The sequence below is a fragment of the Podarcis raffonei genome, chromosome 12 (genome assembly GCF_027172205.1).
Source record: "Podarcis raffonei isolate rPodRaf1 chromosome 12, rPodRaf1.pri, whole genome shotgun sequence".
NCBI classification, from domain to species: Eukaryota; Metazoa; Chordata; class Lepidosauria; order Squamata; family Lacertidae; genus Podarcis; species Podarcis raffonei.
In genome coordinates this window covers 7315216-7603573 of record NC_070613.1, presented here as the reverse complement: position 1 = coordinate 7603573, position 288358 = coordinate 7315216, and the positions used below count along the sequence as shown (strand labels likewise).

The following is a 288358-nucleotide window of genomic DNA, read 5'->3' as shown; positions in this document are numbered from 1 at the left end:
GGGCAGAGACATCTTCCCCATCACCTAGATCCAGGAGGCACCAAAGGAGGAGGAAACAGATGAATGCCTACTAGGCATAGTGAGAGATTTCAGAAATGCTTCCTGCACAAAGATACATAGGATAGCAAGGGGTATGTGATGCCTAAAGCCTCTAGGATGAATTATGTGTGTTGCTCGCAGTGCCTTAAACCAGGGTTTTGCGTATGCATCACAGCAACCTAAACAATCAAAGCCTTTGGAAGGAATCGTCGTCCAAGTCCTTGTTCTTCAGCAACTGGGAGCCAGGACATATACCTGCCCTGGACCCCATGGCCAAAATGGCTCTGGGGGACAAATGGGGTGACCTGGTGGGCCAGAGTTTCCTCAAAGGTGATAAGTAGTAAATAAGCACGCCAGAGACATTATTATGTGTACCCTTTCAATTGAAGGAGATGCATTTCAAATCAGGACATATCCATCACCACCACCACCTAAAATGGTGCACCTAACACACAGTCACCTCATTTTCCAAGGTGTGCTGATTAGCTCTGAGTGAATGGCCATCGACCAGAGCATCTTACCGTGTTGACTTCAAATGCTGGGTAAAGCGTGACTTTTTCAGACTGATGAAAGGGAGTTTTGTCTCGAAGGCACTTGGACATCAAAATTGCAGGGGGTGACCAAATTGCAGTTAAGAGCCACCTTGATGGCTCCATGGCCTATTTTAATAAAATGGGGCTCTCCAAATGGCCGAACACAGCCGAGAGCGTGTTGTCAGGTCCCCATTTGCTTAAATGTCTCCCCATTTTCTTTTGGCTTCTCCGGGGCTAATGGAGGAATGGAAAATGTGAAGAGGAGACATTACAACTTCAATAAAGACGGGATGTAATGGCTTTGAGGGAATTTACTATTTGTTCCCAAACTTAAAAGGATGAATGCTGAAGCACTGGAAGATGATTGGTCTGCATGATGTTCTTTTGCTTAAAGAGCAGATTAAAGAACACCTCGTAAGAGCTGGAATCAGATTGTTATCCTCCTTCAACATCCTCTCTCAGCATCCTGGGAATGTTATGTTTGGTCCTACAATTCCCATCAAACTGATGGGAGTTGCATAGCCCCACTGGACAATACCACGTTGAGAAAGTCTGGGTACTCCCACACTAAATCTCCCCCCTTACGATGTGATATGATATGATACAATACAATACAGTACAATAATATTAATTGTCATTGTCCCATAAAGGTAAAGGTAAAGGTACCCCTGCCCGTACGGGCCAGTCTTGACAGACTCTGGGGTTGTGCGCCCATCTCACTCAAGAGGCCGGGGGCCAGCGCTGTCCGCAGACACTTCCGGGTCACGTGGCCAGCGTGACATCGCTGCTCTGGCGAGCCAGAGCCGCACACGGTAACGCCGTTTACCTTCCCGCTGGTAAGCGGTCCCTATTTATCTACTTGCACCTGGGGGTGCTTTTGAACTGCTAAGTTGGCAGGTGCTGGGACCGAGCAGCGGGAGTGCACCCCGCCGCAGGGATTCGAACCGCCGACCTTTCGATCGGCAAGCCCTAGGCGCTGAGGCTTTTACCCACAGCGCCACCCGCGTCCCTTCATTGTCCCATACAGAACAACAAAATTGAAAAAAATCTACATAAGACATTCAAAACCAACAAACCTGCCATCCCAGCTATCCCAACCTGGTTAGCCCACTAAAAACTCTGATACCCCATTTTTAAAATACAATATACTCCCATAGAGACTCCTTACACTGCATTTTAAACCAAAATCGCATTTGGATAGAAACTGTTTCTCAGGCAGCTAGTCCTAGTCTTTATAACCCTGTACCTTCTTCCAGAAGGCAGAAGCTGAAAGAGATCATTTCTGGGGTGCGCACTATCCTGCACTATCTCTGCAGCTTTCTTATGGCACCTGGAAGCGTAGATTTGATCTAAGGTGGGAAGAGTGCACCCAATTATTCTCTCTGCAGTCTTTACAACCCTGGACAGCATTATTTTTTCCCTGACCGTGCAGCTCCCAAACCACACACACAGACCATAAGTTAATACACTCTCAACAGTACAATGGTGAAATGCCATCAGCAGGTCCTTTGAGAGATTGTTTTTCTGGAGGATTCTCAGAAAATATAACCTTAATATAACAAGTGTTGAATGTGTATTATGTGGGACCTGTCACAATGCCAGTTAGGTAGGTTCACAGAATCAGAGAAACGTAGAATTGATAGAGTAGGAAGGGAACCCAGGGGTCATCTAGTCCAAGCCCCTGCAATGCAGGAATCACAGCAAAATAATCCCTGACAGATGGCCATCCAACCCTAGTTTTAAAAACTCAAATGAAAGAAAGTCCACCACCTTCTGAGGGAGTTTATTCCACTGCCAAACAGCTCTTACTGCCAGAAAGCTTTTCCTGATGTTTAGTCGGAATCTCCTTCCTTGTAACTTGAGACCATTGATTCAGGTCCTACCCTCCAGAGCAGGAGAAACCAAGTTTGCTCCCTCTTCCATATGGCAGCCCTTCAGATATCTGAAGATGGCTATCATATCTCCTCTCAAGTCTCCTTTTATCCAGGCTAAACATACCCAACTCCCTCAATTTTTCTTCATAAGGCTTGGTTTAAAGACCTTTCATCATCTTGGTTGCCTTCATTTGCACGTGTTCCAGTTTGTCAATATCCCCCTTAAATTGTGGTGCCCAGAACTGGACATATTCCATGTGTGGTCTGACCAAGGTGCTGTTACTTTTCCCAGATCTGGACACTATACAGTGGTACCTCGGGTTACAGATGCTTCAGGTTACAGACGCTTCAGGTTACAGACTCCGCTAACCCGGAAGTAGCACCTCGGGTTAAGAAATTTGCTTCAGGGTGAGAACAGAAATTGCGTGGCAGCAGCACGGTTGCAGAAGGAGACCCCATTAGCTAATGTGGTACCTCAGGTTAAGAACAATTTCAGGTTAAGAACGGAGCTACAGAACGAATTAATTTCTTAACCTGAGGTACCACTGTACTTCTGTTAATGCAGCCTAGAATAAGAGTAGTGATTTTTTGCTGCTGCATCACACTGTTAAGGTGTGTTAAGCTTGCGGTCTGGCGGTGGAGGCACCAGAGCGGCATTCCCAGGGGCGGGGCGAGCCACCCATAGGAGTGGAGTGAGGGTGGGGCCAGCTGCCCATGGGGTAGCGTGAACCGTAGAGCCTCTGGAGTCTGCCTGCCTCCTCCCACTTAGCAGCCCTACAACCAGGTGGGAGGCAGCTGGTGGACCGTTTGAGCAGTGCAGAGCTTGCATGCACCCAAGCCATCACGTCTCTCACAGGAGAGATGCATGGCTCAGGTGCGCTGCAGGCCCCTCAGTGAGTGCCGTCCAGCATTTTGTCACCCCCCTCGGTGGTGACACCCGGGGCGGACCGCACCCACCGCACCCTTCTTCCTCTGCCCCTGAATCCTTTCCCCATGTACTGCTGACAAGTCAGGTGTTTCTGATCCTATATTTGTGCATCTGGCTCTCAGAACTTCGCCAAATTTCTCCTCCATCCATGAGCACAAATTTTGTCTCTTGGGTGCAATGTTGTGCCACTGAGACCTGGCCCCTCTGAGCAGTTTTATATTCTCCTCTCCCGCTGTGCTTTAACATGCAGATGGATTCTTTGAAGCACATATTGATGTCTCCTAGGCGACCCTTTGCAAAGATTGCCACAGCTAATTGGCTTTGCTGCAAATATTTACAATTGCAGAAAGATATCTGGGGGCTGAAGAAAGGTAGGCCTGGTTGCCCAGCCTTCTGCCTGCTATGCTTTGGCTTCTGAGACGTGTTAAGGGGTTGCTGACAACTCAAGCATTTGCCGAAGAAGGTTTTCCAGTCAAAGAGTTGAGGCCAATTAAAAACCTGCAGAGCTTGGCCTTCGTTTTCGTGTCACATTTGTAATCCGTGCCCTCCTCTCTCTCATCTCCTTTGTGTCCGTTATTCCAGAAGCACATCTGATGTGAGAGGGGCCGAGGGTCTTGCACATAACGTCTGAGAGGGATATGGCACGTGTAGGACCTTAAGGCTTTGAGCTGACACGCAGGGAGCATTTAATCCTGTGCTGTAGCGGAGCAGAGAGGGACTGGAACAAAGCACTGTCAATGGTATCGCAGCAAGGGAGAACAACAGCCTCTCCTTGGGTGCTGCCTGTTAACATCCTGCCTGCCTTTTCTCAGAGGAATATCTCAGGGTACGCTCTGAAGGCAAATGAGGGCACCAGGTTCCTATAGCTGAGCATGTCTGCTTCTTGCAGTGATGCTCATCAACCTGTTGTTGTTTAGTCGTTTAGTCATATCCGACTCTTCGTGACCCCATGGACCAGAGCACGCCAGGCACTCCTGTCTTCCACTGCCTCCCGCGGTTTGGTCAAACTCATGCTGGTAGCTTCCAGAACACTGTCCCACCATCTTGTCCTCTGTCGTCCCCTTCTCCTTGTGCCCTCCATCTTTCCCAACATCAGGGTCTTTTCCAGGGAGTCTTCTCTTCTCGTGAGGTGGCCAAAGTATTGGAGCCTCAGCTTCAGGATCTGTCCTTCCAGTGAACACTCAGGGCTGATTTCCTTAAGAATGGAGAGGTTTGATCTTCTTGCAGTCCTTGGAACTCTCAAGAGTCTCCTCCAGCACCATAATTCAAAAGCATCAATTATTCGGCGATCAGCCTTCTTTATGGTCCAGCTCTCACTTCCATACATCACTACTGGGAAAACCATAGCTTTAACTATACAGACCTTGCTCATCAACCTAGATCGCTTTAAAAGAGGATTAGGCAACTCCATGGAGGAGATGGCTACTGATGGTGCCTAGCCATGATGACTATGCTTTGCCTCTACAGTTGCGTGTCTAGACCCTGCAACCACCCCCTCATAAAGAAGACACCATGACACAGATATTATGTTAATGTTATTGGGCAAATTTTGGCCACAACTTTATTGGTTACAGACTGTGAGCGGTATTGGCTTAGGCATTGAATGGACCCGACTATATCTGACTCCTGCTCAATGTGCAGGAAGTCTGGTAAGGGTAAACCACCAGAAAGGGGAGCCCAGTAGATGCAGACCAACTCAAGCTCCCCCAGATGTTCCCATTGGGGTCGTGGTATGGCCCTAGCCCCACCCCAGGCTTCGGACTAGGTCCACACCCCCGGATTCCTTTTAACGGAATACCCTTAAGCTTGGAGGGGTAGGTGATGGCCACACCTCCCCTCCCCCACCAAAAGGTCAAACAATGCCTAACTGCAAAACCTTGCAAAGTTGTGATGATTGCTATGAGGTAGGCGAAAACCAAATGGCTCCATGCCAGTTTTGCCAAGTGGAAAAATTCCTACCAGGCCCCTCAATGGCGACCAACCGAGGTCCATAGCAAGGCCGAAGAAACAGCAACCTGTAAAATAGCGTGGGAGAAGAAGAAGAAGAGTTTGGATTTGATATCCCGCTTTATCACTACCCGAAGGAGTCTCAAAGCGGCTAACATTCTCCTTTCCCTTCCTCCCCCACAACAAACACTCTGTGAGGTGAGTGGGGCTGAGAGACTTCAGAGAAGTGTGGCCGGCCCAAGGTCACCCAGCAGCTGCATGTGGAAGAGCGGGGAATCAAACCTGGTTCACCAGATTACAAGTCCACTGCTCTTAACCACTACACCACACTGGCTTTCTGGGAGGACAGGAGTTTGAAGAAGCGAGCCAAAGAGGGGTCCCTCCGGATCGCGCCAAAGCTTAAATTGCCCCAGCCATGCCCCCCCAGCCACCGGATTGGTCAGCTGGGCGATGACGTGGCCGGGGTCCTAGAGGAGAGTGGGTGGCCACGTGGTCCACCCATGGTGAAGTGGAGCGGACTTGGAGGCAGCAATGCTCTTGAATACCAGTTGCTGGAAACTATAAGAGGGGAGAGGACTCTTGTGTTCAGATCCTGCTTGTGAGTTTCCCGTGGTGAGAACAGGATGCTGGGCTAGAGGGGCTATCAGTATTGGATGGAGGCACTCATTTTCTGCCAGAGAGTCACATACATGCACATCTTTTGGGGTTCTGTGATGGAAGAAAGCTTCAGAAAGGCTTTTGGAACATTATTTTTTTTTTAAAAAGAACTGTTTTTATCAATATGTTATTGAAGAATTACTGTTATTTCCATAGTATCGTGTTGTTATGTCGTACTCAAATAAATAAATAAAAACCTCCACCCCCTCTTCACCATTTTTCAGCTGTTCCAAGGTGTCTAGCATCCGCTATCAAAATCCAATTTGACATTTACCAAGGCACAAAAAGCAACGGGTCTGTTGTTCCGTTCGCTTGCGGTACGAAAGATTTAATGAGCCCCAATTATAGGTCACATGAAATGAGGCATCTCCGGCAGAAAGAGGGTCATCACTCTCTGGCTGTTTTTCCCCCAGAAGCATTTACAAATGTCCTTTTACAAAAGGAGATGACCTTTTGTTGAAACACCTTCTTCATGACAGCCTTCCTTAAAATCCTGAACTAAAGTTTCAAATGTTTGATGTCGTACTGTGTTTCAGTTTGTTGTAAGTCGCCCGGAGTGGCTATGGGCAGCATATAAATTTGTTGTTGTTGTTGTTGTTGTTGTTGTTGTTGTTGTTGTTGTTGTTGTTGTCGTCATGGGCATAGTACCATTTGCCAGTGTGTGCGGGGCAGGTGCGCACACCTGTACCCCTGGCGAAGATGGAGTACCTTTGCCCCCACTGCTGCCAGACAGGTGCTTTTCAAGCTCTGCTCCCCAGCAGGGGGCACCTGTTTCATCCCCCCGATTAGGCACCTGGGGCAACGGCCCCCCAGCCCCCCTCCATGCTACCCCACTGAGTACAGCATCCTGTTCTCACAATGGCCAACCAGATCCCTCTGGAAAGCCCACAAGGAGGAACTGAGCACAGGAGCTCTATTCTCCCCTGTGGCTTCCAGCAACTGGTATTTAGAAGCATTCTTGCCTTCAACTGTAGAGGCAAAGCATAAACATCATGGCTAGTAGCTATTCATAGACTTCATAAATTGGTCCTCTTTTAAAGCCACCCGAGTTGCTAGTTGCCACTGCCTTCTGTCGCAGTGAGTTCTATAGTTCAACTCTAGATGTCCTGAACCTTTCAACATTCAGCTTCATTTGGCAAAGAAATGGAAACAAGAAGAACTACCGATGAAAGAAGAATGGCAGATGAAATTAATGAACTATGCAGAATTAGATAAAATGACAGGAAGGATTCGAAACCTGCGGGATCAAAGATTCTCAGAGGACTGGAGTAAATATGTGAATTATTTGAAAAGCAATTGTAATCAACAGATTACGCTAGTAGGACTGCAAGAAGTTTTGTAAGGAGGATTATGTGAAATATTGCAGAGAAAAGCTTGACGAGAATTATTAGTGAAGGGCTATTAAAAGTAATAGTGAAACTAATGAAATGCAAATTAAGTGATAAAGACTGAAAAATCTTCAGATGTGGTTGATGGAAGTCCAAAACATTGTATAAGATAAGAAAATATGTTGTATGTTTTTTGGAAACTTTATGTAAAAAATAATAAAAAAACATATATTTTAAAAAAACACACATTCAGCTTCATTGGCTTGGCCTATCGCTCAACATCCAAAAAACCAAACTGCTGCACCAGCAAGTACAAAATAACCCCTCTGCAGCACCACAAATCCAACTCAGTGGTGTAACGTCGGAAAATGTCGATCACTTCTCCTACCTGGGCAGTTATCTTTCCACAAGGGCCAACATTGATGCCAAATTCCAGCATTGCCTGAGCTCTGCGAGTGCAGCTTTCTCCCAATTGAAGTGCAGAGTGTTTGAGGACTGGGACATTCGCAGGGAAACCCAAATGCTTGTTTACAAAGCTATTGTACTACCAACCTTACTGTATGCTTGTGAAACATGGACCACTTATAAACACCATCTCCAGCTCCTCGAAAGATTCCATCAAAGGTGTCTCTGAAAAATTTTACACATCACTTAGGAAGACAGGCGAATTAATACCAGTGTACTGGAAGAAGCAAAGATCACTAGTGTTGAAGCAATGATTCTTCAACATCAACTTTGTTGGACTGGTCATGTTGTGCGGATGCCTGATGATCATCTTCCAAACAACTACTCTATTCCGGACTTAAAAATGGAAAGCGTAATGCTGGTGGTCAACAAAAGAGGTTGAAAGACTGTCTCAAGGCAAATCTTTAAAAATGTAGTATAAACACCAACAATTGGGAAACACTGGCCTGCAAGTGCTCCAATTGGAGAACAGCCTTTACCAAAGGGGTCATGGGCTTTGAAGACACTCGAACTCAGGACGCAAGGGAGAAACGTGCTAAGAGGAAGGCACACTTGGCAAACTCTCACCGTGATCAACTTCCGCCTGGAAACCAATGTCCCCACTGTGGAAGGACATGTGGATCCAGAATTGACCTCCACAGTCACGGACTCATTGTTAAAACCGTGTTTATGAAAGACAATCTTACTCGGCTATGAGTGATCACCAAAGAGCAAGAAGAGGGGCTGGACTGAGCAGGAATCGTGGAGTCTGCCTCCCCATCCTCCTGAACCTTCCAGAGAAGAGGAAGATAGCATAGATTTACAGCAGCGGTTTGCAGAAGGTCACGGCTCAGAGGTAGATGAGGGGCAAAGCTGGGAAATAATGGGAGAAGAAGAGGTGGGGGAAGCAGAGCCTGAGCAGCTGGCTGACACGTTATGACTAGAAAGCATTCCAGATCCTCCATCTCCCAGAACCCGGTGAGCATTGAAAGCAGGAGAGCAAAGAGCTCAGAGACAAATGGCCCTAAGCAGCCACCATCAGCAGGGTGTGCTGTTGACGATTGAGGAGAGAGGGGGGGGTGGAGATTACACAGAACAATGCCATTACTCCAAGTGCCTACATTTCCAAGCCTCTCTCTGTGAATATTGAATAAAAGACTTTGGTAAGAGCTTTCCTTGTGTATCTATTCCTGGCAGCCTGCCATGGGGGGATCGGATTCCCATGCCCATGACTTCCCGTGGTGTTGTTGTTGTTGTTTAGTCATTTAGTCATGTCCGACTCTTCGTGACCCCCTGGACCAGAGCATTCCAGGCACTCCTGTCTTCCACTGCCTCCCGCAATTTGGTCAAACTCATGCTGGTAGCTTCAAGAACACTGTCCAACCATCTCGTCCTCTGTCATCCCCTTCTCCTTGTGCCCTCCATCTTTCCCAACATCAGGGTCTTTTCCAGGGAGTCTTCTCTTCTCATGAGGTGGCCAAAGTATTGGAGCCTCAGCTTCAGGATCCGTCCTTCCAGTGAGCAGTCAGGGCTGATTTCCTTCAAAATGGATAGGTTTGATCTTCTTGCAGTCCATGGGACCCTCAAGAGTCTCCTCCAGCACCATAATTCAAAAGCATCAATTCATTGGCGATCAGCCTTCTTTATGGTCCAGCTCTCACTTCCATACATCACTACTGGGAAAACCATAGCTTTAACTATACGGACCTTTGTTGGCAAGGTGATGTCTCTGCTTCACCTTGTTGTATTACAAAAGGAGAAAAACCTTCCTCTAGCGATGCTATGTATAATTTTATGAACTTCTATCATGTTGCCTTTTGACTTTTTTCTAAACTAAAAATGCTGCACAACCCTACCAAACCCAGGCAAGAATGTATTTCCTGGGAGTAGGGGAAGGAGAGAGAGGGAGACCACGCCTTTCTAAGCCTCTAATAATTTTCCTTAGCTTTACCAATATTTTTCCTGAAATTTTTCTTGACATTCTCTGGCTCTTTCCCTTTAGTAACCGCTGAATTCATCTCAGTTCTTAGTTTTCAGCAAAATTCAGTGGCAATGCTAATCTAAGCCTAATCACTCCAATGACACATGATTAATCCTTGGTGTGTATTGCCCGCTTTCCCTCCTGCTGCTATGATATCTATGGGCAAAACTGCTCTCATTTTCCCACGTAAAGAAGTAGTTTATCTCCTTCTCCCTGAAAGCGCTTTTCCTGATGCAACCCTCTGACCAGATGCAGAAGAGATCGCTGCTGTCACCCAGATACCATTAATGGGAAAATTAGTGCCACTGTTCTGTAGGGATTCGCCATCCTAGCGTCCTTTGATGCATGACAACCATCTTACCAAGATTCATTAACAGGCCAACCTCGGAGGCAGAAACCAATAAACAAACACTTGTGCCATCTGCCAACCATTCCCCAATGTGCAAATCATGCGGCCAACATGAAAAATGCTCACAGTCATCTTCTGCCGATGCTGTGGCAGATGCTTGAGGATGCTTTGAAGTTGGCCAGGATTGTCATCGATGCAAAAGGACCAGGAGATTAGCATGATTAGATGTCCGTCCGCTATTTTTTTTTTTTTACAAACTGATCATATTGTAAGAGCTTGGCTTAGAGATGCTCTGAAATGCTCTTCCCTTTCCAATTTCTCACTGGAATAGGATGTTCCAACATGCCTTGCTGCGCATGTGGAAAGGAACCAAATTGTGACAGCTGGGCACTCTTTTTCCTGGTGATATTTTCTAGTCCCCTTAAGCAAGGACCGTCATTTTGATTGCTTTCTGCCACTCGGTTCCCCCACCTGACTCCAGTGTGTATTGTTATGCTGCTAGCTGACTGCCCACTATTCCTTTGTTAGGCAAATTGCTGGTTGAAAGCCCAAAAGGCTTTGCTAATGGAAGCTAATGGCCAGGGGCTGTCTGCTATGTTAAGCACCTGCCACCAGGACCTGCGAGAAAATACTGTTGTGTGGAGTGCACCTGCTCAGCGTTCCAGCATGCCAGCCATGTCTACTTAAAGGCTATACCATTCTATCCTCATTCCACCTACCACTTTCTCCTGCTCCAATCATCAATAAAAATAAGCAGTAATGATTTTATTATTTATACCCCATCCATCTGGGTTTCCCCAGCCACTCTGGGCAGCTTACAGCATATATAAAAACAAAAAAAAAATTTCCTTCCAGTAGCACCTTAAAGACCAACTAAGTTAGTTCTTGGTATGAGCTTTCGTGTGCATGCACACTTCTTCAGATACACTTGAAACAGAAGTTGCCAGATCCCTCTATATAGTGAGAAGGTGGGGAGGGGTATTACTCAGAAGGGTGGTGGGAATGGGTGATTGGCAGATAGCTGTGATGAGCCTGTTGACGACTCTTAACGACTGCAATAGGTCTTACAGGAAAAAGCAAGGGGTGAGAAGGTGAAAAATGGCTTTGTCATGTATAATGAGATAAGAATCCAATGTCTTTGTTCAGACCAGGTCTCTCCATGGTTTTAAGTTTGGTAATGAGTTGCAATTCAGCAGCTTCTCTTTCCAGTCTATTTCTGAAATTCCTTTGTAGTAAAACAGCTACTTTGAGATCTTGTATAGAATGTCCTGGGAGATTGAAGTGTTCTCCTACTGGTTTCTCTGTCTTGTGATTCTTGATGTCCGATTTATGTCCGTTTATTCTTTGGCGTAAGGTTTGGCCTGTTTGTCCAATATAGAGAGCTGAAGGACACAGCTCTCACACGAAAGCTCATACCAAGAACTAACTTAGTTGGTCTTTAAGGTGCTACTGGAAGGAAAAAAATTTTTTGTTTTGACTATGGCAGACCAACACGGCTACCTATCTGTAGCATATATAAAAACATAGTCAAACATCAAGCATTAAAAACCTCCTGATACAGGACTGCCTACAGATGTCTTTTAAAAGTTGTGTAGTTCTTCATCTCCTTGACATCTGAAGGGAGGGCGTTCCACAGGGAGGGCACCACTACCAAGGAGGCCCTCTGCCTGGTTCCCTGTAACTTCACTTCTCAAAGTGAGGGAACCAGCAGAAGACCCTCAGAGGGGTTGTGTTGTATGGCCACTGATGGGGGTTGTGTTGTATGGCCACTGACCATCTTCAGTATTCACTGGGCTATTTTTGGGACCTTCCTTTAACGTTCCTTCCCCCATATTTTGGGGAGGAGGTACTTCTGCAGAACTTTGGGTTCTCACAAATCTGCTGGTACCTCCCTTATGTATGTGATTGATACATTTTTTGATTATATAACAACTGGACTCGAAGAATGGAGTTACTATGTGTTCTGGCTCCCACTCGGCTGCAACAACAGAGGTTCATGCTTAAGGGTAAGGGAGAGATAGAATCGTAGAGTTGTAAGGGATCCTGGTGGATCATCTAATCCAACCTCCTGCAATACAGGAATATTCCACTGCCCCATATGGGGATCGAACCTGTGACCTTGGTATTATCAGCACCACACTCTAACCAACGGAGCTATCCAGATCTTTATTGAGGCAGAGTAAAGGTGGTTTACCAACAGGCAATGAATCACAGTGGCCTCAAAGCTCGGACTAGAGGATGGAAATGGCAGGACTCACTGGGTAGATTCTATGGTCTAAATCTAAGTGGTTGGAGATTGAAGAAAGGAGTTCAGAACCACATGGAAGCAATGAAGTTGGCCCAATGGGTTGGCATACCCACCCACCAACTTTTTTATATTTTAAAAAATGGTTTTTATTGAGTTTTGCAGATCATAGAGGAAGGTAAGAGAATTCAGGAACACCGGACAGGGCATACATCTGACCTTATAGCACATCAAGGTGGACAGATCAGGTAAGTCATATTTCACAATCCATTAAAATATAAAGAAAATGGATCTTAAATTATGACTTATACAATGGAAAATATTTATAATTTATTGGACTCCACTTTGTTTGAATAGCAAAGGTCTGTCTAAGACAGCATATTGTTGGAGATGTAGTAAAGATAATGCTTCTTTAAAACACATGTTTTCAAATTGCTGTACACTTACTATGTTTTGGGAGAAAGCAATTGCCCTAGACCAGCCTTCACTGAGCTGGTGCCCTCTGGATATTCCTGGATGACAACTTTCATCAGCCCCAACCAGCATGGTCAAAGGCCAGAGATGATGTGGGCAGGAGTCCTGCAACATCTGGACTACATGGAGCTTTGGCCCAATCCAAATAGGTTTACATCCATCTAATATGCAGAACCAGCCTAGGCAGGTTTATTGAGAAGGAGAACCATACCCAGCTGTATAAGTTTGGCTACCAGTCACGTTGGCTATGCTCTGCCTCTGCAGAGTTAAACTGTAGGAGTTTAACAAGCCATCAGGCAAGGCCTCTTTCCACCTGCCTTGCCCCACCCTCTAGTCTCTGCTTTTCAATTTGTATTGTATTATTTTATGTACTGTGGCTTGCCATTGTTTTATTGACTATAGAAATTATTTATTGTAACTGTTGAGTGGATTTCTGTTGAACTTTTATATGTTATTATTATTTAATACTATTCTAATGATTGTTGAGTAGGGACGCGGGTGGCGCTGTGTGTTAAACCACAGAGCCTAGGACTTGCCGATCAGAAGGTCAGCGGTTCAAATCCCCGCGACGGGGTGAGCTCCAGTTCCTCGGTCCCAGCTCCTGCCAACCTAGCAGTTCGAAAGCACATCAAAGTGCAAGTAGATAAATCGGTACCGCTCTGGCAGGAAGATAAACGGTGTTTCCGTGCGCTGCTCTGGTTCACCAGAAGCGGCTTAGTGATGCTGGCCACATGACCCGGAAGCTGTACGCCGGCTCCCTCAGCCAATAAAGCAAGATGAGCGCCACAACCCCAGAGTTGGTCACGACTGGACCTAATGGTCAGGGCTCCCTTTACCTTTACCTTTAAGTCATCCTTGGAACAGACCCACTGAAGTTGCTCAAGATCATTGATTTGACTAACCCTGGACGCCTACCTATATCTTGAGCGTTGCACTTTTAAACCTGCCTGAGAATGTTCCTCCCGCTTCCCTGCCAAACTTTGAAAAAGCAACCTTGAAAACTGTAGGAGTTTAACAAGCCAACTGAGCAAAATTCCGAAGCCCTATTAGTTGTGCAGTTACATTTAAAGTGGTGGACTTTGGGGAGCCAGTAGAGGAGGAGAAGCAATGGCCAGCATGGCTAATTTGATTAGGGACCATTCCACAATGGTCTTTCAGCATTCCATGGACACGTTGACTGATCAGTGGGCCCCTTGAGCAGAGGGAGATGGAAAATTTGCCCACCCATCTTCTGTGGCTTTTTCCAGTGGCCTTGGGGAATCTTGCATAATTAGACAAGATGCTTCCTGCAGACCAGCACATCCATTTAAACGGAGAGACTGAGATTGCACATTTCACAAGCCACAGGAGGGAGATCAGCACAAGCCAAGATGCTGCACAGAACCAGCAGGGATCTCTTGTCTCTGCTAACTAGGCAACCCCGGTGATAGAATTACAAACCAGCGTTTCTCAAAGAACCCTGGGATGCCTTGGAACCCTGTCGAGGGTCTTACAACAAAACACAGCTTGCGCACCACGACTGATGTTCCCCTGAGGGGTGCAGACACTCATTGCGGGAATGTAGGCAGCCTATAAATGTAGGTCTGTCTAGCTCAATACTGTCCGCACTGACTGGCAGCCTCTCACCAGAGTTTCAGGCAATGGACATTCCCAGGATTGAACCAAATCCCTTCTGCGTTCAAAGCAGATACTCCAGAACTGTCCCTTCTCCATGCTGCCTGTGTTTGGGGCGGCATTCACAGGAATGTGTGGGTCTGTCATCCACACAGTTCAAAGTCGGAGTTACCATATTTTTTGCTCTATAAGATGCACCAGACCACAAGACGCACCTAGTTTTTTGGAGGAGGAAAACAAGGAAAAAAATATTCTGAATCTCAGAAGCCAGAACAACAAGAGGGATCACTGCGCAGCGAAAGCAGCGATCCCTCTTGCTGTTCTGGCTTCTGGGATAGCTGCGCAGCCTGCATTCGCTCCATAAGACGCACACACATTCCCCCTTACTTTTTAGGAAGGAAAAAGTGAGTCTTATAGAGCAAAAAACACGGTAGCTCTTTGTTAGCAAAAACACAATCTCCACAGACTTAGTTGAGTGTCAGGACTAACAGGCAGAACAGTTTATTCCCATTGGTCTTACTCCATGAAAATCAGTGTATGAGACTAAAAATTCTCACCTCCCCACAGCCATCTAAGTCCCCTCCTCTCCAGAGTTTTTCCCCAAGCAACCAGATACTGCACCAAGGTGCAGCGAACCTTTTCTCTGCCCTTTTTATGCCTCTTCTGGTTCTGGGAGACCAGGGGGGAGGGGAGTTTGCTGCAGAAGGAGGGGGAGACATCAGTGACTCTTCACCAGCCTGACTCATCTCTGCCTCTTGGCCTCCTCTCATACTTCAGTTTCTGCCTCTTGCTCTAGACTTCTCTCTGACACAGACTCTCCCTGCTCACTAAACCCTGTTACCCTGTTAAAAAAAAAAAGTTTAGGGGTACTCTCATTTTCCTACTCATATTGAAATACTGCCCCTCAATGGGGCCAAACTTAGATTCACAAAATGTTTAGGGGTATGCGTACCCCTAAATGATGGAGACCGCCTCTCCAGCCTGACCCTTCCAGGGAAGAAGGAGACAGTTCAGAATTACAGCAGGGGTTTGAGGGAAGTCACAGCTCAGAGGCAGATGAAGGGGAAAGTTGGGAAATAATGGGAGAGGAGGAGGAGGAGGAGGAGGAGGAGGAGGAGGAGGAGGAAGAAGAAGAAGAAGAAGAAGAAGAAGAAGAAGAAGAAGAAGAAGAAGAAGAAGAAGGGGAGAGACAGCTGACAGGCTCAGTGTCTTTAGAAAGCAATCCAGACACACACACATCTCCCAGAACCTGGGGGGCATTGAAAATAGGAGAGCAGTGAGCTCAAAGGCAGAAGGCACAGCTCAGCACCTATAGTGATGATGCATAATGGGAGAGATGGAAGGGGTGGGGTTTCAAGAAGCGGCATTTCTAAGCCTCTTAGAAAGTAAGAACATTCCTTCTCTTATCCATTCCTGGCAACCTACCGTGGCGGGTAGCCACCATGGAGAGACCTGGTCTAAATAGAGACATTGGATTCTTATCGCATTATACATGATTAAGCTATTTTTGGCCATCTCATCCCTTGCTGTTTCCTGTAAGACCAACTGCAGCTGTTAACAGTCGGCCACAGGTTTACCACACCTATCAGCCAATCACCCATTCCCACCACCCTTCTGAGTAATACCCCTCCCCACCCTCTCACTATATATAAAGGTCTGGTGACTTCTGTTTCAGTGTATCTGAAGAAGTGTGCATGTACACGAAAGCTCATACCAAGAACAAACTTAATTGGTCTCTAAGGTGTTACTGGACAATTTTTTTTATCTCCCTTAGCTGTCATCCAGACTGTTGGGATGTGCAGGGAGCTTCCCCTCCTTCCCTGGGAATGTCACAGGGACTAGTAACTTGGGGTGCCAAATCATCAGAGAGGAGATCTCAGAGTACTTAACAACAACAACCACCACAACAACAGACTTAAAATATTCAACTTTAATTCCTTTTGCCTTCCCTTTACATATAAAAAAGGTCAGAGCAGACCCCTTACTCCTGTCTTCAGTTCAGGATTAGACCTTGTGCGGTGTGAACCAAGAGGAGTTTACACAGAAGTATGTCCCACTGAAGTCAGTGAGGTTTGCCCCAATTAAAGATCACAGCCTGAGTTTATTTCCTCCTCTAGCCAGATCTGATTGGCTATGGAGCATAATGACATCATCCCATTCATTGCATGATCCCTGATTGGCTTGGCTTACTGATGTGGATATCCTAGAAAGGAGGAAGAAAGCACACTAGTGCAAGTAGATAAATAGGTACCACTGCAGCAGGAAGGTAAACAGCGTTTCTGTGTGCTCTGGCACTCATCGCGGTCCTCCATGCGCCAGTAGAAGTTTAGTCCTGCTGGCCACATGACCTAGAAAGCTGTCTGTGGACAAACGCCGGATCCCTCGGCCTGAAAGTGAGATGAATGCCGCAACCCCAGAGTAGCCTGTGACTGGACTCAACTGTCCAGAGGTCCTTTACCTTTACCTTTTTACTGATGTGGATATGCCAGAAAGGAGGAAGAAAGTAAAGTAAAGTAAAGTAAAGTAAAGTAAAGTAAGGTAAAGTAAAGTAATAAAATAAAGAAACCTTGCTTCTGAATGATCAGCAACATGTTCAGGAAAAGCTGAGTATTGTTGACACAATCTATATATTGTGGAGGGGGACATTTCTCCCCACTGAAATTGTTCTTTTCTACCATAGTATTGACACTGAGAAATATCTGGTATTTTATTCCTTTGGTGGTGGTTGGGTTTAAAACATAAACACACACACACACATACACACACACAACGAACTGGCAGCAAATTTATATTACCACAGCCTCCTTTTTGTGATCCCCTTAGGATCATGCAGTAAAGGCCTGATGGATAGAGATTAATTGCCTTTTAGCTATAATGGCCATTTGCTTCCCTCTGAGGTGAACTTCCAGACTTTTTCTGCTTTGATGTGGGATCTTCGGTGGTTGCAAGCCACTTACATCTAACTCAGGGATGTCAAACTCCAAATGACTTGGAGGACCAGGATTCTGCACCTAGCAATCGCCATCAAGGCAATAATTTCCCACAATCCTTCACTGAAAAAGAGAGAAAAATCAATGGCTTTGTTGAGGGATGAGCCGGTAGAAGAAAAAACAGTGACAACAGTTATTTATGGCTATTTATTTGCTTATATCATTTCACCCCTTCTTCCCTGATATAAATGCAAGAATATAAATGACTAACATATTTTGGGGGGTGGGGCTTTGCCTGATTCCCACATCCTCCCCTAAGGGCAAATTATCATCAGTGCAAGTCACTTTAGTCACAAAGAGTGATGGGTCAAGCAAATGTCATTATTATCAGTCCACCTCTTGCATGGAGGCATTGTCCCAGAAAGGGCAATTCGGAATACAGTAGTACCTTGGTTCTCAAACGCCTTGGTACTCAAATGCCTTGGTTCCCAAACACCGAAAACTCAGAATCAAGTGTTTCAGTTTTCAAATGTTTTTCGGAAGCCAAACGTGCGATGCGGCTGTCGGCTATTGTTTCCGGAGCACCTGCACCAATCAGAAGCTGCACCTTGGTTTTCGAACATTTCGGAAGTCAAACGGACTTCTGGAACACATTAAGTTGGGCACTTTTGTTTTTGCTATTTATTTTGCATTTTTGTTTTTTGAGGCTTTTTCGGTTAATTTGTTTTTGTGACTGCGTGGAACCCATTTCAGCTACTGATTGATTGTGTGACTGCAGAAATGGGTAAAAAAAACCCATCCAAACACAGTGCAGGTAAGAAACAAAATGTAATTTAGATTTTAATCATCTAAAATACTGTCTTATTTATTTTATAGTACAGTACATTGATTATTGCTTTCATTTTATGGATCAATGGTCTCGTTAGACAGTAAGATTTTCCTTCTCTTCCTGGCTATATCTGGTCCTCTGAATTTCATCAGGACTGATTCCTGAAGTCCTAACCCTCTGCCCTTTCCCCCACTTCCCCAACTCATGTCAATCCAAGCAGGATTATGCAAATGCCTCATATTATGCAAATATCTTAATTTCCATAATTATTCTAAGCACAATGTTTGCCCGTTCAGGTCTTGGTGTTTCGATTTGGAGGAGGATGCAGAGAACAGCTTGCTATTTTTTTTAAAAAATTAACCGCGTTCCAAAATAGGAGCCATATTATTTTTACAGACCTTGGCAGTGTTTTGAGAGCTCAAATTGATTCCCATTTGGAGTGCTGGCTGGGTCTCATGAAAAATGCTTGCCAACGCATTTTGTTATGCAATTCCTTGTTCTCTCTCTCTTCTGCCTGGCTTTTGCCTTTGAACTTGATTCCAGGTGAGAGTTTGCCATTAACATCCTGACGCTCCTTCTCAGGTGGAGATGGAAATTAGTCGGCAGTATTTTGTTTCGTAAGGCCAGAAAGCCACCCAGGGGGCTTAGAGGAGAAAATTAAACATCACCTGGCTATTGTTGTTGTTTTAATGTATACACAAAAGGAAGCATGGCTAAGAATGCAATGAGCATCTCTGTAAAATGAGAGATTTTGCGGCCACCTGATCCAGCAAATTTTGAATTATGGCGCTGGAGGAGACTCTTGAGAGTCCCATGGACCGCAAGAAGATCAAACCTCTCCGTTCTGAAGGAAATCAGCCCTGAGTGCTCACTGGAAGGACAGATCCTGAAACTGAGGCTCCTGTACTTTGGCCACCTCATGAGAAGAGAAGACTCCCTGGAAAAGACCCTGATGTTGGGAAAGATGGAGGGCACAAGGAGAAGGGGACGACAGAAGACAAGATGGTTGGACAGTGTTTTTGAAGCTACCGGGATGAGTTTGACCAAACTGCGGGAGGCAGTGGAAGACAGGAGTGCCTGGCGTGCTCTGGTCCATGGGGTCATGAAGAGTCGGACACGACTAAACGACTAAACAACAACGATCCAGCAAAATGCTCCTGCAAAATCTGGAGTGAATTTGGAAATCTGGTGGTGAAATATCTATTGCTTAAATCCTTGCTTTGCACTGCATAACCAGAGGGCAAAACTGGAGTGTCTATTTCATTGTTGTTGTTGTTGTTGTTGTTGTTGTTGTTGTTTTAGTAGAAAGGTGGTCGTACTTACAGGGGTGCAGGGCAGGGGAAACTATTATGGCGTAAGAGCCGCATTCCCATCTAAGCAAACTTCTGGAGTCCACATTCTAGCAGTGGGCAGAGGTCCGTGGGAAAAACTGGTGGTGTGGACCACCCCCACTGCACCCCCCTTCGTACACCCCTGAGTAAGTGGTGTGTCAGGAGTAAGGGATGGACATCCCTGTGAGCCTGGTAGAGGTCTACAGTTCTCTACCTCTGACTTGCTGAATACTGTTAGAGCTCATGACCTTCTGAGATATACTCAGCAAAGCATATCCCTGGAAAAGTTCTGCCAACCCATGGAAACATCTAAGTTTGCATGTGGAGGGAGGGGTAAACGAGACGATCTCAGGTCTTACTAAGGCACTTCCAGTTTCTAAGCAACCTTCTCGGTGTGATTTGCTCCTTCAAAACAGCTTGATGCAGCAACAAATTCTAGCTGGAAGCAACTCACTTTAAATATTCAAATCCTATTCAGACATACATGAAAGGGAAAATGAGTTGTTTAGGTGTTTGTCTGATAAAAGCACAAAGCTATAAAGAATTATGGTATGAATATATGGCATGAGAGAAAGCCCTTTTCAAACTATCACAGACTTTGCAGATTAAACCCAGCCGCCTGCATTGCTGTGCGATCAGCACAATTGTTTATTTGTAAGAGGTTCCCTTTGAACTGGGGATGGCTAAATCTGTCAATTTCAAGTTCTCCCATGTGCACATTTTCCCCCATCTGAAATTTGTTAGCTACATTTCTACATCGTTTTGCAAATCCTCATAAACATTCAACACCGTTTTAGCACATTGACCTTTTTTTTAATACACTCTTGCCTGATGCACAGATTTTTGCAAGCAATTTGCCCTAACAGAATGCATCCTTGATTTCCATTCCCCTGCTAAACAGATTTTTGTGCACATTATTTGATTGGTGAACTGCGTAGCAAAATCCGGAGAAGTTTGGATTTCAAATGACAGCTATGTTTTGCTTTGGTGCTGCTTCGGGAAGTTTGAATGAGGCTGCTTTGCATTCAAATGAAAACTCAGCTGAATTTCTCCCCCAGCTCTGCTTTGGAATACAGTGGTACCTCAGGTTAAGTACTTAATTCGTTCCGGAGGTCCGTACTTAACCTGAAACTGTTCTTAACCTGAAGCACCAGTTTAGCTAATGGGGCCTCCTGCTGCCGCCGCGCCGCCGGAGCACGATTTCTGTTCTCATTCTGAAGCAAAGTTCTTAACCTGAAGCACTATTTCTGGGTTAGTGGAGTCTGTAACCTGAAGCATATGTAACCTGAAGCGTATGTAACCTGAGGTACCACTGCAAGTTCCTCTAGGATCGGTGTAGGCAAGCTTAGAACTATTCTAAGGATTCAGGATAGTGTGAGAAAAGTATTTGTTCACCTAGTGCAGAGCTAAACTCTGGGATTTGCTTCTGTAACATGTTGTGGTGGCTACCAACATTAGGGTCAGTTTGCATTTCTTGGTACAGAAAGTATTGATCAGATGTGTAGAGATCTTTCCTGTTCTACTTAATTCAAGAGGGTTCTGGAAGCTTCTCTGCATGAAAGAAACAAGCAGAAGGTTCATGATGTTTGGGTTATTCCTTCAGAGAAGCTGAGTACAGCTGGCGTAAACTGGTTCTCTTATCTCTTTCTCTCAAGGTCATGCTGTCTATAAAAGTAAGGCCAGAAGGAGCCTGGGTTTCACATTCTCTTTCTATCTCTCTTCCTTCTGGTGTGGTGTTCTGTATACAATGTTAAGTTATAGACTTATTATAAGTTATTGTAAGTTTAAGTTAAGTCTGCTGCAACTGGATTTCTTATGGACAGGGTCAATCCTGAATGTATTGGATTTGTGACCATTACTCTCATTTGCCTTCAGTAGCAGTAAAGCTCTGCTGGATGAAATATAATTTCCTCTGTGCTATTTTGGAGGAATCCTGCTACGTGTTTAAGTTTTTACTCTGCTAACTATGCGTTAAGGGACGCGGGTGGCACTGTGGTCTAAACCACAGAGCCTAGGGCTTGCTGATCAGAAGGTCAGCGGTTCAAATCCCCGTGACGGGGTGAGCTCCCATTGCTCTGTCCCTGCTCCTGCCAACCTAGCAGTTCGAAAGCACATCAAAGTGCAAGTAGATAAATAGGTACCACTCCAGCGGGAAGGTAAACGGCATTTCCATGCGCTGCTTTGGTTCGCCAGAAGCCGCTTGGTCATGCTGGCCACATGACCTGGAAGCTGTACGCTGGCTCCCTCGGCCAATAAAGCGAGATGAGCGCGCAACCCCAGAGTCATCCACGATTGGACCTAACGGTCAGGGGTACCTTTACCTTTAACTATACATTGGAATCTGCTCTGGATCAATACTGTGTAGAATTTCATGACCAGGGGCAACAGAGGCCTTGTGATTAGTAGCCATTGAAAGCCTTATCTTCCATGAACTGACTATAAGAAATCACTCTGATGGGACTTCTGAAGCAGGTGTTGGTGCCCCTGGACTCAGGACAATTTCATGATCTCATCAATGGGCAGGATACTTGCATTGCAGAGGGTGACTCTTGGGGTTCCATCAACTCCACAGTTCTATGATTCTATATGGCATTGCTTGGGGGGACTTTGAGATGGAAAAGAAATCGCAGCCAATGGGATGAGGTCCACCAAGCTTGTTAAATCCCTTCATTTTCACTCTCAAAGTCCCACAGGGCTTTGTTATTCATTTTGCCACTCCAGCTCAGAAACATAGGAACATAAGAGCTAACTGGACCCCACCAGTGGCCCATCTAACCTAACTTCCTATTCTCACAGTGGGCAAGCAGATGTCTGTGGGGGACCTTTGAGTAGGACTTGAGGACTTTCCCCCTCCTGTGGTTTCCAGCAACTGATTACTCAGAGGCATTACTGTTGCTGACCATGGATGCAGAGCTCAGCCATCATAATGACTAGTAGCCATCAATAGCCCTCTCCTCCATGAATTTGTCTAATCCTCTTTTGAAGCCACCTAAATTGGTGACCACCTGTGCTTCCTGCAGAAGAGAGTTCCATCGTTTAACTATGTGGTGAATGAAGGAGGTCCGTCTTTGCATCTGTCCTGAATCTTCTAACATTCTGCTCTGCTGGAAAACCAAAGCTAGATTTCTCAAGAGAGAGAGAGAGAGCTTCCTCTCATGCTTAGCCAGGACCGCATGAAAGGTTTTGTTGCTCCTTCATGTCAATCAAAGGACCCTTCATCTCCATGGCAGATTGACAAGAGGACACGGTGAGCCTGATCACTGTTTTTTTGATGCTGGAGATGACGAAATAAATAAATAAGAATTCTGCATGCCAACCGGCATCACAGCTCCAGATTGTGCAAATGTTTGTTCCCTGCATGTAAATAATGGTAAGGATCTGAAGGTTTGATGGCCTGCTCTTTGGGGAATTTATTCAGGTGAAAGGAAAATGTCAGCCTCCAGCAGTAATTGCATACGCGTGCTTCAGCTGTGAAGTTACTAGAAACTCTAATGAGCAAAAATGCTTAGGGGAGATGCCTCGGGTATAAGCAAGAAGCGATCAAGCTATTTACTGGCTTTCTTCCCACCCAGATATGAGACTTGAGCTGAGAGAAGACAGCTTAGTAGTCCTATGTGCCTGCAGCATATTGATTTGCCCTGGCCCCTAGGGGGAGCCCATCGTGGAATGGCCAGATACCTGAGAGTAGTGACCAGCTGTATTTCCAGGACCTTGGATAGCTGCTACCTGACAACTGCCTCCCATATGTGGGATGTGAAACACAAGAGCAGTCAAGTACAACATTCCTAGAGTGAACATGTTTACACATGGGGGGGAATGTTTGTCCAGCCAGCAGGTAAACTTCCTGTTTCCTTCTGGGCTGGGACAGACTTCCTCTGCAAGTGACTAGAGGTGGGCGTGGCCTCTCCTGTGCAGGTAATGACAAAAGCACAGGGCAGTCATCTCTCTCTGACTACATACATCAAAGAAGCAACATCTGCTTAGCCAAAGATGCTCTCTTGGCCTCTAGCCAAGAGAGGACAGAGGGACTGTCTCCTTATAGGATAGTTTCCAGGTGTATGTTACTTTTCTAAGCTAAGTGTGCCTTCTGGGATCCAATTGTGAACAGAATGTGAGTAAACTCTTTTTATACTTTTATAGAAGACTGTGTCGTGTCTTATCTTTTATGAGGGAATAAGGGGAAAATACCAGAACAGTTATTATAGAGGCTTTAGCGAGCCTGAGCAAACTCATCTGAGTTTAAAAAATACTTTCCATTTAGCCATCGGTCGGTCCTGTGGCATGTGATACCTAAGTAGCAGTCAGGTACAGGGGACGCCCGGGTTGCAAACGTGATCCGTGTGGGAGGCATGTTCGCAACCCACAGTGTTTGCAACCCGCAGCGCACGCGCGGGTCGCAATTCAGCACTTCTGTGCATGCACAAGGCGTGATTTAGTGATTCTGCGCAAGCACCCAAACTTGGAAATAACCCTTTGCCATCACCACACCTTGTGGTAGGGAATTCCATATATGATGTGTTTGATGAAGAAGAAGAAGAAGAAGAAGAAGAAGAAGAAGAAGAAGAAGAAGAAGATATACCAGCAGCAGAAAAGAAAGTTGGCCTCCTGGCAGATCTATTGGAAAAGCCAGAACTTTGATCCATCTGTCTACACTGGCTTCAAAATAATAAAACATATTTTGTAAAACCTTGCCAAAGGCCAGTGTGGCAAACTCCCTACCTCCCAAATGTCAGTAGAAGGTAGGCACTGCTGTCAGGAGTGCGTGCAGGAGCTAGGCCCTGTGAGCACTAGGGCTTTGCAGGACTGGGGCTTTCCGAAGTTTGTTGTGGAGAGGCAAGGTGCGGCTGCACAGGTGAGGCCGATTGGTAACTCACAGCAAGAGCCGGTGGCAAGAGCTGGGAAGGGATATAAGGTCAGCATTTCCCTTTGGCTCTTGGGCACAGCAATATGCTTCCTGCCTTGCTGCATTTGGCTTCTTGACTCCTTGCTTCCTGATCCTCGGACCCTTGGCTCCTGGTTTCCTGACCCTCAGACTCATGGCTTCTGGACTCCTGGTTTCCGGACTCTCGCTCCTGCTCCCACCCTGCCATCTTGCCCCCAGTCCTGCCGTCCTCAGCCAGGACTTCGACCACCCGTAAACCAGACCGTGACAACTGCCTTCAACCATTCCACCAACATGAGGACTAGAAACTTGTTTTCTTAAATGGTTCTGAGCGCTATGGGGATTCTTTTCCAATGACAAAGCAGGAGAGCTTGGCTTCTCAGAAAACTGATACACACACAAGAATGGCAAATCCTGAAATTTATGGTCTTATGAAGCCATGTTTTGCCCCTGAAAGGACAGAACATTTTGGCCTGATGTTGTTTTTTTCTTTTCAACGCCCCCCCCCCCAATAATCTCACAAATAAATGAGCCATAATGTGCCTTGATGGATTTTTCCACTTTTGCTCACTCCTCACCTGTAAACACAGTTTGCTATTTGTTCCAGCCTCATAATTATCACCCCAGCAACTAACAGAGACTCACAAAATAGAGACAATGATTGTTTTGGATGGGGACTAACCAGCGGGAGAGGATTGTTTGCTGGAAGCAACAAGAAGATCGGTTAGCTTGGCTTTCCGAGGAGCTGAGACCCTCCAGTGCCCATTGATTGAAAAAAGGAGGGGCAGCTCTTACTGATTTAAAGCTGGCTGTGGATCAAAAGTCCAACTGAGCTGCCAGATTACACAGATTTCAGTTGCTCAGAAGCAGAACTGCCATATGGAAACTTCAATGGGAAGGACCTGTGGCGTGGATGAAGAATCACAGCAGGGGAGAGCAAAGGTCTCTGGGAGATCTCCTAGTCCATCTCCCCTGCCCAGTGGAGGAGTCTGCAAACACTCCATCCCTGAGACATGGACATCCCTGTCTCTGCTCTAAAGCATGCAGTAAGAAAAGCCCATTGCCTCTGGACGGAGTCTTTGCCACTGTCATTTTTACAGTGGTACCTCAGGTTAAGTACTTACTTCGTTCCGGAGGTCCGTTCTTAACCTGAAACTGTTCTTAACCCGAAGCACCACTTTAGCTAATGGGGTGTCCTGCTGCTGCCGCGCCGCCAGAGCACCATTTCTGTTCTCATCCTGAAGCAAAGTTCTTAACCCGAGGTAATATTTCTGGGTTAGCGGAGTCTGTAACCTGAAGTGTATGTAACCCGAGGTACCACTGTACTTTATTTTTTGCTTTCTGTAATGTAGTTTTTATTCATCTTCATCTTTAAATTGTTTAGCATGGTTTCACGGAGAGAGATCTTTGTTCACATTAGAGCCTATGGCATGCAGCAGTTACATAAAATCGAAAAGCAACAATAAACACTCAGTGAATGTTTTTGAATAGTTGGTGAGAACATAGTGCCGATAACACCAAGCTCGCAGGTTCTATCCCTGTATTGCTGGGGGGGTTGTACTAGGTGAACCTAAGGATGCATTCCAATTCTACAATTCTATGATTCTATGAGACTCTTGAGAGTCCCATGGACTGCAAGAAGATCAAACGCATCCATTCTTAAGGAAATCAGCCCTGAGTGCTCACTGGAAGGACAGATCGTGAAGCTGAGGCTCCAGTACTTTGGCCACCTCATGAGAAGAGAAGACTCCCTGGAGAAGACACTGATGCTGGGAAAGATGGAGGGCACAAGGAGAAGGGGGCGACAGAGGACGAGATGGTTGGATAGTGTTTTCGAGGTTACCAGCATGAGTTTGACCAAACTGCGGGAGGTAGTGGAAGACAGAGGTGCCTGGCGTGCTCTGGTCCATGGGGTCACGAAGAGTCGGACACGACTAAACGACTAAACAACAACAACAACAACATGATTCTATGATCTCCAGCTCTGAGGGCCTTCTGGCAGTTCCCTCCCTGCGAGAAGCTAAGCTACAGGGAACCAGGAAGAGGGCCTTCGCGGTAGTGGCACCCACCCTGGGAAACGCCCTCCCATCAGATGTCAAGGAGATAAGTAACTATACAACTTTTAGAAGACATCTGAAGGCAGCCCTGTTTAGGGAAGTTTTTGATGTTTTATTATGCTTTTAGATTTGTTGGAAGCTGCCCAGAGTGACTGGGGCAACCCAGTCAGATGGGTAGGGTACAATTATTATTAGTAGCAATGTTATTAGTATTTTATTAAAGTTGTGTCAACATGTATATAGCAAATTATTATTATTTCCGTGCCGCCCATTATGATGGGATTTTTACTTATGTACAACAAATACAGACACACTGGACTCCCAATCTGCCGTAAAACATGGAATTGTCCTAATTCTCTTAAGTTCTCTACCAACCTAATATTAAGTCACTTTTGAATGTATTGCACTGCCTTTCTTGTACTTCCACTGCTTTTTATTGTATCGGTTGATTTGACTTACTTCAATAAAATCTTTAAAATATGTGTGTATTTCTCCCAAGAAGGAGAAATCCACTTGACTTAGGATTTCAAGAGCGCCCATCAATATCAGTCCAGCGGAGGCCTAAATCTCCACTGCTCAGCTCCCTCGATGCATTCCTGCACTGGGAAAAGTCACGCTTCGTGGTGACAATATTTAGCCTGGCATATTTGCGGTAGGTTTAATATGTAACAGATGTCAGCATTCACGCATCGAGGCACGAGCACCCGAGGGACTCACAGACGATTCCAGACACATCTCAATAAGCAATTGCACCTGTTCCCCTGGGCTTGTATCAGCTTGTCAAAGGATCTGAGCGGCTTCCGGCCCATTAATCCTCCTCAACTAGATGAGAGAAAGTCGCATTCTTCAAAGCAGAGGTGCTTTTGCTAACTCAGCAATCTCACTCCGTCAGCGCTAAGCACTTTGCAGTCCATTGTGGTGAATGGGGTGCTGCCTGACCAATCTCAACCTGTTCCCATCTGTCAAGAACTGGGCACATGGGGAGGAATGGTGAAGACCTCAAGATGCATCTGAGCAGGAGGAAGATCACAATAGTATGGACCCAGATTTGTGGTGGTGGCGAACAGGACATGCTTCTCTCAAAGCAGCTGGCTATTGGCCTTGGGGAAGGTGTGGAGAAGAGGCGGCTCAGCCAGATCGCTCATGGGCAGAGGACAGCGGTGTCTCCTCCGCTGATGCTACTGGCCACCTTTGCTCACTCACCCTCCGCTAGAGCAAATGGAGAAAGAGATGGGGGAGGGACGGTGCCAAAAGAAACAACCCTGGACATTTTATCAAATTCTAAAAAATTCCCCGGATATAAATTTTAACACTGGGAAAGAGGACATGTTTGAGAAAAACCAAATGTATGGCAACCCTAACACAGGAGAAAAAATGGGACAAACCTCAATAAACATCTAGGGCATGGGTAGGCAAACTAAGGTCCGGGGGCTGGATCTGGCCCAATCGCCTTCTAAACATAGCTGTCAACTTTCAGATTTGAAAATAAGGGATCAGCAGCCTCACCTGTCCCGGGGACAATCTATGGGATATCTAACAATCTGGGATAGCAGCGGGAAGCAACAGGAAATGGCTCTGGAATAAGGGAATTTCCCATAAAAAAAGGGAAGGTTGACAGCTATGCTTCTAAATTTGGCCTGTGGATGGTCCAGTAATCAGCATGTTTTTACATGAGTAGAATGTGTCCTTTTATTTAAAATGCATCTCTGGGTTATTTGTGGGGCCTGCCTGGTGTTTTTACACGAGTAGAATCTGTCCTTTTATTTAAAATGCATCTCTGGGTTATTTGTGGGGCATAGGAATTTGTTCATTATTATTTTTTCAAAATATAGCCCAGCCCCCCACAAGGTCTGAGCTGGCACCTGCTGAAAAAGTTTGAAGGTCTGAGTTGACCGGCCCTGCTGAAAAAGTTTGCTGACCCCTGATCTAGGGTAAGAAGGGCTTTCGGCTGCAAGGGTATGGAAGGGAGGGAGGGAAGATGTGAAACCAGGTAAAGCATAATCGAGGGGTGGGGGCAAAGAGTGAGTGAGTAAGAGATAAATTTCTTACCTGCCTGTGGTAAGTTTAATATGCATAAAATGTAATGTCTGTATGCGCTGTGTTTGAAAACATTTTGCAAAGAGAAGTTCGCATTAGGCAAGAGGTTTCACTACAGCAAATATGACAAGGAGACTGTTCGAGACTAATGGATGACTCATTCCGGAAACCCAAGCAGAGATCTCTCACAGCAGGAGATGAAACTTGAGAACTCTGAATTAGCTGCTGGAATCAGCAACAGTAGAAGCTCAGCTCAGCGATCCTGTACAAGCAAGATGCTTGCATAGGATCTCTCTCTGGGAGCAGCGAGAGGAAAGTTGCTGAACTGTATTAAGGACTTGAAGAAGATGGGGCCGCACTGCTTGCTTGCTTGCTTGCTTGCTTAAGAGCAATGTGTCCTTTTGTATTTTGCAACATTTCATTATAACTGTTTTAAGACTGTTTCCGGCAAAGTTTTGAAGCTCTTTCTTCCGGTGGACAGCATTCATCATTCCTACTCTGCACAAGGTGCAAATCAGGGATTCTGCTTGCGGCACCTCTAACACCTATGACTGGAATGACAGCATGGATTGCTGAAATGAGCAGATGTTTCATGTATCGCTTCTGATATTTAGCATGCTGATAATAGGTGTGTGAACCATGCATCTCATTGATCAATGCTGCAGCACCCCTGTCAAGTTAGAAGACCACCCCTGCCTGTGGAGAGCTGTGATCCTTGCACTGGCCACAGAATTTAGGCTGATGCAACAAAGCTGAGCAAGCAGCAAGGAGCTTGCTCTGATTCCCTTGGAGATGCTGAAGAAATGAGAGCAGAGGGCAAAGAAGAAAGAGGGAAGGGGAGGGGGGTGACGGTGAAAGAGATATGGATCGCCTCAATTTGCCAGGAACAGCTATTCCTGGATGCAGGCTGTCTGGTACATCCCTAGCTTGGCAGCGAGATCCAGTAATTAAATAAAATCTTGTGGAGAGGTGGCTGGCTTCCCTTGGAGAACTGCCCTCTCCAGGAGTGCAGGATGCAGTGACCTTGTGTCATTGGCTCAGCTGTGTATCTAGAGTTGCCAGGTCAGGAGCATCCCGAACCCTGAGAATTTCAGGGCCCAAACCCGAGTCCTAGGAGCAGCTCCTGGAGACGGAGGTTAATTGGGAGAACAGAGGGGAGAAGGGCAGATGGCCCCAGAGTGTCAGAGCTATCTTTGGAAGCCAGCTTCTGCCACACTGCAGCTTGCAAGCTGCATGCACGGTCTTCGTAACAATTCTTTTTTTTTTCTTTCCTTTTTCTTATTTATTACAGATTTTCTTGATTTACAAAAGTGTATGCAATGTGGCGCTGTGGGATAAACTACAGAGCCTAGGATTTGCAGATCAGAAGGTTGGCGGTTCGAATCCCCGTGACGGGGTGAGCTCCTGTTGCTCAGGTCCCTGCTCCTGCCCACCTAACAGTTCAAAAGCATGTCAAAGTGCAAGTAGATAAATAGGAACCGCTCCGGCGGGAAGGTAAACAGTGTTTCCATGCGCTGCTCTGGTTCGCCAGAAGTGGCTTAGTCATGCTGGCCACATGATCCGGAAGCTGTACGACGGCTCCCTCAGCCAATAAAGCAAGTTGAGTGCCGCAACCCAAGAGTCGGTCACAACTGGACCGAATGGTCAGTGGTCCCTTTACCTTTACCTTTTTATGCAATGTCTCTCTCTCGTATTTCCCCCCCCCATGTAGCATTTTTACAAATCAGTTTCATTTGTTGAGACATTAGGAAGAAAAGGGGGAAAGAGATGGGTGGGGGTGGGGTCGGGCGGCGATGTTTCTATTTTACTTAATATATGTGGGGTTTTGTGTCAGCGTTGCTTGTGCAGGTTCTCTGCTGTTCACTTGTGTTCCTTTGGTGGTGAGAGAGGTTGGGGTTGGCCTAGGGTGTGGTTGTTCATTTGAGGTTGGCTGTGGTGGTCTTTGTTTTCATGTGTGAGTGGGGTGGGTGGGTTTTTTGGATCAGGTTAGCCCTATTGATTTGTATGCTGTTGGTGGATTTTGCTCATTGTCCTGTTGGGCTGTGTGTGTGATAAAGGGGAGCCATACTGGGTTGAAGGCGTCTTCTTCTATTTGTCCTTTTTATTTGTTAAAGACACTGGAGATTCAAGCCCTCCACCTGCCACCTGGAGAGGGCCAGGAGAAGCTGGAGACTTCCGATCAGGCCTGAGGGTCTGACAACCCTGTTGTACAGCAGGAGCATGTTTTTATGGACCAGCCCTAAAGGCAACTGTCACAGCAGCTTATCATGAGAAGATACGGGTCTTCTGAGACTCTCATGCTGGAGAGCAATCGGCAGGCGTGATCTGCTGACTTGGTAAGATTATATCCCATCAAATGAAAACACATATGCGTATGCCTCTGAGAAGCCTATAAGCAGGTCCTCAGCTCAACAACGCTCTCCGTACTTGCAATTCCCTGTGACTGGCACTCAGTATACAAGCCTTCTCTCCAAACCCAATTTGCCCACCACATGCTAACAATAATGAAAAGAGGCAGAAGCAGAACATACAGGATGCGTGTTACAATGCTTGTAACCTGCATCCTGTATGTTCCCTCTCCCCACTCGCCTCCCCACCACCTAAGAGGACTTTACTCAGCTTTGGTTTTCTCAGTAGTGATGTATGGAAGTGAGAGCTGGACCATAAAGAAGGCTGATCGCCGAAGAATGGATGCTTTTGAATTATGGTGCTGGAGGAGACTCTTGAGAGTCCCATGGACTGCAAGAAGATCAAACCTCTCCATTCTGAAGGAAACCAGCCCTGAGTGCTCACTGGAAGGACAGATCCTGAAGCTGAGGCTCCAAGACTTTGGCCACCTCATGAGAAGAGAAGACTCCCTGGAAAAGAAGACTCCCTGGAAAAGACCCTGATGTTGGGAAAGATGGAGGGCACAAGGAGAAGGGGGCGACAGAGGACAAGATGGTTGGACAGTGTTCTCAAAGCTACCAGCATGAGTTTGACCAAACGGCGGGAGGCAGTGGAAGACAGGAGCGCCGGGTGTGCTCTGGTCCATGGGGTCACGAAGAGTCAGATACGACTAAATGACTAAACAACAACAACAACAACAACAACTTTGCAGGCTTATTATCTTTTACAGTGTTAATCCCCACGTTACACCCCCCCAAACTACATCACTAATACATCATGGTTACATCATGAAAGGGGAGGTCTGGTGGCAGTAATCTGAGCATCCTGGACCCTGCCCTATGGTTCTCCTTGCTCTCCACCAAACACCCATCAAGTGTAACAAACGAGATCTTTACATTTCCCTGTTTCCCAGCCAAGTCAATCACACCCTTTTGTCTTCATCTGGGTTTGTTATTTCTGGAATGGCTACCTGTCTGGCACTCAGGTATCAGGATGCCAGGAATTATCACTCAGGCAGAGGGGCTGCTGAGCAGCTGAGCTCACATGTCTATATGAATTTCTGAAGTTTTCCCAGTGAGCCAGTACATAGATACATTTATCAGTGAATTCTTACATTTGGTATCGTGCAGCAAAGGCCCTTTGAATAAATAGGAAGAAGCTGTGATGAAGTGTTTTGTGGGGGCTGCATGTGCATGATATCTGCTGGAGGGGCAACCCACCCCACAACCTATACATAAATTCTTGCAACAACAGGAAAAGTCTGTGCCAGCTTTCAATGCAATAAACCTAAAGTACGGATTAGTGGTCCTCATATGCATGGGGAGGAGCAAAATGGGTTTAAATCTCAACACTCCACATGCGATCGCAATTCAGTACAGCCACACTTGGCAGAGAAATGCACAAAACAAAAAGGAAGGCAAGAAGTTCACAGCCTTTACTGATTTAAAATCGTCCTTTGATCTTACTTCTCGTGAGAGCAGGCTGACTCAGACTGCTATGGGCAAGAGCCTGCTACTTCTGAACCAATGTTTTATATCAAAGCTCATCACTAGTTAGGGAGAGATGAATCTGTCAGTTTTGGTTACTCTGTTTTTCTAATCTTAAATTCAGTTCTCGACATTTGCACATCAATCTGCATTTTTTAAAAAGCTCGTGGCGAAAATTTACCAGTCTTTTCAAGTGAATTTCTCTTAATAGACACATTTCTGAATGCAATTTTGCCCTTTTCTATATCATCTATCTATCTATCTATCTATCTATCTATCATCTATCTATCTATCTATCTATCTATCTATCTATCTATCTATCATCTATCTATCTATCATCTATCTATCTATCTATCTATCTATCTATCTATCTATCTATCTATCATCTATCTAATCTATCTATCTAATCTATCTATCTATCTATCTATCTATCTATCTATCTATCATCTATCTATCTATCTATCATCTATCGATCTATATCTATCATCTATCATCTATCATCTATCATCTATCATCTATCATCTATCTATCTAATCTATCATCTATCTATCATCTATCTATCTATCATCTATCTATCTATCTATCTATCATCTATCTAATCTATCTAATCTATCTATCTATCTATCTATCTATCATCTATCTATCTATCTATCTATCTATCTATCTATCATCTATCTATCTATATCTATCATCTATCATCTATCATCTATCATCTATCATCTATCATCTATCTATCTATCTATCTATCTATCTATCTATCTATCTATCTATCTATCTATCATCTATCTATCTATATCTATCTATCTATCTATCTATCTATCTATCTATCTATCTATCTATCTATCATCTATCTATCTATCTATCTATCTATATCTATCATCTATCTATCTATCTATCTATCTATCTATCTATCTATCTAATCTATCTATCTATCTATCTATCATCTATCTATCTAAACTATCTATATCATGGGTAGGCAAACTAAGACCTAGGGGCCGGATCCAGCCCAATCACCTTCCAAATCTGGCCCTCAGACAGTCCAGGAATCAGCGTGTTTTTACATGAGTAGAATACGTGCTTTTATTTAAAAGGCATCTCTGGGTTATTTGTGGGGCATAGGAATTCGTTCATCCCCCCCAAAAAAAATATAGTCTGGCCCTCCACAAGGTCTGAGGGATAATGGACCGGCCCCCTGCTGAAAAAGTTTGCTGACCCCTGATCTATAGCTATCATTTGTCAGACAGCTTCCCCTAATATTTGTATTTTCCCTTATTCATTGCATTTTTGTATATTATGTTTACTAATATATGCATTTTTACACACACTTTACTTGAGTATATACATCTTTGCACATATTAGCTGCCTAGAGAACTGCATTGCAAAATTCAGAAAAAGTGCAAATTTCAGAAGATGGCTGTGTATCTATTCACACATATTGTTTTGGAAAGTGTGAATTAGATTCAGCTTTAAATCTGTCTTATGTAGTTTTCCCCACCTATGGAATAAGGCAAGGATATGTCCTTTCTCCCACCTTATTTAATTTATACTTTGGTGATCTTCCCACAAATTTGGGGTATCCTCCTCATTATATCACCACCCCAATGAAACACCACTATAATTTAAATTTAATTATATGCAGATGGTGCTGTTTCAATTTCAAAAATGCCTTTGGACTGAGTGCAAGTCAAATCAATTGTTGAACAGTAAAAGATACAGATGTCTAAGAACTACATATGGCAGCTAATGGACCATGTAAACCATAATCTCCAGGCCTGACTTGGTCTGCTTCTAGCAAATGAATGCCATAGCTCAGTTTTCTGTGATACCTAAGAGCAGAAGATACATTTTTAAACAGTCACAATAATAATAATAATAATAATAATAATAATAATAATAATAATTTTTATTTATTTATTTATTTATTTTATATATTTATTAAAAACTGGGCTCTGGGCGGCTAACAGCAAATATAAAACATTGATTAAAATGCAACTTAAAAACGGCATAAAACAGCAAAGAATACAACATAAAACACAGCATCAATATCAATAAAATTCAAAATTTCAAAAATTCAGGGGTCATTTTTTTGGGGGGGGGAAACCAACCCCAGTCAGTAGCCATTGAATGAACACCAGGGCTAACTGGCCAAGTTGGTCCTACTAGGGCCAGCAAGGAGATGTGTGAATAAGAATTTAAATGTGGGGTCCCAGAAAGGGTTTCTTCATAAAAGAGGAAAGGGAAAAGGAAATAGAGGATCAGGCTAATTTAAATTGAAGGTCAGGCAGAATAGCTCTGTCTTACAGGCCCTGCAGAAGGAGATCAAGTCCTGCAGGGCCCTAGTCTTGTGGGACAGAGCATTCCACCAGGTCGGAACTGTCACTGAAGGTTTCGAACCCCAACAAAAGTCCATCAGTCCATCTGCAGTCAGCCTGGCGACCTCACGTCTGAGGCTCTCGATTCTCTCTCAATTCCTCTCTGCCGGTTTTTTTGATAGTCCTTTATATTAAACTCCGAATCTCGAAGGAGCTCTGTCCCAATAAGGTCCATGTTTCTTCCAGCCAGGCCTCCATATTTAAAAATGGAGCCAAAATCTTGTTTCTTACTTCTCTTAAGTCCAAATGTCCCAAAAGCTCCAGTTTCCACTTTAGCCAGGTTTGTGTTCCATAGGTCTTCAGATCTCCACATAGGGAGATCTCTCCATTCTCCATTCTTCAATTCAAACCAAATTTTCATCATCCTGATCTTATTTTCCTTTATATCCATCTTAACCCGGAAACCGGGAAAGGGGGTGGTGGGGCTTTGGGAATCCAAAGGGTGTATAACTATATTCTGTTTCATTTAATTTGGTTTTGCCACTAACATAAAAATGGGGATTTCGGGGAAGGGAATTGGGGCCAACCTTAGAAAAAGACCTTTAAGAATAAGTATTGACGTATAAAGATTGAGGTTTATAAGTTAAAATTGGTTAACTAAAATGATGGGGCCGACCTTAGAAAAAGATTTCTAAGAATAAGTATTGATGTATAAAGACTGAGATTTATAAGTTAAAATTGGTTAACTAAAATGAATTAGAGAAAATAGGGTAAAGTTTGGGGACAAGAACTTGCTGAGCTAAAAATTGGAGCTGGAATACAAGAAGGGGAGGTGTGGGGAAGTCAAGGAAATTGGTCATTGACAGTAAGAAATGTAAATTGTATGTGTTTTTAATTGTTTTTTTATGTTTTTTCTTTATTTTTTGAAAATTCCAATAAATATATATATATTTTTTAAAAAAGGAACTGTCACTGAAGAAGCCCTGGTCCTGGTGGAGGATAGTCTGGCTTCCTTAGGGCCTGGGACTTTTAAGCTATTATTGTTCATGGAACTTAGGGTCCTCTGCGAGACATACCAGGAGAGGTGGTCTCCCGAACCTTCCCGGGAACAGGAGGACAGTATAGATCAGCGGTTCTCAACCTGTGGGTCCCCAGATGTTGTTGGACTACAACTCCCATCATCCCTGAGCTCTGGCCTTGCTAGCTACCGTTAATGGGAGTTGCAGTTCAACAACATCTGGGAACCCACAGGTTGAGAAAAGCTGGTATAGATTTAGAGCAGTGGTTTGCAGAAGGGCATAGTTCAGAGGCTGCAGAGGACAAAAGCTGGGAAATATTGGAAGAAGAAGAAGCACCAGGGGGGAGACAGCTGGCAGACTCTGTCTTTGGAGAGCATTCCTAAGCCCCCCTCTGACCAGGACTAGGTGGGCATTGAGGGTAGCAGAACAAAAAGTTCAGAAGCAGAAAGTTCAGATCAGCCAGCGTAGGGATGACACAGGATAAGGGAGACAGAAGGGGTTGGGCTTTACTCGGAGCAACCGCCATTATCTAGAGAGAGGTCACATTTCTTTGTCTCTCACTCTGATTATTGAATAAAATAATTGGTGAGAACTCTTTTTTAAAAAATCTGCTTCTTTGCTGCTACTGTGGGAGGAGGAGGATTCCCTGTGTGGGAATGTTCAGGGATGCAGGAGAGGATATATTGTCTGATTATAGCCTTTCCAACTTGTGTCAACAAGTTCACAATTTTAGCAGAGGAACATCCCCCTTTTAAAACTCAGCGGGTTCGTTTGCTCAGGCTTGCTAAAGCCTCTATAATAACTGTTCTGGTATTTTCCCCTTATTCCCTCATAAAAGATAAGACACGACACAGTCTTCTATAAAAGTATAAAAAGAGTTTACTCACATTCTGTTCACAATTGGATCCCAGAAGGCAGACTTAGCTTAGAAAAGTTACATACACCTGGAAACTATCCCATAAGGAGACAGTCCCTTTGTCCTCTCTTGGCTGGAGGCCAAGAGAGCATCTTTGGCTAAGCATATGTTGCTTCTTCGATGCATGTAGTCAAAGAGAGAGAGATGGCTGCCCTGCCCTGTGTTTTTGTCGTTACCTGCACAGGTGAGGCCACGCCCACCTCTAGTCACATGCAGAGGAAGTCTGTCCCAGCCCAGAAGCAAACAGGAAGTTTACCTGCTGGCTGGACAAACATTCCTCCCCATGTGTAAACATGTTCACTCTAGGAATGTTGTACTTGACTGCTCTTGTGCTTCACATCCCACACCCTGAAGCCTGACAGCTGGTAGAGTAAGAGGTTCTTAATCTCAGGGTCCCACGTTGCACAAAAGATTCCTGCATTGCAAGGAGTTGATCCACAGGATCCCTTACAACTCAACCATTCTGTGAAATGCGAAACAAGACTACTAACAACAGAAGCAATAATAATTCCACATTTTTAAGCCACAATAATTCCACAGCAGTAAATATATCCAAACAACATGCTTCGGTAGATGCACAGAAATAAAAAGGAAATAAATATGGGTGTGGAGGGAAGAACCACGAAAGCAAATCACATTTCCTTTCAGGGGAGTTTCTTTCCTTGCAGCGACTCAGCACTTGAAACAATCTCTCATGTGTTCGTCTCCTATAGATTCAATCAAGATGGTAAGAATGCATCACTCATCTCCCTCTTGAGCCAGTTTCCTGGTTGATCCTTGGAGACCCTTCTGAGTATCTTCCTCGAGGGGAAGCTAATAAATCCATTACTGAACATGTGGCAATATATTCAAATGCGATAATACCTCTTAGACCTGCTATGATGGTTCCTAATGTGTCACCCTTAGCCATTAATAGCTGGTTCCACACAAGGCACAATTACTTTGTACAGTGGTACCTCGGGTTAAGAACTTAATTTGTTCTGAAGGTCCATTCTTAACCTGAAACTGTTCATAACCTGAGGTACCACTTTAGCTAATGGGTCCTCCTGCTGCTGCCGTGTTGCCACCACGCGATTTCTGTTCTCATCCCAAAGCAAAGTTCTTAACCTGAAGCACTATTTCTGGGTTAGCGGAGTCTGTAACCTGAAGCGTCTGTAACCTGAAGCGTCTGTAAACCGAGGTACCACTGTACAGTGGAACCTCTACTTACAACCATAATCCGTTCCGAAGGTCCGGTCATAACTAGACATGTGCATATGTAGATGCACACTTTTCCATAGAAAGTAATTGAAAAGTGAATTGATCCGTTCTAGACGATGAAAAACACCCCCTAAAACAGCAATTTAACACAGATTTTACTGTCTAACGAGACCATAGATCCATAAAATGAAGGCAATAGTCAAAGGTAAAGGTAAAGGGACACCTGACCATTAGGTCCAGTCGTGACCGACTCTGGGGTTGCAGCGCTCATCTCGCTTTATTGGCTGAGGGAGTACAGCTTCCAGGTCATGTGGCTTCCAGGTCATGTGGCTGAGTACAGCTTCCAGGTCATGTGGCCAGGATGACTAAGCCGCTTCTGGAGAACCAGAGCAGCGCACGGAAACGCCATTTACCTTCCTGCCGGAGCGGTACCTATTTATCTACTTGAACTTTGGCGTGCTTTCGAACTGCTAGGTTGGCAGGAGCAGGGACCGAGCAACGGGAGCTCACCCCGTCACGGGGATTCGAACTGCCAACCTTTTGATTGGCAAGCCCTAGGCTCTGTGGTTTAACCCACAGTGCCACCCGCGTCCCTTAATAATCAATGTACTGTACTATAAAATAAATAAGACAGTATTGTAGATGAAAAAAATAACATTTTTTTTCCTTACGTGCACTGAGGGTTGGTGGCCTTACCTGGCTACAAGCTGGGCATGGGGCAAGGGTCAGTAAAGAGCTGATTCACTTTGGCCAGGGTCACTTTTTTTCCTGCCAGGCCAGGTTCTTCTCTGGACTTCCTCACGTTAGTTCCTCATCGGGGTTTGGGGCTGCAGTGTGCCCTGCTATACCTCTTGCAGGTGGCACCTCTTCCACAGCTTCACAGGTGGGATGGGGGCCCTCTCCCTAGCAGCAGAGGCCTCAGTGCTGCTCTGCAGCTGGTGGGGTGAGCTCTGGCAAAGTGGAGGCCTCTTCCGGCTGGTGGAGGCCCCAGCAATGCCCTACAGCCAGCCAGGCAAGCGCCGAGCTGCTGGCAAGGCCTCTGTTCATACCTAGAGGAAAGTTCATAAGCTGAAGCACCTACTGAAGGTCGTTACTGGAATCGTACATAAGCAGAGCCCTACGTAAGTCGAGGTTCCACTGTATTTTGCACTTGGTTCAATGGTCGCTGATCACTGATGGGTTGAGACTGCCAATTCCGGTTCAACGCCGCTGACACTTGGAAGTCTGCCTTGAACCTCCCATTTCCTTCTATTCTGCTATCCTCCCTTTGATCAGAAACGTGCGTCCCTCCCTCGCCTTCTGCGGCAAGTGCCCTAGCAAAGCGCTTTCTCACGGTCGCGAGATAAAAACAACAAACCAACCAGAAAAGAAAAGGAAAAAAGGGATCTTCATCCATCCTGGAACATAATGCTCCTTTCCCCCAATTCTGCACATCTGACCCGTTGCCAACAAGGGGATTAAAAAGGATGACTTGGCGTGCATTTTAATTCGCTCCATTTGTATGCAATTTGCAGGACCACCCTGCTCCAAAAATCAGGCAAGTTTTGCAAACAGCAACAAAGGACATGACTGGGGAATACGCCCACTCCTTGGGGGAGGGAGAAAAGCAGCGCTCCATGTCCTTGGACACAAATGTCGTCCCTTAGGAGGCGAGCATCATTTGTACCGTTTTTGGATGAAAGGCTCGCAGGCTATTCAAATAGTTTCACACCCACCAGTTGTCATTTAAAGGACAGTGGTGGCACTGTGGTCTAAACCACTGAGCCTCTTGGGCTTGCCGATCAGAAGGTTGGCGGTTCAAATCCCCGCAATGGGGGTGAGCTCCCGTTGCTCTGTCCCAGCTCCTGCCAACCTAGCAGTTCCAAAGCACGCCAGTGCAAGTAGATAAATAGGTACCACTGCAGTGGGAAGGTAAACAGAGTTTCTGACCTTCTGATCAGCAAGCCCTAGGCTCTGTGGTTTAACCCACAGTGCCACCCACATCCCTACCTGGGAGTAAGCTGCAGCAAAACTCAGTATTATTGACCGCTGATTGCAAGGGTCCAACTTGGAAAACACACAGCACTTTCCCCCTTTCCTCTGTGAATGGGGGAAATGGAGATTCTCCTTGGCTCACACCGGAGTCTGTGGGCAGAGCTCCCTTCCAAATGCACCCCTGTTCGAAACCTGACTCTGATCCCCAGCCTGACCACTGTTGCTCTTTATTCTGCACAGAACAAAGTGAGTCTTGGCAGCCGGAGAGGGCTTTGTGCAATCAAAGCTGGGGCCATGTTGTGTTTTCGGGGGAGAAATCTTGCAGGGAGGCATCCGAGCCTTCAAAACATATGTTGAAACAAATGGCCAGCACATGGGTTAGTGGGAGGTTGACTGGGGGGCAGGCGGCGGGTTGTTGTACGATTCATCGTCTGTTTTCAAAGTTTCCTTTCGGCTTCTGTAATGGAGCTTTTTAATGATGTTGTGACTGCTTTGTGTTTTCGTTCCTGCCGGACGATGCGTTCTGGGAAAGGCTGGCAAACAGCTGATGCTGTAAAATGATTATATGCTCATATACTTCTAATTGGTTGAATCTTGTGTGATTTAATAAGTGGCGCAGCATTCTGCCTGCAAGCAAGCGGCCTCGCCTCGACCCTCCCCGCCTCCATTAAAATCTCAGGGCCATTTTATGCTGCTTGCTTGAGCTCCTTCCACTTCGTCTAAACTGGGGGTGGCGGGTCCTTTCCCTACCCAAGGACGTCCTTCTGGGGGCTGCATGCTACCAGGGGGTGGGGCCAGTAGCAAAAGGGGGCAGGGCAATGGATATGATCACAGAATCATAGAGTTGAAGGGGACCATGGGGATCATCTAGTCCAGTTAGACTGAGAGTCAGTGACTAGCCCAAGGTCACCCAGTGAGATTCATGGCCAAGTGGGGATTAGAACCCTGGTCTCCTAGATCCTAGTCTGACACTAACCCAGGCATAGGCAAACTTGGCCATCCAGATGTTTAGGACTACAATTCCCATCATCCCTGACCACTGGTCCTGTTAGCTAGGGATCATGGGAGTTGTAGTCCCAAAACATCTGGAGGGCCGAGTTTGCCCATGCCTGCATTAATCCATGGGTAGGCAAACTAAGGACCGGGGGCCGGATGCAGCCCAATAGCCTTCTCAATCCGGCCTGCGGACGGTCCGGGAATCAGTGTGTTTTAACATGAGTAGAATGTGTGCTTTTATTTAAAATGCATCTCTGGGTTATTTGTGAGGCCTGCCTGGTGTTTTTACATGAGTAGAATGTGTGCTTTTATTTAAAATGCATCTCTGGGTTATTTGTGGGGCATAGGAATTCGTTCATTCCCCCCCCCCAAAAAAAAAATGGAGTCTAGCCCCCGACAAGGGCTGAGGGACAGTGGACCGCCCCCCTACTGAAGAAGTTTACTGACCCCTTATCTAGTCCAACCCCCTGCAATGCAGGAATCTTTTGCCCAGCTGTGAGCCTTGAATCCGTGACCCTGGGATTAAGAGCCTCATGTTCTATCAGCTGAGACAATAATAATAAAAATAACAATAATAAATTTTATTTATACCCCGCCCTCCCCAGCCAAGGCTGGGCTCAGGGCGGCTAACAAGCAATAATAAAAACAAGTTGAATGAATACAGCTTAAAAACAAGATTAAAATACAACATTAAAACATTAAAACATTAATATGACAAGAAGTGGATGTTCCAGCTACGCAAAAGTCTTAGGTTTCTACACATGCATCTCTCTATCCAAGGAAACAAGAGGCATTGTCACAGTTCAAGGAAACATTCCAGCAAGGCAAAAACACTTACATCAGTTGTGGAGCAGGGCTGGGGTGGTTTGCGGCCTGGGGAGGGGACATATCCTGATCTGAGGCCCAAGGGCAAGGCAAGCATGAAGGGCCACATTCAGCCACCAGGGCTGAGGTCTCCCACCACTGCTAGAACCTAAAACCTGGTTCCAAGCAGAATTCTCAGGCAGGGCCAGAAGAGTTCAGCAGGTACTAAGCAAAGATCAGGACCATGGAGAGCTCAAAGGGAGCCAATCTGTTCTGCTTGTTCAAAGCAATATCATGCCATTCTAAACAGTCATGGCTTCCCCACCAATAAAAAATAAAAAATCATGGAATGTGTAGTTTGTGAAGGGTGCTGGGAGTTGTGGTGAGACCCCAGTTCTACTCACAGAGCTACAATATGCAGAATGGTTGGAATAGCAATATCTTTTCTCGGGAGTGACATCGGATGTTGTGAGGGCGTGGTTCAACTGGACAAAAAGCATCCAAATCACCTCAATTCATCTTGCTATTAGATGCCCAAACAGAGCCAAAGCCCACTCCTAGTATATGGCTATCGTTACTATCATACTCTGAGTTCTGATTCTAAATGTGTGCTCAGAGAGAGGGCCTTTTCAGCAGTGGCTCCCTATCCATGGAAGGCTCTCCCCAGTGAGGTCCTCCTGGTGCCTTCACTGATATCATTTTAGTTGCAAACGAAAGCCTACCTTTCCCCACAGGCCTTCGATGAACTGAGCTGATTCTCTTTTATACTTTGAGTGCTGCCCAAGCTTCCTTTAGCTGTAGTTGGGGCACAGGGGCTGTTTTTTGTAAGTTGTAGGAAAATTATATATCTCTATATCTATATCTATATCTATATCTATATCTATATCTATATCTATATCTATATCTATCTATATCATCTATCATCTATCATCTATCATCTATCATCTATCATCTATCATCTATCTATCTATCTATCTACCATCTATCCTATATAACCTGGGTTACATACGCTTCAGGTTACAGACTCCGCTAACCCAGAAATAGTACCTCGGGTTAAGAACTTTGCTTCAGGATGAGAACAGAAATCGTGCTCCGGTGGCGCAGCAGCAGCAGGAGGCCCCATTAGCTAAAGTGATACCTCAGGTTAAGAACAGTTTCAGGTTAAGAACGGACCCCCGGAACGAATTAAGTTCTTAACCCGAGGTACCACTGTAATGTATTTATGCTTATCTTTTTAAATGAACAACAACAACAATTTATTATTTATCCTCCGCCCACCTGGCTGGGGTTCCCCAGCCACTTTGGGTGGCTCCCAATCCAATATTAAAAACATGATATAGCATTAAGCATTGAATGTCGCTTACCTAAATATGTCATGTCACATGTCGCTTGCAAACCTGTAAGGCAGCAAGCAACTAATAACTTTAAATAATAATAACCATCAATTTGACTGTAGCAGTTTACTCCTCCAGTATATTTAATATAATCTCACACTGAATTTCTGGTTCAGAAAAACAAGTCTATATTCATGGGGGGAAGATGCAGATAATATTGTTGCAGAAGCAAGGTTGTCATCCTTGAAACTGCAGCTGGGAACTCTGCCGCACTTGTACGGTATGTAGTATTTCTTGGCAAGCTCCTTCAAGTGATTTAATTCTGTTCCAGTACATCAAGAAGGGTCTTCAACTATCCACGAGTGTTTATTGTGCATCTTCCCAGGGTCTTTTGTAATAGCTAATTTTTATAGCCACCAAGATCTGCCAAGTACCACGAGGCCAATCATTCGCAGCGAGGCAAATATGTTTCATTCCAATATTTTGCAGCAAGAACAGAGACTGTAATTCACAGATTGTTTACAAGACACTGATGTTCAATGTTTCTGGCACAGAGATTGTTCAAAGATCCCTAATAAAACTTCGGGTTATCTTTGTCTGATTTCACGGTTCTTTCGGCTGGCCATTGTTTTAGAAAACAACAGCAATTCAGACATGGAATCATGGAGTTGCAAGAGGACACAAGGGTCATTTAATCGACGCCACCCCCCCCCCCATTCAGACTCCACAGCTCCTGACAAAACCCAGTGATTGAGAGTTCACAACCTTCTGAGGGAGCCCATTACATTGCCAAACAGCTCTTAGTGTCAGAAGGTTCTTCCTACTGCTTTGTAGGAATCTCATTCCTTATTATTTGAATGCCTTGGTTTGAGTCCTCCTCTCTGGAGCAGCAGAAAACAAGCTTGCTCCATCTTTCATGTGACTGCCCTTCAGATATCTGAAGGTTGCTATCCTAGCATCTCTCAATCTTCTCTTCTCCAGGCTAAACATACACAGCTCCTTCAACCATTCCTCATCAGGCTTGGTTTCCAGACCCTTGGTCATCTTGGTCCCCCTCTTCTGCACATATTCCAACTTGTCAATATCCTTCTTAAACTTGGGTAGATAGCCCTCTGAGGTGGTTTTGGAATAAGCTGCACCACTCTCTGTCCTGGAAGCCTTCCTACCAATCCTCCCTTCCAAATTGTTACACTGTAGTGACCCCTCAACTAATAATAATAATAAGTTTTTTAATAATAATTTTTTATTTATACCCTGCTCTCCCTGGCCAAGGCCAGTCTCAGGGTGGCTAACACCGAATATAAATTACAATAAAACGTAATAGGAAACAAAACAGTTAATTAAAATACGGCTTAAAATACAGCTTAAAATGCAGCCTCATTTTAGTTGTAGCCCATAAATCAAGACCATAAAGGGAGGAAACATCAGATATTCACCCAAGCCAGGTATCCATGCTGGCCAGCAAAAAAGAAAAACAAGGGAAAATTTATATACCAAATCCCATATAAGGGATCAGAGTGAGTCCAAGCCAAAGGCCAGGTGGAACCGCTCCATCTTGCAGGCCCTGCGGAAAGATGTCAAGTCCCGCAGGGCCCTGGTCTCTTGTGACAGAGCGTTCCACCAGATCCGGGCCAGTGCTGAAAAGGCCCTGGCCCTAGTCGAGACCAATCTAACCTCCTGGAGGCTGGGGACCTCCAAACTGTTCCACATAAGGCTTGGTTTCCTTCCAAGGATCCTGTTGCCCTGAGTCATTAGGGTGATAGGCTTCCTCACACAGCCACACGTTCACATGTTCAGCAGCATTATCAGGGCAAATCTCTGCTGTGATCAGGGAGCAGTGGGAACAAACCAACGCTCCAGGCAGTAAGGTCAATGTCCCCCAATGTCAAAATAAAGGTAAAGGGACCCCTGACCATTAGGTCCAGTCGTGACCGACTCTCGGGTTGCGGTGCTCATCTCACTTTACTGGCCGAGGGAGCCGGCGTACAGCTTCCGGGTCACGTGGCCAGCATGACTAAGCTGCTTCTGGCGAACCAGAGCAGCGCACAGAAACACCGTTTACCTTCCCGCCGGAGCGGTACCTATTTATCTACTTGCACTTTGACGTGCTTTCAAACTGCTAGGTTGGCAGGAGCAGGGACTGAGCAACGGGAGCTCACCCCATCGCGGGGATTCGAACCACCGACCTTCTGATCGGCAAGTCCTAGGCTCTGTGGTTTAACCCACAGCACCACCTGCATCCCAGTGTCAAAATGGGGACAGTCTATTACCATAAACACAGATAAAAAAAGTGAGTCTCCTCTCTGGGAGAACAGGAGGGAGTAAGATAGCATGTTGGATCTCTCTATGAGCCTCATTGACCTCTAAGAGTTGTCATGAGAATAAAATGACAACACTCCGAGAAAGTCAGCCTGAGTTCATTAGAGGAAGGATGAGAAATGAAGGAAATTGCCTTATGCAGACTTCTCACCCTGGACCAAATTTTTGGGGATGCGGCCTCTTCTCCCTGGGGGAGAGAGACACCTCCGTTGACTTGCATGGAGGGAGGAGCAACAGAAAAACAGCAACAATCCCATGGAAAGTCAGAGGTGAAGATAGTGTCATCCCCCCGCGAATGCCGACCTATTAAACAATCTTGGAATGAAATATATGAAGAAATCAAAAAGATGTTTAAAATATCTTTTAGTAAAAAAACCGGAGGCATTCCTTGAAGGTATAATCACAAATGATATTCCTGACAATGAAAGGAAAGTATTCCTCTATATGACAACAGCTGCCAGGATGCTCATAGCAAAAAATTGGAAAGGGAGAAAAATTTTGCGAATATATACATCTGACAAGACACACAGCATTCGTAAGGGGGCAATCGGACCAAAAATTATTAAAAGAATGGGGATGTGCTAAAGAGTATATGAAAAAATATTGCTCTGGAGTAAGTATATCGGTATGTAACAAATGAAGCTTCGCAGGGTTAAAGAAAGAGAAAAATGGTGCAAAAAGTATAAAGATAGAAGTAATCTACATTAGACACAGTAATTTATAAAGAGTAAAAATTTCAAGGTCTTAGAACAAAGGAAGGAAGTCAATTATGTGTATACGTACGTAACGATTAGAATGATGATATGGTTTCATTTGTAGATGTGTGTTTTTGTTTGCTTTTTCTTGTGTTTTTTTTTCTTTTTGCTTGTTTGTACTGCTTTATTTTGGATTCAGTGTTTGTAATTTTTGTTGTAATTTTGCATGGAAAATAAAAAAATAAAGAAGAAAAAGAAGTGTCATCCCCCCAGCAAGGACTCTGTTTCCCCAAGAGTTTTTGAGGTGGTGGGTTTCACCTTCCCCATCACACAGACACACACTGATCTTTCTGCAACCCACTTGAGACCTCACCAAGGCATAAATCCACATGAAAAAGAATCGCTTTTTCATCCCTCCCCCCAATCAATGTGATTGGAGCCTCCTGAGAAAACTCACTGGGGTGAAAAGCTAAACTCTATCAAACTAAAATATTCCCTTTTGATGCTTGTTGGGCTCCTTGTGTTTCTCCAGGCAACCTGGATTTGCTGAGGGGAAATATCGACAGTGATATGTTTGTTAGGTTCTAAAAATAAAAGTGGTTGGCACATGAGAGTTTGAGAAGCTTGGAAGCTGGAGCTGCCAGGATTTGTTCAGTCCTACCACCCGTTCTGTCTCATTCAGACATCACTAGCATTACTTAAAGGGGGTGGGAACACACTGGAGTCTGACTGGTAAAACAAAAGAGCTCTTTATTTACAGTTGCTTCATGGTCTTCAGGATGCCTTCGGATTTTTACTGCACAACTGGAGCCACCTTTGTGGCATTCTCATGGAAGAAAGAGGGAGAAGGAAGAAAGAGAGAGAGAGAGCAGAAGAAAAGGGCAGAGCTCTGTGGAAAACCACAAAGCGTATTTTCCCTGACTATCCAATAGCCTCAAACCTGCCCTCTGGTGACCAGAGGCATTCAAGGTTGCTGATCCCCAACAGTTTTTGGACAACTAGTAATAATAATAATAAATCTTATTTATACCCCGTCTTCCCCAGCCAATATCAGGCTCAGGACGGCTACCACCAAATATAAGAACAATTGATTGAAATACAGCTTAAAAAACAAGATTAAAATACAACATTGAAACATTAAAATGCAGCCTCATTTCAGTGGAAACTCAATCAAAAACTTTTTGGGGGATAAAAACGTCAAGTCTTCACCAAGGCCAACTATCCAGACTGGTCCTACATGGGCCAGAAAAAAGCCAGGGAAGTCCCCAAATAAAAGTTCCATCACAGGAGGAGAAAGGAAAAAAGAAAGAGGGGGAGGGGATCAAGTTGATTCCAAGCCAAAGGCCAGGCGGAACAGCTCTGTCTTACAGGCCCTGCTGAAAGAAATCAGATCCTGCAGGGCCCTGGTCTCATGAGACAGAGCGTTCCACCAGGCTGGAGCCAGTGTTGAAAAGGCCCTGGCTCTGGTTGAGGCTAATCTGACTTCCTTAGGGCCCGGGTGTTGAAATTATGGACCTTAAGGTCCTCCATGGGGCATATTGGAAGAGGCGGTCTGACTTGGAAATGACTCGAGACACTTGCTAATGCTGTATCCACCTTGGAAATATGAGAACCTTTCACCTGTCTCCTCAATTTGTCCCATAATTCAAGGTATATGTGGAGCTGAGCCTTTTTGGCTTTGGCCCCAGCCTGGTGGGACGCTCTATCACAGGAGACCAGGGCCCTGCAGGACTTGACATCCTTCCGCAGGGCCTGTGAGATGGAGCTGTTCTGCCTGGCCTTCGGTCTGGGCCCAGTTTTGACACCCCTCTACGCAGGGGTGAAGGAAGGCATTGTGACACCCGGGGCTGGTGTCACGATGTAGGGCACATGTGCGGCATCGCTACATACGGCGCATGCACTATATGTAGCAATGCCGCACATGCGCTGTATAGCGGTTTGCCGCCAGTGACGGGATCCCTCTGTTGCCGCTACAGGTGACATAACACCGGTCTTGAAAGACCTACACTGGTTCCCAGTACATTTCCGAGCACAATTCAAAGTGTTGGTGCTGACATTTAAAGCCCTAAATGGCCTCGGCCCAGTATACCTGAAGGAACATCTCCACCCCCATCATTCTGCCCGGACACCGAGGTCCAGCTCTGAGGCCCTTCTGGCAGTTCCCTTATTGCGAGAAGCAAAGCTACAGGGAACCAGGCAGAGGGCCTTCTCGGTAGCGGCACCCGCCCTCCCATCAGATGTCAAAGAAATAAACAACTACCTGACATTTAGAAGACATCTGAAGGCCAGGGAAGGTTCAGGGAAGTTTTTAATGTGTGATATTTTAATGTATTTTTAATCTTTGTTGGAAGCCGCCCAGAGTGGCTGGGGAAACCCAGCCAGATGGGTGGGGTACAAATAAATTATTATTTTATCATTATCATTATCATTATCATTATTATTATCATCATTATTATCATTATCATCATCAAAGGATACCACAGGTATCAAATTCTTTGTGGGGTCACTGTTGGCTGGTTGCTTTGTAATAATAATAATAATAATAATAATAATAATAGAAGAAGAAAATGCAATGTAACTGTGAGCTGGATCAGCATTGACAAGCCGATCCCTCCATGGGTGGGGGCAGATCTCTCTGCCAACTTAAGTTAAGCATTGCACAGAGCTCTGCAAACTTCACCCCCCTCCCCGCTTCATCCCCCTTGTGAAAAATTCATGCCATAATTAAAAACCTGCGTTTGGACGGCAGCAGAGCTCCAGTGGCTATCAATAAATGATGAGGCAGCAATTCATAGTCAAAAGGAATAAACTTCTGGAGTATATCTGAAGAATAGGCTGTCACTGTATGAAACTTCCTCTTTCAGATTACCTGGCGGAGAACAGCCTATGCTAGAGGGGGAAAGTCAAGAGAGGATGCCTTTCCAAAATACCTTGTAGATCAGGAGCAAGAACAGGTTTGATGAGGCCCTCAGCTACTGAAGGTAATGGGGCCCTTTATATGTCCAGCTGTCCTTTGTCAACAACAATTTGTCACTGTTTTCTGTGTTGAATATATGCTATATGTTGATTTATGGACCTAATAGGTATCTAAAGCCATTTGCACATAAGAAGATATGTATTTTATCAAAGTAATTGTTGAACTGAAATACAATGAGGAAGAAGTATATTAATATTGAAATACAATTAAGAAGGAGTATATTAATAGTGAAATAATAATTAAGCTCTAACTTAAAATGATTTTTTATTCATAACAAACTTAATAATGCAAACACATTGGCATTTGGCAATAATAAAAGTTCCTTTAGAAACACAGTTTACAAAGACTCATAATCTAGTCTCTAGAAACTTGCTATAGCATAAAACAACAATAGGTGTAAATATATAATGCAAACTACTAATAATTATAATTAGCAGAACGTAGGCACCCTATATATAGAAATGAACAAACCAGTGATATTTTAGGGAGCAGGCTAGCAGGTGGGCCCATTACTTGCATCATAGAAGCCTACACAACAACTGATGCTGTATGTCGGTTTTATTTTATTTGTTTTTTAACTTATATTTTGGAAATGTACATCCAGATTTTTTTCCCTCTAAATTTTTTGGGGGCCCCCAATAGAGTAGGGCCCTAAGCTATAGCTTGTTTAGCTTATACGTAAATCCGGCACTGAGCAAGAACATCTGAAGAGGCGGCTCTAACACAGCCTCCGCCATCATCAATCATGGTGACCCTTCTGAAGACTGCTTCCAGCATGACCAGAAGCAACTGAACTTTAGCTTTGTATGTCTTTTGTATTGCTTCCTATCTTGCAGCCCTCCCATTCGTTGAGACTTCGGACTGGGGGGCTCAGCTCCCTCTTCTTCCCCATTCTCTGAGAGCTTGTCTCTTAACTCTTTCCTGCCTATTTGTGCTTCCAGCGAGCTTTGACTGTGTTCCAGCTCACTCTCCTCTCCTACGTTCCCTTATCAGCTGGAATTCCCTGGGGTGGGGGAGTTGGCACTAGTAGGTGCTCATCCTGCCTGGCAGTTAACCCTCTCTGTTCCTGACTGCTTCCTTCAATTGGCAGCAACCCTTCCCTGGGAGCTGGCTGCAAACCGTCTCTGGGGGCTGGCTCATTCATGACACGCCCTATGCTGCAGGTCTCAAATGTGAAATCAAGATGGCGGTCTCTTTCAGATCCTGCTGCCTGGAATTGGGGGAAGGGGGCAGAGCAGGTGTCTGAAGCTGGCTTTTTCCAGGGCAGTTGTTGGTGCACTGACAACTTCCTGAGGTAGCCTGATATTGATCCCATCAGAACACTCTTTTATTGGTAAAGCAGAGCAGGTCTCAGTCTGGTTGACGCTTGGAGAGAAACATGCCTGGGAGCAACACAAATGTTGTTCTCAAGCTTTTTGATAAGCAAATTGAATTTAGCTATGAAGGCTAATAGCAACTGGAGAGGGTGAGCAGCCCTGAGGTCCCATCCAGTTCTGTGAATCTAACCAGGGGTTTGTGCAAATTCACACAGACACACACAAACTGGGAATATCTTTGACAATCAGTGACATCCTATTGCACCAGCTCATTTCTGAATCTCTCTTTTGGGATTTCCAGACCATTATGCCCATTTAGACACACAACTGCACACACGCACACATATAGCTCTTAATGGCAGAGCTATTAATGGAACGGCTTGTTTTACAGGGCAAAATAAAATAAAACACAGACATAGCCATAGGAGCCTGCTGGCTCGGAAAACAGATTGTTGATCACAGAAACCCGCTGTTAACGCCACAGCGACTGTTGACGGTTTGAGCTCCTTGCTGGAAAATTCAGCAACAAGATTGTCTTTCGTGACAGAGTTAAAGGCTAGAAGAAACCTTCTGCCCCATTTTCTGTCAGAGAGGGAAATAACGGTTACCACAGACAAAATGAGGTTGAAATGTAGCTCTTTGGCAGGCTATTTTCCACCATCCCTCTTTAAAGCTGGGCTGAGTGAAATTATGTTGTGATGCTGTTTCCCCTTGTAGCAAAATTACCTGTATTTTCAGTCGTTCTTTGGGGCACCTGTAACTCCTGATATTTCCTGTGCGGCCATCTCCATTCAGTTCATTGTCACATCAGGTATCGCTCCACAGCAGTATCTCATCCATGGGGAGGGGGGGTTAATCAACCTGTTGAGATGAGGGGTGAATGGAGGCATTAGGTTAAGGTCCCCGGATTTACAAATCCCCACACAAAATCCTATCATTCCTACTGAAGTTGAAAAGTGTCCCCAGATTCATTGAAAAAACATCTGGTAACCTTACATTAGGTCCAATCTGAATCTCAATCCGATGGCCTCAAACTCACTTGTGGGTCAGAATACAACCGCTGAATGGATTATACTCATCGGCAGATTTAGCAACGCAGTTTCCCCAGAACAAAAAAGGCGCATTCGGGTTTGTGCTTTACAATTAAGATGCATGTAAGGTGCATATTTTCAACAGGAAAAAAATGCAATGAAAAAATATGCATTGGAGGGAAGTATACAGAAACAAACAAACATGCAAATGGAGTGCTTAGAGGAGTTTTTGTGGAGGTTAAGATTTTGTGGGAATGTTCAGGGATGCAGCAGAGGATATATTGTTTGATTACAGCCTTTCCAACTTGTGTTAACAAGTCCACAATTTAGCAGAGTAACATTCCCCTTTTTTAAAACTTGCAGCAGATGCGTTTGCTCAGGCTCACTAAAGCCTCTATAATAACTGTTCTGGTATTTTCCCCTTATTCCCTCATAAAAGATAAGACACAACGCTGTCTTCTATAAAAGTAAAAAAAGAGTTTACTCACTCACATTCTGTTCACAGTCAGATCCCAGAGGCAGACTTAGCTTAGAAAAGTAACATACACCTGGAAACTATCCCATAAGGAGACAGTCCCTTTGTCCTCTCTTGGCTGGAGGCCAAGAGCGCATCTTTGGCTAAGCAGATGTTGCTTCTTTGATGCATGTAGTCAAAGAGAGAGAGATGGCTGTCCTGCCCTGTGCTTTTGTCGTTACCTGCACAGGTGAGGCCACGCCCACCTCTAGTCACATGCAGAGGAAGTCTGTCCCAGCCCAGAAGGAAACAGGAAGTTTACCTGCTGGCTGGACAAACATTCCTCCCCATGTGTAAACATGTTCACTCTAGGAATGTTGTACTTGACTGCTCTTGTGTATCACATCCCACAGATTTAACTTTAGAGCTGTTTGAAAGTGGAACAGGCCACCTTAGAAAGTGGTTGTCTCTCTTTCATTGGACGTTTTCCAAAACAGGTTGAATGGCCAACCGTCAAGGATTCTTCAGCTGTTGATACCTGCATTGCAGGAGGTTGGTCTGGATGACTCTTGGAGTCCCTCACAACTCTGCAACTCTATTATTCTAATGATAAATGTAGCATGACTGAAGTGCTGGAATGAATGAAGGGTCTGAGTACTAATAATAAATCTTAAAGTAACACCAAGGCTTGGTGTGACAGCGAAAGGTCTTTATTAGATGCTGAAAAGCCATTTGAAAATGGCTTGCCTTCCTGAGGCAGAGAGGTCATCACACAAAGAGGTCAAGAGATTAAGAGCAATTTTGACCTGGCGCCGTTGACAGATGTGTCGGAGAAAAGGGATGGACATTGTTGGGTGGAAAGACTAATCAGAAAGACATCTGTCACCGTCAAAACGATGAGGAAAGGTGAGCGGTCCGTGGTAGAAAATGCCTGCTGATGCATGAAGCCAGGATCAGAGAGGAAGAGAGACCTCTGCTTTTAGCCACAAGCCAGTCATTAATAAATCTGGAAAGGTCTGTCTGGGCAGAGCGTAATGCAGGAAGCAGATTAAACAACACGCTGCCAAAGATGTGATGAAGAAACCTCGGTGTCAGAGATGGCTGGAAGCAAAGGATGAATTGATCAATGGTGGGGTTTTTTTTGGGTTCTAAAAGGGCCAATTCTGCTTCAAACAGTATTGGGGGGCACGATCTGACGTCCGGCTATTGTGGAATGACATTCTGGCATTTTGAAGAGCCTGTCTTGCTTTCATAGAATCAATTACGTGCGGAGCCAAAAAGTTCTCTGTATGCTTATGCATCATCGCAGATGCAGCCTCAAGATCACAGAACCCATGTTTCAGCGGCAGCAGCCATTTATGCAGCCCTAAGACCATGGGTTGGCAAACTAAGGCCCGCGGGCCGGATCAGGCCCAATTGCCTTCTAGATCCAGCCTGCAGACCGTCTGGGAATTGCTGCATGGATTGCCAGCGCACGTTCGTTCTTTCCCTCTCCCTTCCTCTCCCTTCCTCAACCTTCCTCTCCCTTCCTCTCCCTCACACGGTGGCACTTTTCTCCTCAGGGATGGAGCAATCTTGTCCCATGCCGGGCCCTGTCGATGGCAGGAGTCAGCTTGCCCACTTGCCCACCTCAGCAGGGTGGCACTGTGAAGGGGGCATGTGACATCGGCTGCTAGCTGCTGCTGAGTTTTCCTCCTGGTCCTCCTCCCTCTCCCTCAGTCTGCCCTTCCTTCCTTCCTTCCTTCTCTGCACCCCTTTTACACGCCGCTTCCTCACACGCTTTCTTCATCACCGCCTGCCTGCCTCTCTCTCTCTTCTTCATTCCTCCCATGGCGTTCAGGTGGGTTGTTGCGCTGGCCGCAGCCGCCGCTTGTGCATTGGCGGGCGGCTCTGTCTTCTTCTCCGCGTTGCCTCTCAGGAAGCAGCAGGCAGAGTAAAAGCTCTGACAACACCCTGGTTCCCCTGCCTCTGTCCGCTTCTCCTCCGCCGGGGCTGCTGCTTCTGTTTTCACCAGCCAATGGAACCTCCTACCCCAGATGGTGCCTGGCTGGCTGGAGAAGCCCAACTGCAGCTATTGGGACGACAACTGAGACAGCTCAAGCGAAGCATCTTCAGGCCTCTTTGTGGGCGGGCAAAAATAATTCATTCCCCCCCAAAAAAAATATAGCCTGCCCCCTCCCCACAAGGTCTGAGGGACAGTGGACCGGCCCCCTACTGAAAACTTTTGCTGAGCCCTGCCTAAGACTATAAAGCCCATAGTGCAGTCTATCTGCGAATGAAATCTACATGCATGAAAAGATCAGGTGGGCCAGTAAAAAAATCGCATAATTGTCAGACAAATGTCTACATAAGAAGACCATCTCAAATCATAAGAGGTTGTGTAATGGGAAATGGTGTTGCTCATGCGTAAAACTCCAAACTGCTCCAAGCAGGTTATATAGCTCAAACTTTCTCTGGTTTGACAGCGCCTTGCAAACGCGACTGTCTTAATCACTGCCAGAATCCGTCAGTGGGCGTTTCCTGAACTTCTTCCAACATAAAAATTCCTTGACCCCCAATCTCCGCCTAGCTTCTCTGCGCGGAAGCCTTCTGCGCAGAGTAGGCGTGCCAAGCGGAGGTCCTGCGCTCTCCCCACTGATCTCACTGGAAGAGTCTCGGAGCCTTCCCTCCGAAGTACTCTCAGCCTCCCCTTTCTTCCTGGTGTCATCTTGGTTTCCTTCCCCAGCAGAAGCTCTCCCTCTCTCCTTGCTGGTTCCCTCCCCTGCATCCTCGGAGCGACTTCCCTCTCCGTTGATCTTTGATGTCAGTTCCCTGACAGGTTGGTAGATATTGGGATGGGCAAAATCGATTTAAAGATAATTAAATGGGGGGTACTTTCTAGAGACCATTGAGCCCCCCTGTTATGCATGGACATGTGAAATCCCAGAAGGCTCTTCTATAATTTCCTCCAGTGAGCACTCAGGGCTGATTTCCTTAAGAATGGAGAGGTTTGATCTTCTTGCAGTCCATGGGACTCTCAAGAGTCTCCTGGACTCTTCATGGATCACTGCCTTGCTGTGGCGAAGGGGCTTGTATAACTCAGAGAAGCTGTGAACTATGCCGTGCAGGGCACCCAAGATGGACAGGTCATAGTGGAGAGTTTTGACCAAACGTGATCCACCTGGAGCAGGAACCGGCAAGCCACTCCAGTATCCCTGCCAAGAAAACTCCATGGGCAAAGACAAGATTTAAGATCGCTACCCAGTAATTACAGTACTGGTCCAGATAGTGCCTTTGGATATCATTGTTCCTTGAAAATATAGGAAAGAATCATCGGTTGCCCATTGCAATGAATGGGGTGGGAGACAGGGAACCCAAAGGCAGATTGACCCAGTCAATGGCAAGCAGAGCCAGATAGTTTTAGTTTCTTTTTTTTAATATATATTTTATTTTAACAGAACAAATTATCAATCCATATATCCAATTACATCCCCCCTTTTTATTTCCCCCCATCCCTCCCTCTCCCACACACTAAGGACTTCCCTCTGCTTCCCTCTCTGATTTATTTGCACATCTTATTCTCTGCATTTTATAAAATTGTACAAATCATTGCCTTATCTTTCATATATTCTACTAATAAATTTGTTGATGTTTATTCAAAATCTGCCGAGGAGTCCAAATCATTTTGTTGTCTTTTTTAAGTTGCTATGTACTGAAGTTCTCACCCTGGGCCAGCAGGGGGATACTGTAGATAGTTTTCACTCAGGTCCGCATATGCAAATAAGGAATTGAAAGTGATGTTCAGTGATTGGGTAGTTACAGAAAGTTGTTGCTGTTGCTTTGTAGTTGAGCTCTATATAAGCAGATTGGCTGAACCCTTCAGTTCTGTTCTGTTCTGGCCTGTGAATAAACAAGAGCTGTCTGAAGAATCGCTGTGCCGCCTGATATGTTCACCCACAACTTAACACAATTTAACCTCTGAAGCAGGTTAAGAACGTAAAGATAGGAAAGGGAGACACCACCACCACTGCCAACGCTCTTGGAGAAAAGAACATGAGGAGAGCCCCACAGGATCCAAACAATGGCCCATCTAAGTCCAGCATCCTTTTTTCAAAGTGGCTGCTCTGATGGGCCGTTGGCCTGATCCTGCAGGCTCCTTTTATGTTCTTACGCCCTAAGCTACAACCTTCCTTCTCCCATACAAATCACCTCCCTGCTTCTTTGCAGATGATAAGTCTTGCCTGAGATCCCCACACAAACGATGGTGCTCACATATAATGTTTCCCGCTTTCTGTGCTGCTTATCAAGTCTGTGGCGGTCGTAACTACTGCCATTCAAAAGTAAAACAATTATAAGTCAAATATTTACTCATATATATCCTCCAAGGATCTCAAAGTGGCATACAGTACAGTGGTACCTCAGGTTAAGAACTTAATTCGTTCTGGAGGTCCGTTCTTAACCTGAAACTGTTCTTAACCTGAAGCACCACTTTAGCTAATGGGGCCTCCTGCTGCAGCCACATGATTTCTGTTCGTATCCTCAAGCAAAGTTCTTAACCTGAGGTACTATTTCTGGGTTAGCGGAGTCTGTAACCTGAAGCGTCTGTAACCCGAGGTACCACTGTACATGGACGGTTCTCTCCCTGCCCCTTAATTTATCCTCACAACAGCCCTGTAAAAAGGTAAAGGTAAAGGGATCCCTGACTTTTAGGTCCAGTCATGGCCGACTCTGGGGTTGCGGCGCTCATCTCGCTTTATTGGCCAAGGGAGCCGGCATACAGCTTCCGGATCATGTGGCCAGCATGACTAAGCCGCTTCTGGCGAACCAGAGCAGCACACAGAAACGCCACTTACCTTCCCACTGGAGCAGTACCTATTTATCTACTTGCACTTTGACGAGCTTTCAAACTGCTAGGTTGGCAGGAGCAGGGACCGAGCAACGGGAGCTCACCCCGTCGCGGGGATTCAAACTGCCAACCTTCTGATCGGCAAGTCTTAGGCTCTGTCATTTAACCCACAGCACCACCTGCGTCCCTGGGGAAGGTTAAACAGAGGAAGAGTAGCTATCTTATGATTTCCCAGTGAGATTCAGGGCCTAGTGGAGATTTGAACCTGGGTCTTATAATCGCTGCACCACACTAGCTCTCCGGGGTTCTTCTGATCTTAATTATCATTTGGAAAACACAGCAAACCTCTAGAATGCTATAAATTTCAAGTATAGTCCTATAAAAGGATGATTGGGTTGGAGTCATACTCTCGGGGCACAGAAAAGGAACTATAGAGATGAGGAATCACTTGAATGCTCAAGAGTAGTACTTGAATTTCATAGACTGAATGGAAATCTGAAGTCAAAACTTCATGACCCGTCAGAGTAAAGGGCACTGACGATTTTCACTGGGAATAAACCACACTGGGTGACTCCTCCTCTTGCCATTGTATCTATATATAGTTATATACAATCTCTTTTTCAGCCTCAGGTGGAAGATATTCCTCATTATATGTCCACTTGTCCTTTACACAATGATCCAAAGAGGCATTTTCTAAAATCCCTGTTGGTACAAGAAAACAGGCTCTCCCTGATAGAAAGGGTTCAGGGGTTGCTGTGTGACAACAATGTCTTAGTGACACCTAAAGTAGCTTTTTTTCTCCAGTGGCAAAATAATAATAATAATAATAATAATAATAATAATAATAATAATAATAATAATAATAAATTAGGAACCGAATAAAATTGCTGTGAATTGTAAGGGGTTTTCCAAGGTCTAAACTGAAATTTGATTAGTTTAACTGTGTTAGTATTGCTGTTATCAGTTGTCTTGGCTGCCGTTTTTATTTGCAGCTGTTTGAGTTAAATTTTAAACTGATGGCATGGTATTGATTTGTCATGGCCTTTGGCTAGTACATGGAACGCGGGTGGTGCTGTGGGTTAAACCACAGAGCCTAGGGCTTGCTGATCGGAAGGTCAGCGGTTCGAATCCCCGCGACGGGGTGAGCTCCCGTTGCTCGGTCCCTGCTCCTGCCAACCTAGCAGTTCGAAAGCACTTCAAAGTGCAAGTAGATAAATAGGTACCACTCCGGCGGGAAGGTAAACGGCGTTTCCGTGCGCTCCTCTGGTTCGCCAGAAGCGGCTTAGTCATGCTGGCCACATGACCCGGAAGCTGTATACCGGCTCCCTTGGCCAATAAAGCGAGATGAGCGCCGCAACCCCAGAGTTGGTCATGACTGGACCTTATGGTTAGGGGTCCCTTTACCTTGGCTAGTACAGTAAACTGATGGATTGATATTCTCTCTCTCTTTCTCAAAGTCAAAGAAGACTTTCATGCCGGCAGTCCTCATGAAGCTATCATCCACTTTCCAGCTCCGCGCAACCTTTAACTCAGAGAGAAAGAATCTGAACGCAGTTTTGGATACCAAGAGTTTGACTTAAACAGCTGGTTTGAATAGGCCACGCCTCTCCCTCCAGCCCATTGGCTCTCCTCTCTCTACCCCTCTCAAGCCATTGGCTCAGGCCTCTTCCCATCGCATACCCCCCTTCTCTCCCCCTCCCCTCTCTTTGCAGGGCGAGGAAAAGCTTGGCAATTTTTCTGCAGGACGCGCGAGAGCCGGGCAGTCCTGCCTGGGCAGGTTTGCGCACAGAGACCTTCTTCTTAGATCCGGATTCGGCTTCGCATCTTCCTTGATCGGGATCAAACTCTCTTAAAAAAAAAAAGCGCGAAGCAAGCAAATGATATAATTAAAAACCACCCCATTTCAAAGGAAATAAGTTTTAAAAACCCACAAAGCGCTCCACCCTCAGTATAAATATTTTTTTTCGAGGCAAATGCCTTCGCGGGCACGTCCCAACGGCGTGGCAACTCCTGGTCCCTCGTTTCAAGGCGCTAGGCAGCGCTGAGGACTGGGAGTGCATGTTAATTCCTTCGCAGCCGAGTTGATTTCTGATTTATTTATTTAAAAAATAATAATAGCGAGCACGCACACACACATATCTTTCTCTGCTTGTCTGGACAGTTTTTTGGGTTTTTTTGCACTGCAATGCACTGATGCCATTGCAGCAGCTGTTCGCCAAACCGTGGGGAGGAAAGACCCTTTTGAAATCTCTCTCGTTTCGCTAAAGGAGCCCCAGCCGCCGAGGACTGCTCCAGACAAGACTGCAGTTCGCCTTCCTCGGCTGGAGATCCAAGGGCGTCCAGCTGCCGATCGTGGGATCTCCACCTTGGGACTGCAATGGTAAGGCAACCCTACGCCCTCGAAGCTACGGGTCACCCCATCCATAGATAATTCACCCCGTTCCTGTTGGGCTACAGGAGATTGGAGCGTGTGTATGTGTGTGTGTGTGTTTTGGAGGCTAAGGAATCAGGGAAATGAGAGAGACTCGCTTGCACGAATCGCTTTTCTTGCAAAGTCGATGCTTTGAAGGGGGAAAAAATCTGGAAAGGTTTGCGGGAATTAAAACGGGGGAGGGAGACGAGCGAGCGACGAGCCGGCGCGGGCGGCGATACTGCAGGACGGCGGCGTGCTCGGGCTTCCACTTCTGCCTGGGAATTAAATTCTTGCATAGGGATCACACACAACGAGACACAAACACACAGCTGGAGGACGAATGCAACGGGCAGGCGGAGATGCGCAAATGCGCGGGCGCGCTCTTTGGCGACCTCCGCAAGAACCATGCCGGGATGGAGAGGTGATATGGGCTCGGCTTTTTTAAAAAAAATAATAACTGGGGTGATGAAAGTGGAGTGTGTCTAAATATATGGATTTTAGGTGGGGGGGGAGGGGAGGAGATAAAGCCGAGCCAGGCTCCCAGGACAGCGTGTTGGTATGTAGCTCACGTCTCCTTTCGATGCAACATGGCTGGTAATTTGCAAATAAAACAAACCAAACAGCCCAGACTGATAGGTAACAAATAACCCGATTCACAAACCGGTTGAGCCGTTGGTTTCCAGGGATTTTAGACCGCCACAGGGTTGGGTGTTTAGAAGGGGCTGCGTGGAAGGCACAGCCAGTCAAAGGAAATGGGAGTTTTGACATTGACTTCGGCGTGAGATGAAGATTGCATTCAAACCTCTTCCGATTAAGTAATTCCATTGCTTTTGAAAACAAATGGACGTTGCTGAAAGGGCTTGTTGTGGATCCAGCGAGATTTACTGGAGGCTGGGAATTAAACGCTGCAATTCTCCTTGAGGCGAGTAGGTTTATTTTCTAAAAATAATTTGGAGGAGGAGGAGAAGGAATCCCTCGGAGGATGAAAGGGTTAAAACTTTCCTCCGAATGGATCCGTGTGTGTTTTCGTGTGCGTCTTTTATGCGCTTCCCCACATCGCCGTTCGGGCAGCTGGTTCCGATGTTTCCAGCGCTTTTGGTTTGAAAATGATGGTCAAGGCTGGTTTGGCCTTTTGTGGATTTGTAAGGTGCTTCCAGGCATTTTTCCTTGGGAGAAAAGCATGAATAAATGCAACTAACCATACTGTGCAGCTGCAGTTTAAATACGTAAGGGATTAAGGAAACCCTTTTGCAAAGTTGTCCTAGTTTTTTGCTTAAGAAGGTGGATGTGTGATGCTTAGGTCTGAAACTCCACTTGCGACTGATGCTCTCCTTAGTAGAACGATTCTAATATTTATCTCTTTCTGTGTCATCTTGAACTGAAAGTCTGTGTGCAGGACCACAGCATGCATGGTAAGGAACACAGAATAACATTATGATCCCCTGGAAAATGCTCAGGCGATGGCTTTGGGAAGCCTCTCTCTATATAATTATGTGTGGGAGCTCACAAAAACTCTCACCTGAGCCCCAACAGTAGGAAACACAAGTTTTGCTTTATTTTTAAGCTGGGATTTAATGTGGGCTTGTTGAAAAGTGTGGTTATTTCTTTATTGTGTTTCGATTCCTCCTTTCCTTTAAGGAGCTCAAGGTGGTGCATGCAGGTCTCTTCCCATTTTTCCCCAGTCACACCAACCCTGTGAGGTAGGTTAGGCCAAAAGACTGTGACTGGCCCAAGGTCACCCAGTGCATTACATGGCTGAGCCAGGATTTGAACCCTGGATTCCCCAGGTACAGCGTATAAGGAGTGGCTTGCTGGTTCAGGCCCAGCTAGTTTACAATCCCATTTCTCACGCTGGCCAGACAGACTTCTCTGGAAAACAAGCCAGGTCTGAAGAACTGTGAGTGTTTCTAGGACTAAGGTGAAACTATGAAGCTCCCTTGTTAATTTTGCTATTAGATACTGCTTGTTGCTATATTTATAGCATTGGAATGTGGTGGGTTTTTTGCCGGGGGGTAGGTATGCCATTCTATTTGCTATTGTTTCCCTATGTTATAATGAAATGGTTATTGTAGTGCTCGTTTGAAGTGCATCTCTGTTTCTTTTCTGTAAGCCACTTGGAGTGTGATTTGTTTGCTTGTGTGTGTGTGTGTGTGTGTGTGCAAAAGCGGCATACAAATAAAATTAATGGTTTTTTTAACGAATAAGTGCAAGAAGCCCTCTTTTTTGCTTTTCCTCCAAATCAAAGTGCGTTCACCATGTCACGCTGCCTCTGATACTGAATGGAATATTTAGCCCTTCAGATCAGTAGTCATTGTTTGTGTAATAATATTGTGAGCACCTTTGCATCTCCCAAGAGGGGACATAGTCAAATATACATACCTTGTTTGTGTGTGGGTGTGTATTTATATTCATATTCACACACACACATATATGGGTGCTGGAGCTACTGAGTCAGACTAATGGTCCATGTGGTTCAGTATCACCTACACTGACTTGGCAGCTGCTCTCCAGGGTTTTGGGGATGTCAAGGCAATGGAAACCCTGATCCACATAATCTGTGCAACCCCAGTCTAAAATGCAGCACAGGTTAGCAACTGCTGAGCTCAAAAACAGCTTGCTTCCATGTTCAGGTTGGGCATTTGAATCCTGATGGGCTCAATGAACATTCTTAACGTGAGATGGCTGCAAGTGCGTTAGAACCTCTCTCCAGTGCTGAGATTGTCGGGCAATCGGTGTTTTGCACTTACCTTCAAGCTCACTGAAGCACCAGCTGATTTGAGACTGCTGTTTTATGCACACTTACTTAGAGTAAGCCCTACTCGTTGACCTCAGTGGGGCTGCTCTCATCGCGTATGATAAAATGCCCAGTGGGTCCAGATTCTCCTTATAAGCCATCTCAACTGGCTTGACATTCTTGGATGTGCCAGTCGTATATTACTCTTTGGGGAGAATCTCCATGTGCTTCTAAGATTACCATTTGGTCCCCGACGTTACACAAATATTGCTGCTCATTTAAACAATACTTGCTGAATATTTGTGATGAGAAACAGTGGGAGAGAAGAATATTAGGTGTGCTTTGAAACATGAACATAATGGAAAGGATGTTCCCATTTCTGGGAGCAATCTGGAGTCACTCCATTAAAGTTGTTCCTCGGTTCTGATATCAGTATATGAGCTCAGTAGGTCCCAGGTTAAATTTCTGGCATCTCCAGGAAGGGCAAGAAATGTTTCCCTGCTTTCAATACAAGGCAGATTTCAATGTTCTGGTCCTTTGATTGATCTGACGGTGGCTATGAAAATGGGCACAAGCCTGTTAAACTGAAGCGAAGCATATTTGTGTCATCCTTTTTGGCCTCAAGGCTAAGCATCCATGCTTGGATGCCTTACATCTGTCCTGTTGGGACCGATGGGACTTAGTCCTGAGGAACCATTGCTACAACTGGAATTTCTCATTGGCTTGTGTATTGTAGAAGTAAGCACAATTTGCGGTTTTTAAGTTTTACATGCATTTGTCAAGGCGAATGCCGGAAGTTTGATCGGTGTCCATTTTCATGTCCAAACATCTGAATGAGACTGAAAAGCAAACAGGTCAGTGGTGGCCAATGTGGCTGTGGACTAGAGTCTACGATCAGGTATATATATGTCCATTGTGTGCACATGTATGGATAGGATATGCAAGAAAAAGGACCCAAAACTTACGGAATACAAATGGCGTCGCTGGGGCAGTGTGTACAGCATACATTTAAAGTACATTTGCTCTCTCCCTCCCAAGAATCTTGGGATATGTGATTTTTAAGGGTGCTGAACTGTGCGTAGGGTGGGTAGTAAACAATAGCCCAACAATTCTTTGCAGGGGAATTGTTCTTTAAATGTAGCTCTGTGATACCTCTATCTGGAATCCATATGTATACAATATACGACCCACTTGCAGTATCTAGTGGATAATCAACACCCTCCTAGCATTTATATGCTAGCCTGTCACTCATAGTGGGAATTGCATTTCTTCTGGTTATTTGCAGTCACATATTAACTGAGCAAGATTCAGATGCATATTTATGAGTTTTAGACATTCCCAGAATTTACCTATATCCCCACTCGGATATAGATATCCCCCAATTGCTTTAGGTATTTGTGGAATGCGTTAGCTAAGCAGTTTGTGAGGTGTGTTGTGTCTTAGGTTGTAATTTTTTTTGAGGAAAAAACAGGGCAGCTTTAGAGCACTGACTTTCAATTAGCCAGCTGCACCCAGTAACTGGATCACGCCCCAGTCTACTGAGGACCACTCATGGGTTGTGATGGCTGTTTCCCTCTGTTTATGTTTATTAGGATAAAAAGAATTTATGGAAGGTGAAGAAGGGGGTAGACACTGTCAGACAGAGGAACTCGAACATAACACTTTTGTGGTTGTGCTTTATTCTTCCTTCGTAAGACATCCCAGGAATATTTGTATGGAAATATGGCATGTGCATACTTCAAATTAAATAAACGAAATATTAAAAGTGCTCCTGCCCGTTTTGTAGTTTGGGGGCCATAGGTGGGTCTCGGGTATGAAAAGCAACAACATTAGAAGCTTAGAGCAGTAGTATATGTTCAGAATAAATATCTGAAATAAGTGTTCCCTGTAACTGTCTTATACTAGTAAAGGGGATATTCTGTGGAATATGTGACTTGTTTTCCTCCACCAGATTTCTCAGGTTTTGATTCTCTGCATCATTCTACTTTCCACTTTCTAAATATGTAGCGGTAAATCCAGGATTCAGTCCCAACTATGACTGTTCTTCTGAAGCTGTCTCCCCCTCCCATGGTCATTGTTAAACCCTGCAACATGTGGAATAGCTTCTGAGCATGCTAAGAGTGCATTTCCCTCCTCATCAATTAACCGCAGCAAGGATTAGGGGAGAAATGGGATTCTGGGTCAGAAGGTGAGACCCACGGATGGAATGTTAGAATTTGTATCGCCAGTTCGTCCTTTCGTAGAACAAGCATCGCATGTGAGTTGCTTGCATTTGCTAATTTCATTTGGGCTTATCGGCAAAATCAGGGTACCTTTTGCCATGTAAACATCCCTGCTCACTTTGGCCGTCAGGTAAAAACAGAGCAAAGGGTTAAAGGATGGAGAGGAGATAGGCTCCGGCAGAGGTTGCTGGGCATGTAGTTCATGCAAACAATTCTGAAATACCCAAGTGTTTATTCTCTTTGTGATATCTGCTAAAAGTAGCTTTTTCCAAATGCTGCAAAAATAGATAAGTCTCCTGATCGCTAAGTGATGTGCTTTCGTTCCTTCCAGAGTAGCAACAACAGCCTTTTGGCTACCATGCAGACATTGCCCCTGTGCCAGGGCCCATGGCGTGGGAATATAACCAAACATCCAATAATTTAAGGGCTATTTCCAGGACTAAGTTAACACGGGCAATGGCTTCTGTCCACAACGCGACCGCTATAGGGCATGACTGGATCATAGGTTTCAGTGATTCCCCTGGAGGGCAGGCTCCCTTGTGGTGTGTTTGATTGGAGCTGTTTTGTCTGTGTGTCTGGAACACAACACACGGTTTTCATCCATCGTTCTGGCACCGTTCCCCACAGACACAAACGCACATGCCAAGCCTATGGACATTTGCAAAAGGGGCTTTTAGAAGCCAAGGTGACCAATTGGGGAACAGGACGCCCTGTTCCAGGGCGCTTTTGTGTTCAAACACAGATATCTGGTTTTCACACAGCAAGGTTGTGCAACCATTCACAACCCTCACACGCCACCAAAGGATAAAATGGGGAAAGCCACAAGGCACAGGGTTGCTATTTTAATGAAATAAAGCATAAAACATATCAGAGAGGCAAAACCAAGAAATGAATTGTGATGTTCCCATTCCATTCCTTATCAGATCAGATATTTTGTATTATTAAGTACAAAACTTCCACCCATCCTGAATGGTGTGTGTGTGTGTGTCACAGTTTCTCCCAGTTTTCAGCAAACCCAAGTCATCCTATTACCTGAAAATGCCTTCATTTGCCAAGTGCAGACATCGCTCCTTTAGCCGTAACACATTTTGCCAATATAAGAGCTATTACTATAACTTTCAAGATTGGTGCTGGGTTTTGCTTTCCACAACCTCTTCCCTCCCTGAATCTTTTTTCCTTTTGTGCCATGACTTTTCGATTGAGTGACTGTCTTGTTTTAGTTGCTGGGATGCAAAACTGCTTTTTTTGACTGAAGAGCAAGCACTCTAAAAAACCAAATACCAATTGTGGGGTTTTTTTTTTTTTTTTGCAGAACAGATTTGCATTTGTCTTAACCACACACTGGTTTAATTGGGCAACATCCAGCCAGAACATTTCTTTTTAATGGATCCAACAATAATATATTTAAATCTGCTGCTTGTTTGGAATGCTTACCTGCAAAGCAAATGGGAAGTCTATGCACCAGACTCAGATAACCGTTGTAAACATTTATGTTGTTGTTGTTGTTTAGTCGTTTAGTCGTGTCCAACTCTTCGTGACCCCATGGACCAGAGCACGCCAGGCACCTCTGTCCTCCACTACCTCCCGCAGTTTGGTCAAACTCATGCTGGTAACCTCGAAAACACTATCCAACCATCTCGTCCTCTGTCGCCCCCTTCTCCTTGTGCCCTCCATCTTTCCCAGCATCAGTGTCTTCTCCAGGGAGTCTTCTCTTCTCATGAGGTGGCCAAAGTACTGGAGCCTCAGCTTCACGATCTGTCCTTCCAGTGAGCACTCAGGGCTGATTTCCTTAAGAATGGATGCGTTTGATCTTCTTGCAGTCCATGGGACTCTCAAGAGTCTCCTCCAGCACCATAATTCAAAAGAATCAATTCTTCGGCGATCAGCCTTCTTTATGGTCCAGCTCTCACTTCCATACATCACTACTGAGAAAACCATGGCTTTAACTATACGGACCTTTGTTGGCAAGGTGACGTCTCTACTTCTCAAGATGCTGTCTAGGCCTGTCATTGCCCTTCTCCCAAGAAGCAGGCGTCTTTTAATTTCGTGGCTGCTGTCACCATCTGCAGTGATCATGGAGCCCAAGAAAGTAAAATCTCTCACTGCCTCCATTTCTTCCCCTTCTATTTGCCAGGAGGTGATGGGACCAGTGGCCATGATCTTCGTTTTTTTGATGTTGAGCTTCAGACCATTTATGCTGTTCTGTAAATTCAAGTTACAGATAGGTAGCTGTGTTGGTCTGCCATAGTCAAAACAAAAAATTTTTTTTCCTTCCAGTAGCACCTTAAAGACCAACTAAGTTAGTTCTTGGTATGAGCTTTCGTGTGCATGCACACTGGTATCTGAAGAAGTGTGCATGCACACGAAAGCTCATACCAAGAACTAACTTAGTTGGTCTTTAAGGTGCTACTGGAAGGAGAAAAAAATTTTGTTTTGTAAATTCAAGGTTGGCAAAAACATATTGTGCAAAATAGCAAATTGAAATGCAATAAATTTATTTGTTTATAATATAAAAAGGGGGTTTATCGAGGATAAGCAAGTACCAATTAAATTGTACACAGAGTAGACCTATTGAAATGAATGAACCTAAGTCGGCCATGCCCTTTAATTTCAATACTCCTCAAGACAAGAAGCATCATCACTGATCAAGGTCACGTTCCAGTAGGGTGAGGCATGTGAACTGGGCAGTCTCAGGGACCACATAGAGAGACCTAGCCCTCATAGAGAGACAGCCAGCCCTCAGTCTGAGGTTCCCCAGCCTGATTTAAATTATCTGGGTATTATATACTAAACATTATGGACCCCAACGTGGCTTAACTCAAGTAAGGGCAGATCCATACCAAAATATCACATTTGTTCCCCCAAAGAATTCTGGGGACTGTAGTTTCACCCTCACAGAGCTACAACTCCCAGCAACCGTATCGAACTACAGTTCCCAGGACTTTTCACAGTTTACATGTGTGCTGCTGAATGAGCTTCAGTTGTGTGGTGTGGATCTGCCCAAAGTTCACAGAAGGAAAGTTCCCCATTCCATCCTCTCTGCTGCAGCCTTGAAAAGCCTCGTGAGAAGGTTGGGGGGGGCGCACCGAGAGTGTTCAGAATCCATCTGGGTTGGGGTCGCAGGGAATCATCCCAAATCAGACTTGGGTGGAAGTTAACCCTGATGTTCAGGGAAGAAAACATTCCTGTCTTTCTCCATTCCTCTCCACAACCCACCCCATTGAATTTAGGAAGATTTGGGACAGAGAAAAGAAAAGCCTTCTACCCCCCCCCCTTATAATGCCAGTTCCCTTTGCCTGAAAGTGAGATGAGCGCCGCAACCCCATAGTCACCTTTGACTGGACTTAACCATCCAGGGCTCCTTTACCTTTTTTTACAGTCATACCTCGGGTTGAATGTGCTTCAGGTTGAGCGCTTTCGGGTTACCCTCCGTGGCAACCTGGAAGTAACAGAGCACGTTACTTCCGGGTTTTGCCACTCACGCATGCGCAGACACTAAAAATGATGTTACGCGCATGCGCAGAAGTGGCAAAACGTGACCCGTGCATGCGTAGATGCACCCTCGTGTCTTACGTTCCATTCAGAATGTGAACAGGGCTCCAGAACGGATCCTGTTCACATCCTGAGGTACCACCGTATATAGAGATAATAAGCAACAGTTCACTCCTGCCACAAAACCAACTTGACTGCCTTTGCGGGTCAGCTGAAGACCTCATCCTGCCTTATTTTGGTTGTTCCATCCACGGGGATTATATCATAAGTCTTTCATGCGACTCAAACCCCATCGTTACTAGAGAGCAGGTTGTTAGCGTGACTGACGGCCCCTTCCTAAAGGATCTCTCACTTAGAATATTCAGCGCTGAATTGAGTGGTGCCCATTGGGACCGGTAGGGCAGAAGGCGGGGAGACCAGCAGTAGGTGGCGCTAGAGCCAAATGCCTGGGTAGACAGGGATGCTTTTACCTTCCTCCTGAACAAAGGGGACAAATCACCTTTCTAGGGAGGGCATTCCACAAAGGGGGAAACACCACCAAGAAGACCCTGTCATGGATCTTTGTGCTGGGCCCGGGGGTTAACCCGAGCAACGCGGTCCAGGTCCGGTCCTAAATCCAAGGATTCCACAAGGAGTCAGTTCAACAGGGCCAAGGCAAGAAACCAGGCAAGGCCAGGCACAGGGTAACAGGCAGGTGGCAGGAAGTAGCAATGTTGCTCCCGCAACCTGAGGCGGGTCCCGCAGCCTTTTATCTCTGACAGGGTAACGGCCGGTCCTGATCCCCCGGCGACTCACCTCCCTGTCTCGCCCAAAGGCCAGCACTCCTCCTGCGAGTACTCAGGTCTCTCCTTCTCTCAGACCTGAGTCTCTGCAGCTCGGGAGACATTGGTGGGTTACTAGACCCAGAGGCCGCCTCAGCCTCCCCTGAGCAAACCGGTAGTGGAGCAGCTGTAAGTGATGGCCCAGCTGAAGGCTTCAAGGTCATCCTCACATCTGGAGCCAGGGCAGGCTCAGGCCCCTGACTCGGCTCAGCTGGCGTTTGTTGCAGGAGAACCTGTGCAGACTGGGACTCTTTAGGATCAAGCCCAGACTTGGTTCAGATGCCGGCTGAGGCAGAGGATCTGGTGTGGACCGAGACTCCTCCGGTTCCGAGTCTGAGCCCCAGTCGCAGGCCATCACAATATGAATTTGCCTGGGATCTGAGATCTTCAGTGAGGGGGGCCTTCTCTCAGTTCCGCCACCTTCGCAGACATGCTTAGAGGGGACCAGAGAAAGGGCCCTGATTTGTGGCTGCTTCCACACTGTGGAACTCTCTCCCCAGAGAAGCAAGACTGGCTTCCTTCTTGTGTTCTTCCAGTGGCAGGTGAAGACTGTTTTATTCTGACAGGCCTTTGGCGACTGATTTTGTTTGTTTGTTTTAAGGCTTTTAATAGTGCCGTGCTATTTTATTGTTTTTATTATCTGTATTTTAAAATTTTGCTTAACTCTATTACACTTTAATTATTACAGTGGTACCTCTGGTTACAAACTTAATTCGTTCTGGAGGTCCGTTCTTAATCTGAAACCGTTCTTAACCTGAGGTACCAATTTAGCTAATGGGGCCTCCCTCTGCCACCAGTGCGCGATTTCTGTTCTCATGCTGAGGTAAAGTTCTTAACCCGAGGTACTACTTCCAGGTTAGCAGAGTCTGTAACCTGAAGTGTTTGTAACTCAAGGTACCACTGTAATTTTTTTTTAATCTTCTGTTTGCTTTAGGTTTTTTGCATTTTTTTGGTCTTGTCTTAATTTGTGTAAGCCACCTTCAGTCCCAGTCCAGGGAAAAGGCAATCAATCAATCAATCAATCAATCAAGTCAGCCCCTAGTAATGGCACCATCAGGAAGCCTGACATGCTAATCGTAAAGTCTCAGATAGTTGATATTGATGAAGGTGTCCTTTTAAGGACTGGAAACCTCCACCAATTTTAGGCATTTTATGCTAATAGTAAGATTCTGAATAGGACTAGATAGCTCACTGCCACCCGGTGAAGTGTTTTCAAGACGGATGACAGAGTCCAATCAGGCAGCCTTTGATGACCCTCAGAGTAACTGCTTAATGTCTATCTCTGTCTGTTTCTCAGCTAGTTATCCTTGGATTAAAAAACCCCCGAGCCCTTCCAAAATTCTTTCAATTTATTGGAGGCCTCTTTTGAATTTCAATACACCCTTTGCAACTCGCCTGCCTGACTCCTCTGTCACCGTTCATAGAGCATCTGCCAGACATCTCTGAGTCCGTGAACCCTTTCCGTGAGGGTTTAAGTGGGGTTGCTTCAGAGTAAAGGGGAATCACAGAGCCTGATTTGTTTGCTGTGTGTCTTGGAGAGCTCCTCTCGATCTTGATGAGACAGTTTCCAGTGGAGAGGGTCTGAGAACAGGAGCCATGGGATGCAAAGATCTCGTTTCTAACACAAAGGCAAGGGAAATGAAAGATACTGCGACTCTCCAAAGCTTTTAGCAGAATAAGCTTATTTCTTCTCTGAGAGTCGGTGGGGGTTAGTGTTGTGGTTCCCAAACATTGGGGGCTGCTACCCAGTGCCCCCTACCCTATTAAAAGCATTATTCAGAACAGTTTCTATGACCCACTGAGGAAGATAATAATAATACCAAAAACCTCAGCAGCAATTCATGGCACATTGGTTTGAAATCCAAGGTCATTGGGTGACCTTGAGCCAGTCACTGCCTCACAGCCTAACCTACCTCACAGGGTTGCTGTGGGAATTAGCTAAGGAGGGGAGGAAACCATGAGCCCCTTGGAGAAAAATGTGGGATGCAATTGCAATAAATAATAGTGAATGATATGTATGGAGTGAGAATAACGGAGTCAAATACAGTGGTACCTTGGTTCTCAAACGCCTTGGTTCTCAAACGCCGAAAACTCAGAATCAGGTGTTTCAGTTTTCGAATGTTTTTCGGAAGCTGAACGTCCGATGCGGCTGTCAGCTATTGTTTCCGGGGCACCTGCACCAATCAGAAGCCGTGCTTTGGTTTTCGAACATTTTGGAAGTCAAACAGACTTCTGGAACGGATTAAGTTTGGCACTTTTGTTTTTGCTATTTATTTTGCGTTTTTGTTTTTGAGGCTTTTTCAGTTAATTTGGTTTCGTGACTGTGTGGAACCCAGTTCAGCTACTGATTGATTGATTGTGTGACTGCGGAAATGAATAAAAGCCCCTCATCCAAACAATGACTATCATCAGTGCAGGTAGGATTTAAAAAAAAATAATAATAATCACCTACAACACTGTCTTATTTATTTTATTTTACAGTACATTGATTATTGCTTTCATTTTATGGATCAATGGTCTCGTTAGATAGTAAAATTCATTTTAAATTGCTGTTTTAGCGGTTGTTTTTAAAAGTCTGGAATGGGTTAATCCATTTTGCATTACTATCTATGGGAAAGCGCGCCTTGGTTTTGGAACGCTTTGGTTTTGGAACAGATTCCGGAACGGATTAAGTTTGAGAACCAAGGTACCACTGTAGAGGAAGCTGCCTACTACTAGGTCAGCTCATTGGTCCATCCGGCTCAATGATGACTACACTGACTAGCAGAACTTTTCTGGAGTTTCAGACATGGAAATGCCAGGGATTGAATCTTCCACTGGTTTGGTGGGTTCTCTTTCACGGGGCTATGGCTCTTCCACTGTAAAATGAAATGACTGATTTTCAGATCTCCTCTCCAATATTATAGCAGACCCTCCAAGTATCTCTATGTTCCAGGGACAGTCCTGGATTAACAGAAGACTTCCTGCTTTCTGATTTGATTCCCTAATGTCCAGCTTTTCCTTAGGACGTCTGTTATGTACTGAGCTGAATCCTAGAACAATAGGATCCAGAATGCAGCAGTCTGATTGGTCCGCAGGAGCCACCCAATCCAGCTCCAGGTAGAAGTGAATCAGCGACCTGATTGGTCTGCAGGAGCAGCCAATCAGGCTCCTGGAGGAGGTGAATCCGCAGCCTGATTGGCCTACAGGAGCAGCCCAGAATTAGTCAACCACAAGGGGCCCATTGTGTAAATAATGTATATATAGCTAGATGTTTTGGGGAAAGTTTCACTCATTGCTACTATGAGCTGAATAAAAAGCATGAAATTCACACTTGACTCCTATTATTTTTCAACATCCCTATTTCCATTGGATAAATGTTGGAGGGGAAGGAGTTTTGCGACCTCTAAGTCAAGAAGATAAGTAACTATACAACCTTCAGAAGACATCTGAAGGCAGGTCTGATTAGGGAAGTTTTTTTTTAAATGTTTAATGTTATAATATGTTTTTATATACGTTGGAAGCTGCCCAGAGTGGCTGGGGCAACCTAGTCAGATGGGTGGGATATTATTGTTGTTATAATATAATAATAATTTATTATTTGTACCCCGCACATCTGACTGGGTTTTCCCAGCCACTCTGGGTGGCTCCCAAGAGAATATTAAAAACACGATAAAACATCAAACATTAAAAACTTCCCTATACAGACCTGCCTTCAGATGTCTTCTATGTTGTCTTCAAATGTCTTCTATGCTTTTGGATTGTTGTTGTTGAATAGGACGTCCCTGTTTTCACTGGAGAAATGTTGGAGAGTATGTTTCCCTTCTCCAAATCCCTATCAAGGTGGACAAGTTAGAATTCGCTTGCAGCGGACGTTGGCTATTAGAACAAAAAGATATGGGAGGGAAACCGGGTTCCAGTTCCCTCCTTTAGAGCAAATCTTCCATCTCTTTTTAGCTCACAGGACTGTAAGAAACGGCCTTATACCGAGCCCAACCTTTGATCCATCTAGCCCAGAACTGCCAACACAGTTTGGCAGCGGCTCTCCGGGGTTTCAGACAGGAATCTCTCCCAGCCCTGCCTTGAAATGGTGGGATTTGAACCCGAGACCCACATTCCAAGCAGATGCTCTCAGGCTTTGCACACCAACTTAGCAGTCCTAGTCATTTCCTCAAAGCTCCCTACAGTAGATGGCAGAAGTTGCTTCCCCGCCACCCGCTGTTGTCCTGCAATTTTCTCTTTTTCAGGGTGCACCTTGTGAATCCAAAATGAGATAAGACAAGTGTGCTGATAAGTGGGTGTGCGTCCTCTTCAACCCTGTGTTTCTACAGAAGCCAAGAACATCTGTTTGCAGCAGCTGACATGATCAGCGTATTTAAAAATAGAGCACCCCGAATCGGGCTTGAATGGTGGAGCTTGGAGTGTGTACAACTCCCAATTGCTCCTTTTTCATTAAAGTGGAAAAAAGGAAGTTGCTCAGAGTTAGGGATGGGCTGATCTGTCAAGGCTGCTCTCTCTCAGTTCCTGTTTTCCCATTCTTCCTCTTTCCACATCAATTGTGGGGTTTTTGTGGGGGGGGGGAGGGGAAAATCTAATGAAAATTCATCAGCATTTTTGCGCAAATTTCTCCCGAGACACACATGGTTTATGTCATTTTGCCTAACATACACATCCTTGCAAAGAATGTGTGTCATTTGTAGTAAGAAATGTATTTTTGTGCACACTTTACCTCAGTATAATGCAGAGAGCCTTCTCTGTAGTGGCACCTGCCCTGTGGAACGCCCCCCCCCCATCAGATGTCAAGGAAATAAACAACTATATCTGACTTTTAGAAGACATCTGAAGGCAGCCCTGTTCAGGGAAGTTTGTTAATGTTTGATGTTTTATTGTGTTTTTAATATTCTGTTGGCAGCTGCCCAGAGTGGCTGGGGAAACCCAGCCAGATAAGCGGGGTATAAATAATCTATATATCTATAGATATATTTGTGCCCATTAATTGGCTGGAGAATTGCACTGCAAAACCAGTCTCCCCAGGGAATCATGTGGAGTGCATCACAGCTGCTCTCAGCACCCTTAACAAACGATGCTTCCCAGAATCCTCTGGGGAAAATATTGCCTGTTCTCAAATAGTATAATACAGCTTTGAAGAGTCCAAGAGAGTCAGTTCCATTTCATAAGGAAGACCAGGAGTGCTGACACCTGGGGAGAAAGTTGGAAGAGACCCCCTCTATCAGAAGCCAGAGTCGTGCGTCGTTCGGGAATAAATAGCCTAATGTCAGTGAAGTTAGCTTCTTATTCAAAGAAACCAAACAGAGCAGGCCTTGTGATCACAGCAACTCTTCCCAGTTGGTCTTGCCCCAAGGATGCAGTTGAAAGGACTGAAGGTCCTCACCTTCCCACTTCTAAGGCTCTGCCCCCAGTTCCTTCCCCAGCAGCCTAATACTCCTTCATCTAGCCTCTCTTTGCTCCACCCTCTTCATTCCTCTGTATGCTCTGTGAGACCAAGGAGGAGGGGAGCTGGTCACAGCAGGAAGGAAAGACCCCCCTAGCTTCTTCAGCAGCCTGCCTTCACTCTGTCACTTGGCCCTCTTCCTCACCAGTGTGGTGTAGTGGTTAAGAGCGGTGGACTCGTAATCTGGTGAACCGGGTTCGATTCCCCGCTCCTCCGCATGCAGCTGCTGGGTGACCTTGGACTAGTCACACGTCTCTGAAGTCTCTCAGCCTCACTCACCTCACAGAGTGTTTGTTGTGGGGGAGGAAGGGAAAGGAGAATGTTAGCCGCTTTGAGACTCGTTAGGGTAGTGATAAAGCGGGGTATCAAATCTAAACTCTTCTTCTTCTTCTTCTTCACCAGCCTCCGCTTCTTCCTATGATTAATAATAATAATAATAATAATAATAATAATAATAATAATAATATATTATTTATACCCCACCCATCTGGCTGGGCTTCCCCAGCCACTCTGGGCGGCTTCCAAAAGAATATTAAAATACTATAATACATCAAACATTAAAAGCTTCCCGAAACAGGGCTGCCTTCAGATGTCTTCTGAAAGCCTGGTAGTTGCTGTTCTCTTTGACATCTGGTGGGAGGGTGTTCCACAGGGAAGGTGCCACTACCGAGAAGGCCCTCTGCCTGGTTCCCTGTAACTTGGCTTCTTGCAGTGAGGGAACCTCCAGAAAGCCCTCGGTGCTGGACCTCAGTGTCCGGGTAGAACGATGGGGGTGGAGACGCTCCTTCAGATATACTGGACCGAGGCCGTTTAGGGCTTTAAAGGTCAGCACCAACACTTTGAATTGTGCTCGGAAACGTACTGGGAGCCAATGTAGGTCTTTCTGTAGGTCAATGTAGGTGATTCTGTAGGTCTTTCAAGACCGGTGATTCTGGACTGCTCTCTGCTACAGCCTCTTCCTGCACTCTAAACCCTGTTATCTCTTAAACTTCCGACACCTCCTCCTCCCAGTCTTCTCCCTCTAACCACTTGTCATCGTCCCACCATCAGTTCCCTGGCCCTGGGCCTTCTTCTCCTGGTGGTTCCCTTGGGGGTCCACCAGCTCGTGCCTCCCACCATTCCTCTGTATCCAGCCAGCCCATGACACTCTCTTTTGAGAGTTCCCTCCTTTGTTGTATGATATCTGAGAAGACTGGTTTCTCTCTACCCCACTGGGGTGGAGGGTGGCAGCAGCTGAGATCCACACAGATGTGAGCAAATACCCAAATGCACCTTGAAGTATGGTAAGCCCACAGCTTACACACATTTAACTTGTGCGCATTCAGCTTTACATGCTTGGCTAAATAAATTAATAGGGTGCAGACATCTGGGGGGAAAGACTTTGGCAATCCCCTCATCTGCCATTGCACCCAATGTATTTTGTCTATATGCAGTACTTTTTTTTCCTTAAAAAAATGTTTGGGGATACTCGTATTTTGACTCAAGAAAATCACCATTTTATAGTTCAAATCGGGGGAAATAAATACAGTAAATCGACAAGAGTACAAAGAACATGCATTGCCTCATATCACACAGCACATTGGCATGAGGTGTGCACCTAACATCTTACCGATTCATATGATGGAAAATAGTAATTTTCCTACTCATATTGAAACATTGCCCCTCAATGAGGCCAAACTTTCATCAGTAAAACACCGCACATCCACATTCCACACTGCTTCACACATTAAACGCCCGCTTCCATCTGATACTCAGGAAACACCAGGAAAGGAAAGGAAGTTGCCATCGGGGGTAGCAACGGAACTGACGATTCACCGTGCTAGAGAAGAAACTAAAAAATTTACTTATTTTTCAGTTTCTTCTTCTGTTAGATTCACGAAATGTTTAGGTGTATGTGTCCCCCTGCGCTCCCCCAGAAGAAAAGCACTGTCTATACACAATTCTGGCGTTAGACGCAGTCCTGGGGAACGGAAGCTGCGGGTTTACTGTACTCTCTGCAAAGCTTAATTTCCCCAGCATTGGATTTGAGTAGCTCGCATTCAAATCAGTGGAAGTTACTCATTTCCTCTTGCAGTGAGAGGAGGGGAGGGAGGCTGCAGGTGGGAGGAGAACCCAGCTTTTTAAAAACCCTCTCATTTCCCCCCAAACTAGCAATCGGCAGAAAGAGACAGAGCAAGAGAGAGAGAAAGTACAAAAATAATTTAGATGCCTAAACTGCAGAGAGCTGGGGAGACAGGCTGGTAATGACTAAGGCCTTGAGCTCCATCACAGCTGTCAGAAGTGCTCCGGTCCTCTGTAAATTTGTATTCATTCTCCCGAGTTGCTCTAAAGCTCAACGGTGGGTGAAGAGTGGCTGAAACCAGGCCAGTTTGGCCACAAGTAAATCAGAGGAATGCCAGCTCCTCCACTGAGTCTTAGCACAGGTGAAATCGGGAGCTTTCTCCTGCAGGTGATCATTAGGGTGGCACCTTACCTGTTGAAAAAGAAAGAAAGAGGCTGAAACGTATCATAAAATCTGCTCCTTCGAATGTGTCTTTGTAGATGCAGATTAAGCTGTTGGAATGAATGGTTGGTGGGGAACTGGATCATAGGATTGTAGAGTTGGATAAGTCATCTAGTCAGACTAGGGTTGCCACCTTTGGTCGGGCAAAATGTGCGACACGTCAGGCAACATAAAGGACAGGTCGGGGTAAGGATTGGGGGACAGAAGACACACAGTTTCATGACACTAAATCCTCAAGGAGTAAGGGGACTCGGTTACTTTCCCCCCACCCACCCACAAATGAATGAATTTTATTTTTTCGGTCACAGACCAGTTCCAGCCCACATACAATATCAAGGAAGTCATAAAACACAATAGGGATACATTTGAATTTGCAATTAGGTATAACAGGGACAATACAGATATAGCAACAGTTAAAAAATATATAAATTAAAACTTAGTCATTAATATATAACCTTAAGGGTGCCATGTTGAGCTACCCTTGATCTATTGCTGCCCTGGCCTGCTGGAAGCCTGCTATTATCCTTGCACCAGCCTTCACAAACCTTCATGCCACCTCAAAGGAGCTAGGCCATTTTTAGCCCATAAATCACAGCATTTTATTTTTAAAAATCTCTTCAGTGAGATAATTTATTAGTTCCACATTCTGCGACGTCGAGGAACCGCCTAAGTATTAAGTGTTTTAAAAGTTTATCCTCTGACGACTTGTCGGTTTCCGTTCTGTAATGAGTTGGGTAATTATCTATGCCTCTTCTCTGGTGACTCTTTCATTATATAATTATCATATAATGGCTTAAAATTCGACGGCGCCTGGTACTCTGAGCCATCTTTTCTCTATTTTGTTCCTCCTCAGGATTGGACTTTTTCCTGCTTAAATGCACTTTAGAGTAGCCCACAGAGAAGGAGAATTAAGATGACATTTGATGCACAAATATGAATGAAAATGGAATTTACTTTTTTTTAGTATCTCTTTTGTGAAAAATTGATCTAGCTTCTAGTTTTTCATATTGACTGAATATGTTTCAGTTTTGCATTTGATTTTCTTCCATGAAAATGTATCCCACTGCAATGAGGCCATATCTGAAGAGCTGAAGAAAGCCTATTTCATACCCTCTAAACATTTCCCCGATGAAAACAGGGACGTCATATTTAATAATAATAATAATAATAATAATAATAATAATAATAATAATAATAATAATAATAATATTTGTACCCACCCACCTGACTGTGTTGCCCCAGCCAATCTGGACAGCTTCCGACATATATAAAAAATAATAATTAACCATTTAAAAACTTCCCTATATGTCTAAAGGTTGTATAGGTACTTTTCCTTGCCTTGTGGGTCACATAACTCCATATCCTCCAATGTTTTGCCAATGAAAATAGGGACATCCTAAGGAAAAGCGGGACATTCTGGGATCAAATCAGGAACCAGGATGGCTTCTGTAAATCTAGGACTGTCTCTGAAAAATAGGGACATGTGAAGGGTCTGCTGTTTTTTAAGGCACCCTTCCCCAGCATGGTGCCCTCCAGATGTTTGGATTACGAGTCCCATCGGCCACATTCCACACTGGAGTGATGGGAACGTACAGTCATATGTGGTGGGATTGTCCGTTAGTTAATGAATTTTGGAAACAGATTGGTATAGAAATATTGGGAATTGTAGGAAGGACTGTGGAAATAACTAAATTAATGGTTCTTATTACCCTGAGTAGTACTGAGTTAAAAACAAAAGAGGAATGCAAATGGGTAAAATTGAATGTAACTGCAGCCAGACAGGTTATAGTGAGAAATTGGAAAAATGCAGAAGAACTAGGGGTGAACCAATGGAGGAAAAAACTGAATAACGTTATAATTTTAGAATACCTAACTGTGAAGATACATAGAATGAAAGGGCTTAAGGTTAGTGAGAAAGAGGAGGATTTGTTTGAGAAGATATTGAATTATTTGGGTAGGTTTGAACAATTTGGGGTAATTAAAATGTTAAAAGTTAAATAAACCTTGTGGAGGGAGGAGTGTTAAGGTATATAGAAGTGTACATATGGTTGATTTGAATATGTTATTATTGAATATTATTGAATATGTATACCTAATGTATCAGCCAACTGGGGAGTTTCACTGTTTGTGTTTTGGTGGTTGGTAAAAAATAAAATCTATGAAAAACCCCCCCAAAACCAAGTCCCATCGGCCTTAGTCAGCACAGGATGGCACAATGATTCATTTTTGTAAAATCTCATTTATATCCCACTTTTTTTCCTTTATGGATCTCGAGTTGGCATATATAGTTGCCGCCTCCCCACCACATTTAATCCCCCAACAGCCCTGTGAGGTTGGTTAGCCTGAGAGGCAGACTAGCCCAAGGTCACCCGGTGAGCTCTGTGGACAAGTGGAGACTTGAACCTTGGTCTCCCATGTCCTCGTCTGGCACTCTAAGCACCACACTGGATGCGTGCATGCACAGACTCCAGGGAAGAACACCTAAGAGAAACACCTAAAGATGGAGCCGTAATCTTCATAAAAAGCAAGAAGGCAACATAATTTCTCCACTGATGAGCCAACTGAAATTCAGCATTACAAGAATTTTAATTGCAGGAATATATCAAAAGATTTCAAAAGCAGAGGGGAATGTAAAAGCTGCCCAAAAGTGGAACAGACTACCTTCTTCTTTGGTGATCCCTCATAGCCGAGTAAGATTGTCTTCCATAAACACGGTTTTAACAATGAGTCCGTAAGTGACTATGGAGGCCAATTCTGGATCCACGTGCCCTTCCATGGTGGGGACATTGGTTTCCGGGTAGGAGTTGATGACGGTGTGGATTTGCCAAGTGTGCCTTCCTCTTAGCATGTTTCTCCCTTGCGTCCTGAGTTTGAGCGTCTTCAAAGCCCATGACACCTTTGGGAAAGGCTGTTTTCCAACTGGAGCACTCGCAGTCCAGTGTTTCCCAGTTGTCAGTGTTTATACTACATTTTTTAAGATTTGCCTTGAGAGAGTCTTTAAACCTCTTTTGTTGACCACCAGCATTACGCTTTCCATTTTTGAGTTCGGAATAGAGTAGTTGCCTTGGAAGACGATCATCAGGCATCCGCACAACATGACCAGTCCAACAAAGTTGATGTTGAAGAATCATTGCTTCAACACTGGTGATCTTTGCTTCTTCCAGTACAAGGTGGTGGACTCTCCTTCATTGGAAGTTTTTAAGCAGAGGTTGGATGGCCATTGCCAGGGATTTTTTTGCTGTTATTCCCATATGGCTGGAAATGAATGACCCTTTAGGTCCCATCCTGCTCTACAGTTCTATGACTTCTCTCTCTCTCTCTCTCCCTTTCATTCTCTTTGGATTTTCCATTGGCAGTTTCAGAGTTAATTTGGAGACATTGTAAATAAGCTAAAATCTTGTTGACAAACTTACATTCAAGGATGCTACCCGGCCCAAATCCTGTACAGTGATACCTCGGCTTACAAACACCTCGAGTTACAAACACTTCGGGTTACAGACTCCGCTAACCTGGAAGTAGTACCTTGGGTTAAGAACTTTGCTTCAGGATGAGAACAGAAATTGCACGGTGGCGGCACAGTGACCGCAGGAGGCCCCATTAGCTAAAGTGGTGCCTCAGGTTAGGAACAATTTCAGGTTAAGAACGGACCTCCAGAACGAATTAAGTTCATAACCAGAGGTACCACTGTGGCTCCATTAGCTAAAGTGGTACCTCAGGTTAAGAACGGTTTCAGGTTAAGAACAGGCCTCTGGAACAAATTAAGTTCATAACCAGAGGTACCACTGTAGTCATATACAAAAAAACCCCACAACAACAGCCGAACCCTGATCAACAGTATTGATAACTGAGAATGCAGAAGAAAGTTTGAACCGAGACAATGCGCCACTGCCTCTTTGCAATGCAAATTTTAATTAAGACAGTTTGTTTGACGTTTCCCCACCTCCTCTGAATTTACTCACCTCTGGAACCAGCTCGCAGGTTCTCGGCAGCCAACATTTCCATGTGAAGCCACTTGTCAGTGTCAGGGAGAAAATGAAAGTCATTTTTCTCTCTCCACAAACATGCCAGGGTTGAATAACGAATTGGGAATTAAAAGCTTAGTGGTGCTAAATCAGAGTCATGGAATGCTGAACGTTTGAGCCTGAATGGCTGGGGCTCATCTTCCAGGGCACCCTTTGCCAACCTGTTCCTCTCCGGATATCTGGGGCTGACAGGAGTTGTCGCCCAAAGCAGCTGAATGGCACCAGCTTGGCAAAAAAAAAAAACATCTCAGAGAGTTCAACAGAGGAACTAGAGTACAGCCAGGGACGTAAGACGACATCATTTTCAGTTCCACCCTGGGTTTGTTGCATGCAGCGCTGCTTCCATTCTGATGCACTTTGTGTTCCACCCAAAACTAAGTTATTTGTCCAACGTGGTGTGTCAGAGAAAATTCCCTTTAGGGCAGCAGTTCTCAACCTGTGGGTCCCCAGATGTTGTTGGACTACAACTCCCATCATCCCTGAGCTCTGACCTCGCTAGCTAGGGATGATGGGAGTTGTAGTCCAACAACATCTGGGGACCCACAGGTTGAGAACCGCTGCTTTAGGGGTTTCAATACAGAGGGTCACAACAACTCTGTATCTGCCCAATTGGGCAGATCTTTTCTTCAGCACATGCATTACAGGACAGAGTCCAGAGAGTTTTCCATTAAGATACAGTAGTGCCCCGCAAGACGAATGCCTCGCAAGACGAAAAACTCGCTAGACGAAAGGGTTTTCCGTTTTTTTGAGTCGTTCCGCAAGACGAATTTCCCTATGGGCTTGCTTCGCAAGATGAAACGTCTTGCGAGTTCTTGCGAGTTTGTTTCCTTTTTCTTAAAGCCGCTAAGCCGTTAAGCCGTTAATAGCCGCTAAGCCGCTAATAGCCGCTAAGCCACTAAGCCGCTAATAGCCGTGCTTCACAAGACGAAAAAACCGCAAGACGAAGAGACTCGCGGAACGGATTAATTTCGTCTTGCGAGGCACCACTGTACATGCTATATAGCAGGGGTGTCCAACTGGTCGACCACGATCAACAGGTCAATCCCTAGCTGCCAGCGATAGATCATGGGCTCTTTTTCCTCTGTGGGGGGAAAACAGCATCAGGCCCTGCCCCCTCGCTCTTCCTTTCATTCGTGCACAATTGGAACCACGGGAGACGGAGAAATCACTGACGGGCTCACTACCTTGTTAGTGGTTTACTGTGCCCCTCCCCCAAATCAACAAAACTATGGTGCCCCCCCAAAGCATTTTGCCCCCCCTTAAACAAGCTCAAAAACTTTGGGTTCATCCCTCCTCCCCAAATGGGTAGATCACTGAATCCCCCCCCACCCGGGAGTAGATCTCAGTCTCTTGGGAGTTGGACGTCCCTGCTATATAGGGTAGAGAATATGCATCACCTACTGCCCCCTGGGGGCTGCTGGAATGATCCAGGGGGGGCAGTAGTAGTCTTGGGTGCAATTAGGGGGCATTGAATTTAAAAGGGGGGGCAATGGAAGCATAAAGAAAGAAGAGAATAAAAATTTTGAAAAACCTTTCATGCACATTCGATAATGCTATTCGATAATGCTGTATTTTTCAGAGTTTTGTAAAACCTTTTTTTGAAAATTAATGAGGGCTGCCATACGTGCTTCCTGAAATATGGCAACCCTAAATGAATAAGGAAGTATGTTATATGTTTGTTATTTGCTTTATCTAGCTCAAAGCAAACAAAAGCATTTTCAGCCAGCCAACCAAGCAAAAACCCGCACGGATACATTAAAACTAAGAGGAAAAAGAAAAAGGAAATTCAAAAATACCTTGCCTACTTCTCAAAGGTCACAGATAAGACAAAAGGCCATATTTTGAAGAGCAACAAAGAGGACACATTTGCCAACTTCTGCTTTTAACTATGGGTTGCTATGATGACGCTCATTTTACAGTACGTACCCATGAAAAAGAGGACGCGTCTTGGAAAAAGAAGACATATGGCAACCCTTACTTTTTGGTGGCATTAAAGATACGTAGAGACGCGGGTGGCGCTGTGGGTTAAACCACAGAGCCTAGGGCTTGCCGATCAGAAGGTCGGTGGTTCGAATCCCCGTGACGGGGTGAGCTCCCGTTGCTCGGTCCCTGCTCCCGCCAACCTAGCATTTTGAAAGCACGTCAAAGTGCAAGTAGATAAACAGGTACCCCTCTGGAGGGAAGGTAAACGGTGTTTCTGTGCGATGCTCTGGTTTGCCAGAAGCAGCTTAGTCATGCTACTTGCACTTTGATGTGCTTTCGAACTGCTAGGTTGGCAGGAGCTGGGACTGAGCAACGGGAGCTCACCCCGTCGCGGGGATTCAAACCGCCGACCTTCTGATCAGCAAGTCCTAGGCTCTGTGGTTTAACCCACAGTGCCACCCGCATCCCATGCGTATAATACATTGCAGGAAAAAAAAATGAATAATAATATTGAAGTTCGGGAGCCCCTACCCTAGAACATATTTAAGGAGGACAGAGGAGAGGGAAGTCCTGATGGACAAGTTTAATTGCTTGCACTGACAGGATGCCATGTCGAATACAACCCATCCTCTTCACTATCTTCCTCGCGAAGAGCCTTGCCTTAACGGTTCCTTCGGAGCGGGCCAGGAACCTCGGAAAAGCCTTTCCTCCCTTGAGTGACATTTTGTAAAAACAAACCTTACGCCTCATTTGTTCCATCTGGCCACTCCAGACGGAGCCAGACCCCTGGGCTGTGTGAAAAGGCTTCCTGCGGAGACGAAGGCGTTGGGGGGGAGCTGTCACTGTCATCTCAGTGGGCTTGACCTGCCGCAATGGATACGGCCAAGTGCGCCACTTGTGCGAGCCGCCCATCGGTTCACCTGCTGAGTCAGAGAGCCGAGTGCGAGGAAGCGGCGTCGCTATACATGCTGTTGAGCATCGTAATGATGGCGCTCAGGGGTTTTTTTTGAGGGGGGGATCGGCTGCGTAAGCAGATTCTCTGTCAGTCTTCGGGATGCGTTTTGTCAGCTTAAAGACCCGAATGCAAATCTTCTGCCTTTCCTAAATGAACGAGTAAGTGTGCTGCGAATTCAAGTGTGGTTTGTGAGCAGCGGTTGTGGGCAGGCTGGCAAAGGACACTTCATTCTCCTACTTTTTCACCTCTTATAGAGCTGCTGCCAGTCAGTGTGGGCACTGTTGATCTAGATGGACCAATTTCTGCTGGCATAGGGCTCACCCCCCCTCCAATCTTGAGGGGGCAGAGGAGGCCTAGTGGGATGTGGCCCCAAGCTCTACGGTGTTGGGAGATGCTGTGCAGAGCAGCAGGGCCTGGTGTGCAAATGTCACATTGGGATGGGGGCCTGTTCAGCGCTTCCTGATGTGACAATCATCACACAAGCAACATGATGTGCATGACATTAGCCCCCTTCCCCCTTGTGGCACACAACTCAATGCTTGTGACCACTTGTCATTTGACCAGATAAAGAAGGGGCCGTAGCTCAGTGACAGATTGTCTGTTTCATAGGCAGAAGTTCCCTGGCTTCTTCAGGTAGGTGGTGCTGTGATCTAAACAGCTGAGCCTCTTTGGCTTGCCGATCAGAAGGTCGGCAGTTCGAATCCCAGCGACGCGGTGAGCTCCCGTTGCTCTGTCCCAGCTCCTGCCAACCTAGCAGTTCAAAAGCACACCAGTGCAAGTAGATAAATAGGTACCACTGCGGCGGAAAGGTAAACGGCGTTTCCGTGCGCTCTGGTTTCCGTCACGGTGTTTCGTTGTGCCAGAAGACGTTTAGTCCCACTGGCCACATCACCCAGAAAGCCGTCTGTGGACAAATGCCGACTCCCTCAGCCTGAAAACGAGATGAGTGCCACAACTCCATAGTTGCCTTTGACTGGACTTAAGCACCCAGGGGTCCTTTACCTTTTACCGTCTCCAGGTAGGACTGGGAAAGGCTTCTGGCCCAAATGTTTGAGAGCCACTATGTCTTTGGTGGAGATGATACTGAGCCCAATGGACCAATGATTTGACTTGGTAGAGGGTAGCTTTGCCACTCCCCCTGGTAGATCTCCCTCCCTGCGTGTCTTCGGCTCATGAGGAGGAGCATAGGAGCCAACTCCTAGGGGCCAACGGGTCTTTACCCCCCCTAAAATATTTGAGGGGGCCGGAACCCCACCAAAGTTGATGGACATTGCCATTCAAATGGTATGCGTACGCCATGTCATGTGATCGATTATGCAGGGTGTGGCTTACTTTCCCCCCAATATTTTATTCAAGATGGCACCCCTGGCGAAGAGGGAGGACCATGAGGAGGGTGGACCAAGGCTAAGACTTTGTCTTGTCGTATGCTGTGGTGCAATCCTCCATCTTACAACTGGGGCCCTTTTCGGACGTTAGTGGACTCCGGTCACCCAGCAATTTCTGGGAACATCTAGGAGACTAGCCTAGTCCCCATAGTCCAGGGGTTGGCAACCTAAGGCCCATGGGCCGGATGCGGCCCAATTGCCTTCTCAATCCGGCCCATGGATGGTCCAGGAATCAGCGTGTTTTTACATGAGTAGAATGTGTGCGTTTATTTAAAATGCATCTCTGAGGCATAGGAATTCATTCATTTATTTTTTTTCAAAATATAGTCCAGCCCACCACATGGTCTGAGGGACTGTAGACTGGCCCATGGCTGAAAAAGGTTGCTGACCCCTGCCATAGTCCACTGACCACATGCCACCACAGAGCGTGGCCATGATGGCTGGTAACCAAAGAGAGTCCCCTCCTCCATAAATTTGTATTTTAAAGCCATCTAGGTTGGCCATATGCTTTCTGGCTAACGTACCTTCACATGAAATTTAGTGGGACCTTCTTAACACATCTCTGTAAAGGTAAAGGTAAAGGGACCTCTGATCATTAGGTCCAGTCGTGGCCGACTCTGGGGTTGCGGCGCTCATCTCGCTTTATTGGCCGAGGGAGCCGGTGTACAGCTTCCGGGTCATGTGGCCAGCATGACTAAGCCGCTTCTGGCGAACCAGAGCAGCACACAGAAATGCTGTTTACCTTCCTCCCGGAGTGGTACCTATTTATCTACTTGCACTTGACGTGCTTTCGAACTGCTAGGTTGGCAGGAGCAAGGACCGAGCAATGGGAGCTCACCCCGTTGCAGGGATTCGAACCGCCGACCTTATGATAGGCAAGTCCTAGACTCTGTGGTTTAACCCACAGCGCCACACATCTCTGTACTCTCATGTATATTTTTAGGACCTGATTTCTGTGTTTGTAAGTTGTTTTAACCTGCTTCCCTTAGTTTGAAGGGTAGATAAAACATCACCATTGAATAAAATATATTAAAGGATTCCTCACCATTATTTCAAGGCTAACACCATTGTTTCACAAGAGCGACCCAATTTTTTATTTTTTATTTTGCAAGTAGCATAAATGTTGTGCTGATTATTATCATCTACGGTGCTCTCATTAGGCTAATGCTTTTAAAATGACTTGATCATTAATTGACCGACATTTGAGCTGCGTATGGACGGAATGTAGTTTGTTTTGTTTTGTTTTACTGGGCAGAGGCCTTTAACCCCTGCGCCACTTTGAGACGTGCCCCATGTTTCGGAACGGGGAGCGGCGTGCGCCATTCAGCTCGCGGTGGGATGAGGAATTTTGAGGAAACGGAACGAGGCTGTGGATGGGAGTCGTGGAATTTTGTACGGGGGTGTCTTGCACGTCTGTTGAGGCGAAGCGATGGAGTGTGTGCATCTGCCTCACGCATTATGAGCTTGGATGGTGCTCTGGAGAGAGAGAAAGGGAGAGAAAGAGTGAGATAATAATTGGTAACGATTTTGGACGGCTGGTGCTGAGCTGATAGAGCAACACACTTGCATGCCGCAGTGTCCTTGGGGTGTAATTAAAGAACCTTTTCTATTTTTTAGCATTCCAGTCGAGAGCGAGGGCATTATGGGGCGGGAAGCGTTGTCGGTGCTTGTCTTTCCCTGAGGAGGGGGTGGCTCGCTAGATTCTCGTTGTTATGTCAACCACAGCACCCTCGTGGAGAGAGGGAGAGAAGAGAGAGGGGCCCCCTTTTTTTCATTTATCCCCATTTCGAAATGCTCCCACATTCTGACTCCGTCTCTCAGCTCCTTGTTCATTTTTGCTGTGTTAAGTGGATGCGCCCCCAATTGTCTCGCAGAACACCAGGCTTTCCAGAGGAGAAGCACCCGAGCGGGGCTTTTTCAGGCTTCCGGAGAAGCGGAACGTCTGCGGGAATTTGAAAGAAATCCCGAAGAGAGAGCTATTTATTTATTTATTATTAGTTTACTATGCTTACTTGTTGCTTTTTACGCAGAAGGGCCTCAAAGCGACTTGCAAAGTGAGTGCAGAAAGAGCAAGAAGCATTGATACCAAATACAGCCGTACCTCGGAAGTCGAAAGGAATCCGTTCCGGAGGTCCGTTCGACTTCCAAAACTTTCGGTAACCAAAGCGTGGCTTCCGACTGGCTGCAGGAAGCTCCTGCAGCCAATTGGAAGCCACGGAGGTGACGTCAGATTTTCGGGTTCCAAAGAACGTTCGGAAACCGGAACGCCTCCCTTCCGGATTTCCAATTGTTTGGGAGCCAAAATGTTCAAGTTTAAAGGCATTCGGCTTCCGAGGTTCCAATTCTTGGGTTAAGAACTTAATTCGTTCTGGAGGTCCGTTCTTAACCTGAAACTGTTCTTAACCTGAAGCACCACTTTAGCTAATGGGGCCGTGCCGCCGGAGCACGATTTCTGTTCTCATCCTGAAGCAAAGTTCTTAACCTGAAGCGCTATTTCTGGGTTAGCGGAGTCTGTAATCAGAAGCATATGTAACCCAAGTTACCATTGTATTAAGATAAAGATACAATAAAACCAGATACAATAAAACCAGAACCTGAAATGCTCATTTGATAATTACAGGTAATCATTATGGACAAATCCACATCATCCCACCCAAAGCGGAAGCAGTAAATGGTCACAGACACAACAAATTATGTATCTATGTAGGTCTTGCATTTATATTCCACAGAACTCAATGTGGCATACGTGGTTCTCCTATTTATCCCCTACAACAACCCTGTGAGGTAGGTTAGACTGAGAGTCAGGAACTGACTCCAAGCTTCATGACAGAGTAGGGATTTGAACGCTGGTTTCCCAAGTCCTAGTCCAACACACTACACCGCACAGGCTTTCTGGCATTTATTTATTTAGTTATTTACTTCTTTATTACCTGCAAATCACCCTCAGGTCTGGTTACCCCAATGCCTGTGGGAAAATGGAAAGCACAACCTGAACACAAGAGCCCTTTTGCCGCCCGTGGCTTCCAGCAAATGGCATTCAGTAGCATTGCTGCCTCCAGATAGTGGAGGCTAGAGCATAGCCGTCATGGTTAGTGGCAATTGATAGCCTTCTCCACCATGAATTTGCCTGATCTTCTTTGGAAGCCACCTGAGTTGGCCATCAATATCTCCAGTGGCAGTGAGTTCCATACTATGGGAAGAAGTGCTCCCTTTGATCTGTGATGAATCTTCCAGCATTCTGCTTCTGGCCAGAGCAGGACACTGAACACACAGAGGAATATTCCTTCTTGAGTTTGACCCTACACATTTCCGTTTCCCTTCTTGTCCTGAGCCCTTGGCTTCATCAGCCGTCTTCTGGTCCCTGCCAATTAGTTCTCTATGGCTAGATTTGATTTTTTTGATTTTTTTTACTGTGTGGTTCTTCCCATCTTTGTTGTTGTTGTTTTGTCGTTTAGTCGTCAAGATGTCAAGTCCCGCAGGGCCCTGGTCTCTTGTGACAGAGCGCTTCACCAAGTCGGAGCCAGTGCTGAAAAGGCCCTGACCCTGTTGTTGTTGTTTAGTCATTTAGTCTTGTCTGACTCTTTGTGACACCATGGACCAGAGCATGCCAGGCACTCCTGTCTTCCACTGCCTCCCACAGTTTGGTCAAACTCATGCTGGTAGCTTCGAGAACACTGTCCAACCATCTTGTCCTCTGTCATCCCCTTCTCCTTGTGCCCTCCATCTTTCCCAACATCAGGGTCTTTTCCAGGGAGTCTTCTCTTCTCATGAGGTGGCCAAAGTCTTGGAGTCTCAGGTTCAGGATCTGTCCTTCCAGTGAGCACTCAGGGCTGATTTCCTTCAGAATGGAGAGGTTTGATCTTCTTTCAGTCCATGGGACTCTCAAGAGTCTCCTCCAGCACCATAATTCAAAAGCATCAATTCTTCGGCGATCAGCCTTCTTTATAGTCCAGCTTTCACTTCCATACATCACTACTGGGAAAACCATAGCTTTTACTATACGGACCTTTGTCTGCAAGGTGAAGTCTCTGCTTTTTAAGATGCTGTCTAGGTTTGTCATTGCTTTTCTCCCAAGAAGCAGGCGTCTTTTAATTTTGTGACTGCTGTCACCATCTGCAGTGATCATGGAGCCCAAGAAAGTAAAATCTCTCACTGCCTCCATTTCTTCCCCTTCTGTTTGCCAGGAGGTGATGGGACCAGTGGCCATGATCTTCGTTTTTTTGATGTTGAGCTTCAGACCATATTTTGCGCTCACCCTCATTAAAAGGTTCTTTAATTCCTCCTCACTTTCTGCCATGAAGGTTGTGTCATCTGCATCCCATCTTTAGGAGTCATCAACTGCTTAATCTGATTCCAGGGCTGGCTTGCTTCCCCAGAATTCGAAGCATCCGGTGTTGAAAGAAACTGGAAAAAAGCACACATCTCATGACCTTTGGCTCGATGGAACTGGCGTGTTTTGCCGTGTGCTTTTGCAGGAAAGATTGACAGGCATCCTCTGGAGACGCCGATCATGTCGGCTCGCTCTGTCAGAGAGCCCACTGAAGTACAGGCAATTAGTGTCCAAAAGACTGAGCAGTTTGTCTGGAAAATTGTACAAGAAAGCGGGTCAGGTTTGCTGCTCCTCGTTATGCAGCTGGGATGGGAATTTGTAGACTTGCGTTCTGGCAATCGGTCAACTGGTTGTTTGCTTAAAGCTGCCCTGTTTAAGGGCTTTTAAGAAAATCCCTTTTTGCTTAGTGTTTATGATTTCCAGATGTAATCTTGAGTGCCTCCTTTTAAGAACATAAGAAGAACTTTCTGGATCAGGCCAATGAATTACAGACCAGCATCTGTTCTCAGAGTGGTTAACCAGATCTCCTTGGGGAACCCACAAGGAGGATTCGATCACAGAATGACAACAACAACAACAACAACAACAACAACAACAACAACAACAACAACAACAACAACTTTATTATTTATACCCCACGCATCAGGCTGGGTTTCCTCAGCCACTCGGGGCGGCTTCCAGCGCATATAAAAATATGATAAAACATCAAACATTAAAAGCTTCCCTAAACAAGGCTGACTTCAGATGTTTCCTAAAAGTCAGAGAGTTGTTTATTTCCTTGACATCTGATGGGAGGGCGTTCCACAGGGCTGGCGCCGCTACCGAGAAGGCCCTTTGCCTGGTTCTCTGTAACCTCGCTTCTCGCAGTGAGGAAACCGCCAGAAGGCCCTCGGCGCTGGACCTCAGTGTCTAGGCACTGGGGTGGAGATGCTCCTTCAGGTCTACTGGACCGAAGCCGTTTAGGGCTTTAAAGGTCAGCACCAACACTTTGAATTGTGCTCGGAAACGTACTGGGAACCAATGTAGTTCTTTCAGAACTGGTGTTATATGGTCTCAGTGGCTGCTCCCAGTCACCAGTCTAGCTGCTGCATTCTGGATTAGTTGTAGTTTTCAGGTCACCTTCAAAGGTAGCCCCACATAGTGCACATATCTCAATTAATCACAATCCTAATATTTATTCATTGCTATGGTTTAGGGGGATTCCCGCCCCCCATTTATAACAATAGTTTATGTGTTGTTTTATCTGACTTCCTCCTTCAGGGACACTGGGCCAATAGTTTCAACCGACCATGCAACAGGAACTTCCCATCAAACATGTTTCACAATTCAGCAACTTGAATAGGATATTGCGTAAATACAAATATTTCGCAAGAAATTTGGTGCGGCTTAGAACCGAAGCCAGCTGTAAATTAATCTTTGTGCGGGATGGATGATGCCAATCCTTAAGCATGCAGAAATCTGGTTTCTATCAGGATGGTCAGAGGGAGGGTGTTTTATGTTTGTGCTGTCTAGAAATTGGAAGCGCCGGAATATATGCATCCTGTCTCGGACTGACTGTTCAAATCTAAGAAGAAACCACTAGCTGACACTGAATTTTAACTTAAGAACTGTCTGTGATGGAGATCATTGGTTTCAGGTTGGCAGGGCTCGTAAATATATAAAATGAAAACTTTGCAGGCATTTTCAGGTGTGACGCATCCAGGTTTTTTAAATCAAAACCTCTCATTAAAAACTAAACACCCCCTGTGCCAAATAAGCAAAGGCACCACCCACATACAAATTTGCTTTTGCTTTCTTCTAAAGCATCTCTGACAGTTTATCTTTACGTCAGAATAGATCAGACATGCCAGGAATGAAAAAATGCTTTTCTTCTATGCCTGCTAGTTAAGGGTAACAAGTATTGCAAAAATTAATTAAAACAGTTTTAGGTATAAGCTTTCGTGTGCATGCACACTTCTTCAGATACACTTGTATAAGCACACGAAAGCTTATACCTAAAACTACTCAGTTGGTCTCTAAGGTGCTACATTATAATTTTTTAATTCTTTTGGAAGGTTTCTTTCAAAGACTTTCTTAGATCATATAACTTTTTTGAGGACTTGACTCTTTTTTTTAGGTTTTTAAGAAGAGTCTTTTTAACTGTATTTTTAAAGAATTGTTATAATTTCTTTTGACTATGGCAAACCAACAGGGCTACCTACTTGAATCTTGCAGAAATTAAACTTGGGGGAGAATTGAACTTGCAGTAGGGCTGGAATTCACGGCCCCCTTGTGTAAAATTGGGGGCATCTCAACAGCATCCCTTTAAAACAGGCATCATCCCTAGCTAACAGGACCAGTGGTCAGGGATGATGGGAATTGTAGTCCCAAACATCTGGCGGGCCGGAGTTTGCCTATGCCTGCTTTAAAACAATTATATTAATCCCAAAGATGGCTCTCTTCATATGACTGAGTTGTGCCTGCATGCATTCCATAAAAGTGCAAAGGTCAAAGGGGCATTGCATTAACACCCTCTGTTGTTGGCCAGGGGTTACCGTATTTTTTGCTCTATAAGACGCACCAGACCACAAGACGCACCTAGTTTTTGGAGGAGGAAAACAAGAAAAAAAATATTCTGAATCTCAGAAGCCAGAACAGCAAGAGGGATCGCTGCACAGTGAAAGCAGCAATCCCTCTTGCTGTTCTGGCTTCTAGGATAGCTGCGCAACCTGCATTCACTCCATAAGATGCACACAGATTTCCCCTTACTTTTTAGGAGGGAAAAAGTGAGTCTTATAGAGCAAAAAATACGGTAATTTGAGCTTGAGCTGCTACGTACTATTTGGGTCCTTTCCTGCAGTCAACCAGGCTTAGAGAAATAGTGGGGCCAAGAGATGAGTCTCCAGTGTCGTAGAAGGCAGAGGTGGAAGGGACACGGAAAAGTGTAGGATATTGGCTACATTTGGATATCACAATACACTGTGGCTTATTGTGATAGAAATGTGCTGTCAGGGGCTTTGAGCTGTCATGCCCCTTTTCCTCTGGCATGGCTGTGAGGAGGTGATTTCAAACCACTTCCTTTGTTTTTTAAAACCACAGTTTACTGTGCCCTTCAAGCCCTAAACTGTGGTTGATCTTAGCTACAGTTTGTGGAGAGTAGCCAGCTTGCGTAACCCGCAGTTTGGGTTGTTAAGATTAAGCATGGCTTGTTGGATTTGGACAAACAGACCAGCAGTGGTTAATCGGAAGCAGAGAGTTTCCAAATGCTTCCTCGAACCTTCCGATGTCTCATTCAGGTCACGATAAACTGTGGCTTGTTGTGATGCCTAATTGCAGCCTCTCCAAGAGAAGACTGGAGAAGAGAGTGCACTCAGAGGTTTTCTGAATCACTTCCCTTCCTCCATTCATTGAGGAGATGAGTAATGCGGTGATTTTATTTTTCATTAATACAAATCATTCTGGTTCCCAAGCATTGCTGTTTTGCCAGAAAGCTGCAGCCAAGGTTGAAGTAGGAGGGAATACCGAACAACACTTGAATAGAGAGCAGCTTCCACTATTATTTCCATTTATTTATTTATTTTCTCTCTCATTTCTTTACTTCAACATTCTCTTTTAGTCGTGCATTTCTTTATCTCTCTCGGCTCCTGTTCCTGCTTCGTCTCCAGAGACGGAGGCACGCTGTAATGTCAAATGCGCTCACACTTAGCCAGTGAAAACCAGTCTGCTTTGAACTTAACCTTGGCCAAATCCATAAAACAGGACAGAGGTGGGGAAACCAAGGGCCACATGCCCTTCTAGAGGGCCACACACCAGTGGAGGGCAGGACCAGAGGTAAATTGGCAGGAGCATTGGATGTGAGTTTTTCCACTGAAAAGTAGGCCGCAGCCCAGCCACACAAAGGTTTCTACATAAACCGCTGTCAGTTGTAAGGGCAGGTGGGTGTAGCTTGAGCAAAATGGCGTCACAGGTGAAATGAGGAGGCCTCTTGTGCCTTATTATGCCCACGGACTTGAGCTTCTTCATTGTTTCCTTCGATCAATAAAACAGGAGTTGAGAAAGATTGTGTGCCCCTTCTCCTCTAACTCAAGCTCAGAGCCAGCAGATGGCTTCTCCCATGGCTTCATTGCCCCAGCAAGACCCACCTTCTAACCCCTCCTCAAGCTGGTCTTCCAAGAAATGTGATTGGAGGTCATTGAATGATCTTGGACCATTAATGGCCTTTCTGCTTTGCTGCTGTCTTTCTGCTTACCAGTCTCTTGTGGCGGTGGGGGGAGGAAATCATGTATGACAGGCATGCCCATCTTCAAGTGGGCTGTGATCTACTATCCAGTATAAAAAAAAACCTGGCAGTGATCTACCACCCTCCGAAGTAATTGAAGTTCAATCAATCAATCTTTATTTCACAGACACAGTATAGTGGTACCTCAGGTTAAGTACTTAATTCGTTCCGGAGGTCTGTACTTAACCTGAAACTGTTCTTAACCTGAAGCACCACTTTAGCTAATGGGGCCTCCTGCTGCTGCCGCGTCGCCAGAGCCCGATTTCTGTTCTCATCCTGAAGCAAAGTTCTTAACCTGAAGCACTATTTCTGGGTTAGCGGAGTCTGTAACCTGAAGCGTATGTAACCTGAGGTACCACTGTAGTTATGTTTGGATATCTTCATGACAGATCCAAATAGTTATTAGATGGAGAAGTAACTAAACAAGTGAGAAAAATCAAACTATATATATTTATATTAGTTTACACAGATCTGAGGAGCCAGTCAGAGCGCACCAGGCTCTCTCTCTCTCTCTTCTCTCTCTCTCTCTCTCTCTCTCTCTCTCTCTCTCTCTCTCTCTCTCTCGGCATCCCCATTCCCTCTCTCCACCTCAGTCTTTCCCCTAAAAAGGTAAAGGGACCCCTGACCATTAGGTCCAGTTGCGGACGACTCTGGGGTTGCAGCGCTCATCTCGCTTTATTGGCCGAGGGAGCCGGCGTACAGCTTCCGGGTCATGTGGCCAGTATGACTAAGCTGCTTCTGGCGAACCAGAGCAGCGCACGGAAACACCATTTACCTTCCCGTCGGAGTGGTACCTATTTATCTACTTGCACTTTGACGTGCTTTTGAACTGCTAGGTGGACTGGAGCAGGGACCAAGCAACGGGAGCTCACCCCGTCGCGGGGATTCGAACCGCCAACCTTCTGATCGGCAAGTCCTAGGCTCTGTGGTTTAACCCATAGCACCACCCACGTCCCAGTCTTTCCCCTACTGTTACTTTAAATCACAGTTGACTTTGTGCAGCCTGCGACCGACAAAAATCAGTCCATGATCTATGAGTTGATTGTGATTGACGTGTTGGACACGCCAGATGTATGACATCTTGAGCTTCTTGAAGGAAGAGTGGGTGCAATTATGGCTGATAAAAAACTCCTTGCCAGATAAAGACATTGCTAGGCAAGATCTGGAAGAAGCCATGAGCCCCACATCTCCTCTTCCTTGTTTGATCACTGCACTTATAAGACAAAATCTTGACACCGGCATCCTTGCTTCCACACCTCTGCCCTTCCAACAGCAAGTTCCTAGACCCTGAATGCAATTTGTTCATATTGCCAAAATGACCTTTCGTTTCTCTCATGGAAACTCCGCAGTTTATCAACGTTCCGTCGCTCGCATCTTTGATTCCATTGTACCAGAACCTTTCCACTCTCTTGCCTCCTTTATACAACGTTTTCTCTTTCTTTTCTTTTGCAGAGATTTGAAGAGCTTGTGGCAAAATCTTCTGGGCTACTCACACTCCAGTCACAGGAAAAGATCTAAATCTGTTGCATGAAGACTGCGGTTTGGTTGCTTGTCAAGATGATCGCCTGCTGGAAAACCTGTGTCTTGGCAGCCATCTTTCTTCCTTTGGTAAGTAACCCTAGGAGTGTTGCCATCACATCAAGCTACCCTCCTACAACCTGCATTCTTTTAGGGTAGATACCCTGGTTGCCTATGCAACTCTCCATTCCCACAACCCAGAGGTTGTTCAAGTGTGGGAAGGGGAAAAGAAAAGGCCAGTTCCTGAATGCACATTCGTGGTATTTTCAGCTGTGAGGGAGACATTTAACCTTTCAGTTTCTGGGAGTGAGGAAGCTGTGCTTAGGTGAAGGGAGCCTCATATGAATCTAACCAGGCTCATGGGTGTCCACATGAATTTTTCCAGGGTGGGGGGGCAACTTTAAACACTGAAAGGCAGGGGTGCAGACCAGTATGTCACCAAAAAATGGAATAATGCCTGCACATTTTCTTTCATATATCAGGTTTTACAAATTCTAAAAGCCTTTTTGTAAAAGGAATCTGGGGATTATGTTTCATGGAGGGCCTGAGGAGGGCAACTGTAAAAAAAAGGTAAAGGACCTCTGGATGGTCAAGTCCAGTCAAAGGCGACTCTGGGGTTGCGGCGCTCATCTCGCTTTCAGGCCGAGGGAGCTGGTGTTTGTCCACAGACAGCTTTCTGGGTCATGTGACCAGCAGGACTAAACAGCTTCTGGTGCAACGGGACACCGTGACAGAAACCAGAGCGCATGGAAACACTGTTTACCTTCTCGCTGCAGTGGTACCTATTTATCTACTTGCACTGGCGTGTTTTCGAACTGCTAAGTTGGCAGGAGCTGGGACCGAGCAACGGGAGCTCACCCCGTCACAGGGATTTGAACCGCCGACCTTCTGATAAGCAAGCCCAAGAGGCTCAGTGGTTTAGACCACAGCGCCACTTGTGTCCCTACTGTATCTCTTCCTCGCTGAAGATGTTTATGCCCAGATCCCTCCATTGTTTGACCCCATGGTGAAGAGATTTGAGTGGAGAGTCTCTTGACATGTAGAATTGTGTCCTGAACTTGTTGACCAAATTGTCTTCCGGTATAAAGATATTCAAGTGAGCTATTGTCCGTGGGGGCGGGGGGCAGGGCGGGGACCAGGGGACTCCCTTGGCTTGGCCAATAAACAAATAAATAAAAATCAGATAAACAGTGAGTTAAATCTTTGATTCTTAGGGCTCTGTTGCTGCAAAGTCTTAGTGGTAGTAGGTTATCTTCATTTCTTTGAGGGGCTGCTGACACCAGGTCCTTCAAGCGGATTATATGGACTGCAAACCTATCTCTTGAAGGAGGCAATAATTGTAACTTCACATTGTAAAGAGTGTCCGAGTCGGTGAGAAATGATATGTATCTTTGGAAAGAGAGAGAGAGACAGAGATAATGTTTTTCCATTAACACTACTTTGCCTTTGTTCTTCCGGAGCCAATATGTTCATTGCAAGAGCGATGCTGGGTCATTAATTTTCTCTAATGTTGTTCATGGCGGCCTACAATGGTGGCATTTGCAAAGCAGTTGCTTCTGGATTTCTCTGCCTGCCAAGACAGTTACTTGCTCGCGATTCCAAGAGACCTATTGGGCTTCCACAGTTTTGGAAGCCCTGTGACACCTTCTGTGTTGTCATAAGACTCATATTAATTCTTATCCATCCATAAATGAGAGCTGCAACCAAGGCCCCAAATGCGCTATTCATTTAAAGCAGTAGCATACTAGTACTTTAAATACTTGTGGCTCCTCCCCACCCCCCAATTATCCTGGGAACTGAAGAATAAGGGACATTCTATAGCTTGCTGTGCATCGCCTCATCCCCTTCTCACACGACTTGTTCAGTCTTCTGTTTAACATAAAAAGGTAATGGTCCCACGACAGTTAAGTCCAGTCACGAACGACTCTGGGCTTGCGGCGCTCATCTAGCTTTACTGGCCGAGTGAGCCGACATTTGTCCGCAGACACTTTTTCCGGCTCACGTGGCCAGCATGACTAAGCCGCTTCTGGCGAAACCAGAGCAGAGCACAGAAATGCCATTTACCTTCCCGCCGAAGCGGTACCTATTTATCTACTTGCACTTTGATGTGCTTTCGAACTGCTAGGTTGGCAGGAGCAGGGACCGAGCAACAGGAGCTCACCCCGTCGCGGGGATTTGAACCACCGACCTTCTGATCGGCAAGCCCTAGGCTCTGTGGTTTAATCCACAGCGCCACCCGCATCCCTCTGTTTAACATACCTTTCTTTAAAAGATGATTGGATGGATTCAAGGAGGATAGGTCCACCTGCAGGTTCTTGTTATGATGACTACATTCTCCCTGCACTGTCAGAGTCAGTTTGCCCCTGATTATCATTTGCTGGGGATCTCATGGAATCTCAGTGGCTTCTCATGGAAGCTTCATCTAATGGAATCATAGATTTGGAAGGGACCTTGGGGATCATCTAGCACAACCCCTTGCAATGCAGGAATATGCAGCTGTTCCATATGAAAATCGAACCTGCAACTTTGGTATTTTCAGCACCACGCTCTAACCAACCACCATACGTAGGACCCACGTACCTATGGGACTGCCTCTCCTGGTATGCCCCACAGAGGACCTTAAGGTCCACAAATAACAACACTTTGGAGGTGCCAGGTCTCAAGGTGGTTAGATTGGTCTCAACTAGGGCCAGGGCAAACCTAGACAGCATTTTAAAAAGCAGAGACATTGCCTTGCCAGCAAAGGTCTGTATAGTTAAAGGGTTTTCCCAGTGGTGATGTATGGAAGTGAGAGCTGGACCATAAAGAAGGCTGATCGCCAAAGAATTGATGCTTTTGAATTGTGGTGCTGGAGGAGACTCTTGAGAGTCCCATGGACTGCAAGAAGATCAAACCCCTCCATTCTGAAGGAAATCAGCCCTGAGTGCTCACTGGAAGGACAGATCGTGAAGCTGAGGCTCCAAGACTTTGGCCACCTCATGAGAAGAGAAGACTCCCTGGAAAGACCCTGATGTTGGGAAAGATGGAGGGCACAAGGAGAAGGGGACGACAGAGGACGAGATGGTTGCATAGTGTTCTCGTAGCTACCAGCATGAGTTTGACCAAATTGCGGGAGGCAGTGGAAGACAGGAGTGCCTGGCGTGCTCTGGTCCATGGTGTCACAAAGAGTTGGACAAGACTAAACGACTAAACAACAACAACAGGGTCAGGGCCTTTTCAGCAATGGCTCCGACTTGGTGAAGCGCTCTGTCACAAGAGACCAGGGCCCTGCGGGACTTGACATCTTTCCGCAGGGCCTGCAAGACAGAGCTGTTCCGCCTGGCCTTTGGTTTGGACTCGATCTGACCCTTATGTTTCCCTCCCCTTATGGTATTGATTTATCAGCAACTTTAAAATGAGGCTGCATTTTTAATTGAATTTTAACCTGTATTTTAAATTGGTTTCCCCCCCTCTTTTTCACCTATTATGTTTTTACTGTGATTTTATTGGTGTTAGCCACCCTGAGCCCGGCTGTGGCCGGGGAGGACGGGTATAAATAAAATGTATTATTATTATTATTATTATTATTATTATTATTGTGTTGCACTCGGTCCTGGTTTGTGGGCTTCCCATGGAAATCTAGCTGGCCACCGTGAGAACAGGATACTGGACTGTGAGGGCCTTTGGTCTGATCCAGCAGCCCGGCACTTATATTATGGCTGCTGTCAAAGTGTTTTTGACAGGGAGACCAAGCAAAGCCGCCACTGAGGAGACGCAGGGGTGAAACCTACAGCGCACATGTCCCCTTTAAGCTGGCTACAAAAGATGCGCGGGAAACAATTTGATTTGTGAGTCACAACGTTGCCTTGAGGGCTTTGAGCTGAATTCTAAAGCCAACTGCAATGCAGGTGTTTGAATTGCCAGTAATGATTCAATCAGGTGGATTTTTGGCGCTAAGGACTGGCACTTCCTCCAGATGCCTTTGTAGCGCTTCAAGGTTGGAGTGCGCAGATAATAAATGGTTCCTGCCTTAGGCTGCGATTAGTATGATAAGGCTGGTTTTTAAGGGAAGGCGCGAGCGGCACTCTGCTGTGCTAATGACAGGGTGTGAAGGAACACTGTGAATGGCAGAGAGGTAAATACAAGCCCGGGAGAATATTGGGAAGAAGAGGGAGGATTGCTCAGTGGTGGAGCTCAGTCGTTGCATCTGCAAGGTCCTCGGTTCAATCCCAGACATCTCCAGTTACGAAGGATCTCAAGAATAGCAGGGCTGTCCATTGGAGACCTTGGAGATTTAGGCAGCACTGCATTCCATCTTCCTGACATTTCCTTCTCTGATAACTTTCACGTTTTATGTGACCTTTCACACAATATAAAAGACACTTCTGAAAATCTAGCGGAATCTAGCAGGCGTTTGGTGCTCATTTCCATGTCAATTGCTTCCCAGTTGACCCAGAAATTGAGGGCGTTTTGTGCTGTATTTCCACCTGCCCAAGTTTTCATAGACCGTACCATCGCCCCTCCCCAAATGCAAAGGAGGTAAAGGGACCCCTGACCATTAGGTCCAGTCGTGGCCGACTCTGGGGCTGCGGCGCTCATCTCGCTTTATTGGCTGAGGGAGCCGGCATACAGCTTCCGGGTCATGTGGCCAGCATGACCAAGCTGCTTCTGGCGAACTAGAGCAGCGCATGGAAATGCCATTTACCTTCCCACTGGAGTGGTACCTATTTATCTTCTTGCAATTTGATGTGCTTTCAAACTGCTAGGTTGGCAGGAGCAGGGACTGAACAACGGGAGCTCACCCCATTGTGGGAATTCGAACAGCTGGCCTTCTGATTGGCAAGCCCTAGGCTCTGTGGTTTAACCCACAGCGCCACCTGTGTCCCCAAATCACACATGCACACACCAGACAAAATCAACAGACCCTGCAAACAGGAGGGAGAGGCAGGTAATAGCAATAGTTTCTGCATCCCATTGACTTGGTCAGTGTTTTTCGCACAAGAAGCAAATAGCATTTGGGGAGAGTTGTTTATATCGGATTCCCCATCTTCATCAGGTTTTTGAAAAAGCTCAGCTCAGTGAGGGGCGGGGGCTGCGGGGAAGTAGAAAAAGGAAATGCTGGAAAGAAATTGCAAGGAAATAGACTTGCCTCCAGCCACTTCAGATTCGGCTATTAATAACCAGGACGAGGAAGGAGACTATTCAAGGCTTTAATAAGCATGTTGCTGAATTTCTGCTGCTGAATCAGCAGCTTGCTTAACTGTGTTGTCAGCTTACTTAGGCCCTGGCAGGGAAGTCTACAGGGTGCATTAAAAGCTGGAGGGGAGCTGATGATATACAAATAGGAATATTGATAAAAATTGGACAGGCATCCCTTTTCTGCTGCACTCCTTGAACATGCCTTCTCTCATGGACAGATCACACTGCTCTGCCATTTCTCTGCCAGCTGTTTTGGACAGTCTCGTGAGTCTACGACAGGGGTCAGCAAACTTTTTCAGCAGGGGGGCTGGTCCACTGTCCCTCAGACCTTGTGGGGGGCCTGACTATATTTCGGGGGGGAAAATACAAATGAACGAATTCCTGTTGTTGTTGTTTAGTCATGTCCGACTCTTCATGACCCCCTGGACCAGAGCACGCCAGGCCCTCCTGTCTTCCACTGCTTCCCACAGTTTGGTCAAACTCATGCTTATAGCTTCGAGAACACTGTCCAACCATCTCGTCCTCTGTCGTCCCCTTCTCCTTGTGCCCTCCATCTTTTCCATCACCAGGGTCTTTTCCAGGGAGTCTTCTCGTCTCATGAGGTGGCCAGAGTACATGCCAACGAGCGCTGACCTCCGGGGATGCGTGCATTTATCAGACCAAAACCAACCCGGGCTCGCCCGGCCGCTTTGGTGACTCTAGATAAACTTGGGACGATCGCACGCCCCCGTGGTGGCGACGACGCATTCGAACGAATTCCTATGCCCCACAAATAACCCAGAGATGCATTTTAAATAAAAGCACACATTCTACTCATGTAAAAATTCCCCCACCGTCTGCAGGCCAGATTTAGAAGGCGATTGGGCCGGATCTGGCCCCTGGGCCTTAGTTTGCCTACCCATGCTCTACAAGATTTTGGAGAGGGCACTCCATGTATTCCTGTGTCTGTGTCACTGTCTGAGCTGACAAGCTTCATTCTTTCGCTCTGGCTTTCTCTTTAGTTTCCCCTGCGTCCAGAGATCAGGTTATGGCTGCTCCCTGCTGTTTCTCCCTCCTCTCTGCATTCCCCTCTTATCTGCTCTCTCTCTCTGTGCCTGTGTTCTTATTCCCTGTCAGTGAAGGAACAGAGCTGACAACATGTAAGCTTTTGCAGATACCAATACATACAAATCATCTCCGTTGCTCCAAATAAACTCCAGCAATTCAAGACGTAACACTGGACAAGTAACACTGACTAACAGACAGGCTGACTTCAGACTCACAGAATGATACTACCGAGTTGACTGCATTAACCACAGATATAGTTGGGGCACTGGGCCCTTACCATAGCAACTTAACTGGCTGAACAGTAAGAAAATAAGGAGAGCCTCATGGATCAGGACAAAGGGGGTCCAGTATCCTGTTCCCACAGTAGCCAACCAGATACCGATGGGAAACCAGCAAGAAGCATTTGAGCACAGGAACAACTTTCCTCTCTTGTGGTTTCCAGACACTGATATTCAGAAGCAGCTGCTTCCAGCTGGGGAGGCAGACCATAGCCATCCTGGCTAGTAGCCATTGATAGCCTCATCCTACAGTGATTGTTAGAATTCCTGCTCCATGATTGCAGTCATGGGATTGTTGTCTATCACATAACGGTGTGTGTTTTGACTCCACACAGTGGGAAGTGACGGAGACAGGATATTTGTGTTACTGTGTTCTGTGAAGTGGGACTATTGTCCTTTGTTCTTTTTCTCTTTGCTGTCTGATGCTAGAGAGAGAGGGAGCCATGTTGCAGTGCTCCATGTGTGTTTATATGTAAATAAAGTAAATTAGCCAAAATGCTGAGTTGCTGAGGTCTGTTACGCAAGCTGCGAAGACGCTGCGGATACCTAAGTGTGCCGGTGTCTGTTGGCATTGGTCTCTGTGATGTTCGGGCTGAAGAAAGCTTTTGAAGCTCCCGAACGAATGACCAGGAGGGAGAGAACCTGCCAGTCGGGCATGTGTCTCTGCCAGGGTCTTACTCAAGTGTAGGACGAGCTCCTGACAATGACTGGTATAGGTGCCATTTTTCCAGTTTGTTGTCCTATCCCTTCCACTTCCGCTTCCTCTTCCTTTTCTCCTTTATCTCTCTTATTTTTCTCTGTTAGATATGGCAGACATTTTGTGCTATTCCATGCCCAATGCAGCCACAGCCAGCCACCCTGGCAGACATTTTGCGACCGGTGCCCACAGCACTTTTCTTAAAACTCAAAACTCTGGCCCCCAAAAATTGGTGCTCCCATTACCTATCAAGTGTTGTGCCGGGGCTGAGCTCCTGACATCTTAGTGTACATTCACGAGATATGCACTTGATTTAAAGGCCATTGGTTTAAACTCAAGAAAATTAAACCACTGGCAACTATCCCAAATGTCTGGCTTTTGCGTGCAGAAATTGGCTTGGAGCCTTTTAAAAATGGACATTTCCCCCCCCCTATTATTCTTTGCCATTCAACTGGCAAATTTACTCGAGTCTGAGGGACAATGTTTAGCCAAGGTCACCCTTGTCTCAGTGGTAAATTTAAACCTCTCCAGCCTTCTATCAGTGATGGCTCTCTGTCCCCTTTCCCCTTTTTAATCAACTCACCTGACTCCTTATTTGGAAGAGCAGATGTCTCTTAGTCCTTCGGGCATCTCAGTGCCTGGGCTTTTTTGCCATCTGTTGAAAACTATAACCAACTCTTTTGCTTGCAGGGCATAACTTTCTCCTGCCCTTGGAAAGGCACGGAACGTAGGCAGTTGCCGTATGCCAACTCCGTAGAGGCACAAGCTGGTGTAGCTATAACTTAATAGCGTCTATGGGACACGGGTGGCACTGTGGGTTAAACCACAGAGCCTAGGACTGTTGTGGTCTAAACTACTGAGCCTCTTGGGCTTGACGATCAGAAAATTGGTGTCTCGAATCCCCGTGACAGGGTGTGCTCCCGTTGCTCAGTCTCTGCTCCTGCCAACCTAGCATTTCGAAAGCACATGAAAGTGCAAGTAGATAAATAGGTACTGCTCCGGTGGGAAGGTAAACAGCGTTTCTGTGCACTGCTCTGGTTCACAAGAAGCAGCTTAGTCATGCTGGCCACATGACCTGGAATCTGTACGCCAGCTCCCTCTGCCAATAAAGCGAGATGAGCGCCGCAACCCCAGAGTCGGCCACGACTGGACCTAATGGTCAGGGGTCCCTTTACCTTTACTAATATCGTCTACACTAACTGGCAGTGGTTTCAGTCAGAGGGCACCCTGGAGATTCTGAGACTTGAACCCGGGACCTTTGCATGCAACAGAAGTCGTCAATGTGTAAGCCTGGGGGTCACCAACTGCTTTGGGACAGTGGGCACTTTGGGACGTCCAGAAACCATTGTGGGTACTAGTCAGAAAATGGCTGCCTTGGGAGATGGCATTACACAAAGAGCTGCTTTGAGATGTGGCATAACACAGAAGAGCTGTAGGGAAAAGAGTAGAAGAGTAGAAAAAGAGTCTTCTCTGTTTAAAATGGATGGGCGAGTAGGTTTCTGATCCTGGCATCCATTGAAACTGAGGTCTGTCTAAGGGGTTTGTTCAATGTAGTAGTAGTAGTAGTAATACAGTGGTACCTCGGGTTACCAACACTTCAGGTTACAGACGCTTCACGTTACAGACTCTGCTAGCCCAGAAATAGTACCTTGGGTTAAGAACTTTGCTTCAGGATGAGAACAGAAATCGCTCAGCAGTGGCATAGCGGCAGTGGGAGGCCCCATTAGCTAAAGTGGTACCTCATGTTAAGACCAGTTTCACGTTAAGAACGGACTTCCAGAACGAATTAAGTTCTTAACCCGAGGTACCACTGTAATAATATTTATATCCTGCCCATCTGGCTGGGTTTCCCTAGCCACTCTGGGCGGCTTCCAGCAGAATATTAAAATACAATGATTAATCAAATATTAAAGAAGAAGAAGAGCTTGGATTTGATATCCCGCTTTATCACTACCCGAAGGAGTCTCAAAGTGGCTAACATTCTCCTTTCCCTTCCTCCCCCACAACAAACACTCTGTGAGGTGAGTGGGGCTGAGAGACTTCAAAGAAGTGTGACTAGCCCAAGGTCACCCAGCAGCTGCATGTGGAGGAGCAGGGATGCAAACCCGGTTCACCAGATTACAAGTCCACCACTCTTAACCACTACACCACACTGGCTTCCCTAAACAGGGCTGCCTTCAGAGGTCTTCTAAAAGTCTGATAGTTGTTTATTTCTTTGACATCTGATGGGAGGACGTTCCACAGGTCGGACGCCACTACCGAGAAGGCCCTCTGCCTGGTTCCCTGAAACCTCACTTCTCGCAATGAGGGAACCGCCAGAAGGCCCTGAGAGCTGGACCTCAGTGTCTGGGCTGAACAATGGAGATGCAGATGCTCCTTCAATGTAGGTGATGCTGAATTATTGTAGACAGAAACTGAGCAGGAAATAGATACATTCTCTCGTGGATGTTTACTGAGTACTGAGATCCTCTTCAGGTGCCATAGGAATTGGGAACCTTAGTACCTGTGGGTGCCCTGTCAGAGATCCCGGGGGGGGGGAGCAGACAGAGACATAGATTAAGAATCCATCAGGAATGGAACTCTCATTCCCATGCTTCTGCCCCCCCCCCAAAGTGGCAATTTGGTCCAAAATTGTAACCACTTAGCATGACTGTACAGTGGTACCTCAGGTTACAGATGCTTCAGGTTACAGACTCCACTAACCCAGAAGTAGTACCTCGGGTTAAGAACTTTGCTTCAGGATGAGAACAGAAATCGTGCTCTAGCGGCATTGCAGCAGTGGGAGGCCTCATTAGCTAGTGTGGTGCTTCAGGTTAAGAACAGTTTCAGGTTAAGAACGGACCTCCAGAACGAATTAAGTTCATAACCTGAGGTACCACTGTACCTGTCTGACTGAGAGCATCTTGATGAGAGAGAGAGCATTTCCTGGATTCGATTGTCCACCTGCAACCAAAGTTGCACACTTCAGCAAGAGACATGCCACTGAAGACATAGGATTATTTTTCACACAACAGAATCTGAGGAAAGGCTCTTTGGACAGCTTTGGGCAGTGATGTCATATCCCCACGGGGCACACTGCCTAGCAGGGCACAGATTCCATAGCAATATGGATGTGACAGGCAAGAGGGCATCTCGCTTGGGCTGGTGATGTCACCTGCTGACGTCATGATGCCAGCATTCACAGATGTGTGATTCACAAGTGTGGGAGGATTTGCTGCGAGTCGTGATTCCCCTTCTCTGAAATAACTGCATTTGGCCCCAGATTGCTTGCCTTCTATGAGTGCATAATGCCTTTAAACACGTTAGTCTTGACGTGGCCATAAAGTGATTGTTTAGGATAAATAAGTGCCTTCGGTTGCTCTGGGGAGGGGAATGTGGTGAATAGACCACATTTATTGCCTGCGCTTCTCCTTCAGTTCTTCGCATTCCCATCTAAAGGCTTCGCAGAGACCCTGGAGATCAATTAGCAATAACAAGCTAGATGGATCAGCTTTGATCAGGCCTCTCCATACATCTAACATTCCTTTAAGGCACAAGAGTGAAATGTTGGTATGCATTGTATGGAGACTGGCAGCAGATCAGAGTGACTGGGGGAACATAGACAGATGAGTAGGGTACAAATAAGGTAAAAAGTTAAATGACTCCTGGACGGTTAAGTCCAGTCAAAGGCGACTATGGGGTTGCGGAGTTCATCTCGCTTTCAGGCTGAGGGAGCCAGTGTTTGTCCGCAGACAGCTTTCCGGGTCATGTAGCCAGCATGACTTAACCGCTTCTGGCACAACAGGACACCGTGATGAGTGCCAGAGTGCACGGAAATGCTGCTTACCTTCCTGCCGCAGTGGTACCTAATAATAATAATAATAATAATAATAATAATAATAATAATAATAATAATAATTTATTATTTATACCCCGCCCATCTGGCTGGGCTAACCCAGCCACTCTGGGCAGCTTCCAAAAAAATATTAAAATACTGTAATACATCAAACATCAAAAGCTTCCCTAAACAGGGCTGCCTTCTTGCACTTTATTTACTTGCACTGGTGTGGTGTGCTTTCGAACTGCTAGGTTGGCAGGAGCTGGGACAGAGCAACGGGAGCTCACTCCATTGCGGGGATTTGAACTGTCAACCTTCCAATCGGCAAGCTCAAGAGGCTTGGTGGTTTAGACCACAGCGCCACCTGCATCCCTTTTATACAGGTTCCGTCCCTGGCATCTTCAGGTAAAAAAGGTAAAGGGACCTCTGACCATTAGGTCCTGTCATGGCCGACTCTGGGGTTGTGGCGCTCATCTCGCTTTATTGGCTGAGGGAGCCGGCGTACAGCTTCTGGGCCATGTGGCCAGCATGACTAAGCCGCTTCTGGCAAACCAGAGCAGCGCACAGAAACGCCATTTACCTTCCCGCTGGAGCGGTACCTATTTATCTACTTGCACTTTGACATGCTTTTGAACTGCTAGGTTGGCAGGAGCAGGGACCGAGCAACGGGAGCTCACCCCGTCGCAGGGATTTGAACCGCCGACCTTGTGATCGGCAAGTCCTAGGTTCTGTGGTTTAATCCACAGCGCCACCTGCATCCCTTGGCATCTTCAGGTAGAGTTAGACATATCCAAAACACTAGAGAGGCGCTGTCAACCAGGGCAGACAACACTGATCTGCTCTGTCTCAGCATAACGCATCTTCCTGTGTTCCATTTCTCTTACAAAACCAGAGCAGCGGAATCAGAAACTGAGCTGGAAAACGCCCGGCTGCCCAAAAAAAGTCTGGACCCCTGCTAAAGCATAAAATCAAAATTTAAGTGCGGAGCTTGTTCTGCTGTAAATGGCAGCTTTTATAGAGGCTGCCTCTCTCTCCCATTTAAGAATCAACTTCAATTTTTGCATCCAGCCTCCGCTACGCGATGAGCTGATTTTGTTGAAACGGCTTTGTGAGATCGCATTTATCATGTGTGTGTGTGTGGCTCCGAGCTTTCAAAGCCCATTCATCTCTTGGGCTCCCATGTTCACTTGCATCAGTGTATGCAATGTCTCTTATGTCACAGAGACGTGTGAGATCCTAAGAGATTTCACTGGTATTGTTGACCCACGCTTGGCTCCTCTTCTCTTGAATTCCCAGATTCTGTCTTAATTTCACTTTATTTGGCAAGTTTTCTTCCTTGGCTGGGGCAACCCAGTCAGATGGGCTGGGTATAATTATTTATTATTATTATTAGGAATAGGACATCCCTGTTTTCATCAGAGAAATGTTGAAGAGGATGTGTGTGTGCACTTTTTCTCTTCCCAGCTCTCTGTGAATAGGACGGGCTTATTCTGGGGAAGAAAATTGCCCTGATGAGATAACAGAAGTATAGATGTGCCCACAGGCCTTAAAAATACAGTGGTACCTCTGGTTGCGAACAGGATCTGTTCCGGAGGCCTGTTCGCAACATGAAAAGAACGCAACCCGCAGCAGCACGTCTGTGCACGTGCGGGTTGCAATTTGCTGCTTCTGCGCATGCGTGTGACGTCATTTTGCGCTTCTGCGCATGCGCGAGCGGTGAAACCTGGAAGTAACCCTTTCTGGTACTTCCGGGTCGCTGTAGCACGTAACCTGAAAGAACGTAACATGAAGCAGACATAAAATGAGGTATGACTGTAGTTGGTGATCATTGAAATACCTTAAGTCTTATCCATCCGATAAAATGAATTGGTAGTGATCAAACTGATTGTTTCACTTCAAAATGTTGGTGCTCCTCTGCATAAAACATTCACTGCATGTAGGATGATGATGATGATGATGATGATGATAATTTATTCATACCCCACCAATCTGGCTGGCTTTCCCCAGCAACTCTGGGCAGCTTCCAACAAAATATGATAAAACATCAAACATTAAAAACTTCCCTAAACAGGGCTGCCTTCAGATGTCTTCTAAAAGTCAGATAGTTGTTTATTTCCTTGACTTCTGAAGGGAGGGCGTTCCACAGGGCAGGCGCCACTACCAAGAAGGCCCTCTGCCTGGTTCCCTGTAACCTCACTTCTCGCAGAGAAGGAACCGCCAGAAAGCCCTCGGCGCTGGACCTCAGTGTGTGGGCAAAACGACGGGGGTGTAGACGTTCCTTCAGGTATACTGGGCTGAGGCCGAATCTCTCTCCCATTTGTATTGGTTTTCTGTTTTCAATTACCGTATTTATTTGAAACTAAAGCGCACCTCAAATTTTCAGAACCTTGAAACCAAGAAAAGTATTTGCTGGCGGATGTAAATGTGCCATTGAATCTAATTCACACCTTAATTTTCACAACGTGATTTGACCAAAAAAGGGTGAGCATTAGATGCGAGTAAATACGGTATTATTTTTTGTGGCACAGAGGATAGGAAACATTCAGAACTGGTCTCTACCTCCCACCCACAGCTCAATGTGGTACGGTCTTCTTTACTCCCTCAGGATTTTACCACTGTGTTTTGCTCCAAGGGTTGAGCAGCAAGGGTGCTATTCAAGAGCCCTTCCAGGAGCGTGGGAATGGTCTCACTTTAGTGGATCTGATCCAGAGAATTATGGGAATTGGCTTCAGAGGCTAAAAGCATTACTGCACATTCATTCCTAGTTGGCATGCAAAGGATGCCCTCGTTCCCGATGCTGTCTGCCATACATTGTCCGGCACTGTGGCAGCAACTGCCAAGGTTAAATATAGAGACACAGGACTTTGGCTGGGAGTCGCTGAAGCTTTGAGCACATCAGCGCCTGCAAAGAACCACAGTCAGCAACCCAGAATGGTTGACTCCATTAGCCCAGTAAAGGTAAAGGGATCCCTGAACATTAGGTCCAGTCGTAGCCGACTCTGGGGTTGCGGCGCTCATCTCGCTTTATTGGCCGAGGGAGCTGGCATACAGCTTCCGGGTCATGTGGCCAGCATGACTAAGCTGCTTCTGGCGAACCAGAGCAGAGCACGGAAACGCCTTTTACCTTCCCGCTGGAGTGGTACCTATTTATCTTCTTGCAATTTGATGTGCTTTCAAACTGCTAGGTTGGCAGGAGCAGGGACCGAGCAATGGGAGCTCACCCTGTAGCGGGGATTTGAACCGCCACCTTCTGATTGGTAAGTCCTAGGCTTTGTGGTTTAACCCACAGCGCCACCCGCATCCCTAGCCGTTAGCCCAGTAGTAGTTTGGAAAGAAACAAGCCCAACATTTTCAAACAAAACTCGATAGTCGGTGAACATCCAACATCCACATGGAACTCCTAAACCGTGCACTAGCAATGGCAAGAACCATGGTTTGGGAATCTTTCATGATAGCCTGGTTTTGCACAGACGCTCCTTCTTCCTCCCACTGAACATTCTGATATCTGCCCTGACTTCCAAGATCATAGCAAACCATAGTTTACCATAGCTGAGCAAGCTATGTTTTGCACAAGCTATGGCTTCCAGCTCTGGTTTTGTATCTCAGCTCTGGTTTGTTCTGCAAACCATTGTTTCCCAAATTTGAATGCAGTGGCAATTTATAACATGCAAACACATGTAGAGTCATACAATAGTCTGTACAGCTATTTGAATTTTGCCTTTCTCAACGGTATTGGATCACTCTAGAACCCAGCGTGTTTGCTCCTATAGATTAGTGTGTGAGACACATTTTTGGGGGGTGTTTTTTGGTACTGAGTTTAATTCACGTGGGTTGGAATTTCCAGCCCATTCTGTTTTCATAGGTTCGAATTCCAGTCCTTTCTGCAAAGGTTTGCTTTCAACTGATCCCAAGCCGCCTTAGGAACACATGTATTGAGAGAGTTCATTGAGAAGGACCCTAGTATTCAGTCTACAATTGGATTCTGGGCTCTATCCTTAGAATAATTACTCTGGATGAAGAGATTTTTTTCAGCTTTGCCATTTCCCTCTTTGACAGAAAACATCAGGACTGCAGTATCTTGGCTTCCATTTTAATTTTGCTTTTCTTTCTTTTAATGGCAAGAATAAGAAGTTCGTTGTTTTTTGTTTTTTTTGGAGATCCTGATCACCCGCTCTCTCCAAACCCGCTTTCAGACTGCCCAGTCATTCTGCTAATTTTGATCAAAATCTTCTCAATTTCAAAAAGGCCTCTGGGGACACAATTAGGAAGAGCTCTTCATAGGACGGACTGTCGGTGCCAGGATGGAGCACTTTTAAAAGCCGAGGGCAGGATAGTTTTAATTTAATTACCGATCCAATTAAAGCTTTCTCCTTGGGTGGGTTTCAGCAGTGTTCCTTGTTCAGCTCCGAGCCAGACGGTGATCAGGAAATGTTTCGACAGAGATTTCTCTTTGGAGTCCCACAGATTGAAGTGGTTGAGGGGGCATATATATGGTATAAGGTAATCTCACAGAGCCTAGGACTTGCCAATCAGAAGGTTGGCGGTTTGAATCCCCGCGACGGGTGAGCTTCCGTTGCTCGGTCCCTGCTCCTGCCAACCTAGCAGTTCAAAAGCACAATGTGCAAGTAGATAAATAGGTACCACTCCAGCGGGAAGGTAAACGGCATTTCCGTGCGCTGCTCTGGTTCGCCAGAAGCAGCTTAGTCATGCTGACCACATGACCCCGAAGCTGTCTGCGGACAAACGCCGGCTCCCTCGGCCAATAAAGCGAGATGAGCACCACAACCCCAGGGTCGGTCACAACTGGACCTAATGTTCAGGGGTCCCTTTACCTTTTTAATCTCACAGTTATGGGACTCCATAATTTCCCCTTTCTTTGGAAGAATCAGCCGAGCAAAGAAAAACCCTTTAAAAGGAAAGGAAGGAAGAAAGAAAGAGCCCTGATTAATTTACAAAGACCACCACAGGTGCGTTTTGATTTGGTGGCATCCTCGTCGAATCCTTGAGGGCTGTGCGATTCGTTTCCTCCAAGGCCTTTGAAGTGTTATCTCTGCTCTGCCTCTCTCAAAAGGCATCTGAGATGGTTACAGTCCCAGAGCAAAGGTATTTCAAAACAAGTACCCTGTCGGATGCCGAGAGATGTTACATTTGTGCATTTCTTTTGAGATGTTTGATTGAATGGTTTCCCAAAGATGCTATAAAAGGAAGCCGGCTACAAACAAACAAACAAATGAAAATCTCTAAGCAACAGCATGGAAAAATCGCAGGCACTTGATAAACTAGGACTACAAAAATAGGCAATGCTTAGGGTTATATGGTAAGGCCTAGGCTTGCCTATTTATTTATTTATTTATTTAGTCATTGGGACTCAGTGGTACCTCGGATCTATACACTGTTACACAGTTGTATAGATCCTCAAACTATTTAGCTGATTATCATCAATAGAAAAGTTTGTGAATGTTTATTCAAAGCCAGCCAAGGAGTCCAGTTCGCTTTGTTGTGTCTTCAGATACTTTGTAAAGGGTTCCCATTCATCTTTAAAGTCACAGTTATACTCTGGAGGTCCTCTCTTAACCTGAAACTGTTCTTAACCTGAAGCACCACTTTAGCTAATGGGGCCTCCCGCTGCTGCCGCTGCGCGATTTCTGTTCTCATCCTGAAGCAAAGTTCTTAACCCAAGGTACTATTTCTGGGTTAGCGGAGTCTGTAACCTGAAGCGTCTGTAACCCGAAGCGTCTGTAACCCGAGGTACCACTGTATTTCCAAAGAAGTGTGCAAACGATCGGGCTGGAAGAAGAACAGCTAGTTGAAAAAAATATATTAATTCACCATAGAATAGTAGAGTTGGAAGAACCTCTAAGGATCATCTAGTCCAACCCTCAGCACTGCAGGAAGCACAGCTCATTAATCCCTGGCAGATGGCTACCCAACCTCTGTTTAAAAACCTCAGAGTAGTACCATTGAACTTAAGGGATTCAACTTACTTACTCATTAATCTCCATGGGTCTATTCTGATTAAAACTTGGTTGAACGTCACCCATAAATGCGTGATCACGCATCACTCGCACTCAGACCTGTCATAAGGTCTGTTATGTTGCATATATATCTTCACAGACTCTGCTTGAATCTGACCTGCCTCCCCAGATTTCATTGCCTTCTTGATAGAATTTGCCGGGCTGTTTTTCAAGCAAGCCATTGCTCTGTGTGCAACAGAACTCTGAATGTGCTGGCATGCTCTGCCCTCTTCTCCCTTCGATTAATTCACACTCGGTCGTTGCGCTTCCTCCTATCAGATCCTCGTGTCTCCCACCACCAGTAGCCAAGCGTGCTGCCAGTCAAACCTTTCTCAGCCTCCTTGGGAGATTTGGGAGGGGGGGAGTTTGAGAGTGGGCATTTCCTCAGCTTCTGTCTTCATTGCACCATCCTGCCTCATCCATCACATCGCGCCGTGTTCTGCACCGATCGCTGGTGTTCTCTCCCAGGGAAATTGAAACCGATTCATCTCAATTGGATGCAGAAAGCTGTAAACAGCATCCTCAAGGCAAAAGGAGCTGGACTGGGAGGCTCAGGCCTGAAGAAATTAACACTCGCAGCATCGTTTTATAGCATACGGTGCTAAGTGGTTGTACTCAGGAACCCCAAGCCGGCATACTGCGCTGGGGAAACAAAGAACGGACCGTGGAGCTGGCTTTCCAATTATTGTAATTACCGTATTTTTCGCTCCATAAGGCGCACCTGACCATAAGACGCACCTAGTTTTTAGAGGGGGAATGCAAGAAAAAAATATTCTTTCAAGGGAGCGCTGAGCAGAGCCTGTATGCATCCCAGGCTCTGCTCAGTGCTCCCTTTCACGAGCCGCGTGGAGCGGGTATGCAGCGCTTGGAGGCTTTTCCCCAGGAGGGGAAAAGAGCGTGCAGCTCTTGCGGGCTTTTCTACGAGGTGGGAGAAGGACAGTCCATCAGTGACAGGCTGCCCTTCTCCCTCCTCGGGGAAAAGTCCGCAAGAGCTGCGCGGAGCATGTGTGCAGCTCTTGGGGGCTTTTCCTGCCTGCCTCCCGCCTGCATTCACACACACACATAACACACACACACATTTCCCCTTACTTTTTAGGAGGGGAAAATGCGTCTTATGGAGCGAAAAATACAGTATATAAATTTAGAGAATCACTTTTCCCATGGAACAGCATTCAAAGCCGCATACAGTATAGGAAAGGGAAACTTGTAAAACACAACCAGGATGAACAAAAGCTCTCGACCGTGAAAGAGCAGGAAGAAGGAGGCAGTGGAGGCAGCAGCATGCAAGGCAGATGTTTCACCCGTGGGATAGCCATCCTCATATAACCAATGTGCTTAGGTTTAATTAATGCATGAAGGCATTAATCCCATAAAGTCCTGCCAGACTTAGCCTTGGTCACTTCCCTTACCTTGGGAGGAAACAAGTAATCAAGCCTACTGTTCGTTCCCAGTCTGCATGAGAAACTCAAAAGGTGGAGATGTTGCTCCAGCTCAGACCACATGGCTCTCACAAGCCACTCTAGTTCCTATACTAAAAATTTAGAAACTTTCACTACTGCTCTGTAAGCCCAATTTCATTGCCAGTGCAACTTTTTCTGAATGCTGTATCGAATAGCACATGAACCTGACCTTCGGAGAGTTTGTAAGTAAGCCATTTTAAACTTAACAAATGTGTGGTCTTTTCCTATGCTAAGGGAGGAGGGAAACTTTGGAAGGAACTTGGAAGGGCACATTTTACAGGTCTGAGCCATGCTTTGCTTGGCTGTGATTTTTTGTGATTTTAAATCTCCGCTGGGGTTCTATCACCAAAGAGAGCCCCAAACTTGGATCTTGGCAGCCCTGAATTCTCCTTTCTGTACAATTTTCCCCTGAGCCAACACTACCAACTGTCAGGCTTCAACGAATCGGCTTCCTCACTCCTTTTGGCAGTAGATAAACAGAACAAAGGAAAAGGAGTCTTCTTACCAGTTATAAACTTTAATGATCACAGCGAGAGAACAAATAATCCATTCCTAGGAATGGTGGTGCTCCCAATTAAGGGCTTCACCCACTTCCTCCCTAGTCACCCATGTCACTACTGCGTCTTGTAACCTGATCTCACAACCACTGTGTTTTCTGTGCTGCCACCTTATCAGCTCTCCTTGACCTTGGCCTGAGCGGGTGAATGCTTTCCAGAGACAGTGAATCTGTTAACTCCCTCCCTCCCAGTGCTTCTTCTCCTAGCTGTTTCCCATCCAGTATTTCCCAGCTTCTGCCTTCTGAACTACGTCCCTCTGCAAGCCACTGTTCCAAATCTATACTGCCCTCCGGCTCCTGGGAAGATCCAGGATCCGGAGCAGGAGGAGGGGGAGGGGGAGGATCCCACCATTCCTCCTCAGTGCAGCCCTCCTCAGCACAATCCCTGACACCAGCTGAGCTACAACCCACTCCCCTTGGCATAATGTTTTTCTCTAAATATAGGTATCTTTGCCTCTCTTCCTTTCCCACCACCCCCAATACTGTAGTTTAGGCTTCCTCCAGGAGAGTGAAAATAGACCATCCGTCTATTTGTTAAGACGAGCCTTTTTCCTCTTCGTTTTCAGGCTGCTCCGATGCATTCAGACTGTTTCATCAGGAAGGAGCAAGAGGCCTGCTTGGAGACCATCCGGAAGCTGAACGCCTTAATGCCACTGAACGAATCGGCTCCAGGTACGTTTTTAGGGCATACCCCAACTCAGCACGCACCCTTGCAGTTTTTCCAGAGCTGGGAAAGGAAGGAATGCCTGGGAAACATCGGAAGGTAGGTGGGGACATGTTGGTTAATGCCCCTGTCCTTTATCTCTTCTTGCACTGGCTCCCGATAGAGTATCGGGTCAGGTTTAAGGTGCTGGTTTTGACCTTTAAAGCCCTTTGTGGCTTAGGGTCTTTGTATTTACGGAACCGCCTCTCCTGGTATGCCCCGCAGAGGACCTTAAGGTCCATGAATAATCATAGTTTAGAGGTCCCGGGCCCTAAGGAAGTCAGATTATCCTCCACCAGGGCCAGGGCCTTCTCAGTGATGGCTCCGACCTGGTGGAATGCTCTGTCCTATGAGATCAGGGCCCTGCAGGATTTAACTTCCTTCCACAGGGCCTGTAAGACAGAGCTATTCCACCTGGCTTTCAACTTGAACTTAGCCTGATCTTTTATTCCCCTTCCTTCCCTCCCCCTCCCCTTTTTATGAAGATTACAGGCTCTGGGATCCCACAGCTAATTCTCCTCTGGTCTCCTCGCTGGCTCAAATAGGACTAATTTAGCCAGCTAGCCCTGGTGATCATCTAATGTTTATTGGATGTATTTCCCCCTATATTGATTTTTGAATTCTGAATGTATTGTTATTCACATTTTATACTGTATTTTATGCTGTTTTTTGTTGCATCAGTTAAGTGTTTTAAATTTATTGTTAGCCACCCTGAGCCTGGTTTTCTGAAGTGGGAAAGGCAGGGTATAAATAAAAATTTTATTTATTTATTTATTTATTTATTTATTTATTTATTTATTCATTCATTCATTCATTCATTCCTTCCTTCCTTCCTTCCTTCCTTCATTCATTCATTCATTCTTCAAGAGTTGGGGGTTGACTTACAAAGTTCAGAGTGAAACTGACAATGCAAAGACGCAGCAGACCTCCTAAATGTACACACTTCCACTTTTCACTATGTTCCGCTGAAGGCTTTTGTTGCAACTATGTCCTGTATTTTGGTCTTCTTTGTGCTGGACGTTTGTGGTTCATTTTGACTGGCTTCTGATGCTCTTATTGTCGTACCTATGCTATATTGTATTTTAATTGTAGCCCACATTGTGGAGGCTCCCACCCCACCCCCGCTTTAAAGATTTCCTTTCTTTAGTTCCATTTATGAATCAATTTCCGCAAAATATCTTGAAGCAATTTCACAAGAAAAACACATGAGCAGTGAAAACAATTATGCAATTTCATGGGCGCAAACACTTTAAAAAGCAATTAAAAACCTTTTGTTATATATATATATATATATATATATATATATATATATATATATATAAGGTAAAGGTACCCCTGCCCGTACGGGCCAGTCTTGACAGACTCTGGGGTTGTGCGCCCATCTCACTTAAGAGGCCGGGAGCCAGCGCTGTCCGAAGACACTTCCGGGTCAGGTGGCCAGCGTGACAAGCTGCATCTGGCGAGCCAGCGCAGCACACGGAACGCCGTTTACCTTCCCGCCAGTAAGCGGTCCCTATTTATCTACTTGCACCCGGGGGTGCTTTCGAACTGCTAGGTTGGCAGGCGCTGGGACCGAGCAGCGGGAGCGCACCCCGCCGCGGGGATTCGAACCGCCGACCTTTCGATCGGCAAGCCCTAGGCGCTGAGGCTTTTACCCACAGCGCCACCCGCGTCATATATATATATTCAAGCACGATCTCATGTGTAAAAGCAGTTTCAGATCCAATACAGACTGAAGGTCCTTATTGGATTGGGACCCTCGTAATCGGTTTCTTGTTGGCAGCTCGAAGAAATAAGGCAGATTAAATGAGACAGCTGGTAGGGGAGGGAAAGGTACTGCTCGCTCGTTTTGTCTTTGGCAGAAAACGAAGCATAAAAAACATTCGAGTCAATGGCAGAGGGCAGAGAAGGGAGAAACGCTGTCGGAATGCAAATGCTACTCTCCCTTGTCATTGCAGGGGAACCTCTCAATGGGACCTTTTCCTACTCCAGGGAAAGTGTGAAAGAGAATGTGGCAGCTAGACTGGTGACTGGGAGTGGCATTCTGGGAGGCATTCTCTCTGCTGGGAGCAAGTCCTACCTGATGTCTACATGGGGCTACCTTTGAAGGTGACCCAGAAACTACACCTAATCCAGAATGTGGCAGCTAGACTGGTGACTAGGGGCGGCTGCCGAGACCACATAACACCGGTCTTTAAAGACCTACATTGGCTCCCAGTACGTTTCCGAGCACAATTCAAAGTGTTGGTGCTGACCTTTAAAGCCTTAAATGACCTTGGTCCAGTATACCTGAAGGAGCATCTCCACCCCCATCATCCAGCCCGGACACTGAGGTCCAGCGCCGAGGGTCTTCTGGTGGTTCCCTCACTGCGAGAAGTGAAGTTACATGGAACTAGGCAGAGGGCCTTCTCGGTAGTGGCGCCCGCCTTGTGGAATGCCCTCCCACCAGATGTCAAAGAGAAAAATAACTACCAGACTTTCATACAATTCAGTGTATCTGAAGAAGTGTGCATGCACACGAAAGCTCATACCAAGAACTAACTTAGTTGGTCTTTAAGGTGCTACTGAAAGGAAAAAATATTTTTGTTTTGACTATGGCAGACCAACACGGCTACCTATCTGTTACCAGACTTTTAGAAGACATCTGAAGGCTGCCCTGTTTAAGAAAGCTTTTAATGTTTAATAGGTTATTGTATTTTAGTGTTTTGTTGGAAGCCACCCAGAGTGGCTGGGGGGACCCAGCCAGGTGGCCAGGGTATAAATACATTTATTATTATTATTATTATTATTATTATTATTATTATTATTATTAAAAGGAAGAGAAGCCAGTCCGAAGATACTTGAATTCTCTGCTCAGTGCAAACTCTGCCAATCAAACATTTTTGCATAATAATCTCACAGCGAAGTATTATTCACACATCATACACCAGGGGCAGGGAATGTCTGGACCATGGGCTTAATCTGGCCCACCAGGTCTTGGAAATTGGCCTGCCAATCTTCTTCGTAGGCGCCACACACACCTTTCTGACACCTGACATCGCATATGGCATCAGGTGCCGCAAAATTCCAGCCGCAGTGGGAAGGAACATGTGCAAGCACTTTTTGTAGGAAAAATCCTGCCACTTTTAAAGGCTGCAGAGTGACAGAAAGCAAGGGAAAGACCCATTGGAATACCCCTGCAGTGTAAGAGGGCAAGTGTGGTGTAGTGGTTAAGAGGTGTAGTCTTGCAATCTGGTGAACCGGGTTCGATTCCCCGCTCCTCCACATGCAGCTGCTGGGTGACCTTGGGCTAGTCACACTTCTCTGAAGTCTCTCGGCCCCACTCACCTCACAGAGTGTTTGTTGTGGGGGAGGAAGGGAAAGGAGAATGTTAGCCGCTTTGAGACTCCTTAGGGTAGTGATAAAGTGGGATATCAAATCCAATCCAAAACTCTTCTTAAGAGTTTGTTGTTGTTGTTTAGTCGTTTAGCCGTGTCCGACTCTTCGTGACCCCATGGACCAGAGCACGCCAGACACTCCTGTCTTCCACTGCATCCCGCAGTTTGGTCAAACTCATGCTGGTAGCTTCGAGAACACTGTCCAACCATCTCGTCCTCTGTCGTCCACTTCTCCTTGTACCTCCATCTTTCCCAACATCAGGGTCTTTTCCAGGGAGTCTTCTCTTCTCATGAGGTGGCCAAAGTCTTGGAGCCTCAGCTTCAGGATCTGTCCTTCCAGTGAGCACTCAGGGCTGATTTCCTTCAGAATGGAGAGGTTTGATCTTCTTGCAGTCCATGGGACTCTCAAGAGTCTCCTCCAGCACCAGAATTCAAAAGCATGCATTCTTCGGCGATCAGCCTTCTTTATGGGCCAGCTCTCACTTCCATACATCACTACTGGGAAAACCATAGCTTTAACAATACGGACCTTTGTTGACAAGGTGATGTCTCTGCTTTTTAAGATGCTGTCTAGGTTTGTCATTGCTTTTCTCCCAAGAAGCAGGTGTCTTTACAGACACAGATTGACATGACAACCCTCCCGATGCCCTATGAGATCTGGTGATTGGCAGGAGGGTGGCCAGTTGTGAGTCTAGCCCTCCCCTCCCCTCCATATATAGTGTGACTTCCTTGCTTCACAATGATGAGAGGGCCTTCGATTTCCAATCCTCCCAGATTCTCATTTTTCCACTATTTTGTGGCTCCACGTTGTCACATCAGGTTACATATTTATTTTTAAGAGCTGTTCACATTGAATGCCTCTGTGCCTAACACGCACAACATTGAATGAATGAATTTTATTATTTCGGTCACAGACCAGTTCCAGCCCACATACAGTATCAAGGAAGACATAAAACACGATAGGGATACATTTGAATTTGCAATTAGGCATAACAGGGAAAATTCAGATATAGCAACAGTTAAAAATATATATAAATTAAAACTTAGTCACTAACATATAACCTAAAATTATCGTTTAAAGCCTTACTCATTATAATAGCACAGCTTGTTCCCTAAGTTTTATGGCAATCGCATAGAATTTGGCTACCCTTAACGTGATCTCAGGATCCTTGTCCTCTACCAGGGATTTTAGACACTGAAGTCACACAACATTGCAATGCAATTTTTCCTTGCCTAATGCATTGTTTTGGAAGGCACCTTCACTCATCTTTGCATTTTCACACACACTTTTACCCCAGTGTCTGTGTTCTTGTGTGCGTTACTTGGCTGGAGGAATTGGATTGCAAAATTCAGAGAAGTGTGGACGGCTGTGTTTCGCTTTGCCTACTGGTCTGGAAAGGGAGAAATGGGTAGGCTCACTTATAAAAGCGAAATGAATTGCATTTCTCTTCCCCTCCCTTCCCTACTCTTATCATGAGATCCAAAGTTAAAATTAGTAGGAAAGCATCTTGGGGTTTTTTTTTAGCATCTGCATGCTTGAAAACCCAAAAGGGAGAAGCCCCATTCCTCTCATTCTTTCCCAAGCAAAAAGTACCGCATTTTTCGCTCTATAAGACTCACTTTTTCCCTCCTAAAAAGTAAGGGGAAATGTGTGTGCGTCTTATGGAGCGAATGCAGGCTGCGCAGCTATCCCAGAAGCCAGAACAGCAAGAGGGATTGCTGCTTTCACTGCGCAGCGATCCCTCTTGCTGTTCTGGCTTCTGAGATTCAGTATATATTTTTTCTTGTTTTCCTCCTCCAAAAACTAGGTGCGTCTTATGGTCTGGTAACAGGCAGAAGGCAGGGCTAACTGCCCATAGAAGAAGCCTGGCTAGGACTCTCGTTTCTGATTATGGCGGGCGTCTCTCCAGGGTCCCGCAGGCTCCGCTCTGCCCCAAACAGTCCGCCCATTGCCTCCCCCTCAGCTGTAGGGTGGCTGAGTGGGAGGAGGCAGGCAGACTCCTCCGAGGCCCCACGGAGCGTTCTGCCTCGGTTCCCCCTACCAGCGCCCGATCAGCTTGCTCCGCTGCTGTCTGTACCCAGCTGCAAGGGCCAGGGTTGTGGACGCAGAGTGAATCATTCCATCCCACACTCCAAGCAGGGCCAGGGGAAATGAAAACAGCTTCCTGAAGAAAGCTTTGGAAAGGCAGGAGATTGATGAGGCATTGCAATGAAAGGGCCAGGCGAGGAGCATTCCCTCGCCACTGTGGCGCAGCCGGGAGGCACCATCTTGCTGCTGAGCACAAAAGAGTTTTATTTTTTTCCCCCTTCCAAAGCGTGCATCTGTGAAATTGTCTCTCCCACAGCGCCTGGCAATGCAAAACCTAATCGCCAGCCATCTCTCTCACCAACTGCCCCAAACGCGCATACTCCCATCCTTTGCTGAGTTTATTATTCACTTTCATGTTAGAACAACAACAAAGCTCGTTTGCCTAGATTGTCACCAGAAAAGGCATCACCCCAACCACCTCTGCTTTGCACATTGCCAGACGTCTCATCTTCCAGAGGCAGTTTAGCGTGCGCATGTCTGCGCATGATAATTGATGCAATTCTTTGTGCGGGGAAGGGGGATCGAGAGAACTTTTTCTCCAACGTGCTAGAATCCAAGGGGAAACCAGTGAAATGGATGGGGGCAGGCATCAATTCAGGAGAAATCAAGCAACAGATTGATCCACACAACACACGTACGGAATTTGCAGCCACAAGCTGTGGAAGTTGTTGTTTTTGGCCGCCAGTTGCTTTTATTTGATCAGTTATAAGGCAGACAATTGGGACGCGGGTGGCGCTGTGGGTTAAACCACAGAGCCTAGGACTTGCTGATCAGAAGGTCTGCGGTTCTAATCCCTGCGAGGGGGTGAGCTCCCGTTGCTCAGTCCCTGCTCCTGCCAACCTAGCAGTTCGAAAGCATGTCAAAGTGCAAGTAGATAAATAGGTACCACTCCGGCGGGAAGGTAAACGGCGTTTCCGTGCGCTGCTCTGGTTTGCCAGAAGTGGCTTAGTCATTCTGGCCACATGACCTGGAAGCTGTATGCCGGCTCCCTCGGCCAATAAAGCGAGATGAGCGCCGCAACCCCAGAGTCGGTCACAACTGGACCTAATAGTCAGGGTTCCCTTTACCTTTAAGGCAGACAATTAATCAGCCGGAGACTAAGAAGGATATGATGGAGTTCTGAAGAGCTCATAACTCACCTTCTTCCAAACTGGGGCAGCTAAATGAGTGCTTGTTTGCTTTGCTTTGTACCTGGACTAAGAATGTTGTTGTTGTTACCCACCTTCACCCTAAGGTCCCGGGATGGGTTACAACGCTATAACGCACAATATTGAAAACAATTAAAAAACAGAGAGGAATGGCAAGCTAAGCTTTTGGACTACTCTGAAATGGCAAAGCTGACTGGAAATCTCAGGAACCAAGAGGACAAAAACTTTAAAAAAAGAATTGGGGGGGGGGGATATAATTTATCTAGGAAACCACTGCAGGCAGGTGGAAACATTAGCAGGATTTGAAACCAACTTGCAATGTAATAAATACTATGGATAATTTGGATTGATTTAAAATATAGAATAATATGCAGTTGTAAAATGTTGACAATAGGACCTATGGAAGGGATGTGGGGAAGTCTCAAGAGTCAGAGTAATCTCTATATATGGATATGCATTCAGAATGTTATAAATTTATATCTGTAAAGTCAAATAAAAATGATTTCACACAAAAAGAAAACAATTTAAAACAGCTTAAATTGCAAAAATGACGTGGGTCTTTAAAATACACACCTCACGTGTCAAAAGCCAGGGTGAACAAGAGGTCATTCTACACCAGCGGTCAGCAACCTTTTTCAGCAGGGGACCGGTCCACCGTCCCTCAGACCATGTGGTGGGCTGGATTATATTTTGAATAATAATAAAAAAGAACGAATTCCTATGCCCCAGAAATAACCCAGAGATGCATTTTAAATAAAAGCACACATTCTACTCATGTGAAAACACCAGGCAGGCCCCACAAATAACCCAGAGATGTATTTTAAATAAAAGGACACATTCTACTCATGTAAAAACACGCTGATTCCCGGACCGTCCGTGGGCTGGATTGAGAAGGCGATTGGGCTGGATCCGACCCCCGGGACTTAGTTTGCCTACCCCTGTTCTAGACTGATCTTAGCAGCCGAGAGCGTCTGCAGGAAAGAGGGCAGTCCAACAGGGATCTGAGGCCAGAGGCATTTGGCGGCATTTAGACCAACACGAGTACCTTCAACTGGGCCCAGAAATGGACCGGCAACCAAGGCAGCTATGTTGAAACAGGGGTTTGGCAAGATCTGAAAGGAACCCCAGCCAACAAAATACGTCCGCTGCATCTTGGACCAACTGAAGTTTCTGAGCCATCTTCAATGCTTCTGGAAACCACAGGAGGAAAGGCTGGTCTTGTGTTTGGGTCCTCCTTGCTGTTTTGCCATTGAAGCATCTGATCATCCCCTATGAGAACAAGGCGCTGGACTAGATGAGCCATTGGGCTGATCTAGTCGACTCTTCTTACATTCTTGTGTCACTATCCTCTCGTCTCCCCAGCATTGCAGAAGCCAAACGCTTCAAAAATAAGGTGAGATGAGAGCCAACGAGCTCATCCATTGAAACAGATTATGCCACAACAACAACAACAACAACAACAACAACAATAATTTATATGTACCCCGCCCATCTGGGCAGCTTCCAACAAAGACCAAAAATACACTAAAACATCACACATTTAAAACTTCCCTGAACAGGGCTGCCTTCAGATGTCTTCTGAATATCAGGTAGTTTATTATCTCTTTGACGTCTGATGAGAGGGCGTTCTACAGGGTGGGCGCCACTACCGAGAAGGCCCTCTGCCTGGTTCCTTGTAGCTTTGCTTCGCGCAATGAGGGAACCGCCAGAAGGCCCTCGGCGCTGGACCTCAGTGTCCAGGCAGAACGATGGAGGTGGAGACGCTCCTTCAGGTATACTGGACTGAAGCCGTTTAGGGCTTTAAAGGTCAGCACCAACACTTTGAATTGTGCTCGGAAACGTACTGGGAGCCAATGTAGGTCTTTCAAGACCGGTGCTATGTGGTCTCGGCGGCCGCCCCCAGTCACCAGTCTAGCTGCCGCATTCTGGATTAGTTGTAGTTTCCGGGTCACCTTCAAAGGTAGCCCCACGTAGACAACAGGTGGAATTTGCTCCCAGCAAAGACAATGTCTCTCCTAGCTGTTTCAGAGGGAGGCACTGGAGCTGTCCAGGGTCCTGAATGTTCTCTGCTTGACTTTGAATTGTGATGTGGTGGTACCAGGTTCCCCTATGGATCTCAAGCAGTTGCAGAAGCAGACAAGGACCCAGAGGCACAGTCTCTGACCACTTTCAGAAGTCACCTCCAGTTGTTCATTAAACAGACAGGGTTTTGTGCCCACCAGCCCCACCACATTTGCCCTCCATGTGGCCAAGATGGAGAGCTTCTCTGTGGACAACAGCTTCTCCACACAATCTGGAACCCTGTGTAATTTGGGCTCCTGTCTGCTCTGAGGAGTTTTCTGTGCACATCTGCATGTGCAGGGTCTCAATCCACAGCTCCTAGTGAACGTGTGGCGGTCAGGGGGTGGAGTCGGTAATCACGTTGCCATGGGGACTGCTCTCTCCTCATTTACTTATTGCATTTATATCCCACCTTTCAAGAGCTTGAGATTCTCCCCCTCCTCATTTCATCCCCAAAACCCTGTGAGGTAGGTGAGGCCGAAAGGCACTGACTGGTCCAAGGTCACCCAGTCAGCTTCATGGCCAAGTGGGGATTTGAACCCTGATCTCTCAGGCCCTAGTCTGACACTCTAACAATTATGCCACACTGGCTCAGTGAATGTGCTTCTGAAATGCCCTTCTGTCCAATGGAGACTGTGCCCAGTTGCAAACTGCTCTGGTGCTATCCTTCTCCTCGGGCTCCTTTTTTGGTTGTTGCCAAAAATATAAATGTGTAGCACACAGGGAAGATGCCATTATTCTCACCAACCACCACCATCCGGCCGCTTACCCTCTTTGGCTTCTGAAGAGCTTAAAACTCAACCACTTAAACCAATTAATTGTATGAGCTGGAATCGATTCCACAGTCAATTAAATCTGCATACTGGTAAAAAATACAAAGCACAGTGCTTTTCGGTGATGGATGAATGCATCGCAGCAGCCGCCAGCTTAGGAGAAACCTTTCCTCCCATATGGGAAGGAAATTAGGGGTGGTTCTTATGGTGCCTACCATGCATACGAGTAGGGACGCGGGTGGCGCTGTGGGTTAAACCACAGAGCCTAGGACTTGCCGATCAGAAGGTCAGCAGTTCAAATCCCTGTGACGGGGTGAGCTCCTGTTGCTCAGTCCCTGCTCCTGCCAACCTAGCAGTTTGAAAGCACATCAAAGTGCAAGTAGATAAATAGGTACCGCTCTGGCGGGAAGTTAAACGGTGTTTCCGTGCGCTACTCTGGTTCGCCAGAAGCGGCTTAGTCATGCTGGCCACATTACCCGGAAGCTGTACGCTGGCTCCCTCAGCCAATAAAGCGAGATGAGCGCCACAACCCCAGAGTCGGCCACGACTGGACCTAACGGTCAGGGGTCCCTTTACCCTTTACCTTTATGCCTTGGCTATGCTTGGCAGGAGACATTCCCTGTCCTGCTACCTGAGACTCTTTTAATTGGAAATGCCTGGGAGTAAACCTGGGACATTCTTCCTACCAAGCATGTGCTCTACTGCTGTACTAAGGGCACCACCTCAACATATACAAGACAGTGTGGTGTAGTGGTTAGAGTGCCAGACTTGGACCTAGGTTCAAATCCCCACGCAGCTATGAAGAAGAAGAAGAGTTTGGATTTGATATCCCGCCTTTCACTCCCCTTAAGGAATCTCAAAGTGGCTAACCTTATCCTTTCCCTTCCTCCCCCACAACAAACACTCTGTGAGGTGAGTGGGGCTGAGAGACTTCAAAGAAGTGTGACTGGCCCAAGGTCACCCAGCAGCTGCATGTGGAGGAGCGGGGAATCGAACCCGGTTCACCAGATTAAGAGACTACCGCTCTTAACCACTACACCACAATGGCCTACCTCACAAGGTTGTTGTGGTGATTAAATGAGAAGAGGGGGTCCAAGTACACCACCTTGAGCTCTTGGAGAAAAGGTGGACTATAAGTGCAATAAATAAATATGCAATGATTTACCCAACTTTTTAAAAAAAGCAAGAAAGAATATGCCTGTATTTGGAGAGGAATTCATTAGACGGTATCTTATTTTGATCTTGGAATTTCAGAAGGGTCTTGATCAGTGGCAGCGCTGAGCCAGTGGAATCCTAAATTGCGTTTCCTCCCACCCTCCGGCTGGATATGAAATATGACAGCCTTTGAAAAATGATTTGCATGACATATCTTTCCCCAGTCCAGAACATGGATGCGTTTTATTTATTTATTCATACACAGACGAACACCTCTGGAAAGCCTGTGTTGTATAATGGCAGCACACAAGCCACAGCTCTGGGAAACTCAGCTGAGCAGTCGCTCTGACTCACAAAGAGAATAGTAAATGTTGTTCCAAGAGCAGACTCTTGATGAGATGAGAACAGTTTGTGTGAGCCAAAAAGAGCCCTGCCTGCCTCTCCGCACCACCCTTCCCAAGCCCCCGATTTAATTAGCCAAGCTTTGCAGTTAAAGCTGTCTCCAATATATCCTGTGTCATTTGTTTTCAAACAGTGTTTCTGGCTCTGTTTGTGGTCTTGCCTGAAAGCAACACCTTTCCTTTCTCAATGTTACCTTCTCTCCACACATCTTCTCAGCTCTCTGTTTGCCCCCTTCCTGCATGAGAGACCCAGGCCATGTCAAAACCACACATGGAAAGCTGCCATACCTGTTGGCATGAAGCTTGGTCATCTCTGACTTTTTCCCTCAGCCATGACTCAACCAGGATTTTTCATATCAGGCCTTGGAGAAACCAAGGCAAGTGGCCACATTTGGCAAGTGGCTAAATACTCCATGGGACGTGGGCGGCACTGTGGGTTAAACCACAGAGCCTAGGACTTGCTGATCAGAAGGTTTCGAAATGTGGAAATCTCTCATAGAAGCTGCAAAGCATGGCCTCAATGAGATACAGAAGGCTGAGTGCTGAGCTCTGGAAAGAGGAAAATACAGTTGTTTGGAAGTTAAAAGAACAGACTGTAAGCCCATGTTTGAATAAGTATGTGACTGTAAATATTATGTTTTAATTCATCTACAATTATAAGCTTCTGCAAGTAAAGTTTTTGAATGCTGAAGTCTGGACATTGCTTTAATTTCCAAAGAAGTGTGTCAGTCATATTGTTTATGATTTGAGCTCCTTAGCTGCATTTTCGCTACCCTTACTTCATCATGGCCTGATCTGAAAGGCTCTTCTTATGGTCTTACGTTTGCCAAGGAGCCTACATTATGGAAATCAGGTTAGTATTCAGTGAACCTCACCCCAGTATTTTATCCAGTTCTGCGATTTCCCTGTTAAGCGCTCTACCCTGATCAACTAGCTCCGGTGCACTGGAAGCCATTAAAACTTCTGCATGGTTGTGTTTTGTTGTTGTTGTTCTTTTAAACCCTTTACCTATTTTGTTGTTGTTAAAAGTGAGAACAATAACAAGCAAACTGCATCTCAGAATAAACTATCCAACAGCCAGGAATAATGCGAGCAACTGGGAAGGAATAAAAGGTTTCTCCTTTCCCAGTTGCAGATAAGAGATCCCATCCTTTCAAAAACCCATTTTCCCATGTGTGAAATATTTTGCTATGTAAATGACTTGGCGCCGGCGTTACCTTTTGAGACGCTATTGAGAGGACTTGAAAGAGGAGCCTCTTTTCACACTTGTGTTGTGAAGGGTTAGCTTTATGAATAAGAGCCTGGGAGAAGAAAGCGCTGTTCCCAAAGCTGGCAGAGAAATGTGGTGCAAACACAATGCGCTGGCTACCTCTTCGCTTTCCCCGTGTGTTCAATGCACCATTGACTCACAGGGACGCATGCTCACAACCTGATTCCGTGCACACGATCTGGAAGTCAGTCCCAGGGGTGTCAGTGGGGATGTATTGACAAGCCATTTCATGTCCATTACCAGTGGGCCAAGAAGGAAATTTAGGTCATAAGGAAAGCGGCCACAGCTCAGTGGTAGAACGTCTGCTTTCCAGGCAGAAGGTCCCATGTTTGATTCCCGGCATCTCCTGGAAAATCTCCTGCTATTCAGACATGTTTCACCAATACACAAGGGACCCATTATTGATGAAGGTGGCAGGTAGAATGCAATAATAATAATAATAATATAATTATTATTTATACCCCGCCCATCTGGCTGGGTCCCCCCAGCCACTCTGGGTGGCTTCCAACAAAACACTAAAATACAGTAACCTATTAAACATTAAAAGCTTCCCTAAACAGGGCTGCCTTTAGATGTCTTCTAAAAGTTTGGTAGTTATTTTTCTCTTTGATATCTGGTGGGAGGGTGTTCCACAGGGCGGGCGCCACTACCGAGAAGGCCCCCTGCCTGGTTCCCTGTAACCTCACTTCTCGCAATGAGGGAACCGCCAGAAGGCCCTCGGCACTGGACCTCAGTGTCCGGGCAGAACGATGGAGGTGGAGACGCTCCTTCAGGTATACTGGACTGAGGCCATTTAGGGCTTTAAAGGTCAGCACCAACATTTTGAATTGTGCTCGGAAACGTACTGGGAGCCAATGTAGGTCTTTCAAGACCGGTGTTATATGGTCTCAGTGGCCGCTCCAAGTCACCTGTCTAGCTGCCACATTCTGGATTAGTTGTAGCTTCCGGGTCACCTTCAAAGGTAGCCCCACATAGAGCGCATTGCAGTAGTCCAAGCGAGAGATAACCAGAGCATGCACCACTCTGGCGAGACAGTCCGCGGCAAACTGAACGTGTCAAATTGCAATTTTCTCTCCCATTCCAGCAGCAATTTTTTAAATTATCCTAATTAAACCAGGATTTTGGAGGATTGGTATGCACAAGGCAGAGCAGATCAGAAGCACCATAACGGAATAAGACTGGGGATTCCTGCCCCCCTCTAATAGTAGCACCAACAGCTTGTCTTTTATGTTATAGCCCTGATGGAAAACTCATGGATTGAAGAAGAGGCGCCCAGGGAATAGATATTATGGCAATGTGTTTTTTTTAAATGCCTTACTCGCTTCAAAGAACTCCCAGACCAGAACAATCTCAAAACCTGTTTTTACAGTTTTTGTTTGCAATTATGCGCTTTTTTCATTATGCGTTCTTCAACATCTGTGCATTTGTCATTTGTGTAACATCTGTAATGATAAGAATAACCTCCTTTCATACCAGTTTTTTTTCTGCATGAAATTAGACTCCTGTATAGAGAAGCTTAAGGACAAGGGTGGCGCTGTGGGTTAAACCACAGAGCCTAGGGCTTGCCGATCAGAAGGTTGGCGGTTCGAATCCCCGCAACGGGGTGAGCTCCCATTGCTCGCTCCCTGCTCCTGCCAACCTAGCAGTTCGAAAGAACGTCAAAGTGCAAGTAGACAAATAGATACCGCTCCGGCGGGAAGGTAAACGGCGTTTCCGTGTGCTGCTCTGGTTCTCCAGAAGCGGCTTAGTCATGCTGGTCACATGACCCGGAAGCTGTACGCCGGCTCCCTCAGCCAATAAAGTGAGATGAGCGCCGCAACCCCAGAGTCGGTCACGACTGGACCTCATGGTCAGGGGTCCCTTTACCTTTACCTTATAGAGAAACTTATTCACAGAACCCATGGCAATACATGAGCTTACGAAGAGTCATCAAGAGTACCCTTTGCAGACAGACAGCTTCTCCTCCTCTCTCCTCCATCAACTGCATTTTTAATTGGGTTTCAAATACCTAAGTAAAAACTGTGCAAGGCCCATGATTCAGTTCAGGGCTTGGATCCATGTCAGATCAGGGCCATTCCGTTGCACCAGATTGGAGGGGATAGATGGACATTCACAGTCCCTAGTGGAAATTTTCAGCATATTGTCAATAATAATAATAATAATAATAATAATAATAATAATATTCCCCAGTCACTCTAGGCGGCTTCCAATGGAACATCAAAATACAATAACCTATTAAACATTAAAAGCTTCCCTAAACAGGGATGCCTTCAGATGTCTTCTAAAAATCTGGTAGTTGTTTTCCTCTTTGACATCTGGTGGGAGGGCATTCCACAGGGCGGGTGCCACTACCGAGAAGGCCCTCTGCCTGGTTCCCTGTAACTTGGCTTCTCGCAGAGGAGGAACCGCCAGAAGGCCCTTGGTGCAAGACCTCAGTGTCCGGGCAGAACAATGGGGGTGGAAAAGCTCCTTCAGGTATACTGGACCAAGGCGTTTTAGGGCTTTAACGGTCAGCACCAACACTTTGAATTGTGCTCGGAAACGTACTGGATCTCAGGGATCCAGGATCGGCTGCAGCTAAGAACATCAACTTGTGGCCTCTTGTGGTTTACATCAACTGGTATTCAGAAGTGGAGGCAGAGCGTAGCCATAAAGGCTAGTCGCCTTCGATAGCCCTCTCCTCCATGAATTTCTCTAATCCTTGAAGTGAAGGCCCAAGACAGGTGTTGATCATGATGTGAGCTGCGCACAGGTGGTCTGAAGCGAGCGAGTGAGCTACCACCATTCCTGTGGAGCCTTCTTTTATTGAGACAAACATGCAAGCTAGGCAAATACATTTTTGGGCTGTGACCTTTACACATCTTCCGTCTCGAGATTGTGGGGTGGTACGAAGCTATTTTGGCATCTGTTCCACAGCGTCATTTTCCCCTTGCACAGTGTACGACGTAGGAGACAAAAGTCTCATGGAAAAGGATTACAGACAGGACACCGCAAACTGCTGAGATCGCGAAAGGTCATGCAGAGGTGGAACGATGTACCAGACAGCTATGGCTTGTCTGGGGGGGGGGTTTCCCTGCACCCCAAGGTCACGCGTGCAGGCAGACGTGGCTGCCTGCTGGTGGGGAAGTGTGCTCCCTCCGTACCCCACTCCCCACTCCGCGATATCCCTACAAATCCTCTTTTAAAGTCACCTACCTGTAGGTTGGTGGCCCTCACTTCTTCCATAGTTCTAAGCTTTAATTATGTGCTGTGTGAAGGACTTTCTTCTACGTGTACTGACAGCTACCTGACTGTGTCCTGACAGTCAAGTGTCTTGCTGCTAGGAAACCCGGGTTTCTCAGTACTGCTGCCCACGAGGCTGCCTGCCTGCATCTAATTCACTTGCCGGTAGCTCACTCTGGTAAAATTAAATCATGTTAATCCATCCCTATCATCTGAGTGCTGGAGGGGATGCTCAGAACAGACTTCCCACCTCCACATGGAGCGGTTGTGGCATTTGGGATTCGATTGTAAATCTGAGATGGCGAACCAGATGGTCCCAACACAGCCTGTGTAACTCTTATTTCTGTTTTCACTGGCTCCTTCATAAATACCTTATTCACTACCTCTTGGTTGCAGCCATATCAACAATAGCTGGAAGCTGGGGGGAAACCCCTGGTTTTTTCGACTGCAAATTGGTATGGGCGCATTGGGTGGCTGACCCTCATTGAAAGATTAATGCACGATACCCGGAAAGCGAGGGGCTAAACAACATCTAATCAATTTGACATGGTACAGTTTCCATTCCTGACGTTCCTAAATGCTTCTCCCGAGGGTTTGTGACCTCCCATGACGCATCCTGAGCTTTGGAGAAGCTATATAGCTGTTTTACTCATTGCTTCCCTGATTTCCGCACTTGATACGTCTTTCCAGATATATGGAAATAATATACTGTAATCACAGCACGTGAGAGACCTGCAATTGTTTGTTTTATTGTTGTTGTTCTTTATTGTAATGTGATTTCCAAATTCAGCAAACAAACCGTCCATCATTCTTAGCAGCCTTGGGTTTTGCCAATAGAGAAAGGGCACTGAAATATCAGTAAAAAACAGGGTTGGGGAAGAACCGCAGCTCCAGTGGCTGAATTTGGCCCTTCAAGCCCTCTTTATGTGGCCCTTGGGACTCTCCCTAGGCAGCACACCATTCCCAGCCACACATCCTGCTGGCCTTGGTTTGCATCCTCCTTGAGCGTTGTAGCCTGGCTGGAATGTGTCCTTGAACTATGATAATTCCTCTTGCTTTCCTGGGTGAAGGACAGAGAGGAGTTTGTGAATGTGTATAGAAACTAGCTTGCTGTACAAAGGTGGGGTCTACATTCGTTGCTCTGACCACTATTGCCTCATCCATTATTTGTAAGCGGCCCTGGAAGTTTGTCCTTGGGCTAAGAATGGTTCTTCACCTCTGGCATATATGGAGAGCAAATGGGGCAGCTTGACTCAGCCTGCAATGCTTTTAATCACTTTACCTTTCCCCCCCTTTCGCAGGATGCCCAGGGATGTGGGATAACATTACCTGTTGGAAGCCTGCCTTTGTGGGCGAGGTCGTCTTCGTCAAATGCCCAGCACTCTTCACAATGGTCAACTTCGATGACGGTAACGTTGCCTGAATCTTCGTTGTTCTTATGCCATACATTTGCCTTACCTTTCCCGCCCCGACCTGGCCACAGTGATCCATGCGACGGTCACCTCCAGGCTTGACTACTGTAATTCGCTCTACGCGGGGCTGCCCTTGAAGCTGTCCCAGAAACTCCAGCAGGTACAGAATGCTGCAGCGAGGCTCCTCACGGGGTCTCTGCCATGGGAGCATATTCACCCAGTGCTTTTCAAGCTGCACTGGCTCCCGGTGGAGTACAGGGTCAGATTTAAGGTGCTGGTTTTGACCTTTAAAGCCCTTCACAGCCTAGGACCCTCGTACGTACAGGACCGCCTCTCCCAGTATGCCCCACGGAGAGCCTCAAGGTCCATAAATAGCAACACCCTAGTGGTCCCGGGCTCTAAGGAAGTTAGATTAACCTCAACCAGAGCCAGGGCCTTTTCAACTCCGGCTCCGGCCTGGTGGAACGCTCTGCCTCATGAGACCAGGGCCCTGCAGGATCTGATTTCTTTCTGCAGGGCCTGTAAGTCAGAGTTGTTCCGCCTGGCCTTTCTTTTTTCCTTTCTCCTCCTGCAATGAGGTTTCAATATTTTAACGTTGTATTTTAATGTTGTTTTTAAGTTGTATTCATTCAATTTGTTTTTATTATTGCTTGTTAGCCACCTTGAGCCCGCCCTTGGCTGGGGAGGGCGGGGTATAAATAAATAAAAATTATTATTATTATTATTATTATTATTATTATTATTATTATTATTATTATATGAGAGCTTTGCTCCTTGTATGGTGGCCTGGAATGCTCAAACCAAGCAAGACGCAACTGCGCACAGGCAATAACACACCTGTCAGGGACTGGGCAGAGGAGGAATGGTGGAGACCACCTCCCCATCCTGACTCTTCCAGGGAGGAGGAAGAGGATGACAGTATAGACAGGGGTTTGAGGGAAGTCACAGCTCAGAGGCAGAAAAGGGGGAAAGCTGGGAAATCATGGGAGAGCTGGAAAAACACCCGGCTGATACATTGTCATTAGAAAGCATTCCAGACCCTCCTTCTCCCAGAACCCGGTGAGCCTTGAAAGTAGGAGAGCAAAGAGCTCAAAGACAGAGGGCACGTAGCAACACCCGTAGAAATGACGAATGAGGAAGTGGGAGAGACGGGGGTGGAGATTCACTCAGGACAACACCATTATCCAAGAGGCTGAGTTCTATAGCCTCTCTCTGTGAAGATTGAAATAAAAAAACTTGTCCTTGTCTTTATACTTTCCTGAGCAACCAGCCGGGAGCTGCTGACAGCATCCTGACAATACCTGAAACACTAAGACAATGGTTCTCAAACAGTTGTTGTTGGACTACAACTCCCATTATCCCTGACCACTGGTCCTGCTAGCTAGGGATGATGGGAGTTGTAGTCCAGCAACAGCTGGGGACCCAAGTTTGAGAAACACTGCACTAAGACCTAGGATTAATCCAAGGCCAGTATTCACAGAAAGTGTCCTGGGAAAAGGCCATAGCTCAGTGGCAGAGCTTCTGATTTGCCCACAGAAGGTCTTGGATTCAGTCACTGGCATCTCCAGGTAGAACTGGGGAAGACTCCTCCTGAAACCCTGGAGAATCGCTTCCAGTCTGCGTAGACAACACTAGGCTAGATGGATCAATGGTCTGACTCAGTATAAAGCAGGTTCCTTTGTTCCTGATCAGGAGCTTACCAGAACATGGACCACCATGGTGCTTCTGGCCATCTGTCATGGATGCTTTAGTTGAGATTCCTGCATTGCAGGGGGCTGGACTAGATGATCCTTGAAGTCCCTTCCAACTCCACAGTTCTTTGTTTCTTTTGCTGCTGCTGGTGGTGGTGGGATTACAAAGCTATTGTACTAACAACCTTACTGTATGCTTGTGAAACATGGACCACTTATAAACACCATCTCCAACTTCTTGAAAAATTCTATCAACAGTGTCTCCAAAAAATGTTACACTTCACTTGGGAAGACAGGTGGACTAATATCAGCCATGTGGGAATAACAGCAAAAAAAATCCCTGGCAATGGCCATCCAACCTCTGCTTACTTCCAATGAAGGAGAGTCCACCACCTTGTACTGGAAGAAGCAAATATCACCAGTGTTGAAGCAATGATTCTTTAACATCAACTTTATTGGACTGGTCATGTTGTGTGGATGCCTGATTATTGTCTTCCAATGCAACTACTCTATTCCAAACTTAAAACTGGAAAGCGTAATGCTGGTGGTCAACAAAAAGGGTTTAAAGTCTGTCTCAAGGCAAATCTTTAAAAATGTAGTATAAACACCAACAATTGCGAAACACTGGCCTGCGAGCACTCCAACTGGAGAACAGCCTTTACCAAAGGTGTCATGGGCTTTGAAGACGCTTGAACTCAGGACACAAGGGAGAAATACGCTAAGAGGAAGGCACACTTGGCAAATCCACAACGTGATCAACTCCTGCCTGGAAACCAATGTCCCCACTGTGGAAAGACATGTGGGTCCAGAACTGGCCTCCACAGTCACTTACGGACTCATTGTTAAAACCGTGCTTATGGAAGACAATCTTACTCGGCTACGAGGGATCGCCAAAGAAGAAGAAGAAGAAATCACCCCATCAGCTGCTTTATGGATGTGCATATGTACAGCATTTATACCCCACCCTTCAGCCAGAAATGGGTCTCAGAGTGGCTTGCAGAAATCAATATTACGACAGTCCCTGCCATTTGGCTGTTCATTCACACCAGGCCGAAATTCAGTTTTGGAAGGACAAGGCCAGAATCAATGGCCTCTTTTTTTCCTTTTCTTTGATGAGGGCAAATCATGAAAGAAAGTAATATTTTCTATCCCGACCGACAGCTGGTGAGGTGGGACTGATCCGCAGATACAATCGCCAACATGTGTTACATTTTTTTCTTATCAGTTCCTCCCTGATAAGCAACAGCAGGCCTGGAGTCTCCATGACAACGGCTGGGATCTTTTGAAAGCGATGAGCAGGCTTGTTACCCATGAGGCCGGCGGCTCCGGTAACATCAATCAAAGCCTTGGAACGAAAAAGAAGCAAAATATATAGAAACTAGTCCAAGGAACAAGAGGAACTTGACGCAGAAGAGGAATTTGGTCCAGAACTAGGTAAAGGTAAAGGTACCCCTGCCCGTTTGGGCCAGTCTTGACAGACTCTAGGGTTGTGCGCTCATCTCACTCTATAGGCCGGGAGCCAGCGCTGTCCGCAGACACTTCCGGGTCATGTGGCCAGCGTGACAAGCTGCATCTGGCGAGCCAGCGCAGCACACGGAACGCCGTTTACCTTCCCGCTGGTAAGCGGTCCCTATTTATCTATTTGCACCCGGAGGTGCTTTCGAACTGCTAGGTTGGCAGGCGCTGGGACCGAACGACGGGAGCGCACCCCACCGCGGGGATTCGAACTGCTGACCTTACGATCGGCAAGTCCTAGGTGCTGAGGTTTTACCCACAGCGCCACCCGCGTCCCACTGGTCCAGAACTAAGGCACCGCATTATTTGGTGGCTTTGTCTATTTTTAAAACCAGGGGTGGCTAACCTGTGGCCATCCAACTTTGGCTGAACTACAATTCCCATAAGTCCCAGCTAGAGCATGGCACATGGTGAGGGATGATGGGAGTTGTGTGTTATGGACTGGTTGGACGCAGAGGAATGGTGGGAAGAATTAGCTGGGGAACCCCCAAGGGGAGAAGGCTCAGAGTCCAGGGACTGGGGGTAGGACAACAGTGAGTGATCAGAGGGAGAAGACTGGGAATAGAAGGCATCAGAAGCTGACTGTGCTGGTCCCGAGGGTCAACCGTATGGTGAGGTCTGAGTCCAGTCCAAGGTCAAGGGTCCGGTATGGAGGCTGTCCGTCAAAGGTGAGGCGGGGTCCAAGGCAGGGAGTTGGGCAAGGTCAGGAACTCTGGCAGAAGAGCAGGACAGGGTGCAGGCAGGAACAGGCTACCAACAATGTTGCTTCCGCAACCTGGGACTAGGGCTGACTGGGTTTTATCTGCCCCAAGGCATAGGGCGGCCCTGGTCCACAGGTGACTCGCCTCTCCTGGACTGGAGGTGAGCACTCCTCCTGAGAGAACTTAGTTCCCTCTGCCTCTCTGCCCTGAGCCTCTGTAGCTCAGGAGAGGCTGGAGGGTTACCGGACCCAGAGGCAACCTCCTCTTCCCCTGACGGGGCTGAGAGTGGAGCACCTGCAGGCAATGGGTCCTCCATCACCTCTGGGGCCAGAGCAGACTCAGCTGGTGCCTGTACCTTAGGATCCAGCACAGGTGAGGACGCTTCAGGCTCAGGCCCCAGCCCCGGCTCAGCTGGTTCTGGAGGCGGGGACTCTTGTGCAGGCTGGGATTCTTCAGGTTCAGCCTCTGAGTCCAAATCCCAGGCCATCACACTGATGAGGTAATGGGGCTTAGTGAGCAGGGAGAGTTTGTGGCAGAAAGAAGTCCAAAATCAGAAGCAGAAACAGGATAGTGGGAGGCAAGGCCAAGAGGCAGAGATGAGTCAGGCTGATGAGGAAGCATGGATGTCTCCCCCTCCTGCTGCGACAAGCTCCCCTCCTCCCTGGTCTCCCAGAACCAGAAGAGGCATGAAGAGGGCAGAGGAGAAGTCAACTTCACATAGGCATAGTCTCAGATTGCTTGGGGGAAAACCCTGAAGAGGAGGAGAGACAGGTAAATGTGGTGGGGACCTTCAGTCTCTGCAACTGCTTCATGGGAACAAGACCTGACAAAGATGAGTTGCTGTGCTCATTAGGGCTGATGTTTCTTTGTGGATCCTGTTTGGTAATAAAAAGAAACTCACTCTGTGTGATTTTCTGCTGCTCATTGTAGTCCAGGAATGTCTTGGGGCCCACAAGTCGGCCAGCTCTGTTGAAAACAGCAGCAGCAGCAGCAGCAACCACCCATATTGGCCATCTTCCTAGAACATTCCATTTGAGGTTCAGACGCTCCAAACCCAAATGAAATATTGCTGTGTGTGACCTTCAGGCCTATCTATTTTCAGGGAAGTCGTTCTTCTCTCCCTCCCACCCCTTGAGAGTTAAGAAAGATTTGCGAAAACAAGTTCTTCTTGTCAAAAAGGGATGAAGGCACATCTGTAGCTCATGACACAGGACTTGTCACCTGAAAAACGCACTGTCACCGGTTCCTTTTAACAGGAGATGGCAGTCCCTGGCTCTCACTCTCTCTCTCTTGAGCAAGCCTGACAGTACCCTGGCATCCTCATCCTCATTAAAACTGCTTCGGGAGGGGTCTTTCAGAGCATGAGACATCTTGGGAGAGAGAAGGCTTAACCCTTTCTTTGCTCTCCACTTCTCCACTCCAAATTGCTCCCCAAGGCCTCACAGTTGTGTGGTTTCAAACATTTACGTGTGGCGCCTTTGCAGAGGCGGTTTTAGGGTCATTCAACCAGGGCAGTGCCAATGGGCCCCGTACTGCAGGGGGCGCCACAACAATGCTTTGTAATGGAGCGCGAGAGGCGGGTGGCACTGAATTTTAGCATCACGCAGGACACCGCTGAAATTTGAGAGCCCAAAATCCACCGCAGGCCATTTCTTTCCTTCACACCAACACCTCCCTAGTCTGATATTCCAAGCAAGACAGAGCAAGCGGGGAAATTACTCTTGTAGTCATAGCACAGGGCACAGAAAGTTACCTTCTATTGAGTCGAACCACTGATCCAAGTGGCTCAGTAGTGTCTAGCCTGACCGGCAGAAACTCTGCAAGGTTTCAGGCAGGAGTTGGTGACGCTGGGTTTCGAACCTCAGACCTTCGGCAGGCGAAGCTGAATCTTCAAGACTGAGCTACATCCCCTTGCCATGTAAGAACACAGAATGCTCTGCTGGGTTTCAGATGTGCTTTGTGTCACCTCAGAAGCACAGCATAACAGGGAAGTGCTCCAGTCCAGTCCTCCTTCCCAGGATGGAACTTGGAGAGGAGCCTGGGAATCAATCCAGTGGTTGGGTTTATTTTTATTTATACCCAGCCTTTCCCTCCTGATGGTTCTCAAGACAGGTTGCTCTGAATTCAGAGCACACTGAATTCCTCTGAAGTCCAGCAGTACATGAAAGGGCTACAGCTCTCCCAAGCTCTGAGCTGGGGAAGGCGATGGAGAATTGTCTAGGGACTAGATATCTTAGGCACTCAGATCACCTCCAGAGTAGAAGACAACCCAGAGGATGTTCCCCTGGCTCTCTCCCCCAGTTCCAAGTTAAGGAGGACAGCTAGGGGTGAACGCTCTTGGTGGAGGTGGTAGGGATGCTTGCTATGGATGTAGCCAGTGTGGTGCAGTGGTTAAGAGCGGTAGACTCGTAATCTGGTGAACCGGGTTCGCTTCCCCACTCCTCCACACGCAGCTGCTGGGTGACCTTGGGCTAGTCACACTTCTCTGAAGTCTCTCAGCCTCACTCACCTCACTGAGTGTTTGTTGTGGGGGAGGAAGGGAAAGGAGAATGTTAGCCGCTTTGAGACTCCTTAGGGCAGTGATAAAGCAGGATATCAAATCCAGACTCCTCTTCTTCTCCTCCTTCCTGTGTTTGATGTTTTCCTTTGTTGAAAGCTACCCAGAGTGGCTGGGGCCACCCAGTCAGATGGGCAGCATATAAATTATTATTACATTGTCATTATGGTGGACACCTTTGTGCACCCTTGATTCACTGAATCAGAATTGTAGCGCTGGAAGGGACCCAGGGGTCATCTAGTCCAACCCCCTGAAATGCAGGAATCACGGCTAAGTCATATGATAATTATGTGTTTTAAAAAAGATTATTACATTTGTATCCCACCTTTCGTCCAAGGAGCTTGGTGTCAATGGTTCTCCTCCTTCCCTTTTTATCCTCTCAACAACCTTGTGAGGTAGGTTCAGCTAAGAGACAGTGAGTGGCCCAAGGCCACTCAATGAGCTCCATGGCCAAATGGGGAGATTTGAACCCTGTCTCACAGGACCCGACCCAAAACTTTTAACCACTACACTTCCATCGCCCATTTGTATCTGAAAGTTGTCACTTGATGGTGCTTGACCCCCAACTGAGGATTTTCTCTCTTATTCACTGGTTTCTTGGGTAAAGTGGAGGTTCTGATCCTTGACTGTAACTGCTTTGCATGGCGTGGGGTATTGTGGATGAATAACATGGCCTCCGGGTGTGATCTTCTGTAAGCCGCATGGGAGACGTGAGTTTGTTGTTCGAAGCTGCGAAGTCAGCATGCGGTGAGCAACTGCCCTACAATTACGTCTACCAAGAGACTTCAGGCAATTGGTATTGACGTTGATGGTCAATGAAGAGTTGGGTGAATCCAATTAAACGTCCAGAGGCTTAATGTATCAACCCAAATCAGGCTGATGGAGAAATACTAAAAGCTCCAGATGCATAAGCAGCATCTTTCGGAGCACTTCCCTTCTCCGGGAACCGAAATCTGAGTGACATGGAGGAACAGACCAATGCATTGTTACCTGAGTAGCGTATTGGCCCGAATATAAGCCGCACTCTCCCCCCCAAAAAAAATTCCAACCATGAAAAGTTAAAGTGAGGCTTAAATTTGCAACCTTACAAAAATTGGCTTTTACGATAACACTGCTGAAACAGACATAAGGACCAAAAAAATGTTTTATTGCTGATTTGTGAGCTTGAGACTGTTGTGCAATCAATTCCAATGTCATTCATCACTTTCCCTGTATTTTACAGTGCAGTGTTGATTTTTTATTTGCATTTACGGTGCTATGAACAGGTGTTTAACCCATTTGCGGGTCCTCTCTAGTACCCATAAGATTTTCTTCTACATTTGCCATTTACGGGTGTGAGTGCCTGCAGAATTTTAAGGGAGCAGCTTATATTCGGGTATTGTCTTTCTCTCTCTCTCTCTCCCCGCCCCCTGAATTTTAAAGGTGCAGCTTATTTGCGGGTGCGTCTTATATTTGGGCCAATATGGTAGAAGGGGAATGAACATGATTGAGACATAGAGATTCATTCACTTGGGGGTTTTCAAACTTCCTTCTTTCAGGGTATTTTTTCCACAGTCACCTGTCTCCCAGGGAGTCCTGCCACCAGTGGCATAGCAAGGTCAGGTGGTACCCGGTGTGGAAAATTTCTTGTCACCTCCCCCCCCCCACTGAAATCTAGTTGGACTCTCAAGAGACTGCGATCTACTCACAGTATAAAAAGATTGGCTGTGATCTACCCATTGTCTACCCTCCATCTTTCCCAACATCAGGGTCTTTTCCAGGGAGTCTTCTCTTCTCTTCTCATGAGGTGGTCAAAGTATTGGAGCCTCAGCTTCAGGATCTGTCCTTCCAGTGAGCACTCAGGGCTGATTTTCTTCAGAATGGATAGGTCTGATCTTCTTGCAGTCCATAGGACTCTCCAGCACCATAATTCAAAAGCATCAATTCTTCGGCGATCAGCCTTCTTTATGGTCCAGCTCTCACTTCCATACATCACTACTGGGAAAACCATGGCTTTAACTATATGGACCTTGTTGGTAAGGTGATGTCTCTGCTTTTCACTAAGGAGAAGCAAATAAAACCGAATGCTTCTGGAGCAGCATGTAAGAACCGCCGCCTTATGGCTGAGCCAACAAAGGTTTTTTAAAAAATTAATCATGATTTGGAGGTGAAAATGAATGAGGATCTGAATCTACTTCGAGTGGAAGAATACTGTGTGGGGTTGGGAACTCAGGGCACCTTGAAGTCCGGACCAAACACTGGCTATTTACGAGCTCCCTGCAACACAAAACGTTATCATCAGAAAATCTGAAAAGTCCACAGGGCCATCTAGCGGCTGAATTAAGCACAACAAAGAAATATGTTCATCATTAGCATCTTGTGCGGTGCAATGCAGTTTCAATGGGATTGCGCTGGGCATTCCTTTAAAGTCTCTCATGATGAAAGCCGGGCCTATTCCATATGCCACCGCCACCTCATCTGTCTCCCGTTACATACTCACATCCAGAGAACACAATCCAGATGTGAATTTGCGGGGTAGGGAATGGCTGCATCCATCATCTGTAGCCCTGCACACATCATTAGACTACGGCGTCCATCATCCTTGACCATTGGGGCTGGTGGGAGTTATAATAATATATAATAATTTATTATTTATACCCCGCCCATCTGGCTGGGTTTCTCCAGTCACTCTGGGCGGCTTCCAACCAAATATTAAAAACAATCCAGCATCAGACATTAAAAACTTCCTTAAACAGGACAGCCTTCAGTTATCTTTTAAAAGTAAAATAGTTGTTTATTGCCTGACATCTGCTAGGAGGGTGTTCCACAGGGTGGGTGCCACTACCAAGAAGGCCCTCTGCCTGGTTCCCTGTAACCTCGCTTCTTGCAGGGAGGGAACCGCCAGAAAGCCCTCAGTGCTGGACCTCAGTGTCCGGGCTGGACGAATGGGGTGGAGATGCTCCTTCAGGTATACAGGACTGAGGCTGTTTAGGGCTTTAAAGGTCAGTCCCAACACTTTGAATTGTGCTCAGAAATGTACTGGGAGCCAATGTAGGTCTTTCAGGACCGGTATTACGTGGTCTCGGCGGCCGCTCCCAGTCACCTGTCTAGCTGCCGCATTCTGGATTAATTGCAGTTTCCAAGTCACCTTCAAAGGTAGCCCCACTTAGAGCGCATTGCAGTAGTCCAAGCGGGAGATAACTAGAGCATGCCCCACTCTGGCGAGACAGCCTGCGGGCAGGTAGGGTCTCAGCCTGCGTACCAGGTGGAGCTGGTAGACAGCTGCCCTGGACACAGAATTAACCTGAGCTTCCATGGACAGCTGCAAATCCAAAATGACTCCTAGGCTGCGCACCTGGTCCTTCAGGGGCACAGTTGCCCCATTCAGAACCAGGGAGTCCTCCACACCAGCCCTCCCCCTGTCCCCCAAGAACAGTACTTCTGTCTTGTCAGGATTCAACCTCAATCTGTTAGCTGCCTTCCATCCTCCAACCACTCACAGTTGGAGTCTTCAAGTATCTGAGGATGGAGCAAGCTTGTTTTCTACTGCTCTAGAGGGCAGGACTCGAACCCACGGCTTCAAGAAAGGAGATTCCAATTAAATACCAGGAAGAACTTTCCTACAGTAAGAGCTGTTCGGCAGTGGAACGGACTCCTTCAGAAGGTGGTGGACTCTCCTTCCTTGGAGGTTTTTAAGCAGAGGTTGGGTGGCCACCTGTCATGGATGCTTTAGCTGAGATTCCTGCATTGCAGGGGGTTGGGCTAGATGACCCTTGGGGTCCCTTCCAACTCTGCAATTCTCTGATTCTAATATTGGAAAGTCACAAACTGTTTACCGGGAGCCTGCCATACACACACATTATTTATTATTTATTGAAGTAATGAAGTATTTCTTAAAGTAAGGCATGGGGATTCTTGGCCATTATGATTTAACCATGTGGGATTTCTTCTCTCTCTCCCTCCCCCCCCGCCCCCGTACAGGCTGGGATGTGAATAGCTTGGCCTACGCACAACCAGGTAAGGCCAAATTCTGGTATTGCAGGGGCTGAAAGAGGCATTGGTCTACTCAGATTTTTAAAATTCCATGGATCAGCTCTTTGGGGTCCGGTGCTGGTGGCTGGACTCTTCAGGCACCTTCCGGGGTCTATAACCCTGCAAGGAGAGCACTCTCGACCCCCTCCAGGGCCTCCTAGGTGCCATTCTATGTTTGCATGCCCTTCCTGAGCATGCTAAGAGAGAAGGACTAGATATCCCCCTCATGACTTGGGCTCACCTCCTGGGCAGCCCCTTTGCAATGGGGTCCGGAGGGAGAGAGCAAATAAATGGGCCATGGGGACATCAATGAGGAGGGAGGGTCTCCTAAACTTGGTACAAAAATAATGGCAGATTTGAATTCCTCACACCTCAGAAAAGCCACATTTTAAAGACCTTTCATTGAAGAAATTTGCAAACATTAAGTTTCACCCCCTAAATTGACATTCCCTAAGCGGGAACTCTGACCTTTCTGTGGCTGAAATATACCGTATTTTTCGCTCTATAAGACCCACCCGACCATAAGGTGCACCTAGTTTTAGAGGAGGAGAACAAGAAAAAAAATGACCTCTCCCTCTCTGCTCAGCGCCCCTCCAGCAAAGTGGGAGGAGAAATGGAAGGGGCTCCATTTCTCCTCCCGCTTCACTGAAGGGGTGCTGAGCAGAGAGGGAAAGCTGTGCAGCGGCTCTCCAACGAAGCGAAGCCAGGAAAGCAAGAGGGATCGATCCGTCTTGCTCTCCTGGCTTCAGCAAAAGCAACACGAAGCCTCCGGAGCACAGCAGGAGCACTCCCGCTGTGCTTAGGAGACTTCGGGCAGCTATCCCTGAAGCCAGGAGAGCAAGAGGGATAGCTGTGCAGCCTGCATTTGCTCCATAAGACGCACACACATTTCCCCTTACTTATGGAGCGAAAAATACAGTAGTCTATCATCGATAAGAAGAGTTCCACAGGTTGATTTGCTCACTTCTTCCCTCTGACCCTGTCCAATATTGGCATGCGGCTCTTGGATAGTTGCCCATGGAGTAATGCAGCCCCCAGGCTTAAAAAGCCCCCCCCACCCTTAAACTGCAGCCCACTTCATCAGATACAGGAGCCTCACCGTGGCAACTGGGTCTACATGTGGGTGTTGGTAGGGAGTTCACATGACAAAGAAATGCAAAGCAGCCCTGTGACAATGGCATTAAAGCTTAAATATATGCAGAATATATTTCCAAGAGCTTATGCCATACTAAATTTGCCGGTCTGTGAAGATGCCATGAGACTCTGTCATTTTGGCTGCAACGGAGGAACAGACCCTCTCGACGTTCCTTAAAGGTTTTCCCCAAACAAAGTTGCTCTCTCTGCCTCTCAGGATGACATTCTCATGGTAGCCGCTCTTCTTTCGCAGGTGACCTCGAACTCCTGGACAACGCAGACGAAATTCTAGGTAAGGGAAAAGAGACTGGGTGACAGTGCTTTGGCACCCTCTGAACTGGGAGACGGAGAGAAAAGGGATTTGAAGCTGAAGCTAAATGGATATTAATTTCCTAATCAATTCTAATTATAGTGGTACGCGTGGCAGCCTATTACTGTGCATGGTATTATGAAAATGTATTCTCAAGTGCTACCATCTAGCAGGGACATAATTATACATTATACTTATTGCCGTAACAACAATTACTGAGCGACGTCAAAGAACAGACGCGCCCCCCCCTCCAGCCCGCAACGCTGCCATTCGCAGCGACGTCTCGAGTGGGAAGCCAGCGCGTGGCAGGGAGTTGCGCATTGCGCCAACGAAGCTCCTGAAAGGACCCTGAGCATTGCACCATCCTCTGGCGCTCAGAGAGCTCAGGAAACAGTGAAACCCAGATCACTGCGGAAATGCACCGAGTGGTATCAGTCCGAATACTCTGCGCCTTGCATCATTCAGACCACAATGTGCTCCACATGAGGCCATGTTGCAATAGGACATGGAAGTGATGTCAGAGAAACCCTTCCGCCCCTTTTCTCCCAGACCCAAATGGGCCACCTTGTCCCCACGATTGAGGGGGCAAGCCCACATAACATAAGCATGGCCGCTGCAGAATTTTAAGGGGTCCCTCCTTAAGGGGTACCTCATTCCCTTACCATCTCTCATCCAACACCAGTCCTTGAAAGCACTTACTCAACCAAAGTTTTTTGCTATACAGTGGTACCTCAGGTTAAGAACTTAATTCGTTCTGGAGGTCCGTTCTTAACCTGAAACTGTTCTTCACCTGAGGTACCACTTTAGCTAATGGGGCCTCCGCGCAATTTCTGTTCTCATCCTGAAGCAAAGTTCTTAACCCAAGGTACTATTTCTGGGTTAGCGGAGTCTGTAAACTGAAGCGTCTGTAACCTGAAGCGTCTGTAACCCAAGGTACCACTGTACCTGCAGAACCCTCCTTGAACCTCATCCGGAGCTGTTTTTCACTCAGACGTCCAGTTAGGTTCCTCCTAAACTGGTTCTTGCCAGTTTTGTGGCCAGGCCTTGTGTACATAAAGCGAATAATTGATGCTAATATGTAATAATGGGTTATGCAGAGCAGTGCCGGATTTACGTATAAGCTAAACAAGCTATAGCTTAGGGCCCCACTCTCTTGGGCCCCCCCAAAAAAATTTAAGGAAAAAAACTGGATGTACATTTCCAAAATATAAAAAACAAATAAAATAAAACCTACATGCAGCAACAGTGTTTTGTGTTGTGTAGACTCCTATTTGTTATGTGCAAATGGCTTTAGATACCTATTAGGTCCATAAATTATTTATTGTTGTTGTTGTTGTTGTTTAGTCATTTAGTCATGTCCGACTCTTCGTGACCCCATGGACCAGAGCACGCCAGGCACTCCTGTCTTCCACTGCCTCCCACAGTTTGGTCAAACTCATGTTTATAGCTTTGAGAGCACTATCCAACCATCTCGTCCTCTGTCGTCCCCTTCTCCTTGTGCCCTCAATCTTTCCCATCATCAGGGTCTTTTCCAGGGAGTCTTCTCTTCTCATGAGGTGGCCAAAGTATTGGAGCCTCAGCTTCAGGATCTGTCCTTCCAGTGAGCACTCAGGGCTGATTTCCTTCAGAATGGAGAGGTTTGATCTTCTTGCAGTCCATGGGACTCTCAAGAGTTTCCTCCAGCACCAGAATTCAAAAGCATCAATTCTCCGGTGATCAGCCTTCTTTATGGTCCAGTTCTCACTTCCATACACCACTACTGGGAAAACCATGGCTTTAACTATACGGACCTTTGTTGGCAAGGTGATGTCCATAAATTACCATAGAGCATATATTCGACACCACAAAACAGTGACAATTTGTTGTTGACAAAGGACAGTTGGACATCTAAAGGGCCCCATTACCGTCAGTAGCTTAGGGCCTCATCAAACCTAAATCCGGTTCTGCCTGCAGAGTTTACACATCTGTCTCTCAGATAATGAAAATAAATGCTGAAGCATCACTCACATTTGGCAATAGAGGAAATGAAAGTTCATGGAATTCAGACCACACCACAATCCTGCCAGAAAAGGGGGTAACTTGCCCAACATTAATTAACATCCCTGTTTGCAAGGGCATTCAAAGCCAAATTACACTGCATGAATTTTTCCCCAACTTTTTTTCTTAAAAAAATGAAAATTAAACAGCAAATAAACAGGTCTCAGGTGCTCCTTGTGCAGTCTCCCTGGCTTCTGTCAGACCTTCAATTAAAGTTTAGGGGAAGACATTGTGAGATAACTCGTTCCTTGGGATGTTTTTGTGGTCACGAAGCCCCAATGGCCAGGAAGGCCGCCGAGCACTTGAAAAACTTTTCATGGAAAGAAAAGGACACACACCAGCCATGGGTGTCTCCTGACAATAAAGCAAGTTTGTGTGTGTGTGTGTAGATATAGATATGGATATGGATATGGATATGGATATGGATATGGATATGGATATAGATATAGATATAGATATAGATATAGATATAGATATAGATATAGATATAGATATAGATACAGGGATGCCTCGCAAGACGAAAAGAATCTGTTCCGCGAGTCTCTTCGTCTTGCGGTTTTTTCGTCTTGCGAAGCAAGCCCATTAGCGGCTTAGCGGATTAGCGCTATTAGCGGCTTAGCGGATCAGCTGATAAGCGGCTTAGCGGATCAGCTGTTAAGCGGCTTAGCGGCTTAGCAGATCAGCTGATAAGCGGCTTAGTGGATCAGCTGTTAAGCGGCTTAGCGGATCAGCTGTTAAGTGGCTTAGCAGATCAGCTGATAAGCGGTTTAGCGGCTTGGGGAAAAGGGGGGGAGGGAAAAAAACCCTGCAGGAACTCGCAAGACATTTTCGTCTTGCGAAGCAAGCCCATAGGAAATTCATTTTGCGAAGCACCTCCAAAACGGAAAACCCTTTCGTCTAGCGGGTTTTCCGTCTTGCGAGGCATTCGTCTTGCGGGGCACCACTGTATAGATATAGATATAGATATAGATATAGATATAACATCACAAAAGTAAAAAGAAAACACCCCCATCAGTTAGCAAAAATATGTTACATAAAAAGAAAAACGTTACCAAAAGATAAATGTTACATATAAATAAAATAAAGTTCTTCCTTTTGTTTTAATATATCTTTATTAATTTAAAATAAATACATTTATGAAAAAACAGACGGACAAACAAGTAAACAAACTTACAATCAAACAACAAATAACAGAAGGATAAACCACCACACTATCAGATACAACAAGATTAATATAACTATCATCATATATACTTCTGATACTGAAAGCAATTATTGTATTGTATAAATATAAGCTTGTAGGGAGGTAAAAAGAAATTATATAAGAAATATGTAACTGTGCAGTATAAAGTAATAGATAGATAATGTACAGTGAGATTAATTGGAAGTCATTTTTAATTTTCTTCTCTATAAGTTTTATAATTGCTAAAATTAAGTTCTTCCATACTTTAAGACTTCCGTCTCTTTCAGCATGGGTCCTTTGTTTCCTCATTAATTGCATGATATTATAACAATTAACTATACTCTTTATAACATATTATATTGCGCGGATTAGTCAAAATGTGTTAAAGGTTTCATATGGGAACAATGTTCTTTAAAATATAATCTATAGTTATCCCGTTCTTTATTGAACTTTTGGATTGTCTGATTCCTAATTTTCCCTGTCATCTTTGCCAATTCTACATATTCAAACATTTTCACCTGCCATTCTTCTTTTGTTGGCAAAGTCTCTCCCTTCCACCTTCTAGCTATCAACATTCTCGCAGCGGTTGTTGCATACATAAATACCCCCCTCAGCTACAATAAAGCATGTTTAATTCCACACTCACCAAAATCCTGAAGAAATCCAAAATAAATTCTAAAGCACTCTGAGAATAAATAAATCCTCTTTCATAGGAAGAGAAATCTTTAGAGAACTTAGAGGACAGGTTTCACCATAGCAATAGTATCAACAATACCAATAGTGTCTTTCTTGCCATAATAGATGTATGAATGGGGTCCAAGCTGAATACAATTTGCATTTAAAGGAAAATCCACCTACCGTAATTTGTAATTTCCAAAATAATTTATGAACCGAACCCCAACCATGCCTCGCAATTTGCACTTTTCCAAATTTTGCAGCACAGTTCTCCAACCTAGCAGCCTATAAATTTTGCATAAAACAACATGTGTTAGTAAAAAATAGCAGGCAAATGCATCGTATTAAGAAATATTGTGTTTGCAAAAATGTATGTATTTCGTGAAATCGGTTGCAAAGGAGCAATCCACATTAAAATGCTGGCAAATTTTCCTAAGGACATTAAAATGAAAAGAAGCAAGCTGGCCATATGGAGAAGCATAAGAGTAGAAAAAATGGGAAACTGATATTGAGAGATTTTCCTATCCCTACTAAGATGTTAGCTCACAATAAAAGAGAAGGTAGTTGTGATTCCTTTGCATGAGAGCGTGTGTTCCAGTGGCAGAACGTTTACCAAAGATGTTCCACGTTAATTTTGATTATTAGGTGGATCTGCAGATTTAAAGGTTGTCGGTAGGAACTGCACTGAGGACGGCTGGTCAGAATCTTTCCCCCATTACTACGATGCCTGCGGGTTCGATGAGAATGACACCATGGGAGATTATAACCAGGTAGGATTTCTGGGAATTCTGACATGAGCTACCCTGATCCGGCTCCTCTGGAAAAACCTGTAGATTGGAATCCTTCTGGTTTTGCAGTTCTCCAAATTTTGCGATTAAGTTATTATCTCAGAATGCACCCTGCAAAAAAGGAAATGCGTATTTACTGATAACGTGCATTTAGGAACACATATCTTGATAAAACGTCAAATTAAATACTGCTTTTGATAATAGGCATATTTAAATATAAATCTGATGGGTGTTTTTTTAAAAAATAATGAGTAAACAGGATGGAGCAGAGTTATGAATAAACACATGCAAAATTGATATGAACCAGATATAGGCTGACCCATCCATCCATCGCTGGAAGCTGTTGAAGATGAATACTGTACTTTTCCGTGTATAAGACGATGTTCTTTTCTTTAAAAATCATGCTAAAAAGTGGGGGTCGTCTGATAACATGGGTAATGCACAGTGTGGACATTTGGTTGGTTGCTGCCATGGCTGTCAGCAACTATTGTGCGTGTTATTGGTTGCTGCGTCGATAGGTGGTGTTGATTGGCTGACACTCTGGCAGTTGAGCAGGCAATTGGCAGCTTCTGGCAGAGATGGGACAGACAGAAAGTGGATTTTGGGATGTGTTTGGGTGAGCGGTTTTCGGCAATCCCCCCCTTAAAAAAAGCTCAACAGCCCTGTGCCATCTCCCCCCATTTTTAAAAATTTGAGTCCCCAAAAATAAGGTAAAGGGACCCCTGACCATTAGGTCCAGTTGTGGCCGACTCTGGGGTTGCGGCGCTCATCTGGCTTTATTGGCCGAGGGAGCCGGCGTACAACTTCTGGGTCATGTGGCCAGCATGACTAAGCCGCTTCTGGCGAACCAGAGCAGGGCACGGAAACGGCATTTACCTTCCCACCGGAGTGGTACCTATTTATCTACTTGCACTTTGACATGCTTTTGAACTGCTAGGTTGGCAGGAGCAGGGACCGAGCAACGGGAGCTCACCCTGTAGTGGGGATTTGAACCGCCGACCTTTTGATCGGCAAGTCCTAGGCTCTGTGGTTTAACCCACAGCGCCACCCGCATCCCGAAAATATACATGGGGTCATCTTATAGACGGAAAAGTACGGTACTCTTCCCAAAGCAAAAAATCTGACAATTGTTTTTGCATCCCAGATCTGGATTTCATGATTTGTAGTAATGAGCACATTGTGGTTTGCTTTCTCAGGATTACTACTACCTCTCGGTAAAGGCTCTGTACACAGTGGGCTACAGCACTTCCCTTGTTTCGCTCACCACTGCAATGGTGATCCTGTGCCGTTTCAGGTGAGTTTGGCGAGAGCGAGAGAGGTTTTGCGTCTGTGCCGACCAGGGGGGAAATGGGGCTCGTGTTGTTGGGAAACAGAACAAGCAAACCCCTCCATAACTCAGCCACTACAGTCTTGAGATACCAGGAGCCTCATACGCAGTGATGCTTGGGAATGCTAAGAAACAAAACAAACAAACCAGATGCGGATTTGAAAGGTTCAGTCAAAATGATTCGAGGCTTTGTATCAAAACATCGACCGAAGCCTGCTCCTTTGTTCCAGGGACCATCAGGTGAGATTTGGTTATGATGCCTGAAGAGGGCTCCAAATGCATAGAGAACAGGCCATATTTAATACAGTCATGCCTCATGTTATGTCCGCTTCATGTTACGTTCTCTCAGGTTACGTCCCGCGGCGACCCAGAAGTACCAGAAAGGGTTACTTCCGGGTTTCGCCTCTTGTGCATGCACAGAAGCACAAAATGACATCACACGCATGCGCAGAAGCGGTGAATCACAACCCACGTGTGCGCAGACGCGCCACTGCGTGTTGCGCTCTTTTCATGTTGCGAACGGGCCTCCTGAACGGATCCCTCTCGCAACCAAAGGTAACACTGTAGACAAGAAACCCCTCCAAACCAAGAATTTCTGAGAGTGATTCACCTTGCGTACCTGTCAGTAGAAGCCGTGTGCAAGGACTTCCACTTGTGGAGTGAGTGGGGCTTTCCCAGATGCCTCTGTCCTCTGTACCCCCGAAATTGGCTCCTGCGGGGTGAGGGGATTTGGAGAACACCCAGAAAATTGAGGGGGATTTGTTTCACCTGGCAAGTGCAACATTGAATTCCACTACAATATACAGTAGAACCCTGGTTCTCGAATGGCTTAGTTGACTAACAGATTGGCTCCCGAATGTCAAAAAGTGTTCCAGTTTTTGAACGTTTTTCGGAAGCCGAGCGTCCAGTGTGGTTGTTGGCTATTGTTTCCGGGGCACCTGCACAAATCGGAAGCCACACCTTGGTTTTTGAACGTTTTGGGAGTCGAGCGGACTTCCGGAACGGATGACATTCGAGAACCAAGGTTCCACTGTATATGGAATAAATAGATTTCAGATCAGACATGGCCTTTCCTCCTTGGTGACCTTTCCTTCCCTCTCGCCCCCAGGAAACTGCACTGCACACGGAACTTCATCCACATGAATCTCTTTGTCTCCTTCATCCTGCGAGCCATTTCGGTCTTCATCAAGGATGGAGTTCTGTACGCCGAACAGGACAGCAACCATTGCTTTATCTCAACGGTAAAGTGTGCAAGAAATCAAAGTCTAGTACTTTCCAGGAAGAGAAAAGAGGAATAAGAATAGATACAGAAATATAAATCATTTATGTATGTTTACACGAGGGGCAGAGAACCTCAGGCTTGGGAGCCAAATGCAGCCAGAGATTCAGATCCGTATTCGTCTTTGAGTGAATGTTTATCTCTGTGCCACTAGCTATAACATAATTATTATCATTATTATTTATTTATACCCTGCCTATCTGGCTGGGTTTCCCCAGCCATTCTGGACAACTCCCAACAAAATATCTAAAACACAATAAAACATCAAACATTAAAAACTTCCCTATACAGGGATGCCTTCAGATGTCTTGTAAAAGTCAGATAGTTGTTTATTTCCTTGACATCTGATGGGAGGGCGTTCCACAGGGCGGGTGCCACTACCGAGAAGGCCCTCTGCCTGGTTCCCTGTAACCTCACTTTTTGCAGTGAGGGAACTGCCAGAAGGCCCTCAGAGCTGGACCTAAGTGTCCGGTATGCACGATGGGAATGGAGACGCTCCTTCAGGTATACTGGGCCGAGGCCGTTTAGGGCTTTAAAGGTCAACACCAACACTTTGAATTGTGCTCCAAAACGTACTGGGAGCCAATGTAGGTCTTTCAGGACTGGTGTTATGTGGTCTCGGCAGCCACTCCCAGTCACCAGTCTAGCTGCCACATTCTGGATTAGTTGTAGTTTCTGGGTCACCTTCAAAGGTAGCCCCACGAAGAGTGCATTGCAGTAGTCCAAGCGGGAGATAACCAGAGCATGCACCACTCTGGCAAGACAGTCTGCGGCAGACAAGACTGTCTGCGGACAGTCTCAGCTTGTGTACCAGATGGAGCTGATAAACAGCTGCCCTGGACACAGAATTGACCTGCGCCTCCATGGACAGCTGTGAGCCCAAAATGACTCCCAGGCTGTGCACCTGGTCCTTCAGGGGCGCAGTTGCCCCATTCAGGACCAGAGAGTCCTCCAAACCAGTCCACCCCCTGTCCCCACCAAAACAGTACTTCTGTCTTGTCAGGATTCAACCTGTTAGCCACCACCCATCCTCCAACTAGCTGGTGATACTTCTCACTTTTGTCGTGAGTGGCAGGTTCGGCAGGCTGCGAGGATGGGAGTTTCTCTGGGTCACCCAGTGGGGTGCATCCTTTTATAAGCTCCTTAGCAATTTGTCCACATTTTCTCCTCCATTCTTATCCCCACGTCTTCCTTGAATTACTTCGCGCACGCACATGCATTATACACACAGCTGGGTTCTTTTCTTGCATTCAGGAAAGGCCTAGAAGACTTCAGTCTGCCAATTAGCAGCCATTGTTGTCTCTCTCCCGGCCTGCACTAGAAATCCGCAAGCTCCCTGCAACCTTTCATCAAACACCTCCTGACGCCTGGAATTGCTTTTTCTCTGCTTTTAGAGTGGCAGCATCTAGGTGGCAGTGTTTATATTCCTCCCCCCTCACTCCCCGCAAATGCTTTTAGTCATATTTTAAAGTACAAGTCGTTGGGTTAAAAAATAATAATAATAATCCACGTTTTCCCCCACGAACTTAAAAATGCCATGGCTGACTTTGAGTACACTTTAAAGACCAGCTTTCTAGAGCAGCAGTGCAAAAGCTTTTTCAGAGGGCCGCTTTTCCCATCTTGGCAGCCTTCTGGGGGCCGCAAACTCACTGCGGGAGAAGCCAGAAGCAAAATTGGGTAGAGAGACAAACACAGATTTTATTTTCTGCACGGTGGGCTAGTTTTTACACACACACCTTCTATCCTTCAGGCAGGGAAGACACACGATCAGAGTTTAAGGATGCTTTTCAGGCAGGTGAAAACGTTTGGAAGTAGGGTTGCATCCTTTGTTTTGGAAACATACAGGACAGGACAAGATGGGGCAGGACACATAGGAGTGTGTGATTTTTTTGGTGCTGAAGTGACTTAAGAGCAATTCATTGCTAATAATAATATTTATACTCTGCCCATCTGGCTGGGTTTCCCCAGCCACTCTGGGTGGCTTACAGCACCTAAAAAATTGTAAAACATTATTAGACATGAAAAATTTCCTGATATGGGGTTGCCTTCAGATGCCTTCTAAAAGTCAGATAGTTGTTTATCTCTTTGACATCTGATGGGAGGGTGTTCCACAGGGCGGGTGCCACTACTGAGAAGGCCCTCTGCCTGGTTCCCTGTAGCCTCACTTCTCACAGTGAGGGAACTGCCAGAAGGCCCTCGGAGTTGGACATCAGTGAATGATGGGGGTGGAGACACTCCTTCAGGTATAACAGGATGACCTCTCTGGAATTGCCACACTCGTACACAAACATAGATGTGAATTTGTCTCTGCTTTGCTACCCAGAGCTTAAATACATGATCTTTCACATGCCTTTTCAAATACCTGCGTTTGGAGAGGTTTCCTAACTGGCTGAAGGGGGGGGAGAGAGAGAGAGGACCTGAAATACAGGACAAAACTCTATCAATACAGGACATAGCATTTTACATTGAAATACGGGACAATCCTGTATTATACAGGACAGGTAGCAACCCTACTTGGATGTGTGAGGCCGGGGCAGGGAAGGCTGCATCCTGGGCAGAGTTTTGAGAGCCCAGCCAGGAGGTGGATAAGCAGACTGAAGTTCTTTTCTCTTCTGCAGGTGGAATGCAAGGCTGTGATGGTCTTTTTCCACTACTGCGTCATGTCCAACTATTTCTGGCTCTTCATCGAGGGGCTGTACCTTTTTACCTTGCTGGTGGAGACTTTCTTTCCAGAGAGGAGATACTTCTACTGGTACACCATTATCGGCTGGGGTATGTGTCTCCTTCCATCACTTCCTTTAGGAGCGCTTCCATCTTACACACCCTCTGCTTGTTAAGGGCAAAGATCATGTACCCAACACCTTCTTCTTCTTCTTCTTCTCTGCAGGAACTCCTACCATTTGCGTCACCATCTGGGCTGTCCTTAGACTTCACTTTGATGACGTTGGGTAGGTGTCACTGTTGTGGTCTAAACTACTGAGCCTCTTGGGCTTGCTGATCGGAAGGTCGGCGGTTCGAATCCCTGCAACGGAATGAGCTCCCGTTGCTCTGTCCCAGCTCATGCCAACCTAGAAGTTCGAAAGCATGGCAGTGCAAGTAGATAAATAGGTACCACTGTGGCGGGAAGGCAAACGGCATTTCTGGTTTCCGTCACAGTGTCCCATCGCAGCAGAAACAATTTAGTCCTGCTGGCCACGTGGCCCAGAAAGCTGTCTGTGGAGAAACACCGGCTCGCTTGGCCTGAAAGCGAGATGAGTGCCACAACCCCATAGTCACCTTTGACTGGACTTAACCATCCAGGGGTCCTTTCCCTTTCCCTTACTTTTGACAACCTCATTCTGCTCGGTTGCAGAATTGGCTTTTCTACGAATTGACAGCTTCTAGCTAAGGAAGTCAGAGTAGTTGGTTGGTGTTGCCTGCTACTAAGGATTCAATGAGCAGAGGTTCAGTGGGGGTGCATCATGGCTGAACTCATGTCAAGTAGGTCTGTGGCCTAGGTCCAGGTAACACCAGGAGCAGAAGTGTTTCACCTGGCCTCTTAACCTTTCTCCTTTATCTCTATGGTTTCCGCTTGCCTTCCGTCTGGGTCGCAGCTGCTGGGACATGAACGACAACACAGCCTTGTGGTGGGTGATCAAAGGCCCTGTGATTGCATCAATAATGGTAAGTTGGAGAGGACAAAGGATGGCTCAGGAATGGGCCAGACTGGTAAACGAGTAGGTCTTCAATAACAGACCCTCCAGGTGTCCCTATTTTCCAGGGACAGTCCCAGAATTAAGAAAGTTGTCCCGGTTTCTGATTTGATTCCGGAATGCCCCGCTTTTCCTTAGGACATCCCTATTTTCATTGGAGAAATGTTGGAGGGTATGGAGCTATGTGACCCTCCCCCCCCCCAGCCAAGGAGATAAGTAACTAGACAACCTTTAGAAGACATCTGAAGGCAGCCCTGTATAGGGAAGGTTTTTTTTAATGTTTAATGTTTTATTGTGTTTTTATATGTTGGAAGCCACCCAGAGTGGCTGGGGCAAACCAGTAGGATGGGTGGGGTATAAATAATAAAATTATTATTATTGTGGAATAGGATGGCCCTATTTTCCTCAGAGAAATTTTTTTTGGGGGGCATGCAATAAGAGGCTTCCAAACATGTTTGGATCCCAAAATGTTATCACTTGATGGCTACAAGAAATTAGCAAAGTGACTTCGAGAACTGCCATTCTTGAAAAGGTATATCATAGCCGAAAAGCATCTAAAGGGAAGTGCATTAATGACCTTTTTAAAAATGCATGCCATGATTTTATTTCTTATACAGATATTGAGGCACATGGCCACTCGGGGCTTATCCATCCTTTCTCTTCTCCCAGCGCTTTCCCTTGGGGAAAACAGCTCTGTAGCACTGAGTTGGAACAAAGGGCAATTGGGGGTTTCCCCAGATTGCCATTTGTTCCGATCTAACACTAAAGAGCCAGGACACGGGTGGCGCTGTGGGTAAAACCTCAGCGCCTAGGACTTGCCGATCGCATGGTCGGCGGTTTGAATCCCCGCGGTGGGGTGCGCTCCCGTCGTTCGGTCCCAGCGCCTGCCAACCTAGCAGTTCGAAAGCACCCCCGGGTGCAAGTAGATAAATAGGGACCGCTTACCAGCGGGAAGGTAAACGGCATTCCGTGTGCTGCGCTGGCTCGCCAGATGCAGCTTGTCACGCTGGCCATGTGACCCGGAAGTGTCTGCGGACAGCGCTGGCTCCCGGCCTATAGAGTGAGATGAGCGCACTACCTTAGAGTCTGGCAAGACTGGCCCGTACGGGCAGGGGTACCTTTACCTTTACCTTAACACTAAAGAGCAGGTTTTCCCTTGGAAAAGAGAAGGGCAAGGGGGAAACTACTTGGATCCTAGCTTTCTAGGCATGGCACAAGCAGAACTATAGAAGAGTCCTCAGTGCTATTAGTGTATGCAAATGTCTGGCTCAGTTGAAACTAACCTTTGTTCTCAATAATAAGGGAACTATAATGGAGAATCATAAAATCACTGAATTGTAGAATTGGAAGGGGTCTCAGGGTCTAGTCCGGCCCCCTGCAATGCAGGAATCTCAGCTGAAGCATCCATGACAGATGGCCATTTGACCTCTGCTTGAAAACCTCCAAGATACAGTCGTACCTTGGTTTTTGAACAGCTTCGTTTTGGCTCCCGAACATCGCAAAACCAGAAGTGACTGTTCCGGTTTGCGAACTATTTTTGGAAGCCGAACGTCCGACGGGGAAAGCTCCTGCAGCCAATCAGAAGCCGCGCTTTGCTTTGCGAATGTTTTGGGTGTTGAATGGACTTCTGGAACGGATTCCGTTTGACTTCCAAGGTACGACTGTATTCACAAATACTTTTTATAAAAGAAAGACAAAGAATCCGAAATTTTAACCACAAAGTATCACAGCGTGGAAGAACAAAAGTACAAAGATACATTGCAGCGCCGAAGGGATAGTCAAGTATTAACTCATCCAAAGACTCCTCTTACAAAAACTAAAGATTTATTTTTAAAAAATTAAGTGTTTATACTTAATAAAAGGACTGTCTTTGCTTGGAGGTGTTCAGAAGGGGCTCCCCACATTATGTGATTTCACATACAGTGGTGCCCCGCAAGACGAATGCCTCGCAAGATGGAAAACTCGCTAGACGAAAGGGTTTTCCGTTTTTTGAGTCGTTCTGCAAGACGAATTTCCCTATGGACTTGCTTCGCAAGACAAAAAGTCTTGCGAGTTCTTGCGAGTTTGTTTCCTTTTCCTTAAAGCTGCTAAGCTGTTAATAGCCGCTAAGCCGCTAAGCCGCTAAGCTGTTAATAGTGGCTAAGCCGCTAAGCCGCTAATAGCCGCTAAGCCGCTAAGCCGCTAATAGCCGTGCTTCGCAAGTCGAAAAAACTGCAAGATGAAGAGACTCGTGGAACGGATTAATTTCGTCTTGCGAGGCACCACTGTATGTGTACAGGCACCCGAAACATAAGCCTGGTGGAAGTGGGAGAACGCCTGTATATCTCATTATTTTATTATTATGCTGCCTGTTATTATGCTATTATTATTATTACGCTCCGTAAAATGTGTTCTTTATGTTGTACACTGCCCTGGGATCTTTTGATAAAAGGTGGTATGTAAATTGAATAAATAACTAAATTAAATATTTGGTGGAGGTGGTTTAACTGGAGGACAGTCAGCCACAGATCTGGTTAACTGAAGCTTCATGCTCCTGTTCTCTGGTGATTCATGGATCCCTTTTCTTCTTTCTCCCTCTCTCTCCAGATCAACTTCTTGCTTTTTGTGGGCATCATCATCATCCTGGTCCAGAAGCTCCAGTCGCCTGATATTGGGGGCAACGAATCCAGCATTTACTTGTAAGTACAGGGCAGAACTGTCCAAGGAGCCGTAGTTGGTTTTGAGCTCTGACATACACATAGGAAAAAGCGAACATGTGGCTTGGGGAGGTTTCAATTTGGGAAGGTGGGACCGGGAGAAATGCCTCTCTCTAACTTGGATAGCCACCCCCGGTCAGCTTACACCAGTCTTCTTCAACCTTTGGGTCCCACGATGTGGGTGGACTACAGCACCCATCATCCACAATGGTTATGGATTATGGTTGTTGTAGTCCACCTTCATCTGAGGGATTGAAGGCTGAAGAACACTTGTGTAGACAATACTGAGCCAGAGAGGTCAATGGTCTGACTCAGTTTAAGGCAGCTTTCTAAACATTTTCCTTTGCATGGAATATCAGGCTAAGGAAGAATTGAGATGAAGACGAAAAGAGGAAAGCAAATTTTCCACATACGTATTTGAAACCTTGGGGTTGTGTTGGAATGTGTGTGTGTATTCCATTTAAGGACAACATAGCTACCGATGTTCCTAAATTTCTGTTTTTATTTTGTTAATGAACACAAAAGCTGATCCAAAGCACCACCTCTTGCAAACAGCCATGGCGGAAATCTTCTGCTCATATAGGTGATGCTTCTAAATTTATTTCAAAGCTAGAATGCCCTTTTTTTCCAGAGGAAAACCCATTTTAACAGGAGGCACAAGGAACAGGAACAAGGGGGAAATAAGCATGTGTGACGCCTCTTGCCATTCATGGCTGTCATCACCGATTGTAGGAGAATGCAGATATCTCTAACTTCAGCCAACTCTGCAGTTGTTACTGGACTATAGCAGGCGGCGCTGTGGTCTAAACCACTGAGCCTCTTGGGCTCACCAATCAAAAGGTCGGCGGTTCAAATTCCCGCAACGGGGTGAGCTCCTGTTGCTCTGTCCCAGCTTCCTGCCAACCTAGCCATTCGAAAGCACACCGGTGCAAGTAGATAAATAGGTACCGCTGTGGCGGGAAGGTAAACGGCATTTCCGTGCGCTCTGGTTTCCATCACAGTGTCCCATTGCACCAGAAGCAATTTAGTCCTGCTGGCCACATGACCCAGAAAGCTGTCTGTGGACAAACACCGGCTCCCTTGGCCTGAAAGCAAGATGAGCGCCGCAACCCTGTAGTTGCCTTTGACTGGACTTAACTGTCCAGGGGTTCTTTACCTTATTGCTCTTATCTTCCCTGACCATTGGCCACATAAGCTGGGACTGGGGAGTCAGAGCCACCCCACCCCCCAAATTTGGAGAGTATCCCATTGGCTACCCCGGTTTTGTGGCATTGCACTCATTGGGTGACAGTTTCACCTCTGCTGGGTGGGTTTCTAAAGGAGGAAATACATTTTCTGGTCTGGATGCCATTCATCTAAAAAGACTTCTGGACAGAGAGTTTTCCCAGTGTTCTGCGCATTGAATCAATTTATCTGACACCTCTGCTTCTGTGTTGCTGGCTGGTACCCCAAATATTAGGTCAGCATTCCAGTAGGAAAATTATTGGTGCTGTAATTCGGGATGGGCCTTGCTATACTATCTCTCTGTAGGTCATGCCTACTTCTAAGGTCACAGTTCTCACCAGCCATGACTCACACCACTGAGTGCTTTTTATTACCTTGGAAAGCCCCCTAGAATGAGACAGTCTTTGCCATGCAATGAATATGCTTGTCTAATCCCTGTTGGGAATTTTATCCAGCCTGGGGTCACAGCATTCATACACAAGAGAGTTTTGTGTTGTTCCTTCCAACCTGGCATGGCGTATATCTGCTTGAGGCTGTGCTGCTACGGAAAGTGAAAGAGCTGTCACTCACCCCCTCCCAAAATGGCCATTTGCTGCATGTTCACCACAGAGCTCACAGGGGAGCATCTTCTGTCAAGAGATTTGTCTTTAAAACAGCTCACAAGGAATGATTCGGGGGGAGGGGGAGCATAGCTCAGTGGTTTGTGTGTCTGCTTTGCATGCATAAGGTTTCAGGTTCAATTCCCAACATGCCCAGATAGAGCTGGGAATTCCCCTGACCTGAAACCATGGAGACCTGCTGCCAGTCTTTGTTCAGAATACTGTACTAGATCGAGGAAAGGCCTGTCTCAGTACAGTCGTACCTTGGAAGTCGAATGGAATCCATTCCGGAAGTTCGTTTGACTTCTAAAACGTTCGGGAAACCAAAGCGCGGCTTCTGATTGGCTGCAGGAAGCTGCCAAAGCACCGTTGGACGTTCAGCTTCCAAAAATAGTTCACAAACCGGAACAGTCACTTCCAGGCTTGTGGTGTTTGGCAGCCAAAATGTTTGGGAACTAAGCTGTTTGACTTCCAAGGTACGAGTGTATAAGGAAACTTCCTCTGTCCCCAAACACCACATATCAAATGTTCTAATGCTCCCATTAGCTTCCAAGGTTGCACAGCCTAGAGCCCACATGGCGAACACATCTGCTGGCGATTTTTTTCCTATGTGTATGGTTAGCAACAGCAAAACAGAGACAGGCGATGTCATTTTCCAGTTTTCATTTGCTGCCATTTTTTTTATTTCTGTTCGTGTTGGTTTGCTGCTTCCTGTCTGGAGTCCCGCAGAAATGTCCAACGTTGATGTCTGTGTTGCAAAGAATTGTCGATCCCGGTGCTACTTAGTGACCTTAAGCTGACTACTCTTGCAAAATATTCACGGCGCCTTCAAAATGTGCATGGTTGTCAATATATGTAACCTGCGGTCATGCAGAGATCCCGCATACGGATTGTACTGAGAATATAATAATGTGTGTGTGTCTTGAACCCAGAGCTCCAGTGCATGTGCAGAGTTCCAGGGGAGTACACACTGCCCTATTCCTCTAACATCAGGGCAGAAGGGAGGCCCCATGCACACAATGAGGGACATGTATAAGTGTTGGTTTGCAGCTGTCTGCTCCAATCAAGGTGTTCTTTTTGGTCATGTGAGATCCAGGGTATTCACAGAGCTCATCTCCGAACAAGGGCTTCCTTCTGTATAGCAAAGAAAGGTTGTGTTCACAAAGGGGTATGGGATCAGAGCTTTGTGGGAATGTTCAGGGAGGCAGGAGAGGATATATTGTTTATTAATATCCTTCCTAACTTGCATTAGCAAGTTCCTTTATTTAGCAGAGTTTTACATTCCCCTTTTAAACACACAGCGGGTAGCTGGTTGCAGGCTTGTGTAAGCCTCTCAGTATTAGATTCCTGGTAAGTTCCCTTATATCCCTCTTAAAAAGAATAAACACAAGACAATCTTATTTAAAGTCAATAGAAGACGTTTACTCACATCATCAGTTCACAGTTGGATCCCTGAAGGCAGACTTAGTTACAGATATATAGCTGTGGATCTATCCCATATGGGGATAATCCCAGTGTCCTCTGTTGGCTGAAAGAGTATTTCTAGCTAAAAAGCTGCTCCAATGATGAAGGAAGTCAAAGAGAGAGAGAGTGTGCTGCGTGCCTTGTCCTTTTGTTACCTGGACAGGTAAGGTCACGCCCACCTCTAGTCACATGTAAAGGAAGTATGTCCCAGCCAGGAGGAAACAGGAAGTTTTTGACTGCTGGACCAAACATTCCCCCCGCATGTCCACTCTAGGAAAACAAGGAATGTTGTACTTGACTGCTACTTATGTATCACATCCCACAAGCTTCTCAGCATTGGAGGTAAGGAGGCGAGGTGGGGAAACACCGAGGCTATTTCAGCACTGTGAGAACATCCAAAGACTAAAAAATAAATTTGATCGTATACCATTGCTTATTTCTGCCATAAATGTTGACTTTTGAAGAATGTGGAAAGCAGATGGGAATGAGGGAAAGAATATTATATATTATTCAATATATGAGAAGGAATACAGAATCCTGAAGGGTCAGAGAAGCTACAACATCAAAAGAAGAAAAAACCCACTATCCGTTCCAATCTAAAATGTTTTACGGAGTGTTTCCACGTTTTCTGGCAACGCATTTCCCCGCTGCAGTCCTAAGGACTAGAATCTCTGTTTACATTTTGCTGCTTGATTTGGCACTGCAGAAACTGGATTCCATCGCCAGTAATATTCCCCCACCCTTTTGAACATTTGCCACAGGAGGGTGGGAACAATTCGCCACTAAGGAAGATATCAGAACTCTACCACACAGAAGACCCTGTGGCTCAACTTCTGGCATCACCAGTTACAGGACTTCGGGAAACATATGCTGGGAACTGCTTTTTTAAAAGCAGAGATCCTGGAGAGCCTCCTGTGCAGGGTCATTTGAACCCAGCTGTATTGTGCAACCAACACTTCTTTCTACCTCTCTGCTTAGCAGCAGACTTGAACCTCTTCTTCTCTTGGAAGGCTTCATTAAAGAAAGCTGCTAAGTGCAGTTAGCATAGCTGCTTGCCACGACTCAGCAAATTAAATGATAGTTTCATTTCTGAAGGCAGATTTTCTGTGACATTCTGCTAAGTCATCTCAGGTCTACAGAATTTTCATTTATGGAGATACTGTGAGAATGTTCAGGGATGCAGGAGAGGATATGTTGTTTGATTATAGCCTTTCCAACTTGTGTAAACAAGTTCACAATTTAGCAGAGTAACATTCCCCTTTTTAAACTCACAGCGGATGCATTTGCTCAGGCTTGCTAAAGCCTCTATAATAACTGTTCTGGTATTTTCCGCTTATTCCCTCATAAAAGATAAGACATGACACAGTCTTCTATAAAAGTAAAAAAAGAGCTTACTCACTCACATTCTGTTCACAATCGGATCCCAGAAGGCAGACTTGGCTTAGAAAAATAACATACACCTGGAAACTATCTCATAAGGAGACAGTCCCTTTGGCTAAGCAGATGTTGCTTCTTCAATGAAAGTAGTGACAGAGAGAGATGCCTGCCCTGCCCTGTGCTTTTGTCGTTACCTGCACAGGTGAGGCCACGCCCACCTCTAGTCACATGCAGAGGAAGTCTGTCCCAGCCCAGAAGGAAACAGGAAGTTTACCTGCTGGCTGGACAAACATTCCTCTCCATGTGTAAACATGTTCACTCTAGGAATGTTGTACTTGACTGTTCTTGTGTTTCACACCCCACAGATACAGTGGTACCTCAGTTTAAGAACAGTCCCAGTTTTTGAACTTTACCCCGGTCTAAGAACAGAATCTGAATGTTGGAATGGCGGTGGGAGGCCTCATTAGGGGAAGTGCACCTTGGTTTAAGAATGGTTTCAGTTTAAGAACGGACTTCCGGAATGGATTAAGTTAATAAACTGAGGTACCACTGTACTAAGGCAAATATTCTGGGGCTAAGATATGAACTCTGGCCCATCTACAACTGTTGGTATTAGTGGCAGGTGAGCAGGAATTGGACAGTTCTATGGCTGCGTACCCACCATACATATGAAGTACGCGATTCCCCCCTGGAGAATCCTGGGAACTGTAGTTTACCCACTCACAGAGGTGCAGTTCCCTGCACTCTTAGAAAACTACATTTCCCAGGATTGTTTTGGGGGGAGCCATGTGCCGCAAATGTCTAGTGTACGTGACCAATCTGTCCATCAGGTTAAATAGCAGGGGATGTTGAGATACTGTCATTTGCAAGTCAAAGCATAATAAATAAAAGTAACAGCACTCCATTGTTTTTCCATCCAGCCTTCTTTTGCTTGCGCATTGCATTGCCCATGTGGATGTTTATTTGCTTGTTAACCCATGAATGCAAAAGGGGGACTTTCGCTTACTGCAAATCAAGCCCACCCAACGGTTCAGTTAGCACAAGGCAAAAGCTTGAAGGTTAAGGCAGGCAGAGCTTGGCTTGTTAGTTTGGTGCACTGAAACTGGACCTGGCAAGAACTGGGACTTGCTGAAGATGGTTGACTGCATAATTCATCTTGACAATATTTCCAGATTATAAATGCTGTTGTATTTAGAGGTATTAGAAACAATGGAAATGATTGATCCTTAGCACAATTGCCTGCAAGGTCATCTGCCAATCTTAAGACTTAATTTTCCAAAAGCAGCCTTCAAAGACTTCATATGACTTTTTTTAAAAAAAGAATTATGAAATGTTTGCCTTTTTTTAAGTGAAAAATTTCGTTTCATCTCTATTTATTGAGACACCAGCTCCAATCGTATGTAGCAATAGTGTTGCACAATGCACTGCTATTGGGCTTTATCAAGTGGTACATTCATTTTGTTAACTATATTTATTTCTTGCATCTATATGATCAGGTGTATCAAATTCAGGGTATCACTATCAAAAACTACACATGCAGTTCTCAGTCCAGAGAGTGATTTGCAAATGGAAAGTTGCTGCATCAGAGCAACTCTGTTTATCATCTGCAGAAGCTGCAACTCAGGCTGAACAAAACCCCTCACCACTTTCATGTAGGGCACCTATTTACACATCACCAGAAAGAAAGAAGAGAGTTTATGACGTCACCAGATTGCATAAAATTTGCATATGCTAATCCATATGCATGGACGCGGGTGGCGCTGTGGTGTAAACCACTGAGCCTAGGACTTGCCGATCGGAAGGTCGGCAGTTTGAATCCCCACGACGGGGTGAGCTCACGTTGCTGTGTCCCAGCACCTTCCAGCCTAGCAGTTCGAAAGCACGTCAAAGTGCAAGTAGATAAATAGGTGGGAAGGTAAACGGCGCTTCCATGCGCTGCTCTGCTTTGCCAGAAGCGGCTTAGTCATGCTGGCCACATGACCCGGAAGCTGTACGCTGGCTCCCTGGGCCAATAAAGCGAGATGAGCGCCGCAACCCCAGAGTCGGCCACGACTGGACCTAATGGTCAGGGGTCCCTTTACCTTTACCTAATCCATATGCATAGGATTATTTAAATAGGAATTGCAGCACATCTCACCTTAGTGAGGAAGACCCCAAGTGACATGTATGTTCAACCTCAAGACTTCATTTCCTGCTCCCTTCTCTTTAAACCAGACTTGGACTCAGACAGAGGACACTCTCAAATAGCAGGCTTACAACCCTCCTGAACAGAGGTAACTCTTACCCCAAATAAGTCCTACACATCTTTAGCTTGAAGTCCAGTATGGTAGGATGTAACAAAACCATCTGATTTTTGGAGCCAGTTGGGTCTGATTCAAGTGTGGCATTTGATGGTCACTGCTCCCATGTGGGCAGGATTCCATGCAGTCAGTACCATGTGCAGCCAGAATGACAATTTTTCACTGTTTACAGATGAGACCATGACCACATAGTACCTCACCCAAGTGAAACGATTTGGGTCTTACTCATACCCAGCTTCAAACCTTATTCAAAAGTCTGCAGCCAATAGGCTCCAGTCTTCTGTCTATGGCACCAGGAGGCAGATCTGCCCTTTGTCTTAGAGTTCTGGGGTTGCACCACGTTAAGTGCCTTCCAGGAATTGTTGAACTACATTTCCCATCATCCCTAACCATGGGATGATGGGAGGTGGAGTCCAACAACATCTGGAGATCACCATGTTGGCTATCGGTCCATTTATTATCACTATAATTAGATTTGGTTCAATGCACAAAATCTCGTCACCACCTGTCATTATTTTGACAGCTGTGCAGTAAGCCAACGTCCCTGACTATCACCTTGGTTTTATTCTGGCTTGCACCCTCCTTTTCTTCCTTTACTTTGTCATCTTAATAGCACCTTTTGTCGTCATGCATGTTGAAAGCATGCATATATATTTAGCTAACGCAGGTGTACATCATTCCTCCAACTAGCTTCATGGTGGAAAGAGAGGAGAAACATGGCATATCCCATCGGTAGGTATAATTTTACCTCTAGGGGGAAAATGAATAAGACTTAGATCAAAGGATCCCAATGTTCTGAAGTTTTCTTGGGTGTGTGTGTGTGGAGAAACACTTCTTTTTTAAAAGGCAAAATGTGTATAAATTATGCAGATAAAGTCATTTCACAAGTGTCTACCTTGCATAATTTATTCTGCTTTTGCAAAACCATGGGAAAGACAGAAACCTGTAGAGCAGGGAAAGAGACGTGTGTGCAAAGAGGACAGAAGCGCACACAAAAGGGTCCTTTGCTTTTCTTCGCTGCTGAAAAGACAAGCCACCGTTCGGTTTCAAAAGAGGCTTGTCTCTTCAGCATCTAAAACTGCCCTGAAGAAAATAGCCAAGCAAGGATCCAGGTGTGCACACAGTTCTCTTAAGAGTATAGACAGCTGCCTTACACTACATCAGGCTACTACCCAATTTGGTCAATTCTGATTGGCAGCAGCCCTCCAGGTGCTCAGCCAGAGAAAGGTCTTTTCCATCACCTGCTACTTTTTAACTGGAGATGCCGGAGGCTGAACCCCAAACCTTCTGCATGGAGAGGATCCATTCTGCCCGTGGCTGATAGCCCCAAAACATAGGTGATTAAAAACAGCACACTTTAAAAGATGAAGCTTTGATATTCCAGCTATTTTTTGAACCATGTCATGTCCCTGTTTTTGGAGTGCCTAGTAGGTTCTCTATTCGCCAAACTTTGTTTATATATGGCTGTTCCACAAAGGGCATATTGGGCCATTGCAGGAGCTAAAAGCTCTGGATGTGTCGTTTGAAGACAATCCGGAAGCTTCGTCTAGTGCAGAATACAGCTCCTCAGGTCTCGATAGAGACCAGGCTGTTAAAAGATGCAACACCTTTGTTGCGGCAGTTGCGCTGATTGCCAGTTTGCCTCTGGGCTGTTGTTGTTTAGTCATTTAGTTGTGTCCGACTCTTGGTGACCCCATGGACCAGAGCACGCCAGGCACTCCTGTCTTCCACTGCCTCCCGCAGTTTGGTCAAACTCATGCTGGTAGCTTCGAGAACGCTGTCCAACCATCTTGTCCTCTGTCATCCCCTTCTCCTTGTGCCCTCCATCTTTCCCAACATCAGGGTCTTTCCCAGGGAGTCTTCTCTTCTCATGAGGTGGCCAAAGTATTGGAGCCTCAGCTTCAGGATCTGTCCTTCCAGTGAGCACTCAGGGCTGATTTCCTTAGGGTTGCCATATTTCAAGAGGTAGAAATCTGGACACAAAAAGTTGTTGAGGTTTTTAAGGGCGATCGCCCGATAGCCCCCCTCCGCTGCTGTCAAGCCCGAGCCACCCACACCCAAGTCCGGGGAACCTGCGCCAGAACCAGAGCTGGCCACACACTTTCTTTTTAAAAAAATCCAAAATCAAGGACATTTGCTTTATAATGTAAAATGCTCCCCCTCAGAAGATGATCATGTAGGACCCCTCAGGGCAGGATTTAGGTTTGATGAGGCCCTAAACTACTGAAGGTAATGGGGCCTTTTATATGTCCAGCTGTCCTTTGTCAACAACAAATTTTTTGTTTTTGTGTGTTGAATATATGCCACACGGTAATTTATGGATTACCATAAATTAGGATTATAATTTATTATTACCATAAATTTATGGATTACCATAAATTTAGGGACGCGGGTGGCGCTGTGGGTTAAACCACAGAGCCTAGGACTTGCTGATCAGAAGGTCAGCAGTTCGAATCCCCACGACGGGGTGAGCTCCCGTTGTTCGGTCCCAGCTCCTGCCAACCTAGCAGTTCGAAAGCACGTCAAAGTGCAAGTAGATAAATAGGTACCGCTCCAGTGGGAAGGCAAATGGCGTTTCCGTGCGCTGCTCTGGTTCACCAGAAGCGGCTTAGTCATGCTGGCCAGATGACCCGGAAGCTGTACGCCGGCTCCCTCGGCCAATAAAGCGAGATGAGCGACGCAGCCCCAGAGTCGGCCACGACTGGACCTAATGGTCAGGGGTCCCTTTACCTTTACTTAATTTATGGACCTCATAAGTATCTCAAGCCATTTCCACATAACAAAATGTGTATTTTATCAAAGTAATTGATATAGAAATGAGCAAAGCAGTGATATTTTAGGGAGCAGGCTAGCAGGCGGGCCAATGACTTACATCATAGGAGCCTACACAACACAAAACACTGTTGCTGTATGTAGGTTTTATTTTATTTGTTTTTTATCTTATATTTTGGAAATGTACATCCAGGTTTTTTTTCCTTTAATTTTTTTGGGGCCCCCCCAAGAGAGTAGGGCCCCTAAGCTATAGCCTGTTTAGCTTATATGTAAATCCGGCACTGGGAAGAAGACATTTCTGGGAATTCCCAGACGTATGACAACCCTACTCTAGGCCCAAATCTAAATTTGGATTTAAAGCCCAAACCAGGGTGGGGAACCTGAGAAATGGGTGTATCTTTCTAGCCTGCTTTCTCTGTCTGGTCTACATCTTCCCAGGCCACACACACACACAGGCCCTGTTTTGCATCCCTGAGTGCTTTTGCCTGGCTGGAATATGCCCTTCAATTCGGATAGTGTCTCAGGTTTGTCTGGGCAGAGGATAGAGAGAGGTGCTTGAGTTTGTGTTTGGAACTGGCTTGCTGTGCGAGGATAATATTTACATACACTCCAACAAACACGGAGTGAAATGTCTCCGGAGTGATTTGAGTTCATCTCCTTTTCCTCCTGAGTAGCACCAGATTTAAGCTACAACATGGAGCCTCAGCTTATAAGAGGCCTCTTAAGAACAAACAAACACGATCCTTTTAAAAAATCATGAAAGAAGGTGTTTTACATTTTATGTTAGGGGCAGAAAGCACACAGGGTACGCAGTTGCCTTGCCCCTTCCATTTAGAAACTGCTAAACCACAGAGCTGTTTGTCTGTTGCTGTACATCAAAACGTTTTCAGGAATGCTTAATAAGAAGTCAGAGGGCATTTTCATTGAAAGGTATTTTGTACGCAGCTAGGCTTATTGCAAGACCTATGCTTTAGTTGAATGCATTACAGGGACTTTGAAATATACTCAGAGTCGAGTAGTAATTTCATGCTCATAGGAACAGTGATTGAATTTCCCCCCGAACCTCAGGCTTTATATACATTATTTACACAATGAGTACCGTCTGGTTGATTATGTTTCCCTCCTGGAGCCTGATTGGGCAGCTGCTGCAGGCCAATCAGTTGTTGCATCCTAGTATCCTACCGGCCTAATAGGCTGATTAACTTCCTCCTAGGGTCTGAGTGGGCTGCTCCTGCAGGCCAATCAGGTTGTTGCATTTTAGGATCCTAGCTGCCTATTGTTCTAGCATCCAAGCATAGTACATAACAGACTTCATGACCGTTGGGGCCCATTCCAACTTTAGAAGCCTATGATTCTATGAATTGTTACTTTTCAGTTGCTCCGTGACCTACTTATTGATACATAAACAACTATTATTTCTATTATTTCTATTTTCTGTTCTGTATTTTTTCTGTAAGAATACTGCACTTCTTCTTTTTGTCCTGTAATGCCTCTTAAACGTTACAATGTTTAGGGCAAGGATAAAGAACCCTCTTGGCTGCATGGGCCAGAAGCTTATCAGGATTCGCCTTTTGGGCCAAACTTGACAGGTGTGTGAGGCTGCCAACCTGCCAAAATTGCTCACACAGCTTTGCAAGTCCCCCGGGTTCGTAAGGGTTCCTGTCAGGGACTGGGCAGAGGAGGAATGATGGAGACTGCCTCCCCAGCCTGACCCTTCCAGAGAAGGAGAAAAAGACAGTTCAGAATTACAACAGGAGTTTGAGGGAGGTCACAACTCAGAGGAAGATGAGGGGGAAAGTAATAATGGAAGAGGAGGCAGAGGCAGAAACAGAGCAGCAGCTGGCTGATGTATTGCCATTAGAAAGCATTTCAGACCCACCATCTCCCAGAATCCAGCAAGCCTTAAAAGTGGTGCATGCTCTGGTTATCTCCTGCTTGGACTACTGCGTGGGGCTACCTTTGAAGGTGACCTGGAAACTACAACTAATCCAGAATGCGGCAGCTAGACTGGTGACTGGGAGTGCCTGCTGAGACCATATAACACCGGTCCTGAAAGGCCTACATTGGCTCCCAGTACATTTCCGAGCACAATTCAAAGTGTCGGTGTTGACCTTTAAAGCCCTCAATGGCCTCGGTCCAGTATACCTGAAGGAGCATCTCCACCCCATCGTTCAGCCTGGACACTGAGGTCGAGCTCCGAGGGCCTTCTGGTGGTTCCCTCCCTGTGAGAAGTAAGATTACAGCAATTTAGTGCTTCTGCGCATGCGCGACCGCCGAAACCCGGAAGTAGCCCGTTGTGGTACTTCTGGGTTTCAGTGGTCCGTAACCCGAAAAAATGCAACCTGAAGCATCTGTAACCTGAGGTATGACTGTATGTACAAAATGGAATTGCTATTTTGTCAGCCGCATAGTAATGGTGGGAAAATGACCCCATGGGCCAAATTTGACCAGCGTCCCATTCAGCCAAGATTGGCCCACAAGCCAGAGGTTCCCCACCCGAAGTCAGGGCTTCAGGAGGTTTAATCCAGCCCTGTTTATGAGTGTGATTTTGTGCAAATGTTTGCCATACCTTCATAAACACTTGGTAGAGCTACAAGGAACCAAATAGAAGTGCTTAGGAGGGCCAGATTGTGGGCTTACAAGGTAGTCATCCCTTATGTAGAGCAGAGCTGGGGAACCTCCAGCCCTCCAGATGTTGCTGGACTCCACCCCTTCATCCCTGACCACTACCACTCATGTTGATGGGAACTGGAATCCACCAACATCTGGAAGGCCAGATGTTCCCATCCCTGATCTAGAGGATAGACCTCCTAATAGCTTTTAGCAACCATAGCTAAGACTACAGCCTCTACCTCCACAGGTGCTAGACCTCCAGTTCCAGATGTTAGAGATTATTATTATTATTATTATTATTATTATTATTATTATTTATTTGTACCCCGCCCATCTGGCTGGGTTTCCCCAGCCACTCTGGGCGGCTTCCATAGAAACCAAAAATACACTAAAATATCACACATTAAAAACTTCCCTGAACAGGGCTGCCTTAAGATGTCTTCTAAATGTCAGATAGTTGTTAATTTCTTTGACATCTGATGGAAGGGGGTTCCACAGGGCGGGTGCCACTACTGAGAAGGCCCTCTGCCTGGTTCCCTGTAGCTTTGCTTCTTGCAATGAGGGAACCGCCCGAAGGCCCTCGGCGCTGGACGTCCATCACAGCCTGCTTGTGATCTTCCCATGCCTGATGTTCTCATGTCACTGTTTGGTTGTGGTTCAGGTTTAGCGCTGCTCTTCCGTATTTATATGCTTGGATTCAGAGAAACAGGATTGGGTGATTTTGAGAACTGGGAGAACGAACACTTAGGAACAGAATCCTTTGCCAACATTCATTTGGGGGGAAATCTGTTGAAATGTGTTGCTTATATCCTCCAGGGCTTTTTTTAGCCATTAAAATGACCTGCAAATTCCCCGTTGACTTATCCGATGTAGCTTTTTGCAAAAGGGAAAGATAAAGTATCTGCTTCCCAATCTTCACCTGTTGCTTCCACAGAAATTGCAACAGTGGCGGCAGTTGCTCTCAACTTTGTCGCTGACAGTGACAGCTAGAAACCCATTTCTCCCTTTCCCGCTCCCCATTGTTAAAAAGGAGGAATGTGAAAGCAAAAGTCCCTGTTGTGCAATTCTTCACCTGCCTTCAAAGAAGGAAGTCGTATTGAGGCCGGTGTTGTTTGCTCCCAGGAAAGTGGGCATGGACTTGTAGTCTCAGGTGTTCAGAACTAGAACCCGCATTCCATTTCCAGGTTTGCATTGTGGGATACAGAAACATACAAGATGGACCTCTGAGAGCATCTCTCCAGTGGTCGCATATCGCAGACCCCCCACAGGTGTAATGGGAGTATGTTGCAGAAATGTAGAGAAATACCAAGAATAATACATTATCAATGGCTGTGTGTGTGTGTGAACTCCATTCTCCAAGAGTAGACAGGTTCAATCTAATCTGGAGAAGTAGACCTCTCATCCATAGGTTGCCCTAGTTAGCCAACCCAATGAAGAAAACATATGCAACAAATAATGCATTATGGTACCTTGGTTCTCAAACTTAATCCGTTCCCGAAGTCCGTTCCAAAACCAAAGCGTTCCAAAACCAAGGCGCACTTTCCCATAGAAAGTAATGCAAAACGGATTAATCCGTTCCAGACTTTAAAAAAACCCCTAAAACAGCAACTTAACATGAATTTTGCTACCTGACGAGACCACGGATGCATAGAATGAAAGCAATAAACAATGTACTGTACTATAAAATAAATAAGACAGTATTGTAGATTATAAATATTTAAGTTATTTTTTTCCCTTACTTGCACTGATGATAGTCGTTGTTTGGATGGGGGCTTTTATCCATTTCTGCAGTCACACAATAAATCAGCTGAACTGGGTTCCACACAGTCACAAAAACAAATTAACCAAAAAAGCCTTAAAAAAAAAACCCACACACAAAATAAATAGCAAAAACAAAAGTGCCAAATGCAGTGGTACTTTGGTTCTCAAATTTAATCAATTCCAGAAGTCCGTTTGACTTCCGAAATGTTTGGAAACCAAGACACGGCTTCTGATTGGTGCAGGCGCCCCGCAAACAATAGCTGACAGCAGCGTCAGATGTTCGGCTTCCAAAAAACATTCAAAAACCGGAACACTTACTTCCAGGTTTTCAGTGTTTGGGAAACAAGACTTTTGAGTAACAAGGCATTTGAGAACCAAGGTACCACTGTATAAACCAAACTTACTGTATGTATTTAACATTATGACTCACTGAATATATATATAAACCAGGGTTGCACAACATCTTCGGCAGTCTTGGGACTGCACTGGACAAAAGAGGGGTTTTGACCTTTTGAAGATCTAACAGTTTGAAAGATTTCAAAGTTTCAAGGACATGGTATGGAAAAAATATATCAGGTGGGAGGATTTGCCCTCTATCCTAACACTCATGGAAATCCAATGAAGCTGAAATGTTGAAAGATTTGGAACAAATTAAAGAAAGGACTTGTTCATGAAGCACACAGACTGTGGAACAGCCTGCCACAGGAGGCAGAGATTGCGACCAATTTAGATGGCTTTAACATTGCTAAAGTTATTATCTCTGTTGATGAGTTTGGTTTAAAAAAGGCTTGGCTCTTCCGCACTGAGAACGACAGGAAAAAAAATAGCAATCAAATCGTTAGCAGCTGATGTGTTCGTGCCTCTTCTGTGGAACCTGCCTCGGACTTCCAAAGGATCTCTTTCATCTATTTTCTTAGTTCCACATAGTCAACAGCAGGCCTTTAAATCTTGATGAGAACGTCCAAAAAAATCTAAAATGGCTCCCTTGGGCGAAACCTCAAAGAGATTTTCTGCCGCGAATATTTTAAACATTTGTGTTCATTGTTCCTCTGCTCCTCTGTCATTTGAATCTGCCAAGTGAATATTCTGAAAATCTAAACAGCTGAGCGGATCTCCTTATAGTATGTTTTCAATTTGCAAGGGGACTCCTTTTGCTAGCTTTGTAGCTGAACCCATCAAAATCACAAGCTGCATCTAAGATGTGTTTTGTTCAGTTAATTCACCATCATTTATTGATTGGCTGCGCCATCTGCTTCTTTGCAAGCTTCTGCTGGTTCCGTGGCTGAATGCAAAAAAAAAGCCCCTTCTCCTGTCTGTCCTCCTGCATCAATCCAGTATCCTTGCAAAAAAAACCCCAAAACCTTCCATTTCCATGTGCCTGCCATGACGCTTCTTCCCTTTTTTGACATCTTAACCTATCCAAAATGTGTTCTGGGGTTGGACGTGCCTCTTGGGCCTTGTTGTGATAAGCTGAAAAGAAAAGAGAGAGAAATCTATTTTCCTTTTTTATTATTTATTTTCTTTGTTTGCTGATCTTGTCACATTCAGCAGCTGCGTTCAGAAATGCTACTGTAAGTCCAGCAGGGCTAATCAACACGCTTGCAGGATGTCAGAACTGTCCACCATTACCTTGTAAGTTGTACGCGATCCTGTGGCAATATCTCTGTGTGTGTGTGTTTTTTTGATGCATGTTTGCTAAGACGTGGTCATAGCTGTAGCCGCCACTGAGGGTAGCGTCTGTGTTTCTCGTCCGCTGCATGCCGGCTTTGTCTGTTACTTTCTGTGTGCTTTTTGCTGATAGCGTCCCAATAAGAGGAACGTCCATGTCTGAATGGTGCTGTTCCATTGGGACAAAACAACAACAACAACCCAAAATATGCAGGCTGTAGATTCAGGCAGACAAAAAAAAAAAGTATTCATTTACACAGTATGTAGGTAAACTATGGAACTCACTCCCACATGAGGCAGTGAGGTCCAACCATCTAGATTGCTTTGTAAAAGGATTAGAGAAATTCATGGAGGAGAAGGCTATCAATGGCTACTAGTCATGATGGCACACGGATGGCGCTGTGGTCTAAACCACTGAGCCTCTTGGGCTTGCCAATCAGAAGGTTGGCAGTTTGAATCCCCATGACAAAGTGAGCTCCCGTTGCTCTGTCCCAGCTCCTGCCAACCTAGCAGTTTGAAAGCACACCAGTGCAAGTAGATAAATAGGTACCACTGTTGAAGGAAGGTAAACGACATTTCTGTGTGCTCTGGTTTCCGTCACGGTGTCCCGTTGCACCAGAAGAGGTTTAGTGCTGCTGGCCACATGACCCGGAAAGCTGTCTGTGGAAAAACACCGGCTCCCTTGGCCTGAAAGTGAGATGAGCGCCACACCCCATAGTCGCCTTTGACTGGACCTAACTGTCCAAGGGTCCTTTACCTTTTACCTTTCTGATGCTTCTGAATACCAGTTCCTGGAAGCCACAGGAGGGGAGAGTTGCTCTCATGCTTAGATCTTGCTGGTGGGTTTTCCACAGGAATCTGGCTGGCAACAGTGAGGACAGAATGCTGGACTGGATGGGTCATTGGCCTGACCCAGCAGACTCTTCTTAAAGTTCTTATGGAATTTATAAAGGTGAAGGGACCCCTCACCATTAGGTCCAGTCGTGACCAACTCTGGGGTTGCGGAGCTCATCTCGCTTTATTGGCCGAGGGAGCCGGCGTACAGCTTCCGGGTCATGTGGCTAGCATGACTAAGCCGCTTCTGGCGAACCAGAGCAGCACACGGAAATGCCATTTACCTTCCCGCTGGAGCGGTACCTATTTATCTACCTGCACTTTGACGTGCTTTCGAACTGCTAGGTTGGCAGGAGCAGGGAACGAGCATCGGGAGCTCACCCCGTCGCGGGGATTCGAACCGCTGACCTTCTGATCGGCAAGTCCTAGGCTCTGTGGTTTAACCCACAGCGCCACCCGCGTCCAATGAAATTTATACCCTACTCTAAAATAAAGAATTCCTCTCATGGCTTTGTTTCCCTATCAGGAAGTGCAGCTAGCTGATGAGGCTTCAGAGTGCCAGGTAAATGTTTAACAAAGAAGGGGGGGAAACCCCCATACACTACCCACAGACACCTCACTCCATAAAATCAGAACAATGGTCTATCCTGTTCACATGGCCAACCAGATGTCTGTGGGACACTCATAAGTGGGATTCAAGCACAGGAGCACTCTCACTTCCTAGAGGTTTCCTCATGTTTGCCATTCTGGGTGCCCCAGCAGCTTCCTCAGCTGTTGCTGCCTCCACAGTAGAGGCAGGGCATGGCTAGTAGCATCAATAGCCCTCTCCTCCGCAGCCGAGGGGTGTCTGTGAGTTTCTTTTCTTTCATTCTACAAATCATCTCACCAGCTTTCCGCTCTCTGCAGCCCTCCAGGGTGTCCACACTTCATCTTAAAGCCCAGGGGAAGACGTCATAAGGCAGCTACTTCAGTGGGACATTTCTCAGATGGAGAAATGTGTGGGCACCCAGGGAGGCTGCAAGGTCCTGGAGAAATGTTGACAGGGAAGGAAGGAAGAAATACACACCACCCTTCGTCCTCTCACAATGGTACAGTGGGCTCAAAACCCCACATTCACAGACACTCAGAAGTACTCCGAAAATAAGAGAGAGAAAAAATGAGGCCTCTTGTACAGGAGTGGGGGAGGACTTTCAAAGAATCAGAGGGCAAATTCTGACACAGGCAAAGCCCTCATCAGGACAAAGGAGAGAGAGAAGGGGAAAGTATATAACCTTCCTCTCCATTGCTACTACCCTTCTTGCTATTCATTGAAAGTGTGGGTGGCGAAGGTGGATGGGGGATGAGAGAGGTGCTTGGGGCGGGGAGCATTCAGCTATCTCCACTAACCCTCTGTTGCCTATAACCACTTGACAAGCTGTTCATTGTGGCTTGGTTGTCTGAATGGGCTTGCTTCTATCCTGCTCCCATGTGGCAAGAAGCAGAGTTTAGAAATTCCCCCTTGCCGCTTGGCTGGAGGACTCATATGGCAAGCTTGCTTGGGTGAAGGGTCGCCTAGGGAGGTTCCCGGTGTTTCCCTACAAATTTCTCTGCAGATTTTGGATTTCGAAATGATCTACTCTTTTTCCTGAAGTCGAACCAACATGTGCTTCTGGTTTTGCCCTTCTGGTTTCTACTCCCTTGCTTCTTCTTTCAAGTAATGCCCTTTCTCCATAGCACGGCATGGAGGAAGTGGACAGAGGAAACATTTTCCTCCCCCTCGCTTAACAATAGAACTCACGGACATCAATGAAGTTGAATGTTGGCAGATTCAGGATGAATAAAAAGAAAGCATTTCTTCACGCAACTATGGAACCAACCTGGATGGGTTTAAATGAGGATTACACCGATTCATGGAGAAGAGAGCTACTGATGGCTACTAGCCATGATGGCTACTATCTGCCTCCATAGCTTCTGGAAACTGCAGCATGAAATACCGTATTTTTTGCTCCATGAGACACACTTTTTCCCTCCTAAAAAGTAAGGGGAAATGTGTGTGCATCTTATGGAGCGAATGCAGGCGGGAGGCTCTGCTCAGCGCTCCCTTTAAAGAGCCGCATGGAGCGTGTGTGCGGCTCTTGGGAGCTTTTCCGCGAGGTGGGAGAAGGGACTGACGGGCTGCCCTCTGTCCCTTCCCACACCTCCCGGAAAAGCCAGCAAGTGCCACTGCCAGGCTCTGCTCAGCACTCCCTTGTAAGGGCTCCCTTTCATCCCTCATTGCACTTTGCTGGGAAGCCAGCAGAAGAGGCGCTGCGCAGCTATCACTCTTGCTCTACTGGCTTCAGCAAGAACTGCGTAGCTTGCTCTGCTGGCTTCTCAGCAAAGCAGGAGGAGGGACGGAAGGGTTTAAAGCAAGAAAAAGCGAGAGCCGCTTACATGCTCTGCGCAGAATATATTTTTTCTTGCTTTCCGCTGCTAAAAACTAGGCGTGCCTTATGGTCAGGTGAGTCTTATGTAGTGGAAAATACGGTAGTTATTCTTGTGGTCAAATCCTGCTTGCAGGTTTCCCACAGCCATCTGGTTGGCTTCTCTGAGAACACACATTCTTAGAAGTGTTTTTTTACAAAATAGTAAACACCATGGCTTGGCTCCAACCAAGTTCTACTCAGAGAAAGTCCATTGCAATTAATAGACTTAAGTTAGTCACATGCATTTGTTTCAGAGGGTCGGCTTGTGTTCAGACTAGCAATGGGTGCAACCTCGGAACTCACCTTTGCTTGAATTTCCAAATTCAACACAGAGGTCAGCACCTGCTCAGCTTATCACAGCTTTCAGTTCCTTCAGTGCATCATCAGTGTCCATGTATCCAGGAATAAAGTGCGCACACGAAAACCTATACAGCCGTACCATGGATCCTGAATGCTTTGGTACTTGGACGTTTTGGCTCTTGAACACCGCAAACCCGGAAGTGAATTTTCCAGTTTGCGAACTTTCTTTGGAACCCGATCGTCCCGGCGATACTTCCGCAACTTCCAATTGGCTGCAGGAGCTTCTAGGGCTGGGTTAGGTTTGATGACGCCCTAAGCTACTGAAGATAATGGGGCCCTTTATATGTCCAGCTGTCCTTTGTCAACAACAAATTGTCGCTGTTTTTTTGTTTTGAATATATGCTATGTGGTAATTTATGGACCTAATAGGTAGCTAAAGCCATTTGCACTTGTTGCCATGCAACCAGTCTATGCAGAATGTAGGCACCTTATATATAGAAAAAAACCAGTGATATTTTAGGGAGCAGGCTAGCAGGCGGGGCCCATGAGTTACAATATTAATAGCTGACACAACACAAAACACTGTTGCTGTATGTAGGTTTTATTTTATTTGTTTTTAATCTTATATTTTGGAAATGAACATCCAGGTTGTTTTTTTCCCTTTAAATTGTTTTGGGGGGCCCCAAGAGAGTGGGGCCCTAAGCTATGGCTTGTTTAGCTTATACGTAAATCTGGCACTGGGAGCTTCCTGCAGCCAATCGGAAGCTGTGCTTTGGTTTCGGAACATTTTGGAAGGACTTCCAGAATGGGTTCCGTTCGATTTCCAAGGTATGACTGTATTGAAGTGATCATAGCACATGATTGCATCACACGTTTTTTGGTGTGGTGTTTTGCCAACACACATAAGAGGTTGTGTGCATTGATAGAACACCAAAATGGTCAAAGGCCTGGAAACGATGCCTTATGAGGAACGGCTAAGGGAGCTGGGCATGTTTAGCCTGGAGAAGAGGAGGTTAAGGGGTGATATGATAGCCATGTTCAAATATATAAAAGGATGTCACATAGAGGAGGGAGAAAGGTTATTTTCTGCTGTTCCAGAGAAGCGGACATGGAGCAATGGATCCAAACTGCAGGAAAGAAGATTCCACCTAAACATTAGGAAGAACTTCCTGACAGTAAGAGCTGTTCGACAGTGGAATTTGCTGCCAAGGAGTGTGGTGGAGTCTCCTTCTTTGGAGGTCTTTAAGCAGAGGCTTGACAACCATATGTCAGGAGTGCTCTGATGGTGTTTCCTGCTTGGCAGGGGGTTGGACTCGATGGCCCTTGTGGTCTCCTCCAACTCTATGATTCTATGATTCTATGATTCTATGAACACTGCCAAAAGTAAAATGAAATCATTAGAGGTCAGCTGGCCATCTGTCTGGGGGAGGAGCTGTCACTCCTGCATTGGAGGTGGTTGAACTAGATGGCCTTTGGGGGGCCCCTTCCAACTCTATAATTTTATGGTTCTGCAAGATTTGGGTCTTTGGGATTCTTACTATCATTCAGGTGCACATGTTTGCCTTGCTAAATCATTATACAAAAGAAGAACCTGGGTGCAATCAAGCACATTCAGATTTCTTTTGCAGTATTTTGCACGCATGGCAGCGTTAATATAGAGCTGGAGGAGGGGATGTAAATGAACAGAGGTTGGGGAGAGAAAAGGATGGCGTGACAAAGATGCCTATACTCCAGTTTCAGCAGAAAGCTTGAAGATATTCCTAGTTAAACGTAGGAGTTAATTTCATTATTTAGAACATTACTGCCCTTCCTTTCTTATATAATAGAACCTTGATTTACCACTGCCCCTACTTGCAAACAATCCGACTCACAACCGCGGCAAACCCGGAAGTAAATACCGGGTTTGCCGTGATTTGCGCACGCGCAGAAGCAGCTTCTGTTGACTGCACATGCACAGAAGCGGCTGCTGCCATCTGCACATGCACAGAACGGCGCTGCCGCCGAATACGCATGCGCAGAACAGCACTTTTCCCAGCAACCCAGATCAACTCACAAACGGACCTCCAGAATGGATTCCGTGTGTGAGTAGAGGTTCCACTGTACTGTTCAAGGTGCCTAACATCAGAATAATAAACTACAATTTTTTTAAAAAAAAATAAACGGAAGAATCATAAGTCCTCAGCTAAAAGATTTAAAAAAACCAGTTGCTAGATAGATAGATGATAGATAGATGATAGATGATAGATAGATAGATGATAGATAGATAGATGATAGATATATTTCTTTATTTAATATGTAGTCTGTCCTTATCTCCTCCACAAAGGAGATGCTCAGAGCAGTTTATGAATATAAAAGCACACCTTGCAGGTGAGGGAGGCGGGAATTTGATCCTGTTTGCATTTAAAGGTGGACGATTCACCTTTTGGGGGAATTACATACATACCAAAACATTGCCATTCTTTAGAATTTGCGCTGCTCCAACTTTTGCACTTCTCCAGCCAAGTAGAGGGTACAAAACTGCACAAAGTGTGCATACAAATGAACATGTTAGTGAATGTAAAATGCAGAAATGCATTGTGTTAGGGAAATTCCCTTGCAAACATGTTCATAGGAGGGGAAATTCACTGATACGTTTTCAGGAGGGCTTAAAAAGAAAGATCCCAATCTCGCGTAGAAAAATGAAAGAAACTACATTCACAGATTTGCCCATTCCTAGGCTGGATCTACACTGACCTTTTTAACGTTAACGTTAGTAGAACGATATTAGATATATTGTTCTAAAAAGTCACAGGGTATACTGGTAAAATAAAAAAGGTTCCTTACCTGTTTCCACCAGAACAATGCAGTAGTTCCCCTGTTCTTGGTTCCTGCCTGCTCTGCAGCTCCTCAGGTGTTACATTTTAATAGTGCATTACTAACGTTACAAAGCCTAGGACTTGCCGATCAGAAGGTCGGCGGTTCGAATCTCCGCCACGGTGTGAGCTCCTGTTGCTCGGTCCCTGCTCCTGCCAACCTAGCAGTTCGAAAGCATGTCAAAGTGCAAGTAGATAAATAGGTACCGCTCTGGAGGGAAGGTAAACGCCATTTCCGTGTGCTGCTCTGGTTCGCCAGAAGCGGCTTAGTCATGCTGGCCACATGACCCGGAAGCTGTACGCCAGCTCCCTCAGCCAATGAAGCGAGATAAGCGCTGCAACCCCAGAGTCGGTCACGACTGGACCTAACGGTCAGGGGTCCCTTTACCTTTACCTTTAACGTTGCAGGCAAGACATCATATGTCCAAATACGTTATGATAACGTTATAAACCATGAGTGCAGATCTGCACCAGAGGAAGAAAACAAGGAGACAAGGAAGTCAGCACAGTACAAAAGCACCAGTAGAGCCACAGCTTTTGCCCAGCACCAACCTCCTCACCGCCTCACCTCTCCTACCATACCTCTTGGCACACAGCAGCGACCCACCTGTGCCAGGAAGTCTGCTAAGCACCAATGCCACCCTTCATCCACCGCCACTTGCTTTTTTTCTCCCTGGTTGATCTTGCTGCTGAAGAGAAAAGCCACTCTGTGGCTTGTCTCTTCAGCAAGAGAAATTAATATGAACAAGATAGCACATGAATCTCCATCTGCTTATGGTTCGCTCTCTTGTTACATCCACTAGAAATTACCTAGCTTCGTGAGGTTTAGGAATTGCAATCGAAATGTATCTGTTTTGCTTTTAAATGGGTGCATTGTAGGGATAGTGTCTGTTTGCCTGACTTGAGCTTGCAACTTCCTTTTCGTTTATTTATAAAGCCAGTGCCACTCATGCTAGCATGTTTTGAGCTTTCTGCTAATTTTCCAGAAGTATTTTTTTGCTTCTGCCACAGCTGTCTGTCCCTACCCTGAAAAGACTATAATGGTCAGTGGTAAAATTCTCTTGTAATGCTACATATTTCTACAGCGTGTTTCCTAACTGCACCAAACCTCAGTTATCCTTTTATCAAGAACAACACTTTAAGGCAGAACCCCATATTGCAGACAGGAGGACTGGGGGCAAGACAGAGTGGGTTACTTAAGGTCTTGCATAAAGTTCCTGTCTGAATCTGGATTTGAACTGGGATTTTTTGGCTCATCACCACTCCTCTCCATCAACTCTCCCAAAATGCTAATTTGCCACAGCTTACAGATGCTCATCTCCAAAGTTTTCAGTGTGTGATGTCGTATTGTGTTTTTACTGTTCTAGTACAGTCATACCTCTTATTGCATTTGCTTCGTGTTGCGGCTTTTCGGGTTGCGAACGCGGCAAACCCAGAAGTGTATACTTCCAGGTTTTGCCACGCATGCGCAGAAGCGTCTGCGTGCTTTGCACATGCACAGAAGCGCTCTATCGTGCTCCACACTTCCACAGAAGCAGCACTCTAGTTGCGGACTTTTCAGGGTGTGAATGGCACCTCGGAACAGATCATTTCTGCAACTAGAGGTACCACTGTATTTTTGTGGGGAGCTGCCCAGAGTGTCTGGGGCAACCCAGTCAGATGGGTGGCATATAAATAAATGATTATTATTATTAATAATAATTCAAAGGGCAGTGGTCATGCAAACTTACGAATTAGAATGCTTTCACAAACAGGGGTGTCTTTCCAACCCATCCTAAAAACCAAGAACACACACACAAATGCAAATTTCTTCGTCCAGGAGGCAGCAGCGGAGCAAGCCAATCAGGTGCCTAGGGTGGCGCGCATGCTGTGCACCCAGGGTGGGGCCAGCCACGGATGGGGGCAGGATGCTCAGCAGGGCCTCCGAGGAGTCTGCCTGCCATCTCCCACTCAGTCGCTCTTCAGCTGAGGGGGAGGCGGCGGGCGGACCGTTTGGGGCAGAGCGGAGCCTGCGGGCAACCAAGCCACCATGTTACTCCCAGGAGAGACGCGTGGCTCCACCTGGCATTTTGTCACCCCTCAGGGGTGACACCCGGGGCAGCCTGTTCCCACTGCACCCCCCTTCCTCCGCCCCTGCCAGGAGGTCCTACTGCAAGGCTAGTAAACCTTTTTCTTTCTTTCTTCTTTTTTAAAAAATATTTGTTATTGAATGATTTTATGTTACAAAAAAGCATTACAACCATACTACCACAAAATATGGGACGCGGGTGGCGCTGTGGGTAAAACCTCAGTGCCTAGGACTTGCCGATCGCATGGTCGGCGGTTCGAATCCCCGCAGCGGGGTGAGCTGCCGTCGTTCGGTCCCAGCTCCTGCCCACCTAGCAGTTCGAAAGCACCCCCAAGTGCAAGTAGATAAATAGGTACCGCTTTATAGCGGGAAGGTAACGGCGTTTCCGTGCGCTGCGCTGGTGCTGGCTCACCAGAGCAGCTTCGTCACGCTGGCCACGTGACCCGGAAGTGTCTTCGGACAGCGCTGGCTCCCGGCCTCTAGAGCGAGATGAGCACGCAACCCCAGAGTCGGACACGACTGGCCTGTACGGGCAGGGGTACCTTTACCTTTACCTTTTACCACAAAATATAATTGAGAAATAAAAATTACATACATCCATATTTTGTTTGTTATGTTATATATTGTCTTATTTCCTCCCAAACATTCCATACAACTCACACACGCACGCACGCGCGCGAAAGAGAAAAAAATAATGATGAAATAATGAAAAATAATAATTTTCCCCTTTTACCTTACAAAATCTTTTCTTCAATTCTGACTTCCTGTCAAGTCCCTTTGCATATGTTTTCTCTTACAATTGAATGTACCCAAAACAATAAACCTTTCTATATAAATTTTCCAGTACATTCAGAAAACATAATAAATCCTTAATTGTTATCCACCTCCTTTTACTTCCTTTGTCACTCGAATGCTAGCACGGAGTCAAAACTGTTATTGTATTTTTGAACATATCTTCTATAACCGTCCCATTTTTCCAAAAAAAAATTGCTTTGAGTTTCCTCTGAGTTTGCTAGTCAATTGAGCCATCTCCACAAATTCCTGTAATTTGATTTGCCAATCTGTTATTTGCAACCTGAAGGTCCCTTGCCTTCAGGGACCCCATTCCTCCAGGGGCCACCTGCCAGTGGGGCGCAGGGCCCAAAGCAAATGTGGGTGGGGCCAGGAGTGAAAGTGAACAACAGAGCAACAGATGCAAAGAAAGGAGAAAAATATGAAAGAAATTACAGTAAAATGGGAGAGGGACCTGGGACATACGATCAAACCCAATATTTGGAATGAATTATGGACTAAAAATATAAAATTCACGGCTTGTTTCCTTATAAGGGAAAATCTTTATGAAAATGTACTATAGGTGGTACCTGACCCCTGTAAAACTTGCAAAAATAAATAAATCAAACAATAACAAATGCTGGCAATGTAAGGAACAGATAGGAACATACTACCATATGTGGTGGTCCTGTCTAGAGATACAAAGATTTTGGAACATGATTTATGAAGAGATAAAGAGATTGATAAAAACTACATTTAGCAAGAAACCGGAAGAATTTTTACTAGGAATGGTTTCAGATAATATTCCCAAAAACAAAACTAGGCTATTTATGTATGCAACGTCAGCAGCAAGGGTTATAGTGGCAAAACACTGGAAAGATAAAAATACACCCACTAAAGAGGAATGGGTAGTCAAATTGTGCGAGTACTTGGAGCTCGCAAAGCTGACAGATGCAATAAGAGATAAACCTAAAAAAATGGTGAAAGAAGAATGGGAATGTTTAAATAATTATTTAGGGGACAAGGGCTCAACAAGAAAGACCTGGCTATGTCTAGAATGATACCGCATAGAGAAATGCTCCCTGATACCAAGATGAGGGATCCCTTTGGAATGCAGATAGAGAGAATTGATAAGAATAATGATCTGTTGTGAGCTTGACGGAAGTGTGCAATAGATGAGCTTTCCTGCTTTGGCTCATCTTCCTTTTTCTTTTTCTTTTCCCCCCTATTTTTCTTTTTTCTTTTCTTTTATCTTTCCCATAGTTGCTTATGTTCTGTGTCATGTACTTCGATATTTTTTGTAGTTTTTTTTCATTACTATTAAGGAATTTTCCTTTGTAATTTTGGTTGTCTATATTTATATGTACTTGTTTAAAGCAAAAAAAGAGTTTTTTTAAAAAAAAACAGAGCAACAGATGTGACTCTTATCTTTGCATAGATATCTCATAGAATCTCATAGAATCAGAATTGGAAGTGACTCTCAGGATCATCTATGTGGGACGCGGGTGGCGCTGTGGGTAAAAGCCTCAGCGCCTAGGGCTTGCCGATCGAAAGGTCGGCGGTTCGAATCCCCGCGGCGGGGTGCGCTCCCGTTCCTCGGTCCCAGCGCCTGCCAACCTAGCAGTTCAAAAGCACTCCCGGGTGCAAGTAGATAAATAGGGACCGCTTACTAGCGGGAAGGTAAACGGCGTTCCGTGTGCGGCTCTGGCTCGCCAGATGCAGCTTGTCACGCTGGCCACGTGTCAGGGAACTGCCATCGGAGCCTAGAGTGGAGGTAAGGCTCCCTAACAATGCAGGAGAAGGGACCAGCAGGGAGAGAGAGAACACTTCCTTTGAGGAAGGAAATAGGAGTGACACCAGGAAGCAAGGGGGGGGGACTGCGGAGAGAGGGCTCCGAGACTCTTCCACAGAGAGCAGCGGGGAGAGCCCAGGACCTCCGTTGGGCACACCCACTCTGCGCAGGAGACTTCCACGCAGGGAGGCTAGGCGGAGACTTGGCGTCAAAGAGCTTCTATGTTGGAAGAAGTTCAGGAAACGCCCACTGACGGATTCTGCCAGCGACTGACACAGCCATGGAGAAAGGGCTGTCCAGCCAGGGAAAGGTTCAGCCAGGCAACGTTGCCTAGAGCTGCAGCACCCTTTACGCACAAGCAACCCCAATTCCCTTTACACCACGTGACCCGGAAGTGTCTGCGGACAGCGCTGGCCCCCGGCCTCTTGAGTGAGATGGGCTCACAACCCCAGAGTCTGGCAAGACTGGCCCGTATGGGCAGGGGTACCTTTACCTTTACCTTTACTCAGGATCATCTAGTCCAACCGCCTGCCATGCAGCGATATTCAGCTGCCCCCTTACAGGGATCAAACCTGCAACATTGCCATTGTCAGCACCGCACTGTAACCAACTGAGCAAAATCCAGAGTTTTCTGCCCACCCCCCCCACCACCTGTCTTGATCCAGACATTATCACAGCTCAAAGGCACATTCCAGCCAGGCCAAAGCACTCAAGGCAGGTGTGGAGCAGGGTTGCTGGTGAGAGTCCCAAGGGCCAGATACAAGTGCGCAGGAAGCCACATTCATCCCTCAGGCCCCGAGGTTCCCCCATCCCTGCTCTGCTGTCATTTGAGATTGCACAAGAGAGATCTCCCGGTAAATTGCACCCAAGCGTCATTGATGGTTTACTGGATCCGTCTGCATTCCTGGTTCATGAGAAATCTGCTCTGAAGTGCAGTTAGGAGCACCGCTTATGTTTTGGTTGTATTGTTCCGTGGCTTGTTTTCCTGTGCTGAATCATTTCGCTTTCTCCACTCTACCGAGAAAATAGAATACCACTGTGGATGTCGATGAGAATGAATATTCCCCAGGAGAACAGTTGGGTTTTCAAAAGCATTTCACGCACTTTTTGCAACTCTGTCTCAAGAACAACATGGGCAGAATTTCAGGACAGGATCATTAGCAGTTACATACAGAAGTATACAGTCCTTGAGGAGAATCCATAACTCAGTGGTAGATCCTAAGCTATGGATGCAGAATGTTGCAGGTCCTGTCCCAGGCATCTCCTGTTAAAAGGATCTAAAGGATCAGGGCTGAGGAAGACCCTGGAGAGACCCTGCTATTCAGATGAAACAATATTGGCATAGAACAGTCTTCCCTGCCCTAGTGTTTTCGACTACAACTTCCACCAGCCCCATCCAGTATGATCAAGGGTCAAGGATGATGGGAGTTGTAGTCCTACAACCTTCAGAGAGCCTTCCCTAAGTTGAAACCTTGTTGGCTGGGGCTGATAGGAGTTGTAGTCCAGAACATCTGGATAGCACTTGGTGAGGGCTGCCCTAAAGGGGCTCTGCAGAAACTAACTTCATATGTTTTATAGCAGAGGTCGCCAATGGATGCGGTTGCACTGCTGAGATCTTCCCCCAAAGTGCCTGAGCTTTTCCACCCACTGCCCCCTTGGCCATGAGGGGCTGAGGTCACCCTTTCCTCCCTACATCGAGATGAAACAGGAAGTTGGAAAATGGACTAGGGTTACCAGATGTCACCGGTTCCCAGGGGCAGTCCCCAGATTTGCAAATCTGTCCCCGGGAAACGTGGCAGCGGCAGCCTCAACAGCTTCAGCAGCTGCTCGCTGCCCACTGACATGGCGCCCGCCATTTTTACTTGCTGGAACTTCCGGCGAGGAGAAATGGCGGGCGCCACTCAGCGAGCAGCTCCTGAAGCCAGCCAGAGCCAACTGCGCTACCAGGTTGACTCCGGGCTGCTGACTGCAGTTGCCGCCGCCACTGCCGAAGGGGAACCGGGGACGTCTGGCGGTACAGATCTCCTGCCCCCTTCCCTCTTTGTTTTGACTGATCGGGTGAGGCTCAGGAGTTGCAGGCGGGTGGCCATGGCCCAGTTTTTTAAAAAAAAACGCTGCACATTTATGTTTCACAGGGTGCGAAAGAAGGGCTTTGCACCTTTATACAATCTGCATGTGTGCTTGGGCCCAGGGTCTTTTGCCTCTCTATCCCCACTGCTGACTCCCTGTTGCTACTCAGCTTCAAAAAAAAAAAAAAAAAGGATCCCTGGATTCATTGAAAAAAATTCATTGAAAAAAAATACCCTTACCCTTTCAGCTCTATGGCTCTGTCCAAGGCACAGATTGAAAAAGTGAAGTTTCTGTGTGTTAGCCTTCCATCTTCCTGTCTCTTGTGGGGTGTGGGGGCTGATCCAGAAGAGGTGGTGAACCAGAGCAGGTGACACACCCATGGAAGTTGCTCAAAGTTCCAGGTTTTCCAATGGGTCCCAAAAGATCCCATGTTTTCTGTGTTTCTTTGTGCCTATTTAGTAAAGAGCAGTGGGATCAAATGTCGATGCTAAATATTAGGCCTCTCAGTCCTCATTGGGTTTTTTGCTTCCTTGCCAAACTGGAACAGATGCAAACAAGTGGGGCACCCGCATCATTTCACGAAGGGCACTTTCTCTTTATCTCAACAGGAGACTGGCTCGCTCCACCTTGCTACTTATTCCACTGTTTGGGATTCATTACACGGTGTTTGCCTTCTATCCAGAGAATGTCAGCAAGAGGGAGAGGCTGGTCTTCGAACTGGGACTGGGATCTTTCCAGGTGAGTATGCATCAAAATGGGGACGTGGGTGGTGCTATGGGTTAAACCACAGAGCTTAGGTCTTGCCAATCAGAAGGTCAGCGGTTCGAATCCCCACGACGGGGTGAGCTCCCGTTGCTCGGTCCCTGCTCCTGCCAACCTAGCAGTTCAAAAGCACATCAAAGTGCAAGTAGATAAATAGGTACCGCTCTGGCGGGAAGGTAAACGGCATTTCCATGCACTGCTCTGGTTTGCCAGAAGCGGCTTTGTCATGCTGGCCACATGACCCGGAAGCTGTACGCCGGCTCCCTTGGCCAATAAAGTGAAATGAGCGCCGCAACCCCAGAGTCGGCCACGGCTGGACCTAATGGTCAGGGGTCCCTTTACCTTTACCTTTTATGCATCAAAATAGCCTGTGTCCATCTGCCTGCCTGCTCATCCACTCCAGATAAGGAGAGGGGAAGGACATATCTCAGTGGTAGGATTATGGTAAATGTAAAGGACCCCTGGTTGGTTAAGCCAAGTCACATTTGACTATGGGGTGCAGCGCTCATCTCCACTTTCAGGCCGAGGGAGCCGGCGTTTGTCCACAGACAGCTTTTCCGGTGCACCCCATGTGGCCAGCATGACTAAACCGTTTCTGGCGTACAGACCGCCGTGATGGAAGCCAGAGCACACGGAAACACAATTTACCTTCCCAACGCAGCAGCATCTATTAATCTACTCGCACTGATATGCTTTGGAACTGCTAGGTTGGCAGTAGGTGGGACAAAGCAACGAGACCTAACGCCATAGGTCTGCCTACCTTACAGTCGGCAAGCCAAAGAGGCTCGGCGGTTTAGTCCACAGTGTGTCTGCTTTGCATGCAGAAGGCACCCAGATTCAATTCCTAGTGACTTTCGGCAGGTTGGGGATAAGTAACTATACAATCTCTAGAAGACATCTGAAGGCAGCTCTGTATAGGGAAGTATTAAAAAATATATATTTCATTATGTTTTTATATAATCATTGGAAGTTGGAAGTCGCCCAGTGTGGCTGGAGTAACCCATTCAAATGGGTGGGGTATAAATAATAAAAATCATTATTATGGAAAAGGACGTCCCTATTTTCATTAGAGAAATGTTGGTGGGTATGTAAGAGTAGACCCATTGGAATGAATGGACACGGCTAACTTGGGCTTATGAGTTTCCGTAGGTTTGCTTTAGTTGGCTCTTGTTCTCCCGCAAAGAAGAAAATGGGCAGCAACAGGGGGTTTCTGCTGTGTGTGCAATTTCCCCCCTGTGAGTGTACCTTCAATTGCTTTTTCTGCGGCTGGCTCCTTCCGTCAAGAAGCAAACCAGAGCAGCCATAAGTCTGTGCACAACCACCTCCACTTCCAGGTTCGCTTGTAGCTCCCTGTTCTCTTCCACTTAGTCTACGTTCATACCACACATTCAAAGCACAATGATACCACTTTGAGCACTTGTCGCTGCCTCAAAGGATTCTGGGAGCTGTAGTTTGTTAAGGGTGCAGAGAGTCGTTAGGGGAGACCTCTATTTCTCCCCCCCCCCCCGAGCTACAATTCCCAGAGTTCCCTTGCAAGAGGGGTTGATTGTTAAACCGCTCTGGGAATCATAGCACTGGGAGGATAATAATGTTTAATGTTTAATAGACTATTGTATTTTAATATTTTGTTGAAAGCCACCCAAAGTGGGCTGGGTATAAATTATTATTATTATTATTATTATTATTATTATTATTATTATTATTATTATTATCTCTGCAACTTTTTTATACCACAGATGCTCTCAGGATGGCAGGGCAGGGGGCATTCCTGGTTTTGCTGCTCCACAGCAGACATTTCAACTGAATTCTGATGTTATAGCTTTAGCTGATTTTTTTTACCTTTATTGTATTGAGTTAAAGGTACACTGCTTAGGAGGTCCCAGTAACCGAGCGGCATATAAATTGTCGAAATAAAATAAAGAACGACCCGCTGGGTGGCAATAGTGCTGTGACATTGAAGCATCGCAGAACAACTAATGAAATGGAATGATGTGCAAATCCATCAGTGATGCTCTACTATTGCGTCAGTGAAACGTTGCAGAATACGTCCCCTCCCCCCCCCCAAAAAAACCAGCAGTTTGCGCAGAGTGTGAACCTGCAATTTTCACTGCATCTGTGTGGGAATGTTCAGGGAGGCAGGAGAGGATATGTCGTTTATCAATATCCTTCCTAACTTGCGCTAGCAAGTTCTATAACTTAGCAGAGTTTTACATTCCCCTTTAAATGCACAGCAGGTAGCTGGTTGCAAGCTTGTTTGAGCTTCTCAATATAGAATCCTGGAAAGATCCCTTATTTCCCTCTTAAAAGAATAAACACGCCACAATCTTATTTAAGATATATAAAAGTAGTTTACTCACATCATCAGTTCACAGTTGGATCCCTGAAGGCAGACTTAGTTAGAGATATATATACATGTGGATCTACCTCATATGGGGTGTCACTGCAGCTCACATGACGAAAGGAAAATGGAAAAGAAGGGAGGAGGGCTACATGCCTTGTGCTTTTGATACCTGGACAGGTAAGGTCATGCCCACCTTTGGTCACATGCAAGAGGAAGTATGTCCCAGCCCAGGAGGAAACAGGAAGTTTTCAACTGGCTGGTCCAAACATTCCCTTGCATGTCCACTCTAGGAAAACAAGGAATGTTGTACTTGACTGCTACTTATGTATCACATCCCACAATCTGAACAGCTGCCTGTTCCTCTACTCTTCCCCACAGGGCTTCGTGGTTGCTGTACTCTACTGCTTCTTGAATGGGGAGGTAAGACTTTTCATAGAATTGTAGAGTTGGAAAGGATCCTGGGGGTAAACCCGAGCAACGCGGTCCAGGTCCGGTCCTGAATCCAAGGGTTCCATGAGGAGTCAGTCTGACAGGGCCAAGGCATGACACAAGGCAGGAAGCCAGGCTAGGTCAGGCACAGGGTCTCAGGCAGGTTCTAGCAAACAGCAATGTTGCTCCCGCAACCTGGGGCGGGGTCCGACAGCCTTTTATCCATGTCGGGGTAACGGCCGGTCCTGATCCCCCAATGACTCACCTCCCTAACTCGCCCGGAGGCGAGCACTCCTCCTGCAAGTACTCACGTCTCTCCTTCTCTCAGACCTGAGTCTCTGCAGCTCGGGAGACGTCGGTGGGTTACTAGACCCAGAGGCCGCCTCAGCCTCCCCTGACCCAACCGGTAGTGAAGCAGCTGTAAGTGATGGCCCAGCTGAAGGCAATGAGGTAATCCCCGCATCTGGAGCCAGGGCAGGCTCAGGCCCCTGACTCGGCCCAGCTGGTGCTTGTTGCAGGGGAACCTGTGCAGACTGTGGCTCTTCAGAATCAGGCCCCAGACTTGGTTCAGGTGCTGCCTGAGCAGAGGATCCGGTGTGGACTGAGACTCCTCTGGTTCTGAGTCTGAGCCTGAGTCCCAGGCCATCACACTGAGCGTCATCTAGGTCAACCCCCACCCTCCCCCCAGCAATGCAAGAATCTTGACTGAAGCATCCATGACAGATGCCCACATTTTTCCTTCTTCCTCCCCTAGATGTATAGCCTGGTTCCTCCCTGCATTTTCCCCTTCCATTCTGGGTCTCTACAACCATTCACTGCCTAATCTACCCCCGGTGGGCTGTGACTTCTCTTCTCTCTGCACACACCAAGCTTGGGTGGTCCTCCGGAGAGGCATCATCCACTGCAATGTACGAAGCCATAATAATAAATGAGAGATCGCCCAAAGCCCACAGTGTGTGTAACCAGTTGCATGGGACTCTTTGGATCCTGACCATCGTTTAGCACCTTCTAATGCTTTTGTTGAAGGCAGTAGGTCTCTTGGAATCAAAGTGGACAGTTGCACTCAGATCCTGATTTTGGGCTCCTTGTAAGTGTTGGAAAAATGCCTGGGTATGGCTGCCAACTTCCCAAGTCTTTGGGGTCTCTCTCCAGTGCTCCTCTCTGGCTATAAATCTCCCTCAGTCCAGAGAGACCGGTAATAGGTGACCCTTCTCTCCTGAAAAGAGCACGCCAGTCTTCTGGCATATCATAGCAGAAGAAAGACTCAATCGCAGTTCTACTTTATTTACAGTCTTATATACAGAGACTCCATCAGTACGTCTGTGCTCTCTGAACACCAGTACAGAAAACCAGCGACACACACAGAAGTGAAACTAAACTTCCAATAGTACTCAGAAGGAAGCGATAATACAGACTTCCTTTCTCATGACACTTACATGATGTATACAATCATAGTACCACTCGCTGGAGCAGCTCAGATAGATAAAAATCCTAACAGTAAGCACCTGGGATACTGTCTTATCCCTTATCTATTCAGTAGATCACTGTGGCCTGCAGGAGAGCTTTTCTTGTAAGGTCTTAAGATCTCAGAAGCTCATTCAGCAGGAACTCTGAGCAGGGCCTTTAATATGAATGCCCCAGTGCTGTGGAATAACATTCCTTATGGGATAAGACTGGTGCCCTCTATCTGCACTTTCCAGAAACAATGGAAGACATGCATGTTCCAAGACACTAAATGAGGCTTTACCATGAACGTCTACTTGTTAGAGTTTAAGACTTGCTATTCACGCATATGCTGATTTTGTGTTAAATTATGTTATGTGTAAATCGCCTTGAGATGGTGGTTCAGAAGGCAAGTAATAGATCAATGATGATAAAAATTGATTTTAAGAAAATATGATTGCCCACTGTGAGCATAAGATGCTGGAATCGGTAGTGGCGCTCGCCCTGTGGAATGCCCTCCCATCAGATGTCAAAGAGATTAACAACTACCTGACATTTAGAAGACCTTTGAAGGCAGCCCTGTTCAGGGAAGTTTTTAATGTGTGACATTTTAATGTATTTTTAATCTTTGTTGGAAGCCGCAAAGAGTGGCCCATCAGCCAGATGGGTGGGTACAAATAATAAATTATTATTATTATTATTATTATTATTATTATTATGGAATAGGTGGGCCTTGGGCCTGATCCTGCCGCAGAGCTCTTCTTGCATTCTTACCGCTTCTGTGTTTTGTTGAAAGACAACTAAAAATATAGAAACTTCTGTCAGCATGTTCCCAAGCGGCTAAGTACATTAAAAAATGACCTTTTAAAGTTTCTCCCTAAAGGTGCAGTCAGAAATAAAGAGGAAATGGAGGAGCTGGAAAGTCAACCGGTACTTTGCTGTGGATTTCAAGCATCGCCACCCCTCCCTAGCAAGCAGCGGTGTGAACGGGGGGACCCAGTTGTCCATTCTGAGCAAGAGCAGCTCACAGATTCGAATGTCGAGCATAAATGCGGAGAACCTGGCGACATGAGCGCATAAGCCATCTTCCTTCCCCTCCCCAAAGGGGGGGGGAGGGGAGAGAGAAAAGCTCCCTTTGGAAACAAAACAACATCATCAACAACAACAAAAAGGTCATAATTAATTTTGGTGGTGTGGGGTGGTTGTGTCTGTCTCTGTGTTTTGTTTTAAAAGAAAAAAAAACCCACCTCCCTTTTATTAAAAAAAAAGAGAGGCAGAGAAACAAAGTTGTTCTGGAAGCATGAGACGTCATCCCTGAGGGGTGGATAAGGCATTGGAGAGGATTGTAAATATGCAACTGAGATCATCCGGACCAAAAAAAAAAAAAGAAGGCATTCAACTCATCCACCATCTCAGCACGCTGCAAATAATTCCATTCTTGGCCTGCCATTTTTGGTGATTGTCCTCTGTCCCATTGTGAATTTTGAGTGCCAAGCTGATACCTGTGAATGAACCATGTATATTCATCTCCAATGCATCTCCCTCTGTCTTGGGCTAGTCTCCGCATCCTCTTTCATGACATAGAATGTAGCCTAAATTCTTCACTGGATGCACGACCAACCTCGATGAGATGATGGTTGCGATGGATCCCACCAGTGGCTGCCCAAGTGTGAGGCATCCAATGAGGTTGTGCAGAACTGCGCCATGTGGACAGCAGCCACTCGATGGATGGAAAAGCCATGCCCAGCGAAAATGGAGCCAACCGGTGTATTCCGTCCTCCAGGAATGTATTAGAAAGCTTCTGTTATGCTGTGAATTTTCTAAAAGGGTTGTCCAAGTTAAGATAGAGCTATATTTTTGAGGTTGATGGGGGGAGGGGCTGCTTCTTTTTTTAAAAAAAGTGGAAAATATCTATCTACATATATCCCCCACATTAAGTCTACATGAATTCCTTGAAGGTCAATTCCTCCGGACTACATGCAAAACCTTCTCCACTGATACATTTCCACAGAAATAAGGATGTAACTGGTAGTTGTGACCCCCGACGGCACAAGCTGGTTGTGTGCCAGGGTTCACGTCGAAAGGGCTAAGCAATTTTTGTGGGTTCTACATAGCTAAAACAGGGGGGTCCATTTGGGTGGGTCACAGAAGGTCCAAGATCCAATGCTGTGGCCAAGAAATAATATAGACTTTGGAAGTGGGGAAACTTGTGTTTAGGTTGAGGCACTTCCCACGCCCCCCCAGGGGAGAGTTTAGTTTGTTTAGGAAATCATTAATGCCTTCAATATAGGTTCGAGTGGGGAATTTCTTCCTCGCTCCTGCCTTCTAGTCAGAGCCACAACCGAAACATAGCTACTTCAGCCGAATTAAAACAATGATGTCAATTCTCAGGAGACTTTGTGCATTGCATGAAGGCCTCTGGACTTTTTATCGTTCCTCTGTGGATTGTATGAGCCTGTCTTAGATGTTTCAGATCCTCTCTAATCTTTTAATGTGAGTGTGTGAGCTTGCCTGTTGTGTGTGTACATTAGAGAGGGGGGGAAGTGTTGCTATTTTGTTAATGAATGCAAGCTGAGGCCAAGAAAGTTGCAACGAAAGGGCTGGTTCTTTCTCCTTTGTTTAAATGAACGGGGTTTTTAAATAATAAAATAAATAAAGTGTTTCAGGGGGGGGGTGGAGAAGAAGAAGTGGACCATAGGAGCAGGGAGGCATGGGGAATCTGACTCTGCGGATGTTGATGGACTACAATTCCCATCGTTCCCAACCTCCCTGAGGTTGATGGGAGATGGAATCCAACCAAATACAGAAGATCATCTAGAACGGGGTTGACCAACTCCCGAGAGACTGCGATCTACTTTCAGAATTAAAATCTGGCAATGATCTACCCCTGCTTTTGGGGGGTTCAGGTCTAAGTTGTTGAGCTTCTTTTAGGGAGGAGGAAAGCCCCATTTTTATACTTCCTTAGGAAGGAAGTTCCGTTTTTTGGAGGAGGGGGGTTAAAGGCAAGGGTCAAAGGGGAAAAAGTCACTCACAATAATATCTCTTTGAATGAAAACAGCCACAGAGAGAAAGCTCCATCTTCCCTTCCACTGATCAGACAACAATGGAAGGTGGGGCGAGGGGGTGGGACAGGAGTCAGTTTAAACGACACTGAGGAAAGGGAGCCAGAGAGCGACCCACAATCTACCAAAACCTCGCGGGGATCTACCAGTAGATCATGATCAACCTGTTGGACATCCCTGATCTAGAACATACAGAGGACCATAGGCTCCCCATCCCTGAGCTAGAGCTTGGTCCGTACATGTTGAGTAGCACAATCTGCTCCTTCATCATACATTGGGGAAGGGCCATAGCTTAGTGGTAGAGCATCTGCCTTGAAAGCAGAACATCCCGGGTTCAATCCCCAGCATCTCTAGGTAGAGCTGGCAGGGACCCCTTGCCTCAAATCCTGGAGAGTCGCTGCCGCACAGTGTAGACAGCAGTGGGCAAGATAGAGCTGGAGCAATGGTCTGACCCAGTTCAAGGCAGCATCCTGTTTTCCTGTGTTCCTAATCTCATGCCATGCATGGACCAGTTTGTCAGCTTCAACACACATTAGCTGCCATCTTGGCTCCAGTGTCCATGGAAAAGAAGCTCCAGGAGAAATAGCTTTGCACACCTTGTGCATCAGGATATCCAACACAGCCTGCTGGCTAAGCAAGGAACAGCCACAGTGGTGCCCTCTGGGTGATAATGAACTACATTGACCATCATCCTTAGCCATTGGCTGTGCTGCCTGTGCCCACTGGGCAATGTAGTCCAACCATCCTTGAAGGGCACCAGGTTAGCTGCTACCTCTGGGCTAAGCCATGTATGGTGGCCCATCAGGTCCTCCACAACCTTGTCCCTCCCTTGTTTGGCCAGGTGGTTTATCAAGTCCCATTTGGCTCAGTGGGTCACCGGTTGTGTTGAGAACAATGCATGAGTTCCCTTCGGTATCAGAGAGAGCTGGGCATAAACACTCCATGCCCCCATGCAGTCTTCTAGTGGCATCAAAGGGGGAATGGAGGTCCATATTAGCATTGAGCTCTCTGGGTTTCTGGAAAGGGTAGTCACCGCTTAGGAGCCTTGACTGCAAAGTCTCCTTGGTGCCACTCCCAACCCACTACTACATATGGGATGGTTGTCACAGGCTGAAAGTTACCTGCTTGCAAATCCTTGCATAGCACCTAACAGATACCTCCAGCTGCCGGCTTAGGAGGTGGGTTGGACACTACCTCATGGTAATTGTAGCCATCGCATCTTAGCAGAGCAACCATGGGGTGAAACAAAACTGACTGGGATCCAGAAGGCGGTTGCCCCATTTGACCAGCCCTGGGGGTGAGAGAAGCAAAGGCATATGGGACTCTTCCCATTCCAATGACTGGATCATGGCCACTGTGTACAAAAGCTCCTTTTCCTTCTTTCTGGATTTTGTTCGCTCACGTCGTGATGTTGTGTGAAATGTATTTTTTTTCAATATATATCTATAAATCGTTTGTTTGTTTTTTAAAGAAATGAGCAAATGGATGTGTCCATTTAGACCAGGGGTCAGCAACCTTTTTCGGCCGTGGGCCGGTCCACCGTCCCTCAGACCATGTGGGGGGCCGGACTATATTTTGAAGGAAAAAATGAATGAATTCCTATGCCCCACAAATAACCCAGAGATGCATTTCAAATAAAAGGACACATTCTACTCATGTAAAAGCACACTGGTTCCTGGACCGTCCGCGGGATGGATAGAGAAGGTGATTGGGCCAGATCCGGCCCCCGGGCCTTCGGTTGCCTGCCCCTGATTTAGACTGTATTCACACGACAGTTTATTCTGCTTTCATTGTGTTTCCCTAACTGTTAAATATATTTGAGCTTTCACATGATGTGAAAGCCACTTCCAGGAATACAGAATAAGTTTAATGCTCATTTCCATGTTATTTGCAAATAGATTTCCCCCCCTGGAAGTAAGTAACAGGGAAATGAGCACCAAAGTCACACTATACTCCACGATATTTCTGAAATTGAAAGCTCATACTGTATGGAAGCTCTTGCGGAATGAAGAAATTAACAGTTAGGGAAACATCAGGAAAATGGAATAGACTGCCATGTGGATGGCGCATTGTGTTCTATTCCTGGAAGCGGCTTTTGAAGCTCAAACGTAATGTGAAAATTAAGTTAGGGAAACCTCATGGAAATGGAATAAAGGCGGCTTCCTATGTTCCTCTTTGGATTGGGTTCACGTTCCACCAAGTCACAAAGAAGTTTTAAATCACTGCAAAATTGGCAGTTCATTCTGAACTGTGATTGAAAGCAACAGTTATTTCTTTCAGATGGATCTCAGATCTGTTCCCAGTTGTGATGGTGCATGGGACCAAAAAACAAAACAAAACCCTATAAGTAGTAAACACAATTTATATCATCCAGAGCTTCTTGCTCACTATGATGCATGCAGAGTGACTTGCCCATTTGCTTCAATAGAGAGGGTAGTTCTGAGAGCCCATCCCTGGTTTTGCACAGATGGATCCCTCCTTTACATGGAGGTAAAACGAGAAGCCCTTGCGTGCAGGAGATCTGTGCCTGCATCAGAGCTTCTGTGCCAAACAACTGAAATTGCCAAGATTCCAGAACTGGCAACGGAGCAAATTTCAACCGTTCCATAGGATCTCCCAAGATTCAATGGACTGGATGTTTGCACGTACGCTGCAACCAGTCAATTGCACTGGTATCAAGGGATTATTTTGCTCAGATTCCACAGGGATCGCTGCAGCAAATTGCCAGGGATCCATTGAGAAGAATGGCCAAGGTTTTGAAGGCGTCGATGGAAGCAATAGGCACTCATTGAGTGCCAAAAGAAAATGTTGCCAGGGTCGAATGGCGGTCTGTGTAGCATAGGCACCAGTGGAGAAAAAGGTTCCAGTTCTATTGGCACCCAAGGAGAACGTGGCCCAGATTGTATCTCAGAAAGACTGCAAAGACCTTGTGGCTGCTTAGGACAACAGGCAGGTAACTCTGCATGTCTGGAATCTTGAAAGGCTTCCTCCTTTAAATGGCAGACGAGAGGTGGCTGGGTTGCTCAGACCCCTTGTATTTCCAGGCCAGACCACACACACACCCCTGGTCAAACTCAAAGCACAGGTGAAATTTGGCAAAAGGAAGGGGTGATGTTATTGTCACAGCTGGTTCTGAATGTAAGCTGGTTATCTTCTGGTGTTGACTCTTAAGCTGGCAATCTTTCTTATCAACTGAAAGAGAAGGTTTAGGAAGAAATGTCTTCGTCTGCATGTTATGGATATGAATACCATTTAAATTTATTGCCCACCCCTTCACTCTAAGGTCCCAGGGTAACAATTAAAACACAATGTCACCAACATTTGTGAAAAACTTAAATTTGCAAAAAAAATAAGGGCATCCTAAAAATATGCACCTCAGGTGTCAAAAGTTTGGTGCATCTTCAGCATTCATCAAAAGCTGTATAATTAAGATGTCAGATACATCTCTTTGCCCTGACTTTTGACACCTAAGACTCATTTTTCTATATCTTTGAATGGAAACTTACCAGATTTGTTTTTCCCACGCCAGGCCATGAACAAAGACACTTTCGAAATGATCACTTCTCTCAATTTTGTGTTGCAACCAATGTGCACAATTGGGTGCATATCAGTCAAAAGAGCATGCAAAACTATGATAGTGACAATAGCATACGAAAATGAATTCAGCTAATGGAAAACTGCAATTCATGTAATAGGCTGGAATTTCTATAACTATCTGTACTTGAGGAGAAATGGGTGCAAAAAAAAAGTGTTTATGAATTTTCATATTCTGATATGGAAATGGAGCAAACTGAATTTAAGATTAGAAAAATGAGGAACTGGTAGGAAATTAAATGTACCATCCATCCCTAGGGGCAACCAGAGAAGATGGACAGCTGAAGAGTTGACAGCAGAAGACAAATTCACCCCCAAGCAGCAGTAGTGATGATCTGATTTCCCCTCCAACCCAAGCTGCCCCCATGATTGAAGGTGTCCTAGAGAATATCCCCTCCAGTAGGCCTTTTCCACAGTGGCGTGCCTGAGTGGATGTACTTGGTGGCAGAAGTGGGTCACAGCCATTCGGATGCTCTGAGCTGCACTGGCTGGCTGGATCTAGCCACCAGTGAAACTCCCCACGATATCTGAGTGTGACGCTATGTTGGTGGCATTGTGGGAAATTTCAACCCAGCTGACTGGTGTTGCTCAGCGGGTCAGGCTGGAGGCACCAATGCTTATGAATACCAGTTGCTGGGAGCCACAGGAGACAAGAGAGGGCTCTTGTGCTTGAATCCTGCTTGCGGGTTTCCCATAGGCACCTGGCTAGCCACTGTGAGAACAAGATGCTGGGTTAGATGGACCTTTGGCCTGATCTAGCAGGCTCTTCGGGACGTGGGTGGCGCTGTGGGTTAAACCACAGAGCCTAGGAATTGCCGATCAGAAGGTCGGCGGTTCGAATCCCACGACAGGGTGAGCTCCCGTTGCTTGGTCCCTGCTCCTGCCAACCTAGCAGTTCGAAAGCATGTCAAAGTGCAAGTAGATAAATAGGTACCACTCTGGCGGGAAGGTAAACGGTGTTTCCGTGCGCTGCTCTGGTTCGCCAGAAGCAGCTTAGTCATGCTGGCCACATGACCCGGAAGCTGTCGCCGGCTCCCTCAGCCAATAAAGTGAGATGAGCGCCGCAACCCCAGAGTCGGCTACGACTGGACCTAATGGTCAGGGGTCTCTTTACCTTTATCCTTTAGCAGGCTCTTCTTGTGTTCTTAAAATACTGTAGAAACAGGGGAGGCATATCCGTGAAGCACCATCTCTGGTTACTGGAGCCCAGCAGCTGCCTAGGGATACTTGTGGTGGACCTTAGCCCTGCCTGTGACAAGGGGCTACTGCTTGGCAAGTCTGGTCTGTCTCCTTCATAGGAGGAGCTAATGGGGGGACCTACACATCCATCCAGTGTGGTGTAGTGGTTAAGAGCGGTAGACTTGTAATCTGGTGAACTGGGTTCACTTCCCCACTTCTCCACATGCAGCTGCTGGGTGACCTTGGGCTAGTCACACTTATTTGAAGTCTCTCAGCCCCACTCACCTCACAGAGCGTTTGTTGTGGAGGAGGAAGGGAAAGGAGAATGTTAGCCGCTTTGAGATTCCTTTGGGTAGTGATAAAGCAGGATATCAAATCCAAACTCTTCTTCATTATCCTCTCTAGCTTTCTCAGTTGTTGAAGGGAGTCCTACTGGATTCCAAACATCTGTGTCAACAGCAGCAGTAACTAGTAGCCAGGCTGGCAGGAGGACATTGTCAAGACTCCCTTGGCATCACCAGAGCAAATTGCCAAAACAAAACCCCCACCAGCACCAAACAGGCAAAACTCCTTTGATGCCCCAGTGGAGAACGTTCTTGAGTGTCAAGCTGAACTACGCCAAGGAAGGAACTGCCTCCAGGGAAGTCCATTTGTTTAGCTTGGGTTTTGAAGGGAAAAGATGCAAGGCCTTGTCCTGAATGATGCCCGTTAGCCACAGGATCTCCGGGGATGGGAAGTCAGGCAAGCCCATGCCCTGCTAACCTCTCCCATTGCACACTTGTCTTCCACCACTTGTGATGGTGGAGCAATTCAGTTGAATGAAAGGACAGGAGAGGTTGCCATTGCCACTCTTCCCAGTGAGTCCCTGGCCCAGTCAAATTTGGCAGAATTTCTCCTATGACCTCAATGAAATTGTCACCCCAATTTTTGCAGCCAGACAGGAGGACCACAGCAGTGTGCTGGCAGTTCCAGATCAGCATCAAGAGTGACCAAATAGTCAATAAATTGGAAGACACAATGTGTTTTGGAGATTGAGGGATGGGGTTTTATATACTGAAGCAGGATGGGTTCTTAGTGGTTGAGGTCACCCTACCCCAATGTCGGACGCAGGTGGCGCTGTGGGTTAAACCACAGAGCCTAGGACTTGCCGATCAGAAGGTCAGCGGTTCGAATCCCCGCGACAGGGTGAGCTCCCGTTGCTCGGTCCCAGCTCCTGCCAACCTAGCAGTTCGAAAGCACATCAAAGTGCAAGTAGATAAATAGGTACTGCTCCGGCGGGAAGGTAAAAGGCATTTCCGTGTGCTGCTCTGGTTCGCCGGAAGCAGCTTAGTCATGCTGGCCACATGACCCGGAAGCTGTATGCCAGCTCTCTCGGCCAATAAAGCGAGATGAGCACCACAACCCCAGAGTGCTCATCCATGACTGGACCTAATGGCCCTTTACCTTTTTACCCCTTTTACTTCTCTCCCCCTCCCCATATTAATGAATGGGTGGCCCTATTAACAAAATAAAAATGTTAGATCAATTCTAGAAGATGCTTAAGCTCAGGCTTTGCTGAATCTCCAAAGGAGCTTAAGCTCAGGCTTTGCTGAATCTCCAAAGGAAAAAGAATTTCTGGGGAAACCACCATCTGTTTTGATGGTATTGCATACATGATAAATAATAATGCTAAAGTCCAGAGCTGAGAGGGCTTCTGGTGAGAAGTCACTGGGAGATGACAATGCCAGCTGGGAGGCACTTTTAGAAGCAAGGGATAGAGAAAAGTGCATGGGGTGACTTATTTTCAAGAAAGAGGTCTTTGCAAGAAGGCTTCCTCTGAGACCTGGTACGCACATAATGCTAAGAGATGGTTGGTTTAAGTCAAGGTTTGCTTAACAAACCATGAGTTTGCCAAGAGTTGTGAAACAGACAACCCAACAAACCGTGGCTCGTTTCTCCTCTTTTCCAGCTGCTGTTGCCTCACCTTTGCACTCTGAAGAGTATCTGGTTCCAAAACATGGTTAAGGACTGGTGCTGGGTTCTAACATAAGGCCAAGCAATAGTTTAAAACAAACCAGGGTTGTTAGACAACAGCAAACCATGGCCTCAGATTGTGTTTTGTTGGCAGGAAACAAAGAATAGTGAAGCAACTGGCCAGGAATCACGCATAACACTAATAACTCATTGTTTAATTAACCATGGTTGAGTGATCTGTGTGTGAGCCAGGCCAATGTCTGCTTTCATAGATGATGTACAGACAGGATCATCCAAGATCCTTGGTGTCTCGGGATTCCACCTTTGATGCTGAAGCATCCAGAAGCTAGGGATTGACAATAATGGATCACTAAACTAGGGTTCTCAACATTTCCTGTTTAATAGAAAATGTGGAAAATTCAGTTTCTAGTGCCATCCATTTAATGCCTTTCACCAGTGCCAAAAGTTCTTCAAGAACTGGTTCTCTATGTGTATATTAAATTCCTCCCCTGTGCTACAAGTCCCCACTTCCTACAATGGTGTCCTTAAAGAGCTGACTCGTTTTGTGACCCTGTGCACACTTGCTTGAGGGTAAGCCTCACCTGTTACTTCTGAAGTGCTCAGGATTGTGCCCTCTGATACGTTTGGGTTTCCCATGAACCATTTTTGGGGAGCTGATGCTGAAGGTGTACCCAGAGCCAAGAGTAAAGCCAGCAATGTCATTGTTTCTAATGGGGCCTCTGCTCAAGCCTTCTCCTTATGCTGAATGTAAAAAATAATAATATCAATAATTTTAAAAATGAACATGGCGAATGGGCGGGCAGGGCACTGTTTGACGTGACCGTTTCCCTTTGTAAACCTTCGGAGCAGTAGAAACCCGGAGGCAGAACTGCTTTTCAAGGCGATGTAAATAAACAAGATCTTTTTCGCATTTCAACAGTGCTATGCCCCGCCCCCTGCCCCCACTGTGAGATATATTTTGGAGTTTGAGAATATATGTTATTAAAAGCAAGATGTAATAATAACAATAAAAGATTTGTTGTGACTTGTTTCTGGGTTGTTGTTGTTTTTTCCCCAAAAAAATTATTGGTTTTTCCAAAAAAAAAAATTCAAACAAACAAACAAATGAACAAACAAACATAAATCTCCACTATATTTAAACCAAAGTTAGTAACATTGTTAAGTGACTTCCTCATATCCCCCCAGTTGTATTTCAATGTATAGCATTTTAACGGTTTTCCAAAACCAATATTTTTATAAAGTTACCGTAACTTATTCACTTAACATTTCCTTTCTTTTCAATTCAGCATTACAACATATTAATTCATCACATTACATATTAAAATCCTCAGCCTATCTGGTATTTACAAGCTTTTCCAATTAAATTAACTAAACATATTTAACTAAATAGTCTTTAAATTTCATTCATTCTTCCTGTTAGTCCTCCTCCTTCTGGTCCATGATTCTTCCAGTCAGGTCGGCTAGCTCCGGAAAATCCATCATTTTCATCTGCCATGCTTCTGGGTTTTTTATTTAAAGCAACACACACACACAAACACATGGCCAGACTGCATTTCTGATATCAGCATATTTATTTGATACTAGGGGTTGTGCCCCCGCTTGTTCTGCTTGCCATTTCCCCTACTTTCCTCTTCCCCTAGAGCTTCCCCTTCCCATCCTGTGGAAACAATGAAGCTTGCTTTTCACCTCCCTAACAGGATTTCTGGAGCCACTTCTCTTTTCTACTCTGTAGCCCCACTTCACCCCTGTCTTCACCTCCAACCTCAAATCCAGCCTCATCCTTTTGTGGAAGCTTCCTTGCACACAGACCACCCCTTTGGGAATCTCCTACCCCTTCCTCCTCTTACACATTGCTGCTAAGCACCCTTTTCACCTTCTGGAGAATTATGAAAACATCTTCTCTTATTCTGCAGGTACTTGTAGGCCCCTGTTTTCATCTTCACCCACAACCCCCTAATCCCTCCACATTCCCATGAATTAGTCATGGAGTTCCCTGTCACTTTCCTAACTGCAAAACATCCATTTTTATTTTTATTTCAGTGGCTTTGTTGTACTCGGACAACAGAGAGCCCTTCAATATACTTTAATTGCACATACCCTCCTGCAAACGATGGGTGGTCTGAGGTACCCACATCATTACAGCCAACCAACCTGACCCTGACTTAGCAATTTCTGTCTGAAAGCTTGTAGGTCCCATAGGGCACTTGTAGGGTGAAAGTCTTCTGATACAGCTGCCACTTCTGCTGGAACAAGAGGGCTGGATATCTCCCCCCACCCAAAACCCTGGAAGTCATGAAAGCGAGGAACATCTTCAGACAGAGGACAGGCCATTCTGACAGGCGCCCCTCTTGGGACTGATTCTGTCCAGCATAGATAACTGTGTGACGTAATTAACAGGGCTGTTATCTCTGGAGAGGCTCCGATGCACCCAGGCAAAGCTGAGGTAATGTCGGTAGTGCCACTTCCGGAGGCATTTCTTGAACTCTGCCTGGACCTAAGATGGAGGAAGCAACAGCAGGAAAGGAAATTGAGGCTTATAGCTGGGACAGAGTCAAAACACAGCCCCTAACGTCAGACCCTCGAAGTGTCCCTATTTTCAAGGGACATCCCTGATTTAGAGATGCCATCTTGGTTTCTGATTTGATCCTGGAATGTCCCACTTTTCCTAAAGATGTCCCTATTTAAGTTGCATTTTAAACTGTACTCTAACTTATATTGTAATCAACTGTTTTTTGGGTTTTTTGTTTTGTTTTGTTTTACTATATTTATATTCGGTGTTAGCCACCCTGAGCCCGATCTTGGCCGGGGAGGGTGGGGTATAACTATTACTATTATTATTATTATTATTATTATTATTATTATTATTATTTTCATCGGAGAAATGTTGGAGAGTATGGAGCTATCCGACTTGCACTTTGACGTGCTTTCAAACTGCTAGGTTGGCAGGAGCAGGGACCGAGCAACGGGAGCTCACCCCGTCGCGGGGATTCGAACCGCCGTCCTTCTGATCGGCAAGCCCTAGGCTCTGTGGTTTAGACCACAGTGCCACCCACGTCCCTCATTACCCCTTAACTTCCGATTCACCTCATTGTGCTTTTTATACCTTACTAGTCTATATGCACTTCATTTTTATTATTCTTTTCAGTTAATTATCAGGAAAAAGTTTTAACCTTATAATTTCCTTAAACTTCAAGACTCAATCCAAATCTGCCAAGAGATTTGTGCTATTACAGTACGTTTTAAGATATTCTTTGAACATTGTCCAATCTTTACTAAATTTCTGGTTAGAATCTCCTCTTATTCTCCCAGTCATCCTTGCAAGTTCTGAATATTCTATCATCTTTGCTTGCCAATCGGTTTTTGTGGGGATTACATCACCTTTCCAGTTTTTTTGCTATTAAAACCCTCGCCGTTGTGGTTGCATACATAAAGAGGGTTCTGTTCTATCTTATTTATTTGTTTACTTATTCCATGTGTTGGCCACTTTCTGACCAAAGTAACTTAAAGTGACTTACAATACACAAACAAACAAACACATGCATTAAAATCAGCATTACAGAGAATAAATAAAAAACTAAACCCTATTTTTAGTTCTAAGAACCTGAGTTAAAGCATCCAAACCACTCCAGGAGGCAGTTAAGAGCCAAAGGCCTGGGGGTGGGGTGAGAGAAACATGCAGGTGCCTGGCACATAAAGCTAGGTAATGACAGTGACTGGTAAGCCTCTCCAGGAAGAGCATGTGTGTGATGGCCTGGGATTCAGACTCAGAGGCTGAACCTGAGGAATCCCAGCCTGCACAGGAGTCCCCGCCTCCAGAACCAGCTGAGCCGGGGCTGGGGCATGAGCCTGAAGGGTCCTCACCTGTGCTGGATCCTCAGGTGCAGGCACCAGCTGAGTCTGCTCTGGCTCCTGAGGTGATGGAGGACCCATTGCCTGCAGGTGCTCCACTCTCAGCCCCATCAGGGGAAGCTGAGGTTGCCTCTGGGTCCGGTAACCCTCCAGCCTCTTCTGAGCTGCAGAGGCTCGGGGCAGAGAGGCGGAGGGAACTAAGTTCCCGCAGGAGGAGTGCTCGTCTCCAGGCCAGGAGAGGCAAGTCACCAGAGGATCGGGGCCATCCTATGCCTCGGGGCAGATAAAAGCCAGCCAGCCCCAGTCCCAGGTTGCGGAAGCAACGTTGTTGGTAGCCTGTTCCTGCCTGAGTTCCTGACCTCACCCGACTCCCTGCCTTGGACCCAGCTTCAGCTTTGACGGACAGCCTCCATACCGCACCCTCGACCTTGGACTGGACTTGGACCTTGCCACACGGTTAACCCTCGGGACCAGCACAATGTGCCAAGCGAGGAGTCACCACTGAAGAGGCCCTGATCTTGTGTTGCCACCTTCCGGACCTTCTGAACAGGGGGCACATGGAGAAGGGTCTCAGGTGATGATTGCCAGGTCTGGTACATTCACTGGGGGGGAGATGGTCCTCCAGGTACTGGGCAGTGGCGGAGCTAGCTGCTCAGGTACCCGGAGTGGTGCACATGCCATGCACCCAGGGGTGGGAACGATCTAGCCAAGGGGCGGGGCAATCGGCGCAGTGGCATGATCCTCCCGGCCGGGGTCCAATTGCAGCACGGTTGCACGATCCTCCTGGTGGGTGTCTGATCGTGGCACAGTGTCACCATCTGCCCGGCAGGATTTGTCGCCCCCCTCTGGGATGACACCTGGGGCTGACCGCCCCCACCACACACCCCTTCCTACGCCCCTGGTACTGGGGTCCTGAGCTGCATACGGCTTTATAGGTAAAAAAACCAGCACTTTCTCATTTCCACTTACCTCTCCGTTTAAGAAACAGTACAGGAGAGCGACAACAAAGCCCTTTGAAAGAGAAGGAGAGAGAAGAGAATTGTGGGATAAGCACACACCTACCAAACAAATGTGGCTTGATACGAAAATGGGCAAGGCACCTGTGCACAAGGACTGTTGTTTTCTTGCCCCTGCTTGTCACCTTTCTAGAGACATCTGGTTGGTCTATGTCAGAAAAGAGGATGCTGGACTAAGTGAACTTTGGTCTGATCCAGCCGGGCTCTTCTTGGCTACGCACAAACACATACTGAAAGAGGGAAATGCTCCCATTTTGAGGCAGAAAGTGGAAAGCATCAGGAAATGTTTATTTCTCCAGGAGCTTGCTTTTTGATAGCTTCCAACAGGAGCAAGCCTCTCCGGCTTCCAGTTCTCAGGAGCGTAGGAATTTGTCATACTGAGCCAGATCATTGGTCCATCCAATTGTAGGTCCAGCTGTCTGGCATAGTCTTCCTGGGATTGCAGGCAGGGGACATTCCCAGCCCTGTCTAGAGATATTTGTGTCAGGAGCTCATCCTACACTCGAGTAGCACCCTGGTAGAGACACATGCCCAACTGGCATGCTCTCCCTCCTGGTTTGGGAGCTTCTAAAGCTTTCTTCAGCCCGAACATCACAGCAACCGATGCCAACAGACATCGGCATACTTAGGGATCCGCAGAGTCTTCGCAGCTTGCGTGACAGACCTCAGCAACTCAGCATTTTGGCTAATCTACTTTATTTACATATAAACACACACGGAGCACTGCAACAGGGCTCCCTCTCTCTCTAGCATCAGACAGCAAAGAGGAAAAGAACAAAGGAGAATAGTCCCACTTCATGGAACACAGTAACACAAACATCCTGTCTCCGTCACTTCCCACTCTGTGAAGTCAAAACATACACCGTCATGTGATAGACAAAAATCCCATGACTGCAATCACGGAGCAGGAATTCTAACAATTTGGAGCTTTAACTTTCTGCATGGACGGCAGATGCTCTACCATTGCGCTGCAGACTTCCTGTATACCAGACATCCCTGAGGGAATCTTATCAACAACCCTGGTCATTCCTCCCCAGAGAAAGCTCAACAACTATAGGCAATCCTCCCCTTCCATATATCCACCCCACGCACGCTCCTCCTCCCTCCAATGACAATGGGTAGATCACCACCAGTTTTTTTATACTGGGCGTAGATCATAGTCTCTTGGGAGTGGGATGTGCCTACTGTATACTATAGGAACACTGGGAGCCGTCTTATACCATCAGATAATTGGATCATCTTGCTCAGTATTGTCCACGCTGATGGGCAGTATCTCTCCAGGGGTTCAGGGACAGAAGCTTACTCCAGCCCTGCCAGGAGATGCTATTGGGTTTTGAACTTGGGACCTTCTGCAGGCAACGGCGGATGCTCTACCATTGGGCTACAGCCCTTCCCCAACTCTTACCTGAAAGGAACCCAAGCCTAGCTCAATGTACAGCCTGGCGACCATCCCAATGCTCTCTGGAAAGAAGGCAAAGATGATGTAGTGAGCCCCAAAGAGAGGGATGAGCAGCAACGTCGATTTTGCTAGTCTCCTGAAAGAGAGAATGTGGATGGGATATAAGTTCAGAAAAGGCCACGCAGGTGTTTCCTGTGAAATGGCTGGGGGGGGGGCAGCCAGAGATGACTCAGGTGGCAGTTTGCTGACAGGGTTCTGCAGGGGAATACAAGGTTTCTCAGGCAGGGAAGGTGCTTCCAATGTGGAAAAGACTTCCACAGAACACTGGGGAGGTAGTGGTGGATTAAAAAATGATGGCAGGAGTTCTCATTCATGGGGAAGGTATGCGTAGCTTGTGGATCAGGGTGTCACCCTCCACTGAGGTAGCAGAACAGAAAATACACCAGAAGAGTCTTCTGGTGCACTGCTCCTGAATGTGGTTTCCGCACAACCCCTGTGTGTCAGGAATGAGCCAGCTCCAAGCGAAGGTTTGCAGCCAACTGCAGAGAGCAGCCAGGAACAGGGAGGCTTTGATGTTAGTCAGGCAGGGGAAAGCCGGCAGCTGCAGACTCCGACTCTTCCTGACCTTGACGGGCCAGCTGATAAGGCAGTAGCGAAGAGCAGGCTAGAACGCAGCCAAAGCTCAAATAGGTGCGAATAGACACACAGAGAGTCTCTCTGAAAAGGAAGAGGAGGGAGATGATCCAATAAATCTGAGGAGTCGGCGAATGGGAGGGCTGTTAGGAAGCAAAACAAGAGATGTAAGGTGTGAAAGTTCAATATATTCTGTAGAGACCGGAAGCAGTCTTCAGAAGGGCCATTTGAGTGATGATGCTGGTAGCTGCGTTACAGCTGTCCAGAGCTATATGTTTGTTTTCACAATAAATCCTCCTTTTTAATTACCTACGCTTACTGGGTTACCAACCTGGGAACCTGGACTCCTGACACTGTGTCAGGCTTCAGGGAATTGGCTTTCTCCCCCATGGCAGTAGATAAGCAGAACAAAGTAAAAGGAGTTTTCTTATAAACTTTAATAATCACAGCAAGAGAACAAAGAACACATCTCCTAAAATGGTGGTGCTCCCAATTAAGGATCCCATCCTCTTCTGTCCCTATTAAACTTTGTCACTCCTACGTCTTGTAATCTGAGTTTGTACCCTCTGTGCTTTCTGTTCTGCCACTTTCTGAACTCTCTGAGACTTTGGAGAAGGGGGGTGAATGCTGTCCAGAGACTGTGAATCTTTAACCCTCTCTTTTCCTGTGTTTCTTCTCCTAGCTCAGGGGTCAGCAACATGCGGCCCACAAAGTCCATTTTACCGGCCCACGAGCCGCCCGCAAACCGAGCCACCCGCTCGGCAAGTCCCCCGCGCACTGCGCTAAACCAGCGCAGCGTGGCAGGGGACTCGCCGAGTGGCACCAGAAATGGCGGCTGCGCATGACCAGACGCTGAAAATCGCTTCTGCGCAGGCGCAACTTTTGGCATGCACAGAAGTGATTTCCGGCACCACGGACATGTGCAGATGCAATTTCCGGCATCGCGCTGTGCCAGTCTGGCCCACGGACAATTTCCGTGGGAGTGATCCAGCCCATGGCCAGTAAATCTTGCCAACCCCTGTCCTAGCTGTTCCCCATTCAATATTTCCCAACTTCTGCCTTCTGAACTATGTCCCTCTGCAAACCACTATACCCAATCTATTGTGTCCTCCTGCTCCTGGGAAGATTCAGGATCTGAATCAGGAGCAAGGGGAGACTCCCACCATTCCTACTCAGCACGGTCTCTGACACTTACGCATTTTAACTCAGCAGCAAGCCCTGTTGGTATTCAAGTTTCAGGTCTGGTGGTGGTAGAGAGCTGCTCTTGGTGTCCCACCCATGCACAGAGTGGTACAGGGACAACTTAACCTTCCTCCTGCTTCGTGAATCTGCCCAACTACCATATAAGCCACAACTTTGGCAGAAATCTGCTTACAGTGTACAGCAGGGACAGAGAAGCTGTGGCCTTCCAGATGCTGTTAGATTGCAATGTCCACCATCCCTGATCTTTGGCCATGTGTTGGCTAATGGGAGCTGAAGCTCATCAGCATCTGGAGGTCCACAGATTGCTCAACCCTGGTGTATGCTGGACAATCGGGGTCTAACCTCTCCGGCTCGTGAGGATGAAAGGTTTGGCCACTTACACAAAATGCCTTGTATGCCTTCCTTCAGTCTTTGAAGATTTCAATTTCTGCACCAAAATCCGGATGACGTTGAGAAAGATAGCAAAGTTCATCTAGAGTGACAAGAGGGAATCTCAGCATCCACCAAAGCTTAGTGAGTACATTTCCAGGTCACATTACTTTATCCAAATGAGAGAAACAAGTGTAAGATACAGCCCTTCCTCTCTATTAAATCTAATACAAGAGGGTAGATTTGGAGAAGATTTCTGATGGCAAGAAGACAACCAAGTACCTAGAGGGATGGTAGTCAGCTTTCTTCCACTCAAGGTCTTCAGACAGAAGCTGGATAGCTAGTAATTGGGGTTGGTTTTTCTCTAGATCTCCTTTACCGAACAGTTCATGTGGGATAGATGACCGACAGGTAAAGGTAAAGGGACCCCTGATCATTAGGTCCAGTCGTGACCAACTGACTCTGGGGTTGCAGAGCTTATCTTACTTTATTGGCCGAGGTAGCTGGCGTACAGCTTCTGGGTCATGTGGCCAGCATGACTAAGCCGCTTCTGGCGAACCAGAGCAGCGCACGGAAACGCCGTTTACCTTCCCGCCGGAGCGGTACCTATTTATCTACTTGCACTCTGACGTGCTTTCGAACTGCTAGGTTGGCAGGAGCTGGGACCGAGCAACGAGAGCTCACCCCGTTGTGGGGATTTGAACCGCCAACCTTCTGATCAACAAGTCCTAGGCTCTGTGGTTTAACCCACAGCACTACCCGCGTCCCTTTAGATCAGTGTTCCCCAACCTTGGGCCTCCAGCTGTTTTTGGACTACAACTCCCATAATCCCTAGCTAGCAAGACCAGTGGTCAGGGGTGATGGGAACTGTAGTCCAAAAACAGCTGGAGGCCCAAGGTTGGGGAACACTGCTTTAGATGACCGACAAGTCCCCTGCAAACTCGCAAGGCCTTGATTTAGTAACACAGATGGTTCTGTTGCAAGGGGTTGTCAAGGACATTCTGCATGAATGTGGAATCTAGGTTTTCTGTGGTTCAGAGCTGTGTACCCAAACATCTGGCTAAGCAGCCATAATCTGTACATTCAGCCAAAAAAGAAACACCTCCATCCACGGTAATCAGGGAGCTGTGTACTTCCTCAGCCAAATCAAACAGACAAAAATTGGGGTAATTCCTCACCCTGACTGAGCAATATCCCACTTCACAGAGAAGGAGGCGGGCCTGATCCAGCGGGCTCTTCTTAGGTTCTTAACATCTCAAAGGGCGCAAGGGCGGCACACAGCCCAGTGACCCCCCCAATGACTGACGCCAATTGCTGGGCTTTCTGTTTTTCAAAGCATTCATTTGATCAAAAGGAAAACTCACTATGACGGTTAAAAGGATGGGTCCTTTGATGATCCAGAGGACTGCAAAGCTCTCCTCATCATCATCCCAGCATCTAAAATAGCCAACAAAAAAGAAACAAATTGTGTCTATTACCTTGAAAGAAGAGACTTCCTCCACCTCCTCGGCCATTTGATGACTGTCGTGCTTTGTACAGTGGTACTTTGGTACTCAAACGCCTTGGTGTTCCGGTTTGTGAACTTTTTCCGGAAGCCAAACATGCTCCGTTTTGAGTGCCACGCTTCCGTTTCAAGTGTTACGCTGAGGCCTGTCTGTTTTTGCTATTTATTTTGCGTTTTTGTTTTTGCGGCTCTTTTTGTTTCGTTTTTGTGACTGTGCGGAACCCAGTTCAGCTACCGATTGATTGATTGATTGTGTGATTGCAGTACATTGTTGATTGCTTTCATTTTATGGATCAGTGGTCTCGTTGGATAGTAAAATTCATGTTCAATTGCTGTTTTAGGGGTTGTTTCTAAAAGTCGGAAACGGATTAATCCCTTTTGCATTACTTTCTATGGGAAAGCACGCCTTGGTTTTGGAACGCTTTGGTTTTGGAACGGACTTCCGGAACGGATTAAGTTTGAGAACCAAGGTACCACTGTATACCATATATATATATATATATATATATATATATATATATATATATATATAATATTTTTATTAGTTTTCAAATACAAAAACAAATTTATACATTCCATACATCTTAATTACATCTTACTTCTCTTTTTTGACTTCCCTCAATTTGTCTGCCATTCCTTCCTATTGTTACTTTTTACACATTTCTACCCTTTTAACCCTTTCCCCTCACAGAGCTTCCTTAAAGCTTACAAACGTAATTTTATTGTCACTCAGTTTTTGCATATATTGGATAAACTTTTCCCAATCTTCTGTAAATCTTTGATCTCGTCGATTCCGGATCCTTCCTGTCATTCTGTTTTTTTCCCCATAGATATTTATTGAAATTTTCAAAATATTACAAAATGCAAAAAAGAAAAGAAGAAAAATACAAATTAAAAATAGTTAAAAACAATTCCATCTTCCTTTACTTAACTTTCATTTGCTTATTTCCCGGACTTCCTCACCCCTCCCTTTCCTGTAATCCAATTCAGTTTGTTGATTCAGCAAATCCTTCCCCACTTTATTTATTCTAATCTTTCATTACATTACCTTACTCTATTTTCCCCATTATCTTATAAAAAAAACCTTATAATTCAAAACCTAAATCTTATTTTTAATAACTTCTCATAACCATTATATTCTTTCCTACTCCTTTAAACTTTTATACTAAAGCCAAGCAATTTCGTTTCAAACATCCTTCTAACATTCATCAGTTATGTAAGACAGTCCTAGTAACAAAATGAAAAAGAAAAAATCTTCATCCAGCGTCCCTTCCTCCTGGTCCCGGGTTTGTCAGTCCATTTATCCCATTAAACTAGCACATTAACCTGGTAATCTTATATCCGAGGCTCTTAAGTCTCTTCCATGTCCCTTCCACGATTTTTCTTCATATTTTCTTTTCACTCGTGTGATCTCCAATTTAATAATGCTTTTGCCCCTTTTCAACCAATCAGTCCCTTTTCCACAGTCCAGACTGAGCTCCATGTAGTATTTAAAAGCATATTTCAAAATCCCTCCAAACTTTAGAGCCCCCATATCTCCAAGCCTCTCACAGCCCATTGCCAGACTCGGAAAGTCCATATATCCCTGCTCAGGGGGGTCAATCCAACTCCCCATTTCCAATCCAGTCCAAACTTTATCTTTCCGAGTCTGATTTTCCCGAAGATCAGTTGCCAGATCCAAAGACTCACGTTCCTGCAGGGCCGCAACCTCCATCTCTGGCTCCATTTCTGACTCCCAAAGTTCAGCAGAATCCTCTTCTTTCATCTGTTCTGTCAAGGCACACTCCTGGTTTGATTCCTGGGTAGGCTCCATACCTTTTCCTACTGCCTGTCTAAAATTTCCCACTGTCTGCTTAAGATTTCCAACCAAGTCAGTCATCAAATTCATTCCCTCATGTAATTCTTCCAATAGAGCATTTGTTTTGTAAAAAACGCACAACAACATTTCTGAATGCATTGTCCTTCAAGGTCACCAGTCAATTCCCACGGGTTATACTGTAGCGGCTGGAAATTCCCTAGAATTGGTTACAGTTTCACCGTCTCCCTCTAGGGGGAAAACTTCTGTTGCAAATCCAACCCCAAAGTTTCTCCCCCCCTTTTTTCTTTTAGATTCTTTGTCAATCGTTGTTATTTTGAAATGCGAAAGGAAACAGTGGAATCACAATGTTTCTCTTCTTTTAACTATCTGTCAAACGACTTCTGTCTCTGGTCAATGAGCTTCAAACGTCAGTCCTGACACCCCGCTCCCGGGTCAGGACGGTGGAAAATTACTTTGCTTTAAACTTACTTCTGCAGGTTAAAACAGTCCAAAGAAAGCTCCCCCTTCTCCTCCTGCTGCCGAAGGGGGGGGGGTCAACTATTTTAGATGATGAAATCCACTCCTTTAATGGTGATTTTCAAAGCTCTAGTTTACTTTGTCTTTGCTTTGTTCAGTCTACAAGGAAACGGAAGGCTGACTTCCTGTTTAGACCTTCCCGTTTCAGTACCAAATTATAATAAATTTTTAAGTCTGATTCCTTTCTTTTCCCAATTCCTTATTTATAGTCCAAATTTTCAAGGTTTAGGTACTCACGGTGGTTATTTTTAGAATCCAAATTGTCCCAAAAAGAAGGCAGCGCTCTCCAGCAACGGCTATGCGGCTTCGCTCCACGGAAAGAGCAGTTGACTCTCAGCACTGCGCCACTTCCCCCTCTTCGCTTCGGAGCCCGATAGTGGGTTCCTTTGCAGGTTGGGGGGCGCTAAGGGTGCCTGCCGAGTCCCATGGTCACAGGCTTCATCCGCCTGTGATTTTTTAAGGGGTCCCCGCTTCGCCGTAGTGGAAAGGACCCGTTTTGCGCGGAGCTTGTCCCTCCAGTTCAGAGGGAGTCCGCCATTGCCGATGGCGCCACCCCGGAAGTCCCTTCCTGTCATTCTGTCCAGTTCTGCATAATCCATCATTTTAGTTCTCCATTCTTCTATCGTAGGTAATTCCTCCTGTTTCCATTTCTGGGCCATCAATATTCTTGCTGCTGTCACTGCATATAAAAATAACTTCTTTTCTTTCTTATTTATCTCGTTACCTGTAATGCCTAGTAAAAATGCTTCTGGTTTCTTAACAAATGTATATTTCAACATTTTCTTCAATTCATTATAAATCATTTCCCAAAAGCATTTTACCTTCTTACATTCCCACCACATATGAAAAAGGTACCTTCTTTTTCTTTACATTTCCAACATTTGTTACTTATCTTATACATTTTTGCTAACTTCAAAGGTGGTACATACCATCGGTCCATCATTTTCATAACATTTTCTTTTATAACTGTGCATGCAGTGAATCTTAAACCAGCTTTCCAAAGTCTTTCCCAATCCTCCATTTGAATATTATGCCCTATATCTTTGGCCCAGTCGATCATAACTGATTTACCTCCTCATCCTTCGTACACCATTCCAGTAATATCTTATACATTTTTGCTAAATTCTTATAATCATTATTCAATATTTCTGTCTGAAATTTTGATTCTTTGTCAGCAAAACCCCTCTGATTTAAATATTTTCTAAACATCTCATTAATTTGAAAATAATGCAGCCAGTCATTCACATAGTCCTTAACTTCTTCAAATGATCTCATTTTCCATAAGGTACCACTGTACCTCTTAATATTTCTGCTTCCTTTAACACAAGAATCAGTACCAGAGAGAGGTAAGAGGTTTAGATCACCAACTGTGTGGGTTGTAAAACTGCAGTCAAGTACAACATTCCTACAGTGGACATATTAGGGGATGATTTGTACTACTCAGGAGAAGACTTCCTGTTTCCTCCTGAGCTGGGACAGACTTCCATTACATGTGACTTGAAAAGGGTGAGGTCTGTTGTACTAGCATGGAGGAGCACATGGCCTCCATGTTCTGATCAGTGTGTCTTCTCCATTTTGTATGTTGCTGTGTGTTTGGAAAAGTTACTGCTTAGTCACAGTCACTTGGGACTAACTTCTTTATGGAATAGTTCTAGTTGTTATGTAACCTAAGCCTGCCTTCAGGGATATGTCTGTGACGCTGAATGAATCTGTGAGTAAACTACTTTTATACAGTGGTACCTCTAGATGTGAACAGGATCCGTTCCGGAGCCCTGTTCGCATCCAGAAGTGAACACAACCCACACCCGCACATCTGCATGTGCGTGGGTCGTGATTCGCTGCTTCTGCGCATGTGCGTGATGTCATTGTGAACGTCTGCGCATGCGCAAGTGGCGAAACCCGGAAGTAACACGCTCCGTTACTTCCGGGTTGCCACAGCACGCAACCCGAAAATACTTATCCCGAAGGAAGCTACTTCAACCCGAGGTATGACTGTATTAACGTTAATCAGATTCTTGTGTTTATTCTTTTTAAGAGGGATTAGAAGGGATTTTACCAGGAAAGAATCTTTAATAGTAAGACTCAGATGAGTCAGCAACAAGCTGATTGCTGCGTAATTCAAAAAGAGGGATGCTAGAATATGGAACTTGCTAGAGCAAGTTACGAAGGATATCATTAAATAATATATCGTCTCCTGCCTCCCTAATCATCCCCACAAACTGATCCATCTAGCTCTCAAGAGTTTCAGAAAGGGGACCTCCCCACCCCTATGTCAAAATGTTGGAGATCAAACCAGTGTCCTTCTCACAAAGGAGGTCCTCAGTGCTGAACTATGTCCATTCCCCATTCTCAATTCACAGTTGTCATAGTGCGCTAAATTAAGGTAAAGGTAATGGTACCCCTGCCTGTACGGGCCAGTCGTGTCCGACTCTGGGGTTGCGCGCCCATCTCGCTTAAGAGGCCGGGGGCCAGCGCTGTCCAAGGACACTTCCGGGTCGCATGGCCAGCGTGACGAAGCTGCTCTGACGAACCTGCACCAGCGCAGCACACGGAAACGCCGTTTACCTTCCCGCTATAAAGCGGTACCTATTTATCTACTTACACTTAAGGGTGCTTTCGAACTGCTAGGTGGGCAGGAGCTGGGACCGAACGACGGGAGCTCACTCCGCCGTGGGGATTCAAACTGCCGACCTGATGATCGGCAAGTCCTAGATGCTGAGGTTTTACCCACAGCGCCACCCACGTCCCCTGCGCTAAATTAGGGGTGGATAAATTTGTCCATTTCACTTTGTCTTCATTTCTCTTAAATAATTCTTGAATTTACTTCCCTGCATTTGTTCGGCAATTGTTACATTTAAAAAAATTCTCATGAAAATTTGTCAGACTCATAGTGCAAATTTCTCCTTAGTATCACATTTTGGCATGCGGTTTTGGCTAATGTAACAATTCCTGCAGGCAATGTTTCATAATATAATGCATTTTGTGTTCTTTTTATAATATATGTATTTTAATGCACATATTAAATGCAACTTCCCTAATATGTCCATTTTTGTATACATGGTTTGTGTACAGAACTGCATCGCAAAATTCAGAGAAGTGCAGATTTTGAAGAATAGTTCCGTCTTGGCTGGATGAATTTCTCTTTAAATTGCAAGCAAACCTGAATATAACCCCCCCCCCTTTATCACTTCCATTAATTTCACCTCCGGAGACCTTGGTCCCCCCCCCATTTTAAAATTTCAGCATTTAAATTTCTGAGACTGAATGAAAACTTGGAACTTCCCCCTGTAATCATTTTGTGAAAATCTAACAGTAAGAAAATAAATAAATCACCCAGTATTCTGTCTGTAAATCCTGCTCAAGATCCAGACCAATGTTATGATCACTGGTGCTCCTGAAACAAGGGGGGGAAAGTGGATTAAATAACAGTCATAGGTTAAAATAAAATAGAATAGAATAAAATCAAGATATAAAACCACAAAATACATAATAAAAATAAAAACAACAAGCCAATAGCCCGTCCCCCCAAAAAAACACATTTTAAAGGGCATAAGATGTAGCTCAAGTCAGGCAAAGGCCTGGCTGGAAAGGAACGTTTTTGCCTGGCACCTAAAGGTGTCTAATGAAGGTGCAAGGCAAATTCCCCTGGGGAGAGCATTCCACAGAGGGGGAGTCACTGCAGAGAAGGCCCCGTTCTCGTGTTGCCACCCTCTGGATCTCTTGTGGAGGAGGCACATGAAGACGGACCTCAGAGGATGAACTCAGGGTCCATGTAGGTTTATATGGAAAGAGGTGGTCCTTGAGGTATTGCGGTCCTGAGCCATTTAAATTGCAAGCAAACCTGAATATAACAAACCCTCCCCCTGCACTCCAACTTGAATTCCTTGGAGTAAAAGGTGGACTATACTATACAGTGGTACCTCGGGTTAAGTACTTAATTCATTCCGGAGGTCCGTTCTTAACCTGAAACTATTCTTAACCTGAAGCAGCACTTTAGCTAATGGGGCCTCCTGCTGCTGCTGCACCGCCGGAGCACGATTTCTCATCCTGAAGGAAAGTTCTTAACCCAAGGTACTATTTCTGGGTTAGCAGAGTCTGTAACCTGAAGCATATGTAACCTGAGGTACCACTGTAAATGCAATTACAGTGGTACCTCTGGTTACGTACTTAATTCGTTCCGGAGGTCCATTCTTAACCTGAAACTGTTCTTAACCTGAAGCACCACTTTAGCTAATGGGGCCTCCCACTGCTGCTGCACCGCCGCTGCATGATTTCTGTTCTCATCCTGAAGCAAAGTTCTTAACCTAAGGTAATATTTCTGGGCTAGAGGAGTCTGTAACCTGAAGCGTATGCGACCCGAGGTACCACTGTAATCAATCCATCATACCCTTGCCATTTATTTCACACAAAAATGAAAAGAGGATCTATTTGATTTCATTTTCTTTTGTCAAGAAATGAATGCACACACCTTAATCACAGGGCCGGATCAACAAATCCACTAAAACTCATCCAATGAATCAGTTATGCTTTGCTTAAGAAAGCCCTAATACACGCCTGGTAAATGAAATCACAGTCAGGAGTCAAAATATGAGCAGCAGAAGGGAAAGGATTATGATTGTAAAAGAGGAAATATGTATTAGATTAAAGTATGTTGCATGTCGAGGTCCCCAGGGCCACCCCAATAACTCACACATGACACAGAATTTTTGTTTAAGATTTTTGGCATAATTTTGGCCACAACTTTATTAAAATACAAATTTGTGAGTGGTTGCTTAGGCATTGGTTGCGACTATCTGCCCCCACCATGGGGGACAGACTGACATTCCGCACAATGTGAAAGTCAGATAAGGGGAATACACTTGGGGGTAGCGTCGGAGCAGGGAACCTCCCCAAATGCAACCAGGAGCTCATTGCTATGGCCCGAGCCCCCTTGGCAGAGTGGACAAGCAATAGTTAGCCCCCAATTCCTTTAACGGAATCCCTTGCAGCAGCAGCATTAGAGGGGCAGGCACAGCCAATCCATGCCCCTCAACCAACCAAACCATAAACCAATGCCTAACCACGAACCTTACAAGTTGTGACGATTTGCTACGCAGTAGGCAAAAATCAAATGGCCCCAGCCAATCAGCCAGATGGGCAAAATTCCCACCAGGCCCCTGCCCCAAAGCAGATGACCCCATGACAGGCATAGCAAGGTCAAAGCAAACAACCCTATTCTAGGGAGGGAGGGACAGACAATCCGATGCATGGGCGAAAAGAGGACGCCCTAGCCCCGTGCAAGGAGTTTTAGCATTTCTGGCTGTCAATCAACAAATGGCAACATTAACTTCTTCCCAACAACAAGGGAAGCCCCAATTGCATCAGTGGCCAACGATCAATTAGCCCGCCCCCAACTTTGGAGTGTCCTGGCGGCCCCCACCGCAACATGTGCTCTCCGTGAAGGAGAACACGCTCTATCTAACGCGGTAGAAAAAAAGGGTTGGAATAAAAACACCATAGAGGTGAGAAGTCAAATTGCTAGGGGAAATAATTACTGAAGTTGATTTGTTTCTGAAAATTCTGAGACACACCAACGCAATTGGATGCAGAGAAGACATCTCCAAGTGCCCCAAACCCGTAGTCCCTCCAGAAGATTGGACTTCAATTCCCATCAGCATGGCCAGTGGAGGTTGGTGGAAATCATAGTCCAACAAAATATGGAGTTCATCACCCTTGGCTTGATGCAAAAACACCAAGTGTGCTTGCAGATCTTAGTAGGGGGTGGAAGGAAGAAATTGGAATGCAGTTTGGTTATGTGAGAGGGAATGTCAATAAATAATAATAATAATAGTAATTATTATTATTATTATTATTATCATTATTATTATTATTATTATTATTATTATACCCCGCCCATCTGGGCGGCTACCAACAGAATATTAAAAACATGATAAAACATCAAACATTAAAAACTTCCCTAAACAGGGTTGCCTTCAGATGTCATCTGAAAGTCAGATAGTTATTTATTTCCTTGACATCTGATGGGAGGGCATTCCACAAGGCAGGTGCCACTACCAAGAAGGCCCTCTGTCTGGTTCCCTGTAACTTCGCTTCTCACAGTGAGGGAACTACTAGAAGGCCCTCAGAACTGGACCTCAGTGTCTGGGCAGAACGATGGGGGTGGAGACGCTCCACGTAGCCCCACGTAGAGCACATTGCAGTCGTCCAAGTGGGAGATGACCAGAGCATGCACCACTCTGGCAAGACTGACAGTGTGCAGGCAGGTAGGATCTCAGCTTGTGTACCAGATGGAGCTGGTAGATAGCTGCCCTGGACACAGAATTGACCTGCACCTCCATGGACAGAGGGGGTCCAAAATGACTCCCAGACTGCACACCTGGTCCTTCAGGGGCACAGTTGCCCCATTCAGGACCAGGGAGTCCCCCACACCCCACAAAACAGTACTTCTGTCTTGTCACATAGAGTGCATTGCAGTAGTCCAAGTGGGAGATAACCATGTACCACTCTGGCGAGACTGACAGCGTGCAGGCAGGTAGTGTCTCAGCCTGCGTACCAGACGGAGCTGGTAGACAGCTGCCCTGGACACAGAAGTCAAAGTCGTCTACTAACCCCAGCCAATCAGGATGAAACTCCATGCGTACTGTTTGTCCGACACAAAGGTCAGCATCAGTAGGGTTTGCAGATACATGCCCTCGACCAGCAACCAGAAGAAGTTGGCTAGGATGCTGAACTGGAAGAAAGCCACAGCAGACTTGCATGCCACCTACAGGACAAAACAAGTTTCATTTCAGACAAGGAGGTTCTTTCACCAGGTAATGTTTTCCGCAGAGCAACATTCGACTGAGGGCTGTGACCTTTTTCTTCTCCTGGCAGGGATGATTATCATTATAAAATCATAGAATCGGAGAGTGGGATGGGATCCCAAAGGTCATCTGCAGTGCCTGATTTACGTATAAGCTAAACAATCTATAGCTTAGGGCCCCACTCTCTTGGGGGCCCCCAAAAAAATTAAAGGGGGAAAAACCTGGATGTACATTTCCAAAATATGAGATAAAAAATAAATAAAATGAAACCTACATACAGCAACAGTGTTTTGTGTTGTGTAGGCTCCTATGATGTACGTAATGGGCCCCGCCTGCTAGCCTGCTCCCTAAAATATCACTGGTTTGCTCCTTTCTATATATAGGGTGCCTACATTCTGCATAGACTGGTTGCATGGCAACATGTGCAAATGGCTTGAGATACCTATTAGGTCCATAAATTACCATATACCATATATTCAACACAAAAAACAGCAACAATTCGTTGTTAACAAAAGACAGCTGGACATATAAAGGGCTCCATTACCTTCAGTAGCTTAAGGCCTCATCAAACCTAAATCTGGTCCTCGTCATCTGAATCACAGCTAAAGAATCCCTGATGGTTGATCATCCAATCTCTGTTGGAAAACCTCCAAAGAAGGAGAATCGACCACCTTCCACTGTCAAACAGCTCATACAATGGGAAACCTCGGCAGCTGAAAAATGGCCACAGGCTGTCGGTGATGGCACCAGGTGGACCTCCCTGGGGAGAGCATCCCAGCCACAACTGGGAAAGGTTGGTAAGTGAAGCTTTCTGCTGACGGAAAGAACTTTTCTGCTCTTGAGGAAGTGATGGACTGGTTTTGCTTGGGACTAGTATTCTGCTCATGCTTCCAGTCTGTACATTCTCCCCTCCCCTTTTTTCCAGAAAGGGCAGTGGAGTCTCCCTGGTACTCTCACCTCACAAAGCGAACTGAGTTTGCCCCCAAGACTTCTTACCCACTAGGGAAATCAGGAAGCATGAAATGGCCATGTTGAATAAGGTCAAAGCCATCCTTTCCCCCTCACGAAAGCAAAACAGAAGCCATGTCTGAAAAACCTCATAGCCCACTCCTTCTGCAAACACTAAGCTTTTGTTTCAGGTAGGTAACCATGTTGGTCTGACGCAGTCAAAATATATTTAAAAAATTAAAATAAATTGTCCAGTAGCACCTTAGAGACCAACAAAGTTTGTTCCTGGTATAAGATTTTGCGTGCTTATGGTATCTGAAGAAGTGTGCATGCACACAAAAGCTTATACCAGGAACAAACTTAGTTGGTCTCTAAGGTGCTACTGAACAATTTATTTTATATATATATATAAAGAAGGCTGATCGCCGAAGAATTGATGCTTTGAATTATGGTGCTGGAGGAGACTCTTGAGAGTCCCATGGACTGCAAGAAGATCAAACCTCTCCATTCTGAAGGAAATCAGCCCTGAGTGCTCACTGGAAGGACAGATCCTGAAGCTGAGGCTCCAATACTTTGGCCACCTTATGAGAAGAGAAGACTCCCTGGAAAAGACCCTGATGTTGGGAAAGATGGAGGGCACAAGGTGATGGGGATGACAGAGGACGAGATGGTGGGACAGTGTTCTCGAAGCTACCAGCATGAGTTTGACCAAACTGCGGGAGGGAGTGGAAGACAGGAGTGCCTGGTGTGCTCTGGTCCATGGGGTCACGAAGAGTCGGACATGACTAAACGACTAAACAACAACAATTTTATATATATATATTTCGACAAAGCTTTTGTGTAAAATATTATTTTCAAAAGCGGGTCAGAGATGCATACCGTTGACATCAGGCAGTGGTCCATGCTGTCATCGGAGAACAAAATGGTGTCTTTTGTGAAAACGGCAGCTGCCCTCAGGACAAAGGAGACAAACAGATGCATGTGGATATAATTCCGTGTGCAGTGGAATTTCCTGGAAGGGGGCAGGAAAGCAGATTGTCAGTTTTGCAGGCTGACATAAACTGGCTGAATTGAGCTGAATTCTGCTTTCAGGGCACCTAAATGGTGGCTTTGGCTGCAGGAATGATAGGAATGGCCACCAACTTGGGTATCTTTAAAAGGGATTTAGCTTACAAGGAGTTACTGGTAGGAGATTCTGTCAATATCAGCTCCTCTCAGTTTCTAATTTTTCCAACTTTACAGTCCCTTCTCCACATTTCCAGATCCGCTGGTGATTTATTTATTTAAAAGACCTCATGAAGAATCATCAGCATTTTATTTCGAACTTCTCCTAATCCACAAATGTGCAAAGCAATCCCCCACAATGCAGTGCATTTTTGTATGTTGTTTCAACCAGCATTTAAATAATGTTACTTTCCTGTTGCCTCGTGTTTTCCAGTGCTTTAAAGCACTGTGTCTGAGTGCTTTATTCTCACCCTGGATTTCCCCCCAGGAAAAACCACTCTTTAAAAGCTGAAGTGCAACCAATGTCAAGTTGATTTCCCCACGGATTGCCATTTGCTCCGACTCAACACTAAAGAGTGGATTTTCCTGGGGAAAGCTCTGGAGCAAAAAGAAAGAATGTGAGTGAGTGAGCACTCAGATATGAAGCTGAAAAGTGCAGAGGAAAGTCAAGTGCTGCTAAGCCCTTATATGCACACACGGCTGGAGGACTGCAGCACAAAATTCAGAGAAGTGCCAATTTAGAAGAAGAAGAGAAGAGTTTGAATTTAATATCCCACTTTATCACTACCCGAAGGAGTCTCAAAGCGGCTAACATTCTCCTTTCTCTTCTTCCCCACAACAAACACTGTGTGAGGTGAGTGAGGCTGAGAGACTTCAAAGAAGTGTGACTAGCCCAAGGTCACCCAGCAGCTGCATGTGGAGGAGCGGAGACGTGAACCCGGTTCACCAGATTATGAGTCCACCGCTCTTAACCAATACACCACACTGGCTCTCTCACACACTAGATGGCTGTGTTTCAGTTCTCTTGGAGTTTGAGCCACACCTTGGGCAAAAAAAATAAAAATCCTGCACTGCAGAGGGTGGACTAGATGGCCCCTGTGGTCCCTTCTAAATCTACAATTGTATGATTTGATGAATGTAAATTAAATTTCTTGTCCATCTCTGTGAGGCACTTAGACTACGTTCAGTCTTTATTTATCATTCTTCTTGATTAGCTTGTGGGGTGTTTACATGCCATCCTGTTCATTGCTCATCCATTCCACATTTCCCCATCACTTCCCTAACCTCAAAGGAGTTTCTATTTTTAAAGTGGTTTTGTTGTACAAAGGTGACTGAGCTCTTTAATCCGCTTTAAATGTGAAAAACTAATTTTCCGGCACACGTTTGAATTCCACCTGCAAAATTGTGGCAGTCCGGAGGTGCCCAGGGTTGTGATGGAGTCCAATGGAGCTATTCCGCTCCCCATCAAAGTCTGGCAAAGTCTACATGATGCAGCTAAGCTATAGACCCCAGAAGCACATGGCTTGAGGAAAACTCAAACGTATCATGGGATATATATGTGTGTTAAGAAGAAGAGGGAAAGCAGTTTAGTTCAAATCCCAGGGGAGGATGAGATAAGTGTAGAGCTGGGTGCTGTCTCTGAAAGGCACGTTCAGCATTTACCGGAAGAAGGTGAAGATGAGCAGAGCTGTAATGAGCGAAGCCAGGGAAGTTGCATAGCCTGCGGTGTAGATGTGCCAGAATGTTGAATAGTATGATTTCTGTGGAGGGAAAGAGAACATTCAGAAATGAAGGCACATGAGGAGGAAACATCTTTCAGAGTTAAAACCCCGTTTCCCTTGGCAACCACGGAGGAGGAGGACATTGTGTAGAAGACAGAAGAAGAAGAAGTGTCATGGGCCAGGAGTTGGCTTCACCTGCTGAACAGCAGCCTGAAAGAGCAGCAGGCAGAGTGACTCCACCTGCTGGTGATCAGCCTTCTTGCTCCTGAGGAGAACCAGCTGGCTCCAGCTTTCTTAAGCAGGGTTTCCAACCTCAGTCTGTTGCTGGAAACAACATTCGTCGTTCCTGACCAGACCTTGCTGCTTCTTGTGAACTTAGACCCTCGGCTTTCTTGACCCCTAGATCATCTGACTACGTGAACTGAGATACTCCTGACCTTAGGACTGGACTGAACCTTGTATACAGACTCTGCCTCCAGGCAATACTCCCCTGAGATTCGGCTGGTTGGCTGGCTTCTCCCTCCACTGAGCTCTGCCATGACTGAGCAGCACAGGACTATGACGAGAAGACCTTCGCTTCCACGTTTGATGCACATTTGCTTGTTTTCATGCATCTAGGCTAAGGATGACCAACTTCTGCATTCAGTAGTTTCTCTTCTGTTCAAGGCTAGCTTTGGCGTGGGCATTTGACCAAGGGCCAAAAAGACCCATTGCCAATCTGATCCCAAAGATGCTTTGGACCACCAGCTGAGGCCACCTTCAGAACTGCAGCTCCCTAGTGATGCTCCTTCTTGTTGTCCCCACCAGTCACTTACTTCACCTCACTCTCCCAAAGTCATCCAAGGAAGCTAAACGGTGGAAGATTCAGGGCACTTAATGGGGAACAATGGCAACACGCTCTTGGCCACCTGCCAGCCATGTTGCTCTGCTTTCTAGGCAAACAGGGCAAGGGCAAAGTGATGGAGAGGGCAGGCGCGGTGCAAATGCGCTGGCAGGAAAGCAACTAGCGTGTCTAGTTTTGGTTCAGACGTCAAAACAGGAGAATATTTGGTGCAGTTTTAGAAGCTTGACTGACCTGATCTTCTGGCCCCTTTGTAAAACTCTCTTCAAACCCGCAGGCGACTGGATATGGGGGGAATGGCTCCGACCAGTAAAGGCCTGGAGTGCAATTTCTGTGCAGGAACCCTGCAAAAAAAATATCACTGTGAAGCTCTAACGTTAACACATCCTATCCTAGCACAATGTCACTAGTAAATCAAGATGGTACTATCTGGAGAACCTAAAACACTAATGGGCATAAACCAGAGTGTCTTGTAGTTGGGGAGAGGGGCAGGGACCTTATTTCATAAGATTTATACAACCACTTGATTGTAAAAAGCAAAACAAAACCCAGAGAGACTAGCTGGCCCGAGCCTTGCTGCTCCTCAGCGCACCCTGACACAGTGGGAATGGGAACTGCAAACAGTCAGCCTATAAGTTATCAGGTGACCTGGGCAGCCAATAGGGGGCCTGTTGGCCTTATATAATAACCCCTAGGCTTGACTCCCTAGTCTGAGCAACTCATCTGTGAGAAAAGATGCTCAGCAAACACCCCTCACCTGCCTGTTTTGAAACTTGACGGCCATCTTTTCTGAGGCCACCTCCTCAACCTCTAGTTCAGGCATCCCCAACCTGCAGCCCTCCAGATGTTTTGGCCTACAACTCCCATGATCCCTAGCTAGCAGGACCAGTGGTCAGGGATGATGGGAATTGTAGTCCAAAACATCTGGAGGGCCGAAGGTTGGGGATGCCTGCTCTAGTTCCTAGTATCCTTGTTCATCTGCTCTGGAACCTGAAAACACCACCTAGATATGGAGAAACACATCATAAAATTTGAGGAAGTGCAAACGTCACAGGATAGCTGGATTTCAGATCACATCGGGATTTGCAAATTAGCTAGGTTCCCGTGAAGGTGAGAACAACTGAATTTGTCTCCAATCTTCACAGCCACTGTATTTAAACTACACCATTTCCCTCTTGGATAAAAACTTTAAAAAGAACGGGGAAAATTTATAATTTATTTAGGAGACCACTGTAAGCAGATGAAAGCATCAGCAGGCTTCTAATCTCACTTGTAATGCAACAAATACTACAGACAATATGGATAGATATAAAATATAGATTATGATATAATATGCTGTTGAAAACGTTGACATTAGGGGGGATGGAGGGAGGTCTCAAGATTCTGGGCAATCTCTGTGTACAGAAATGTATTTGGTTTTGTTATAAATCTATATTGGGAAAACCAAATAAAAATGAGTTTTTTAAAAAATAAACTGCACCGTTTCCCTCTGTGACCCACATGAGCTCTGACAGAGAAATACAAAGGAGGGAGATTTTTTAAAAAGGGTCTTGCCATGTGTGCTGGTGATTTCTTCAAAAAATCCTGGGCAGGCGAGCGTCACCGTCTCTCCAAAGGTAGCTTTGGGCCAGCAACTTAGTCCATCCCAAACGCCTGAACATCCTAAGGAGAAAACTCAGTGTGAGACTGAAGACTCCTACTATCCAGAATGATGAATAATGGCTTTACAGGGTCCAGCAGAATAAAAGCTCGCTGGACCAAGTCAATGGCTCATCTATTCCACCCAGGGGCCATGCCTGTTACCTTTAAAATCTGGTAAGAGAGTTTCGTTTTCCACCAAGCATCGACTCTCATCTTTCATAAGCTGTTGGAATATTCTGCATTCTGGATGGATGGAAGCCACCTGCGATGAAAAGGAGGGGTGGGAGAGAGAGAGGGAAAAAACCCTGTATTTCTTATTTTCTTGCCTCCTCCCCTTTTTTATTATCTTTATTGCATTTTTAAAAATTACAGAGAAAGCGTAAGTTAAACATTACATCCAAATATTCAAAAAGTAAAAAAAGAAAAATATAAAAAGGAAAGGAAAAGAAAGAAAAAACGATGAATAATAAAAAACGAAAAAGAATTAGTCAAGTTTCTTCAAAGGATACAAACAGTAATTTGAATATTCTATAGGCCAGGTTCTCAGAAAGAAATACATTTATAATCTTTCTTTTCTTTCTTTCTGTGCAGTCACTTTCTTTCTGTTCCGGAAAACTAGTTTGAATCCCTGTTGTATTAGTTTACTTCCCTCTATCTCTTTGCGGCTTCAACACTTATTCTGTATTCAGCAAATATTCTGTATTCATTTATTAAAATCAGTTTTTTTCATTACATCTGTGAGATTAATCTAAACACAACCAAGTATTGTTTTCGGAACCATATTTTGCCAGGCAGTTTTTAAAGCAATCCCATTCCTTTTTTACCTTGTCGCCTGAGTGTATTTCTTATTTTAATTGAACAACCTGCTTTTATTGATATTGTTAATGCTTTATATCATAAACCGCTTAGTAGTTTTTAGTTCCTTTTTTTTAAAAAACCCCACACCAAGCGGTATATAAATTTTGTTGTTGTATTTTTTATTTTCATTGAACAAAAATTATATACCACTTGATTTTTTAAAAAAAACTGTCAAAAGATGATTGAAATCAAAACATCTAAAAAGAGAGAAAACACACATAATGTCTCGATAGACCTGTCTTAGCAAAACTGTTTTAGGCCAGTGCAGAAAAGAATAGAGCAAAGTTTGCTGCCTGGTGTCAAGAGGCAGGGAGTTCCAAAGGGTATGCTAGTGTTACTCACTAAACCAGTGGCTGAGGGCTCTTTTCAACAAAAGGACTGAGCTCCTTCTTGGATAATCTTCCCAAGGGTCATGTGGTGGCAAGGGGCAGGTCCTTGGGTGTGACCAAGGAAAAAAGTGGGAGGAGCTGTTGTTGTTGTTTAGTCGTTTAGTCATGTCCAACTCTTCGTGACCCCATGGACCAGAGCACGCCAGGCACTCCTGTCTTCCACTGCCTCCCACAGTTTGGTCAGACTTATGCTGGTAGCTTCAAGAACACTGTCCAACCATCTCGTCCTCTGTCTTCCCCTTCTCCTTGTGCCCTCCATCTTTCCCAACATCAGGGTCTTTTCCAGGGAGTCTTCTCTTCTCATGAGCTGGCCAAAGTATTGGAGCCTCAGCTTCAGGATCTGTCCTTCCAGTGAGCACTCAGGGCTGATTTCCTTCAGAATGGATAGGTTTGATCTTCTTGCAGTCCATGGGACTCTCAAGAGTCTCCTCCAGCACCATAATTCAAAAGCATAAATTCTCCGGCGATCAGTCTTCTTTATGGTCCAGCTCTCACTTCCATACCTCACTACTGGGAATACCATAGCTTTAACAATACGGATCTTTGTTGGCAAGGTGATGTCTCTGCTTTTTGAGATGTTGTCTAGGTTTGTCATCACTTTTCTCTGAAGAAACAGGCGTCTTTTAATTTCGTGACTTCTGTCACCATCTGTCGTGATCATGGAGCCCAAGAAAGTAAAATCTCTCACTGCCTCCATTTCTTCCCCTTCTATTTGCCAGGAGGTGATGGGACCAGTGGCCATGATCTTAGATTTTTTAAATGTTGAGCTTCAGACCATATTTTGCGCTCTCCTCTTTCACCCTCATTAAAAGGTTCTTTAATTCCTCCTCACTTTCTGCCATCAAGGTTGTGTCATCTGCATATCTGAGGTTGTTGATATTTCTTCCAGCAATCTTAATTCCAGCTAGGGATTCATCCAGCCCAGCCTTTCGCATGATGAATTCTGCATATAAGTTAAATAAGCAGGGAGACAATATACAGCCTTGCCGTACTCCTTTCCCCTATTTTGAACCAATCGGTTGTTCCATATCCAGTTCTAACTGTAGCTTCTTGTCCCACATACAGATTTCTCAGAAGACAGATGAGGTGATCAGGCCCTCCCATTTCTTTAAGAACTTGCCATAGTTTGCTGTGGTCGACACAGTCAAAGGCTTTTGCGTAGTCAATGAAGCAGAAGTAGATGTCTTTCTGGAACTCTCTAGCTTTCTCCATAATCCAGCGCATGTTTGCAATTTGGTCTCTGGTTCCTCTGCCCCTTCTAAATCCAGCTTGCACTTCTGGGAGTTCTCGGTCCACATACTGCTTAAGCCTGCCTTGTAGAATTTTAAGCATAACCTTGCTAGCTTGTGAAATGAGTGCAATTGTGCGGTAGTTGGAGCATTCTTTGGCACTGCCCTTCTTTGGGATTGGGATGTAGACTGATCTTCTCCAATCCTCTCGCCACTGCTGAGTTTTCCAAACTTGCTGGCATATTGAGTATAGCACCTTAACAGCATCATCTTTTAAAATTTTAAATAGTTCAGCTGGAACATCATCACTTCCACTGGCCTTATTATGAGCAGTGCTTTCTAAGGCCCATTTGACTTCACTCTCCAGGATAACATCAGTAAATTCCACCCCCAGGGAGGAAAGCTTCTGGGTAGGGGTTGGGACCATCAAATTTGAAATAGTGAAGAATTGCAGAGCATCTAACCTTGACCCTAACACAAAAAAGAAAAATGTGAGGAGCTACCCAGACCAAAATAGAATTGTTTTTATTCCATTTTAGACCAGGAGCAGATAATTTTCTTCTTTCCCTTAGTGTGTGTGTGGAGGGGGAGGGATATTAAGTTACACCCCCCCCCAAAAAAAAATAGCACCTCTCTTTATTGCAAAAAAATGGAAAGATGCACTTGTAAATGGCCACTGTCATGCTGTCAATGGAAGCATCTAAAAATAAATAAAATAAAACCAGACAGCGCAGGGTTTTCGCACGGCGTCGGGCCAAACGAATACCAACTTCCAACAACGGTAGCAAAAAAAATATTACTCTGAGAAGGGCAATGCAATTTGCATTTCAAAAGAACCTATTCAGAGCTTGGGCTGGAATCTAATTGTATTCTCCCCCCACCTTCTCCTTTGACTGTTTCAGATGCTTTTCAAGAACTGTAATCATGTGAAATTGTTTGCTGTTGGGATACTTTTATGCTGGCGTTTCGAAGGAGCCAGAGATAGAATTAAGATGCAACAGTTCCATTCCCCCTGCCCCCCCCCCCAGTTTTAATATAGAATCCTCTTTCTGAGATCACAAGGAACTTTTTAAATTCAAAGGAGAAATGAATGGGAAATGAGGTTGTCAGATCTTTGGCCTGACCTTAATCAAGGGTCACCAATTTTTTTTTTTGGGGGGGGCTACTTGGTTGCAGAAACTCAGTCCCAGTGCCCCCTACCTTATTAAAAGCACTATTCAGAATAGCAGAACAGAAGATAATGCCACAATTAAATTCAAAACAGCCACAAATAATGGCACATTTCTTCAGAACTCAATTAAAACTATTCAGTTTGATTAATTCAACCAAACTGATGACTTGATGCAGTGATACCATTTTTTTTTCTTCAAAATCTGGCCGTCGATTACACCTCCAGTGCATACCGTCCAATATTTCTCAGATGAAAATAGGGATATTCTAGTCTACATCAGGAAGTTTCTTTCCTTGTTTGATCTCCCACACACATAAATGCCATATACACAATTACATCGGTCACCTTGAGCCAACTGCAACCTCTCCACCTCACCTACCTCACAAGGTTGTTGTAAATAAAAAAAACCCCGCAAGGGAATGATCGTGAAAAACACCTTCAACAGATTAATGGAAGGATATAAAATTTGAGCTATAAGCTGCCCTGAGTCCCTGTCAGCGAAAGACTGTAAGAACGATCAGGAACATACCTGCGAGTAAATCCTACTGAATTCAGTGGGACTTAGTTCTGGGTAAAATTGCTTAGGATTGCAGTGTAAGCCTGCCAAGTTTTTGCCCAGTTACCTGGGAGTAAGCTCTATTGAATACAATGGGACTTACTTCTGAGTAGACATGAAAAGGTTTGTAGTGTACGGATCCTTTTACAATAAAGGAATAAACACTCCACACATTTCCTAAAAGAAATAATAATAGCTGGCTGCAGAAGCACTGCAGTTAAAGAATATAAAGTGGATTGCTTTATATTTTTTCTTCAAAATTATAAGAAGGGCTACGCATGCCAGTTTCACCATTCATTTGGTGAATTTTCTTTTCAGTATAAACAGGAGTCGGTTTTTCCACCCACACCGCTTTTAATTGTTCTCTGAGGTGTGGAGGGGAGGAAAAAGGAAAAAGGAAAAACAGGACATTCAGGGATCAAATCAGAAACCAGGATCGCTTCTGTAATTATGGGGAAATCGGGACATTTGGAGGGTCCCTGCTGCCCCCTAGGCAGTGCCGGATTTACGTATAAACTAAACAAGCTATAGTTTAGGGCCCCACTCTCTTGGGGGCCCCCAAAAAAATTAAAGGAAAAAAAAACCTGGATGTACATTTCCAAAATATAAGATAAAAAACAAATAAAATAAAACCTATTTAAAGGAACAGTGTTTTGTGTTGTGTAGGCTCCTATGAGGTAAGTCATGGGCCCCGCCTGCTAGCCTGCTCCCTAAAATATCACTGGTTTGCTCATATCTATATATAGGGTGCCGACATTCTGAATGGACTGGTTGCATGGCAACGTGCAAATGGCTTTAGATACCTATTAGATCCATAAATTACTATATAGCATATAGGTAAAGGTACCCCTGACCATTAGGTCCAGTTGCGGATGGCTCTGGGGTTGCGCGCTCATCTTGCTTTATAGGCCAAGGGAGACGGCGTTTGTCTACAGACAGCTTCCGGGTCATGTGGCCAGCATGACTAAGCTGCTTCTGGAGAACCAGAGCAGCGCACGGAAACACCGTTTACCTTCCCGCCGGAGCGGTACCTATTTATCTACTTGCACTTTGATGTGCTTTCGAACTGCTAGGTTGGCAGGAGCAGGGACCGAGCAACGGGAGCTCACCCTGTCAGGGGGATTCGAATCGCCAACCTTCTAATTGGCAAGCCCTAGGTTCTGTGGTTTAGACCACAATGCCATCCACGTCCCTCTTATATAGCATATATTCAACACAAAAACAGTGACAATTTGTTGTTGACAAAGGACAGCTGGACATAGAAAGGGCCCCATTACCTTCAGTAGCTTAGGGCCTCATCAAACCTAAATCCGGCCCTGCCCTTAGGTAATCCCACAAATTAATGTGGGGAGATGCTGAACCGAGTTTGAGAAAGGGAGATGTTGTAACTGACCAGGTTCTTTCCTTTCAGCTCCCCAATTACGGTAAGAACAAGGGTTCGAATCCCCACTCTGATATGAAGCTCACTGAGTGAGCTTGGGCCAGTCACTGTCTCTCAGCCTAACCCACCTCACAGGGTTGTTGTGAAAATAAAGTGGAGAAGGTAGAACCTTGAATTCCTTGGAATAAAAGGTGAAATATAAATGTAAGAAATGACTATGGGGGATTGTTCTAAGACTGAGCAGAATGTTAGCTTTAAAGAACTTTTAGCTGGTCCGTATAGTAAAAGCTATGGTTTTCCCAGTAGTGATGTATGGAAGTGAGAGCTGGACTATAAAGAAGGCTGATCGCCGAAGAATTGATGCTTTTGAATTCTGGTGCTGGAGGAGACTCTTGAGAGTCCCATGGACTGCAAGAAGATCAAACCTCTCCATTCTTAAGGAAATCAACCCTGAGTGCTCACTGGAAGGACAGATCCTGAAGCTGAGGCTCCAATACTTTGGCCACCTCATGAGAAGAGAAGACTCCCTGGAAAAGACCCTGATGTTGGGAAAGATGGAGGGCACAAGGAGAAGGGGACGACAGAGGATGAGATGGTTGGATGGTGTTCTTGAAGCTACCAGCATGAGTTTGATTGAACTGCGGGAGGCAGTGGAGGACAGAAGTGCCTGGCGTGCTCTGGTCCATGGGGTCACGAAGAGTTGGACACGACTAAACGACTAAACAACAACAACAACAAGCTTGAAGTTGGGGGACTCTTAGGGGACCAAGTTTTTGCCCAAACTGCTTTGTCATTTCACCTTTTCCCCCCACTGCCATTACTTCTCAGTTTGTGATCCTGGCTATGCCTAGATTTGATTTGGTTCCAAATTCATGTTCTATTCTGTGGTTCTGCATTCATCAAGGGAAATCTCACACTGAAAAGGTTACTTCACCTGGGTCTCCCCTGCTGGATGAGAGAGATTCTTCTTACAGGACTATAATATACATATTCAGTATTCATTGCCTTGATCTTTCATCATTACGTTAATTGCGCCTGGCAAATCAGTTTTAAATAACCAGGAATTAAAATAAAGTAGAACATCTAATTAACACCAATGCCGAAAATATCAACCTTGCTCCGAGATCCATGAGGGCTGAATTACTGGAGTCGGAGATCAAAGTCCTGACTGTTAAATATATCCCACTTCTTAAAGCTGAGCTTTAATAATAGACGACGGCTCATATCAATATGTAAATGTGTTCTGCACAAGTGCATTGGCCCTGAATTTCACCCAAAGCAAAATGTTGAGATGGTTTAGGAAGGCAAGCAAAACAAGAAAAGGGGTGAAAAAGAAATTTGTGGGTGTTTGGGTATGTCTTGCACCTCCAGCTGATGTTTGATGCTTCTTCAACTAACACATCACTAAACCATGAAACTCACAGGTTAATGCAATAACAGCAGCAAGAATATTATTGGCCCAAAAATGGAAGCAAGAAGAATTACCGATGATTGAAGAATGGAGGATGAAGTTAATGGACTATGCAGAACTAGATAAACTAACAGGAAGGATTCGAAACCGACGGGACGACCAGAAATTTACTGGAGTAAATTTACGGACTATTTGAAAAGTATTTGTGAAGATCAGATGACGTTTGTAGGTTTGCAAGAAGTTTTGTGAGACGTATTATTGGAAGTATTGCAAAAATGGAGAAGGGGAACGATGATTTGTTAAGAGATGTAAAGGCAATATAAAGGTAAGAAATGCATAAGAAGTGGTTAAAACGGTGGATCATCAGAGGTGCTGATGGAAGTCTAAAAAGATTGTATAAGTGATAAGTTATGTTATATGTTATATGTTAAAATCAATAAAAATTATTTTTAAAAAATAAAAAAGAAACTCACAGGTTAAAGCTTACTGGGAAATTATATATAATGAATTGAAAAGGATGTTCAAAATAACTTATATATATATATATTTTTAAAAAAAACCCAGAAGCTTTTCTTTTGGGAATTATAGGGACAGAACTACCTAAATTGTATAGAAATTTATTTATGTATGCTACTACAGCAGCAAGAGAGTTACTTGCCCCAAAATGGAAAAAAGCGGAAGTCCCAGAAAAGGAAGAATAGATACAAAAACTTATGGAATATGCAGAAATGGCAAAAACTTACCGGAAGAATAAGAAATCAAGATAACAAACTTTTTATAAAAGAATGGGAATGGTTTATTGAATATTTACAGACAAATTATAAGCAGATAAAAACATTAGAAGGGTTATTGTAATAACCTGCAGTTTTAGAAGAGTATATATTTGCTGCAGATAATTAAATGAGCAAATTAAATGAATTTGGATAGGATATGCAGAAGATATTAAAAAAATTAATTTAAGGAGCCACAGAAAGAGGGGGAAGGAAGTCAAATTTGGAAATGTTGAATTGATTGCGAAACTAATGAAATGTATAAATGTGAAAAGTATAAATAAAAAATAAACCATGGAACTCACTAACACAATTACTAGTGATAGCTGCTAACATGGAGAGCTTGAAAAGGAAGTAAGGCAAATTCGTGGAGGATAATAACAGAAATGGCTGCTAGGGTGGATGGATATGTACTGCTTCCCAGACCAAATGCAATAGGTCCATTAATAGCAGCCTTGGAGAAACAGTAACCAAGAGATGGCTTTTGTGGACTTTTCTGGTTCACCTCACCACTGTGGGCCACAGAAGGTTGCCAAATAGGCCTTTGGTTTGATCCAGGACGGTTCTTAGGTATATTAAATAAAATTCTGTGGTTGATTTGAGTCTGGTGCTCATGTGAGACACCTGAGGGATGTCAAGGGTAGCAAAAGGAATTTTGATAAATTTAGTCAGACATGGCAAGAAGATGCCACATATTCTCATACTGTATATTGCCCAGCAAGACTACAATAAATACCAGCAAAATTTGAAACAGCTGTTCGTGAATTTCTCAAGGTTTATGAAGCTAGCTTGTTTTAACAAACCATGGTTAAGATTAATCAAAGTTTAGGGTTTAGGCATGACAGTAAACTGTAGCTAGGGTTGGGGAGAAATTTCACGCAGTTCTCATTTCAAAGTGATCCTGCCTAGTTTGCACTTTGCAGAGCAATGTGTAAACTGAGACGCAGCCATCCTACAAAATTCACACTTCCCTGAATTTTGCAATGCAGATCTCCACTGAAGGAATATGTGCAAACATGCTGGAGGACTGCATCATAAAAGTCAAAGGAGTGCGGATTCTGAAGGCAAACTGCATTTTTTATTTGTGTACATGGAAACCAAGCCTGATGAGGAATGGTTGAAGGAGTTGGATATGTTTCGTTTGAAAAAGAAGCGACCGAGAGGAGATATGATAAATGTCTTCAAATATCTAAAGATCTGTCCCATGGAAGATGGAGCAAGCTTGTTTTCTCCTGTTTCAGAGGGTAGGACCCAAACCAACGGCTCCAAGTTGCAAGAAAAGAGATTCCAACTAAACATGCAGAAAAACTTTTTGACAGTTAGAGCTGTTCAACAGTAGAACGGTCTCCCTCAGGGAGGTTGTGGACTCTTCCTCTGAGGTGTGTCTTGCCTTTCACTTTATGTTCCTTCCGATGCCAAGTAAAAACCTTTTTAAAAAAATAATCAGACTTTTAAAAGTTGACAGCGGTGAAATCCTTTCCATGTCTTAACTCTGCTAATTATGAGAATTGTTTCAATATCTGTGTTTGTTCTTCCTGCATTGCTGGGACTAGACAATGACCAGGGACTCAGGCTCAGACTCGGAACCAGAGGAGACTCAGTCTGCACCGGATCCTTTGCCTCAGGCATCACCTGAACCAAGTCCAGGGCCTGATCCTGAAGAGTCCAGTCTGCACACATTCCCCTGCAACAAACACCAGTTGGGCCGAGTCAGGGGTCTGAGCCTGCCCTGGCTCCAGATGCGGGGATTACCTCATTGCCTTCAGCTGGGCCATCACTTACAGCTGCTCCACTACTGGTTGGGTCAGGGGAGGCTGAGGCAGCTTCAGGTTCTAGTAACCCACCAACGTCTCCCGAGCTGCAGAGACGAAGGTCTGAGAGAAGGAGAGACCTGAGTACTCGCAGGAGGTGTGCTCGCCTTCGGGCAAGACAGGGAGGTGAGTTGCCAGGGGATCAGGACCGGCCGTTACCCCAACAAAGATAAAAGGCTGTCGGACCCTGCCCCAGGTTGTGGGAGCAACATTGCTGTATGCCAGATCCTGCCTGAGATCCTGTACCTGTCCTTGCCTGGTTTCCTGCCTCGTGTCCTGCCTTGGCCCTGTCGGACTGACTCCTAGCAGAACCTTCGGATTCTGGACCAGTCCTGGACCGCGTTTCAAGGGTTACCCCTGGGCCCAGCACATAGCTGACCCTTCCAGTTCTACAATTCTATGTTGGTAAAGGTAAAGGGACCCCTGACCATTAGGTCCAGTCGTGGCCAACTCTGGGGTTGTGGCACTCATCTCACTTTACTGGCCGAGGGAGCCGGCGTACAGCTTCCGGGTCATGTGGCCAGCATGACTAAGCTGCTTCTGGCGAACCAGAGCAGCGCACGGAAACGCCGTTTACCTTCCCACCAGAGCGGTACCTATTTATCTACTTGCACTTTGATGTGCTTTCAAACTGCTAGGTTGGCAGGAGCAGGAACCGAGCAACGGGAGCTCACCCGGTCACAGGGATTCTAACCGCCGACCTTCTGATCGGCAAGTCCTAGGCTCTGTGGTTTAACCTACAGCGCCACCCATGTCCCTAAATTCTATGATGAGGTGTTAATTAATTTATTCTGATGTGCATCATCCTGTGACAACATTGCAGTCCCACCCCCTCACTCTGATCAATATCTCTATTGCTTTCCATGAGGACATGGGCCCCTGGCCCTCTCACGCTGTGGAGGTGACCCTGAGATGCTCTTCTCATTTTCTCCCACGCTAGTCATGATGCTTTCTCGATCTCCTCCCGCCACCCCCAACCGCCCCCTGGCTGGGTGGAGAAGAGAGGAAACTTCACTTTTGTACCTAACGCTTCCACGTCAGGTTTCTGACATGTTCCGTGACTCTTTTTGTCATCCCAATTAAAAGTTAATAGCTGTCAAAAGTGCTTCACGTGTTCAAAGGCATTAAGAGTAATGATAATTACTAGGTGCGCTCGTCAGGCATTCAGATGCAACCACCCATGCAGGCAGAAATTGCTCAGGCAGACAAAGGAAACAGAGAGAGAGAGAGAGAGAGAGAGAGAGAGAGAGAGAGAGAGAGAGGCAATGGCTGGGGGCTGCCATGCGAGAGGAGTGGGTTTCATGGCTTTGGCAGCACGCAGGGACCGATATGGACCTACAAATTGGCTAGGCTGAAGGATCAGTCCCACAAATCAGATCAGGATGTCTGTGTCTGTGCACAGTCCTATAACTGAGGCTCAGACCAACCCTGCAAAGTAGACAAGGCTGGATGATTGGTCCCACATTGTTAGGTCAGAGGGAGTGTCTGCGCGTCGGCTTTTAATTTATTCCCACAACAGCCCGGCTGTTAGGTGGGTTAGGCTGAATTATTGTTGATTTGGCCAAAGTCACATGCTGTGATGTACAATGATACCTTGGTTCTCAAATGCCTTGGTACTCAAACAACTTGGAACCCAAACACTGCAAACCCGGAAGTAAGTGTTCCGGTTTGCGAACGTTTTTCGGAAGCCGAACGTGCTCCATTTTGAGTGTTACGCTTCCGATTTGAGTACAACACTTCCGTTTTGAGGATTACGCAGAGGTCCGTCTGTTTTTGCTGTTTATTGTGAGTTTTTGTTTTCGCAGCTCTTTTTTTGTGACTGTGTGGAACCCAGTTCAGCTACTGATTGATTGTGTGACTGCAATACATTGTTGATTGCTTTCATTTCATGGATCAATGGTCTCATTAGATAGCAAAACTCATGTTAAATTGCTGTTTTGGGGTTGTTTTTATTCCGTTTTGCATTACTTTCTATGGGAAAGCGCGCCTTGGTTTTGGAACGCTTTGGTTTTGGAACAGACTTCTGGAACAGGTTAAGTTTGAGAACCAAGGTACCACTGTATGTAAGTAAGTATGGGGGTAGATTGGAGGGTTGCCTATTCCGGGGGGCTGCCCTTCCCCTTTTGTTGCCCATATTTTATTTGCTTTTGGGGGGGTGTATGTGCTTTGCCTATTTTGGGGAGGAGATCGGGGGCAGCACCCATTTTTCTGTTGTGGAATGAGTATGCCTTTGTCTCCCTGACAGTTTCCTTTAGGTTTCCAGATGTACTTCCAGGTCTTAAAAAGACAGGGCCTTCAGAAATGGATGCTGACTGGCTGCCAAACTGAGATGCAAGTGCTGTGGATTTTTTACCTCAGTCAGGGGTTGGTCAATCAGGCTCCTGTGAATGTCCTTTTCCAGATTTTCATGTCTAGATTTCTTATTTTAACTCTCCTTCCTTGTATTAATTTATGGTATCGTGTATGTGTGTGTGTGTGTGTTCAGAAACGACTCACCCTTTTCTGAGAAGACGGGAATTGAATTTGAGCCAAAAACCTGTTTTCCCCGAAACGCAAATGTCACAACGTTCCGCTTACAAACACCCAAGTGAGCCCAAGAAATCTGTTCAAACTCCTTCTTAAGGAGGCCGACTCCCCTTGCTTATCTAGCCATAACTGAAACAATATTTTGATTTAAAACTCTCTCTCATTATTGCCATGCATTCAAGGAAACTACTACTTGGACTCAAGAAAGCTTAAAAGAAGAAGAAGGATGAATTAGGCTCTACTGTTATCAGAAGAGAGAAAAATAGGAATGAGGTCGCCATTGATCCCTAAAGGAATGTGAGTGCAGAAAGCAATCGTGATGTGGAAGTTTCCTGCATTCAAGCAAGTTCACTAGCAGCACTTCTAAATACAAAAGAGCCTGTGGATCTCAGGGAACAAGAAAAATAAATCAATAATAATAATAATAATAATAATAATAATAATAATAATAAGTAAAGGGGTAAAGGGACCCCTGACCATTAGGTCCAGTCGTGACCGACTCTGGGGTTGTGGCACTCATCTTGCTTTACTGGCCGAGGGAGCCGGTGTACAGCTTCCGGGTCATGTGGCCAGCATGACTAAGCCGCTTCTGGTGAACCAGAGCAGCACACGGAAATGCCGTTTACCTTCCCGCCGGAGCAGTACCTATTTATCTACTTGCACTTTGTGCTTTCGAACTGCTAGGTTGGCATGAGCAGGGACTGAATAACGGGAGGTCACCCCGTCACGGGGATTCGAACCGCTGACCTTCTGATCGGCAAGTCCTAGGCTCTGTGGTTTAACCCACAGCGCCACCCGCGTCCCATATTAATAATAATAATAATAATTTATTAATCATAGCCCACCCATATGGCTGGGTTTCCAGTGGGTGAACCAGATCTGCCTTTAGTCATTTAGTTTAAACTCTGGAACTCACTCCCAAAGGAGGCAGCGATGGCCACCGAGTTGGGTGCCTTTGAAAGAGGATTTCACAAATTCACAAAGGAAGAAAAGGCAATTGTCAATGGCTGCTAGCCATGATGACTATGCCCTGCCTCCACACTTTCCTCCTGAATCCCAGTTGCTGGAAACTACAGGATGGCAGACAGCTCTTGTGCTCAAATCCTGACCGCAGGTTTTCCACAGGCATTTGGTTGGCTACTGTGAGAAACAGAGTGTTGGTCTGATCCCATTGGTCTGAGCCCTAAGGGGGTTGTGGACCCTCCTTCCTTGCAGGGTTTTAAGCAGACGTTAGATGACCACACATCATGGATCCTTTAGTTGAGATTGAAGGGGGTTGGGACTTGACCAGTGTTTCACAAACTTGGGTCTGCGATTGTTTCTGGACTACAGCTCCCATCATCCTTAGCTAGCAAAACCAGTGGTCAGGGATAATGAGAATTGTAGTCCAAAAACAGCTGGAGACCCAAGTTTAGAAACTCTGGGCTAGATGAACCCCGGGGTCCCACCCAATTCTACAATTCTGCGAATCTTATGTTAGATATTCAGATAGTTTCCTAGCACAGTTCAAAGTGTTGGTGCTGATCTTTAAAGCCTTAAACGGCCTCGGTCCAGTATACCTGAAGGAGCGTCTCCACCCCCATCATCCAGCCAGGACACTGAGGTCCAGTTCCGATGGCCTTCTGGAGGTTCCCTCACTGCAAGGAGCCAAGTTACAGGGAACCAGGCAGAGGGCCTTCTCGGTAGTGGCACCCGCCCTGTGGAACGCCCTCCCACCAGATGTCAAAGAGAACAACAACTACCAGACTTTTAGAAGACATCTGAAGGCAGCCCTGTTTAGGGAAGCTTTTAATGTTTAACAGACCACTGTATTTTAATACTTTGTTGGAAGCCGCCCAGAGTGGCTGGGGAGACCCAGCCAGATGGGCAGGGTATAAATAATAATAATAATAGTTCTGAATATCCATTTTTAAACCCATCTTGAAAGATGAGACTCCATTAGCAATATTTGTCTTCTATGCATTTCTGCCTCTCTCTTCTCCTTTCCCTTCTGCTTTCTCCATTCTCTTCTCTCCCCCATTTCTCCTTCTGCTAAAATTCCCAGTAAAAACAAACATCCATGGTGGTGACCCCCATCACTGGGGTTTGGCCTGCCTAGTGCTCCTTGAGCTATCAGACGAAGACGAACGCTGTCTCCACAGCAGAAGTTCAGTAGCAACAACAATTATTTAAGCCATAGTTGAGAGTGGCAGCGGCAGAGCATCCGACAACCTCAGCTGCCGGCACAACACACATAGACGTGCCCCGTTACGTCCTTGCTCCCTGTATGAATTCACCTGAGAATAATTGCCAGCTTCTCATGCCAGAGACATCAGACATCAAAAAAGCAGAGACATCACCTTGCCAACAAAGGTCCGTATAGTTAAAGCTATGGTATTCCCAGTAGTGAGGTATGGAAGTGAGAGCTGGACCATAAAGAAGGCTGATCGCCGAAGAATTGATGCTTTTGAATTATGGTGCTGGAGGAGACTCTTGAGAGTCCCATGGACTGCAAGAAGATCAAACCTCTCCATTCTGAAGGAAATCAGCCCTAAGTGCTCACTGGAAGGACAGATCCTGAAGCTGAGGCTCTGATACTTTGGCCACCTCATGAGAAGAGAAGACTCCCTGGAAAAGACCCTGATGTTGGGAAAGATGGAGGGCACAAGGAGAAGGGGACGACAGAGGACGAGATGGTTGGACAGTGTTCTCGAAGCTACCAGTATAAGTCTGACGAAACTGCGGGAGGCAGTGGAAGACAGAAGTGCCTGGCGTGCTCTGGTCCATGGGGTCACGAAGAGTCGGACACGACTAAACAACTAAACAACAACATGCCACACTCCCAGTTCCTAAGATCACACCTCTGAGGTCCTCGCTAACCGGTGACCTCAACCCACTTCTGTTTGTTCCCCTCTCAAAACTGCAGTGAAAGAGCAGTAATCTGCCTATTTAACTCTTCTTAAACCACCTCAATGGAGCACTGCAGGATGCCCAGAGGCTTTTAAGGGCTCCTCGTGGACCCCCGAAGAAGGAACAAGCTGACACTTTGCGAAGGCACAAACCAGCTTCTCCCAAAGAGGAGCAGGCTGTCTAAGGATTTCGCTCCCTGGAAAGGCAAACAATGGATTCACTTACCAAGGGGAAGAACAGCGAGCAGAAAGTTAGCAGCATCTTCAGTCGCGGCAGGAGACTCTGTCCCTGCCGGCACACGGCTGACGATTCACACCAATCAAGCACCGCCTCTTAAGATACACCTTCTCAGCTCGGCTTTCAAGGAGCAATTCTCCCTGCAGGCTCCAGTCGTCACAGGTAAGCAAAAGCACCATCATCATTAGCATCTTACCAGCAGTAGTAGAAAGAAAGGAATAATGAATCTTATTGCTATTGCTACCACTGTAATGTTCTTTTTAAAAAATAAATAAAAAGAAATCTTATTTATTGATTTCTCAAGAAAAAAACTGTATGGACCGTAAATTGCTTTCTCCATTGACTTCCCTTCCACAGTTTCCATATCTACCCTTAAATGCTGCATATTTACATATACAGTGGTACTTCGGGTTAAGAACTTAATTCGTTCTGGAGGTCCGTTCTTAACCTGAAACTGTTCTTAACCTGAGGTACCACTTTAGCTAATGGGGCCTACCGCTGCTGCCGTGCCACCGCTGCGCGATTTCTGTTCTCATCCTGAAGGAAAGTTCTTAACCCGAGGTACTATTTCTGGGTTAGCGGAGTCTGTAACCTGAAGCATCTGTAACCTGAGGTACCACTGTAATATAATATTCAATACATCCACTCTAACGTATTTATCTTAATATATTAACGCTGCTGCTCATTTTTCACATCCTGCTCGCGTTTTCATCTCACGATAATACTCAATGAAACGTTTCCAGTCCTCAAGGAATTTCCCGTCATTTCGGTCACTAATCTTTGCTGTTTATCTCACCAATTCCGCTTACTCCATCGTTTTGAAAAGCCATCCTTCCTTTGTAGGAACATCTAGCAATTGTCTATTCAAAAATGTGCAACACACTGTACAGCTGGGATGGGGAAGCTTTCTGTAGCTCGAGGGCCACATTCCCTCACAGACAACCTTTCAGGGGCCACAGGCCAGTGCTAGGTATGACCAGAGGTGAAAAGTTGGGTGGAGCATCAAACATGTCCTTTCAATGGGGGACTTATAAGAATGTGTAGTATGCACAGATTTGGGATCCTGTGGGGCTGAGGGCTCCACAAGTTATATAGATTGCAAATGGAGAACATCGCTTGAATGGGTGGCTGCAAACAATTAATTGTCATTATGGGATTCTAGTGTTTGTGCTCATTGTATTGCTTCCTGCTCCCCAATTAAAATCAGTGGAGGCTGGTCCATTCAGTCAACCAGCAATAATAATAATAATAATAATAATAATAATAATAATAATAATAATAATATATTTATACCCTGCCCATCTGATTGGGTTTCCCCAGTCAATCTGAGCAGCTCCCAAGTGGAATGTCAAGTGGGTTTTTTTAAAAAAAAGGTTTCCCCCAAAATCTCAAATCCACACTCTTTCCTGCTCTCCCCGTTCTTCCCTAATCCATTTGAATTTACATAGGCTCAGAGAGACTTTTCTGCCAGTCTTCTGTTCTCTGGCCAATCAGCTCTCTTCACTGCCCAGAGAGAAGGCAGGACCGCTCAACATATACATTGTTGCTGTCTTCACTCAAAAGGAAAGTGATGCCCAACCTGGTGATAATGGAATAAATGGTGTAAGGAGGGAATTTCAGCTCAATATAGAATAGGAGGTGGCAAGGCAATGTCTGTTGTTGTTTAGTCATTTAGTCATGTCCGACTCTTCATGACCCCATGGACCAGAGCACGCCAGGCACACCTGTCTTCCACTGCCTCCTGCAGTTTGGTCAAACTCATGGTGGCAATGTCTAGCTACGTTAAATGAATTCAGATTTCCAGGGCCGGATGAGCTGCACCAACTGCACCAATATAAGATGGGAGACACCTGGCTTGCCAGTAGTACGTGTGAAAAGGATCTAGGGGTCTTAGCAGGCCACAAGCTTCACATGAGTCCACAGTGTGATGCAGTACGGAAAAAGCTAATGCAATTCTGGGTTGCGTCAATAGAAGGTCCAGGTCAAGGGAAATCATAGCCCCACTCTATTCTGCCTTGGTCAGACCACCCCTGGAGTCCTGTTTCCAGTTCTGGCCATGGCAATTTAAGAAGGATCTTGAGAAGCTGGAATATGTGCAGAGGAGGGCGAACAAGATGATCGAGGGTCTGGAAGCCAAGACTGATGAGGAACAGTTGAGGGAGTTGGGTATGTTGAGCCTGGGAAAGAGGAGATATGTCATCTACAAGTATCCAAAGCAATGTCAATCACATGGAAGATGCTGTCCTTCTCCAGAGGGTAAGACCCGAACCAATGAATTCAAGTTACAAGAAAGGATACTCCATCAGGAAGAGCTTTTCAACGGTGGAACAGACTCCTTTGGAAGGTGGTTGACTGTCCTTCATCGGAGGTTTTTAAGCAGAGGTTGGATGGCCATCTGTCATGGATGCTTTAGCTGAGATTCCTACATTGTAGGGGGTTGGTCTAAATGACCCTCAGGGTCCCTTCCAACTCTATGATTCTGTGTGGGGCTTGAACCCACTACACTGAGAGCCTTATTCTGTACTGAGCTATCCCAGCATGAGCCAAGTTCTTTCAGTCCGTCAGTCTGTCTGTCTGTCTGTCTGTCTGTTTGTCTTCCTTCCTTCCTCCCTCCCTTCCTCCCTTCTCTCATTCATCTTTTTCTCTTTAAATAAGCAACACGAATCTATTTATATGCAACCAGGCCTGCTGAAGCTGTACTATTTCCAGGCCTTTAAACAGCCAGCGAATCCAGGAAAAGCTGAATCGAATGGCGTAATTGTTGTCACGTTGATGGGATTGAAATTAAGAGAAGTTATTTGAAAGGATAGAATTAGAAAGTGTGGTGATTGGGAGGTACATAATGCATCTCCATCAGGCAGGATGTGAAAACCACCACACAACATGTTGCAGCTGCAATTAAAAAGAAAGAAAGGGAAAATCTCTCGTGTTTCTTTCTATAAAAGTCACTGGCAGATTGAGAAAAGGAACAAAAACATCACCTCCTGCTGAGGCTTCTGACGGAGGGCAGGGGAGAGAGGAGACTTGCAGAGGTAGAGGATATTTGAAGTGTGCCATGTAGATAAGAAGAAGAGACTGCTGCGTCAAGCCAATGGCCTCTGTAGACCAACATCCTGTTTTCATAGAGGCCAGACGGATGTCAGGTACCGAAGACAGGAGTAAGTCAGCAATAAAACACTCAGTGATGGTGAAATTAACTCTTCATTCAAAGAAACCAAAACTAGTTGTTATGTACTAAGCTTGGATCCTAGAACAATAGGCAAGTAGGATCCTAGAATGCAACAGCTGATTGGCTTGCAGGAAAAGACCAGTCAGGCTCCAGGAGGAAGTTAATCAGCCTATAAGGCTGGTAGGATCCTAGAATGCAACAACTGATTGGCCTGCAGGAAAAGACCAATCAGGCTCCAGGAGGGAAGAAGAATCAGCCAATCAGACAGGACTCATTGTGTAAAAACATGAAGGAGCGTCTCCACCCCCATCGTTCAGCCCAGACACTGAGGTCCAGTGCCGAGGACCTTCTGGCGGTTCCCTCGCTGCGAGAAGCGAAGTTACAGGGAACCAGGCAGAGGGCCTTCTCGGTAGTGGCACCCGCCCTGTGGAACGCCCTCCCACCAGATGTCAAAGAGAAAAATAACTACCAAACTTTTAGAAGACATCTAAAGGCAGCCCTGTTTAGGGAAGCTTTTAATGTTTAATAGGTTATAGTATTTTAGTGTTTTGTTGGAAGCCGCCCAGAGTGGCTGGGGGGACCCTGCCAGATGGGCGGGGTATAAATAATTTATTATTATTATTATTATTATTATTATTATTATTATTATTATTATTATTATAAAAGCCTGAGGTTTGGGGGGGCAATTCAATCACTGTTTTACAAGCTGCAATAAAGAGCATGAAATCACTACAGGACTCTGAGTATATTTCACTAGTGATCACAGCAACTACTTCCCAACAGGTCTTCCCCAATGAGGCAGTTGTGAGGGCCTTCCCACCTTTCCCTAAGACACCTTCTTCACCGGGTCCTTCCCAAATCTCTGGCTCTTTTGTCTAGTCCCTTGTTGCTCCACCCTCTTCATTCCACTACATGTTCTGGGAGCTGACCACAGCAGGAGAGGGCGATTCCCTGGATTCTGCAGCAGCCTGCCCCATCTCTATTTCCTGGCCCCACTCCTCTCCTGCATCTGATTCTGGACTGCTCTCTGCCCCAGCCTCTTCCTGCTCACTAAACCCTGTTGCCTCTACAGCTTCGGATACCTCCTTCTCCCAGTCTTCTCCCTCTCCTCCCTCCCTGATGGTCATCATCCCACCATCAGTTCCCTGGCCCTGGGCCTTCTTCCCCTGGGGGTTCCCTTGGGGGTCCACCAGCTGGTGCCTCCTAGCATTCCTCTGCATCCAGGCAGTCATGTGACACCAGGTCCCCAAAGGATACTCAGAGAAGAACGTGTAATAGGACTCTCATAAGAACATCAGAAGATGTTGCTGGGTCCCATCTTGTCCAACATTCTGTTCTCAGAGTGGCCAACCAGATGCCCTGGGAAGACCAGAGCAGAGTTTCAGTGCAGTGCAATTCACTTAAGAAGAGACCTGCAGGATCAGGCCACGGACCATCTACTCCATTATCCTGGAGCAATCCATTCTCACTGTGGCCAACTGTGAAATACCTGTAAGCAGCACCTGAGTTCAATAACCCCTTTCCACAGCTGTCATTCCCAGACCATCCAAGTGTCTCTATATTCCAGGGACAGTCCTGGATTTACAGAAGCCATTCGAGCTTCTGATTTGATCCCATAATGTCCCGTTTTTCCTTAGGACGTCCCTATTTTCTTCGGAGAAGTGTTACAGTGTACGGAGTTATGTGACCCCTGAGCCAAGGAGATAAGTAACTAGACAACCTTTAAAAGACATCTGAAGGGAGTTCTGTGTGGGGAAGTTTTTTAATGTTTAATGTTTTATTAAGTTCAGTGCTTTTTTTTCTTGAAAAATGTTTAGGGGTACTCTCATTTTGACTCAAGAAAAATCACCATTTTATACTTCAAATCCAGAAAAAGAAATACAGTAAATGGACAAAAGTACAAAGAACACGCATTACCTCACATTACCTCATTTTATCACACATCCACATTCCACACTGCTTCACACATTAAACGCCCGCTTCCATCTGTGACTCAGGAAACACCGTGGCAGGAAATGAGGCTGCCATCAGGAGTAGAAATTCACCGTGCTGAAGAAGAAACTATTTTTTTAAAAAAATAGTTTCTTCTCCCATTAGATTCACAAAATGTTTAGGGGTATGCGTACCCCCTGCATCCCCCAGAAAAAAGCACTGTGTGTGTGTGTGTGTGTGTGTGTGTACACATATATATACACAGTGTTACCTCGGGTTACAAATGCTTCAGGTTACAAACACTTCAGGTTACAAACTCCGCTAACCAGGAAGTAGTACCTCAGGTTACAAACTTTGCCTCAGGAATAGAACGGAAATCACGCGCCAGTGGCGTGGCTGCAGCAGGAGGACCCATTAGTGAAAGCACGCCTCAGGTTAAGAACGGTTTCATGTTAAGAACGGATCTCTGGAATGAATTAAGTTTGTAACCCGAGGTGCCGCTGTGTTTATATATATATGGGACGTGGGTGGCGCTGTGGTCTAAACCACTGAACCTCTTGGGCTTCCCGATCAGAAGGTCAGCGGTTCGAATCCCCATGACAGGGTGAGCGCCCGTTGCTCGGTCCCAGCTCCTGCCAACATAGCAGTTCGAAAGCATGCCCCCCCAAAGTGCAAGTAGATAAATAGGTACCACTCCAGCGGGAAGGTAAACAGTGTTTCTGTGCATTTCTCTGGTTTCAGTGTTCCGTTGCACCAGAAGCAGCTTAGTCATGCTGGCCACATGACCCGGAAAAACTGTATGTGGACAAATGCCAGCTCCCTCAGCCTGTAAAACGAGATGAGCACCACAACCCCTGAGTCGTCTGCGACTGGACTTAAATGTCAGGTGTCCTTTACCTTTATATCTATCTATCATCTATCTATCTATCTATCTATTTATCTATCTATCTATCTATCTATCTATCATCTATCATCTATCATCTATCTATCTATCTATCTATCTATCTATCTATCTATCATCTATCTATCTATCTATCTATCTATCTATCATCTATCTATCTATCATCTATCTATCTATCATCTATCTATCTATCTATCTATCATCTATCTATCTATCTATATCTATCATCTATCATCTACCCAGAGTTACTGGGGTAACCCAGTGAGATGGGTGGAGTATAAATAAGAAGAGAAGAGTTTGGATTTGATATCCTGCTTTATCACTACCCTAAGGAGTCTCAAAGCAGCTAACAATCTCCTTTCCCTTCTTCCCCCACAGCAAACACTCTGTGGGGTGAATGGGGCTGAGAAACTTCAAAGAAGTGTGACTAGCCCAAGGTCACCCAGCAGCTGCATGTGGAGGAGCGGGGAAGCGAACCCAGTTCCCCAGATTACGACTCCACCACTCTTAACCACTACACCATACCAGCACATCATCAGCACCATCAGCATCAGCATCAGCATCATTGAATATGACATCCTTATTTTCATCAGAGAAGTGCTGAAGGCTATGGATTTCCAGCAACTGATTTTCATCCTGGGCCTGAGGCCTGACACTCACCACCTGTTTCACTCAATAATGTTTCCCCGAGGAAAGATGAGTTAAAGATAATGATCACCCAGCTGTTTAAAAACACACTCACAGCAAGAAGTCTATATTCGCTCACTTAAGAAGAGTGCAGAGCAGGACCAGATGGTGGATTCAACTTTGCGGTGGCAGTGCCTCTCCGTCACATTGATTGGGCTGGGTGTTCATCAGTATGCGGATGATACCCAGCTCTACCTCTCTTTTAAATCAGAACCAGTGAAGGTGGTGAAGGTCCTGTGTGAGTGTCTGGAAGCAGTTGGAGGATGGATGGCAGCTAACAGATTGAGGTTGAATCCTGACAAGACAGAAGTACTGTTTTGGGGGGACAGGAGGCGGGCAGGTGTGGAGGATTCCCTGGTCCTGAATGGGGTAACTGTGCCCCTGAAGGACCAGGTGTGCAGCCTGGGAGTCATTTTGGACTCACAGCTGTCCATGGAGGCACAGGTCAAATCTGTATCCAGGGCAGGTGTTTACCAGCTCCATCTGGTACATAGGCTGAGACCCTATCTGCCTGCAGACTGTCTCGCCAGAGTGGTACATGCTCTGGTTATCTCCCGCTTGGACTACTGCAATGCGCTCTACGTGGGGCTACCTTTGAAGGTGACCCGGAAACTACAACTAATCCAGAATGCGGCAGCTAGACTGGTGACTGGGAGCGGCCGCCGAGACCACATAACACCGTTCTTGAAAGACCTACATTGGCTCCCAGTACGTTTCCGAGCACAATTCAAAGTGTTGGTGCTGACCTTTAAAGCCCTAAACGGCCTCGGTCCAGTATATCTGAAGGAGCGTCTCCTCCCCCATTGTTCTGCCCGGACACTGAGGTCCAGCTCCGAGGGCCTTCTGGCGGTTCCCTCACTGCGAGAGGCCAAGTTACAGGGAACCAGGCAGAGGGCCTTCTCGGTAGTGGCGCCTGCCCTGTGGAACGCCCTCCCATCAGATGTCAAAGCGATAAACATCTACCTGACATTCAGAAGACATCTGAAGGCAGCCCTGTTCAGGGAAGTTTTTAATATGTGACATTTTAGTGTATCTTTCATCTTTGTTGGAAGCCGCTCAGAGTGGCTGGGGAAACCCAGCCAGATGGGCGGGGTACAAATAATAAATTATTATTATTATTATTATTATTATTATTATTATTATTATTATTAGGGCAGCATGACACACTTCCCCTTTAAGGCAGTTTCTAGCAAGCCCTGCAACAACAGCAGCAACAAATCGAGCACCATCTTCCAACCTTTCAGATAATCAAATCCTTTCCATTTCTTAATTATTAAAACATGTGTGTGTGTGTGTGTGTGTGTGTGTGTGTGTGTGTGTGTTTTAAGAAATCTTTCCAGCATGACAGATGGAGAACAACCTCGCACTTCTCCGAGAGCTAAAATTAAACGCGGAATAGCTTTATTAAAGAGTAATCAAACTTAAAGGCGGTCCCATATGCTCTGGTTATGCAACTCGGTCCGATGGGCTAAAAATACCCCTGGCAATGCAATTGGCACAATGCAAATGAATCAGAAGGATTAAAAACTTGTGGGACCAGAGATTTACAGAAGATAGGAATGAGTACAGTGGTACCTCGGGTTAAGTACTTAATTCGTTCCGGAGGTTCATTCTTAACCTGAAACTGTTCTTAACCTGAAGCACCACTTTAGCTAATGGGGCCTCCTGCTGCCGCTGCACCACCAGAGCACAATTTCTGTTCTCATCCTGAAGCAACGTTCTTAACCCGAGGTACTATTTCTGGGTTAGCGGAGTCTGTAACCTGAAGCGTATGTAACCTGAAGCGTAGGTAACCCGAGGTACCACTGTATATGATTTGAAGAGCAACTGTAATCAACAAATTATGCTAGTAGGACTACAAGAAGTTTTGTAAGGAGAAATATATGAAGTGTTACAAAGTAGAAAACGATAGAGATGTTGGTTATGAGTTTGAAATGTAATAGGGAAAATAAGAAATGCATACTAAGAGATTAGATTGGAAAATTTTCAGACAGGACGGATGGAAGTCAAAAAAATTTGAATAAGATGTAAAAGTATGTTTAATTACTGTTGAAAATGATATGTTGATATATATATATAGCAAATGCATCAGAAGAGCAGGGGGATAGGTTTTCTAAATAAGTCCGCCTGCTTGGGGTGGGGAAAATGCATTGCCCCACATCCAGGAAGGAAGACACTAAACAATGTCGTGGGTTAAGGGGTCAGAGCTTTGTTAATAACCAAACTCAGTGAGCTCCAGCGAAAATCCATACCCAGCCCCCCAAATAGAGAAATGGCTAAGCCCAAACTCTCCAAGGGCAGGTTGATGGGTTGCCACATCAGCCCAAGAGGAGGCCAACTGGGAGGAACTGGCTTGAAAGGCACGGTCCTCTGATGGTGTGACGCCTGCTCCTAAATTCAACTGCAGAATTTTTGGCCCATGGAATTCAGCAATGGCACCTGCTCCCACAGGAGGCAGTGATGGCCCCCAGCTACGGTGGCTTTCAAAGAGGGCTTTGCATGGAGGAGAAGGCTACTAGCTGCAATGGTGACGTTCTTCTTTCTTCTTCTTCTTTGGAGATCACTCCTAACTGAGTAAGATTTTCTCCCATAAACACAGTTTTAACAATGAGCCGTAAGTGACTGTGGAGGCCAGTTCTGGATCCACACACCCTTCCACAGTGGGGACATAGGTTTCTGGGTGGAAGTTGATCACGGTGTGGATTTGCCATGCGTACCTTCCTCTTAGCACATTTCTCCCTTGCGTCCTGAGTTTGAGTGTCTTCAAAGCCCATGACACCTTTGGTAAAGGCTGTTCTCCGCTGGCCAGTGTTTCCCAATTGCTGGGGTTTATACTACATTTTTTAAGATTTGCATTGAGACAGTCTTTAAACCTCTTTTGTTGACCACCAGCATTACACTTTCCATTTTTATGTTCGGAATAGAGTACAGTGGTGCCCCGCAAGATGAATGCCTCGCAAGACGGAAAACCCGCTAGACGAAAGGGTTTTCCATTTTTGAGCTGCTTCACAAGACGATTTTCCCTATGGCCTTGCTTCGCAAGACGTAAACATCTTGCAAGTCTTGCGATTTTTTTTCGCTCCCCCCCCCCCACTTTTTCTAAGCCGCTAAGCCGCTAATAGCCTTTTAGCCACTAAGCCTTTAATAGCCGCTAAGCCGCTAAACCACTAATAGCGCTAATCCGCTAAGCCGCTAATAGGGTTGCTTCGCAAGACAAAAAAACCACTAGACGAAGAGACTTGCGGAACGGATTATTTTCGTCTTGCGAGGCACCACTGTAGTTGCTTTGGAAGACAATAATCGGGCATCTGCACAACATGAGCAGTCCAACGAAGTTGATGTTGAAGAATCATTGCTTCAACTCTGGTGATCTTTGCTTCTTCCAGTACACTGGTATTAGTTCACCTGTCTTCCCAAGTGATGTGTAAAAAATTTCGGAGACAACGTTGATGGAATCTTTCGAGGAGTTGGAGATGGCGTTTATAAATGGTCCGTGTTTCACAAGCATACAGTAAGGTTGGTAGTACAATAGCTTTGTAAACAAGCATTTTGGTTTTCCTGTGTATGTCCTGGTCCTCAAACACTCTGCACTTCAATCGGGAGAAAGCCGCACTCGCAGAGCTCAGGTGATGCTGGATTTCAGCATCAATGTCGGCCCTTGTGGAAAGATAGCTGCCCAGGTAGGAGAAGTGATCGACATTTTCCAAAGTTACACCATCAGAGGCTATATGCCCCTGAATACCAGCTGTTGGGGAAAGAGTTGTTACACCCAGGTTTTGCCTGCAGGCTTCTGTGACATTAACATATGAGAGTGTTGGAGGTGAAATAGTTAAACAAGTTACCCAATCAGAACCCAGGGGGTGGAGTCTGAGGGACTATAAAACCAGCTCTGGGAGGGACGAAGGGAGGAGTTCGTTGGGAGTTGGGTGGTTGGTTGGAGTGGGAGTGAATTGGGATAGAGTCTGTGGGTAGGTTGAGTTAGTGTAGCGAAATCAGCTGAGAGGAACAGTTAGGAGCTAGGAAGACAAGTAAATATCTGAGAGGTGGTTTAGTGAGTGAGAGCAGGTAGCGGAAGTCTAATGGTTATGGGGTTGCTCGTGCGTAAGTTGCCGCCACTCCTGGGTAGGTGGCCTGGTTAAACCTTTCCTGGCTGCACAGCCCCTCACTTCGTGGCTGCTCAGTCGCTGGGAGAATCCGACAGTGGGCGTTTCTTCAACCTTTTCCAACATAAAAGTTGTTTGACGCCCAGTCTCCTCCTAGCCTCCCTGCTTGGAAGCCTTCTGCGCAGGGTGGGCGTGGGTAGCAGAGGACCTGTGCTCTCTCCGCTGGTGTCCAGTGAAGAGTCTCTGAGCCTGCTCTCCGCTTCCCCCATTGGCCCCCCTCCATCCCTGGTGTCTCGCTGAATTTCTTCCCCAACAGGAGACCTGCCTCTCTCCCTACTTGGCCCCTCTCCAGCATCGCCGTGGAGCCTCTCCTCCTCCTCTCGTTCCGATGGCAGTTCCCTGACAGGAAGTTATAGGTCTGGATAGGCACCCCATGATTGTAATTGACCAATACCGTTTATGAAACCACATGCTTGTTAAACTGCAATAAATAAACAGATGTTTATGTTCCAATTTAACCCTGGTATAGTACCAGGTAGGGCCTTGGGTGGTGACAGCGAGAAATAAAGTGGTGGCACAGGGATCAATAGATGGTGAAACGTCCAGGGACCCTGTGTGATCGCCACAGCTTCTTGTGAGAACAGAGTGCCAGCTCATTCTTTGACCCTGTGTACTGGCATCCTCCGTGGCTCCCAGCTCCTGAATCCTCTCTCATTTCAGGCTGCTGCTGGCCACTCAGCCCTGACAAACACTAAGTGTGTTTGGACACACTCAGCAATGGCCAGGGAGCAGTGCTTGAAGAGCAGCTAGGGAGTAGCTTTTGGGGGTTGGGGAACCTTTTCCAGCCCAAAGGCTACACCAGCAACTTCATTGGAGCTGCCTATCAATAGTGGGTGGAGCCAGAGGCAAAAGGGGGTGGAGCAATGGGAGTGACTCTGACTTTTCAAGTACAGTGGTCCCTTGGTTCTCAAACTTAATCCGTTTGGGAAATCCGTTCCAAAACCAAAGCGTTCCAAAACCAAGGCACGCTTTCCCATTGAAAGTAATGCAAAACGGATTAATCCATTCCAGGCTTTTAAAAAACACCCCCTAAAACAGCAATTTAACATGAATTTCACTATCTAACGAGACCATTGATCCATAAAACGAAAGCAATAATCAATGGACTGTACAGTGGTGCCTCGCAAGACAAAATTAATCCGTTCCGCGAGTCTCTTCGTCTTGCGGTTTTTTCATCTTGTGAAGCACGGCTATTAGCGGCTTAGCGGCTTAGCGGCTATTAACGGCTTAGCGGCTTTAAGAAAAAGGAAACAAACTCGCAAGAACTCGCAAGATGTTTCGTCTTGCGAAGCAAGCCCATAGGGAAATTCGTCTTGCGGAATGACTCAAAAAACGGAAAACCCTTTCGTCTAGCGAGTTTTTCGTCTTGCGAGGCATTCGTCTTGCGGGGCACCACTGTACTATAAAATAAATAAAACAGTACTGTAGATGATAAAAATTAAAATTAAAAAATTTTCTTATCTGCACTGATGATAGTCATTGTTTGGATGGGGGGCTTTTATCCATTTCTGCAGTCACACAATCAATCAATCAATCAGTAGCTGAACTGTGTTCCACATGGTCACAAAAGCAAATTGTATAAAAGTTATTAAATTATAAATAAATAAGTGCAGCTCACTGGTTTTATGACTTATTATCGTTTAGAATTTGAACTAGATGGGGGGGCACCCAAATCTTTTAAGAGTTTGGGGCCTCCAAAGGTCTTAATCTGGCTCTGCTTTGGATATCGAGAGGGGAAGTCACCCCTGTAATTTTGACCCTCTCCTTATCAATCCATCTTCTCAGCCTTGCCCCGCTCAGAGCACCTGACTGTAGCAGCTCAATTCAGTGGCCCTTTTCAAATCAGGATTCTAATTCTGGCCTAATTCCACACTCACCCCTATTCCCCCCCTGCGCCACTTTTGAATTGTTTGACTTGCGACAGCAGAGAGTTTATTACAGTGTCAAGGCAGAATTACCATAATTAAAAAAGGCATTCCGGCAGGTCTGTAGCAGCCTCAGGATGGGAGCCTTTTCCGCTTGTGCCTTTTCCATTGCAGGCCACCCCAGGGGTCTGCGGGGGGCGGCGGAGGGTGTCTCAATTATGGCTTTTAGGAACGGCACTGGCTGGGCAGATGAATGAACAAAGGAGGGCATTCCACATGTCACGGGCACCAGGAAGATGAAAGAGAAGAGAGACAAAATTAGCCCATAACCTTGAAGTCACCAGCTACATTGGCTCCCAGAATGTTTCCGAGCACAATTCAAATTGCAATTTGACACGTTCGGTTTGCCGCGGACTGTCTCGCCAGAGTGGTGCATGCTCTGGTTATCTCTCGCTTGGACTACTGCAATGCGCTCTACGTGGGGCTACCTTTGAAGGTGACCTGGAAGCTACAACTAATCCAGAATGTGGCAGCTAGACAGGTGACTTGGAGCGGCCACTGAGACCATATAACACCGGTCTTTAAAAACCTACATTGGCTCCCAGTACGTCTCCGAGCACAATTCAAAGTGTTGGTGCTGACCTTTAAAGCCCTAAATGGCCCACTATACCTGAAGGAGCGTCTCCACCCCCATCGTTCTGCCCGGACACTGAGGTCCAGCTCCAAGGGACCTCCATTGAAAGCATCAATCTCCCTTTCTCTTCACCCCCTCTCTCATCACAGTTAGCTGAATGTGATGTTGTTTCATTGCAAGCTCCACCACTCCTTCAATCAGCTCGTGAAACAGCACAGGGCCTGGAAACTGCAGGGTGCAGCCATACCACATCCAACATCTTCACTAAATATTATGACCCCCTGGAGACATGATGCTAACTTCCACCGAATCAAACTCTTCCTCCATACTTTCATTGGCAGTGGTCCTCCTCCAAAGGGAATTTAAAGGAAGATTAGTGTTGGTGCTGACCTTTAAAGTCCTAAATGGCCTTGGCCCAGTATACCTGAAGGAGAATCTCCACCCCCTTTGTTCAGCCCAGACACTGAGGTCCAGCTCCGAGGGCCTTCTGGCGGTTCCCTCCCTGCGAGAAGCCAAGTTACAGGGAACCAGGCAGAGGGCCTTCTGGGTAGTGGCGCCTTACTTCCATGTTTTGCCACTTGCGCATGTGCAAAGGTTCAAAATGACATCACGCACATGCCCAGAAGCGGCAAATCGTGACCCGCTCACACAAAGACACGGGTTGCGTTCGCTTCAGGATGTGAACAGGGCTCTGGAACAGATCCCGTTTGCATCTAGAGGTACCACTGTACTACTATGATTAATTTTTTTTAAAAAAATAATTTTTATTGATTTTCTATCCTCATAACAAATATCAATAGTAATAGTAATAGTAATAGTAATAATAATAATAATAATAATAATAATAATAATAATAATATATTATTTAGCTTCCCTAAAGAGGGCTGAGGGACGCTGGTGGCGCTGTGGGTTAAACCTCAGTGCCTAGGACTTGCCGATCGCATGGTCGGCGGTTCGAATCCCCGCAGCGGGGTGCGCTCCCGTCGTTCGGTCCCAGCGCCTGCCAACCTAGCAGTTCGAAAGCACCCCCTGGTGCAAGTAGGTAAATAGGGACCGCTTACCAGCGGGAAGGTAAACGGCGTTCCGTGTGCTGCGCTGGCTTGCCAGATGCAGCTTGTCACGCTGGCCACGTGACCCGGAAGTGTCTGCGGACAGCGCTGGCTCCCGGCCTATAGAGTGAGATGAGCACACAACCCTAGAGTCTGGCAAGACTGGCCCGTACGGGCAGGGGTACCTTTACCTTTACCTTAAAGAGGGCTGCCTTCAGATGCCTTCTAAAAGTCTGGTAGTTGTTTTTCTCTTTGACATCTGGTGGGAGGGCATTTTACATTATCATTTCTCAACATTCATTTTCTAGTTTCCCCCCTCCCTGTTGACCTCCCTCGACTTCAGTCTCTGGTTTATTACATCCCATGTTACATTCTGCTGTTTATATATTCTTGTTCTCTGTAAATTTCTTGTTCTCTGTAAATAAAATTGTAAATGTTTATTTAAATCCTGCCAGTGAGTCAATTTTTGTTGTTGTTTCTGCAAATATGATGTAAAAGGTTCCCTGTCTTTTCTTCTTCTTCTTTTTTTAAGTAAAAAAAAAAAAGACAGGAAAAAATGGTTTTTCGGACCGAAGCTCACAATTTGAAAAAGAACATCTACAAAACAAAGAAAAACTTTTATCTAAAATGTACAATCTGTTATTAGATTGGGGGGGGAGAGAGAGAGACGAGCTTGTCAAAGCATCTATGACACACTGGGCAAGAAAAATAGGACATTAAATAGATTTTAATCTCTGGGGGAAACTTTGGAAAAGTGATTTGAAGTTTGCAGCATTCTGTTCTTTGCAGGAGAACTACTTGAAAATAATTTATAGATGGTATTTAACTCCGAGTAGGCTTGCTAAGATGTATAAGACTGAATCAGATAAGTGCTGGAGATGCAATGAGACTGAGGATACGTTTTTCCATATGTGGTGGACCTGTAAAAGGGTAAAAGAATATTGGGAAATAATTCATAATGAATTGAAAAAAAATGTTTAAAAGTACTTCCCCCTGAAAAAAATTTGTTGGGAATAATTCAGATGGAAATTCCCAGATGTCAAAAAAGGTTATTTATTGTATGCCACTATGGTGGCCCATGTTTTGTTAGCCCAAAAATGGAAAACGAGCGAAGTCTGAACTAAAGAAGAATGACAACTTAAACTGATGGAATTTGTGTCACTTGAGGTCCTAATGTATAGAATAAGAGAACAAGAAGAACATACATTTAAAGATTGGAAAATGTTTATTGAATATATGGGGGGAAATTGTGTACACTTAAAAACATTGGCAGCATTAAGATAAAACAGTGTAAATAAGTTTTGATGGGTGGAATACTGAATGTAAAATGTGCAGGGATTTATGAAATGAAAAATGAACCATGAAAAGAGAAGAAGGGAAGTCATTGATCTTTTAAGAATGTTTAAATGAGTATTCTAAATTGTAAAACAGGAGAGAGAGAGAGAGAGAGAGAGAGAGAGAGAGAGAGAGAGAGAGAGGAGAGAGAGAGAGAGAGAGATTAAGAGAGTTGTTAATAATGGATTATAAGAATGGATTATAGAAGTGTGTGAAATTATGCATACTTTGGAGAAAGTGAATAAGTAGAAGGCAAAGACTTCATTATTATTTTCCCTGGACAGCTTACACAGGCAAAAGCAAGACAGAGGAAATGCTTCTTTCCACAGTGCAAAGTTAAACTATGGAACTCGCTGCCACAAGGAGCAGGGACAACCACCAGTTTTGGTGGTTTTAAAAGAGGATTAAACAAATCATGGGGAAGAGGGCTATGGATGGTTATTGTCCACGATGGATATTCTCTGCCTCCACAGAGTCAATTCTGTGTCCAAGGCAGCTGTTTATCAGCTCCATCTGGTACGCAGGCTGAGACCCTACCTGCCCACAGACTGTCTCGCCAGTGGTGTATGCTCTGGTTATCTCCCGCTTGGACTACTGCAATGCGCTCTATGTGGGGTTACCTTTGAAGGTGACCCGGAAACTACAACTAATCCAGAATGGAGCAGCTAGACTGGTGACTGGGAGCAGCTGCAGAGACCATATAACACCAGTCTTGAAAAGACCTACACTGGCTCCCAGTACATTTCCGAGCACAATTCAAAGTGTTGGTGCTGACCTTGAAAGCCCTAAATGGCCTCAGTCCAGTATACCTGAAGGAGCGTCTCCACCCCCATCGTTCTACCTGGACACTAAGGTCCAGCACTGAGGGCCTTCTGGCGGTTCTCTCACTGCGAGAGGCCAAGTTACAGGGAACCAGGCAGAGGTCCTTCTCGGTAGTGGCGCCCGCCCTGTGGAACGCCCTCCCACCAGATGTCAAAGAGAAAAACAACTACCAGACTTTTAGAAGACATGTAGACAATAGAAGACAATAGTCTAATGTTTAATAGACTATTGTATTTTAATATTCTGTTGGAAGCTGCCCAGAGTGGCTAGGGAAACCCAGCCAGATGGGTGGGGTATAAATAAATTATTATTATTATTATTATTATTATTATTATTATTATCCACAGTGGAAGGCAGTAATGCAACCCAGTCAAGTGACCCACTTACAAACGCCAAGAAAGACCAGAATATATGGACTTCATTGCATCTTATCTGCTGTTCCATTAGTATAACCCAGGGGTCAGCAAACTTTTTCAGCCGGGGGCCGGTCCACTGTCCCTCAGACCTTGTGGGGGCCGGACTATATTTTGAAAAAAGAAAAAAAAATGAATGAATTCCTATGCCCCACAAATAACCCAGAGATGCATTTTAAATAAAAGGACACATTCTACTCATGTTAAAACACGCTGATTCCAGGACCGTCTGTGGGCCGGATTGAGAAGGCAATTGGGCCGGATCCGGCCCCCGGGCCTTAGTTTGCCTACCCATGGTATAACCATTGAATTGATGACCTATCATGTCAACCCAATTCGATATCTCATCATGAGACCCAGGAATGTGATGCAAAATTATTACTCCCTTTGCGATACTGAAAAGGTCATCATAGAATCATAGAACTGGGACACCCGAGGTTCATCTAGTCGAACCTCCCTGCAATGCAGGAATCTCAGCTAAAGCATCCATGACAGGTGACTATCCAACCTCTGCTTAAAAACCTCCAAGGAAAGACAGCCCACAACTTCCCGGGGGAGACCGTACCACTGTTGAGGAGCTCTCACTGTCAGAAAGTTCCTTCTGATGTTTGGTAAGAACCTCCTTTCTTGTAACTTTGAGCCACGGGTTCGAATCCTACCTCCCAGAGCAGGAGACAACAAGTTTGTTCCCGCTTCCATGTGACAGCCCTTGAGATATTTGAAGATTGCCATCGGTCACCTTCACCTCTCAGTCTCCTCTTTCTGAGCTAAACATACCCAACAACCCCAGCACTGCATGAGAGTCTCTCTGGCAGAGAGGAGGTGCTGAAAGTTCTCCCTCACGCTCCTGCTACCTTCTCGAAATGCTCTCAGGGAGCTCCTGAAGAGGACTTTTGTGATTTCTGGATTTCTGCCCTAACTCTGTGCCCTTGATGGCACTGAGAAGCATCGTCTTAGATTTGCCGCTAGATGGGGCTGTATCACTACTCAATGTAGACCTGGAAGAAATTTTAGCTTCCTTCCAGCAGAGGGTTGTTGTTTAGTCGTTTAGTCGTGTCCGACTCTTTGTGACCCCATGGACCAGAGCACGCCAGGCACTCCTGTCTTCCACTGCCTCCCATAGTTTGGTCAAACTCATCCTGGTAGCTTCGAGAACACTGTCCAACCATCTCGTCCTCTGTCGTCCCCTTCTCCTTGTGCCCTCCATCTTTCCCAACATCAGGGTCTTTTCCAGGGAGTCTTCTCTTCTCATGAGGTGGCCAAAGTATTGGAGCCTCAGCATCAGGATCTGTCCTTCCAGTGAGCACCCAGGGCTGATTTCCTTCAGAATGGAGAGGTTTGATCTTCTTGCAGTCCATGGGACTCTCAAGAGTCTCCTCCAGCACCATAATTCAAAAGCATCAATTCTTCGGTGATCAGCCTTCTTTATGGTCCAGCTCTCTCTTCCACACATCACTACTGGGAAAACCATTGCTTTTACTATACAGACCTTTGTTGGCAAGGTGATGTCTCTGCTTTTTAAGATGCTGTCTAGGTTTGCCATCGCCTTTCTCCCAAGGAGCAGGCGTCTTTTAATTTTGTGACTGCTGTCACCATCTGCAGTGATCCAGCAGAGGGTAGTCTGTCCCTTTTGCAGAACTAGCTGCATGCTGGATACAGAGGTTGCAGGGGAAATTCACATAACATAAACTTTTTTATTCTGAAAAATCTGACCAGTGGGAATGGCATCTGTGTTTGTTTGTTTGTTTGTTTGTTTGTATAATATCTGGCTGGAATCATAACACTCCTGTACCACACAAGCATGGTTTAAGAAAGCCACTTCCACCCTTCGGAGGAAGTGGGGTTACAGGCTTCACGGCCCTTCCACGTGTGCAGTGCGTGGAGGCCAGCCCCCACACAATTGGGGGGATTCCTGGCTCTGTCACCTCCTGGCCGGCCAATCGGCAGGCTAAGGGGGCGTGGCCTGTCCTATAAAGGCAGGACGCGGCCAGGGATCTCCCTTTTTGCCACTCATCAGCTGTTCTGTTTTTCCACCCTCCCGCCTTTTAAGGTTTTCATTCCTTGACCTTGCTATGGACCTCAGTTGGTCGCTGTTGAGGGGCCTCGTAGGAATTTTTCCACTTGGCAAATTGGCACCAGCCACTTGGTTTTTGCCTACCTCGTAGCAAATTGTCACAACTTTCTGGGTATTGGCAGTTAGGCATTGGTATTGCTCTGTAGATGGAAGAGGGGAGGTAGCGCCATCACCTGCCCCGCATATTGAAGGGTAGTCCATTAAAGGATTCCGGGGGGGTGGCCCTGTCCGAAGCCTAGGGAGGTGAGGGGCTAAGGCACACCCCCTATCGGTGACCCCGGGGGAATTCCTAGTTGATGTGCATCAGCAGGACTCCCCCTACTGGTGGTTAACCCTTCCCAGACTTTATGCAGATGGGCTGGAGTCGGATATAGTCAGTTAGGACCAATGCCTAAGCCAATACCGCTCATCATCTGTAACCAATAAAGTTGTGGCCTTTTTTAGCCCATTAACCTTAAGAATTGTGTCGTGCGTCATTATTCCCACCTTTTGGGGGGAGGGAACTCGCCACGCAACTCACCTAGGATTTAATAACATGTGAACTCACACCTTGGAGATGATGAGGTTCCTGTCAAAAGACACAAGCAGAGGAAAGCAGGCAGGTGACTAACCCTTCTTTTTCATTCACGGCAGAGATATTTCTGCCACCTTCCTCCTGGGTACGCCTTTCCCTAGGTTGCCGGCAGCACTCTGCCTAATTAAAGAATGGCGTCGGTGGGGGAGAACATAATTGCCTTGATAACACTCTGGGTATCAGGATGAGATCGCTGTGAACACATTTGAGCCGACAAACCTTTGTTTTCAAGCAGTTGGGCACTGAGCTTTCGGCAAGGGTGGAGGAAGGGTATGTGGTGGGGGCGGTACGACCCAGGTGTCACCACTGAGCGGGGTGACAAAATGCCAGGCGGCACTCACCACGGGGCCTGCAGTGCGCCCGAGTCATGCATCTCTCCTGGGAGTGACGCGGTGGCTTGGGCGCCCGCAGGCTCCGTGCTGCCCCAAACTGTCCACCCGCCACCTCCCCCTCAGCTGAAAGGTGCCTGAGTGGGAGGAGGCAGGTAGAAGAGTTTGGATTTGATATCCCGCTTTATCACTAGCCGAAGGAGTCTCGAAGCGGCTAACAATCTCCTTTCCCTTCCTCCCCCACAACAAACACTCTGTGAGATGAGTGGGGCTGAGAGACTTCAGAGAAGTGTGACTGGCCCAAGGTCACCCAGCAGCTGCATGTGGAGAAGCGAGGAAGCGAACCAGGTTCACCAGAATACAAGTCCACCGCTCTTAATATATATATATATATGAATATGTATGTATTTATATACCAGGAGAGAGGAAGGCTGAGGGGAAGGAGGGGGTTTCTTCTCTCATGTAAAAATCCAAAATACAATTTTATTCTGGTAACAATCAAAATTTTCCCAGTAGTGATGTATGGAAGTGAGAGCTGGACCATAAAGAAGGCTGATCGCCAAAGAATTGATGCTTTTGAATTATGGTGCTGGAGAAGACTCTTGAGAGTCCCATGGACTGCAAGAAGATCAAACGCATCCATTCTTAAGGAAATCAGCCCTGAGCGCTCACTGGAAGGACAGATCGTGAAGCTGAGGCTCCAGTACTTTGGCCACCTCATGAGAAGAGAAGACTCCCTGGAGAAGACACTGATGCTGGGAAAGATGGAGGGCACAAGGAGAAGGGGGCAACAGAGGATGAGATGGTTGGATAGTGTTTTCGAGGTTACCAGCATGAGTTTGACCAAACTGCGGGAGGTAGTGGAGGACAGGAGTGCCTGGCGTGCTCTGGTCCATGGGGTCACGAAGAGTCGGACACGACTAAACGACTAAACAACAACAACAACAATCAAAATGCAAATGTACAAATTCTTTACTGCTAAGCCCTATGGGGGAGGGGGGCATGGGGTGGGGCAGCCTCCTCCCACCCTGTTGCCCTGTAACATTCGGGGGGGCACGCAACAGCAGACGTGACAAAGGGACCCAGCCCTTGAGCCCCAGGTGCGAGAGGCACTCTCATTTCTCTCAAAATGCCAACAAGTCCATCCTGATGGGAGGGGGAATTCTCCATCTCCTTTTCTCCTCTGACTCCTCCGAGGCCCCACAGAGCATCCTGCCCCAGCTTGCCCCACCCCCGCAGATGTCTGGCCCCGCCCCCGGGCGCAGGGCACGCGCGCCACCCCAGGCGCCCAATCAGCCTGCTCCACCGCTGGCTTTCGGCAGCCTAATTCCGGGGGGGTCTGGCTTCTTCTTGTTTCACATTCTCCCTTGGCCAGCCCTATGAGGGCCATATGGCAGTGGTGCGCATGGTCAGAGGTAGGTGTAGCCAACCCCTAAACTCTCATCCCCCCTCAGATGCAGGCAGCCCATCTAGGAGAAGGAAAACTCTGATCCTAAACCTCCACTGCTTTGTGGTACATCTTCAGGAGAAGAAAAGGCTCAGGATAATAATAATAATAATAATAATAATAATAATAATAATAATAATAATAATTTTATTTATACTCGGCCCTATCACTGTTAAAATTACAATAAAAACATAAGGGGGGCCAATTTAAAATACAGGTTAAAGATCAGATGAGGGTGGCAGAGATGGAGAGAGCTGTGGCTCAGCAGGAACATGAGTTGTTGGATCTGACAAATGAACTTAGAAAAAGCCAGACTTGGAGAGATAGAGTTGTATTTGGCTTGGAGATGGGGGGCTGGATAGACCCCCCTATGCAGGGATGTTTTGACTTTTCAAGTCTGGCAATGGGCCGTGAGGAGTTTGGGGATGTGGGGGTCCTCAATTTTGGAGGGGGCTTGAAACATGTCTTTAAAAATCATATGGAGTTCAGTGTGGACTATGGAAAAGGGGCTGATCTGTCGAGAAGGGACAAAAATATTGTTAAGTTGGAGTTTCCACAAGTGAAAGGAGTAGGAGACAAAGTAAAGTACAGGTATAATTATGAAGAAGATCTGCGGAAGGGACATGGAAGAGACTTAAGGGCCTCGGACATAAGATTACCAGGTTAATGAACTAGATGGATGGGATAGAAAGGACTGACTAAACCCGGGACCAGGAGGAAGAGACGTTGGATGAAGATTGGAAGAAAGTTTTTTTAAAAAAAAAAATATTTAGGATTGTTCTGGAAAATTAATGAATATTAGAAAAATCTTGGAATGAAATGATTTGGCTTTAGCAGAAATGTTAAAAAGAGTTTTGCAAGAATGTGTTAAGGTTAGGAGAAATTGGTATGAATAAGACTTAAGTTTTAAATTTTAGGGTTTTTTATGTAATATAGGTTAAAATAGATCAAGGTAATTTAATGACAGGATATTATGAAAAATGGAAAGGATTTGCTGTTATAATTAATAACTAGAATACAAAAAAGGGAGGTGTGAGGAGGTCGATGAAATAAGGACATGACAGTTAAGGATTTGGGAATATTGGATTTGTTTTTAATTTTTTGTGGTTTATTCTTGTTTGGTGATTTTGATGTGTTATGTGTTTTGCTTTTGTTTTTTGATTTTGACCTTTATCGATTTGTATTGTTTGACTGCTGTTTGTCTTTCTATTGTTTTTATTTTTTCCCCTTCTTTTCCTCTTTATCTCTTTTGTAATTTTAAAGTTCTTAATAAATATCATTTTTAAAAAAATACAGGTTAAAATACAATTTAAAATGCAGCCTCATTTTAAAAGTAGCCCATAGATCAGAACCATAAAGGGGAGGGGGCATAAGGGTCAGACTGAGTCCAAACCAAAGGCCAGGCAGAATAGCTCTGCCTTGCAGGCCCTGTGGAAAGATGTCAAGTCCCGCAGGGCCCTGGTCTCTTGTGACAGAGCGTTCTACCATGTCGGGGCCAGTACTGAAAAGGCCCTGGCCATAGTTGAGACCAATCTAACTACCTTGCAACTTGGGACCTACCAAAGTGTTATTTGTGGACCTTAAGGTCCACCGCGGGGCACACCAGGAGAGGCAGTCCCATAGGTACATGGGTCCTAGACCGTATAGGGCTTTAAAGGTCAAAACCAGCACCTTAAACCTGACCCTGTGCTCCACCGGGAGCCAGTGCAGCTGGAAAAGCACTGGATGAATGTGATCCTGCAGTGAGGACCCCGTAAGGAGCCTCGCCGCGGCATTCTGCACCCGCTGGAGTTTCTGGGTCAGCTTCAATGGCAGCCCCGCGTAGAACGAGTTACAATAATCAAGCCTGGAGGTGACCGTCGCATGGATCACTGTGGCCAGATCAGGGCAAGAGAGGTAAGGAGGTAAAGGTAAAGGGACCCCTGACCATTAGGTCCAGTCATGACCAACTCTGGCGCTCATCTCGCTTTATTGGCCGAGGGAGCCAGCGTACGGCTTCCGGGTCATGTGGCCAGCATGACTAAGCTGCTTCTGGCGAACCAGAGCAGCGCACAGAAACGCCGTTTACCTTCCTGCCGGAGCGGTACCTATTTATCTACTTGCACTTTGACGTGCTTTCGAACTGCTAGGTTGGCAGGAGCAGGGACCGAGCAACGGGAGCTTACCCCGTCGCAGGGATTCGAACCGCCAACCTTCTGATCGGCAAGTCCTAGGCTCTGTGGTTTAACCCACAGCACCACCCACATCCCTTGAAAGATAAGGAACCAACTGCTGAATACGGCGGAGATGGGTAAAATGCCACCTTTGCTGTGCCTGTAACCTGCGCCTCCATGGAAAGGGAGGCATTGAAGGTTACACCCAAGCTCTTGCCAGAAGGCGCTGGCACCAGTTGAGCCCCCGCAAGAGATGGGAGTTGGCCCTCCAATCCCATATCGTCCCGACCCAACCAGAGGACCTCTGTCTTTGAAGGATTTAACTTCAACCGGCTCCCACGCAGCCATCCAGCCACAGCTTCCAAACATCTGGTCAGTGTGTCCGGGGCCAAGTCAGGGCGGCCGTCCATCCGGTATGCCTCCTTCCGGCAACTCCTGCAGCCAAGCTGGTGCCCAACATTTTGCTCTGCATTCGTTTGGACCACATCAGCCAGGCTGAGAGGAAGGTCTTGTCTGGGGAGATCCCACTGCAGTGCTGCTAACATAGCAGTTTGACTTCACCCCCAGAGGCAGACTCCATTGTTTCTTGTGGTAGATGGTTGCCAACGACCAGTATTATAAGAGAGGAAGGATCTATCAGTTCCCATGCTCTCCATTTCTCATTTTTGCCCACATTCCTACAGCAATTTGCCATTTCTATCCTCATGGAAATTCTTCGCCATTTTTATGCAAATTTCTCCAAATGAACACATCCTTTTGCATGGAGTTTTGACTAATGGGTACATTTCTGCAATCATTTCCCCACAATACAATGCATTTTTGTACGTTATCTTCGACACTACATTCATCTTTAGGAACACTTTCCCCTAATATTTGCATTTTGGGGAACAAATAAAAAAATTCGGAGAAGGGCTGGGGGGGAAATAGCACCTCAGGTTAAGAACTTTGCTTCAGGATGAGAACAGAAATCGTGCGGCAGCGGCAGTGGGAGGCCTCATTAGCTAAAGTGGTACCTCAGGTTAAGAACGGACCACCGGAACGAATAAAGTTCTTAATAATAATAATAATATATAATAATTTATTATTTATACCCCGCCCATCTGGCTGAGTTTCCCCAGCCATTCTTAACCCAAGGTACCACTGTAGTATCCTCCCACCTAAACATATATTTGATGTAGGCAGTTGGAATGGCCCAAAAAAAGGGGCAGGCGTTTTGCTACAACCATAAAATTTAATTTAAAAAACACACGTTTTCTCTGAAGGAGGGAAGCCAGGTTATTACAGTAAGGAATCTGTGCAGCTATTTTAATAGGCCATGTCTGAAAATATTAACTTCTTTATTTCAAATGTTACCCCTGCTGCTCCCTGTTGAGGGGGCAACATTAAGCAAAACCCTATAATTTTCAGGCAATTGAGCCTGAATTCAGTTATTTGCTGCTGACATGTTGTCCTAGAAGCATAGCTCCTTCAAGTCACTTGTCCATCATATTGTCACGGTGAACGCCGAACCTGCCATATCCCGTTAATCTTCTGGCATCTGGCGATGAACGGTGCTGCCGACAGTAACTTATCAAGAGGTTGTGTTTTCAAACTGTGCTTTAATGGAGCTTTTATGTTACTGACAAGAGCAGGCATTGATAGATCATGGGGTACCATCCCGGTTTTCTTGGTGACTGATGGAGGAGAGGGTGTCAAACTCTACTCCTGATATAATCCCCAATTTCTATTCATGGAACTATTTACATGCAGGACATTTTTCAGATTTCCGCACCCTGCTGTTCCAGCGATGGAGCCAGCAGCCAAATGAGCTCCAAACAAGTGAGAATGCAAAGTTTCTACTATGATGGGTTTGGGCAACAGAATAACCTACAATTTTTTGTGTTTTATTATTGACCCAGTAAATTGGATAGCTGTAGCCTATATTTCTTTACTAGCAATTGTGAAAACTTACCCTCTGTAAATAAAATTTTATTTTGTGTCCGTCCATCCCCCAGTAACCTGTCTGTAAAGGGAATTGGGGGTTGCTTGTGCGTAAAGGGTGCTGCAGCTCTAGGCAACGTTGCCTGGCTGAACCTTTCCCTGGCTGGACAGCCCTTTCTCCATGGCTGTGTCAGTCGCTGGCAGAATCCGTCAGTGGGCGTTTCCTGAACTTCTTCCAACATAGAAGCTCTTTGACGCCAAGTCTCCGCCTAGCCTCCCTGCGTGGAAGTCTCCTGCGCAGAGTGGGCGTGCCCAACGGAGGTCCTGGGCTCTCCCCGCTGGTCTCTGTGGAAGAGTCTTGGAGCCCTCTCTCCGCAGTCCCCCCCCTTGCTTCCTGGTGTCCCTCCTATTTCCTTCCTCAAAGGAAGTGTTCTCTCTCTCCCTGCTGGTCCCTTCTCCTGCATCGTTGGGGAGCCTTACCTCCACTCTAGGCTCCGATGGCAGTTCCCTGACACCTGTCATTATTAAATTTTAATTTTTTAAAATGGGGGTGGGTGGGAATATGGGGGAGGCACAGGATTCATTCCTGCAATCCTCTTCTCAGATCTGCTGCCTCACAGGGCCATTTGCACCACAGTGAATATGTATGGTTTTCTCTTTTTTTAATAATTTTTAAATTTGATTTTCAAAAATAAAGAAGGGGGGAGAGAAAGAGAAAGAAACAAAGAAAAATGTGATAAAGTTACATCCAAATGTCTTACATATTCATGTATCGAGATTACTCTGAATCTCCTGACTTCCTCCATCCCATCCATGGCTCCTCTTAATTCTGTTTTCATCTGCATATCAATACATCTGCATATCACCTTCCTAAATTAACTGTCATTTCTATTAAATTACAAGTGTATTTAAAATCCTGCTAATGTTTTAACCTGTTTGCAATGATTTTGCATATACATTATGAACATTCTTTCTTAAATTTCTTGTCTTCTTGGTTCCTGAGCTTCCCAGTTAGTTTCGCCATTTATTTCATCATAGTCCATCAACTTGATCTGCTGTTCTTCTTTGGCCGGGGCTGTCTATTCCTTCCATTTCTGGGCAAGCAGCATCCGGGCGCATGAACAGTGTCCTCTGATCTTTTGGAATCTCGAATATATGGCTTTCAAAAGCAGAACGAACAATCACAGGTACTGACTATGTCCCTGGAAGTATATTGGGATGGGCTAGACAACTTCTGTGCAGAGCAACTGTGTTTGGGGCTCATGAGCATAGGGACATCATCATCATCATCATCATCATCATCATAATGGTCGCAAGCAATATATACATTGAAATGCGGAAAAATCAGGATAAAAGGTCAGGTTGTAAACTATCATCATTTGCCTCTTCTGCAACGTGAAGAGCTGGACCCAAATATGTATCTGCCATGCCTGCCAAATTTTGATAGCTGTTTCAGAAGAATAACGCCTTCAGTGGCAGGTACCTTCAGGTATATTTGATGCTTCTTGAGGCCCCATCTGTGATATAGCTGTGATCCCTGCATTGCAAGGGGGTGGACTAGATGACCCTGGGATACCCTCCAACTCTACAATTGTATAATCTTATGAACGAATGAATACTGTGTAATCCGTACTTCAGCCCCCCCCTCTCAAAAAAACACACAACAACAACCCAACCCTATGACCTACATACCTTGGGAACTTGTTAAAGGGGAGGGCATAAATCAAATAGATTATGTAATAGTAGTAGCAGCAGCAGCAGCAGTAGTAGTAGTAGTAGTAGTAGTAGTAATTTATTTATACCCCGCCCATCTGGCCAGGCCTCCCCAGCCACTCTGGGCTGCTTCCAACAAAAGATTAAAAATACATTAGAACATCAGTCATTAAAAACTTCCCAATACAGGGCTGCCTTCAGATGTCTTCTAAACCTCAGATAGATGTTTATTTCTTTGACATCTGATGGGAAGGTGTTCCACAGGGTGGGCGCCACTACTGAGAAGGCCCTCTGACTGGCTCCCTGTAACTTCAGTTTTCGTAGTGAGGGAACCACCAGAAGGCCCTCGGATCTGGACATCAGTGTCCGGGTTGAATGATGGGGGTGGAGACGCTCCTTCAGGTATACTGAGCCAAGGCCATTTAGGGCTTTAAAGGTCAGCACCAACACTTTGAATTGTGCTCGGAAACGTACTGGGAGCCAATCTGGTATTTCAAGACCAGTGTTATGTGGTCTCGGCGGCTGCTCCCAGTCATCAGTCTAGCTGCCACATTCTGGATTAGTTGTAGTTTCTGGGTCACCTTCAAAGGTAGCCCCACGTAGAGCCCATTGCAGTAGTCCAAGCGGGAGATAACCAGAGCATGCACCACTCTGGTGAGATGATCTGTGGGCAGGTAGGGTCTCATCCTGCGTACCAGATGGAGCTGGTAGACAGCTGCCCTGGACACAGAATTGACCTGTGCCTCCATGGACAGCTGTGAGTCCAAAATGACTCCCAAGCTGCACACCTGGTCCTTCGGGGCACAGTTACCCCATTCAGGACCAGGGAGACCTCCACACTTGCCTGCCCCTTGTCCCCCCAAAACAGTACTTCTGTCTTGTCAGGATTCAACCTCAATTGTCAGAAACGATGCTTCGTTGTGTTCCCAATGGCACGCTAAGGCTATCGGCTTTTTACAGTTTCCCCTAGTGCAGAGGACTATGAATTTTTAAGCCACCCACTCATGCCATTAAGGGAGAACTTTATTAGCTCTCTCTGCATCTGCAACAGCTATTAAATTCCCTCCTCTGTTTTCCTGGTCCATGTTGAGACCTGGAAATCAGCCTCGTAAAAGTCCCCACTCCCTCGCGGCTGCTTTGCAGTCTTGGAGGCAGCTCGCTCAGAAACTTTTAATTACTCTACTTTCTCTAGGACTCTCGTGACATGCAGAGTTTATTGCATCCCTGTTCTTGGGGCTATATAGCAGCAAAGATCATAAAAAGGGCAGGGGAGAGAGAAAACTAGTAGGGTGTATTATCAGTCCCTGCTGTTGAAAGGCTTCCCCTTCTGGCTGTATTGATCATTGCTCTGCTTCATAAAGAAACCCTCAGGGAATCAGCCCATGTATTTGCGGAAACCAATAAAGATGGTGGTTTTAAAGAAGATCGTGTGATATGTGAGTTTGGGCCTGCCATGCAAAAATAAAAATAAAAACGGGATGTAAAAGGTAAAGGGATCCCTGACCATTAGGTCCAGTCGTGACCAACTCTGGGGTTGCGGCGCTCATCTCGCTTTATTGGCCGAGGGAGCCGGCGTTCAGCTTCTGGGTCATGTGGCCAGCATGACTAAGCTGCTTCTGGCGAACCAGAGCAGTGCACGGAAATGCCATTTACCTTCCCGCCAGAGCAGTACCTATTTATCTACTTGCACTTTGACCTGCTATTGAAGTGCTAGGTTGGCAGGAGGAGGGACCGAGCAACGGGAGCTCACCCCGTCGCGGGGATTCGAACTGCCAACCTTCTGATCGGCAAGCCGTAGGCTCTATGGTTTAACCCACAGCGCCACCCGCGTCAAAAATGGGATGAGGTCGCGCCAAAGTCATGTTTTGTTTTCAATTTTTATCGGTGTTGTTTTAAATGAGAGTTTCTTGGCTGTGAGCCCTGGAAGAACTGCACCCTTGCCTTGCTGGCCCTTTCTCATCTGGCCTGGGAGAGTGGATTGAGGACTGACTCCAGCTACAGAAGCTGAGGCTGTTGAACAGGTTCTTGGGCTGGAGTATTGTTTAAAGGAGGTTGAGAGAGCTGTTGCTGTTATTGATCTTATGGTTATATCTTTAGTTTTAGAGCTCACGATTGACGTGGAAATTGTTTCCATTTGGTTGTGTACTTTCTCATTTGTTTTATTTTTTTGAAATATACTCGGAGTCGAGAGTGGATTTCATGCTCTTTATTCAGCTCATAGTGGTGAGGAGGAATGGAAGTTCCCCCAGAATGTCTGCTTTATATACATTATTTACACAATGGGCCCCATGTGATTGGCTAATTCCGGGATTCTCCTGGAGCTGGATTGGGTGGCTCCTGCGGACCAATCAGACTGCTACATTCTGAATCCTATTGTTCTAGGACCAATCAGACTGCTGCATTTTGGATCCTATTCAACTCAGTACATAACATTATTGCTTCTGACTTCTGTTATATTTGTAATTATGCAAATCTCGTCATATTGTAAGCCACCTTGAGCAGAGTTTCAACTATGGAAAGGCGGTATACAAATAAAATGATGATGATGATGACGTTTTGGTCCGCCATATTGATTCAAAATGGCACCCAGCATCAAGATATCATATGGTTAAACTATGGATCTCGCTCTCCTAGGACTCCACCTGCTGCTGATCAGCATTCTTGGTCCTGAGGAGAACCAGCTGGCTCCAGCTTTCTTCAGGAAGGTCTCGAGCCTCGGTCAGTTGCTGGAAACAAGATTCGTCGTTCCTGGCCAGACCTTGCTGCTTCTTGTAAGCTTGGACCCTCGGCTTTCTTGACCCTTGGATCGTTTGACTACATGAACCAAGATACCCCTTGTTAAGTTGTGGGCGAACATATCAGACGACACAGCAATTCTTCCAAAGCAGCTCTTTATTTGTAAGCTGGAACAGAACTGAACTGAGGAGCTCAGTCAGCCTGCTTATATAGAGCTCCAGAACAATGTAACTGTTGCCATTTTCTAAAAACTATCCAATCACTGAACGTCACTTTCGATCCTTCATTTGCATACAAACTATTCAATCACTGAATGTCACTTTCGATCCTTCATTTGCATACAAACTATCCAATCACTGAACGTCACTTTCGATCCTTCATTTGCATAACTGTCTACAGTATCCCCCTGCTGGCCCAGGGTGACAACTTCAGTACATAACACCCCTGACCTTAGGACTGGACCGGACCTTGTATACAGACTCTGCCTCCAGGTAAGTACACCACTCAGATTTGACTGGTTGACTGGCTTCTACCTTCGCTGAGCTCTGCCGTGGCTCAGCAGCACGGGACCACAACAATCATCATATATAGTGGTACCTCGGGTTAAGAACTTAATTCGTTCTGGAGGTCCATTCTTTATATATATATATATATATATATATATATATATATATATATATATATTAGGAATTTCAACAATTAAACATACATCATCCTCATTCCCCCATTTCCCCCCTCCCCTAAAAAGAAATAAAGAGACTTCCCTCAGCTCCTCTCTCTGGTTTCTCAACACATATTATTCTCTGCATGTTAGAGTTGTAAATATCCTCAATTTATCTAACGATATATTTCCAATAGAGTTTGTGAATGTTTATTCAAAACCTGCCGAGGGGGGACTTCCGGTTGGGAGCGACTGCATCGCAAGCGGGGATTTCTTCCTAACGGAGAATCCCGGGTTTTTCGGAGGATTTAGGGGTGTCACAGGGCGCAGTGACCCCCAGAAGTAGTGTCTGGAGGGTGTCCAGACACTCAGGTTCCCGCGGAGAGCCGAAACGCAGACCACCCGGCCGCCAGGTAACTCCCAAAAGGAGCGAAGAGAACGGCGGGGAGGGTAAGCGGGCTGAAGGCAAGCCATAGCTAACTCCGGAAAACGAAGCCCCGAGCTTGCAGGGGAAGCGCTTAACCCTCGATAACAAGGAATTCGGACCTAAACTATCTGAAAAAGGACAACCTGAATCTTAAGGGAAGGCACCGGATGAAAAATAAGTAATTACGAGACCGGCTACTATCTGCAATCAGTTTGTACGCATTTGGAAAGCAAAGCTGTCAAAAGTGAAAGTGAGCTGCCGCTCACGGCTATTGTTTCTTTTCCCCTTTTAGACTTGTTACAAACTAACTCTTTTGAGGTTACAAAATACTTTAAGAAGAATCTAAGCTAAAAGGAGAGACAGAGGGCTTGAATCTGTTACATTAAAGGTCCTCTTTGGAATTGTGGAGGGGAAAGCTGAGAAATTGACTGCGACTTTACTTTTATAAAAAAAACTGCGCAATAGAAGAAGAGTCTTCGACTCCATTGTTCTCTGACGTCTATCCCTTTGTTTGCCTTCTGTTTTCTTAAAAGGAACTCTCTTCTCTGCATTTTTTTGTGACGAAAACTGAATAGATTATATGGATTTAACATCTAATATTTAATAGACAGCGGCAAATTGGATTTACAATCTATTATTTGGAAACGTATCTTTTTTATTTTATTCTCCTAACTTTCGGAGGCTTTGGGTCCCTTGAGGTCAGAAGGATAATTACAACTTGTTTTTCTCTTGTTTCGCGTGGTCCTCTTTGTCCCCTTTATTTGGATTTCTCTGAATCAGGACTATAATTGGATCATAAGAATTCATAAGGATTAGCCTAATTGGTGGCAGAAGAAAAGGAAATTTTGTTCTTTTTTATAATATAAAATAATTTTTTGTGTTTTTTGATTTTTATTTTTTTTCCATTTTTATTTTTCCTCTTTTTCGTGATATAATTGGATTATAATTGAGACAAATATTGGTTTATGAATGGAATATTATGACTTTCAAAAGGATTAGCCTAATTGATGGCAAGAAGAAAAAGTTATAAGGACTTGTGGATCCAGTCAAGTATTCTCCCTCAAATTTACTGAGTGGGCCGTAAACTTCACAAATCTGAGAAAAGCGTTAAAAAAACAATCAAAGTGGGACTTATATGAATTATAGAATTTGATTTTAAATGTCATATATGTATTGGGGTTGAGCCCGTATAAGACTGAAGTGGTGGTGGGTTTTTGATTAATTTTAAGCTTTGAAGGTTATATTGTGAGAATGTCTCATCTACCTAAGAAGGGGGGGGGGGAGGGAGGAGCACCTGGAGATAGAAGAGGGTCAAAACCAGAATCAGATTTTAAGGCTGAAATATTGAAAATGTTCGCGGAAATTAGACAGAGTGAGAAGAATATGGAGGATAAATTGGAGCATGTGGATACAAGAATAGAACAGGTAGACACGAGAATTGGGAAAATGGACCAAAAAATTGATGAAACTGTAAAAGAATTGAAAGGCCAAATTAAAGAAGTTTCTAAGAGAACACAATCTTCGGAAGAAGGAATGAAGAAGACAAGAGCAGAAATGAAGGAGGTGAAATGGGAAGAAGAGAAAATAAAAGTAGGACTATCGGAATTTAACAAGTCACAGGAGGAGATATGGGACGCAATTGCCATGAATGAATTGAGGCAACGGGAGGTGAATCTTAGGCTGAGAGCGGTCCCTGAAACTCAAGGTGAAAACATCAGAGAGAAACTGATAACAGGGATAGCACAATGGCTGGAATTACAAAAGGAAGGTGTTGAAAGATCAGTACAGAACTCATTCAGAATGAGAGTAAGAATAACTAAAACAAGGAAAATGCCTGGAGATTGTTTGATTACTTTTAAAGACAAAGATATGAGAAATTTGATTCTTCAAAAAAATAGAGAAACAGGATTGAACATCGAAGGGAATTATATAATTATTTTTAAAGACATTCCAGTCAGACTGCTGAAACGAAATGACCCATATAAGCCATTGGTCGAAATTCTCAAGAAGAATAAGATTGAATTCAGATGGGAGTTCCCTCAGGGGATTTCCTTCGTCTACAAGAGCAAGAAACACAGACTCACTAGTCCGGAGGAAACAAGCAAATTTCAGAGGCGTTACAAGGAATTAATGAAAGAGGAAGAGGAAGAAAAAGGAGCGGTAGGAGGAGTTGGTCCGCTGGGGATGAAGTTTCCGGAAGAAAAGGAGAAAAAGAATGGAGAGACGGATGAGGATTTAGAAGGAGAAGAACAAGAAGAGGATAGATTATAACAAAATAAATTATTTAATTAGGAAGGAAAGATTCCAAAGAACTTTGGAATTGGAACATTAATGGAATGAACGATAGGAAAAAACGAAACAAAATTGAACAATATTTAAAAAAGAAAAATTTGGATATCATCTGTCTTCAAGAAACACACGTGGCAAAGAAACACAGGAAAATTTTGATTAATAATAGATTGGGAAATGAATTTATATCCTCTGACAAAGGAAAGAAGAGAGGGGTCGTATTATATGTAAAGAAAAACATTGAAGCTCAACAAATTTTTAAAGACGAAGAAGGAAGAATAATCACAATACAGGTCAAATGGCAGGGCGAAAAATTGATAATTGTCGGGATCTATGCACCTACAAATTTGGGTCTCTAATGAATTAACTCCAAGAATCCGACAAATAGAATTTCAGCCAAAAACAATCTCAGACCACAATCCAATAAAAATGGAGATTAAAGGATACGAAGAAAGGTCATTTAGATGGAGACTCAATGATTATCTCTTGGATGATCAAAAAATCATTCAAGAGGCAAGGAAAAAGTTGATGGAATATTTTTTGGACAATATGAATAAAGGTACAAACATGAGTATAGTCTGGGATGCAAGTAAAGCGGTAATGAGAGGGTTCTTCATCCAACAGAATGCGATTAAAAACAAGAATAGAGAGAAAGGAAGGAAGGAAATCTTAAGACAAATAATGGACAATGAACAAAAACTAATTAAGAAACCGAATAATTTGAAAATAAAACAGAACATCAAAGTCCTGCAGACGCAATTCGCAATGATCATAAATAAAGAGGTGGAATGGAACATTAAAAAGTTAAGACAAAGAAATTTTGAGTTCGCCAATAAATCAGGAAAATGGCTTGCATGGCAAATTAAAAAAAGAAAGGAACAAAGTACAATTAACAAAATTATGGTGGATGGAGAAGAGGTAGAAAATCCAAAAGGTATTAGGAAAGGATTCTTGGACTTTTACAATCATTTATATAATAATAGAGAAAAGAACAACATGAAGAAAATAGAAAGATTTTTAAGAGAAAAAAAGGTGCAAAAGATCCCGACAGAAAAGAAAGACAGACTGAATGCTCCAATTGAGAATGTGGAAATAACTGAGATTATAAAAGAATTGAAAAAAGGAAAGGCTCCAGGACCAGATGGTTTTACATCTAGTTACTACAAAGAACTGAGGCATACCCTGACGGCACCATTGAAGGAAGTTATGAATAATATTTTGAAACAACAAGATATTCCGGAAACGTGGAAAGAAGCCTTTATTACACTCATTCCTAAGCAAGACTCCGACCTGACACAAGTGAAGAATTATAGGCCGATTTCTCTGCTGAATACAGACTATAAGATTTTTTCTGGAATACTAGCAAAAAGACTAAAAAAGATTCTGCAGGAACTGATCCATGCAGATCAGGCAGGCTTTCTTCCAGGCAGACAGATGAAAGACAATGTGAGAAATATAATAAATATTGTGGAATATCTGTCTGCCAGGAATGAGAAACAAGCTATACTAATGTTTGTAGATACGGAGAAGGCTTTTGATAACATATCGTGGGAATTTATGTTAAAAAACCTGGAAATGATGGAGGTTGGAAACGATTTTTATAATGGAATAAGGGCGATTTATTCAGAACAAAGAGCTAAACTGATTGTAAATAATATACTTACAGAAGAAGTTAATTTGCATAAATCAAACCCCTGCGTCCAGTCACACTTCCCTGCGTCGCTCTGCTGGAAGTTGACCTGGCAGGAGAGCAGAGCTGCAGCGGTCCCGTCCGTGTGAGATGAGGGATAAATCAAGTCCAGAGACAGTTCAGTTCTTATCTCTAAAAGCGTTTATTTACAAGGCAATAAAACCGTCCGATACTTCCGACATTCTCCCGTGCTCCAAGAGCACACACGCAGCTTCTGCTGCTCAGCGAGAAGTGAAAGGGAGTGAGGAAACAGCGAGACTTTGTGCGTCACTTCTCTGCGACAAGCCCCTCCTTCTGCTCCCCCTCCTTTCCTTCTCAGACACAGGACATACCGGAGTACTGACCCTGTCAGTTCCAAACTCCACACCCCCTCTTGTCCTGCGTCTGGAGACAGTAGTCATCAAAGCTTTCCCCATACACAGACCCTCACAGAACTCCTCGTGCTTCTGGAAGGTCAATGGTTTTGTAAAACCATCAGCGAGGTTCTTTGTTGAGGGACAGTATTTCAGAGCGACTAGCCCCTCATGAACGCTCTGACATACGTTCCGGAAACGTATGTCCAAATGTTTGGTCCTCGCCTTGAATTGCCCTGTCTCAGCTAATTTAAGGCATGCTTGGTTGTCTTCATGCACCACATATTCCAATTCCTGGCAGATTGGCGTAACCCATAGATGGATTTGTGCAACCGCCACACAACGCCTGGCTCACTGACTTCGAACCCTGGAGGAGGACGCATGTACAACTCCTCCTGGAGATCTGAGTTCAGGTAGGCGACATCTACATCAAAATGGTTCACCTTCCAACCTCTCTGTGCTGCTACTGCCAACAGCATTCTCAAAGTCTCCGCCCTTGAAGTCGGCGAATAGACCTCTGTGAAGTGGACTCCGCGTCTCTGTGTAAATCCACGCGCCACTAACCTCGCTTTGTACTGTGGCTCTCCTGCTTCTGTGGGTTTAAGACGGTAAACCCATCTGCAGCTTACAGCTTGCTGGTTAGCCGGCAGCTGTGTGAGTGAGAACACTCCAAGAGACTCCATTGAGTTCATCTCCTTCTGCATCGCCTCATGCCATTTGCTGGCTTCTTCCCGAGGCAACTTCTGAACATCCTCAAAGGATTCAGGTTCACATCTAGCCACACCAACCCAGACACTCGTGGCTTCATACCTTTCAGGTGGCTTCCCTTTGGTTGATCTTGCTGACCTCCTCAGCGTGAATTCTGGAACTGCGCCTGATTCACCTGGATCAACCCTCCTATCCTCTATGTCAGAATCATCCCCCTCTGACCTGCTGCGCCGTTTAGGGCGAACAGCTGGTCCTGCTGGCGAGGATGGTTCACTCCTTGGCTCAGACTTGACAGAGACCTGTGGAGGGGTCCTGGGACTCCCTTTTGGAGAGATACGGAGCCTCTCCCTTGGAGATCCCGGCTCTGGACTCTGTGGCTGTGGACTGTGCTCATCAGCAACAGGTTCAGCCTCGCCCTCCTCTTCCTCATCTGAGTCTACCAGAACATCCGGGTTTCCGTGAAGCCGCTTCCACCCACTCTGCTCGCAAAACTCAGCACTGCCGCTAATAAGCAGCCTGGACTGGTTGCCAGTAGGGTATGCGAAGCGCCACGCCTTCGAACCCGGCTCATAGCCCACAAAGATCATTTTCCTGGATCTTGGTTCCCCTTTTCTGCGCATGGCCTTTGGAATCAGAACCCAAGCTGTAGATCCAAAAGTGCGCAGAAAATGTACTTTCGGCTTTTTCCGATGAAGCAGAAAGTACGGTGTGTCCCCTACACTGGAATTGAACACTCTATTCTGCAGGAAGCAAGCTGTTCTATAACTCTCGGCCCAAAAGCGCTGTGGCAGCCCCGAGTCTGCCAACATAGCATTCGCTGACTCCTGTAGCGTGCGAAACTTCCTCTCTGCAACCCCATTCTGTTGCGGAGAGTGGGGGGCCGTCAGTCGATGACTGATACCCTTCTGCCTGAAGAACGATTGCAGCGCAGAACCTGTAAACTCCCCCCCACGATCGGACTGAAAGGAAACTACTTTGGTAGAGAACCGTAGCTCTACCGCTGTGATCCAATCCCTGATCAGTGCAGCTGCCTCTGACTTCTGTTGCAGCGCAAATAGCCATGCATGTTTTGTAAAATCATCAACCAGAACCAGAACCCACTTCGATCCAGCTAACGAAGGTGTCGGCATGGGTCCCGACAAATCTGCATGGACAAGTTCAAAGGGTTTACTGGTTTTCCTCTCAGACCTGGGATATGAGCATGTTACGACCTTTGATTGCTTACAGGCTTGACAATCTAGGTATTTGTCACATGCCTTGAACCTGCACCCAATGGTGTTGTCTGTGGCCTTCCTCACATATGACCACCCTGCGTGTCCAAACCTGCGATGCCGTATGTGTAAGCAATCATGGTGTGGTGGGACATTGGCACACTGCCCTTGGGCATCTTCAATGGACTCTCCACTAGCCCCATTTTCCACCAGCCCCATTTTCCCACCAGCCCCATCTTCAATGGGCATCTTGACCAGAAAGAGCGTGCCTCTTCTCTGGACACTGTGGAGCTTCTTCCCATTCCTGTAGAAGGAACACACATTGTTAGAAAACAAAACATCAAACCCAGCAGCCATAAGGGCTGGCACACTTAAAAGAGAGTGGGCAAGCTCTGGTACCACAAAAGCTTCTACCCAATGATCTATAAAAGAGCAATAAAGAAGACCAGTTTCAGTCAATGGTCTTTGAGACCCATCTGCTAAAGTAACATAGCGTCCAGTTTTAACTGTCTTGCAGTTCCTCAAAAGCCCAGAAGATGTCACAAGACAATGCGTGGCGCCTGAGTCGATCACGAGAGATAAAGAGTGTCTCTGGTTGTTTTCCACAGATGCCATGGCGTTGCTAGCATTCCCATCGGTTGCCATGGCCACGGCCTCTTCCCGGCTAGGGCTCTTGCCTTTTCTCAGAGACGCTAGCGCAGCTGTGAGGTGATAAGACGCCTTGTCTTTGTTTTTCTCCTGGCCTGCTGCTTTCCCACGTCGTTGCTGGGAACCGGCCCTGGGAACCTGCTTTGTTGACATTCCACGCCGGCCAGTGTCCTTGGCAGCCTGGGCCTCTAGCGGATGCTTCCCAGCGCTGTTGGACGTCGCCTCAAAGCACAAACAACTTTCGAAGCCTTTCGCTTTCTCAGAGCTCTTGGAATGGCCTGCCTGGCCTGCCCCCCCACTGCCCTTTGGGGTGCAGCCTGCGCTCTCTTCCACAGCTCTCAGCTGCTCTCCAGCACACAGAGGTGTCGAAGCATGGAAACAGCTTCCCGGAACAGCCCCCTCTGGTCTTGCTCCCTCTGGGCGTCCTCTAGCCCCCTCTGATGTGGCTCCCACTCCGGCCTGGAGCTTGCTCCCTTGGCCCTCGGCTTTCTCCCGGCCCTTGGCTTCTGCTGAGCCTTCGCACAGGCTCCTCAGCACCTGCCAAACGGCCTCAGCCGATTCAACGCCCTCCAGGTGGGGCAACAGCAAAGCGTCCACACTTGCTTTCAGCAGGCAAAGCTCTCTCTGCGCTCTCTCACTCTGCAGAGCAGTAGCCTGCATGGGTGGGGCCGGCTCCTTCTGGACTGGACTCCAGAGCCCTTTGGCCACAAACCACCCCCTTGCTCCTCTTGACCAGGCCTCCCAGTTGGCCCCATTCAGCCTCTCACCGGGGTAGCTCTCTTGGCTCTGCTGTGCCTGTGCAGCAGCCATTCTTCCCCCCGGGGCTTCAGCGTACTCACAAGTTTGCCAGCAAGCCGGACCTCCGAAGCAGCCGTTCCTTCTGGCTCTTGGCTCCGCTCTCCGGCACCTCCCTTCTGCCCTTTCCTGGCAGGAGATTACAGCAACACGTCGCTGGCAGCCTTTTCCTTCTCACACTTGTCAGGAAACGCGACACGTCCATAACCTTTGCATAAATCAAACCCCTGCGTCCAGTCACACTTCCCTGCGTCGCTCTGCTGGAAGTTGACCTGGCAGGAGAGCAGAGCTGCAGCGGTCCCGTCCGTGTGAGATGAGGGATAAATCAAGTCCAGAGACAGTTCAGTTCTTATCTCTAAAAGCGTTTATTTACAAGGCAATAAAACCGTCCGATACTTCCGACATTCTCCCGTGCTCCAAGAGCACACACGCAGCTTCTGCTGCTCAGCGAGAAGTGAAAGGGAGTGAGGAAACAGCGAGACTTTGTGCGTCACTTCTCTGCGACAAGCCCCTCCTTCTGCTCCCCCTCCTTTCCTTCTCAGACACAGGACATACCGGAGTACTGACCCTGTCAGTTCCAAACTCCACAGTTAAGATACGAAAAGGTACCAGACAGGGATGTCCTCTATCACCATTGTTATTTATAATGGTTCTGGAGGTCCTCTTGTGCTCAATTAGGAATAATGAAATAATAAAAGGAGTGACAGTCGGTCAAAATGAATATAAAGTTAAAGCCTTTGCCGACGACCTGGTAATAACGATAGAAGACCCTAAAAACAGTTTAAAAGAGATGTTAAATGAGATTGACCAATTTGGTAGAGTGGCCGGATTTACGTTAAACAAGAGTAAAACCAAAATAATGGTTAAGAATATGGATCAGAGTCTGATAGAAGAAATGCAAAGAGAATCAGGGATTGAAGTGGCTAAAAAGATAAAATATTTGGGAATTTGGTTAACCCCCAAAAATATTGATTTATATCAGAACAACTATACACCGGTGTGGAACGGAATTAAGAAAGACTTAGAAACTTGGAGCAGAATAAAATTTTCTTTCTGGGGCAGAATATCGACAATCAAAATGTGTTTGCTTCCAAAGATGTTATTTTTGTTTCAAATGATCCCTATAATCAGGGGAACAAGCGTGTTCAAAGAGTGGCAAAGAATGATTTCAAGATATATCTGGCAGGGCAAAAAGCCAAGAATACAATTCAAGTTATTAACAGATGCCAAGGAAAGAGGCAGTTTTGTCCTGCCAGACTTGAAACTATATTATGAAGCGTCTAGTCTCTGTTGGTTGAGGGAGTGGATAAAATTAAAAAATAACAAACTATTAGATCTAGAAGGTTTCGATAATAGATTTGGTTGGCACGCCTATTTATGGTTGGAGAAGAAGAATCCATAATAGAAATATGGGATAGGTACAAAAATATATTGGAACCCAAAGTTCCACACTGGTTGTCACCACTAGAGGTAGTGAGTGTAAAGAAAATCAATATGAGAAGGAATTGGATAACTTATGGAGAGTTAGTAATTAAAGAGGGGGGGAAATGGAAAATGAAGCCATATGAGCAAGTTAAAGAGCATGTCTATGACTGGTTGCATTATCTTCAAGTTAATGAAAGGTTCAAAAAGGACCTTAAAGAGAGGGGATATACTGAGAAAGAATCGAAATTTCAAATAGAGATAATTGACAATGATGTTAAGACAATGTCAAAAATGTACAAAATACTTTTGGAATGGCAAACAAAAGATGAGGAGATAAAGTCGGTTATGATACATTGGGCCAGAGATTTTGGTTATAATATACAATTGGTTGATTGGGAAAAAGTATGGAATGAAAATATGAAATTTACTGCATGTACGGCGTTAAAGGAGAATATTATGAAAATGGTATACAGATGGCATATTACACCCGTAAAGTTAGCAAAAATGTATAAAACATGTAATAAGTGCTGGAAATGTAAAGAAAAAGAAGGATCATTTTTCCATATGCGGTGGGAATGTAAGAAGGTAAAGGGTTTCTGGGAAATGATATATAATGAGTTGAAAAAGATGTTTAAGTATACGTTTGTAAAAAAACCAGAAGCCTTTTTGTTAGGAATAACAGGAAGAGAGATAAATAGAAGTGATTATAAACTTTTTCAGTATGCAGTAACAGCGGCAAGGATATTAATGGCCCAAAAATGGAAACAAGAGGAACTACCGACCTTGAATGAGTGGAGAACGAAACTTATGGACTATGCAGAACTGGATAAAATGACTGGCAAAATCAGATACCAGAAAGATCACAAATTCATCGAGGACTGGGGAAAGTTTACGGACTATCTGAAAACTATATGTGATGAACAGACAACGCTAGTGGGTTTTAAGGAGGCTTTGTGATAGTACAAGGTATATTGTAAAAAAGAAATAGAGATGGAAGGTTAATATTAAATCGGCAATATTATATAGAAAATGCGTGAAGATAAGGAAAATGGATGATTGAGGGAGGTGCTGGTGGAAGTTCAAAAAACCAGCAAATTTGTAAACATGGTTGTACGGACTATTTGTAAAGGAAAACTTAATAAAAAATTATTAAAAAACAAAAAACAAAACCTGCCAAGGAGTCCAGTTCATTTTGTTGTTTCTTTAAGCACTTCGTAAAAGGTTCCCATTCTTCTTTTAATTCACAGTTATTCTTGTCACGTAGTTTATGTGTCAATTTTGCCAATTCCACATAATCCATCAATTTCTCTTGCAACAGATCTTTAGTCGGGATTTCCTCATTCTTCCATCCTTGTGCTATTAAGACTATTGCCGCCATTGTCACATACATGAAAATGTTTTTTAATTTCCTTGGCAGGTTCTGGAGGTCCATTCTTAACCTGAAACTCTTCTTAACCTGAGGTACCACTTTAGCTAACGGGGCCTCCTGCTGCTGCCACCACGCGATTTCTGTTCTCATCCTGAAGCAAAGTTCTTAACCCGAGGTACTATTTCTGGGTTAGCGGAGTCTGTAACCTGAAGCGTCTGTAACCTGAAGCGTCTGTAACCTGAGGTACTACTGTACAGGCTTTTTAAAAAAAATACATAATTTCTTCTTGACTTCCCACCTTCCTTTCCTGACATCTGTTTTCATTACAGTCTTACCTCGGGTTAAGTACTTAATTTGTTCCGGAGGTCCGTTCTTAACCTGAAACTGTTCTTAACCTGAAGCAACACTTTAGCTTAGGGGGCCTCCTACTGCCGCTGCGCCGCCACAGCACAATTTCTGTTCTCATCCTGAAGCAAAGTTCTTAATCTGAGGTACTATTTCTGGGTTAGCGGAGTCTGTAACCTGAAGCATCTGTAACCTGAAGCGTATGTAACCCAAGGTGCCACTGTATTCCTTTTCATTAGCTGTTTTAAAAAAGATGCATTTTTTATTATCTAAGCTTACATAGTAAACAAATTTTAACGTTAAACAAGTTATGATGGTTCAAAGCCTGCTCCCCTCATCCGGAGAGCGGACATGGGAACGTCATAATTTGAAAAAAGTTACAACGGTATAAAAGTCCGCTCCCCTCATCGTCTGCTTCTGACCCCCCCACTATTTCTTGACATTTACAGTTAAGTACACCAAAGTCATTCTAAATATCCCAATTATAGATGAGATGCTATCTGTGAAGAGCAGATGGAAGCACATCATTAAACTGAATGAGAGGGGCCCGTACTGCTCTTGCTGGTGCTCTCCAGCCAGCGAAAATGCCATTTCCCAGCATGCTCTGCTTTGCTTGATCAAAGGAGAAGAGCTTCAGTGCTGTCTCTGTACGTTTGAGATGCTGTCTCTCAAGGAACCGCTCCAATTTGCTTCCCAGTCTCTTAACTCTGCATCCCCCTGCTGCAATCCACCGCCCCCCCCACCCCACGTTCCTGCAATTTGTTTGCAAGCAGATAGTTCTCCTTTGGCAGGCTCCCATTGTTGAGCGCATGCCCTGATTGTCAAGCTGACAAATAACTCCAGGCTCGGAGATTGTTCCCTTGCCGTGCATAAATTAATCGGAGCGTCTCTCTTCTGCAACAGACATATCAGAGAACCAGAATAAAACAGGAGTCGAAGGAGGAAGAGCAGCCCTGGGTCCTATTGTCCTAGGTGTTATCAGAGCTCCAGGCTCAGGTGTGCTACGCTACTTCCAAGCACCTGACAGAAATGTTAAAGGGACCCGGCTCAGGAACAAAAGAGACTCTCTTTTGTACTGTCAGTGCTGAAGACAAATGGAATCTGCAATAAAATGCTGCAGTATGAGCTGCTTTTCCCAGTAGTGATGTATGGAAGTGAGACCATCAAGAAGGCTGATCGCCGAAGAATGGATGCTTTTGAATTATGGTGCTGGAGGAGACTCTTGAGAGTCCCATGGACTGCAAGAAGATCAAACCTCTCCATTCTGAAGGAAATCAGCCCGGAGTGCTCACTGGAAGGACAGATCCTGAAGCTGAGGCTCCAATACTTTGGCCACCTCATGAGAAGAGAAGACTCCCTGGAAAAGACCCTGATGTTGGGAAAGATGGAGGGCACAAGGAGACAGAGAATGAGATGGTTGGACAGTGTTCTCGAAGCTACCAGGATGAGTTTGACCAAACTGCGGGAGGCAGTGGAAGACAGGAGTGCCTGGCGTGCTCTGGTCCAGGGGGTCACGAAGAGTCGGACACGACTAAACGACTAAGCAACAACAAATGAGCTGCTGCTTTTCAGAGTGCCAGCCATTCAGCTGTACCCTTTTCCAAAAATCTTCACACACACACACACACACACACACACACACACACACATCCCTGGATCCCCCTTTCTCCCCATCCGATGGCCTGTTCCATCCTCAGTGGACTGTTTTGGAGGTTAGAATACCCTCTTAGAATCCCTCCCCCCCAAAAAATGATTGTTTTGTATGAAAACCAGGTGAAGTCTAAATTAAACCTTTCCAAATAGCACAGTAGACAATTATGCCAAAGGAGAACTTTGTAACCTTACAGATTTGTACACCCTATTGCTTTGATTGGCTTATTGTGCCATCGTTGTATTGTGCTGCTATAACCCCATTGATTAACTACCCATTTGCTTCTTCTTTTTTAAATTAGACTTACAATCAGATATGGGTTTCCTCTGACTTTATGTCCCCTGGTGTTCAATAGAATTCACCTTCCTGCTAAGTGCATTTAGGATAGCAGCCTTCACGTCCCAGTGCACTTACTATGTTTTACACATCGCTGATTTCTTTGCTTAGATCTGAGATTTATACTCAAAGGGGAAACTTGTTCCTAGAAATACTCAGCCGCATCCACTTTGTTACAATTTTAGAATCCCTGATGCTGCAGCTTAAAGAGCCCGTATACAAAAATAGGTTTGAAATTTCACTCCAGTGAGCTTTCTCCAGTGAGTTAGTGGTGGCAATGAGAAAGAAACCGGAGCCAGACCGAAAATGGAATAAACTGTACAGATTTATTTGAATCAAAAGTTAAAGCTATGGTTTTCCCAGTAGTGATGTATGGAAGTGAGAGCTGGACCATAAAGAAGTCTAGCTGCCGCATTCTGGATTAGTTGTAGTTTCTGGGTCACCTTCAAAGGTAGCCCCATATATAGCACATGGCAGTAGTCCAAGCGGGAGATAAATAGAGCATGCACCACTCTGGCGAGACAGTCTACGGGCAGTTCGGGTCTCAGCCTGCGTACCAGATGGAGCTGGTAGACAGCTGCCCTGGACACAAAACTGACCTGCGCCATCATGGACAGCTGTGAGTCCAAAATGACTAACAAAGAAATAAAATTTCCCTTGTTGAGAATTTGCCTTTGTGAATTTGTGAATTACAATGTCACCATTCAGTCCTCAGAACTAAGTCCGCTTCCCCATCCCAGATGCAATGGGAGTTACTTTCTCATACATGTATTTATGGTTGGAATCCCAATGTTACTGTTTCTTTGTTGCATATTTATTTACTTTGCTCTCCAATGTATGATCAATCAACAGGAAATAAATGATTAGTCATAGAACTGTGTTCATTTCTCATTTATGCCTTGACCGATTATAAAATCAAAGATTGGATGTGTGTGTTTTTGTGTGCATGAGTGTTGTTAAGAATTCTAACTCTGCACTTTATTCGTTCATGATATTTTTACACTATCTTTCGTCGAAAAGACTTCCAGTGTCACTTAATGCCTGTAATGGCTTTAAGTTCAGCAAAGAAAACCCATTTAGCCTTGCTGTCACCTGATCATTAGCAGTAACGCAATGGGAGAGTTTTCACTGAGTGCACCAGGTCTATGGAATGCTCTCCCTGCTGAAATTCAAGAGACCGCCATTTATATTGGTATACAGTGGTTGTTGTTGCTTAGTCATTTAGTCGTGTCCGACTCTTCGTGACCCCATGGACCAGAGCACGCCAGGCACCTCTGTCCTCCACTACCTCCCGCAGTTTGGTCAAACTCATTCTGGTAACCTCGAAAACACTATCCATCCATCTCGTCCTCTGTCATCCCCTTCTCCTTGTGCCCTCCATCTTTCCCAGCATCAGTGTCTTCTCCAGGGAGTCTTCTCTTCTCATGAGGTGGCCAAAGTACTGGAGCCTCAGCTCCACGATCTGTCCTTCCAGTGAGCACTCAGGGCTGATTTCCTTAAGAATGGATGCATTTGATCTTCTTGCAGTCCATGGGACTCTCAAGAGTCTTCTCCAGCACCATAATTCAAAAGCATCAATTCTTCGGCGATCAGCCTTCTTTATGGTCCAGCTCTCACTTCCATACATCACTACTGGGAAAACCATGGCTTTAACTATACGGACCTTTGTTGGCAAGGTGACGTCTCTACTTCTCAAGATGCTGTCTAGGCCTGTCATTGCCCTTCTCCCAAGAAGCAGGCGTATACAGTGGTACCTCGGGTTAAAGATGCTTCAAGTTTCAGATGCTTCAGGTTCCAGACTCCGCTAACCCAGAAATAGTACCTCAGGTTAAGAACTTTGCTTCAGGATGAGAACAGAAATAACGTGGCGGCAACAGCAGGAGGCCCCATTAGCTAAAGTTGTACCTCAGGTTAAGAACAATTTCAGACCTCCAGAACGAATTAAGTTCTTAACCCGAGGTACCACTGTACTTCCGGCTTTTGAAAACACACCTCTTTACACAAGCATTCTCCTGATCCCTTGACCTGCACATTGATCTCCTGTTTTGTTGTGTGTGTGTTTTTGTTCTGTTTTATTGTGAACTTTGTTCATGGATTTAAATTGGTTTTGAGTCTTTTATTTTGTAAACTGCTTAGAAGCTAATTCAAGTAGTAAGTGGCATAAACCAACCAACCAACCAATCATAATACAGATGCAGGTGTGAAATTAAGATGCTGAGATGTCGTGGCTTAAAGAGGCCACTGGGAGAGTTCATTTCTGAGAGCCAAGCTTCATAGCCCACTCAAGCACTATGCTCCCCAAGGTGTTATTGTGAGACAACAGATCGGCTAAGTTCAAGCATGCTTCCCACCTGACAAGCATCAGAAAACATATCGCCTGGATTTAGAAAGAAAGAAAGAAATGATTTTGCAACCCTCCACAAATGATTGCTTTCAAGTTGAAATTGTAGAGTCTGGTACAAATTGCTTGCGTTCCCCAAGCACCCAAGAGAGCATTCACTGTATAAAGTAATTCAGAAGGTGGGGGATAAATAATGGTCACCCATCAACTGAAATTGATTTCGGAAAGGATGTGGTTTGTGTGTGTTTGTTTTAACAACCTGTGCGAGGTGCCATTCAGAATAAATTGCCACCTCTCCTCAATTTGACCGAATGCACTGGGCTGTGGAAAAAGCACCGTTTCATATTTTGGAGAGGATATAGAAGAACATAACTTGCACACACACACACACACACACACAATTTCAATCTTCATGTTAAATGGGACCGATGACTGATGTAGTGTCTATCTATTTGTAAGCCTGAGGGAGAGCCATAGCTTGGGGGAGAGCACTTACCGTATTTTTTGCTCTATTAGACGCACCAGACGATTGGACACACCTAGTTTTTAGGGGAGGAAAGCAAGAAATAAGAAAGGAACGCAAAGCTTCCTTAGCTAAGAGGGAGCGCTCCTCCATCTTCGCTCAGAAGGCATTGCGGGGCTACCCCCGAAGCCAGGAGAGCAAGCAGGATTGGTGCGCACCGATCCCTCTTGCCATCCTGGCTTCAGCGAAAGCAAGGCTTCGTGTGGCTAAGCCAGAAACTAGAACAGCCAGCGGGATCCTGCTCACTGTCCTGGCTCCTTCTTTAGCCGTGCGCAGCCTCTCCTGGGCAAGGGGAGCCTTCAACCCCTGCCTGGGAGAGGCTGCGCACAGCTAAGGCTCCCCCAAGAGCCGCGCTCCCTTTAAAGAGGGAAAAGCCCCCAAGAGCCGCACACACGCTCCACACAGCTCTTTAAAGGGAGCGCTGACAGAGCCTCCCGCCTGCATTCACTCCTTAAGATGCACACACATTTCCCCTTACTTTTTAGGAGGGGGAAAGTGTGCCTTATAGAGCAAAAAATATGGTAATTTTCATGCAGAAAGTCCCAGGTCCAATCCTCGGCCTCTCCAGATAGGTCAGTAAAAGAATTCTGGAGAGCTGCTGCCAGTTTGTGTAGACAATACTGAGCTTTATGGACCAATGGTCAAACTCGCTATGAGGCAGCTTCCTATGTTAGAGAAGGACCCCTGCTCAGTGG

The 288358-nt window shown here is 45.8% G+C and overlaps 2 protein-coding genes across 11 annotated transcripts; one reads left to right on the top strand and one right to left on the bottom strand.

Moving 5' to 3' along the window:
- The first annotated feature begins 58296 nt into the window (after positions 1–58296).
- ADCYAP1R1 (ADCYAP receptor type I) lies at positions 58297–200076 on the top strand. Of its 10 annotated transcripts, none has more exons than XM_053359201.1 (18): positions 58297–58906; positions 94468–94623; positions 114147–114252; positions 131081–131188; positions 141616–141651; positions 143054–143092; positions 147651–147775; positions 148990–149087; positions 150229–150361; positions 153018–153171; positions 153287–153347; positions 153993–154062; positions 156678–156769; positions 164442–164483; positions 172446–172529; positions 186305–186434; positions 189178–189219; positions 191542–200076. In XM_053359201.1, exons 2-18 carry the CDS (start codon positions 94543–94545, stop codon positions 191749–191751), a joined length of 1611 nt encoding a protein of 536 aa, XP_053215176.1. In that variant the 5' UTR covers positions 58297–58906; positions 94468–94542; the 3' UTR covers positions 191752–200076. The 10 variants fall into 10 exon arrangements, with proteins under 10 accessions (XP_053215176.1, XP_053215174.1, XP_053215179.1 ...); XM_053359199.1 differs by lacking the exon at positions 58297–58906 and adding an exon at positions 59129–59360; XM_053359202.1 differs by lacking the exon at positions 58297–58906 and adding an exon at positions 59132–59360 and having other exon boundaries at positions 191555–200076.
- A 2046-nt stretch (positions 200077–202122) lies between these two features.
- On the bottom strand, positions 202123–241085 carry LOC128398304 (vasoactive intestinal polypeptide receptor 1-like). The gene is made up of 13 exons (XM_053359225.1): positions 240964–241085; positions 225910–226009; positions 225661–225768; positions 224341–224450; positions 223207–223304; positions 221419–221551; positions 219398–219551; positions 216122–216182; positions 210314–210386; positions 208961–209052; positions 206751–206880; positions 205299–205340; positions 202123–202974 (listed from the first exon to the last, which is right to left on the bottom strand). The coding sequence occupies exons 1-13, from the start codon at positions 240997–240999 to the stop codon at positions 202792–202794; spliced, it is 1320 nt and encodes a 439-aa protein (XP_053215200.1). The 5' UTR covers positions 241000–241085; the 3' UTR covers positions 202123–202791.
- Positions 241086–288358: the final 47273 nt, after the last annotated feature.

Coding starts and splice junctions, on each gene's coding strand:
- LOC128398304 (XM_053359225.1), bottom strand. CDS start 240,999: ATGCTGCTAACTTTCTGCTCGCTGTTCTTCCCCTTG. Junction 225,769..225,909: donor TCTCTTACCAGATTTTAAAG/GTAACAGGCATG, acceptor TTTTCTCCTTAG/GATGTTCAGGCGTTTGGGAT. Junction 206,881..208,960: donor AGGCATACAAGGCATTTTGT/GTAAGTGGCCAA, acceptor TCTCTCTTTCAG/GAGACTAGCAAAATCGACGT.
- ADCYAP1R1 (XM_053359201.1), top strand. CDS start 94,543: ATGAAGACTGCGGTTTGGTTGCTTGTCAAGATGATCGCCTGCTGGAAA. Junction 156,770..164,441: donor AACGAATCCAGCATTTACTT/GTAAGTACAGGG, acceptor TCCTCCAACTAG/CTTCATGGTGGAAAGAGAGG. Junction 172,530..186,304: donor GAACTGTCCACCATTACCTT/GTAAGTTGTACG, acceptor TTATCTCAACAG/GAGACTGGCTCGCTCCACCT.